This window comes from Lepisma saccharinum, chromosome 16 (assembly GCF_977018435.1).
Source record: "Lepisma saccharinum chromosome 16, izLepSacc3.1, whole genome shotgun sequence".
Taxonomy (NCBI): Eukaryota; Metazoa; Arthropoda; class Insecta; order Zygentoma; family Lepismatidae; genus Lepisma; species Lepisma saccharinum.
The window spans coordinates 14,064,239-14,352,596 of NC_139244.1; the positions used below are offsets into that span (position 1 = coordinate 14,064,239).

The 288,358-nt window shown below is 37.4% G+C and overlaps 6 protein-coding genes, 1 long non-coding RNA gene and 1 other non-coding gene across 11 annotated transcripts; 3 read left to right on the forward strand and 5 right to left on the reverse strand.

Moving 5' to 3' along the window:
• Positions 1-1,191: 1,191 nt before the first annotated feature.
• Positions 1,192-38,175, reverse strand: LOC145999924 (uncharacterized). Its single transcript, XM_083137207.1, has 6 exons — positions 38,079-38,175; positions 22,302-22,413; positions 13,392-13,528; positions 11,967-12,031; positions 5,229-5,309; positions 1,192-1,424 (listed from the first exon to the last, which is right to left on the reverse strand). The coding sequence occupies exons 1-6, from the start codon at positions 38,112-38,114 to the stop codon at positions 1,385-1,387; spliced, it is 471 nt and encodes a 156-aa protein (XP_082993333.1). The 5' UTR covers positions 38,115-38,175; the 3' UTR covers positions 1,192-1,384.
• Positions 38,176-39,231: 1,056 nt separating this feature from the next.
• Positions 39,232-91,002, forward strand: Mcm5 (Minichromosome maintenance 5). Its single transcript, XM_083137731.1, has 15 exons — positions 39,232-39,416; positions 46,779-46,905; positions 47,451-47,579; positions 53,683-53,855; positions 56,016-56,171; positions 57,486-57,570; positions 60,890-61,133; positions 71,061-71,254; positions 73,764-73,904; positions 75,946-76,122; positions 77,351-77,466; positions 79,058-79,186; positions 79,738-79,880; positions 81,439-81,566; positions 90,042-91,002. The coding sequence occupies exons 1-15, from the start codon at positions 39,262-39,264 to the stop codon at positions 90,141-90,143; spliced, it is 2,199 nt and encodes a 732-aa protein (XP_082993857.1). The 5' UTR covers positions 39,232-39,261; the 3' UTR covers positions 90,144-91,002.
• A 2,243-nt stretch (positions 91,003-93,245) lies between these two features.
• Positions 93,246-128,661, reverse strand: LOC145999925 (1,5-anhydro-D-fructose reductase-like). 3 transcript variants are annotated; one of them, XM_083137211.1, is made up of 8 exons: positions 128,614-128,661; positions 122,939-123,070; positions 113,929-114,096; positions 112,793-112,996; positions 108,209-108,459; positions 105,517-105,679; positions 103,142-103,239; positions 93,246-93,466 (listed from the first exon to the last, which is right to left on the reverse strand). In XM_083137211.1, exons 2-8 carry the CDS (start codon positions 123,050-123,052, stop codon positions 93,436-93,438), a joined length of 1,029 nt encoding a protein of 342 aa, XP_082993337.1. In that variant the 5' UTR covers positions 123,053-123,070; positions 128,614-128,661; the 3' UTR covers positions 93,246-93,435. The 3 variants fall into 3 exon arrangements, with proteins under 3 accessions (XP_082993337.1, XP_082993336.1, XP_082993335.1); XM_083137210.1 differs by lacking the exon at positions 128,614-128,661 and adding an exon at positions 127,328-127,465; XM_083137209.1 differs by lacking the exon at positions 128,614-128,661 and having other exon boundaries at positions 122,939-123,302.
• A 29,586-nt stretch (positions 128,662-158,247) lies between these two features.
• LOC145999928 (aldo-keto reductase family 1 member A1-like) lies at positions 158,248-191,584 on the forward strand. Its single transcript, XM_083137212.1, has 7 exons — positions 158,248-158,526; positions 160,831-160,998; positions 162,556-162,759; positions 163,074-163,321; positions 182,335-182,497; positions 183,902-183,993; positions 191,400-191,584. The coding sequence occupies exons 1-7, from the start codon at positions 158,461-158,463 to the stop codon at positions 191,428-191,430; spliced, it is 972 nt and encodes a 323-aa protein (XP_082993338.1). The 5' UTR covers positions 158,248-158,460; the 3' UTR covers positions 191,431-191,584.
• A 2,459-nt stretch (positions 191,585-194,043) lies between these two features.
• LOC145999929 (aldo-keto reductase family 1 member A1-like) lies at positions 194,044-208,473 on the forward strand. The gene is made up of 7 exons (XM_083137214.1): positions 194,044-194,323; positions 198,227-198,394; positions 199,936-200,139; positions 204,342-204,589; positions 205,000-205,162; positions 206,368-206,459; positions 208,289-208,473. Exons 1-7 carry the CDS (start codon positions 194,258-194,260, stop codon positions 208,317-208,319), a joined length of 972 nt encoding a protein of 323 aa, XP_082993340.1. The 5' UTR covers positions 194,044-194,257; the 3' UTR covers positions 208,320-208,473.
• A 5,138-nt stretch (positions 208,474-213,611) lies between these two features.
• On the reverse strand, positions 213,612-213,731 carry LOC146000641 (U5 spliceosomal RNA). The gene has a single exon (XR_014443515.1). It is a non-coding gene; the product is annotated as a U5 spliceosomal RNA (small nuclear RNA).
• Positions 213,732-233,177: 19,446 nt separating this feature from the next.
• Positions 233,178-250,613, reverse strand: LOC145999930 (aldo-keto reductase family 1 member A1-like). Of its 2 annotated transcripts, none has more exons than XM_083137216.1 (7): positions 250,250-250,609; positions 247,571-247,738; positions 246,953-247,156; positions 244,562-244,809; positions 242,854-243,016; positions 241,970-242,061; positions 233,178-233,436 (listed from the first exon to the last, which is right to left on the reverse strand). In XM_083137216.1, exons 1-7 carry the CDS (start codon positions 250,442-250,444, stop codon positions 233,406-233,408), a joined length of 1,101 nt encoding a protein of 366 aa, XP_082993342.1. In that variant the 5' UTR covers positions 250,445-250,609; the 3' UTR covers positions 233,178-233,405. The 2 variants fall into 2 exon arrangements, with proteins under 2 accessions (XP_082993342.1, XP_082993341.1); XM_083137215.1 differs by lacking the exon at positions 233,178-233,436 and adding an exon at positions 239,317-239,632 and having other exon boundaries at positions 250,250-250,613.
• Positions 250,614-266,947: 16,334 nt separating this feature from the next.
• LOC145999931 (uncharacterized) lies at positions 266,948-275,546 on the reverse strand. Its single transcript, XR_014443447.1, has 3 exons — positions 275,401-275,546; positions 270,688-270,780; positions 266,948-267,106 (listed from the first exon to the last, which is right to left on the reverse strand). It is a non-coding gene; the product is annotated as an uncharacterized LOC145999931 (long non-coding RNA).
• Positions 275,547-288,358: the final 12,812 nt, after the last annotated feature.

Below are 288,358 nucleotides of genomic sequence, written 5' to 3' on the forward strand. Positions count from 1 at the left end.
CTAGCTGTTCTCCCCTTTAGGTTTGGAAAACAATATTCTCTGGGCATGCATGACAAACACACTATCTTGGAAAAATGAGCGACATCAATTGGACAAATAACGTGCAGTATGTCATGTCACTCCAGTGTGAAAGATTACACTTGCAGATACTTCCAACAAAGTCTGCAAGATAGGTATTCTTTATATCTAATTTTATTTAGAAAGAAATTTCAAGTTTTATTGGCACACATGCTTTTCATATGGATTTTTGTATATGCTTTGAAGGTGGCCTACATTATTGAGGTTTGTATTATACCTCGTGTTTCAGAAATAATTGAGGGGTTACAAAAGTTTATTGCAAGTAAACTAATCAACTTTCGTTAATCAAGCCAGTACAGAACGAATGAGGAACACAAACAGTTTGTGCATGTATGTTTTGTTAAGCTGCGAGTGCACATTCTGCTGCTAGGTGACACTTGCATCACTCCTAGTGTTTTGCTGATGCGAGTGTGGCAAAGACTAGATTATAGTGTCGGTGTTTGCCACGTCACTCATGGTGAACACATTTGTAGGTGGCAAAAAAATGTTTGCCTTCTTCGTTCGTTCTGGACTGGTTTTATTCACGTAGGTTCAATGCTTTACTTGCAATAAATTTTTGTAACCCAGTATTTAAGGAAATAGTTTTGCTAAACCTGTGGAAAAAGATATAAACAAAATTTGTAATTAACTCCCTTCCTCAAAATGCCCTTTTCCAACTTTCTGCTGACGTTGTTTCGGCACTACTGTCAAATGGCTTCTACAGATCTGTGTAAGCATCCGTGTTACAGTTGATGGGTCTCTTTCATATTAAAATGTTATGACAAAATTTCACACTATAGTGACAAGTGACGCACAACCCCAAAATACACATGCACCTGAGTATCCACTCCCCCTTCCTGCCCACAAAAATGGCATAGCCTGATTGAGACACCAGCAGCATGTCAATTCTCCAGTGTCAAAGACTGCATTTATTTCTTCAAGTTCATTTACAAATGACGAGTCAATTGGAAGCCAGGTGACATGCCATGTGTTACTTTAGCATGATATCCTCCATACTCACTCACACACACATTAAGCCTGGATAAACTAAAAAGATAAAAACTTTTTTGAAAACGAATACATCCTACGCTGTTGTGGAGGAAATCGGTACAACGGGAAATAAAAAAAAAAAGGTTTATGGTTTTACTTAATTTATTATTTTTATACAAAGAACCAAAAAAAGAATGGAAATCATACTAACATATCTGCATATACCAAATCATGCACATGTTGAATGTACAATGCTCTATGGTTGTATCCAATTTACAAGGTACATTGACAATCTTGTCTCAGTAGAAAATGCTGATTTCCACACACTCGAGAGACTTCAAATAGAATTTCTTCCATTCACTGACTTTTTTCTGCCTCTGCAAATACATTAAAAGAGTAAGATACAATTTCAAAACACAGGAATACATTGTGCAGCAAGATAATGTTAAGTTTTCCATAGAATTATTGTGGAATTTTGAAGAACAAAACTTCTCATGCCACAATAAAAAGCAGAATTGCTGCATCCTGTATGAATGTAGGTAAAGGGTGTCTCAAAAACACAAGACATTTTTGAAATTATGGTATTCAGAGGAGAAAAATATAGCATGGAAATGTATAGTGCAAAGAATGCCATTTATTACATTACATGTCGCTGAAGAGATTGTAGGTTTATGACTTGAGGATGACGACCATTTCTGCGCAAACATACCTGCAGTCATTGAGGGATATCCAGCATTTCCTCACAGGTCATTTTGACTTAACCTGCTACAACTGAAGAACTGTTCAGAATGCTGAGGACGTTACATCAAGCTATGCAGGTTGTCCTTCAAATGCACAAATGTTAGCACAAAAATGGTCATCTTCAAGTCATAAAACTCCAATCTCTTCAACAGCATGTACTGTAATAAATAGCATCCTTGGCACTATTCATTTCCATGATTAAATCTCTTGCAACTATTCTTCCCTTCTCTATACCTCCGTTTCAAAATGTCCCACCTTTTTTAGACATCCTTTCTATGTGCCTGTGTGTGTGTATTTTTTTTAGGGTGGTCCACAAATCCATATGCATATTTTTATTCCTTGACATGTAACAAACACTCCAAATTTTTCTTCAAACAAACATTCAGAAGTCTCTACAATTTATACTTTTATCTAATTAAGTGGTATCTCTTATTTAAGAGCTGTACATGTACAGACATACAACATTAAATTTGCTTTCTATGGAATTGGAGACTTTTCTCTGTGATTTGCTACTATACAAAGAAGAAACTGTTTCTGTTCTTCATCTCTTATCAGATGCCTCGTTCTGCTCTGTCGTTCACTACTTTCAACTGTGATATCCTATGATGAAGTTAATTGAAAATAGGATTGTCTGTCCATTCCTTTGGGGGTTTCTACAGGAAGGTTTGAAATTTTGTTTTGCCTTCCTAAATCAGTACACCCCAATGCAAAAGAAATAATAGGTGAATTGTCCACCACCATTTTCATTCAGTTGGTTTTTGATAATGTAATGATCATGAATTGAAATAAAAAACGTCAATCAGCAGAGGACATCTGCTTTGCATCAACAGAATTCCATTCCTTAAAACAACACAGGATCCAGAATAGAAAAGAATGATGGACAGTTTGCCTTCTATTATCTTTGCCAATGACTGTACATCAAAGAATAAAGAGGCCTTTCAGTCACAAGGTTCTCTAACTTCAGACTGTCCACTTCGTCTGCAGTCGCCGAGTGGGAATGTAAGATCTTGGATGTAAATTCTGAACTATTTTCTCCTTTGTTTCTGTGGTTACTCAATCATCAAAATAGGTAAGTGCAATCAGGTGTTCTGAAACAAACCAAAGATGTCTGCAAAATGCTCTGTAAGACTTGGTAGCCACAATCCAATTTGTATATGTCTTGAGGACAGTCAGAAGTGGGATATCATTTATGAAGCTTGAATTCCAAGAGTAACTTCATTCCACTGTTTGGTGTAGACCAAGCTCACAAACAAAGCCAAGTCAGGTATCTTCCTGATTTTTCATGGAACCAACTGCAAATTGATGCCGAAACAGGAATATCTTCAGCACATACCTTTTCTCATCCACAAAGCATGGTGACTTGCACCGGAAGCTTGAAACAACTCATTCCCACGTCTTCCTTCCAAAAACAAAATATAGAAGACTAAAACCAAGAGTCTTACGAGGCTGAGATGGAGTTCTGATGCTGAGGCCGTGTGAGGCCAAGGCTAAAATGGAGTTCGGAGGCTGAAGCTGCGTGAGGCCGGAGTCAAATGGACATTCTCTGACCAGTTCCTTTATAATAATCATCCATTGGTTGCTGGACATCAAGAGCATGTAGCAAATACTATACCAGCTCTTGTTTCAATTTTCTGAACATTGGATGCATTTAGCTGGCAAGACCTCAGGGTAGACGCTGACAATCAATCCTCAAAAAATAAAGATGTGATAAAAATGCGAGCTCCAAGAATTTCTCACACAGGTAAGTTAAGAGGCGAGGGGGAAAATGTTTTGAATTACTTAGATTTTTTCCACAATAATATGGAAATCGATACCAAAAGAAAAGATAAATGTGTACAATGGGGTAACCTCCAAATGTGCTTCAATCACATTTAAATTTTCAAAAATAAGGCATGTGAGCTACTTCATTTTTGATATTATAATTTGTACCACCCTAACACACACACACACACATACATACATCAAATTCATTGAGCTCCAGATGTCATAGTGGTAACTTAGTAACTTTGTAATCAGACAGTGGTTTGACAATACTTCTACTTAGACTTTAATGGCATGCCACCATGCAAGAACTGAACGTAATGAAATCACCAATTTGTTGCTTTCCAGCCAGTATTGACAATGGAAAAATCACCACCAGAATTTTAAGGCTCGGCTGGAACTTTGGCCTATGTCAGGGCAGCTTTTTTTTTTTTTTTAGAAATTTCCATCTTAAAAAAAAATGCTATGATATTCCAAAAAAGAAAATTACATCTCTTTATAAAGATGTGATAAAAATGCAAGCTCCAAGAATTTATCAATTAAGTAAGAATTTCTCACACAGGTAAGTTAAGATGGGAGGGGGAAATTATGTGGGAAAATGTTTTGAATTACTTAGATTTTTTCCACAATAATATGGAAATCGATACTGAAAGAAAAGATAAATGTGTACAATGGGGTAACCTCCCAAATGTGCTTCAATCACATTTAAATTTTACACACAAGTCAGTCAGTACCTGAGGTCAAAAATAAGGCATGTGAGCTACTTCATTTTTGATATTATAATTTGTACCACCCTAACACACACACACACACATACATACATCAAATTCATTGAGCTCCAGATGTCATAGTGGTGGCCACGGTGGCTCAGTCGGTAACGCGTCTGACTACCATGCTCAAGGTCCCGGGTTCAATCCCCGGCCGGTTCAAATCCGGGAACTTTTCTAAGGATGGAAGCGTCCCCGGCACCCACCCAGCGTCGAATAACATGGGTACCTGGGGGAAACCCTGGGGGGTAAAGGTGGTCAGGGGCGTGAAGCTGATCACATCACCCCCACTCAAGACCGGATCAAGAAAGTGTGGGGCGTTACCCCCACACCCCCTATACACCTTCATGGCGTGGTGCTATGCACAGGGGAACACTTTACCTTTTTACATCTGTTTATAATTCCATCTAGGGCAGTCATGTGAATTTTCGTGTGGTTTGCTTTCTCTATTGTCTAGATATTATCAATAGTTTAATAGACTTATGTACTCATGAAACTATTGAGAATGTGGGCAAAAATAAAAGCAAACCACATGAAAATTCATATGAATGATCTATTAGAAATTATGAACACATGCAATTTTTCGGATTTTCGAATACCATAGTGGTTTTTAAAAAATACAGGAAATTTTTATATATAAAAAAAGCTGCCCTGTTGCAGGCCAAAGGTCCGGCAGAGCCTTAAGCTCCAATCTACAGTAAAAACATCTAGCATATTCAATGGTAAAAATTCTCATTTACATTATTCTGGACAGTTTACCCGCTCATTTAATTAAAAAACTAAAAGAATTTCATATTTGATTTTGAATATTAGCCAAGCTCATATATTTTTTTATTTTTTTTGTTATGTGACACTAATCTCAACGTTGAGAATAAATGACAATTAGGTGAAAAAACACTTGTAAAGAATTACCTTTTCAACTTAATGTTACATTTTTTTAGCCCCAAAGCAGGTTGTAATGAAATGTTGTCACACTGAACGCCAATACACATTCTGAAAATATAAAGAGAACAAAATTTGTATACTATAATAGAAAAATCTGTAACATTTATTTCCCTTCACATGTAAAACAAGATGAAATACACTATTGAAAATACGACAACTGTTCAAAAAAGTGATTACATGCTCATAACTGTCTACTTATATAATTGTGGAGGATGAGATTACTGTATTCATTTGCAATAGTCTCCGGCTGAGTATAGCACATGTTGCCACATTTCTGGCAATCTTCTCACAGCAGCAGCGGAATTGTTTTTTAGGATATCACTGACTGACTGCCCTAAGGTTTGCACTATACCATCGGTGGTTTTGAAGCAATGTCCTCCTAGAGGATCTTGTATGTAGCTTCTGAAACAAGTCATACGTCACAAGAACTCATGTCCAGACTACATGGGGGTGCTTTAGCACTCCCCACTGAATTTGCAACATGGCACCTTGAGTTGGTGCAGCACAATCGGATGTCTCACCAGAAGCATTGGTAGTTTCCAAGAGACGGCTGGATGAAGGTGATTCTCCAGAAAGTTACTGTAATACTCACTGTCCACAGTAACTCCTTTCGGTACTGTGTGACAAAGGAAAATGACTTCATAGTCATATGCAACAAGAAGCATCATTTTAATGTTGCCGGGTGCTTGTTGGAATGCTTGCGGTCTTGGCGAATTACTATGGCAAACCACTTAACCTCTGTTGGATATTAAAGTACCTCATCACCACAAGCTTGAACAAGTTCTCTGTGCATGGAACTTGAATTTTGATGAACGCAATTTGTTCTTTTCATGAGAATTTTGTTTTAGAGAGCACGACTCAATGTGGCTACAGTCAGCGCAGTGCTGCCACCACATGTCAATCTGTGGAACTACAAAATGTCACGTGTACAGACGGGAATAAAATCATTTTCTGAATCCACCAGTGACAAACAGTGAACATATTGTTGAGTAATCACTTTTTTTAAAAGTGATCCTCACATTACCAAGCTGTGTACCATATTTGTAACTAACAAACTAACTCTCTAGCCTTCTTAAACCCGAAGGTTTATGGCAGCAGCAAGACAGGCCTTCCATTTGTCCCTATCCTGCGCAAGATCAATCCAACCTTTTCCATCCCTACCGATTTCCCTTAGGCCTATCTAAACGTTATCTCTCCATCTTCGTCTTGGCCTTCCTACTGGTCACTTACCATCAGGTTTCCCAACAATTTAAAAAAAAAAAAAATCACTGATTTAAATCACTTTAAATGTAGAATTTATATAATAATGTGCATAAAGATTTTATAGATATCAGAATCACTTTTGGTGAAAGTACATAAATCTCATAATAATTCAATGGTGTTTATTAGGCTGTAAGAAAGGAAAATAAAGAAAACAAAATATATGTAGGCCTGCTGATGGTCTGAAGCTCATACGAAAGAAAATGTAAACACGCTTACATTTCTCTTGATTTAAAATTCAGTAGCCAAAAATAGCAAACACTTTGTGTAGAAACATTTACAAAATAGTTCATGTTAAGCCATAAATAGTGTCATTATCATTAAACTGTAAATAAACATGGCAGCTAATATTTATCAAACTATCATTAAAAAAATTGCCACAAATCTACCACAATGACTATAAAAATATTTAAATACGGAGAAACTAGTACTCACTTTTATCCGCGAAGCTGTTTTTTCTTCTTTTTCGATTAATTTCAGTGGCCACTGCCACCATCCTCGTTGGAACTTGCTGCGCTGTTGCTTGGTGTGCGTCTTTTGTTCGTAGTTCTCTGGCTGCCGTTAGGTGCGCTGTGCATCTTGGTGCGTCGTCTGCTATTTCCGGGCGATAACTGCTGCAGTAGTGGAATCCAAGTGTGGTGCGCTTGCCCGCTATCGATGTTTAGTTCGTGCGGGAAGTGCATTATGGCATGCGTTTCCTTCCAACAGTGAAACCAGGAAACCTAATCCAGTGCACCAAGAAATCTCTTCTGTCCTCTCCGATTTTGGCAAATGGCTGAACACCAATGATGTTTGGTGTCTAAAGTCTGACAAAACAAACCAGTTCGTAATCATGCACAAAGGTGATTACTCCACGAAAGTGATAGACAAACTAAACAGTGACTCGTACAGTGTCATCAAAAAAGACCCCACAGACAGGTACAATAGAATTGTGAAAAATGCAGTGAAATCTAGTGCCATACTTAGTGAACAAGACCACAAATTCCTCCTCAATCCCCACCCTTCACCTGCCATTGCCTATGGCATTCCTAAAACTCATAAACCCGGAATCCCCATGCGACTTATAATAGCTGGCTTCAATTACCCCACAGTTCACCTAACAAACTGGCTAAAAAACAAAATATCTCATTTCAACCACAAACTTACATACGTGTTCCGCAACAGTGCCGATGCTAAAAATCTGGTAACTTCAATAGTGCAAGCTGACAGTGAAAAATTAGCCAGCATTGATATAGTATATGTACAGTTCAATCCCCATAGACCTAGCACTGCGTTCGGTGGAAAGATGGCTGACAACTAACAGAATCCCGGCCCTAGAGGTACAAGAGATAACCAGGCTATTGGAAGTTTGTCTAAAACACAATTACTTTCAGTTTGAAGACAAATTCTACAACCAATCCGAGGGCCTTGCGATGGGCAACCCGCTATCAGCTCCTTTAGCCAACATCGTCATGCACCTGGCTGAAAAAGAGATACTCCACACTCCAGAACTACAACACATCCGATATGGAAGGTACGCGGACGACACAATAGTTGTATACAAAAAGGCAGAAGAACTCAACCTCCTAGTGAACAAACTAAATAGCATCCACCCCAGGCTCAACTTCACCGTAGAGCATGAAAAACTTGGTAAAATCAACTTCCTGGACATCACCATCAGCCGTGCACTTAACAAATTCACAACCACCGTCTACAGAAAACCGGATGCAGGCAACCAGTACATACATGCTCTCTCTAGCCATCCCCCTAAGCAAAAAGCCAATGTGTGGCTAAACTTTTATCGAAGAGCCTTCTCCTACTGTGGCAAAGAAGAGGATCTACGAGAGGAGATAGCCCTGAAACATGGCTACACTGAATCACAACTTTCCATTTGGTGCAGTAAGGCAGAAATACAGGTCAGACACCCTAACCTACCACAATCAACCCATTCACAAGCAACCCAGCCACAACCAACCCCCAGCGACCAATATAAATGGTTTGCCTTCCCCTACCATTCCACCACTTCCAACCGCATAGCCAAAGCCCTTCTCCCATTCGGCATCAAAGTAGCGCACAAACCCAACTCCAAAATAACTGATAAACTGAACAAGCACAAACGGTACTTCCTCTCCCCCCTTGACAACCCAGGTGTATATGATGCAGAGTGTGAATGCAAGGCTCATTACATCGGCAGGTCCATCAGATCTGTCAATGAAAGAATCCAACAGCACCTAGCAGATGCGAAAAAAGCCCAACCCACTACTGGTCTTGCTAGACATATCAAATACAATAGCCATAAAATTCAAAAGGTTCGAGTCAAACACACTGCCCACACGCTCATAGACACCAAAATCAAGGAAACGCACGCCATAATGCACTTCCCGCACGAACTAAACATCGATAGCGGGCAAGCGCACCACACTTGGATTCCACTACTGCAGCAGTTATCGCCCGGAAATAGCAGACGACGCACCAAGACGCACAGCGCACCTAACGGCAGCCAGAGAACTACGAACAAAAGATGCACGCCAAGCAACAGCGCAGCAAGTTCCAACGAGGATGGTGGCAGTGGCCACTGAAATTAATCGAAAAAGAAGAAAAAACAGCTTCGCGGATAAAAGTGAGTACTAGTTTCTCCATATTTATATACTACCGCGTCTCTCTTTTCCCAATCATGAAAAATATTTAAGTTAATATTTTAAGTCACAATTATAGAGTAAATCAAGAATGTTTTATTTTCACTGGAAGAAAAGTTACTGAAATTATTATAGTTTCATTAACACACTGAACAAATATTTCCGTAGTAGGTTCATCCATACAGTATCAGATAGAGGAAAATACATATGGTATATTGTTTTATTTGCTTTAATCAAACTGTTTGAATATTTTACAGGGCTGTTTACTAGAAAAGGCCTTTCTATAAAAATACATCTGTGTGTATGGTGCCAAAAACCATACAAGCAATTTTAAGGGTGTTTATTCGAAAAATAAAAAAAAATCAACTTAAATATAAGAAAATCATCAAAAATGATTTTTTAAAATAAAAATAATGTTTTTATCCACCGTGCCTGCCCACCTAAGTCTTCTTGATTTAATCATTCTAATAATATATGTATTTGTTTGTGCTTGCCACTAAACTTCAACTATTCCATCAAAAAATGTAATATTTCGCGCTCTTTTGTTTCTAGATATTTAGTGGTGTGGACCAGTTGGCAAAAGCCAATGTAGTTAAGAATATAATTAATAAGTCAATGTCAGCTTTTTAAACATTTTCACTTGGCTGTTAGTTCATCATTTCCCTCCTCGACATCGGGGATGGAAGCCTGTGAAATGTCAATGTTTTTATTACATTATTGTCTATTGAGTTTCTTTATTCCTCTCCTGGTTTTTAACAGGTAAGATCACAGACACAGTGAGATTAATTCAATCACGAATACAATGGCTGGGTAATGTACACAGAGAATGGGAAAGGATAGAATGCAAAGGAAAGTGATGCAAGAGAAAGTTTACTCAACAAGAAGAAGAGGAAGGCCAATGACGGCCAGCAACTGAAAATACATTTGTGTTTGGCGTACATAAGATTATATCTTCTTTAATATTGTCACTAATTTTATTTTAAAAGCACAGATTAAAGTGATAACAGAGGCTAGCAAGGGAATCTCAAAGTAGGGTTCACACAACATATCTTAAGTTTGGAGTAGGAAAAATAAATTTATCACAATTAATTATTTATTGCATTGCCAAACTTGAAGATGATAGTTGTGCTTTTCCATTGACCATATATTCATTTAATGATGAACTTGCTAAAAGGACCATGTCAGGAAATTTAAATCTACAAGTTATGCTAGCAAATGCATTTAAAATTCACGAAACCACAAGGATGGAGAAAAATAAGCCATAAAATTAAGTAAAATGTAAGAAAAAAGCCAAAACTACTACAAAAAATGACCTAAAAGCCAAAAGAAGGCCGATAAACGCAAAGAAATAATGTTTTCTGGTTCTAGCTGAAGGCAAATGGACTGATATTCGGTTAAGCATTGTTTTGTAGGCTCAGAAAAGAAGATGATTCTTCATCAACTTCCGAGCCATAGTCCGTACATTCCTTGTTTGACCAAATACCATCTGTTGGAATACAACAATTTAGGTATTTTTCGATCCAAATTGATGAATGTTAGTGCCAGAAAGAACAAACAAATACATTCATCAATTTCAACAGCGATTTATTTATTGCAAACATTCTGAAACAAAATTATTCAACTTAATTAAATTCCATGCTCAATGGATTTGAACCTGCGACCCTTAATGCTTAGGAAAAAATACTCGACAACATCGCACGTAGCAAATGCTTTGAAACGTGTTGCTGATAGCTCAATCTGCCACTTTTCTATGCGACATACACGTTTTCGCTGCAAATTGCGAAATTCTTTAATTTTCGCTCATTGCACAGTACTTGCAAGGTATTGTTACATTTTATTTGCATATACTACTCGTAATCATGCCCTTTTGTGTTCAAACTTGACAGCGCTTTCCTCCATGTGTACCACGAGTGAGTGCAGTGTTTCCAACCTCACAACTTTCTCGGATTCCTATTTTAACATGCCAATTGGCAAGTATTTTCTTAAATTATTCCTCATACTTGAGTTTTCTGTATTGTTTTCTATTAATATGTTGGGCAAATATAGTTTCTGACTGCATGTTATAAACAATAACTTAAATCTTACACGAGAGGGTTTTTCACCTAGTAGAAGGACCTGCAGTAAAGTTGGCTACTCTCTGCTGGTTCTCAAGAGCTATGTTGCCAAATTAATGATTTCTGGACTTAGAAAAATTTCAGGGTGGTCAAGTAACTTTTGGAGAAGTGTACATTCATGAGAAACACCATCCTTGCAGTCACCGTTAACATATGGGGCATTCCACAGAAAGTGGTTCTACTCCATGTAAATAACAAAAACCACAATTAATCACTCTGGAAATTATTATTATTCTTAATTGCATTATAATTTAATGTTTGTGAATGAATATAATTTCCATATTTCAACAACAAAAAATATTAGCATGTGAAGTCAAACTTTACTACATTTTTAAAGCGACACACACGTAACACATTTTTGTTAATGTGTGTGTTTTTTTTTTCCAGGCTATGTCATCATACTCAAGAGTTTTTAATTTGTTAGCAGACATCACAAGGTACTTCATAATTCAATGAAATCAGTTTATTATGAATATTTTAAACCAATTGCATGTCTAGAATCTTACATTTTATGTGTGAATGTCACACACTCAATTTTGGAATGCCCCGTAGTTATATTTTACATCTCCTTTCTGCCTCTTTGAGATAATCACAACAATGAGAATGAATGATGATTGCAATGAAAAGTCCACATCTACCCAGGCTTCATATCACACTATGCTAACTATTCCATTATGAGGCAAGTTATAAATAAATAAAAATGTACGTAGACTTACTCAATAAATCTCTTCAGAAGTTCCGGATTAGATCTTGGGTGGTTACACAAAGCCAAGAAACTGCTCTGAAAAATAAAATCATCAATGTGAATTTCTAGGGCTACAATAATGGGAGTGTAGCAAGGATAATTGATTGATTTGCTTTATTTTACTTCGCTTTTTGTGAGGATGACAGATGATATGATGAAATTAATGAAGGTACATTCACAAAGAACACACATACCCAGGTGGAGATTTGAACCTGGGACGCCTGGCTTTGAAGCATAATGTGATAACCACTCCGCCATGGAGGTCGGCTTTAGCAAAGGTAATGTATGTTTTAAGTTCTCTCCATGCTCAGATAGCTTAATTGGGACTGGACCTACAGTATGAAGTAGGATCTGAAGCAATGTGCTTCCACTAGAAATTGAATCCCAAGACCTCTTTACAAGTCAAGAGTGAAGGCCAGTACAAAAACTTCATTCCAGCAAATCAGTTTGGTGTTGGAAATCAGTTCCTGTTGCAACATTGAACATCCATTTTATTTAATACAATACAAAAGTTTACATTTTGTTACATTAATTCTTGCGAACAATAGATAAAGAGGAAAAGAGAAAGTTATTGTACTAAATTTGTCTTCTGCCATTGGGTGGTCCAGAAATTTAAAAAAAATAATACATTCAGTGCTATTCATTTTAGATGTAAATGAGAACCTAATTTCCTCAAGTGACAGACATCATAGATCTTGTGTTCATATATTTACTTTGTTATGTAATAATAATAATCAGCGCTTCTTTCTGGCAGTTCGCAACAGTTTGTCGTACCAGCATCTCTTTTTTAGGTGACAATACAACTAAAAACATGCTATTTCGATGAAAGAAGTGTGTGTGCGTGTCTAACAACATGCATGATCATTTGTAAACTTACCACAATAATCAGAGTACAGAAATCTTTCTTTCCAGAAACAAACTAATAACAATTAATACTGGTGTTTATTTATAATGCACTACCACCACCACCAACACCACGACGTATCTAACTAATTTTACAAATTTCTCTGACTGTTTTCCAGGTACTTATAAATAAATTTCCAGGCTACTCAATAACAATTTAACACACTAATAAATAAGTGTTAAATCTACAACTTATCAAACAAAGTATACTCAACATTGTTGCATATAAATAACAAAATGATAATGTAAAAGAAAATTCTTATAAGAAAAATTCCCCCTATAAAAGACACCAGTCGGGAGAACATGAACTGCATTTTCCAATCATGGGAAGAAAAAAATATGGACTTCTACAGGGTTTTCATGTCTGTGGGAATCTTAATTTTTTTTCAATAAATGAATGGATAAGTCCAACTGCCACTATCAAACATAAAAATATTCATACAAAATACGATTCCATAAAATTATGTAAAGGTTACGAAAATCAATGGCTCACCTGCCATTTAACATAATCAAATCTAACTGATCCTCCATATAAGAACATCAAAAACTGCGGCAAAATATCCCAATTGTGCCGTAGGATTAGCTTCCTAATTTCTTTCAATAAGCACGTATAGGAAAAATGTGAGACATCTGAAATGGAAAAGATAAAACTTAAATATTGTGCAAACAGAAAATGAAAAAAAACATTACTACTGTGAATTAGCACAAGGAATTTATAATAAGTTGAACCACGTACACTACTGCTTAACAATTTGTGAACACCCCTTTAAAGTGTTGTTTACACAACAAAATGAGGCTATATCAGGGCTTAAAGTGAGCTGGAATGCACAGGAACTCCGTTCCGGCAAATCAGTTTGTTGCTGGAGCTCAGTTCCTGCTGTGACACTGGAAAATCATTTTATTTATTAAATACACTAGGGATGGGACCGATTAATCGGTACTCTATCGGTATCGGCCGATATGGGCATATCGGTGTATCGGTATATCGGTAAAATTACCGATTATTTTACCGATCCGATATATCGATAAATATCTTATAATTTAGTGCAAAATTCTGCTATTTTGTTGTAATTTTTATGGATAATCCCGATGTCCTACTTTTTAAAAAAGTAATTGTCTAAATATTCAACTTCTTTTGTACTGCAGTCACCTCGAAACACATATTTATTAAGGAGATCAATGAGCATTTCAGGTTCTTCATGGACCATTTCTAATTTTATATCGGATCGGTAGAATATCGGTTATCGGTATCGGTGAATTTCATATCGGTACTTTATCGGTATCGGCCAAAATTTCATATCGACCCATCCCTAAAATACACTATAGAAAAGTCCATCCTTTGTTGAATTAATTCTTGCAAATAACAGATGAAGAGCAAAATATTGATTTAGTTTATTTTACTTCGCGTTTTGTGCCTCTTGGCTAATTTGCGAAGATGGGGATGAGTAATGAAATTGATGAATGGACATTAACAAACAACCAAGCCCAAGCAGGATTCGAACCCGGCGCAACATCAGCCACAGGGAAGAGGAAAAGAGAAAGTTCTTGTACTAAATTTGTCTTGTCAGGTAGCTGTTCGGAAATTTCGAAAAAATAATATATTTTGTGCTATTCACTTAAGACGTAAATGAGAACCTAATTTCCTGAAATGACATGTGTGATAGATCTTGTGTTTATATACATTTTTTCTTTGGATGCAATAACAACAACAATAAATGTCATTGTTATTTTATTCTTATTACTATTATTAGTAGCAGCAGCAGTAGTAGTAGTACGAGTTTCTATTAATTCGAGATTGGTATTGAGGCTATTGGCTGAAACCACTTTAAGCAATGGGCTATATCCCCTGCATTTGAAAGTGGTGAGGAAACTAAATCACCATTTTGAACCAAAGCAGTAATAGAAGTGTATCACTTTGAAACTTGGATGGCACACTCCAAAAGATTATGTACTTGTTTTTTTCTACAATACATGATAATTTAGGAAAAAAAAGTTGCTCACTACTTTTCGTATGCTCCTCATACACTGCCTTCCAAAAGTTAATCATCTGTACCTACTATCCATGACAAAAATATTGAGCCCTCGGTTTACGTGCTTGTAAAATTGTACTCCATGGGAGGAAAAAAGTCAAACATACCTCATTGGAAAGCTTCAAGTATCTACTATTTAATAAGCGTTATCTGAAAAATTTTCTTAACTTTGTTTTCTTGCTATAATGAAAAATTCACTGAGAAGTGTAGTTTTTCCTTCCAATTTTCATGAACGGGGAACTTAATAATCATAATCATAATCGACTGTACATATAATCTTGAGATTTTGTGTACTTGAAGTTTGATTATTTTTGCACCTATGCAGAAAAAATCAAATGCATATTTTTACTAGATACTTCAAAAATTGACATTTTAGGGAAACGTGCAAACTTGAAATACATAATTACAAATTCAATGAAATTGCAAAAAAAAAAACCTGTTGATATAACACATTTGATCAAAGTCCAGAAGTTTGGCATGTGTACATGAAATATGGTTCCAGATATTAATTATTCTTTGGCACTCCTAATATGGTAAACGGGTGCATGACATATGGCAGAGTGCGGCCAATCTCAGACTCTGCAGGCAGCTAGCGACTTCCACAGCATTGCCGCTTTGCTGCGAGAATCGCACAAGTGCATTCCGTCGAGCCGATCCAAAGTATTGTTGCAGCATAAAATAATGAATGAAATATTTCTCATATTGCAAATGGTGTACTGCTGTACTGCAGGTTGTTTTCTGTTTCATTTTTTTAAGCTTTTATCTTCATATGAACATCGTCTCCTTCAATACCCGGCGAAGGTACATAGGGGTTCGGATCCCACTTTAAACTGTAAGTCCAGTACCGATTAGCCTACCTGTGCATAAAGTGGACTTAAAGAGAACATCATTTTCCCAGTATTATTTTATGTCACACATTTAAACAGATATATTGAGCAAAACTATGTTCAATGAGGACGATTTGAATAAAGTCGATGTGAGATCCAGTCTTCTCTGTATACAATAATAACGCACCTGCTGTGTACAGCGATTTCATAAGAAAGGGAAACAGAAGGAGGTGCATACTAGCAATAGCAACGCCTAGAAATTATATTTAAAATATTGCGCATTTGAAGCCTTCATGCCAACTAACATTTTAATAAAATATATTTTGAGCAAAAATGCATGTAAATTGTGTTTATCACGCAAAATTCACTTAATCATCGTGTCAAGTAGTGGTGGTGGTTTCAGCATTTAACGCACCTGAAATATTGCTTTTACATTTTGGTTTGTTTGACAGCTGCAACTCTTGTAATAAGCAAGGAGTTGTGGGTTCATTAAGAGACAAAAGGACTAAAAACATTAATAAATTTTCAATAAATACGAGTGAAATGTAAAAGTATAAAATGCTGATCAAAATGGATTGTGTTGAACTGGATAATTAAAATAAAAGTCACGTATCTTTCTTCTCACCACACCTTGGAAAAACTCGCCCAATAGAATATTGGGTCAATGCAAATTTTTGTTGTTCCCTTTTTCTTTATATACCTTTTTCACTGTGCTGACGTAACCTCCAAACACTCCACCGTGCACTTGACACCTTTGTTTATGTCGTGAGATCCACCTATTCGTTTCCCCTGGTCGAAAAATCTCTTGGCACTGACTATAATTTCTTTTGCACCACTATGATATTACCGTCTTGCCATTTTCATGCACCAAAAAGTCACTTCACAAAACTGCCATCACTCAATACAGTGCATATGAACAAACACAAACTTGTGAGAAACCGACTGCCTGGATAGAATGCACTTAAGAATTATTATGGCTATGTGGGAGTTCCGGCAATAATTCGTGGCAGGAATGTAAACACAGATGTGACAAAATAAAATTTCGGCATCTCTACAATGCTTTCCTTTGTGTAACACATTGTTTCGGTTCATTTGCCGTGTCAAAACTGCTTGGATGTAGAGTGTAAAGGGCAACCGGCAACGTTTGGCAATGCTCTACATCAGGGTGCGAAATTTCCGGTCGCCATTGGCGACCAAAAGTTTTGGACTGGCGACTAAAATTTCGTTGTTTCAAATGTGTGTCAAACACGCCTCAAGACTTCACCTCTTGAGAGAAATGGCAGAAGTTATAGAAGAAATTCTAAAACTCAGTGATATCCACACTATTAGGTGGTTAGCCACCAAAGAAAGTGCTGTAAGAGATCTCTTGCAATCATGGAAAGCTGTTGTGACCCATCTTGAACATGTGGCCTATGTAAAATACAATGATGGCGCTAAAGCTAAGGATTTGCTGATAAGTTTGAAGCAATTTAAATTTGTTAAGCTTCTGTACTTCCTTTTGGATTTCTACGGGAAATTGAACCCTTTAAGCCTGGCACTACAAAATAAGAATCTTTTGATTTCATCTCTGAAAATAAGAATTGAACACTGTATTTCAGTTTTGGCTGACCTGGAATCTAATGTTGGACCAAGCGAACAAGATTTCTTGGACCATGTATCCATTTCAGGGAAGATCAGGATGTGTAGCTCACAAAAATTCAAAATGGAGAGCAAGAGTTTCAGACTGTTAGAGGAAACTTAATTAACAATGCGAAGGTGTACATCACAGAAAGATTGCAATCTATATCCGAGAGGAAAGCCAATGATGAGAGAGAAGGGCATTTCCAGCGCAATCGCTTTGCTGGCGGCAATGGGCTAGAAGGTAGCGCCACAGTTTCTTTGGAATACCATAGAGAGGTTCTTCTGCATGTTTTCGACACCTTGGGTTGGCCTCCCAAAGAAATTATTCTTCAGTTTGGGATAGAAGAAATAAAGAAGCTCTACATATACTTGAACCTGAGCCTTTATAATGAGAAAATGGATGTTCTGTCAACAGAGTGGACAGAATACAAACTTTTGTTCCCTTCTCCAGCTTTGAATCAGAAGCTGGAGAAGATCCACAGTGCAGAGTGTTCAGCAAGATTCCCCAATTTGCTCCAGATTTTGACATTTTGTGCTGTTCTACCTGTGAGCACAGCTTCATGTGAGAGAGGTTTCAGCTGTCACAACAGACTCAAGACTACTTACAGGAACTCTCTGAAGACTGAGACACTGGATGATTTGCTCAGAGTTTCCGTAAACGGACCCCCCCCCTTCCCTGTCAGAGATTGACCCAGCAGCTGCGATTGATAAGTGGTACTTCAGTGCAGAACGACAGCGCTACATAAACATTAATTCCTAACTTTTTAATAATTGCTCATATTTTTATTATTTATCAATATAAAATAGTGGCGACCAAAGATTTTAGTCCGGCGACTGCTTTCAAACTTGAAACTTCATGCCCTGCTCTACATGCATTCTTAGTAACGATGTAAATTGCGCGGGAACCGGTTGCCAAGAAAAACAATTCTCTCTATTGTTTTCAATTTGCACAGTGTGCAAGAATGAGATATGAAAGTTTGATTTTTATCCCACGGCCAACATTTTGATATGCATTTCATGACCATTGGGCTGACCATTACCAAGATTGCAACATTATAATTAATCATTAATTATGGTTGTTCCACAGATGATAGTACCCTTATATTTGGCTGAGATATTTCCACATAAACAAGGTTCAATCACAAAAAAATGACGGTTTTACACGAACTTACACACAATTGAATTCGACTTATATAAAAAACATCCGAAAAACTACACTTTTACGAACATTTTTGTCTGTATAGAAAACAGACACAGTTAAAATCACTTTGTCTTGCTTTTGTGTAAAAGCACACACTTGTAGCTTTCCAATGAGGTATATTTGACATTTTTCCTCCCATGGAGTTCAATCTTACTAGCACGCAAACCGAGGGCTCAATATTTTTGTCACAGAAAGTAGGTGTTTAATCTGTGCCCTTGAAATAGCATAAAAGTGAGGATTTCTTGCAAGAATCATCACACTTTCGTTGAAGACGCCAGCATTCTGAAGGGTTTGAGGTGTATTTAAAAGCCGATACGAAGTGTGTGTAAGGATTATTTTTGATAATATTAGTGTTTCTATGGCTGAAAGAAGACTAATGACAGATAGTGAGCACTGGCATGCTGTCGAACTCAATGAAGCAGGACAGTCAAAGATGTCACTATTTTCTTTGGCGTTGATCATTCGGTAATTTCTCGATTATGGAAACAATTCCAAACAAGTCAAACAGTTGTCCGGAGACCTGTGCCCGGTCGTTGGCGGAATCGACGAACGACCGCCAAAATTGTTAGATTCATTGTTGCAGCGGAACTTGGTAAGACAATATTTGCAAGTACTGTGCACCGAAGTCTCCACATGAAGGGATTGTATGCCCGAGTACCCCATGTTTGTGTTGCACTAACCGTCCAAGCCAGAGGGGCAAGATTAAAGTGGTGTCGTTAACATGTCAGTTGGACTGTCTCAGATTGGTGCAACGTTCTGTTCATGGAGGTTCTGGAGAGAACGAGGCACATGCAATCAGGCCAAGAACATCATCGAACATCACACATTCAGAGGTTGCAGCGTCATGATGTGGGCTGAAATTTCAATGGGATATCGCACCGAGCTGCACATTTTAAAGGCTGTTCTCTGACGACTGCACGGTATCGGGATGAAGTCCTAGACCCCATTGTCAGACTCTACGCTGCAGCAGTTGGTCCTGATTTCCTCCTTATGGACAATAATGCCCATCCCCATCGAGCCAACATCGTTGACAAGTACCTAGAAAGTGAGGGCATTTCTCCTATGGAGTGGCCGGCATATTCCCCCAACCTTGATCCCATTGAAAACCTTTGAGATGCCCTCGAGCACGCTGTCTCTGCACGTTTACTTCCTCCAGCCAGTCTCAGAGTGTTGGAAACTGCCCTAATGGAGGATTGGCCATTGATTGTATCTGCGATGGTTGATCACCTCATTGAAAGCATGGAAAATCGTTGTAAAGTTTGTGTGAAGGTCCAGGGTGGTTACATACCATATTAATGTAAGTTTTGTTTTGGTCATATACCATATTACTGTAACCTTTGTTTGGTTTGTTTGCCTTTAAACATCATATGTTAATGACCCAAATGTGAGATCATCATATAACTTACGAAAAGTACATTTTTTTTCATCTTTGTGCACAATTCTTGTTTTATTTAATGTATAAAAACACTTGCTATCTTCATGTGCAATTTTGTGTTAATGAAAGCTTTACTTTTCCATTTTTGTTGATTTTACCATCGCATGCTTAACTTTTGGAAGCGTGTTTATAAAAAACAGTATGAACAGAATATCTCCAATCGAGAACATGGTTAAAAATGGAATTTATTTCTAGCCCAAATCCGGTCAAATAAAAAAAACAACTTGATTTACCAGGTTTTTTGGATGTATTTTTAAAATACTCAAACCTTTGCAGGACGATTTAATTCATACACTGATTTCCCTTAGTTTTCTATGTTAACCATGTCAGTGGGAACCTTGACAAATTATCACGCACTAGTGAATGTTGAGAGGTTAGAAGTCTCATCAGACATCATAACTATTAAGGAATAAGGGTGGATCGACAAAGCTTTAGCTGACACAGATATATCAGATATAAAAATCAATATTCTGCCAACCAATGTAAAATTAAAATTACGAATACCCTGTTGTAGCATCCCATTCCACGAACTCTTCCTCACAGTGCCTAGACATAAAACACAGAGAAAGGAAACTTTCCACACTACAACTCCCGGACTCTCATACACGTTCATTATTCCATAGGCTACCAAATCAGTTCAGCATCATCTCAAACCAAGTAGTTCATATTTGTCTTTTATCACCAACTTATAAAAAAATGTACATAAGTAATGCTATTGTGAAACTGATCTGTTTACCTTTGTACCGTTTTGGCCTATTTATTTTATTTTATCTTATTTTTTGTGTCTTTTTTAACGCTATCCTACTGTTTTACTGTTGTTTCTGTCCAGTTTAAAATGGCTTCTGCTGTACTGGAAATTTCAATAAATAACTAAGTGAATGGTTCACCTTAAGTAATATATGCAAATTTTAACCCGTGGACCAAAAGCCCATGACTGCCATGCCTACCAACAGCTGGCAACACTTTCACATGTATTAGCAGAGGTGGGCAATCATCCAACCAGGCAATCATCCAACCAGTTAAGGGGTGACACGAGGTCAGCACAAAGAACCCCCAGTCGTTGTTGTAGGTTTATGCTACTCATTCCCAGCTCCCCGATTTCCGCATGATGGTGGTTAGCCACCAGTCGTATACACTGACCAAAAGCTCGGGAGAAACGTTGTTAGGCTTCCCCCAGGAGAGCCAGCATGTGTCCCGTAACCTGAACCCAAAACCTAACATCTTAAAACTGCATGGCCACGGTGCAGGACAATGTAACTACGTTTCATAAAACAAATGACACATTTAGGCACTTACTTGTTAAAAAGAACTATGTGAATATGTTACAAGTATTAAAACATTACAAAATGGTATAATTTTTTACAATACAGAACATTTATAGACATATTTTATTGATATTATCAAATGTTAATGATGTCCTCATATCAATCAATCAGGGTGGCCACTCTAGGACCATGATAAAATTTAAGTATAATTTTCGGTTTTCAAAGCAAACTTTCCAAAAATTCAAGGTTAATTTAACTTTATGTATTACCGCCTCCCACCACTCACACACAAATATATTAACAATATAAAAGGTTTCTGTGATTCCAATGTATCCAAAAATTCTAATTCAATAAAACGGTATAACATTTAATTTAAGGTGCTGAGTTTGCATTTGCTATTTCACATATTCAGACTCGAAATACATTTACAAACACATGTCACATATGTTACGGGATATACTAATGTACGAAAAGTTGTTATTTGTACAAGAATTTCAAACTCAAATTTAACTAATCAGCTTCAATATATCTTATCTTGCAATAATCTTCCATTTGTCAGACAGATTATTCTGCAAAGGACACTAACGAAGTAAATGGATTGAAGGAATTCCGTACTCTTTTCCACGCATCTTTCTTTTTCTTCCTCGATACTAATAAAATCTAAACTGTGAAAAACTTGCCTCCGGGCATTTATAAATATGTATAAATTCAACGGGATTTCGATTAATTAAAGTTACAATTTTCCACGTCTACCGAGAAAAATTCACACAGAATTCCCGGAGCCAATAATTCCCGGTGGGTAGCCACACTGATCAATACAAATGCCCCATTCCTATATTTCATTCCTATGAAGGGCACAAAACAAATTTATGTTGGACATAGTCCATCCCTTTGTATGAAAGACCGAACATGAAAAATCAGATGAATTATCAACATTAGAGAAACTACCGAAGCTGTAAAGATAAAATTTTGTGGTCTACAAGAGGCATCAAAGAGTGAGGTTAATGAACATTGGTTTTAATTACCTAATGAGTCGTAAGGTAAAAACCATGGTAGTTTGCATCTTTTCAAAGCAGCTGGGACTGGTTTCTTTGTTCCATTTCCTTTAGACTTCTGAATATCCTCCAGGAGTACTTGCTGTAGAAAGAATAAAAATATAGAGCATCAAAAATTCGTTAACTCTCAAGATTATGTTGCTCCTAACAAGTGTTACCATCCATGTTAAATCAGTGTTAACAATGAATGAGCTCGAAACGTTGGAATCTAATACTTATTTGATTTGGCTGGTAATCTGAGAACACTTGTTCACATTCACGTCACCAGGAATGTTATAATTTCAATATTATGTTGGTTTAATTGAATGATCAATTTAGTTATTTTACTTTTCTTGATTTGAAATCTTTGGTTAATTACAAAGATAAGTATGAATGGTAATGAGATGAGATGAGATGGATGGAGCAAGAATCACCAACACATAGAGATGACACAATACAAGCTCTACAGAGGATTATACTCTGTAAGCCCATGTGCCACAGCCTTGCAAGAATGCCATCCAGGACGTACTATGTGGAAGTGAAATCGATGTTTCGGTGCTTTCATCCCTTTACACCCCAAGATTATAGCCCTGTTCACAGGCGCGGTTGGCCCTATAGCGCACAGGATCAGTGAACCCCCAGTAATATACGATAATCACCTCGAGAATGAATAATAAACAATGTCTTTACATTTTCACATTATTTCGCTAAATTTTTTACACAATAAGTCATGTATTTGTGTCCGTAACATGGCAAACTCTATTGCTGAGAAGGAGAAACCGGGAGTCGGCCACCCTTATACAGACCCTCAGTTGAACCCCCACAGGACAGCTCGTGCCATTGTGAAAGCATTGTGCGGGAGCAGAAGCTCGAGGATGGGAATAGGGCAAAATACATGGAATAGGATACTGCCGAACCTATGTCTCCAACCAACGGTCATGCGCAGTTTGTTCTCTCGCAGAATCTGCGGGACAAGGCTCCGTTCTCCCTGCTTCCTCCCTTCCAGTGTTGCTCTGTGAGGTTCAAGTTTGAAGTGCACACATTACATATTCAATCTTCTCTTTGTATCATTCTTGCACTGAACTTCTTGGAATAAATACAAGATTGTGGCAGAGATGGATGAGTAGAAACAAATAAAAGCTGGAATTAGATGCAATGAATTAAAATAAAAGAGATACATTACCAAAATAGCTCGTGTATGCATTCAGAGGTTTTCCTTAAAGGTGGAAACACTTCGGGTTTGCAAAAGCGAGAGAATGGCACGAAGACGTGACTTGCTGCCACTCGGTGTCAATCTCTCAAGTTTGTTAGTTTTGAAGTGCTTGGATACTTGTTGGAAAGTATTAAATGATGCTGCGAGTGAAGCGAGGGATGGACTTTACCTAGGTTTATTTATCTGATGCAGTGTAGGTGTTGCTGTTCGCACAGGTAAGAAATGACCGCTAGAAATGCACATAATTAACGTAAATAAACTTCCTTGTCCACTGAAAGAAAGTGTGTGCTGGCCGACCAGCCCCAAATTTGAACAAAGCTGTCGCATATCAATTAAAGGGTCTAAGGTTCGATTTCTAGTATGCACATGCCATTAGTTGCCATTTTCCTTTAATACATGTAGGGCAAGTTCTGATTAGTCGGCATGGATGTCTGGAAGAGGAAAAGGGGGCCGCCCCCTGGAAATTGAATGTCACCCAAAAATTATATATTACACGCATATAATTTAATTTCAGTCACAGTAATTTATGGTAATTATTATAAAAGCGTTGCAGTAACTTCAGACTGAAGGAGTGTTTTTTATCCCTCCTGGGAAAAAATATCTTCCTTGCCCCTACCTGAGGACGTCCATGATTTTCCAACAAAACCCCACATTTTTCATAAAGGCACAATTTATTGTAGTTTCAGCACTAAATTTATTTGCACACCCCTACTATGAAACCTTATACTCTCAGATGAAAACATTCTGAAGAAATTTTTTAAGCCCACCCCCCATCCTTTTGTTAGGCGAAGGAAGTCTATTTGCAGAAACTGAGTATGTGTCACATGCCTTCAGTGAACCCCCAGGTAAATAATGCATGAGCCGTGCTTGCCTGTTCGGCAGGCCAGCCAACTTCAAGTCGGCTTGAAGATCTTGCACGTTTAGTGCCTGGTGGACGGAAGTTGACGTCACATCTTACAGAGTGAAAGCTTCCGGCAATTCAGACGGCTTACAGCCATCTTGCAGCTGGAGCAAATTAAGGAAAAGTTGACTTGTTTCATCTGCACAAGATCTTGCGTTAATGGAGATATATGCGGTTTGGGATAATGTTATTGCGGGGATGGCTGTAGTTATTCTTGGCGATGTCTGAAAACATTATTTTTACTCAAGATAAATAAATGACACTTTGAAAATGTTGAAATATTGGTTTCAAAGTGAGAGAAGTTCATTGTTTTATATGAAGACCACGTTCACTGAATACATAGTCTGCTTCAAAGAACGAAGAGCATGACTTCGACGCAAGATTTGAACAATACAATCTACTTTAATGAATGCTAAGTATATATCCAAAATGAGACCTAACGTGGTACCTAACATTTTTTTCTATTCAGAACAAATATTTTGATGGAACTTTGAATTTGAAAATGAACTCAAAATTGATTTTAATTACTTAAATACAAAAAATCGTATGACCAAAGAAATATACCATATGTACCTCCTTTCCGATAATAGTAGCTACTCTTTTTCTTTCCTAAATATATTTATTCTCCGTAATTTTGCCCTTTGCAGCTTGTATGCTTTTCTTTCTTTCTTTTTTTTAGTTGTTGCATTGACTAGTTTCCCACATGGAGTTACAGGTCTCCTAATGGGCACCTCCCCAGGTGGCAGAGAGGGGAATGCCCACTAGATATAGTGGGTACTGGGCAATCAAAATATCCAGGGAGGACCAAAACCAGAACTGCTGGCATGCAATTAGTAGAGGGATCTACAAGGCCTAGGGGAAGAAAACCCTGAAAACAAATCACCTGGTCCTCCAGTTTGGGGGTTGGGCATATGGCCAACAACCAGACCTCATAAAAGAACCTGCAGTTATGGAAACAATACGACAGCCTCGGATGCAGAATGGAAACAAGAAGAGACGACCCTGGCAAAGAAAAAAGGATAATGACATTACTATAGCAACATGGAACATAGGAACCATGAAGATAGCAGGAAGAATGCAGGAAATAGCAGACATAGTAATAAACAACAAAACAGATGTAATCGCTCTCCAGGAGATAAGGTGGCATGGAAGAGGAAGGATAGATAAACCCAAATACACTATGTTATACAGTGGAACAAGGTACAAAATAGGTTTATATGGAACTGGATTCATAATAACCAAACAAATGAGAAGAAACATCTTGCAGTTTGAACCAATAAATGAACGTATATGTAAATTGAGACTCAAGGGTATGTTCATAAACATAACCATGATAACGGTGCATGCTCCAATGAACAAGAAAGATCAATTTTATTAGAAGAAACTGTCGATAGAATACCAAAATATGATATGTTAGTAGTGATGGGACACTTTAATGCTAAAGTAGGAAAAGAAAATTTCATGAAGGGAATAGCTGGAAAGCACACTCTATATGAAGAAACGAACGAGAATTGGATGCTCCTTAGTCAGTTTGCTATAAGAAACAAAATGGTGATAAAAAGCACATTCCACCCACATAAGAACATACACTTAGGTACATGGAAGTCACCTGACAATACAATTAACCAAATTGACCATGTTTTGATAAATGCACGGCACTTCTCATCAATCCTAGATGTCAGAAGCTGTAGAGGCCCAAACTGCGACTCAGATCATTTTCTTGTAAAATGAAAAATTAGAGAGAAGTTAAATAAAATGTACAAGAGAAAAGGAGATGTAAGGAAGAAATGGAATTCAGATAAATTTAAAGATAAAGAGATTAAAGGAATGTATCAAGCAAGTATTGAGAAGAAGTTACTAGAAAGAAGAGAAACAATAAAAGAAGAAGAATCAATTGAAGATAAATGGGTATGAGTAAAAGATATATTAACCGAAACAACCTTACAAGTAATAGGAGAGCAAGAGACCAGAAGAAATGAAGAGTGGTTTGATGATGAGTGCAGAAATGCAATAAAGAAGAAAAATGCAGCAAGAGAAAAACTGCTACAAAAGAAAACTAGGAATAACTATGAGAAATACAGAGATCTGAGAAGACAAGCATATAAAATATTGCAAGAAGTAGAAGACACACAGAGTAAAATAGTAGAAATTGAACACTTCAATTGACAGACTGAAACCAGAAAACTCTATGCTGCCATGAACAAAATGACGAAAGGATACCAACCAAAAAAAATAGGATGCAGAAATAAAGAAGGCGAAATAATAACAGAAGAAAATGAAGTGATCAACAGGTGGGTAGAATACTTCAATGAGCAACTTAACATAGAAGAAGTAAAAGAGATACCAATAGACATATACAAGGAGATGAACGAAAATACAGAAATTAATATAGGACCACCTAGGAAAGATGGAATAGAGAATATGATCAAAAAAGTAAAATCCAACAAGTCCCCTGGAAGTGATGACATTGTGGCTGAAATGATAAAGAATGCTTGAGGAAGCATGATAGAAGAAATAACAGAGCTCATTAGCAGTATATGGAATGAGGAGAAAATGGCTGCAGAATGGAGAATCAGTATCATATGTCCTATACATAAAAAAGGAGACAAATTGAAATGCTCAAATTACAGAGGCATAACATTACTGAATGTGACACACAAAATACTATCAGGAATCTTAAATGAGATAATAAAGAACTACACAGAGAGGATACTAGATGAATATCATTGTGGATTTAGATCAAATAGAAGTACAATAGACCAACTATTCATAACAAGACAGATAATAGAAAAGCACTATGAACATGATGTAACCCTCTACATGCTTTTTGTAGATTTCAAACAGGCCTTCGACAATGTAAGAAGAAAATAATTACTGCAGATCATGAAACAATTAAACTACCCAGATAAAGTAGTGAGACTAATAAAAATTATCACTGAACATACAATAGCAAAAGTTAAAATTGGAAATGAGATAAGTGGTAAATTTCTCATATCGGACAAACAGATTTCTTCAAATTTACAGGAGAAATTACTTACCGCATGCAGTTTCTTTATATTTGTGGAAGTTCGGGGAAGTGTTTTCTCGCATCATTCATTGAATTTTGCAGGTAAATCATCTATTTTTCGATATAAATGTGTGACTGATGCACGAAAGCTCTTGCATCCATTTACTTCCAGGTGGATGTAGCCTGTGTGTGATGACGTAATCCCGGTCAGTGTTTCCAAACAAGTGTTTTTGTAACTGAAGAAGGTACGTTTCTGCAAATGGTTTGTGGGACTATGTGTCAATGGTTCGTGGGGCTATGCGAGAATGGTGTGTGGGGCCATGCATATTTTTTTTCGAACCAATTTTTAACTATTGTAACCTATACGTGACCCTACCTAACCAAACCTTACTGGAAATGGTTCGTGGGGCTATGTGTCAATGGTTTGTGGGGCTACGTAGGTATTTTTGGGTGCAGTGGAGTGGAAACACTGCATGCCAAGTATGGTAGTAAAACTGTGACTGCCATTTTGCGTGTTACTGAAGGTAAAGAGAAACTAAGAAAACTTACTAGATATGTCGCAAATAGAGCTTATTTCCGTGAAATAAGCGAAATGACACCTTCAGCAATGTTTCTCAATGCAGGATACGTAAGTACGAATATTCAAATTAAATTAACTAGCAAATTTCAGCCGTTTGTCCGATACGAGAAATTTACTGAGATAAGTATTCCTCTTGACATCAACAGCACAGTAAAACAGGGAGATGGGCTGTCAACTACCCTTTTCAACATTGCACTTCATAAAGCCATTAGTACAATTAACAAAAGACAGACTATATTTACCAAGACTAGTCAAGTCTGCACCTATGCAGACGATGTAACAATCATTGCAAGGACATAAAATTCAATGAAAGAAGTATTTCAAGAACTGCAAAAAGAAACAGAGAAAGTAGGAATACCGGTAAACACCAAAAAGACAAAATGTATGATTGTGTCACCTAAAAGCAGATATAGACAAATACACAGCATACATATAGAGGATATAGAAATGGAAACAGTTCAAAGCTTTAAATACCTGGGAATGGTAATAGATAACAACAATCAAATACGCAAAACAATTTTGGACAGAAGCAGGTAACAAAGCATACTACGCCAACCTAAAGTTATTCAAGAGCAAGAACTAAAATGAAAGAATATAAAACGTTAGTGAGACCAGTAATTACGTACAGCTCTGAAGTGTGGACACTCTCGAAGGAAGATGAAAACCACCTGAGAGTTCTTGAAAGAAGAATAATCAGGAAATTCTATCCCATAAGGACAAATGGTGAATGGAGAATCAGAAATAACGAAGAAATAGATGGACAAGATATAGTTAGATTCATAAAATCACAAAGAATCAGATGGATGGGACACGTCGAAAGAATTAGAGAGGAAAGAATGCCAAAGAAGATAATGAAAGAAAGAATGTACTCAAAGAGGAGAAGAGGGACACCAAAGTCAAGATGAAGGGATGAAGTCATCCAGGACCTGGAGAAGATGGAAATAAGATAATGGGGAAGAAGAATACAAAATAGAGAAGACTGGAGGCACGTCGTGGAACAGGCCAAGGCCCACCAGGAGCTGTAGAGCCGGATGGTAAGGTAAGAACATTGACTAGTTTCATTCACAGACTGCGTATGACTTTTTTTTTTGTCATCTGGTGGTTCAGCTAAGATGATCTTAAGCCGGAAGCTGGTAGTCACGTGTTTCCTCTCAGATGCATCTTGCAGTTGTGTGGCTCGTCGAACGGGACTTATATTTGCATATGCCTCATTGTACTGAAGTAACTTCTGAATGCTTTCTTCTTAACTCCTATTGATTGATTGATTTGGTTTATTTTACTTGGCTATTCTGCCACTCTTGGATAATTCCGAAGATGAGGAACAGTGATGATATGATGAAATTAATGAAGGACATTCATGCCTAGGCCGGGATTCGAACCCAAGATCGTTGGCATTGTAGCATGCTGTGCTAACCACTCTTAACTCCACTAGGTGTGCCAAATATTTTTTTAACATAAAAAAAGGTAAGAGCTCCAAGTGTGTAACGATTTTTACAAATTGCACAGAAGAAAGGTGATCAAACTAACTAAACCCATTGATGCCTGGCTGATACATATTTGTACCAAGTGTCATTGGTATATGGTATGAGACATTTGAAACTTACTGTGACTGAGAAAATGTTCGGAGATACAGGTTTCTTGCTACATAACCCTTCAATTGAACAGTAATTGGAATCTGGTTATACAGAGGTTGTTCGCTTTATATCCGACCATTTTCGATTTGGTGCTGCCACCTGGCATATCATGCTGGAACTATGGGTCTGCTGGCAGGAGCAGTGTTGTGTCTGACCTTGTAGGTGCATGAGTGTTGGTAGTGAATGTTATCAAATGGCGCCGAAAATCAACTGATATTGGGAGGGTTACGTAATGGCCCTTTTCCATGCTAAGTTTTCATACGTACGCATTGTGAAACACTCGGGGTGACTACTGCAAAAGCTATTGTGGCCCGTTACACACAACGGGCTCTCCTTGCGAAACATTCACCCACGAAAACCACCAGGAAAAGGGCTGCAAGCAAAGTGTCACATATCGTGACATTGACGGCAAGGGGCGCAGCAACTTTGTTCGTCAGTGCAGGGAAAGTTTCCCTCGTGGCTTTATGGTTGTGACGGGATTCGGATATGAGGGTAAGTTGATGATACACAAGGTAGACAAAAACGTGAAGGTGAATACCAGATACTTCCAAGACTTCATTCTGACACCTATCTATCGGAGAGACATCCCACAATTGTATGGAATGGACGCGAACCAGGTGATGATCCATATGGACAAGGCTTTGAGTCATACCGCCAGAACATCAGTCCGTTTTTATCAGGAAATGGCAGAGGAATTAGGAATTCTTGTCATTCCGTTTGAAGACATTCCTGTGAAAAGCCCAGATGTCAGTCCAATGGATTTTTGCGCATTTGGACTGTTGAAACGTCGTCTTCAACATCGGCGCCCGCGCACCCTGGATGGTCTATGCAAAGCTTGCAGGGAGAAGTGGGACAGAATTCCCATGCCTGTCCTGCACCGGAGTTTGCTGCAATGGAAACTGCGATGCCGGGCGATAGTCCACAATGCTGGGGGTCCAACAGAACATGATCGGTGGTGGTGGCGTGGTATCTCTTAAGGTGAGTACCCCTCAAAAATGGTCGGATATAAAGCGAACAACCTTCTGTACATGGGAGAATTCTAGATTAGATGCACACTTTGCTGTGTGTTGTAAATAGTTTCTCACAACGTATCTTATGTTCTTCATTTTGTATCCTAAATTTTAGTTTTACAAAGGTAATGGATTCTGTTTCGGTATGTACACTTATTAGGGAAGGGCGGTAATCGACGGTACACGCTTGAAAATTTCGACGAAAATCTAACTTGATTTAATTACAGATTTCAGTGCTAACGTAACATAATACGGCACTCTTGACACTTTGTACCTCCGAGAAAGTAGAAACTTTCGCATTGTTTATGATTTATGAACCACAGTGTGAAAAAAATGTCAGGGGTGCACACAGGAGTGCCGAGATTTTGGGGGGAATTTTAACCCTTAAAATAATATAAAATTTCACATTTATAAATCTTTCCAAAATATATGTAAAAATTTTACACCTTAAATGCACCATATTTAATCCATTAGATGAAGAAAAGAAAGTATTTAGGGGAATTATCAGAGGGGGGATATCCAACTCCTACACATTAGGTCTTAGTTCTTGAGGAGAGATTCTGAATTAAACTTTGGGGGGAGGGGACAGTATCCAACTATAGGTCTTATGATTAGGGCAGGTATTTTAGTTAGAGGGGGACTGAACATTACATAGGGGGGCAGGGGATCCAATTCTTGTGTATTACTATTGTCTTAGACTGTTGCGGAAATTATGGTGTGGAGACTGAGTATTAGCTTTTTGGAGGAGGCAATATGCACAGTAAGTCCAAATTTGCATGGAAATTTTGGTGCTAGAATTGAGTATTAAATTTAAAGGGGAAATAGGAAGCTCTTGATAAAGTGTCAAATCTTAGATGTCAAGGGATTTCTGTAGTGGAGAGCGAGTACGAGCATTAAATTTTGGAGACTGTATTTAGCAATATGATATCCACAAGTGTTCGACCCCGAACGTGCCAAAGAGAAGCTGGAAAAAGACTACATATCTCGGGATCATAAGAAAAATTTTCTTGCTCACAATAATGTGTTGCAGCAATGCACATTTGGAGCTTTACTGAGGTGAATGTGAAGTTTTATACTAAAGCTGTATTACAACACATAAGCGAGATTCTCGATATTCATTATTAATAACATCAATTATTGAAATATAATGCTTAGCGTTGGAATACTGCTTCATTTGGAAGAAAAATATATTGAATACGCATTTATAATTTCTTGTCACATAAAAATTTAACTTCAACAAGTTAAATTTGGACTGAAGATAAAACCCACACAATTATTGCTATGGGTTACTCAAATAAATATGTATATATATCCTAAAAAAATGGAAAGGGGGGGGGAGTTCTTTGAAAGAGGAACTGTATTATATTATCGCCCTGAGCTTAACAATTTCTAGCTAGGTTCTGTAATGTCTTGTGAAACAATAATGGAATTGGTCATACTGCTGGAGCATGTCATTTGGTTTGCCAATGTTGAATTTTCTACCTTTATCTTAAGTTGTGTATCAATTTGTGTTAAATACTCAAATTGTGAGTTTTATAAACTCACTCACATACACTGTTTAAATGCACATTTACATAATTTAATTTACTACATTTAACCAATCAATGTGCTAGCTTTATTTATTTATTTTTTTTCTTTTCGAAAATCGAACAATTAAAAAATATGGACAGTTTAACATGGTATTTAATTCAAATAGACATCAATTATTACATATTGATCCAAACTATTTTGGGAGAATTATGATGAAAAATTTTAGGGGCGGTCTTGAGTAATGGGCACCCCTGTTTAGGAAGGAGGGACAGATCAAGTATAGTGTTCAGTAGAGTGTTGCATCAAGGCTTTTTTGCTCGAGCGAATAAAGCTTGAATAGACAAACGATTGGTATATGGACCTTCAAATATGCTTCGTGAAGTGAAAGACGCAGTGAAATTGAAACTCAAGTGAACATAGTCATCATCTCAATGTTACATTGTAATTTAGTCTATCTGACCAATACATAGCAATAGATGAAAATGAATACATTATTATGGGCTGAAACTATCACAGGGTTCCCACGCAAACTCCAAATCCATTTTCCCTGAGATTTCCCTTAGTTTTCCAGAATCCTAAAAAATTTTCCAGAGTATTGAATGCACAGTAAATGACTACTATAATTTTACAATGGCCTCCTCCATTTCCCCTCATAGCCATACCATCTTCACCTTCTTTATTACTGTTGTTTTCTGATGCAAATAACAAAACTAATTCAATAATAAAATAAAATTACACTTCTTTGCATGTAATTAAGAACAAAGATGACCAGTTTTCTAGAACTTGAAACAACATATCTGATATAGAACATTGAAATATTTTCACTTTTCATAGATGTTTATAAATGGATACAATATCAATTAATCTGTAATGCATACAATAATAGTGAAGACAAACAAATTATTGGAATTTTTAAAACATGTAAAAATGAAGTGACAATTATTAGTACAGCTTTTAAAAAGGAATAATAAGTTACTGAGACTGAAATATAAAACAAGAAATGTACTTAATGTCCGATACAGCAAATTAAGAAACTTTACTTCTCAGAAGCTTCAAGTTTTTTTTAATTGTTCTGCAATTGCCTTTGCTTCTTCTTGCATGTTTTGTTGTTTGGCTTGTAAAGCACGGGTCTCACTTGCTTTAAGTTTCTTTCATTCCTTTTGTTTTCTATGTGATTACATTTCTTTCTCATCTTCTGCAATGCTTCTTCGTATCTAATATGTGCACCTGTAACACTCTGGATCATATATTTGCTTACTTCTACATTTAACACTCCTCCTACCACTTTCACTGCATCATAAACTTGCCAAATAGCCACAACACTCTCTTCTTTCAAATTTTCTATTAAAACCTGCTTATTTACAGAAAACCCACTTTCAACATAAGCATTGTCATGTGATAAAATCAAAACCAACTTAAAAGTGCTCCATAACTCAGAGAAGTCATCCATGCCCTTCATGACACCTGTAAAAAAGAACCTAGTGAATCAGTTTTGATTGAAAAGTTACAAAACTTCTCTTTCAATTCCTTTTCACTACTGACATTGTGCAACAATGTCTTAAACTGGCGAATTACTTTAGCACCAGTTACAGCCTTCATTCTCTTTCTCCTGAGAAGTTCCTGTATCAGGTCTTCCATGCACTGAGCACATCGCTTTGGAAAAATTCTGCAGCTCGTAAAAAACATAAGCTTCTCCTTTTCATTCACCTCTTTAGCTTCCAAAGCAGCTTTGGCACCAATTCCAATATCAATCTTTGTCAAAGGAATCAAGTTGTCAGAATTCCTGACATCAATTTGCATTAATTTAAAACTATTTTTTGCATTGTTCAAGATGTCTTTTTGTAAAAAAGAAGGAAGAAAAAACTGAAAAGTACTCCCTAATAAGGGAAATCAGATGAACACTGGTTAACTTTAACATAAAGTTATCTTTATTATGAGTTTTCCACATCTTGAAATATATTTTACGTCATGTAAAAGATCGAAATCGGTTAATTAAATTTTAAAAAGCACAAAATTTATGAGGGTATACACTTGGTCACCAGCCCTGGAATCACATTTAAAAATAAGAAACATAGAAACAAATAGATATGAGTTCCTTGCTGAAAGATAAATGCTACAACAGCCTGGATTATCCACAGACAGGAGCATATTATAATCCCTCAGTTTTGCTTCATTGGGAACCATTAATCAATTACAAGATTTTCCCTGAGATTTGTATTTTTTTCAAATTCCCCGAGATTTTCAGGTTTTCCAGGTGTGTGGGAACCCTGCTATCAGTACTAATTTTACACATATTGGTATGATTATTGTCACATTGAAAGGCCCAAGTTCCTTTTGTTTTATTGCGATTTCATCATGATACGAATGCAATTTTTACATGGTTCGATTTTGATGTATGTCTGTTAACACACACTGCGGAGTTTTAGCGATTACTTAAGATTTTGTTCAATATTTGCTTTCGTGGTTAGGTTAGGCAGGTTAGGTTTGGTTCCCTTAGCATTAACATAAAGTAACTAAATGCATTATACTAAGGTTCAGATTTACTTCTACATTCATTCCCATGCTTCTACAATATTTACTGTCGCGTGTCGACGGAGAATATCTTGTCCATGAGAAGTGCCTAAGGTAATTTTCAAGTTTATTTTTCAACATAAATAATTTTTTTTCGAGTCCAAACAGTGCTCATTAGTTTAAGGAAGGTTCAAATTTCGTGTGACAATGATTTCCAAAATTCTACAATAATTGGTCTTTGTGCTAGGAGAAATTATAAAACAATCTGAACCGTTACCCATTGAAATGATATTTGATATTCTATACATTCGAGCGTGGGTGATTCGATCGAGTTTGAGCGAGCGCAAGTGGCTTAATGTAGTACTCTAGTGTTCAGCACTGTCATAACTAAATACTTTGTGGGGATTACGATATGATTTGAGGGCGAAAATGATATGATTTGGGGGGGGGGGGGGAGGTAGCGCAACGACATTATTTTGGGGGGCACCCCTGAGAAATGTGAAATATCTTGCATGGCTTATCAAGATTTTGTTGTTTATGAACGTTTTCAGTTGATTTTAGCTCTCGGAAATTTGTTATTGTTAAGTAAAGTACGTCTGTTACCTTAGCGTGTTACTTTACTGTGTAGCAGAACAGCCAGAGAGCTTTGCGCAAATGAAAATATAACACCCAAAACGACTTTCCACAACAGCACCCATAATTTGACGTAGTTAGGTTTGGTACTGATAGTTATTTTCGACGTGTTCTTTCGCTATTTTAGTGTGCATACAAACAGTTTTCACTAACAAAAAGCAGTGAAAATAGTCTGAAATTCACGTTTCAACTTATGTGGGCCATTCTTTGGCATCAAATATCTCAGTTATTTATGCCTTCCTAAAGCTGGAACCACTTTTACATTATGTAAAACATTGAATTCTGTCGATTAAAAGAAAATTCGATGTAATTCTCGAGGGAGTACAGTGGGTAAACGGACACGACAGTCGCGCCACCTGCAGGTACATAATGGAAACTACGGCATAATGTTGTCGCTTTACAGAAAATGCAAGTTCCTTCCATAAAAAGTGATTATATTGTTCTGCAGCATTCTATGGTGAAGTTTTCAGTTTCCGCGAAAGAAAATACCTCGAAGAACTTCGACAATGCTATTGGTTGTCCAGCGAAAAGAATAGACTGTTGGGTATATGAGAACAGCGTTGCCGCTTGCCGCAGGGGCGAGTAACGGACCTGCTGGCAGTGAAAGTACAAGACCAAACAAACGTGCGTGGCGCTTGAATCGCGGGTACGTACAAATTGAAGAAATAAGTTCACGGTGAGCTATTATTAAAAACAAGAAACAAATTCACAAAATTACATAAACTGAAAGAATAATTCTTAATGAACTTACTTTTCTCTCACATGTCACTCCAGAGGGTTAATTCCTTCCATTGCAGAATAATCACCAGAATCATTTTCTTCTGTCAGATCATCACTCTCGCTGGAATCTTCACCCAAGTGGATTATTATCTGATCAACGTCATCCTGCAATTCATCTGCATTCCACATTTCCTTCTCTATGTCCATGACATGTTTTACGTAATTTTGCCAGTTTTCAACTGTTACTGTCTTAAATGATTCAGTGATTAAATTTTCAATGTCTTTAGTTTTGAATGGAGTATTGTTACACCGCACATAATGCTTAACCTGTGACCACACAAGTTCAATCGGGTTCAGTTCGCAATGATATGGGGGCAAACGAAGCACCGTATGCCCCATCTGTTTTGCCATCTCATCGATCAGATACTTATCGTGCTTAATTTTATGAATATTTGTAAGTTCCAGAAGATCTCTCCGTAACATGTCGTCATCATAACGAATGCCATGAGATTTCAACCATTCTCTTAAATAATTCTTCTTCCACGAGGTTGTCGGCATTGGCTCTTGCTTGCGGCTATGATAAGAGGCATTGTCAACAACAATAACACATCCTGGAGGGAGATTGCGGAGCAACTGTTCACGAAAATACATCTCGTACGTTTCTCCATCCATTTTATCATGGGCATCTGCTGTATTCTTTTTGCACTGAAACACAAGTTGGGAGTTTTGCAGAAAACCGTGTTCGTTACCCGCATGCACTAAAGCGTATCGCGCTCCGCGAGATGTTGGATTTTTTTAACCAGTGGAAAGACCTGCCAGAAACGCTTGTTTTGCAGTTGTAATTGTCTTGTCTTTCCATTCATAATTGACTGAGGTTCCGGTGTTCACCCAGGATTCGTCAGTGTAAACAATATTTATATTTTCACGCCTAAACTTCCTATTCTCTCTTAAATATTTATGGCGAAGAGAAATTAAATCTTCTCTTTCCATTAACATGGTCTTGTTGCCCCTTTTCTCATACGAAAAGCCAAGTTCTTTGAGAAAGACATGAAACGTTGATCTTTTAAAATTCGGTAATGTGGAGTCAGAATTAACAGCAAAAAGAACAGAATTAAGTGTTGGGGGTTTGTTTTTAAAAAAGAATTCGTGAACTTTACGTCGCACAGCACTTCTGACAAAATCATTATATTTTACATTTCTACTTGTAATTGGCGATCTTTTCCTGGGTCGTTTGTTACCTGGTGTTTCAAGAGGACCTTGAGAAACCTCGCCCAGAATTGTATACACAGTAGCCCGAGAAACTCCAGTTGCTTTCGCCGTCTCGCTGGCTAACCAACTTACACTGCGATCCGGTTTTTTCTGTTTTAAATAAACAAAAATATTCATTACTATTTGCCTTTCTTTACTTTTGAGAACCTCACCACGCCTTCTCTTCTTTACACTACTTTCGCTCATATTTCAGTATTAAAACCAACAGTTTTTTACAGCACAGCACAACCCAACGCACAGATCCGCCACAGTCATTCCTCGTCGAAACCAACGGTCAGTCACCCTCTCCTTCCGAGAAATTTTGTCTACCGCGGTACTGGCTGAGGGGGTGGGGTGGAAAGCAGTCGACAACGCTGGGCTCGCCGTTCCCCTCCGTTCACGTGCCCCTTCACAAACAAAATTAAAAGCACGCGCTGCTGGAAGGAAATTTTGCTGGTCTGAAAGCTTAACCAGTTCCAGAATAGCGTTTTACATTCGAAAGAAAAGAAAGTGTGTTCACCTTTGCGCTCAGTAGCGAAAACAATATTTAAAAAGAGGGAGGATGTAGGGAAAGTAAAAGCCCATTTGAAGCAACAGTCTATTCTTTTCGCTGGACAATCTATACAGAAACTGATTTCAGTAAGTAGTTTCTCCTGTAAATATGAAGAAATCCGTTCGGGCGAAATCGCATATTTGCCACTTTTACCGGGGATACACAGAGTTCCCGGTCCAACAAACAGAACCTATAACAACTAACAAGTGAATTTTAAAAAGAACTTACCAAATATTTCTTTTCACATTTCTTCCTCTTTCCCATATTTTATATATTTCTACGGAACAGTGTGAGTAAACATTACTTCACTTTCAGAACATACACAGTTACACACCTGATACACACACACAGAAACATGTTCATTTTTTTGAGTCTGTGAGTGTGGCCACTTTGTGGTGTTTGCCAGGTTTGCGTCTTTCTCTTTTCTGTTTCCCTCTATTTCAAATCTGTGGTTCCCTCTTCTCTTCGCCGTAGGGGTGTGTGGGATCCCGAAAAGTAGGGACCGGGAATAAATTTCCAATCCCGATCCCGACTTCCGGAAATGACTTCCCGACTTTTCGGGATCCCGAGAAGTCTGGAAATACCGAATGGTCATTATAAAAAGTCGTTAATTGTCGACGTTTTCTGCATTGTAAGTTTCTGGAACTTATCGGAAACTGTTAGTTTTTATTCCAGAAATGCAAAAACAATCACTTAAAGTGAAAATGGCGTGTAGAATTCCAGATTTCCAGAGCTTCGGGAAATTTGGAACATTTTCCGTCCCGACTTTGTCGGGAAATTGCAAATTTTCCCCGTCCCGAATGTCGGGATTTAAAAAATGTTCCGTCCCGATCCTAAAAATTCTATCCTGCACACCCCTACTTCGCCGTGATGACGTTGCGACGGTAGAAAGTGAATTTATCCATGGCACGAATACGAAATCTATGCGTTAGTGTTGCACTATTCAAATAGAAAAAATTGTCAGACAACTGAACACAAAAATATGAAATTACGAATACATATGAATATACTTAACACACAAAAGCGCGTTTTGAAATTTATTCTCTTTCTACTTGTTTATCTGAAATTATCTTGGTATTTTCCATCGAATTTCCGCGGAGTGGTTAGCGTATCTCGCTACGGAGCCAGGGGCATGCACGTTTATGAGTGTCCATTCATCAATTTCATTCTGTCATCACTCATCCCAATCTTCGCAAATTACCCAAAAGTGGCACAAGAAGCGAAGTGTAATCATAGAAAAGCTAAAATCGGTGAAATAAAACAAATCAATCAATCCATGAATTTCCCTTTTTCCCCCTCTTGGCTTAAAAGTCGACTTTTCCTGCCAAAGGGAAATTTACTATAATGTGACAACACTGCCCGTTACGCGCCTTCATTTGCCGCCAAATTTTACTCCGGAACCTTGAGCACAATGGAAGGTTTTGATGATCCTGGCGTGTTTTTCTCCGATAATTTTATACCTGATGATCAACAGAGTGATGTTTCGGTAAATCTCCATACGGTGAAGAAAAAGTTCAAGGACTTCCTACGAAAATTTCACGAAGGAAACTTCAATTACAAGTATAGGTAAGCATATTGCACTCTGGGGCTATGGCAGTGTGCGGCTATCATAATAAGGAATTAATCTCGAGTTTTGAGTTTTCGTTATAAGCCCACTTTATGCACAGATAGGCTAATTATAAATGGACCTACATGTTAAAATGAAATCCGAACAACAATGCGCCTCCACCGGCAGCAAACGCTGAGCCCAAGTAATTAATCTTATGAAAGCATGTCGAGTATCCTTGAGCTATAACTCACCACTCTCCAATTTCTATAAAATTTCGCCTACTTAGTAATTTCGGTGTCCTGATGACGTATCTGTAGTTCATATTTGGCGGTCACTTGCTAAAATTGTACATTTACGTGTAGAACTTGTAAAATAACCTTGGCATTTACCACGGTCATTGTCCATACACAGCAATTCGGAACCATCTTTCTTTCGCAAATTCGATAATGGTCTTCCTTTATGCACAACAATCTTGCTACCTTGAATATTGACGTCAGACGAGGAATGCCTACGAGGTTAGGTTAGGTTCCATTAGCATAAATACAAAGAAATTATTAAAATTTCAGGGTAAATTTCTCGTATGGGACAAACAGCTGAAATTTGCTAGTTTATTTAATTTGAATATTCGTACTTACGTATTCTGCATTGAGAAACATTGCTGAAGGTGGCATTTCGCTTATTTCACGGAAATAAGCTCTATTTGCGACATATTGAGTAAGTTTTCTTCGTTTCTTTTTGCCTTCGGTAACACGCAAAATGGCGATCACAGTTTCACTACCGTACTCAGCATGCAGTGTTTCCACCCAACTGCACCCAAAAATACCTACGTAGCCCACAAACCATTGACGCATAGCCCCACAAACCATTCATACATAGCCCCACGAACCATTTCCGGTAAGGTTAGGTTAGGTAGGGTCACTATAGGTTACAATAGTTAAAAATTGGTTTCGAAAACAATATGCGTAGCCCCACACACCATTCTCGCATAGCCCCACGAACCATTGACGCATAGCCCCACGAACCATTGACACATAGCCCCACAAACCATTTGTGGAAACGTATCTTCTTCAGTTACAAAAACACGTGTTTGGAAACACTGACCAGGATTACGTCATCACACACAGGCTACATCCACCTGGAAGTAAATGGATGCAAGAACTTCCGTGCATCGGTCACACATTTATATCGAAAAATAGATGATTTACCGTCAAAATTCAATGAACGATGCGAGAAAACACTTCCCCGAACTTCCAGAAGTATAAAGAAACTGCATTCGGTAAGTAATTTCTCCTGTAAATTTGATGAAATACGTTTGTCCCTTACGAGAAATTTACCTTTATTTTGTTTGCTTTCGCTTGCGTTACACACGATATGGCGGAGAAAACTTGACGCGTAGTCCATGATCAGTGGTTATGCAGTGTTGCAACCTTCTTCATAGAAAAATACCTACTTTCGTGTTAATGATTTTGTATTTTTTTCCAGGTTTGAAAACACCATGAACCATGCACGGCAAGGTTAGGTTAGGTTCTGTTATGTTAGGCAAACATAGTTAAATTTGTTTTTCAAAATTAGAATTTTTTTTTCGGGTTTGAAAACCCCACGAACCATTCCTAAATAGCCCCACGAACCATTCATAAATAGCCCCACGATCCATTCACGGATAGCCCCACGAACCATGCATGGCAAGGTTAGGTTAGGCAAACAGTTAAATTTGTTTTTCAAAATTAGAATTTTTTTCGGATTTCGAAAACCCCACGAACCATTCATAAATAGCCCCACAAACCATTCACGGATAGCCCCACGAACCATTCATAAATAGCCCCACGAACCATTCATAAATAGCCCCATGAACCATTCACAGATAGCCCCACAAACCATTCATAAATAGCCCCACAAACCATTTCATAAATAGCCCCACGAACCATTCATAAATAGCCTTAGAGATACTGGGCGAAAGGGGGGGGGGTTATAACCCCCATCAACCTCACATTGAGCACTCCACTGATCCTGTGCACGTCATGTTGTCGCAAGTTCGTAATCAGAAATGATGAACAGTAACTCACGTTTATTTACGTTCTAGAATTGTTACACAGTTACAAAACCTAGAACTGTTACACAGTTACAAAACCGCGCATTTGGAAACACTGACCAGTTGTTACGTCATGAAACACTCGCAAATATTTGGTTCACGTAGTAGACTGACATCAAGGGAACAGCTTTCGCGCATCGGTGTGACATTAATGTCGAAAATTACAGGATTTAACGGCAAAAAAAATTCAAGGAGGTGAAAACAAACTTCCAAGACCTTCCTAAAGTATAAATAAATTCATTTCGGTACGTACTTTCTCCTGTAAAATTGAAGAAATACGTTTTGAGGATACGAAAATTTTACCGAGAAATTAATATTTTAGCTAATACCTTGTCTTGCCTAACATGAAAAATCTCTCTCCCGTGACTTCAGAACACTATGTTGCTAAAGTGTTGTGTGATAAGTGACACCCATTCGGGGGAAATGGTGTGTTCCGTGGAGCTACTGTTTTTATGGTAGTGTTACGTTAAGAAAACATAGTTTGTTTCGTTTTTTTCCGATTTCCATACTCGACCGCCAATTATTACATGCAGATTCGTGATTAGGAGTTCACAAGTAGTGAGTAGGCGAAATTTCATAGAAATTGGAGAGTGATCCGGTATTGTAAACTTGTTCCCCACGGACCATCAAAAAATGTCAGTTTCGTAGCACTTTAGTGACAAGCATTTATTCCTCCCTTCACGTAAGACGCCATCTTCCTCACATGAACAACTCACTTGTTCATATCAGAAAACATGGCTCCCAATCGCTGTTTGTATATCAAGAATAATCGTGGTAATTGACAAGGTTATTTTACAATTTCTACACGTGAGCACCAAATCTTAACTGCAGGTGGGTGATCAGGACTCCATAATTAGTGAATATTTGAATTATGGCGTTTTCTGGTATTGTAAAATCATACCACACATTTTTGCATAGAAACAGTATTAAAAATGACTGATAAGTACTATTGGTTAGGCATAAAGATTTCTAGTCCAAAGTTTCATTTGAATATGCTTACATGATTAGGTTAAGTGGATCAAGTTTTGCTCCTTTACATTACCATTAAACTCCTGAATGCTTACATAGGCAGTATGTGTACCTCTTGAGTAGGTCATTGGTTCGGTGCATCCCAATTTTCATGATATAATTCCTTACAAATGAGTACTCACGGTACTGTGACCTTGGAAACCACAACTTACTTCCATACACATTTTTCCTTCCAAAGTATGTTTCTTGTTCTTCCGTACAACTTGTAAAAATTAATACACAATCAGAACTCACCCCTATTTTATAAACTAAAATTTGTTCAGCATCCCTGATTGTGTAGTAGCTGCCAGTAGGGAGAAACTATACAATCAATCACGTGTTCTTCCAATGCCACAAAATTTTACAAAGCGTAGAAACCCCATTTTCGATATGCATATCAGAATTAATCTTGAACTTCAGACGTCAGACTAGGATTGCCTACGTGAGAATGTCGCTTTCGTAGTTAGGTTAGACTGGTCAGATTTGGTTTCCTTGGCACCTGGAACTATGGCTCATTTATTTTTTATGTCCATGATTGGTAGGAGGATGGTTTTCTTTATCTTTGCAACAATTGTAGTTTCCTGTTACTGGATGTCCTTGACCCAGCTAGGGTGACACACAGGAAAATAAAATGGTAGAAACATACTTGAAATAAATTATTGCACTAAATTTCTTCCAATATATGCACTAACACCTCAAATATGCATTTATATGCACTATAAAACTTTACCAGATTGTTCCAAATCAAGTGAAAGGAAAAAACATGCAAATTTCCACCCCCTAGTTATCACATTCCAGTCATCTTTGAATCTCTTTTATCTTTACATTATGACAATCGCTCGCAGGTCATTCGTCACTGCTACAGAGCATGGAACAAATGGGTCTATTCTGTTTCCAGCTTTAAAACGAAGTAGGTGTGGCCAATAAGTTACCGAAATGTGTACACTTTCTATTCGCCAGCACTTGCCCCTCCCTCCCAGCGCACGTGCGAGCTTCGGTGTCAGTATTTTCCACAACGTTTCGAAACTAGAGTGACTTTTAAAAATGTGCAAATATTAGTTTTTAAAATGAACACTGTTGTAAATATGAGAGATGAAGAAAATATAATAAAATAAAGGTAAACACTTACCAACGATGTCAGTTCTCGTCAATGGTAATATGCCATGTAAGAAGAATTCACACAGCTGGCCGTTGTAGCGGAGTGGTTATCACTGTGTGCTACGACGCTAGGAGTCCCGAGTTTGAATCTTGGCCTGGGCATAGATGTTCTTTGTGAGTGTTATTTCATCAATTTCACCATATCATCACTTATCCTCATCCTCGCGATTAGCCAAGTGTGGCAGAAATGTGAAGTAAAATAAACCAAATGAATCATGCAATAATTTAACCAGCGTAGACAAACTCATATCCATGAAAAAAAAACATCCACTTTCCTGCTGACGGCAGCAAGTACAAAATCGGCTAAAATGTGCCATCCGCGTTTTTGTTCGGCTGAATTTCCTTGCGGACCGCATAAATGCTTCTTTTTAAGACACCTGTTCAGAAGTTAATGATTCAACACAATACTCTGGATTCACCGCAATTTTGGTATCGCCACTTGTTCAAGGTTTCAAATGTAGATGTTTTGTAACACTTGCTGTTGAAGCCACATCAACATTCAATGATACTTACAACCTATAAACACTACGCAAAATCTCGAGAACCACCACACGGCAACGGAGAGGAGGGCAAGTTTTGCAGGGTCGAGGGGAGGAAAGCTATAAATAGCCATGTGCTTGAGGGTTTCGGAAGATTCTTGACCATGAGACGTAGTGTCTCCAACTATGTTATTTTTTCCCTTATGAATTAGATACAAGAAATGTAAATGTCTTATTACGTACACGCGTCTTGGAACATTAATAAAACTTTGTAGTTGCAAAGTTGGCTATATAGCAATTAGATACGATAACAGCTTTGGAATATTACCAAATTGTAACGATGTTTCTATAAAGGTCGGTTAGCAACACTGAATGGCACAGTTTGCCCATCTGTAACGCCAAAAGCTTGTGTCCCCGCCCTCTACAAATTCCTTCGTGAAAGCAGTTGCCAGTGTATGCATCTGGCATTTTTCTTTGACAAGCTGGGGGAATTCAGGTTCCTGAAATCTGAGCATGTTTTATGTGGGAAGTAAAGGAAAGGAAGGGTAGGTGGATCATTTAATAAATGCTAAAGTAACATTCCGTACGATTTTAAGCATCACGGGTTGTATTTGCACCAAGCACTTTGGCTCTTCTCAAAGGTTTCCCTACAATCTTTTGCAGTGTGTTGATTTTACCATTCTAGATAAAACGCATGAAGTTGAAAGTAGTGTGTGCGTGTTTGTGGTATATACATCAACACGTGTGTAATCTAGAGATTCCCATGTCAGTCACTGTCAGTCTAAATCATGTTTTCTGATTCTGTCTAGTCCGGTGTTTCAAGATTATAGACTTAACTTAATATTGCAAATTTTCAACACTGCACAACATGGAGTGACGGACAAGTAGCGGGAATTTCGTTAATTCGAATGAGTGAATGTCACCGTAGGTGCTTTACTAAAGAATGGTTATGAATTCATAAGCAAGGATAAGGCTAGTAAATGCTTTGAACAGCATACAATGCTGTATTACTCTAGTTTCAAGACTGCATTGAATGGACTATCTATCAGGGTGCAAAAGGTCTGCGGAGGGACTACTGCCAGAATCCACCAATAGGGCTGCACTGGCTTTCTCTAGAACACGTGCTTTTGTTTACATCCACTTCGTAGTGGAAAAAAATGGACTTTAGCATATTTTTTTTATACAAATGGTCAATTCTGCAAGCAGGCTGTGTGCTACCACTATCATGAACGTAATCAGTCACTCTGTATCTCACAGATACAAACGGTTTTTCTAAGCCCAGACGCAAAGTGGCACCTGGCAGAGACCGTGGTCGTCTGTATTCAAAGAGAGAAACAGCTTGGAGCTGCATGCCTAATCTTCCAAGAAAAGAATTTTAGCCCCGTGTATCTCAGGTATGCAACATGAATGATGTAGGGTTAACTCAAACTACGTGTCTGGTTGCAAAAGACAGGAATCCTTCAATTTTCAAAGTAATTTGCCGATATGCCAAGGGTCTTTTAATGTAAGTTTAACATGACATAATTTCTGTTGTAACAAGTGAGAATAATTTCATTCTTATAGATTCATTCCACCCCTGGTACCTAGCTCTGCATGCATTTTCAAATGTGTGTGAAGTAACTCCATGGCTCATGGAGTTTGTCGATCTCTGCTTTACCCTCTTGCGCCGGACCCTGTGGCTGAGTGGTTAGCACATTTCACTGCGATGCCAAGGGTCCCGGGTTTGAATCCTGCTCGGGCTTGGTTGTTTGTGAATGTCCATTCATCATTTCATCACTCATCCCCATCTTCGCAAATTAGCCAAGAGGAACAAAACTCGAAGTAAAATAAACTAAATCAATCAATCAATTTACACTCTTGCCTTGTAATCAAGGGACTTTGGGTTCGATCCCCAGTGAATGCCCATTACCATGGTTCAGAAACCACTTTAAAAAGCAGTTCCAGTCCCAATTAGTTTGTCTGAGTATAAAGTGGATTTGAAACAGACTTGGACTAAACTTTGAATGTGATGATGATTGAGGAAGTGCTTAACAATAGAAAACTGTTCATTGGCATTAGCCTATACATAATCATTTCCCACACAAATTAATTCTCTATAAGTCTATAATCACATGTTGAATAAGGTTATGAGTTACTTATCACATATTTTGTGCTGAATGATTTTTCCATTCTACATGCTTAAATGAGCAGGTTGACTGTCAGGTTAGATGTTTTAGGACATACTACATTATGAGAAATTCTATTTATTTGCCTTGAACAGAGAATTTATAGATTCCCCTCTTAGTAGAGTGGGTATTAGAGAACGTTAAGATTTTTTTAGGTTAGACTTTCCTGCATTTGTATACAACAGCATTTATGTATGATCACAGTCATTTACACAACATAATTTTTCATGAATTAATACCTTAAATGAAGCACATACTGTCAAAATAGCATGTATTGATGCATTTTTCTGTAACCATAATTTGTTTGGCCAAAATGAGTGCAAACCCTGAAAGTGCTTGCTACCTTAGTCCTGTAAAACACTTTGAAAATGAATAATATAAATCAGTTTTGAACACACATGAAATGATAGTGCATTGTAACATTATTCATATTAATGATTTGATTAACAGTTAATGAATGGTGGTCTTATGTGCTTACAGGGATGCCCTAAAAAGACAATACAATCTGCAACAATTTTGGCTTGAAGTGAGCTTACAAGATGTGTCCAGTTTCGATGAAGAGCTAGCAGACAAGTTAGTCAAACAGCCTACGGAACATCTACCTGTGGTAATTTTTTTTATTTCATATCAATTTTTTTTAAGACTAGGAGTTTTTTTTGGAGGGGAATATATGTTAATAGAGATTAGAGTGTTCTGAAATGGTTTGTTTTTTTGTCCAGCTGGACTAGAACTTGGTGTGTGTGTGTGTGAGAGAGAGAGAGAGAGAGAGGAGAAACACCAATGTTATATTTTTTGTTAAGCTTAGAACAAAATGAACTTGCATATGAAACTTGTTTGCCAAATATCCCTCTTCTCTACAAACTAATGAGAAGAAATGTTTTTTCAGCAAACATGTCAGTGGGTTAGTATAGCATAGCTTTTTTTTTTGTAGTTACCCAGTTCACAAAATGAATGGGAAATATAGAATACATGCAATTGTTGCATGTATTTATTTTTGCAGCATATCTATTACGTTAAGATATATAAAATAGTTCGATAAATTGGCATCAATTCCAATCTTTTATCATGTGGAGAACCCATCACAGTATGCCAAAGTGCTACTTTTCTTGTATTATGCCGTTTGTAAGACACTTTAAACCTTTACTTTTCTAGTTTGAAGATGCAGCCAAGGAAGTAGCAGATGAGGTGACAGCTCCCCGGCCAGAGGGAGAAGAGGCTGTAGAAGACATCCAAATTTTGCTGCAGTCCGATGCAAATCCATCTTGCCTACGAGAAATGAAGGTATTACAAATCTTTTGCATGTAGTAAAATTAAAGATGTGGCTTTGACCTTTTTGACTTTTAGAAATGTTGTTTTTCAGCTAGTTAGTGTTCATCCCTTTGCTAGTTATCCTTAAAAGTGCTATGATTATTTTTCATTTTAATATACAGTGATGGAAGAAAATACAAATTTTGCTGATTCTGATGTACTTGCCGATAAGGTTTTGACAGATTCTGATTTAAACCATTATTTAACAGAATTACAGTGATTTCAGCATGGCAAAAGTAAATAGTCTATTGACTTGGAAATTATGGAATTGTTCATGAATTTTTGTCACCAGAAAAGATGTGTGAATTTTCTTCAGATGCGAAATATAACATCTAATTCCAAATGTGCTTTTGGACCTTTTTTCTTTCCTTCCTTTTATGAATATAAGTTTATGTTATAAGTGATAATTACATAAGTAAGGGCATCCTTTTTTCATGTATTTGGAAGTTGTGAGGTGCATTTTGCTACTATGTTTTGTCACAAGATGATGCGAAATAAACTCTTAAACATGAAATTTAAGATTTATTTACCAATGCAACGCCACCTGAGGTCTGAATTATCCTGTAAGTTATGCAAATTATGGAAAATTGATAAATTCAGGTATAGATATTTGAGATGCATAAATGGATTCCTTTACACAGGATTAAACTTAATATTCTTACAACTATATAAATGTGTTATTAGAAGTGAAATGTTAATTTTGTGTAATAAGTTTAGTTTTTAAATCAAATTTAGGCTTTTATACACCATTTCAATGACGAAATACCATTTTATACAATGCTTATTACTAGGGACAATGATTTATGGTAATTAAAATTCATGAATTTCGCATTTAAAAAGTTACAATTTCGGTATATAAAAGCGGTAAATAAAATTCAAAGTTAAGTAGTATGCACCTATTTTTATCAGTTAAAGTGTACACTTAACATAACCTCTGTGTTGCATGTTTTTAAATTGTAATTCTGGTTGGTCATTATATTACCATAAGCTGAAAAAACACGCTCACAGTCAACATTACTAACAGGAAACCACAACACTTGCACAGCTAGTGACACAAAGCTTTCGTGATCTTCTTTAACTGCTAGCAGCATGTTAATTAAATTCAAAGATACACCCGACTCCTTCACATCCCTCTTTACCATATCCTGAAAAGCTTTGTACCCTCTCAAAAAATTTAATTGTGAAAATGCTTTTAGAATAGGCACATTCTTGCAAATGTCGTACAAGTCTTCATTGACAATATTTCTTGCATACTGAATAAAACTAACATTTTTTTAAAAAAATCTTTCCTGGATCTTTGCGGAGCAAGTCATTTAATTTTGTACAAGCCTTGTTACCTCGAGCACGTTCAAATACTGAAATAACATTGGGCATTGTAATTCGCCAAAGAAACTATGAGCAAGCGCACAAGAAGCACGGACACGAAAATCCTTGAAACTCGTATTTTTGTGTGGCGCGAAATGGAGACACAGACTACACACGATCTTCTGTAGGCCTCTGATTTGAACTTTTTGGACAGCAAACTTTGGCTGAAAAAAAAATAGTCCTACTAAAACATTTGCGTTTTAGCTACAAAAACATAACATTAACAGCAGAAAACTAATTTCCGTATTTACGCATTACGTTGGAGCGAGATAGCCTGAGTTGCAGGAATGGAGAAATGAACGAACGGAGAAGAAAGAGGCTAAATACTCATCACTGACACCGGTTGCACTGTGCGGCATTGCACTTCTGATGATGTAAAACTAATTTATGCAGTCATTGTCACCTGTAATGAAATGTTGAATTTTCACGAGCAAAATAACAGTCCAATGTTATGACAGAAGGTAAATTAATGTGTTTTTTTTTGTTTTGACAACTGAATTTCGGTGTTATTTCGTGAACTTCGACACTTTTCATTTCATTTTGATTTGTATTTCGCGTAACTTCGTGAATAAATTGGAGCTGAAAATGGTCATAACTCTTATCCACTTGTCTCGAAACAAAATTATACACACTTTAAAAATTTCAGTGTCCCTACTTATTACCCCTGAAGTATGCCAAGTCTGTGTACCAAAATCTTGATGTTTTGTTTACCATAAATATGTGTTCATGATTGGGGAAAGAGAGACGCGGTAGTATATAAATACGGAGAAAACTAGTACTCACTTTTATCCGCGAAGCTGTTTTTTCTTCTTTTTCGATTAATTTCAGTGGCCACTGCCACCATCCTCGTTGGAACTTGCTGCGCTGTTGCTTGGCGTGCGTCTTTTGTTCGTAGTTCTCTGGCTGCCGTCAGGTGCGCTGTGCATCTTGGTGCGTCGTCTGCTATTTCCGGGCGATAACTGCTGCAGTAGTGGAATCCAAGTATGGTGCGCTTGCCCGCTATCGATGTTTAGCTCGTGCGGGAAGTGCATTATGGCGTGCGTTTCCTTGATTTTGGTGTCTATGAGCGTGTGGGCAGTGTGTTTGACTCGAACCTTTTGAATTTTATGGCTATTGTATTTGATATGTCTAGCAAGACCAGTAGTGGGTTGGGCTTTTTTCGCATCTGCTAGGTGCTGTTGGATTCTTTCATTGACAGATCTGATGGACCTGCCGATGTAATGAGCCTTGCATTCACACTCTGCATCATATACACCTGGGTTGTCAAGGGGGGAGAGGAAGTACCGTTTGTGCTTGTTCAGTTTGTCAGTTATTTTGGAGTTGGGTTTGTGCGCTACTTTGATACCAAATGGGAGAAGGGCTTTGGCTATGCGGTTGGAAGTGGTGGGATGGTAGGGGAAGGCAAACCATTTATATTGGTCACTGGGGGTTGGTTGTGGCTGGGTTGCTTGTGGATCCCCAACAAATTCAAAGAACTCCTTGCCTACGGCGATAAGTTTAATGTACAAAACAGTAAGCCACCCACCCTCGACCTCATATGTGCGGCAGAAAAAGCAGCTTGTTTTGCTCCCAAACCCCAAGATTCGGAAAACATCAGAACGTCAGCAGCCGGAATTTTTCAAAAAGTGATGACCAACAGTGAAACCAGGAAACCTAATCCAGTGCACCAAGAAATCTCTTCTGTCCTCTCCGATTTTGGCAAATGGCTAAACACCAATGATGTTTGGTGTCTAAAGTCCGACAAAACAAACCAGTTCGTAATCATGCACAAAGGTGATTACTCCACGAAAGTGATAGACAAACTAAACAGTGACTCGTACAGTGTCATCAAAAAAGACCCCACAGACAGGTACAATAGAATTGTGAAAAATGCAGTGAAATCTAGTGCCATACTTAGTGAACAAGACCACAAATTCCTCCTCAATCCCCACCCTTCACCTGCCATTGCCTATGGCATTCCTAAAACTCATAAACCTGGAATCCCCATGCGACTTATAATAGCTGGCTTCAATTACCCCACAGTTCACCTAACAAACTGGCTAAAAAACAAAATATCTCATTTCAACCACAAACTTACATACGTGTTCCGCAACAGTGCCGATGCTAAAAATCTGGTAACTTCAATAGTGCAAGCTGACAGTGCAAAACTAGCCAGCATTGATATAGTAGATATGTACAGTTCAATCCCCATAGACCTAGCACTACGTTCGGTGGAAAGATGGCTGACAACTAACAGAATCCCAGCCCTAGAGGTGCAGGAGATAACCAGACTATTGGAAGTTTGTCTAAAACACAATTACTTTCAGTTTGAAGATAAATTCTACAACCAATCCGAGGGCCTTGCGATGGGCAACCCACTATCAGCTCCTTTAGCCAACATCGTCATGCACCTGGCTGAAAAAGAGATACTCCACACTCCAGAACTACAACACATCCGATATGGAAGGTACGCGGACGACACAATAGTTGTATATAAAAAGGCAGAAGAACTCAACCTCCTAGTAGACAAACTAAATAGCATCCACCCCAGGCTCAACTTCACCGTAGAGCATGAAAAACTTGGTAAAATCAACTTCCTGGACATCACCATCAGCCGTGCACTTAACAAATTCACAACCACTGTCTACAGAAAACCGGATGCAGGCAACCAGTACATACATGCTCTCTCTAGCCATCCCCCTAAGCAAAAAGCCAATGTGTGGCTAAACTTTTATCGAAGAGCCTTCTCCTACTGTGGCAAAGAAGAGGATCTACGAGAGGAGATAGCCACCATCACAGAAATAGCCCTGAAACATGGCTACACTGAATCACAACTCTCCACTTGGTGCAGTAAGGCGGAAATACAGGTCAGACACCCTAACCTACCACAATCAACCCATCCACAAGCAACCCAGCCACAACCAACCCCCAGTGACCAATATAAATGGTTTGCCTTCCCCTACCATCCCACCACTTCCAACCGCATAGCCAAAGCCCTTCTCCCATTTGGTATCAAAGTAGCGCACAAACCCAACTCCAAAATAACTGACAAACTGAACAAGCACAAACGGTACTTCCTCTCCCCCCTTGACAACCCAGGTGTATATGATGCAGAGTGTGAATGCAAGGCTCATTACATCGGCAGGTCCATCAGATCTGTCAATGAAAGAATCCAACAGCACCTAGCAGATGCGAAAAAAGCCCAACCCACTACTGGTCTTGCTAGACATATCAAATACAATAGCCATAAAATTCAAAAGGTTCGAGTCAAACACACTGCCCACACGCTCATAGACACCAAAATCAAGGAAACGCACGCCATAATGCACTTCCCGCACGAGCTAAACATCGATAGCGGGCAAGCGCACCATACTTGGATTCCACTACTGCAGCAGTTATCGCCCGGAAATAGCAGACGACGCACCAAGATGCACAGCGCACCTGACGGCAGCCAGAGAACTACGAACAAAAGACGCACGCCAAGCAACAGCGCAGCAAGTTCCAACGAGGATGGTGGCAGTGGCCACTGAAATTAATCGAAAAAGAAGAAAAAACAGCTTCGCGGATAAAAGTGAGTACTAGTTTTCTCCGTATTTATAAATATGTGGTTCTACACATAAGGTAACAGGAACACCCATCCCCAGTGAAAACCCATATTTTAGTTCCTGCAGTTTATGTTTGCTGCTCAATACGTTCAGTCATCCAGACTCCAGCAAAGGACCATGCTAAATTATATACATATTACGACTCTTGTTATGTAATTAGTTACATGCCTGATACCCCTCCTGTTGAGAGAATGGCTACTCCTGATGAAGCCTTCTCAGAGGAGGGATAAAGAGAATTCAAACACCAAAGAAATCCATTTGAACAGTTTACTTTCTTAAGTATTTAGTTACACTAATGTAACTGGAGTACAAGACATGAGTAAAACAAAATAATATTTTCCATATTTTAGCCCATTGGAACGTGTCTTATTTCATACGCCTGTCATTTTATCACAATAACATCTTTCAAGGTAACATCAAGAATTATTTCAATATACAACAGACAAACATAACACAGGCAGACACTTTCTTTTCCAGAGTTCCGGTATTTGGGACATCCACAAAAATGCCATGTGATGCTTCCATAGATTGTAATTATTCTGGAAAATATTTTAAAAATTTGAAGTTTTCATTTATTTTGCACCAGTGTTGTTTGAAAAAATTGGATTTTGCAATTTGGTCTCACCTTTTTATATATAATAGGGATGGACCGATATGAAATTTTGGCCGATACCGATATAAAATTTACTGATCCGATATAAAATTAGAAATGGTCCTTGAAGAACCTGAAATGTTAATTGATCTACTTAATAAATGTTTGTTTCGAGGTGACCGCAGTGCAAAAGAAGTTGAATATTTAAACCTTTACTTTTTTAGAAAGATGGGCATGGAGATTATCCATAAAAATTACAACAAAATGGTAGAATTTTGCACTATATTATAAGATATTTATCGGTAAAATTACCGATATGCCTATATTGGCCGATACTGATAGAGTACCGATTAATCGGTCCCATCCCTAATATATAATAGAGTATTTTGAACAAACCATGATAATTTGATGCATTTAATTGCAATGTAATACTTACATGTTATAAGTTTAACAAGGTTTTCATCCTAAGATCTCAGATTTTTCGTTACTATTTATTATAATGTAATCAAGAAGTCAATCAACATTTTAATTTCAGTCTGAGCAAGTCTCCAGGCTGGTTAAAATACCGGGCATAGTTGTAACCACATCAGGAATTAAGTCAAAGGCTACAAGAATTGCTGTCCAGTGCAGGTCGTGCAGAAATGTTATTCCAAACCTTCCAATTAAGCCTGGATTGGATGGCTATGTTATGCCACGAAAATGTAACACGTGAGTATTGATATTTTTGACACTGATGTAATGGCAGTTTAATTTTGTTTAGAATGTTAGTCAGTTATTAGCAGGGAATGGATTTATATGTAAATACATATTTATATATGAAGCTGAAATCAGTTGTATTTTGTATTATCTTTGTACATCATAGCATGTAGACTCGAAAAAAAAATACTTTTTATTTTCCATATTTTTACATATTATTTCCATATTTCAGAACATTGCTCAACATATGCTCCATATTCGTGCAATTACTACATGTTCCCATGTGACCAAAAGAGTTGTCTGAATTCTTGCAAATAACTGACAAATTTGAAATACACTCCCATTATTTCTTGCAATATTGAATGCAGTTTTAGACAATATAAACCCATTTGAAGAGGCAATTAAGGAAATTCACGTTGGAACACTTACCAACGAAATTTTGTTATTAATTGTTTTGGAAACAGAAAATGAAAACACATTTTTTGTTGTACATTCAACACTTACGCCGAGGCTGATTTTCCAATTTCAGAGTGTGTTTTCAGCAAGAAATTTAAAATTCTGTATGCTTCTAAATGGAATTTTATATTTCCGAAACTAAGAATGTTAGTTACAAATGATACCTTGTTTTGTTCAGTACACTTTGGGCTATAATCCTGATGGAAGAAAATAAAATTTTTCATAATCAGTTAGTAAAAGGAGAAGAAAAACATGAAAAGGAACTATTTTTTTTTATATGAAATTTGAAGTTCATCAGATCCCCAACCATGCATTTGGCACCAGGAATGTCGGGAGGTCATACTTCTATTGCAAAAAGGGGGGTTTTAAACACCAAAATTGAGAGAGAAGCGATGTTTTCGAAACCAATGAAAATAAGAAATAAAAATATCAATTTTTTGGACATCGCCTACCCCCTCGAAATAGTAACATTGAAATTTAACTTTACTAATTATTAATTACATACCTCTAGACTCGTGCAGATCTCAAAACATGTATCTCCAATCATTATCCTAGTTACAGTATGTTAAAGAAGTAACATACGAGATATAACTCCATATTTTGGTGAAAATAACTAAATATGTATTTACATATTTAGCATATTTTACTATATATAAATTCGGTTCCCTGGTTATTAGTATATAGACTAGTTTTCCATTAAAGGATATAATGGACTCAAGAGTCTGTAATTGTTGAGTTATGCAGATCCTTTGTTATGTATTGAGAAGTATCACACCAAGCCTCCAGAGTGGTTAGTATAATGTGCTATTCAAGAAATCAGTAAGGATGATGTTAATGTAATTTTAGTCAGGATAACTGAAAGACTTGTATTAATAGTAATCAATCTTCTTTGAAGAGTTGTTTTACATTCAATTCATAGTTATTGTTGTAATTACAATGGAACATTAATTTTATGTTTTTCTGCGGACCAAGGTGTAAAAACTTAAAAGTATGGAAAAGTGTAAAATACGTGTATTTGCTTTATTGGGACAGTGAAAATTGACTGTATAATGAAGGAAAATATAAAATCAGTAGGGGCATGCATATTTCGTATTTGACAAACCTGAAATGTAAAATAGCACACTGCAATGTTCATTTTTCATGTTTTTGAAAGGTGTGGGGGGTTCATTTTTCTACCATGTTTTGTCATGAAATGATGCAAAATGGCAAATGAACTCTTAAACACAAAATATAGAGTTTATTTACAGACATGACCCTTTCTGAAATCTAAATTATCCTGTGAGTTGTGCGAATCACGGAAAATTGATTAATTCTGCTGTAGCAATTTGAGAAGCAAAAACTGTTGACTGCTACACAAATCTGCTAGTAGAATATATAATAATATTTTGTGTAATAAGTATAGATTTGAAATCAATTTTAGGAATTTATTCACCATTTTATTTACCACTTTTGATCTCTAAATGTTTCCAGTTTCCAGTTTTATTTGCCATAAATATGTGGGTCTAAAATCAGGGTTCCACTGAATATGTTTGAATTTGATTGGTGTGTCTTACTTTCAAGCATGCATTTTTCAAAGCATGTCATTTCTTTTGTTCTAAAATATAATTTTGGTAAAGTTTTTTTTAAAATTCTCAGCTCCATAATCTATTTTGTATAAGTTGTTGAATGCAAATTGTCATGTTCCAAGTTATGTTACTTTCTTTTCCATCTTTGTAGCGAACAGGCTGGAAGACCTAAGTGTCCTTTGGATCCTTATTTCATCATACCAGATAAATGCAAGTGTGTGGATTTCCAAATTCTGAAGATACAGGAGTTGTCAGATTCCATCCCTCAGGGTGAAATGCCACGACACCTGACACTGTATTGCGACAGGTACAGTTTTTACTGCAAAGTGTAAATAAATTTGAGACATGTAAGAGGGCTGGGGTAGTTCTGTAGTTGTTTTTCTCTTTACGTTCATCTTCACTTATCTCTGTTTCCAAGTTTTTTTTTTTAGTAAATCCATTTCTCTGCAAATTACAATCAAGATTACACTGAAGGCAGCTTTAGACCAAGTTAATAAGTGTCAGGCAGCATGTGGCCCTTGGAAATGAACTTTCAGAAATTAAGGCAATCTTTCATACTGACAATATAAATTGCAGGTGTGGCTTGTCGCTTTCGTCTGGAAGCTGCATGACTCTTGTGCTCTTAATAAGTCAGCATATCATCTTTTCACGTACACAGAGTTAAGCTTCGGTTCTTGAAAAATAATTACATCTACCTTCATTTACTATTGCAGGATATCAAGTGATTAGTAGACCCATGCATATTTCATTTTTGACACAAGCACTGAATGTGAAATGTTTATTTTTTATGTTTCTGTGAGGTGGGAGGTACATTTTCTACCATGTTTTGTCACAGAATGATGCAAAATGTAAAATAAGTTCTTAGAGTTTATTTACCGACTGACATGCCACTTTTTGAAGTCTGAATTATCCTGTGAGTTATGCAAATCAAGGGAAATCGATTAATTTTCCTGTAAATATTTGAGAAGCAAAAAATGGACTCACTTTTTACATGAATAAACTTAATATTCTGACAACTACAGAAGGGAAATGTTAATTTTGTATAACAAGTGTAGTTTTTAAATCAAATTTAGGTTATATCTAAAGATATCTGTTTGGCGGTTACACGGAGGTAGGTAATTAACTCGGATAAACTTGCTGTTCATTTTTCCACGTAAATTTCTTTTGCGATCTATTTCACCACCCATCTGGTGGCTTCATACATGCCTGACGAAGCCACCGAGGGGTGGCGAAATCGATCGCAAAAGAAATTTACGCGGAAAAATGAATAGTAAGTTTATCAGAGTTAATCAAATTGAGGGTTTTATTCACCATTTTTAACTCCTAAATGCCATTTTATTTACTGCTTTTGATTTGCCCAGTTTTTGTACCGAAATCATGGTACTTTATTCACCATAATTATGTGTGTCTTGCGATGAGAAATAGAATTCCAGAAATTAAGTGTGATATCTGCTTGTATTATCTTTAAAGATTGTTTTAAAATGTTGTACTAGGAAAAATCATACAAAATTACAGAAAGTGGACATTTGCAAACTTTCAGTGCAGTACCAGAACCTACTTGTTCATTTATCGTTGTTTTCTTTTAAGAAATTGTAATTTGACTGCATATCTGTCATTTTAGATACCTATGTGAGAGAGTAGTGCCTGGAAACAGAATTCTAGTACTTGGTATCTATTCTATCAAGAAAGGTGCAAAGCCAACGAAGGTGAGTGAATATTAAAGAATTGGTAAATTAGTCATGTAAGTTTTATGTATGAGGGTCGTTCAAGTCGAACCTGTACTCTCCATTTTTCAGAATATTTGAGAGCCTGTTACTTTAATTTTTTGCGTAAGTTTCTTTTTGCTAAGGTGGTGAGATTTTTAAAACAACAAAACAGAACATTTTCCTGAATGAAAAACTGGATGCCAAAATATACACATCTCACCTAACTCTGCGACCTAAAAAATTTTAGAACTGAAACAAAATGTGTTGCACAGGAATGTACCCATGTCAGGGGCTCACAATCCAGAAACTTAAATAATATCAATTTCAAACATTTTTTTAATGGAACATGTATGCGTTTCTAGCAAACTGAAAACTAGAGGTACAATTCGTGAGAACAGAATTTGTTTCACTTTCTGAAACAAAATTACGAGTGGCCTATAGCTCAAATGTACATCATGTTTGTAACGTACATCCAGCACAGAAAACACGCTCACAAATCATCAGTAACGTCTTATCTGATGAAACTGTGTCACTTCAGCAGATGTTCAAAGTGACCACTGGTTGCATCAATACACTTGTGGAGGTGGTGAACAAGCGAGCGTTGCACAGATTGCAGTGTTTCTCCTGATATTGCCACACACGATGCAGTTATACGCTGTTTCATATTCTCTAGTGTTGATGGGACTTCGTGATAGACTGTATCTTTCACTGTGCCCCAGAGAAAGTAGTCTAATAGCGTCAAGTCGGGGGACCGATCTGGAAACTTTGCATCCACAACTTCTCTGGAAACATGTGCGAAGTCTGCAGGGCACCCATCATGCTGGAACCACATTGATAGATGGGTTTCCAATGCCACATCCTCCATGAGAAGGGGTAGAGTGTCTTGAAGAAATGATGCATGTCGCTGTTTGTTTAATGTTCCCTCATAAAATAGGGACCTACAATTCGGTTGCCAATGCACCAAACATTGACACTCCGCTGTCGTTGATGAGCAACCTCGCAAAGCCAGTGGGGATTTTGCACAGACCAGTAGAGCATGTTCCTCAAATTCACATTACTGTGATTTGTAAACTAAGTTCCGTAAACAATATATTACTTAGGAATGAATTATTATCTTGCAGCTGCTGAAGTGCAAAACGACAGAATGCAATGCGGGCTTGAAAGTCATTCCCGTACAGTTCCTGGTGCAGTGACACATGATACGGATGAAATTTATGCCTTTGCAAAATTCTCCACACACTACTGTGGCTTATTCCAGAACCGCGTTCAATCTGTCGTACACTCACCTGCAGATTGTAAGCTACAGCAGCTAGAACAGTGATTTTGTTCCCGTTGTTAGTTGATGTGTTTGTACATTGACGCTTTCTGGGAGCGCAGCTTCCTGTTTCGATGAGACTTGTGCAGATGTTGGCAATGGTACGAGGTGAAGGGCACTGTTGATCTGGGTAGCGTACAATGTCACAGCTGTGGTTGCATTTTTGTGACATTCGCCGTAAATTAAAATAATGTGTAGTTTTCATTACTGAAGACCGGCATATCTACGTACTAGACGAAATAAGAGAACACAGTAGTAACAACAAAACAGGGTTCCAAATATCAATATGGCAAGTAATAGCTGAGAATAGAAACCGTCAAATGTGTCAGAGTATGTACGATTTCCCTGTTTGACACTTACAGCAGTGCAACACACCTGGTTGGGAGACACCACTAAACTGAGACGTGGCCCGTTATGTGTTTGTTTTTTTTAACCCTCGCAGAAAGTACAGTGGCGCAACAAACTGTGTCCATGCTGCCAACCTTTAAATGTTTCATTTTCTCTGCAGATATTTGCTGTGGGAAGGCGAAACCAATTCTGTTATCCATAATTTTACCTCTACTTTTCATTTCACCAGAAAAAACATGCATGTTCCATAAAAAAAAATGAACTTCATGTTGAGTACAATAATTTCTGAATTTTCTGTATTGTGCATATCCCCTCATTTTGTGAGTCCCTGACGTGGGTACATTTCCATGCAAGTAGATTTTCCATATTTTGTTTCGTGTCAAAAATATTTCAGGTGTCACCCTGTATAAACTGTTTTGTCATAAATATTTACGTTTGAAAACTAATTAAACAACTAAATACCGTGTACATAACTGTGATATGCACTGCACTACAACCAAGCAGTCCTTTAAAATTAGAAGTAATTCATTGATATTTGCCGATGAATGAATCTTCTTCAGTGCATCCTTCTCTTCAAATGACATTTTGTAAAATTTACGTGCATGTGATTAGACAAGACGTGAGTGACTTAATTTTACTATTCCATAGTTCATATTAATAGTAGAGAAGGTGCATTGTTACAGTAATTTTATATATTTTATATATTTTTATATATAAATTATATATTTTATATATTCCGATAAGTAGAGGCATACAAATTTCGTTTTTGACGAAAAAACGAAATAATGAAATAACATGCTGTAATGTTCATTTTTCATTATTCTGAAAGGTGTGAGGTGTATTTTTCTACCCTGTTTTTTCACGAAATAATGCAAAATGAGCTGCAAAATGTGAAATATACTCTTAAACACGAAATTTACCGTTTATATACCGACGCGACACTTTCTGAAGTCTGAAGTATCCTGTGAGTTATGCAATTCACGGAAAATTGATTAATTCTGCTGTAAATGTTTTACAAGCAAAAATGGACCGCTTTACAAAGGAATAAACTTAATACTCTGATAACTACATAAATGTGCTATTAGAAGGGGTAAGTTTATTTAGTGTAATAAGTGCAGTTTTTAAAGCAAATTTAGGATTCTATTCACAATTTTAAAACTAAAATGTCATTTTATATAGCACTTTTGATGTGATTATTCACCGCTATAACACCGAAATTTTATTTTAATTACAGCTTTTGAACCCGAAATTGAGTCTGTTTTTGTACCGAAATTTTGCTTTTTTATTTACCAAAAATATGTGCCTCTACCGATAAGTCATTGTCACAAAGAATGGACATTTTGTGGCAACGTGTTTTACTTTCTAAAAAAATCAGGACACTCAAAAAAAAAAAAAAGGGGGGGGGGGACTGTCCTAGCTAATTTGCAAAGTCTGGTCACCTTAAATAATGGAACATTTACCAATAAGAATATAATGGTGGAGATAAATATGTGAGTAGAGTCCTCCATTTCTTTGGGTGCCTGTCCTATTTGGAAAATGAAATGTCATATTCTCATGTTACATTTAGGAAAAATATACATGTTGTCTCTGTTCTTTTGTGAAAACTGAATATCATAACCATATCTTACAGTAAATACTGTATTGATCTCTTTGCAGAAAAGGTCACGTGAAAAGACTATTGTAGGTGTCCGTGCACCATACATGCGTGTCGTAGGCATTCAGATTGATACTCAAGGATCAGGGTTCAGCACAAGCACCCCTGTGACCTCTGAGGAGGAGGATAACTTCAGGCGCCTGGCTGCAAGTTCAAACATACACGAAAGAATTGCCCAAAGCATTGCTCCGAGCATTTATGGATCTGAGGATATCAAGAAGGCCATTGCATGCCTTTTGTTCGGAGGTATGTTATTTCAGTATATCTTGGCATTCCTCGTTGCATGGGTAACCAGCTTGTATGCGAAAGTAAAGTTTTTGTACTTCATTTTTAGAAATTTAAATGTAAAAGTCAAGTATTATAACCTTTTTGATTTTAACTTTTCATATGTTCAAATTTTATTCATCTGGATTACATTAAAATGTTTCAAATTAGGAACATAATGTTGACATACCTCAGACATATACAGCATGACAAAATTATTATTGGGGTTTCATAGTCGTTTAACAGGGTTGCTATTTGACTGGAAAAGTCAGGGAATAGTCAGGGAATTTTGCATATTTTCTGGAATTTATGCGCATTTTGGAGTTGCAGGAAAACCAGTAATTTCTTCCGGAAAAAATGTTGCTTTAGCTTTGTGTATGGTGAGGAAATTTTCTTTCTTCAAGAACACACCCGTTCGGAACCCATTCTCTTTTGATACGTGAAGCGGAGCAGGTTGGTGTTCGAACAGTTCATTGGTTTTGGATCTGCAATAAAGCTTGAAGAGCAGAATTTCACGTAACGGGCTGTGGTTGACGTCACACTGGACGGGTGCTGACTTCGAGTAAAAACAAAGGGACTCACTACTTCGTTCCCCCTGTGAACCCGTTCTGTGAATTTGAGTCCTTCTTTTGCGACCCGTTCAGAACCAACCTGATCAACTAGTTCATTTGCTCGTTCGTTGTCGTAGTTTTTACATTGCAGAGATGTGTTACAGCCGAGAAATTAGCAATTTTATGCAGTATCAGTGACGTCATTATTCGAATATGCACGTGTTTTGTGCATGTAGAACGAATTTATTTTTTTAAAACTGGTGCGAAAAAGAGGAATTAAACATACTCTGGTCACATATCGTTGTTAGGTTAGGAATGTTGGTTTCATGCCAATAGTAATTTTACGTATTGTTTACGTGTAGAATGAAATTATGCTGAAAAGTGAAGAAGCCCAAGTTCCTTTTGTTTTATTACGATTTCATCATGCTACAAATGCAACTTTTACATGGTTCGATTTCGATTTATGTCTGTTAACACATACTGCAGAGTTTTAGCGATTACTTAAGATTTTGTGAATATATGCTTTTGTGGTTAGGTTAGGAATGTCAGGTTTGGTTGTCTTAGAATTAAAATAAAGAGACTGAATGCACTCTACTAAGGTTCCGATTTATTTCCACATTCATTCCCACTAGTTTACGATACTTACTGTCGCTTGTCAACTGGAGAATACCTTGTCCGTGGAAAGCGTGTATGATTGAGTAAGGTCATATTGAAGATTTTTTTTCGAATCCAAATAGTGCTCATTATTTTAAGGAAGGTTCAAATTTCGTGTCACAATGATTGACAAAATTCTATGATAATTAGTCTTCCTGCTAGGAAAATTTGAAAAAAATCATAAAACATTCGGAACTGTTACCTTTTAAAAGACAGATTTTGATGTTTTCCGTAATATAAAATTGGTTCCAGCATGTGGAAAACTCAAATAATGGAGATATCTGATTCCAAAGTAAGGCCCACGTATATATTTTTTTTTTGGTGTATGATTGGTCACAGGCCCCATTCAAGTTCTGAATTTCCGTAATATGTACTATTTTCAATAAATTAAAAAATGTAATCATTAAACTTATTGCATATTTTCTAAAGGTACTTGACCTAATTTTCTGTTGTTTCTCATTTGTATTGATATAGGCTAATTGAGGTTGTATACAGGTTACATTGTAAAGCTTTGATATATGCCACATTTTTTTATTGATTTTTTTTACACCACCTTAATTGTAATAACTTAGTGAAAATGGGGAAGTACAATAGTTATTTATTTTTTCATTGAATAGCATTATATTAATCACTTGGTAAATTTTCAGCTAATAACTGTGTATATTCATAATAATTAACGTTCCTGCATATTTAATTGAAAAACATGAGGTTCAAAAGCAAAAATCATGAGGACAAACATGTCTGGAAAAAAAATATTTCTGGTCTGGAAAACCTGGGAAAGTCAGGGAATTTCATAATCAAAAAATCGTAGCTACCCTGTTTAAGTTCCCTTATAGACAGGGTACAAGGACAAGGCTTATATGGGAGGAAACAAATAGTTTACAAAGTGTATCTTATAAATGTTTTAAGTGAGCATCTTTCTTGGCACATCCATCTGGTAGTCCAATGCTTCTTGATGCTTTCGTTCAATACACTTGAACGTCCAGAACTATTTTCTTTGCAGACACAACCAGTTGTTTGAAACTTATTAAACCATCGATGAATGTTATTATTGGATGGAGGATCACTTCCAAATCACCATCAAAAAGCTCACTGAACTGAAACAGCAGAACCACACCTTGCAAATTCAATGACACAAAAGGACTTCTGCACTGGAGTAGCCATCTTGTAATACACCTAGGCCACTGTGACTGATGGGAAGCAAAAGAAGCGCTCAGGGTAGCAAACTTCCACAGCCATTTTTATCATTCATGTACCATGTAAACATTCACCTTTGTCTGTTGCAATATACCAACAACTTGAAGCCCCGGGACATGTTGTATAGATCACTCCTTGGGAAAGCTTGCTTCTTTCTTTACATACCAACTTTTACCAGTTTAACTTTCAACAATAGTTTTTCCGCAAATATGTTTTTACCTTCTGTCTACAAAACATTTACTTAGATTTCGCTGCATTATAAATAGGGCTGAGCCTATTTCAATGCTGATTTATTGGAATCAAAAAGTATCGGTTGGTTTTTATTTTCCTATTCTGGTCAATACATCTTCAGCATTTTGATCATAAGTGGGGTCACAGATATACAGCACAATACTTGCGTGGAGTCTAACTATCCTGAAATTTATGCAAAATTTGGAGTTTCAATTAGATTTTGCACCAATAGTATGCATGTTTTAATATTCTGATGTAATTTTTTAATGTTTTGAAGTGAAAACTAGTAAATTGATATTGATAGTTATAATTAAACTGGCATACTCGCCCACTAATATTAATCAGTATGTATTTTGAACAACTTTTAAATGTTACAATTTTGAATCATTGTTATTGGTTCAAAGTGGTATTGGCTCAGCTCTAATTATAAACTTACTCAGAAGTTGTAGAAATTGTTGGGGGGGAGGGGCAGAAGTTGGCTTAGTAGCTCTGTGGTAGAGCATTGGCAGAAAATAACAAGAGATCCAGTTTCAATTCCTGCTTGAGCGATATTTTTCACAACTCTTCAGTAGACTGAAGTACAGTGAAACATCCATTTTACGTTTTTTATGGGATCAAGCTTAAAAATCTTTAAAAATATGGGAGAATGTAAAATTGAGGAACGTGAAATCGGGGTTCCACTGTATGTAAAATATTGGCAACTAAAATTTCCTACAAAAAAAAAACCAACAGTTTCACAGAAAAAGTTAGTAATAGTTTCTCTGTATTTAAAATTTCACATCAAGATGGTATTGTTGATGTTGCACTTGTGAAGCATGATGAGATTGAAGGCCAAGGATTTGAGTCTCTGCACTCTCTGGTAACGGAGATTGTTGCTTAGAGTTAACCATGATCAGAAATTCGGAGCGATTGCAACTGATTTCACATGTGCATTTGTTATTTTAACATCAAACGATCTAACAATCAACTATCTATTAATAGTAATATAGATAAAATCCCATTTCATCCATATTTTTCTATTGGAGATATATTAGGATTTCTAATTACAATTTTAATATTAATACAAATAAAATGATTAGATCCAAATTGCTGTCTGAAAAATGCTCAAACTTTTTTTCGAATACAATGTTCCCCACCGGAGATCGAACCTACTACCTATGACATAATGGGCCTTATCTGATTTGACATTTCGCCGTGCTTGAATATGTTCGTTCTTAGCATATTTTTTTATTGTTTTTTTTTTGTGTCAGGCTACTAGTTGTCATTGATTTCAGTATTAGCTCTTTTATATTGAAAGGTATTCAAATGGAGCTGAGCCGATGTATCGGTATTGGAAAGTATATGTTGGAATTGTCTTACCGATATCAGCTGATACTTTTCTGACATTTTGATCTGCAAAATTCAAGCATTCTATTTATTTTGCACCAATTTTTGCATGAAAAACTGGATGTTGTGGGTACATAACATCTACCGTATTTACGCATGTATAATGCGCACCCTGGTTTTTGATTGGGAAAAGTGACAAACAATTATATCTCGTATATAATATGCAGTATAATCCAGTTTAAAGAAATGGCTTCCTTAGTTGTAGGACGTAAAGTTATTGTTATGCCGATCAAGAGTGAATGACATCATACCTATTCAATGAATCACCTGTTGCTATGTCGACCATTTCACTTGTGTATGCAATGAGTCACCCACCAATCCACAATACCTCCCCCTTTCCCTCCACTGTGTTTAGCATCCCAAACCTTTCACTCTTTAATCACCATATTTATTCTGTAATAATAGATAGCGAGATCAAAATTACGTTATTGATTTGCAATGCTCAGGAAGTTATTTTCTATTATTTCTTGCCCAACAAATACTGCTGTTACGCATCCCTTGTGATGGGAGCTGCATTCTTGAATTCTGCCAGACTGGCACTGCTTTTCTTGGTGTTGCAGAACATTACATTTCTTCAAAGTTACAAATCATGGGAAATGTCCTTCATACTTTTATACATGGTTTTGCTCATTCCTTCTTTACTTTTTTTTAAAAAATTTGAAAATATATACTTTTCCGTGACTAACGTAACATTTATACAAGGCACATTCAGGACCCTCAATCTAGCAGTTAGCAGTACAAGATTTCTTTCATTAAGGCATTTACACACTGAAGCTTCAACAATGTCACAGAAGTATAAATTCCATGTCGTTACAAAATAAAGGGCGAGTTTCGTATACAAAAACAATAGGCGGGCATAGCTGCAATCGGTATCAAGTTGCGAAAAAGACGAACGCCATGGTGCGACAAAGAAGGCAAAGAGAGACGGCATGAAATCAAAGGAGAACGATTTGCCACAGTTGTTCATGACACAAGATGCATTTTCTTTTGTAGGTAATTGTGATACGATACAACACAAGTAAAAAGATTCCAGTAGCTGATGCTTGCAGTGTACCATAATAAAAACACAACAGAGGTTCTTTCAGTGAAGGTTTTCGGTTGCTGTGTAGAGCAGGAAGAGAAAATGTTTCATGCTTGCCAGAAAATAAAATTCACATGGGAAGTTAACGTTAACCTACAAGAAACTACAAGAAACTTCAGATTCAAACTTCTAGATTCGTTAATTTATCACTTTACGACGGAAATACCATATATTAGCATACTGATACGTACGTGCTTAATTTCGCGTGACAAAATTCCTGAGCTTGCCAACAGCTGATTAATCTGTCCGCCTGTTTGTGCGAACGTGGCAATGCAGAAAACCCCCAACCACATGGCAGCCAACGAGGAGACAGAATTTGGTCACGTTCTGATTGCACACTGCTTCTTATCGCGGCCCGACTTTGTGTTGTTTTTGGTTAGTTTTATAGAAGTCTCCTTTCAACTCGGCAAAACCAACCGAACCATCAATAATATAGTATAAAGTAAAAGAGAAAAGAACTCATGTAAAAGGTAAAGTGCTCCCCTGTGCTTAGCACCATGCCATAAAGGTGTATAGGGGGTGTGGGGGTAATGCCCCACACTTTCTTGATCCGGTCGTGAGTGGGGGTGATGTAATCATCATCACGCCCCTGACCACCTTTACCCCCCAGGGTTTCCTCCAGGTACGGATGCAAGTGTCGCAAAATCATGAAATGACCCTCTATGGTTTCAGGTTGGCTGTCTGAATTATTCCGTGCATAAAACGCACAACAGTTTTGGGAGCAAAAATTCTGGGGAAAAAGTGCGCATTATCAGGGAGGCTACGCACCGTGAATTCTACTTGAATTTTTCTCCGTAGACATGGAAAATTACAACTTTTATTAATCCAAATCCTATTCAAATTATACATGTATTTATAAATGCCCTGAGGCACATTTTTCAAAGTTGAGCTTTCATTTTTATGTAGGAAAGCAACGAAAGCTGTATGAAAAATAAATCAATTATCTCGATCCGTTTACTTTGTTACTGTCCTTTCCAGAACAATCTGACAGATCAAAGATTGTTGCAAGATATCTTGAGGTTGATCAGGTAATTTTGAGTTTGACAATTAACAATTTTTTCTAGATAGTACATCTGTGACTTGGGTTTTGTAGATGCATTTCGAGTGATTATGTGAAATTGTAAACAGTGGTGCAACTACAGGGGGGCAGGGGCGTTGCCTCCCCAACGTTGGATGGAAATGAGTTCTAGGGGGCAAAGGAGGGGGCAAACATTGACGGCCAAGTGAACCTCCAAGGGGCAATTACCGCCCACAACTTCACATTTTATGCAAATAAAGATACTTACATAAAATTTTCTCGCTTTGCTCGCAATTCCTGCTTTTCTTAGTCTTATCAAGTTCATATCCATAGCTAGGGGTCGGCGGGAGTCTGCCCTTGGTGCCGAACGATCTAAATTTAAAAAAAATTAAAATTGATATATTTATTTGTGGTTTTAAGTCCACTTTACCACAGAACGTCTAATCGGGACTGGACCTACAGTTTAAAGTGGGATCTGAACCATTGTGCCATGTGCCTCCACAGGTATCGAACCCAGGACCCCTTGATCACAAGGTGACGATGTTACCACTACACCTTCGGGGAGGCACAAAAGTTGTAAAAGGGAGAATGCATTGGCATCCCGTGAAATTAGTTGTACCCTATTAAATCAATATTGATTTCAGCCTGAAAAATAATGGATCCAAAAATGTTGTTGGGAACAAACTTTAATGCAATAAAAATATTATAAATTACCAGACAGAGAAATAAGACTTGTCTTAATTGATTTTGTTTTAAATGCATGAACAATTAATTGTTTTGAGGAAAGGGAGCGTGCACATTTGAGAGACAATTTATGTAATTTTTGCTGTTGGTTTATTGAGAGATGGATGAATTGATTGTGTAATGTATTTAAATAATATACTATGTTGTATGTAAATATGAGTTTTTAAACTCCATAGTCAGTAGTTATAATGAGTTCCAACGAGCCTAAAGATCAATTGTATTTTAATCATTCATCATGCCTTTTTTAATGACTTATCATGTATACTTTAATGTATATATCATTAATATTTTATTGTACCTCTTATTGTATTTAGTATTTCTTTTGTACAGTCACAACTTTATCATTCAATCTTGTATTATAAATTTATGACTTTTTTGTTTTACATGTATATGTACTGCTGTACTAAGGCCAGCCAGCTGTTTTTCAGCAGGATAATACTAGCATAAATAAAATAAAATATGTACTAAGGGATGGGACGAATTAATCGGTACTCTATCGGTATCGACCGATATAGGTATATCGGTAAAATTATCGATTATTTTACCGACCCGATATATCGATAAATATCTGATAATTTAGTGCACAATTCTGCCATTTTGTTGTAATTTTTATGGATAATCTCCATACCCTACTTTCTAAGAAAGTAAATGTCTTTAAATATGCAATTTCTTTTGCACTGCAGTCACCTCGAAACACACATTTATTAAGGAGGGCAATGAACCTTTCAGGTTCTTTAAGGACATTTATAATTTTATATCGGATCGGTATCGGCGAAAATTTCATATCGGCCCATCCCTAATATGTATTAAAGAAACTTTGAATACGTACACAATTTAGTGTCCACGTCGATCCATGTTGCATATGTGAAACATATATTGATGAAAGTTATACATGTTAATGTAAAAAATAATTATTTTTGGAATTCATTTATCAAGCATTTTCTGTCTCACAAATAGTGCCTGTGCTTGTTTTCCATTATTAAGGTCAAATTGAACGTGTTGAAAAAATAATTCAATTCGTTTGTTCGAAGACAAATGCTTTAGCACCAACTTCTCCCCCTTTTTGCATAATTTACGAGGATAATAACGTCTTTGATACTACTACTACTAATAATAATAGTAACAATGTTGGTCCCAGGTTCGAATTCCGGCTTGGACATGGATGTTTGCAAGTGTCCATTTATCAATTTTGTCATATCACTCATCCCCATCTTCGCAAATTAGCCAAAAGTGACACAAGAAGCAAAATAAAATAAAGCAAATTAATAATAATAATGTTATAATAATAACATTATTATTAACACTGTTCTTATTAGTTTATTCTGGTACTTGTTAACACTGTTATTATTATTAGTTTATTCTGGTACTTGTCCCTCCCCCCTCCCTGACAAAAATTCATAGTTGGGCCTCTGATTGTAAGTAGAAACTCAGCACCTTCAATTAAATATTTTCATTATATTACGTATACCGTTTAATTGAATCAGAATTTTTGGATGTTGGAATCACATAGACCCTTTATATTATGAAGATATTTGTGTGTGGATGTTGAGAGGCTGTAATACGTAAGGTTGAAATAGAGAAAACATTTGCTTGAATTTTTAGAAAGTTCGCCTTGAAAAACAGGAATTATACAGTGTGTCCGTAAAGTCATGGTGCACTTTTGACCGGTCACAGGACAGCAACAAAACAAGATAGAAATGTGAAATCTTCACCAAATAAAATGAAAACTCTCCAAGTTTCCGTACTATGATGCGAAAGCGTGTGCGCACACAGGTGATGACGCAACACCACGAACTGCGCAGCAGCGGATATGCTTCATAAGATCGACAATGATGAACGATTTCTGCAGAAGATTGTGTTTAGCGATGAGGCGACATTCCATGTATGTGGACATGTTCATCGCCATAACGTCCGAATATGGGCTGCTGAAAATCCTCGTGCCTACGTGGAGTATGAACGTAACACCCCTAAAGTGATAGGCCCATTTTTCTTTGCGGAGCAGACTCTGACGGCAAACAACTACCTTGACATGTTGGAAATGTAGGCAGTGCCACAATTTCCAAAAGATGTCATCTTTCAACATGACTGCGTGCCTCCACACTACGCCAACATTGTTCGTGAGTTTCTAGATACAACATTCCCCCAGCTGTGGATAGGCAGGGGTTCTGTCCAGCCATGGCCACCACGATCCCCAGATCTGACACCCTTAGACTTTTACTTGTGGGGTTATGTGAAGCAACATGTGTAAGTTACAGTGAACATATCAACGACATTAATCTTTAAAACAGAGAATCACAGACGTTATTCACTCTGTTACACCAGACGTCCTTAACCGTGTGTGGGAAGAACTTGACTATCGTTTAGATGTGTGTCGGGCAAACAAATGGAGGCCACATCGAACTGCACTGAATAGGTAAGAAACTTGGAGAGTTTTCCTTTTATTTGGTGAAGATTTCACATTTCTATCTTGTTTTGTTGCTGTCCTGTGACCGGTCAAAAGTGCACCATGACTTTACGGACACACTGTACTTGAATTTTATCATGGTCCTAGAGTAGCCACCCCAATTATACATGAGTAAATACGGTATTTTAATATTCTGATGTATTTCTTGAATATTCTAAAGCAAATTTTTTGGTAAATTGATGCATATTATTGGAGAGGAATATTTACATGCTAATATTGATGAATGTTTTGAACCAATTTTAATTATTACAATTTTTAAAGTGTGTGTATCGGTGGGAATCTGTAAGACTTATCTGCATCGGTATTGATATCGGTTCAAAGATGTATCGGCTCAGCCCTAGTTTGAAGTATTCATGACATGTTAAAAAACTTTGAAAACTGAATTGAATTATGTAAGTGTTATTCAAAACATTGAGCTTAATCTTGTAGTGTTTCCAAGTTAGGTTGAAGTTTCCTCTTCAGTGTATTTTAGGAAGTTGCCATTTTCCTCTTTAAGGTACCTTTTTAAGTATCACTTCCACATGTTGCTACCTTTTTTTAGTGTTTCTCCTATTTCTAGTGAGGAATTTGCTTATTTCTTTAGGTGCTCGTAAAAGGATGCCTGATGGCCTGACAAGGCGAGGTGACATCAATGTCCTCCTGCTGGGTGATCCAGGAACAGCAAAATCCCAGTTGTTGAAGTTTGTAGAAAGTGTTGCACCCATTTCTGTCTACACTTCAGGGAAAGGATCATCGGCTGCTGGTCTTACAGCATCTGTCACTAGGGACCCACAGACGGTAATTATTTTAAAAGTTTATTTTCATTAACTATTCATAATAATATCAGGGTTTTCACTGACCTTGAAATCCTGGAATGGTCAACGAGGGCAACATATGAGTGGAAAAGTAAGTGGAACCTCGATTTTACGTTTCTCGGGGAACGAGAGAAATGCTTGAAAACATAAAATCTAGAAACTTAAAGTCAAGGTGTGAGTTGTACATCCAAAATCCTGTGTCAGTTTGGATGCGAGAATAAAAATACATTCTATTTTATTTTTTTTCCTTGAGTGAATTTCTTGGTGAGAGATATTTTATCATTAATGTGTTATATATTTGTCATTTAGATAAGGCAGAACGTAACACCACATGCCATCATTTCATTAAGTAGCAGAAGTCACGTTTATGCAGGTACTTACTTTTCAGTGACAGTAAACAAATTTGCAATAGGATGTGCTACCATCTTTACTTCCTGTCAGTCAGACAGCTATATTGAACAAGACAGCTGCCAGCTAGAGATGGAGTAGGAAGCAGTGACCGGCCACTCTGTATTTACTGTACTAGTTTCTCTGTATTTAAATTTCACATCAAGTTGGTATGGTTGATGTTGCACTTGTGAAGCATGATGAGATTGAAGGCCGAGGATTTGAGTCTCTGCACTCTCTGGTAACGGAGATTGTTGCTTGGAGTTAACCATGATCAGAAATTCGGAGCGATTGCAACTGACTTCACATGTGCCTTTACTATTTTAACATCAAACTGGATCTAACAATCCACTGTCTATTAATAGTAATATAGATAAAATCCCATTTCATCCATATTTTTCTATTAAAGATATATTAGGATTTCTAATTACAATTTTAATATTAATACAAATAAAATGATTGGATCCAAATTGCTGTCTGAAAATGCTCAAATCTCTCTTAACCCACTTACCTTCACATGTTTTAAACTTGATTATTCTTCATAAATGGGAAAAGAGACATGCGGTAGTATATAAATACGGAGAAACTAGTACTCAATTTATCAGCGAAACTGTTTTTTCTTCTTTGTTCTATTAATTTCAGTGGCCACTGCCACCATCCTCGTTGGAACTTGCTGTACTCTTGCTTGGCGTGCATCTTTTGTTTGTAGTTCTCCGGATGCCGCTAGGTGCACTGTTGTTAACTGTGCGTCTGCATCCGTGTCTGTATGAGCCTCCCCGATGACGCAGTGGTAGCGTCGTCGCCTTGTAATCAAGGGGTCCCAGGTTTGATACCCAGTGGAGGCACAAGTGGTTCGGATCCCACTTTAAACTGTAGGTCCACTCCCAATTAGCCTTACTGTGCATAAAGTGGACTTAAAACAACAAATCAACCAACCATCCGTGTCTGTCAATGAAAGAATCCAACAGCACCTAACAGATGCGAAAAAAACCCAACCCACTACTGGTCTTGCTAAACACATCAAATACAATAGCCATAAAATTCAAAAGGTACAAGTCAAACACACTGCCCAAACACCAAAATCAAGGAAACGCATGCCATAATGCACTTCCTGCACAAGCTAAATATCGATAGCGGACAGGCGCACCACACTACCACACTTGGATTCCCCTACTACAACAATTATCGCCCGGAAATAGCGGACGACACGGGACGCAGATGCACAGTTAACAACAGCGCACCTAGCTGCAGCGAGAGAACTACAAACAAAAGACGCATGCCAAGCAACAGTACAGCAAGTTCCAACGAGGATGGTGGCAGTGGCCACTGAAATTAATGGAACGAAGAAGAGAAAACAGTTTCACGGATAAAGTGAGTACTTGTTTCTCCTTATTTATTTGATTATTATTGTCTTAACTTCTGAAGAAGCCATATGATGTGGTTAAAGCTAGAGTAACTGAGTAAGTACTTGCCTAATCTGGAATTCAGCTACTTAGTAATTGTTTAGTTATTTTGAACAGTGATTAATAATAATTTATACTGTTGATAGCAAGGACAGTTAAAACTTTGTTATTAGCATGTTAAAGCACCACAGAATGACCTGGAAATTGATTTTAAATTGTCAGGGAATTTGTTGTGGCAAAATTAGTTGAAAGTGTTGTTATTTGTACTCTCAAGGCTTAGTGTTTGCACAATTTTAGTATGTAACCTCTGAAAAATGATATTTTGGGTTTAATGTTGGATTGGAAATTCACTATATTCTAATGTATTGAACTGCTAAATTGTTGAATAACAGTGTTCACCAAGCTTGTAAGTAATACTTCTAGTGTTGTCAGAAAGTATGTGGAGTCCTATTGACATTAGTGTCATCTGTCAAACTTTCTTCACTTACAATGGTGTGTACCAGAAGTTGATAATAATGAAGTTTAACTTGATAAGAGCTATGTGCACATGATGATTGGACCTTCGAAGGTCACTTTGTGAGTGGTCTTTCAGAATTTATATTGCTGATAAATGTAGGGGCCATCTGATGCTTTCTTTTTGTATATATTTGTGTGATGCATATGGGAAATGGAAAATGATTAGTGTACTGGTGCTCATTGCAGAGGAACTTTATCATGGAAGGTGGTGCTATGGTACTGGCTGATGGAGGAGTGGTCTGCATTGACGAGTTTGACAAGATGCGTGAAGATGATCGGGTAGCCATTCACGAAGCTATGGAACAGCAGACAATATCCATAGCTAAGGTTAGTGATAGTTGATACGTACATAATATATTGTACTATTTGGAATTGTGTTGTCCACATATGCTTGTGATTATCATTTCATCTTATCTTTCACCTCCATTAACGAATAGTGGCAGAAAGGTGATGTTAAGATGCAGTCAGTCATGCAGTTTTATGGACATACTTGGGAGTAAATAAGATGTTTAAGGAACCATTTTTTAGTGTGAGATGTTAATATAAATTATTTTTTGGGAGATTTGTTTTAAAAACCTGAAATTATTCTGAGCATGTCATCTTGATTATGAAGTAGCCACCCTGTTTTATTATTTTACATTTTCGTAATTCATTTGGGCTAATTGCAATGAAGAGATTATGATTTTAATCGTATAAGATCGGTGACAAGATTATGAGTTGACAACCTAGCATGCTCAGCCACCAAGGTGGCAAAATACAACATGATGGAGTCAGTTACAGTTTTATAGTGGTTAGTTCAATGTGTTACAAAGCCTGTACCTGTATCTTAGGTTTGAATCCTGGATGTTTCCTGTCATCTATTTCATCACTTCATCTTCATAACAATTAAACATAACAAGATTAGAAATTGCTGTGTACAAACATGTATATATGTAGAGAATGGCAGTTACAGGGGTATCCTGGTAAATCTGGAATTTTCTCTCTTAGAAAGTGGCCAGCCAAATTCTGCACACACCGTAATGTGCAATGCAGGCATTCAAGAAGAAACCACCAATCAATCAACATCTGAGATTTGCCTCTATGTTCTACTTTTGTACCAAGTTGCGTAAGAATATATTAATTTTTTCCCCGAATTTTACTTCTTGTACTCTAGATAGTGGTGTTTCCAGATTTACCTTGATGCCTTTGTGGAGATCATAGTAGGGTGGATATGCATGTTAAATGCTTTGCACTATCTTGATAAGGAAATGTACATTACTGAATACACAAGTGAATATGTTTTCTCCTATTAGCTGATAGATTTATTAGTCTTCTGTTGTTGAAATTACAAATTGGTGTATTGCTAACATATTTGCTGTTATCGCAACTCCTTTTAACCTTTACTCTGCCGAGGGGGTCGTCAGAAAGGAACTCCGGTTTCGCAGAGGTGTTTGGCGCAAATTTTAAATTCGTACACTTATTTGACAAAATACGTTATATCTCTTAGACTATTGGACCAATCTACTTCGGGTTACTTTCGTTATGCAGCTAAAACATCAGAGCATGCAGCCGTGCAGAAATCAAAACGCCAAAGCCAATAAGAGGGGTTGAGGGGCCACGGCCCCCAACTTTCAATGAAAAAAATCATAAAAATGGGGAGTTTGTTTCACATATTCGATAATGTGATGCACCCAGGAACTTGAAATGACTTTCATTCCGTTGAGAAAGGACCATTCTTTGAAAATAAGGCTAAAGTTTGCATCCCCTTCCCAAAATAGCAGGGGAAGAGGGGGCGAACTCCCCATTTTTATGATTTATCTATTGAAAGTTGGGGGCCGCGGCCAAGCCAACCCCTCTTATTGGCTTTGGCATTTTGATTTCTGCACGGTTGCATGCCCTGATGTTTTAGCTGCAAAACAAAAGTTACCGGAAGTAGATTGGTCAAATAGTCTGAGTTAACATTTTTTGTCAAATAAGTGTACAAATTTAAAATTCGTGCCAACTTCCATACCTAACCATACCTAACTTTGGAGTTGGGCAGGAGGGGGGAGTGCATCCACATGACGTGCCAAAGCTTCGTTTAATTCACTGTAAGTGTTTCCGACCGAACAGAAAAGTATCAAGATGAAAAAAAAAACAGGAATTTTGTAATCAGCTGCATGGTCGAAATATCGACCAAAATACGAGTCAAGGTTAAATCCCATAGTTCTTTGTTGTACAGTTCTGTTCACAAAAAGTGGCACATTTTGTAAGGTTGGACAGTTGAAGTATGTAAACTTGATCTAGGCAGGAATGTACTGTGTAAACTTGTATTATTTAAGAATTCTTACTTCGTATTACCGGTGCATCTGTTTCCTGTTAAGAATTTAAGTTAATGTATCCATTGCAGGCTGGCATCACCACAACTTTGAATTCACGTTGCTCAGTTTTTGCTGCTGCGAACTCCATTTACGGAAGATGGGACGACACGAAAGGGGAAGAAAACATTGACTTCATGCCAGCCATTTTGTCTCGTTTTGACATGATATTTATCGTAAAGGATGAACATGATGAAGAAAGGGACACAGTAAGTTCAACCTATTGTTATCTTTCTTTTCAAATATGTATTGTCATGGTGTCCACAAGATTAGTTGTCAAGCACAAGAAGTTTGAGAGAAGCATGGAGTGTAGAATCTAGGGTTGAGCTGATATTACTTCGAACTGTTTATCCATTTATAACACCATTAAGCCTTGTTTCCATTATATGAAAATCTAAATATGCTGACCAAGGCAGTAATTTATTTTATTATAAAACATAAACTAAACGTAACGTTTCAACCTTCTAGCAAGGTCTTCTTCAGACTCTTTTGTACTTGGTACAGAGTCTGAAGAAGACCTTGCTAGAAGGTTGAAACGTTATGTTTAGTTTGTTTTAATATAAAATATATTACTGCCTTGGTCAGCATATTTAGATTTTCATGTTTATCCATATCAATACTGATGCTTGAAAATTGTAATTATTAAAAGTTCAAAATACTGATTAATATTAGTGTAAGTTTTCCACTCCAATTATATGGATCAATATACCAGAGTTTTTCTTTAAAATATTCAAGAATTACATCAAAATATTAACATACATATTATGTAACCTTAAAGTTTCATGCATAAAGCATCCTGCCATGAAGGCATATTTAGGGAATGTGGGTGTAGGGTCCCACACAGTCTCGATCTCCGCCATTTTGGAGGTGATGTGATCAGCATAATGTTCTGGCTACCTTTACCCCTCAGGTACCCATTGAATTTGAGGCTGGGTGAGCCCTAGAGCCACTTTATGCAGGGACAAAATGGGAAGATTCCAACCTTAGATCACCCGGCATCTCCCATGTGGCAGTCCGACACCCTACCGACTAGACCATTGCAGCTCAAAAAATACATATGTACTCCTCAAATCCATTTTTTCACACAAAAGCAATGCAAAACAAAAATAACTGAATTTTAAATAATTCTAGAAAATTAGTCTCTGCGAAAGTGTTGCATGGCATTTTTGCAGACCCCATTAAAACCAGAAATATCGGTATTGGCTCAGCCCTGGTAGTAATATTTAATAATTATAATTTATCTCAAATCTGTTACAAATACAGTGGACTTTTGATTTTACATTAAATCCTCATGAACCCAGTAGAGAATTATCCCTGCATCTTGAGTTTTTACATCTAAGGCACCTGAAAAGCTTTAAATCAAACTTCTACTGTGTTGCAAAAACAACACTGACATGATGGATAATAATTCTTAACTAATCCTTTGTTGTTTTGCAGACTTTGGCAAGGCACATCTTAAATGTGCATATGAATGCAGGGGAAACTACTCAAAATGCCGCGGATGGAGAATTGTCTGTTGGCTTCATTAAGAAGTACATCAACTATTGTCGAAGGTAGGATCTTATGCAACATATATACTTTTACCTTAAATATGCACATTGCTGTTAAGCTGTCCTAGAGTACAGTTAGAAACAAACATTGGTGTTACATCCAAAGTGGTCCGCACGGTGCAGTCTAAATCGTCATGCTTTGGGCTCAGACTATGGGATGCATGCTGTTCAAATCTCATAGGAAAAGCAAAGTAAATTTAGTATTGTGTGCAGTTTTGATTGTAATGGACAAAATACAGAAGGTCGATCCATGTATGTGTCCAAATTTGGACTAGCACTTACCTTATGAAAATCCACAGGACCACCATTGGTTGGCCTCGGTGTGATCACCGTGTGTCTTGGCAATAGCCCTGCATCGTAACTTCCATTGTAGGAGGCTACGATGAAGTCCTGGAAATGGAATCTTCTGCCATTCCTCCTGACAGGCTTTCCACAGACCCGAAGCGTAGTGACACGATGAGAGGAAAATGCCCATTTCAGTAGACCAAACCCACAAAAATCCATGGGACTCGCATCTGGTGACTTCACCGGTATATCGTGAAATGGAATAGCACGAATGCCGGTGTCTGTTGCCATCTGTTGCAGAAAGTTCTGGGTAGAACGAGATGTATGTGATGAGGTCTTATCCATGTGCACAGAGACTTGATTACTGCATTTCCATACAAACGCAGCAGATCGTCTGTATAAATTGGTTTCAGGATATGCTGCTGAATGAACACAGTTGATTTTACAGTTTTTTTTGGGACCTGACTAATAGTTAACTTGCCTTGATAGGTGTATCCTACGACAACCAGAAATCCCTTCGAGAAAGTTGCCTTCCAATGACGGACGATATCTGGACGGCATTTTGCATCACGGGGAGTGTACATTATGGCTCGAATTTTGCCATAATCTGATAGATAAATCCATGCCTCATCTAGTGTGGCCACAAACTTCCACTTGTCCCTGGATAAATGGCGTTCGTAGAGGTGCCTGCTGTTGGTTGTTCTCTCACACCGATGGGCCTGACTGAGGTAATGTCTACAGCTTTTAAAAGACCTTCCGCTCGCTTCCTCGTCCACCTGGTGGGCGACTGAATAGCTGGAACCTCGTGGTTTTTATGCCGCTTGATTATGTTCTTGATTGTCATCGAACCCAAGGGGCATTCATGTTCTTTGCACTGTTTCTGAATTTTTGACACCAAATATTTGGCATGGAAAAGTGCAACTATGTAGCCCTCCCAAAAACGGTTCACCTTAGGAGCCATGATGCACACAACACACACTCGCGATAGTGCCACGATACTACAGGCTCTAACCATCCTCCCACGCTTTAAACCGTTGATTCTGTGCGCAGGGGTGATGGTTCAAAATCGGACACACATACGCAGATCGACCTTCTGTATCTCTTCACATGATTGAGCTTGCTTTAGGTATCTTACTGATCAGAAAAAAGTCAGGAAAATTTGTAGAGCCGATACCAATGCTGATCTATCGGTTGAATTTTATTTACTGATTCCACCTGATACGGCTAAAGGTTATAAAAATGTGCTTTCAATGTATAATGACAGTTTAGCTATAGTAGGCATGTATGCAATGTATCTTTGTTATTGCAGAAACTGCGGACCTCGCCTCTCCGAAGCTGCTGGTGAGAAATTGAAGAACCGCTATGTCCTGATGAGAAGTGGAACTCGAGAGCATGAGCTGGAGAGCGAAAAGAGACTTTCCATTCCAATAACTGTTAGGTCAGTATTGCATGAGAAAAGGAGGCATATTTCTCCATTTAGTCTGTCATATTCAAGGTAGACTGCTTAAAATTTTACGAGCACATACATTTTCATTATCTATTATGGTCAGAATTTTTGCACCGTAACTGGATAAAAACCATGAATTTAATTTTTATTTAAATCATAGTTTGAGATTTTTTTAAAAAACATGCATAAATTTCATGATGGATGCGGTAAACGCTGTTTAAAATTACTTACGTGAAATTTTGAAATTTCATATTTCCGCGTTGCACAAATTTGCTTTTTTTCCTTTTTTTTTACATAGCATGTGAAACTTTTTTTTTAGGTGAAAGGTGTTTTCTGATCAACTTTTCTTTTCTATAGTCTGCAGATAAAATGCTATGATGCAAAAGAACTTCTTGTGACAAGACTGCCTGCATGTTTTCTCGATCTAGTGCCATGCCAAAAGATTAAATTTAGATTAGAATATCAAAGAGCATAAAAATACCATTCTATGGTTACGAGATTAATGAGATAATGAATTTGATGTTGCATATCAATCCTTTCAGGCAACTCGAGGCTGTCATCCGTATAGCCGAATCGCTGGCCAAAATGCAGCTTCAACCTTTTGCCACCGAGGTCCATGTAAACGAAGCTCTTCGTTTGTTTCAAGTCTCAACCCTGGATGCAGCAATGTCTGGAAGTCTGGCAGGTAAGCAAGTTTTTTAATGTACAGTTGAACCTATATTTTATGTTTTTTCAAAGGACTAGTGTGAAATAATTTTAAATTCAGGAAACAAAATACTTCCTTAAAACCTTACAAAGAGACTGGAATGTGAAAAACCATTGTTGAGGCATGTTAAATCTTTAGAAATTGTCTATATAGTAATAATAAAAATTACTTAGAAACAGTTGGACATTACAAATGTTGGTATTAGAAATGAATGAATATACATTCTTAAAGCTAATGCTTATTAGAAATTTCCCAACTTCCATCCCACAAAAGAAATTAAATAATTTAGATGTGGTTCTAGTTTACGGTAGTGATAATTTAATGCAAGTGAATTCAGATATGACGATGTAGCAGTTTTTGAACATTACTGTTAACTAGGGGCTTATGAGAATAAACTGTTCCCGATTGTTTGTTGTAACTGGTGGAAATTTTTTTTTCCATTGATAGCTCTTGACAAAAAATGCCATTTTTTTATATGTACAATAGGCAGGAAAAAAGCACACTGAGATCTGTAAAATCCTGATTTAAACTGATCAGGTACTTTCAAAATGTTTATCACAGAAGAGATATTGACATAATTTTCACAAATTTAATATGATACAATCTTGTTTTATTCTCCTGCAAAGTTATTTTATTCCCTTCAGTTATGTTATACAGGTTTATTCCTTCTGATCAGTATGTGAAAACCTATCTGTACCTGCCTCAATAGTCTCGCCACTGAAGTTTGCAGATCTAAGTCTTGGCATGGGAATGGGTGCTCAATTTTGTGTTTCACTACATCAGTTTCACCTTTCATTAATCTGCACCATTTCATTTAGCCTTAAAAAAGCAGGAAACCAATGTAGAGGAAGAAGACAGCAAGTGATATTTCTGATACAAAACAAGATTTTTTACAGCATCTTTATTATAATTATGTTGAAAATGGCATTGTATTTCTGTTAGATAAACATGTATATCACAATCGATTTAAGAAATTGTCAGCGAGTATGTCAGAATCTGTAAATATACTGTTTTGTTACCTTGGTAATGCATCTAAAAATGTAATTAAAGTTTGTCACTAATGTTAGCCATTCTGTCTGTGTCAGCTATTTATATGAAAATACATGGTGCAGAAAGTCAGAGTAAGTCATGTAGTGCATATCAATTTTCCAACTTGTGGTGTGAACTGCCCCACTTATTTTTTAGATTGTCTAGTTATTAATTACATCATAGGAACCATTCTCATCGTGTATATTTGCATCTGCACAAACTGAAATAATTTTTTACAACATAAAGAATGATGACTTCTTTAGGTTAATTTGAGGCTCTGCACTCTCTGTGAACAAGAGATTGTTGCTTCGAGCTCCGTGATCCGATTCGCTACTGACTTGGCAAGTAAGCTATTTTGTTTTAGAATTGTACTTAAGTGACAAAATGTATAAGAAACAAACTTGACATTTGATGCCATTAAAGATCATAACATGAACATAGTCATTTGAAATTTGTTTTGTCTAAACAAAAGCATGCAATTTTTTAGAGAACATTTCTTGTTTTGCAGGAGTTGAAGGTTTTACATCACAGGAGGATCATGAGATGTTAACACGTATTGAGAAGCAGTTGAAGAAAAGATTTGCCATTGGTACACAAGTATCTGAGCACACCATTGTTCAGGATTTCCTGAGACAGGTTTGTAAATCTCATTGTACACTTTTAGAACCTACTCCTCATAGAGTATTTTAAGTACTATTGTTGTCACTCCATGCATATTTCCGTCCCATCATGTTTTCATGAAACTGTGAGAAATGAGTACTTTGAATGCAAAGTAATCAGGAAATCATAAAGGAAAGATACATCCTATGAATGTTAGTTGAATACAGAAATGATTGAATGGGAACCTGAACCTGAACATGTTTGTTCTGAAAAAAATATACTATAAATCCAAAACTATTGACTATGGTTACTGGTTATATCTCATTTTGTTCAGTAAAGACCAGACCACAAGCATGTACTACCAGAGAACAAAATTTCCTCTATCTACATATATGAAGATATTATATTTATTGTTTTTTTTTTTATATACGTGGAACATTTGAGATGTAAATGTAATAACATGTCCTCTTTCATTTTCTTAGAGCAAATGATACATTCATGTAGGACTTCTTAAAGGAGGTGCTTAAACTGTTATGTTGGTATGAAGAGTGATGATTTTGTAGAGGTTACTTTTTGAGATTCTGTGATACCACTGCTGACTGACTTCATGCATTAACAGTTAACAATACATTAGGTCTGTTGAAACTGGATGAAAATAATCTTTAACGATGTGATATTTTGTAGAGCAATTAAGTAACAAAGTATGGATTCATACTTTTCCCTTCTTCAAGAGGAGAATCCCTTATCCATGGGATGTAACAAGATCTTAACATGTAATGAGATCAAGAAAAAGAAGCTAGAATATAAAAATACATCAGTTTTAGTGCAAATTTAATTGAAATTACATAATGTTTAAGATTATATAAATGCAAAAGTGCTGTTGCCAGGCATACATCATGAGATGAAGATAATGGTGAAAGGTATTGGTGGCTAAGTATGTTTGACACTATTTCTACTTCCATGTTGTGTATACATGCTATGTATTTGTAGATACCACTCATATCTTCAGATGCATGGCACATCTGAGATGTAAATGTAATAACCTATCCTCTTTAATTTTTTTAAGTCATGTAGGACTTCTTAAAGGAGATGCTAAACTGTTGTCAGTATGAAGTGTGATGATTTTGTAGAGGTTACTTTTTGAGACTTGGCTCTCTCTGTCTACAGAGAGTGTTGCTTGGAGTTCTGTGATACCACTGCTGACTGACTTCATGCATTGAGCAGTTAACAATACGTTAGTTCTGTTGGAACAATAGATTAACATAATTTTTAAGGTGTGATATTGTATCAAGATATAACAATATCTTAAAGTGCAATAACAAGCCAAATTATACTGCTGATTCCTATTGATGCAAATTTGTCAACATTGTAGCATTTTAAATTGTTCAGTGTAATTGCAAATGTTATATTATAAATGTATATCAGTTTTAGTGCAAATCTAAGTAAAATTACATAATTGGTAAGATACCGGTATTATAAATGCAAAAGTGCTGTTGCCGCGAGTAGTAGTACATCAAGAGATGACCAAACTTACGTAAAGTGTCAGCTAATACTGAGGACTATCTGTAAACTGATACTTTTCACATCATCCTTATCTTTGCAATTAACACAAGATGTAGGAAAATTATGTAATATAAAGAAATTATGGAAGGAGAGAACTTGGTACAAAGTTCTGCATTTTGTTCTTATATAGTGTTGTAGGTACACAGTTGATTTGTAACAAGGAGACCAGCGACTGAAAATGTGGAAAAATTGTATTGGATGAAGGTGGAGAACTTCTTTAATTGCTATCAAACCAGCTTCTGTGTTTATCACAATTTATATTTCTTCCATATTCTGTATAAGTTCCTCATGTATTGATATAATATATTCACTGTTATCTTCAGATATATATGTGACATGTCTGAGAGGTAGATGTAATAAGCGTATCTTCTTTCTTTTTGTTGGAGCAATGGTACAGTCATTATATGAAGGACTCTGGTGTAATACATGGTAAGTGACATTGTGGTTATTTCTGAGTTCATTAAGAAAACGTTATTAGATGCTACACTGTAGATAAATTGTTTTTGTGTTGTGTTTACCAATTTCAGAAGGATTCACTGAGTCCAATGCAAATTGTATGACATGGCAATTTCACTCGAAAATTGAAGGATGGCACATTTTACTTTGTAACTCAAAAATGACCAAAATGTCACTTGCCATGTTTTACACTCGAGTCCTTCATATGACTTCTTAAAAAGTGATGTTAAACTGTTACGTTGATAATGAAGAGTGATGACTTGTTTAGGTTAATCTTTGAGGCTCTGCACTCTCTGTCTACAGAGATTGATGCTTGGAGCTCTGTGATAAGACTGCTGGCTGACTTCATGCATTGAACAGTTAATAGTACATGTATAGTTTAGTTTCTATGTATTTAAATAATTTGCAGTGTAATATTTCAATTGCTGTGCTCTACCTTCAGGAGAGTAACCTGCCTTGGCTCGACCTGTTACTTCCTGAGGCAACTTGCTTTCATTACACAATTAAAAAAACTAACTAAAACAGCTTGATCGAATCAAAAGAAATTGAATAACAATCATACAAGAAATTATCATACTCTTCACCATGGATATTGGGAAACTCTGTTCTCTCTCGAATGATTGCCCAGAAGTTCAGTTTTAGAATATAAAAAGAAAATATTTATTTCGTAATTTAATATATATGAAAGAAATAACCCCCACATAAAAAATGACATTTTCCTATTTATTAATTAAATCAATTAAATACTTATCTGAAATGTAGACAGAAGAAATGTTTTGTACGCTGGCCTAGACCAGCAATACTAGTTCAAACGTATTTGGATCTATTTTTTTTAAAAAAAACTAACAATTATATCTTGTATATAATGTTCAGTACAATTCAGGTTCAAGAAATGGCTTTCTTAGTTGTAGGTCTTAAAGCTGTTGCTATGTGGATCAAGAGTGAATGACACGTATTCAATGAGTCAGCAACCCCCCACCCCCACCCCCTTCCTCCACTGTGTTTAGCATCCCGAAGCTTTTACTTCTGTAACCACGTTGTTTATTCTGTAGTAGAATAAAATGAGATCAAAATTATGTTATGGACTTGCAATGCTCAGAAAGTTATTTTCCCTTATTTCTTGTTCGACGAATACCAGTGATGCACATCCATGTGACAGGAGGTGCATGCTCGAATTCTGCCAGAATGGCGCCATTTTTCTTGGTGTTGCAAAACATTCCATTACAAAGTGAAAAATTATGGGAAATGGCCATTTCACTTTCATTGATATATGCGTGTTATATGATGTGACTGAAAACATGTATGGTTTCACGTTGGCCGTCCAGATTATTCTGTGCATAATATGCACCACAGTTTTTGGGGCAAAAATTTTGGAGAAAAGTGCATTATACATGAGTAAATACGGTAACTTGGTATGAAAATTCGACAACTAATTATGCGCTCTTCTTCAAATTCTGAAAACTTCCCCACTGCCACTGTCCCTTAATCTAAGATTAAACCTGGACAGTTTTGAATCTACAACTTTAAATGATAGTTCCCTGAACAAGGTACTTGGTTCTTCAGCAACGGGTCGAGTTATATTTGAAAACTAAACACATCCTTTAATTTACTCGGTTTCCGATTAAGAAGTCACTCTCTTTCATTGACTCGAAAGATGGTGTACAAAATTAGTAATATCCCCAAGAAACTAAATGTTGGCTAGTTGCCAAACAAATTGAAAATTGTGTGGACTATCTATGCATTGCCATAGAAAAATATGTTAGCTAGCCATATGACTAGCCGCAGCCACTCCGGCATAGATAGAAACTTCAAAAACTCTCCTCTTGCCCGAGAAACGTAAGAATGCCAACCACTGTTACTCAATCAACTTCTTTTTATAGAAAATTCGAAAAAAGACCAGAAAACTGGAATTTTCCACCCCCTACAGGTTTGAAAGAACGAGATTTTAAAATTTACCCGAGCCCTGTAACACGTTATATTGGGAAGTGCATAAAAAAATATTACTATAATTAGATAAAAAATAATAAAGTATCATGTAGAGAATCTATCATTACTTATTGCATTGAGCAGTGAAGTGATACTTCTTCTATTCTCTGTATAAGTACTTTGTCTATAAAGATAATATCTTCATATATACTGTATATGCCATATCTGAGAGGTATGTGTGATAACGCATCTTTATTCTTGTTGGATCAAATGGTATGGTCATTATAGAATTTCTTAAAAGTGGTGTTAGACTGTTATGTTGATATGAAGAGTGATGACTTGTTTAGGTTAATCTTTGAGGCTCTGCACTCTCTGTCTACAGAGATTGATGCTTGGAGCTCTGTGATAAGACTGCTTGCTGACTTCATGCATTCAACAGTTAATAATACATATATTGTTTAGCTTGAACTTGGTATTTAAATAATTTGGAGTGTAATATTGCATTGAGCAATGAAGTGACAATGTATGGATTGTAGTGTAAAAATATTTTTACATTTTTCCAGAAAAAGAATCATGTATCCAGATAATACAAAATTATATTCAGTAAAAATTATGGCAAAAAGCAAAATTTTCAAGGCTGCACTAATTCTAGTTCGAACCCATATTGATTCTTATTGATATTTGTTCAGAAAATTTATTAAGTGCTAGAATATAAGTTAAAATTGCATAATTGCTGGTATATTTTGTCTGCAATACTGCCATTGCCGTGCACACACCATGAGGTGAGTAAACTTTAGAACAGTATCAGCTGATATTGATGAACTAAATTTAAACTGAAATTTTGGCATACTGGTGCATCAGTGTGTCAATATTGGCAGATATCAGTGGAATCAATATCTGAAAGTATGAGTTCATATCCAACAATTACCAATATTAAAATCGAGACCAGCACAATGCTTACCTTTGTTTTGTTGGTAGTAGTACTAATTTTTGTATTGACCTCAATCCTTCTGCATGGATGGTAGAATATTTACAACTTTTTGTAAAAAAAAAAATTAAAGTGTGGTTAAAATTTTGTATAAACCATCTTGTAATCAGAAGATCCAGGTGTGATTCACAGTGAAGGCACATAGCAGTTTGGATCCCACTTTGAATTGTAGATCCAGTCCCAATTAGCCTATATGTGCATAAACAGAGTGATTAGTACAGCATGCTACGACACCATGGGACCTGGGTTCGAACCATGGTCTGAACAAGGGTGTTCTGTGTAAGTGTCCCGTAATCAATTTCATCATATCATCACTTATCCTCATCTTCGAGATTAGCCAAAAGTGGCAGAAATGCGAAGTAAAATAAATCAGTCAAACTTATTTGTGCATAAATTTGACAGAGAACAAACATTTTAAATGGTATAAAACTTTGATCCCATGATGGCAGTGGAATGACTAGCCAGCCATTTCCTGGACATTCTACTGAAGTAATCATGTGATCAAGGTACATGTAACTTTGCCACATAATGTCAATGACATGCCAAAATAACACCCATTTTATTAATTTCTGATAATTCATCCAGTGTGTACACAGAATACAGATTCATTTTTTTTAATTTGGCACACAATTTTGTAACCATATTGGATTTTGTTACCAAATTTGAGCTGTTTTAATATTCTTTCATAAACAAACCTGTTAATGTGAGATTAATCTGTACTCTGTTTATATCATATGAAAGTCATATCAGTGTGGTAAAGTTGATATAGTTACTGTTTTTATAAATATGAAGGGCTGTAATTCGTGTACCTTGGTTTTGTAAAGTAAATTTCTAAATATTTCACTTTTTCTGAGGTAAAACTACTGTGTATAGTAAATTAACGAAGTGAATGAATCACTGAAATTCTTTGTCGAATGTTTAATATTGAATCCATAGTGTATTAGATATCAATAAATCATATATCAGTACTTTATCTGTGTGTGTATGTCTGGGTGAGTTCATTTCTAACATCTGTGAATGTTTTAAAGCAGAACTTCTGTTTTCTGTGTATTAGTTACAAATGTTCCATGAAGAACGTGAATAGTTCATTCACCTCCTTAATTAATTTAACATGGGTTTGTCTCAGAAAGAAAATAATTGATATTTATAGACTTAGTTTAAAAACATTATATTTTATATTGAATAAAAAGTAACAAAATGGAAGAGTTACAGGGAAACCTCAGTTATAGATCTGTCGAAATAAAAAAATAAAGCATACAAATTTTATAATGCACTGCCTTGTTGAGACCAGGAAAGTTGAATGTATTATATATAGGGGCATGCATATTTCGTTTTTGACGAAAAAACAAATTGTAGTGTTAATTTTTCATGTTTTTGAAAGGTGTGAGATGCATTTTGTGACCATGTTTTGTCGCGAAATGAACTGCAAAAAGCGAAATTAACTCTTAAACACGAAATTTAGGGTTTATTCACCGATGTGACACCTTCCGAGGTCTGAATTATCCTGAGAGTTATGCAATTCCCGGAAAATTGATCAATTCTGCTGTTAATATTGGAGAAACAAAAATGGACTCTTTTACACAGAAATAAACTCGATACTCTGATAACTACATAAATGTGCTATTAGAAGTGAAATGTTAATTCAGTGGAATAAGTGGTTTTTAAATCAAATTTAGGATTATATTCACAATTTTAAAACCAAAATGTCTTTTTATACGAGGTTTGGCTAGAAAAAAACCGGACTGATGCTATGAAATCTTTTATTCGGCATTTTGTACAACAGGAACTTTATCTCCTTCAAAGTACTCCCCTGCACGATCTGTACACCGCTCCATACGAATTTTCCATTGCTGGAAGCAGTGTTGCCAGTCATTTTCGGAGATCATGTTCATTACATCTATCGCTTTTCTTTGCACCGCTTCTACTGTCTCAAATCTGGTTCCTTTTAGGGTGGACTTCACTCTGGGGAATAAAAAGAAGTCACAGGGAGCAATGTCTGGCGAATACGGTGGATGTTCTAACACTGGGATGCCATATTTAGCCAAAAATGTCTTCACTGACGGCCGTATGGACAGGAGCATTGTCTTGGTGCAGAATCCATGACTTCCGTTGCCACAAATCAGGTCGTCGTCTTCTCACTCACTCACGAAGGGTTTTCAGCACATTAATGTAATGATGTTGGTTTACAGTTTGACCCTCGGGTACCCAATGAACGTACACAATGCCTCGAATGTCGAAAAAGACAATCATCATGGCTTTGAATTTGGACTTGCTCATGCGAGCTTTCTTGTGACGTGGCGAACTCGGGGTCCTCCAATGCATTGATTGGCGCTTTGTGGCAGGGTCGTACGTGAAAAACCACGATTCATCACAGGTTATCACTCTCTAAGAATGTAGGGTCTGTTTCAATGTTCTTCAAAGTGTCCGTACAAATGTTCACTCGAGCTTCCTTCTGTTCCAATGTCAGGTTCCTTGGCACGAGTTTTGAACACACTTTACTCATGTTCAAATTCTCGTGTAAAATTTGTCTAACACTTTCTTTGTCTATTCCTGTGATTTCAGCAACTGCTCTAATGGTCAATTGACGATCTTTTCGAATCACATCACTCACTTTTTGAATGTTTGTTTCCGTTTTCGACGTGCATGGTCGTCCTGAACGTGGGTTGTCTTGGATCATTTCCTGTCCTTCTTTAAACCGTTTAAACCACTCAAACACTTGTGTGCGTGATAAACACTCATCCCCATACACAGATTTTAACATGTTGTACGCTTCTGTTGCAGATTTCCCCAGTTTGTAAAGGAACTTCATATTGACACGCTGTTCCATTTTAATACTCAGCATTTTTCCGACTAAGCACAGATGCACGTTCCGCTTTGTCCAAGTGCCACAGCGAAACTGAGAGGCCTGCACCCAGGGCAATTAGTCATTCTGTAGGCAGGGTATGGTAGTATAGAATCATGCATTGCTCAACCTTCGCGCATTCGTTGTTTGCCAATAGCAACATCAATCCGGTTTTTTTCTAGCCAAACCTCGTATACCACTTTTCATCCAATTTTTCACCGCTATAACACCGATATTTTATTTTATTTACCGCTTTTGAACCTGAAATTGACTCAGTTTTTGTACCGAAATTTTGCTTTTTTATTTACCAAAAATATGTGCCTCTAATTATATATATGGGCTGCACTGTGTAGAAATATCAGATCAGCATTTTTGCAAATGCGCCATCCATTATGTATAAATTTGCCAAAACCAATAGAGTGCAGAGTAACTCAGCATCAGCATTAGTGAAAATTGTAGGATAATCAGCTTATGCTGATTTGTTAAAGCAAAGAATTTTGATTAAGTGCTAGAAACTCCTGCTTTTAAACTTGATATCAGAATTTCTTGGTTTGAATTTTTATTATCAGTGTACTAGACGATACCTGTCAGAAAGTAGATCAGATACTTTGTGTTCAAGTAGGATAAATAAGTTTTAGCGTACTGTAATAGTAAGTAAATGTAAGATTTTCACACGACTATTATTGTTCCTGATATTATGATTAGATATTTTGGAACCATTTTCTTTGCCTTACAGAAATACCCTGAACGTGCCATCTACAAGGTGATCCACACCATGATCCGCCGTGGTGAACTTCAGCATCGGATGCAACGTAAATTGTTGTATAGGTTGTCATAAGAGAATGTTCTCAGAATTTCATCAGTGAAATTAGACATCAGGTTGTTTGGTTGTATTCAACTCATCTTCCATTTATAATCCTTTACTGTGTTTGCCGAATTATTCACCATGACAGGGAGAAGTTGTGAACTGTTACTTATTTCTTGCATCCCCCCTGCTTTCTTTATTTCAATTTTTTCCCCTTAAAGCACAAGATGTATTTAGTAGCTGAACAGCACATTAACCAGTAATTATTCCCAGTACAGTATAGGATATAAACATTTTCAGAACCAATGTGACCAGAGGTTTTGAAAATGAATTTTCTGACCGTATCATGTTACAAAAACCAGGAAAGGAAAACTTTGTTCAACCCAGAAGGATTTTTATGGCTTTGTTTCTTGCTAGATCTGGTTAATTCAGATAGTGTGGAACTCTGATCTTACATTCCTAGATTCTACATTTTATGCAATAAAGCTACATTGTAACGGTCAGCTGGGGTTTGTGATCGAAATCTACATTCAGCCAAGTTCATGCAGTCTGCCGTCTTTCAGTTCCGTTCGCTAAGGGAGCATACACTTCAATCTTGTTCTTAACAACAACTTTGCATTCCTTGAACTATCACTGATCCTTTCCTGTTGCAATCTCCAAAAAGCCTCAATTTGGTCATAATAGGGTATTATTGGCTGAAGTCATCAGCATTTTGTACTCGTTGATCCCTTCTCTCCATATTACTTATCGTTTGGTATATGATGAATTTGTAAGTTGTATGCATGGTATCTGTCCCCTCCTCCCCCACATACAACCCTAAATAACCAGATAAAAATGTAATTCAAATTTGTGGATAATTTACGCCAAGAACGAATTGATCATTTATTGAAATTAACCTGAATTTTTTTTTTTTGCTTCGTTTTGCTCATATCTTTTTACATGGAGGAAGGCTACACACACAAGTGTAAAAGAGTATAATTAATTCAAACTTAGTTTAATTTTTGAATGTACAGGAGAGAGTTGAATGCAAACCAGTACAACATTTAGATGACAATAGATTTATAGGTGATCATGTACATACATTTTTTTACTCTTATATTAAATAAAATAATGTTTTGTATAACTTTCTGTGTGTTTGCTCTAAAAACAGTGCATGCATAATAATATACTGTAGTCCATGGTTAGTGTAATTTGTTGAAAGGGTACATTTGGTAGACATTGGGTTAAATTTTATATATCTATAGTTGGGGGAGGGGATTGTAATATAATATGAAGTCAAGAAGACAGAGATTATATTTTTTTTAAATATGTTTCTAATCTCCTACATATCTGTGTGAACTCTGCTTAGTTCATACTGAGTGCCTAATTCTTGCCACGTGTTTTCTAATATTTGCGGACTTGGGCTTAATGGTGGTTCTTTTTTCTTCAAATGTGTGATACCAATGTATAATGCCATCATACCTGCTGAACAGCTAAGACTTCGAATATTGTAGAATATGTTATGAATTGCTTGCCTTTTGTTGTGATAAAGATGCAGTGGGTGTCGTGCACCTTTTCTTGGCATTGTGACATAATTGAATTTAGTTCAACTAATGTGTTATATGACACAGCTTTCAAATTACATCTTCTGAGTTTCATTTCTCTGTATATTGTCTGCCACATCAAATTTAATCATTGTGTCTTAGAAATACTTCCATAACTTTTTGTAGTGATTAAAGTGGGACTGAGCCAATTCCATTGTGAACAGATACCAGTGCCAATACTCTTCCTCAATGTAATACTTGAACTAGAGTTTTTGCTTTAAAATATTCAATATTTGCAATATTTAATTGCGAAACATGTATTTCTACCCCCAATCCAGCTGCAAGAGTAATGAAAAATATGCATTTTGCCTAATTTCCAGGATAATTACGTATAAGGTGCAAAGGCATCACACAGGTGTTTTGCAGATCCTTGAAACACCTGCACTCCAGAAAAATATTGGCTTGCATCAGAATAAATTCTAACAAATGCTTTCAGATAGTGATACTACTGATACTCCGGCATTAGTATTAACTCGACCCTAGTTTAAAGATTTTATCATCATGCCACATGGGACTAGATTCCCAGGGTACTTTAAAAATTTAAAAAAACCATGGAAATGCCAAGGAAATTAAATGGTATTTGAGCTTACCAGGATTAGACTAAAAAGCACGTAACTGTTAAGCCAAGTTACATGCTGCAATTTTTTTTGGGGAGGGTGCTCTTTCCAAAGCAAACATCAGCAGTTCTTGCACAGTATCAGTCAAAACTTGCTGCAAAGTTGTGTAAACTGGGGCTCGACCAGGAATTGAACCTGGGTCTTTGGCATTCCATGCCAATGCTTTACCACAAAGTTACCAAAACAACTTATGGCCTCTCCATGATTTCACACAACTTACAACTCTGTAAGTTTACAATGTCCATCCAATTCAAAAGTTATACAGAGATGCACATTGTGGAAATTGTGGGAAGGCCAGAATTTGGTTAGGTAACTCGATGATATCCAAGGACCCAGGTTTGATCCGTGGTATTTCACATAACTTTTCAGTAAGTTACAATACAGTGCAACCCCGATTTAACGTTCCGCAATTAGTTTCCCACATTTTAAGTTTTCACCTTGTCTCCCTAAAAATGTAAATTTGAGGTTTCAGAGCTGCTGTGGTCTAGTCGGTTGGGTGTCTGACTGCCATGTGGGAGACCCACGTGCGTTTCCTAGGGTGGGTGATCTAAGGTCGGAATTTTTCTGGCCTTGTCCCTGCATAAAGTGGCTCTGGGGCTCACTCAACCTCAAATGAATGGGTACCTGAGGGATAAAGCCAGTCAGATCATGGTGCACCTCACCTCCAAAATGGCCAAGATCAAGAATGTGTAGAGTCCTACCCCCACATCCCCTAAATGTGTCTTCATGGCACAGGGAACTTTACCTTTTACTGTATTCCCTTTGTGTGCCATAACTTATTCCACCTGTAACGAATTCAATTGCTCTAGTATTAATCATTTAGAGTACTTATGCTATCCTTTAGACAGAAGGGTAAAAACAGTATTTCCTACATCATTTTCCAGGAGATAATGTGCACAATAGATTTTTGGGAAAATATCACAGAAAACTTATTTTAAGTAAACTAACTTTATTTTAGAGCAAAAAATAAAATAACAGATGTAACTGAATGGTGGATTTTTTTAAAAAGCATATTTAACTTGAGCCTGAACGTTTTTTTTTCAAAAGCTTCAACATTTTAACTGGAACAAATTTCCTGGTCCATGCACAGCCTATTTTGTTTAATTTTATTTGGTGCAGATCAATTCAAAATGGGTATTCCGGGTGGTTCTCCACACTGCAACAAAGAATACAATAATAATTATGAACAATAAGTTACAAATCATAATTTGCTGTCAGGATAAATAAGAGAAAAGTTCTTCAGAGCAAAGTTCAAATATGAGGATCATTTAAAAATAAAAATGATTACATGTTCATAACTGCCTACTTGTATAATTGTGGAGGACGTGCTCACTAAATCCCTTCGTAATAGTCTCTGGTAGAGTGTAACACATGTTGCCAAATTTCTGGTAGTTTCCTCATGCCGTCAGTAGAATCTTTTTTCCATATTTAACTGAAAGACCATCATAAGGCCTCCTGCACTATGTCAACGATGGTATTGAAAGGATGTCCTCGTAGGGGATCTAGTAGCTTGTGAAACAAGTCAGTCACAAGAACTGACGTCTAGACTATAGGGATGTGCCTTAACATCCACAAACCCACTGCTCAAGCAGTTACCCCAATGAATTTGCAAAATGGTACCAGAGGTGTTGGTGGTTTCCATTAAATAGTTGGACATTTCCAACGAATATTTGGATGAAGGTAATTATCCAGAAACTTAGTAGTGTGTGACAAAGGAAAACTGCATAGGTAACAAGAAGCACCATTTTAATGTTGCTGGGTGCTTATTGGAACTTTCGCGGTCTTGGCAAATCAATATGGCAAACCACTTAACCACTGTGAGTGCCTCATCACCCCAAGCTTGAACAAATTCTCTGAGACACTCAACAGCATTTCTTTCATGTGCAACTTTGAATTTTGATGTGTTCTTTTCATGAGAATGTATCGTAGAGCGCACTACTCAATATGGCTACAGTCAGCATAGTGCTGCCGCCACACATCAATCTGTGAAACTACAACATGTCATGTGCAGAGGTGGGAAAAAGCCATTATCTGAATCCATTATTAATTTTTGCTACCAGTGACAAACAATGGACATATCATTGAGTAATCAATTTTTTTTAAATGTTCCTTGTATAATAATGATAATGGAGTTTTTAACATACTGTTATATGCCTAAAAACATTAAATTCACTATTTAATACCAGAAAATGCATATTCTTATTTCAATTAGAATTCTTGTTGGTATCGTCACACCCAATAAAGGTTAAAGATGAGACCAGTACAGTGATTCAGTACCATTGATTCGCAATTAGGAACATGACAGATTTGTCAATACTCTGTGGTATCTTCTGATGTAGGCATATCAGTTTTTATGAATTTAAAGATATAATACATTTACCATGGTTTTGTCAAGTAAATTTATAAATAAACAGTTTTGTTTTCAAAGCAAAGCCCATCCACATTTTTCATGGAAGCAGATCAATAAAATATTGCTTATTAGTAGGGGTAAGATTTTTATGACCTAAAATTTCCACAAATATGCCCTAACAAGAAAAATGTTTCCAATTATTAAATTGCATTTTCTTCATTGGGTGTAAGATTTAAAAAGAATAGAACAGGAGAGACAAAAAGTATGTACGATTACGTATTTTTTTTTCAAATATGAGTAACAAATGCTGGGATATTTTCACATATTCCTTGCTAGTTCACTTTTTGAGCCCTGAGTTGCAATGCATATAATTCATTGCACTGGATTTTTTTTTCAATTCCACTGTTAAATTGGATGATACCAATAAGTTCGAAATGTCATTGTTTGTAATAAGAAAGAATATGTTGTTTATAATTAATATAATATATAATAACTAGAGATGGGACAGATTAATTGGTATTGGCTGATATAGGCAGTGTTTATCGGTAAAATTGTCGATCCAATATATTTATAAATATTGTATAGTTTAGTGCAAAATTCTACGATTTTGTTGTAATTTCTATTGATAATCTCCATGCCCTACTTTTTAAAAAAGTAAATATGCAACATCTTTTGCACTGCACTTGCCTCGAAACACACATTTATTAAGGAGGTCAATGGACAACTCAGGTCTTCAAGGACCATTTGGAATTTTATATCGGATCGGTATCGGTAAATTTTATTTCGGTACTTTATTGGTATCGGCCCATCTCTAATTGCCTCAGAGTTTAACCTTGTGAAACAATCTTGTAAAAAGGAAAAAAAAATCAAGAAGTGATGGTCAAACACACAATCTGTGAATGTAACAGTCATGTGTGCTCCAAGCATGAATAGTGCATGGTAACTGGTACCGACCATAATAAGACATGGAAAATTAACGGACATATTTCAACTTGTAGGTTTTGTAAAGCTGGAGTGTTACCAGTCAAAGTAGGAAAGTAAGTACTTGTTTTGTTGAATCCTGCAACTGTCCACCTCGATTAATAAGAATCTCACTTTGCAATTTCCTATCTGCCACAGTATGTTTACTGGGACTAGGAATAGCCCAGTCAATAAGGATTTCATGTCGGGAATAATTCCGTAAAAGCTGAATTTTGGTCAGTTAGAACACAACTGGTAGTGCAGAATCCCAAAAGTCCCCGCCCCTCCTCACGATGCTTCCCCCAGCACCTCCTCCCCCCCCCCCCAAACATCAGTTTCGCTGACTGTTATTGACCTATATCTCCGTAACGAATGCTCGTAGGCAGGTAACTTTTTTTAGTCTCAATCCTCATTACATGTTCTATAAAATGTATGCTGCTTAATTTTTTGATAATTGTGTTTTTGCCATAATTTAAAAAATAATCTTCAAAAAGTAAATTTTTTCTAGTACTTTCTGAAGTTTTTGCCTTGTAACTTTTGAACAAATTAAATGACAAAAAAATGTTTTGAATAAAAGTTGTAGCCTAATTTATAAGCTTTAAAACTATATCAGTTTTAATATATTTTAATGAAAGATGCACCATAAAATGTGTCTCCAAATGGAGGACAGCACCAAAAAAGTCTTTCTTTATCACAGCCCGGCAGTTAAGTCTTTTCGATAAAAGCATGAGACTTGGTAGAATCAATTGTTATACCAGTTAAGACATGTTCAGTCGAGTAGTCAATCGCCATTAGTGTGCTGATGGTCGCCATCTTGAAGAGAGTCCGCCATATTGGATATTTTTGATTTGATATATCTTGGGAACGGTGGCACCTGTCAACTTCAAGATTTTTCAGAAATACTCCAAATAGTCTAAACTTTCATAATATATCAATAAATCTATTTTAAAAAAATGAAAATAGTGGTCTTGTAGAAAAACTCACTATAATACTTTATGTGAATAACTCAGAGTTAAAAGTCTTAATAATTCTTGAACCATACAATAGTATTGTATATTTGGTAACGTTACAAAGAAGACTTTAGATGAACTGAACCCTTAAAATACTATTTTTTGTATTTATAAATTTACCTTAAATAAAATTTTTAAGAGATTCAATTTATGTACAACCCAATTTGATTTCTGGAAGTAGAAGTAATTGAAATTCCATTGTTTTATTATTTGAAAGAAAAGGCATTCATTGTAATTTGTTATACGAAAATACTGATATTTGTTTTACAAAATATTTTGTTATAAATTTCTCATGTCTGTTTTCTTTTTGATCAGGTTTTTAATTCAAATGCTTCACGGATAATATAATACAGACAAGATTTCCCATTCAACACCAAACACCTACACTCTATCCTGGGAATGTCTGGAGCAATCCCGTGCATAACATAAAAGAAGGGGAGAAAGCGAGCAAAGCAGTACACGCTGATGCAAACAGCTGGTAACTGCAGTCCTTTTTGCCCGTCCACGCAATCTCTTTTCGTGGCAAAATTTCATTGTTCGAGCCCCTCTTGGGCAGAGACTTACTTTTGTTCGCTTACTCCATAGATTCCCGGAACAGAGTATAATACTCTGTGCTTGGTTGTAATGGTCTTGAGCGGAAAAACTCACTGCAGATTGCACAAACTTTTGATGTATGAAAATAAGTTACGAAGGCTCTTTCCCAGGTGAACAATGTGAAGTTCTCTCTCAATTTAAGTTGTTACATTGAGAGTTTTGAGCTTTTTTAGTTCTTTCATGCACTAGTTTTTCATATTGAGATATCCTCAGTCAGGTTCTGTGTTACAATTGACAAGGTATACATCCTTATGCAGTTTGTAGAGTACATACGTTGTAGTCTAATGGGCACATGCTGTTTTCCTCACATGTCAAGCTTTACTAAGTGAATCCCTTGTACCAAATAAGAAGGAATTTTGATTTGCTCCAGAGTTTATATCTAGGCTCCTCCAGTAAGAACACCGCCATGCATTTTAAGGCAGTCATTTCAAGGTGGAGCCTCCCATCATGATGAGACTCTTATCGGTCTTCATATAGTTGTGGCTAACCGGGAAACAATGAACCCAGTTCGATATTTTGAATACATGTATATGTACGGTACGTATATTCAATATCAATATGCAAAGGTTTTTTAGTGCTTTCAGAAGATTTACAGTTTTTTGAGTGACCTCAAACTCATGTTACATCATTACGACTTATTTAGTCATTAAGAAACAAAAACAGCAGTGCTGTTACATCACGTGAATGGGTTGAAGTTTGGGTATCCACCCATTGCTATCAACTCATCTAGTTCATAACATGTCAGCAACAGGAGGTTTCTTTACTTGCAAGTTCTTAATTCATCAGATCTTGAAGGCTGAAAGGTACTCAGCTTAAGTAACTCGCTCACTTTCTAGCATTTCTAAACCCGAAGGTTGATGGCTGCAGCAACACAAGCCTTTCATCTGTCCATATCCTGGGCAAAATCAATCCAATCTTCTCCATCCTGACTGATTTCCTTTGGGTCGATCTCAATGTTATCCTTCCATCTTTGTCTTGGCCTTCCTACAGGTCTCTTACCATCAAGTTTCCCAACAGGAATCCTGTAAACTCTTCCTTCCTCTCCAATTTGCGCCACGTGAACTGCCCACCTAAGTCCTCTTGATTTAATTATTCTAATAATACGTATCTGGACATGAATACAAATTATACAATTCTAAATTATGTAACCATCTTCACTCACCTGTCTCCTCATCCCTTTTAGGTCCAAATATTTTTCTAAAGATTTTATGTTCAAATACTCTTCATTTATGTTCCTCTTTTAATGCAATGGACCAAGTTTCACATCCATACAATACTACGGGCAAAAATTACTGTCTTTTTTGTTGATCTTTTTTGTTAATTTTAAATTTTGTTTCATAGATGTTATGCAAGAGGATAAAAGTTCATGAAGAGAAATGTGTTTTGAGCTTAAGGCCATCTGGAAATGTGTAGTTATTGGAAAATATCCCAATCGTTTTTACTCGTTTTAACATGGTTAGAATGGGTTATTGTGATCCATTTTTGTCAACATGAGGATGTTAGAATAATAAAATGTCTGTATCATGAAAGAACCTCCAGTACTTACAGCTATAGGGTTGGTATCTTTGTAAGTGCCTTTGTTGTCAACCCAGCTCTGCTGATTTCTGATGGAGGAGTACAGAGCGACAGAGGTCCTATGATACGTCAATGGCTGACAATGTACACAGTGCGGCAATTTGAAATCGAGACTAGTGCTGTATAAAATAAACAAGTCTTCATAGAAAGTTACTTACCAGGGATCATTCAAAGTAGGACCCTCCTGCATCCACACATCGTAGAGCAATGCCTACCAGTGCATGGAAGCATTGCTTGAATTTGTTTTGTGTAACGCTGTAAAAAATCCATGTCGTAGCCTTCTTGTTTGTTGGTACATCATGAAAGTAGAAACCTTTCAGTGCAGATTTTGGTTAAGGAAATAAAAAATAATCACACGAGGCCATATCTGGTGAGTAGGCAGGTTGTGACAACACACAGAGTCGATTTAGGGCCAAAAAGTTATTCGCAATCACAGTCTTGTGACTTAGGGCACTGTCATGAAGCAGATGCCAGCTGCCATCATCCTGATACTCGGGCCTCACACGTGTTATTCCTTGCATGAAACGATACAGTACCTCAAGATAAAATGCAGCAGTAACAGTCTGTCTGAAATTTCAGTCTTCAGTAATAATTGTCCTCACTCTCTCAACCAATTTTGGTGTCCTCACCAGCCCTGCTACACCTGGATCCTCGTCGTGTTCAATTGGCTCCAGTCCTTGACTGAAATGCCTGAGAGATTCAAATACATGCGTACAGGGTAAACAATTGTCCCTATAGACTTGCTACAACATGTGAAACGTTTCCGCAGCAGTTTTACCCAAGAGCACACAAAACTTTGTTTGCTCTTTGTTCCATGTTGAAATCACGATGCACTTTCACGACACGTGCCCACATTCAACAACGCCACAAGCGGCAATGTCGCTCAAGGTCAACGAGCTCTGCGTGGATTGTTCATGAGTTACCCGTTACTTGTTCGCACCACAGAATGCTTGCACAGTGGCGCCACCTACAGAGCAAAAAAAAAAAAAGTCCCTATTTCAAATTGCCGCACTGTGTATGTAAGTATTTGCTGCTGATAACTAGAGATAAATCATAAAATACGCACCAAGTGAACTGGGCTTTCTCGGCCTTTTTGGGTAGTGTCTGCTGCCACGTTCTTTTTCTGCTAACCTCAAAAGAGACATGTGCGTGGCAACAGATTCGATCTTTGTTTATGTGTTGAATGGAAAATCTTGCCTCCACTACATTATGTGAATGTGAAGGTTACGATTTTGAGATCTGATCAAAGATGGGAAACGAACTTATGAAAAATTCATAGCAAAATATTTTCTAATTTTCACTATTTTCGTATTAAAATGTCTTTTTCTTTCATTCATATTTTGAGAAATCAAATTGGGTTATATATATATCTTGTATTTCTCTTAAAAATTTTATTTGAGGTAAATTTATAAATACAAAAAAAAATAGTATTTTAAGTGTTTAGTTCGTCTAAAGTCTTCTAACAAACATTTCGTAACGTTACCAAATATACAATACTATTGTATGGTTCGAGAATGATTAAGACTTTTAACTCTGAGTTATTCACATAAAGTATTATAGTGAGTTTTTCTACAAGACCGCTATTGTCATTTTTCAAAAATAGATTTATTGATATATTATGAAAGTTTACACTATTTGGAGCATTTCTGAAAAATCTTGAAGTTGACAGGTGCTACCATTCCAGAGATATATCAAATCAAAAATATCCAAAATAGCGGACTCTCTTCAAGATGGTGGCCATCAGCATGCAGATGGCGATTGGATAATCGACTGAATATGTCTTAACTGGTATAACAATTGATTCTACAAAGTTTCCTGCTTAAATAAAAAAGTCATTGATTCCGGACTGTGATAAAGAGAGACTTTTTTGGTGCTGTCCTCCATTGGGAGACATTTTATGGCCGATCTTTCATTAAAAGATATTAAAACTGATATCATTTTAAAGCTTATACATTAGGCTACAACTTTTATTCGAAACATTTTTTTGTCATTTAATTTGTTCAAAAGTTACAAGGTAAAAACTTCAAAAAGTACTAGAAAAAAATCACTTTTTGAAGATTATTTTTTAAATTATGCAAAAGCACCAAGATTATCGAAAAATTAAACAGAATATGTTTTGTAGACCAACTAATGAAGATTAAGACTAAAAAAAAGATTACTTGCCTACGACCATTGGTTACGGAGATATAGGTTAATAGCTGAATGTCTGCGAAATTGATATTTGGGGGGGGGGCTTGGACTTTTGGGATTTTGTACTATTAGTAGTGTTCTAATAACGGACCAAAATTCAGCTTTTACGGAATTATTCCCTACATTGGCCTTTTTGTGTCCTTCATTGACTGGACTAGAAAGGAGGTGGAAAGATGGAGTGGAGCATTCTGAAAAGTTTGTATTATTTATCATATATTAATTAGTTAGAAATAAAACACCAATACAGGCATGTAAGTAAAACAAAAACAGATGTTGGACGACACACACACACACACACACTCTCTCTCTCTCTCTCTCTCTCTCTCTCTCTCTCTCTCTCTCTCTCTCTCTCTCTCTCTCTCTCTCTCCCCCCCCTCCCTCTCTGTGTGTGTGTCTCACCCACTCTTGTTCGTTACAACAAAGTCGTACATACGTAATGTAAGTGTTTGTGTGTGAAATTCTTGATCTCATGTTGACAAAGTCACATAAGGGCCTAGTGGCTGATTGAAAAGTCCCTTAACACCCCCTATAAAAAGTAAAGGAGTTAGGCTGGGTTCAATATCAACAGGTTAAGCTTTGAGGAAACCACATTGGTCATATTGAATTCAACTCAAAAATTGTAAATGGGAAGAAGGTGATGGGATGTGTATATATATGACACTGTTTTCTCACACCTGGAAAATGATACATTTGTTAAAATCATGCAGTGATATCTTTTTCCTGATTAAGATAGATTGAAGAAACCTTCACCTCTGCATTTCTCGTGAAATTCTAGCCTGACTGCAACGAGACTCAGGGTGGATGATCTATGGTCGAAAGTTTTCCGGCATTGTCCCCGCATCAAGCCGCTCTAGGGTCCACCAGCCTCAAACAAACTGCTACCCAGTGGTGGAGGGTAAAGGTGGTTGCAGCATGGTGCTGGTCACATCACCTCCAAAGTGGTAGACATTGAAAATATGTGGGGCCCACATACCCTAAATGTGCCTTCATGGTGGTGCTTTATGCACAGGGAACTTTAACTTTACCTGAACTGTATATATTATAATCCATTCTGTACCCCCGAGTAACTATGTTTATTTTTTACATACACATATACAAAACCTCTACTATGCCCGCCATGGCTGAGGGCCCATAAAGGCTGACTTGTCTCCCCCCCCCCCCCTGGGTTTTGCTTCTTGTAGTTCCGGCACTGAGTCCAGACAAAGAATTATATCCATTCGAGCAACCACCAACAGTTTTACACCAATAGCAACATACCGTGTGGTCCAAAAGTTCCGGAACGGTCACATATCATGAGAAATACACATCGTGGGAGTGGGCAGGGGGCAACTGTGAAATTTTAAATGGAAACCCCCATTTTGTATTGTAGAATCGGAAGGAGGACTTCATTCCGAGTCCAACGAGCTATCGACCATCCTAGCTCAATTAGGAACGGAGATATGGCAATTTTAAATTTTTGAAAAAAGAAAAAAAAAATCAAAGGGATGTATTTCTGCCCCTAATTGAGCTAGAGTGAAAGCGATTGCAGATTTGGAATCTGCATGTGATCGTAGACACCCCCTCCCCCTTCCATATACTCTATTGAAAGGTCTTGACGTGCATATTTGGAATCTGCAATCGCTTTCACTCTAGCTCAATTAGGGGCAGAAATACGTCCTTTGGGGGGGGGGGGTCGAAAATTTAAAATCTCCATATATCCGTTCCCAATTGAGCTAGGAGGATGGTTGATAACTCGTTGGACACGGAATGAAGTCCTCTTTCCGATTCGACAATACAAAATGGAGGTTTCCATTTAAAATTTCATCACAGTTGCCCCCTACCCTACACGGGACCCCTGGCGTCATAGCACGATGTGCTTACTACCACTGTGCCATTGGGGCCGGCCAGTTAGTCAATCCATTTTATGCACAGAAAGGTTAATCAGGACTGGACCTACAGTTAAAAGTGGAGCCCGAAGCACTATGAGCCTCCACTGGGTATCGGACTCTGAACCCCTTGATTACAAGGCCACGACATTGCCACTATGCTGTCGGTGAGGTTCGCCAGACGGGCGCACACACACACATACATACATATAATATTAAAAAAGAAAAAAGTTGGTTAACTGGTGGTAAACCAGATAACATCACTGGAAAGATGAAAAATCACTTACCCTTTCCAGAATTTGAAGTCGAATATTCTTACTTTACCTCCTTGGTCCAAAGCATTCAGCTGGTCCATCTGTTCCTGAGTCAGTTCAAAGTCAAATATCTATAATGCAAGAAGAAATACAAACTCATTTATGTATATCGTGGGGAGCATTAATACATTGAATCCCAGGGTATTTAAATTGGCAATAACTCAGAAACCAGGGCATTTTATGTGATTTTCAACAATCTGAATTAATTTATATTTTGGTCTTACTATACATGTGTTATATATCAAAATAAAGGCAATTTATTTGCCTACACGATATAAAAGAAACAATTAGAATCTGTGTGTTCTTGCGTGTGCTAGAGTTGTTCAACATAGTCCTTGTTTTTCATATAATGAAAAAGTCACATATTTCTAATACTAAACATATCTACCCTTAGTATTAAACACAGGCGGTGTGCAAGTAAACAAATAAGTTTTCCATTTCTTTCGATATTTCAAGTAAACACATTGGTCAAGTGCATGGGTGCCCATAGGAGTTTTCTCGGGAGCAGGGGGCTCTTCAAGATTCCATATGTAGGGTGTACTGAAATGGATCCTGTCATCAACATAAAAAGTAATGTTAGCATACTATATTCCATTAGCCAGGAAGGAGAGCTTGAGCCTTCCCTGCCCCCATATGATGATAAAGTGTGTGATGATAAAGCACTAAAAATATAGGCGTAGTACTGCAATCAATGAAATGGATGTGCTTTCCATTTAATGAGAAGACTGTTCAAAATTTCACCACCAGGGTACAGTACAATGCAGAGGCATACCAAAAGAACTCCCAGGAACATTCTGCACGTGCATGGCCCAGCATCGTAACTCCGAACATTCAAGTGATATTGCCCGTACCATGCACGTGCATGGGACACTCGTGATATTCAGGATGCTTGCGCATAGCACGAACAAGGGATTCAATGTGTTAACTGCTAAACATGGTGAAAATGTTCTTGGTTCCAATAAAATAGTACAAGCCATTGCCTTATATCAAAGGGTTCCTGGTTTAATTCACAGCAGAAGTATGTTTCAGTGGTGGTTCCGATTGCATTTAAACTGTACATGCAGTCCAGATTGCCTACCATACATAAAACTGGTAATGAAGCAATATATTAAAATTCTTTCTTTATTGTGGCACTACAGGGCACTAGAGGAAAGTGGCTGGGGCTGGTGGAAGGGAGGTGAGAAAATTTTGAGGGCGGCATAAGTTTCATTATGCCATGTGCCAGTATTTTCTTTTTTAATACTCTGAATATTAGTGACTGGTTCTTGTGACGGTCCCATGGATCTGCACAATATGAATATATGTTTATTAAAATTATTAATTTCATATTAGACAAGTCACTTTCTAACTTTTACTTTGTCCAACGTTAGTTATGTTTTAAGTTATTCATTTGCGCAAAATGCTGTATAATTGATGTAATATTTGGAATTCTGATGTTGCTATAGCAACGAAAATCAGTAGATATATATATAGCAGTTGTAGAAGGCACACACAGATGATGTACTACGTAGAAATTTTCAGCGAAAAATGCAGGACTCAATCCCGGGTCTCTGGCATGCCTTGACATTGCTCTAACCACTTAGCTACCGAGCCGGCCTGGCCTCTCCTGATTTTTTGCTATCGCTGTTTTACCTGCGTGGAATCACCTTTGCCAGTGCTACTGCAACGGGATCTGTTGCCTTTGAAACACCATCGACTTTGACGTTGCCTGGTTCCTTCCAACTTTAGTTTCCATTTCACTGTGTCTATCACTTCACGATTCATATTTGAAGGCCCACTGCTACTACATACATTTTATGGTATGTATTTGGTTTTGAGCGAATACCGATCTCTTGCCTGTTCAAGCATTATACGCTCGACTGGAAGAAACTCAATTCCGTAAGCCATCTAGCTGCATGCTTTCGAACTATGAGACGATCGAGCAAGAAGGTTGCGATGTAGCACTCTAGTACTTATAGTTATTCCAGCAACATCTTTCAGGTGAGTGCCTCTTCTCTCATGTGCAGGCATGCCTCCCGAATGGCGCAGTGGTAGCGTCGACGCCTTGCAATCAAGGGTTCCTGGGTTCGATACCCGGTGGAGGCACATAGTGGTTCGGATCCCACTTTAAACTATAGGTCCAGTCCCGATAAGTGTACTTAAAACACCAAATCCTTCAATCTCATGTGCAGGCGAACAAATTTATTTTTTCCAGCAGTGTGGATTGAATCCATGCCAGACCTACGATTTTACTGCAAATCAGATGCAGACTCGAAATTTTGGGTGCTGGATTTGCCTTTTCATTAAGGTGTGTGTAAGAGGAGGAGGGATTTTCCTAAAATGAGGAGTACCAAATTTTAAGTAATTACCTCAAAGTTAACAATTATCCTGGATGGAGTAACACTTTTAGGAATAACAATTATGTTGTTTTGAACATGGTGTCTCAGAAGAATCTGGGCTGGAGATTTCCCATGATCCTTTGCTATTTCCATCACAGCGGGATGATTCAGCAGATCTACACATTGTTCCGATCTGGAAGTGAAACATAAATATTGAGTTACATAATACTTATTCAATAGTGTGCATGCAAGATAATGTGTTCCCATCATAATATGACATCAACCAAGAATACATAATTATGTTTTACACATCTTCCTTGAGAATAATATAAAAGCATTTTTAAAAGTGAACTGTACAACTATTTACATCTCTCATCTGGTCAAGACATACACAGAACTAGATAGAATCGCAGCCTGCTTTTGCTGTGTGTATATTTTGTATATATAATACTAGGTGATTACCTGGCATTGCCCGGGTGTTTGTTTATCCCAATATTCTATTAGACAGGAAAATAATGAATTCTAACTATTGTGTAAAATGTAACTAATTTTATTTACATGTATTTAAAAGTGTAAATACAGTGTACAAATTATAAAGTAAAATCTTCTACAAATTCACTATAATATTAATTTAACTCAAAATTTGCTTATAAACGACATTTTTCGTTTCACCTTCAGGAGCAAGTATAAATAAATTGAACGGCATTGGGAGTGTCACTATTCATCTTAGCGACCCCGAAAGCTATGGATTCCACACTAATATTGGTAGTTTTCGATTATTTTTACATGTCACCCCCTTCCCACCCCCAACCTTAGGGGTGCCAGAGGTCTCTTACCCCCACAGTATTTCTTTCCAGATTGTAAGTCATACGTGTACCAACTTTCGTTGAAATTGCCCCAGACGTTCGAGAGTTATGCCAGAACAAACATACATACATACATTTTTATATACACAGAGTCGTTCTAGTTCTTTGATTTGGAGTCAAGTAGTGTATTTGGTGTCTGCACCATTTGCACTACCTTCCGGACCAGTGTATGTGTGGTGTATGATCACGTGGTGAGTATTAACTAATCAAATTACCGTTTAAAGCAGCAGACAGGCATTTGTTGAATCTTCTGAACTTGAACACCAGTTTCCATCTAGTTGGTTGAATGTCATTTCCTTGCACCACCCTGACACTGGATACAACTGCACTGCACAGTGTGTCAAAAAGTGCAGCGAACAAGACTGGGCTAATGTGTTTAAACACTTCAATCCTTTTTTGTAATTTATGTGAGGAGTAATATATGCAATTATTAATTGATGAAATATTTTCACTTAAAAAAAATATGACTACATGCAACCTGCTGTAAATGAATTACTGCAATACTACTATGGTTTGATAGGTAAATGACCCTACCCAATAAATAACTTTAGCCACTGCTGGTTTCGAGAAATTATCATTAATGGTTGTTTGCTTAGTTCTAGAATTCTTCTGCCCTATAAGTGTTGAAAATAAATTTTCATTCCATAAATTGTAATCTCAATCTTCAGTGTGTGAAATCCTGAATGTTTCCTGTTTCAAAAGTTAGGATTTTTTTTTTAATTTCCCATCTCTCTGCTAACTTTTTTACATTACTACTATGAACACTACAGTTGCACTGATATGAAATCTTCACTAATACTCATAGTATTTACCGGGGTGTAAGGGGGCGACCTTCCACGTAGGCGCCCAAAAGTCAACCTCACTTCCACGTAGTGCACCCTGGACTAAAGACTAACGAGGCTCTGGCGACTGGCACTATGGCCAGTATAATTTTGTGTGTGTTGTCCTGTTTGTTGTCCTTGTGTGTGCTGAGTGCCCGTTTTACGGCCTCAGCTTTTAACAGAAGTCAGAACATTTTAACATTTTTAGTAATGCAACGCTAGAGTTGTTATTTGTAATGATAAGGGGCTGGCCCCCGTATAATGTGACGGGAGCAAAATAGCCTAAGTGCTGACGCTCCCAAAATTTTAAATTCAAAATTCAAATTCATAGTATTTACCAATTTGATATAAAAATGACAAATATTTAGTGCTGGAACTGCATGCCACTTTAAACATTGTATGTTAGCATTTGACTACATGACTTGATGAACTTTTCCTTTTGTCTTTATCCGCACAAAAAAAGTTGCCCAATATTTGAAGGGTCAGGGAAAAAGCAGGTAAGTCAATCTCATTCAAACTCCAGAAAAATGACACCACTTCTTTGCTGACGACAGAAAATTAACTTGCTGTTTTTTACCTATGACCCTTAATTTATAGAAACATAACAATAACCCGTGGCGCAACAGCCAATTGAGGGCTCGGACCTATCTACGGACTGGTGGCCTCACTCCCACCTGATTCTACTCTGACTCACTCACTCCAGGTGTGAGATCATCCAACCAGACTTGTGGTCAGCACAACGAACCCCCAGTCGTCATTGTAGGATTTCGTTACTGAGTTACGCTACTCATTCCTAGCTTCCCAATTTTCTCACAATGGTGGGTGCTCACTGGCCGAAATCTCAGGAGAAAAGTTACACTTACCCCAGGAAACTCGATCCTGCATGTGTCCCGTAGCTGGAGCCCAAAGCATGATGCTTTAGATGGCACGGTCACAGGTGCGCGGACTTACAGAAACATACTTGAGAAAATTTTATCCATACACCCTTATGCCATTAATGACCAATCAATATATTCGCAATTGGATGTTACTCACTTGTAGCCATACTTCTTTTCAAAGTGAGGTAGAGAATTTGGTGATCCCAAAGGTGAGTATGCGCAGATCGGAATTCCCAAGCGTTTGCATACATTTTGAAGATCCTTCTGTTGGTGAAAAGCATGGAGCTCGATCTGGAGATTTGAAACCGGTAGTTCTGCATCTTTTGTTACTCGTTCTATTTGGGAGCTGTTGAAATTTGAGAGCCCAATCGATTTGGTACGGCCTGCCTTTACTTGTTCTTCCATTGCCTAGAGAGAAAAAAGAATATTTTTCTTGTTAAAGTTTGAATCACAAATGACAACTACAGTAGAGCGTCGATTATCCGAAGTAATTGGGGGACATGGGTGTTCGGATAATCGAACTGTACATGTTTATTTGCCAAAAAGAAGTACTGTACAGTAAATTTATTCATAAAAACAGGCATCTCTTTAAGTATGTATTACAAAGTAACGTACAAAGGCAACTTTAGTAGGAATATATAGTATGTGGTACAGTTTATTAAACAAAAATATGTACATATTACATACGCATTTTGCATGAACAATACACACAGTACACAAAATTAACGTTTAAAAAAATCCTTTATTTTGGTCTGTCTAAGCAAGCCTACACGCTTACGAGCAGCTAAGTCACGTACTTTTTTCATTACAGATATCTGAAAGTGAGCGAGTACACAGTTCGGTTAAGCGGTCGTTCGGTTGACCGACGTTCGGATAATCGACGCTCTACTGTATATACATTTCCAAATGACAGTAATGGAGGGATGTAACAGATTCATTGGTTTCCATTATTGACAGGGGTGCTCACAGGGGGAATTCATGATGCACCTGCGTCATGGGAATTTTTGGAGGGGACAAAATTTTATAGTTTAGCTGCCACTTCTACATATTTTCACACAAAAATGGGGAGATTGATTGATTTGCTATTGATTTTTAGTTATGGTTATTATGTACAGTTTCTCCACCTACCTGTGGCTAATCGCGGCGATGGGGTTGAAATGAAGCATCACCGCTTATGCCTTTAGAATCAGTTTGAAATAAGGGGGACAGGGTGCGAAATCCTTTGGATGGGTGATTTCCCCCCACCAACAATCTTGGCCTCAAAAATCGCCAAAAAATTTTTTAGGGGGGGAGAGTTTTTGTTAAAACAAGCAAAAGATAAGCAATTACTTTTAATTTCAAATATACTGTACTAAGAATAATATGGAATACGTACACAATTAGTGTAGTTGTGAGTGTTCAATGCTTCTCAAGAGATCATTAACACAACAACATCAATACGCACAATAAAAGTAAAACAAGAATGCAAAACAATAATAACTATGAAATCTAATTGATTTATATTAACATAAAGCAAACACTTAATAAAAAATTACACATAATAAAACCACTTCAACTATTTCATAATTTATTAACATTTTTAACCAGTAAGTAAAGGACATAGTTTGCTACTTTATAATAATTGATTTTTGGGTAATTAATAATAATAATATATTTTTAATTTAGAATTTTATTTTTACTTTTAGTAACATTATAAATATGTATATCGTATAATTTATATGTATGTTTGTGGGGAGGGAGTTTGTATATTAAGATCTTTCTCCCCCCACCAGTCTTAAATCATTTCGCACCGTGGGGTGGGGTGGGGGTCAGATGTGCTGCTCCCATATTCTAGCAGACAAAATGTTAAAAATAAGGTTCAGCACATTAACAATGGCAGTGAGCCGAGGTAGTTTTGTATGTTTATGTTAGGAGACATGAATGAACTGTTCTTCTTGCAATGAAAGGTTTCAAATGTTATGCACCTTTCGACTGTTGGCATCTCGACCAGTAGTAAACAATGTTTGGTGTTTTTCGGACACTGCAGACTTCAGTCTTAGTGTTGGATGATTTCAGGCACGATTTGTTTCGCTTGCAGTGGCGGAGATTGGGGGGGAGAGGGCATGTGTGAATTGCCACCCCTTTTTTTGCCCCTGCACTATGCTAAATCTAATGTACTAAGGAAAAGTAAACTGTCCCCCCCCCCAGTTTGGGCACTTTGCTCCACTAGTTTTGGAACCCAGTCGCAGCAAGGAAAATACTGTGCGCTTGTTGTGTTCCTGTGCTACGACTGACTGGATAATTGTATAATACTGTCAGGTTTTTTTTGTCTAAAGCTTACTTTTATTGACTATGTAAATTGAAAGGGAAACATTCATTCCAAAGAGTCTTACAAGACCGTTCAAATACATGTGTGTGGAGTACACATGTAATACCATTCATCGCCAGGATAAGTGGAAAAAACACTGTGAACTTAAACATGTATATAAAACTAAAAATAATCTTCCCATAAAGTACAAAACTGTGGAAGTTAAATTTGGAAGTGGGTCTTGGAAAAATTACACCAATGATGAGCAGGTTCAGGTTCGGGACCAGGTTAACAAAATCAACCTAATGAGATGAGCCACGAGAAACATGACAGGTAATTATTTTAGAAGTTTTTTTATGCTACCCTTCCTGTTCACATGGTTTGATTGTAAAGTGTTTCTGAAGCCTTGCAATGGAAAACATCATTAATATTGAGTTATTTAATGTCGCTTTTCTACCTTGTGGTTAATAGCGATGGGGAAGATCGGATTGAGAAAGTTAGAAAGTTCAGGTACACATGACATGATGGGTTCTGAATAAGTTATGGATCTACAGAAATGGGTTAAGAATGGATTTCTTAAACCATACCATGTTATTGTCCAGTTTTCGACCTTTTCAAATTTGAAGGTATTATATAAAATAAGTTGACAAATTGCTCTGCAGAGTGCACAATGAGTGTAATTAGAGCCATTAAAAACCGACTACGTTCATGTATGGCGGATGAGTGGTTAATGTCTACCTTAATTCCATCCTACGAGTCCGATATTTTTAAAGTGGAGCCAATTGAGGAAATTATCAATAAGCTTGCTGCAACAACGTCATGTGTAAAATTTTATTTCAATCGATGTCAAAGTAATATACAATATACATGTAGGCTAATTATCTACATTGTAAACAATACCTAAAGTAAACACAAATATATTAAATATAAATGCTTAAATATATCTGTGTTACACTGTTCCAGAAATTTTGTCTGAAGAAAATAATTTGAGCAAATGATTCAGCATAAAGGGGGGGAATTGTTCTACCCATTTTGGGGGGAGTGCATCATAGGCCTTGGGGGGATGGGCACCCCTGATTATAGGCATATTGGTTTATCAATAATTTTACCAGTCCAATATGAATCTATGAATAGCATGTCATCTAGGGTAGACTTCTGTCACTGTTATTTTTATGAATATATATTTTACATGTCCGTGTTGGAAAGTAAAAACTTAAATATGCAATTTTCATTGGTAAAACCCATTGAAGCCACCTGGTAATATACATTAATTTAGGAGGTTAATGAACAATTCACGTTCTTCAAGGAACATTTCAATTTTATATGGGATTGGTAAAATATCAGTACATATTATCAATTTTGGAAAAATATCATATCGGTCCATCCTTACAATATAGAGTGAATTTATTCCAGTATTACTAGAATGGAGCTTCTGATTAATGTAAAATATGAGGCAAGATGACATACGAAGTTAATTCACATGTGCAAACTACAGCAGTCCTTATTGCAAACCACTTTGACCCTACACATTTGTGGACTGACGCGTAAGGAAAATTTTTGATGTACATCAAATTAGGTTTGTCTAGAATGAATGTGTGTGTTACTAATTGATATATAGAATTGTTATGAACAGGTTAGCAGTATTTGGAAATTAGTGAAATATGAAGTTTTAAAATTAGTACTTATTATTATTTCAAACTCGATTACTCCAGAAGTCACTAAGTTACTTTTTGCATTTTCTTGTAACATGTAGCCAGTTTTGTGGCAGAGCATGTTGCCTAAATGTCCTGGGTTCAAGCCCTTCAATGACCATGTGCAGTGGTGACGATTAGGGGGTGTGTGTGGGGAAGGGCAGTTGCCCTCCCCATTTTTTGCCACTTTTGCCCCTGCACTATGCTATCTACCAATGGAAAGTTAACTGTCTTCGCCCCCTTTCAGTTTTGGAACCCTATCGCCGCAACTGACCATGTGTGTTCCTTTGTAAGTATCCAGTAATCATCCTTCATCCTCAGGATTGCTTAGAGGCAGAAAAGCAGCATAAAATAGAAATACAAATACCTTGTAGCATGATTCATAAGTACATGAACTACATAAATTTTATGATATATCCATCAATACCCTATTCCTCACACAGAGATGGAGATTGCAGAGGGTTCCTTTCCTACCTTCCTTGAGAAGTTGCACCTTTTATTTTTATAGAACCTATTTCTTGATGGGTGATAATCTACATAAATATAAGTTTACAGTTCATTTTTGTTGCTTTTTAGTTTCAACAGTGTTGAATAAAATGTATTGAATATCAAGTGCAGTTTAAAACTTCCTTATTAGCATGGTCTGGAATTTATTTAAAGATCACCTGCAAATATGAGGTAATTTGTAGGGACCCAGTTAGTATTATTTTATTTAGCTTGCATTAGCGTAAATTAAATATGCAAAAAAATTGAATTATATTACCTTCCATATGGCTACATGATCAGTTGTCTTGTCCAGGACTATTTTACCATCTTCATCTGTTTCTGGTGCTTCCCCATCACTGTTAGGCTGGAAGCTGAAGGGCAGGTGGATGAGGTACAAGTCCACGTAGCTCAGCTGCAGCCTCTTAAGGGATTTGCTCAAGTAGGTTTCTACATCACTGGGACGATTACCAATGTGAGGAAGCTGTAAAACAAAGGGGATTTACAGGCTATTTTGACAGGACACCTAAATGGGGTAGTTACATCAAACCATCAATCATGAGCCATTGGTAGCTCACTGAGATATTTGCAGTTGCTTGTGCTTCAGCAATCTTGAGGGAAACTTTTGCATCCCCCCATTTCCTGTACATGTGGACAGTCTGGTCAATATTTGGAGAAGCAGTAACAATAGTCATGAAATACATTGGAATCATTCTGCCTCTCATGTAACTAATGCTTGACATTAAGGGCAGGAGGAACAGTTTGTGTCCAGTCAGATGCGAGAACCCTAAACTGTGCCTCCCACAGCGAGCTGGCAAAAGAGAGGTCTGTACACTGTGTTGTAGGAGGATGAGAAAACTTATCATTAGCTTACGGGCGTATTATTTTACTTCTCTTGGGAATATCAATGGCACAGAAAAACACACGAATGGAAAGAGGACAGGTTGAAGATTTGCTTGCCAGGCGGAAAAGTTGATACTTCCATTTGATCAGCTGTAAGTTTAAGTTGTTGAATTTTTTTCTTCTGTAAAGAATACATTTAATTCTAAATATTTTTCAAACATTGTATCTAACTTAATAATAAACTTTAAAAAATACTTCCACTTGCAACATGGGGAGAAATTCCTACCCTCTTGTTAACCAGGGTTTTTTTTTAGTAGCAGTGTCAATTCTGACGATAGTGAAGTAAATGCACACCTGGTGCAAAACTTTCACTCTTCACTTTTAGGGAGCTTTCAGACTGAAGTTACAAGCGAATCCTCAGTAATAAATGCAAGCCAAGGAATACTCCTCTAATTTAGAGGAGCAAAAAGACCGTGACAAAACAAGAAATATATGAATAAATGTGTTTATAACATTTGCCAAAGCTGCCATTATGATTTTACATTTCAGAATGCACCACACACATCTACTTACCTTGGTGACAATGAAGAGATCTTCTCTTTTGATCTTTCCTGAATTCAACCAGCTACTTAATACTTTTCCAATTGCTTCTTCGTTATTGTAATTATAGGCAGTGTCAATCAGGCGATATCCACTCTCCAGAGCTGTGTTTACTGCTAGTTCAACTTCCTCAGGTTTCGACTGAAATTAAAGAAAAGCAGAACAGTGTGTGTACCACAAATTAATTTCACAATGAAATTATCCATACCCCCCTTCCCCCCTGCACTGATAGTTTTGTCTGTTGCAATATTATCTTTATGACATTTCATAAAGATGCCCAGCTGGAAATTGCTTGTGAAAAATTCTTATCTATACAACTGTAAATGCAATGAAGAAATCTTATATCATATAAAACAACTAAAATAAATTTCGTGTAAAGCATGTGAAATTTGTAACTTGGAAAAACTTTCACATACAAAAATTTTTGAAATATATGAACACTTTTTTTTAACTCTGTAGCTTCATTGTGTTTTTACACACTTACAGAAAATCAAAAAACATGCTGCTTCAGTCATAAATTGACATGTTGTTCTTCCTTTATACGTACTTGTGAAAACAGCAGCAAATTAGGTTAAACAAAGAACCTGTCCCACAACACTTGAGAAAGTGATAAACAAACAAAACACCATGGAGATCGACTTAGTTGATCAAAAGAGTGCTCATTTTTCCAATTGCATTACATACACACAAGAATAAGCATGGAAATTCCATATTGCAAAAAAAAACAAAAACTATTATGAACATTTATTCCAACTACTAGCTCTTTAAGGTTGAGTTGGTTCTTAAGAAAGAGTTCTTAGGTATTTATTAAGATAAATCTGACTTCAGTAGTATGCATTAGAATTCAGAAGAAATTTAGTAGAAGTGTGCTGTTTTTTCCAATGAACTTCGAAATCACAGAAAATGTGGTGTCAAAAATTAAACTACCTATGCTTTGAGTCTGATTCTCCAATATATACAAATTTACAATTGGATACAATTCACCAATTGGAAATTATCTTGATTTTCCAATTGGTTTCAGTTTAGATTCGGATTGAAACCAATACATTCCAATAGCTATATTAGGCATCCAATACATTCCAATTGAAATTTCAATTAGAACCAATAGAAAATTCCAGCTGGGTAAAGAAAGTATTAAACAAAGCAAAGAATAAATTGCATGTTTCACCCAAGAGTTTTCCTCGAGCAATAGAAAATTCCAGCTGGGTGAAGAAAGTATTAAAGCAAAGGATAAATTGCATGTTTCACCCAAGAGTTTTCTATGGAGTACCTCCTCGAGCATACTGCCTCAACCAGATAGGCCTACACATCTGATATATGGAATCCAAATCAAGCATGTCATTATACAGGGTCTGGCAGAGGAGTTAGATGGTTTTGAAATGTGAATAACACACTTAATTTTCAAAGGTACAAAAATCTATTACTATAGAAATACAGGTTATAATAATAATCATATATCTTTATTGAGCGGGTGAGGTTCAGCGTACGCTGTTCTCCCACCTAACCCTTGTCAGAATACAGTCTACAGTTACAAAAGGTATATATATCCAATAAGAAAAAAAGAAACAAAACCAAAAATAATAATAATAATAGTAAATAAGTAAGAAAGATAAAAGAAAAACGTATGGACAATTTGAAATCAAATAAGAACTGTAAAGATACAATTAATGAGTATATGTATACACATAAAACTAAATTCCTAAATACAATTTTAAGTGTGTGTATATATATATATGCAGGCACACACACACGTGTACACGTAAATGCATATTTGTTAATCTTTGATAGTGCAAAAATAGAAATATTTGACATGAAGTAATATCAAATTCTTACATTGACATTAATACATTGTGGGATGAATTTTTATTCGTGTGTGCTTCTAGATTCTAACTGTTTACATAGTAGATAGTCCTTTGCTGTGGATTTAAGAGCATGCAGTGTTGATTGGTTAGTTATTGTTATGGGTAATTTATTCCAGGTTGAAACTGCATTTACCGAGAATGATGATTTGAAGGAGGCGGTACTGTAATGACATGTAAAAAGTTTGTTATGCCCTCGCGTGAAGTGTGAGTGTATTTGAGTGCCTATTTTAAGTTTTCTAAATAGATAATCTGGTTTACTTACTTTCAAAATTTTGTTTATGAAGGTGATATAGTGCAGATGCCTTCTTCTGTCCATTGTTAATATTTTCTTTGTGTTCAAATGAGGCAGGATATGTTCATATTTTCTTATGTTCAATGCAAATCGTATGCAAGAATTTTGCATCACCTGAATTTTCCTTTTATCTCTGACTGAGACCCCAGGACCATAAACTACATCACAGTAATCAAAGAGTGACCACAATAAGAGCTCAACGAGCTTCAGTTTAACTTTTTCTGTTAGATAATTTTGAGACCTATATAAATTTCTGAGAATGTAGAATGATTTTCTACACAGTCCATTGATGTGTTCTGTCCAAGTGAGAGAACTATCAATCACCAAACCCAGGTTTTTAGATGTTGTTTTATGCAGTTTGCACGTCCCACGTACTCTATGTGATCAAAAGTATCCGGACACACCGCGAAATGTGTATTTATCATAGAGGGTGACACAGTACTGCCATCTACCGCGTGGAACACATAATCAGCAAACTCAGTAGTTTGCAGACAGTGTGAGACAGCAGTATGGGATGGTTTGAGGAACTCACAGACTTTCAACGTGGTCAGTTGGTTGGGTGCCACTTGTGTAGGAAGTCTGTGTGTGAGATTTCCACCCTCCTAAACATCCCTCTGTCCACTGTTTCCGATGTTATAGTGAAGGGATGTGTACAACCCAAAAGCGTGCAGGCCAACCTCCCATGTTGACCTCCAGAGACCATCGAGTGTTGAAGAGGGTCGTACAGCATTATCGTCAATCATCCATCGCCACCATCACAGAGGAATTCCGAACTGCATCAGGATCTACTCCAAGCACCATTACTGTTGGGCGCAAGGTGTGGCAACTTGGTTTCCATGGCCGAGCAGCTGCCCATAAGTCAAACATCATACAGACAAATGCCAAATGCCGCCTCGTGTGGTGCAAGGAGCATCGAAACTGGGCCATAGAACAGTGGAAAACCGTTGTGTGGAGTGAGGAATCACAGTACACAATGTGGCGATCCGATGGTAGGGTGTGGGTGTGGTGAATGCCTGGTGAACAACATCTACCAGCCTGTATAGTGCCGACAGTGAAATTCGGAGTTGGCGGAGTTACAGTGTGGTCATATTTCTCCTGGAGGGGGCTTGGCTCCTTGTTGCTTTACATGCCAATGTCACGGCACAAGCTTATGTTGACATTTTAACAGTTTTCATGCTGCCTACCGTCAAAGACCAGTTCGTGGATGACCATTGTGTCTTTCAACACGACCGAGCACTCATCCATACTGCAGGGCTTGTGGGGGAGTGGTTTGACGACAACAACGTCCCACTAATGGACTGGCCTGCGCAGAGTCCTGATTTGAACATCTCTGGGATGTTTCGGAATGCCGACTTCGTGCTAGACCACACCGATCAACATCAATACCTCTTCTCATTTTGGCGCTCTGCAAGGAATGGGCTGCCATTCCTCAGAAAACCTTCCAGAACCTGATTGAAAGTATGCCTGTGAGAATGAATGCTGTCATCAAGGCTGAGGGTGGACCAACACTGTATTGACTGCCAGTGTTCCCGATGGAGGGTTGCCCAAACTTTAACTTTATTTTCAGGTGGGTGTCCGGATACTTCTGATCACATAGAGTATCTTCAAGACTATGTCGTTATACTTGTTGTTCGTAATTGTTTGTCTGTTCCCCAGTAACATGTATGTGGATTTTTTGGGATTTAAAATCAGTGCATTGGAATCACACCAGGTGGAAATTCTTTTTAATTCATCGTTGAGTACCATAACATCACGCCTAACTGTAATTGGCATGGTAGGTAGGTATATCTGTGTGTCATCAGCATAGAAATGATATGTACATGTTTGTATTGCTCTCAATAAGTCTGCTGTGTATAAAGTAAACAATAGTGGCCCCAATATTGATCCCTGAGGCACCCCAGTTTTTATTGGCACAGATTTTGAAAATGATAGTGGAGTGCCAGGCATTTGTACCTTCTGGTGTCTGTCTGTAAGATACGAGTTGAACCACTTGATTGCTAATGGGCTGAAGTTATAATATCTGAGTTTAGCTAAAAGTAGATCATGCCGTACACTATCGAAGGCTTTGCTGAGGTCTAAGAGGGCTAGTATGACTGCACTCCATTCATCCATGAAATGAAGGAAGTCATCTACTACTTTTGTGGCAGTACTATGTTTACTGCGAAAACCTGACTGTAATTCTGGTAATATATTGTTCGCATCAACAAATTTGGTGAAATGCTGACACACTACTTTTTCAAGAATTTTGGAGACAACAGGCAGCAAGCTTATTGGTTTAAGGTCATCAAGACTTTGAATATTCTTCTTCTTTGCTAGTGGGATTACGTGAGCTTCCTTCCATATGGAGGGAAATTCTCCAGTGCAGATAGAGAAATTGATGATTTGTGTTAGTGCAGGCAGTACAAAGGGAAGCGATAACTTTAACATTTTAACTGTGATTTTATCAGCTCCAGCTGCATTCGAGTGTATACTATGTATTGCCTTATATATGTCAAGTTCTGTTATTGTTTTAATTGTGAAACATAAATCTGTGGTATTCTCATTCTTGTTTGTCATGAAGTAATTGTACTGTTTTTGGATAAGTGTTTCAGAAAAATTGAAGTTCTGTGTTACGCTAACAAAATGGTTGTTCATAACATCTGCATCCCTAAGATTAGATGGAAGGGCATCAATATTATTTGTAGTTTTATGAACAATGCCTAAATCTTTTAATTTTTGCCAGGTACCACGTGTGTTCATATTTCTGCTGTTTATATGGGATGTGAAATATGCTTTCTTTTCCTGCCTTGTAATTGACGTTGTGAAGTTACGCAGATCCTTGTATTGTAGCCAGTTGTGTGGGTTATTTGTTCTTTTAAATTTACGTAAGGCGTTATCCCTGAGTTTCATTACTAGTTTTACATTATCTGTGATCCATGGAGTATATTTTTTACCTACCCTTGCCATTTTAGTAGGTGCATGAATTTCACAGACGCTGATGATTTTTGAATTAAAATAGTTTATTTTGTCTTCAATATCATGGATAGGTTTCAGCAATTCCCAATCTACGGCTTTCATATCATTTTCAAATTTATCACTATCAAAATTAGAAAAGTCAAGATATGTAACGTATTTCATCTGCTTTATGGGCTTCTCACAAACCAACGATACATATGTGAGACAGTGATCAGAGGTACCTATAGGGTTTTCAACATTCGACCTGTGAACAAGTTCAGTATTATCTATTGCTATGAAGTCTAAGAGTGTCCTACTATTTGCTGTGATTCGAGTGGGTTTGTCGATTATTTGAATCAGGCCAAATGTGTTAAAAATTGCCATTTTTATTTACCACGACAGTTCGTGTAAAAAAAAATGATGCCTTCAATTTACTTCTATACACATTCGAAGGCCTTTTTCCTTTCCTTTTAAATGACCTATGTAAGGTCTTGAGTCAACACTTTGTCCGTTTGAACAATTGAAATAAATTCAAATCAACAATCGGCGATCCGGTGAGTAGTTAGTGGCCTGCTTAACGGTTGTCAGCCCAGTAAGCATGGAGCCCTGGAATGTGCAACATCGAGTGTTTGGTGTCATCGGCCCGTATTTCTTCGAAGATGAGGATGGGGATTGTGTGACAGTGAACTCCGAACGCTATATCGCATTGATGAATACTCTTGTTTTACCAGAACTTTGTCGGCTTCGGCGTAGGATAAATCAGCAAGACATATGGTTCCAACAAGATGGAGCAACGGCTCACACATCTAGATTCTCTATGCTTGTTGTTCGTCAACTTTTCCAGGACATGTCATTTCCCGGTTTGGTGACATACCCTGGCCTCCTCGGTCACCAGACCTTACAATCTGTGATTTTTCTGTGGGGATTCCTCAAATCCAAAGTGTATGTGAATAAACATCGCATATTAGATGACCCAAAGCTTGCAATTAGAGATGAAATTGCAAACATTGATGGTGAAATATTGCAACGTGCCGTCCACAACTTTTGGGAGAGGCTTCGAATGTGTGTACACATAAATGGAAGTCACTTGGACATCATTTTTAAGTCATAAAGAATTGCCATGGCAATTGGTATACAACAACTTAAAATGGCATACCATAATCTGTATTTCTGTAGTAATAATTTGTACCTTTGAAAATTAGTTGTGTTATTCACATTTCAAAACCGTCTAACTCCTCTGCCGGACCCTGTATATGGAGGTAAGTATTAAACCTTTAGAAGTTCCAGATCTTAATGTTATATACTTTGATTTTTTATTTTTGTAAGTAAGTTGTTATTCCATAATATTTTTGAAAAGTCATTTTTTGTAAACAATGTGAAAGGCGAAGGGATTCAATCATTTTCTAGCAAGAGCTCACAATTGTTATACATGCAAGTAAAGCAATTTCTTTTCTTTTGGCAAAGTTCAAAGGAGGCCTAGAAGTTGAGGGCTGGTGGAGACCTTGCATTGCCTGATATGTGACAAGCAGCAAATTGGAGTGAGAAACATGTGATACACTCCTTTGAGAAGCATCCAAGATAGCAACGTTTCTTTACTGCTCCAGTTCGAGCCTGCATTCAATTTGTTCTGCTACAAGTGACATGCAACATGAATCACTTGGTTCTTTGGAGTGAAATCTCCCATGCAGTGTTACACTTAAACTTGCATATACATGGTGTGTATGCTTTTCAAATTTATCACCATATGCTGATAAATTGAAGAAATAACACATATCTATGCAAATGCGAATCAAAGCCAAGGTATTTTCCTTCAAAATACAAGCAACATGGTTAAGCCTGGTGGATTTGAGGGGAGGGGAGTCACTCTTTCATGTAGTACATGAAAGTTGCATTCTTGCATTTTAACAAGGCTCTGGTGCCTGGAATCGTATCCAGTATAATTCTCTGGAGTTTGTCCATGGGTGTTTGCCATTGTCCCTCCTCCATCTCATCACGCCGCAATTAGCCAAAGGTGGTGAAAGAGCAAAGGAAAATAATAAAATGAATGGCTTGAATTGTTACACTCTATCCTGGGAATGTCTGGAGCAAGGCTGTCCATAACAAATGGGCGGAGCGAAGCTTAAAAGGCTGGTATCTGCAGTCGATTTTTTCTCTCCGAGCAATCCTGTTCCCTTGCATGTGTTCATGGGTAGAGCCCTCTCGAACCACTACTTCCACCGAGACTTACTTTTATTCGCTCACTCCAGAGATTCCTGGGACAGAGTATAGTATGGGTATTTGTTATTCTGAATATATATGTTAAGAAAACAATTCTTCAAATCACAAGGAAAAAATAATACCTTTACTGTTCATAAAAATGAAATGTAGTAGTCAGAAGTACAAATCAAATGTCTCATTTTATAACTTCAAAAAAATGTGTTAAAAATTTAATATTTTTGTAAATTTAACGGTATTATGAAGTATTACAATTTAAAATGCAAATTAAATAATTATGTACCTGCTTTCCGTAATTGCTTGCACATATCCTTTCATTTCATATTTCATTATTAAAAAGAAATTATCAGATTACACTGTCGATTCTCGTTTGCTTGATTGATCGAGATTAAAATTGTGGATGCGTCAGTGCTTAGGCTATTCCCAGCTGTCACATTATATGGGGTCCAGCTCCTTAACGTAGCTAAAATCAGTACCTGTATCTGTGAACTAAAATCTCCTTAAGTAGTTAAAAGCTGAGGCTATAAAGATACACCCAGCACATACAGGGTGCGAAATCCTGGGGGGATTCCCCCACCAACAAACTTGACCTCAAAATTTCCCCGGGGGAGAGTTTTTCTTGTAACAACAAAATACAAGCAATTAGTATTTACTTCTTATGAACTTTACTAATGATAATATCGAAAAAAAAAAAACAGTGAGTGCAGAATGCTTTCTCTCTTTTTCAAGAGATTATTACTCTGTCTACAACAATAACAATATGCGTGCAATAAAAGAAGAATTATAATAGTTTTGTATTAATACAAAAACTAAACAAAAGCATGTACATAACACTATTTCGTAATTTATTGACATCTTTAACCAGTTAGTAAAGGAATTAATTTGCTACTTTACACATATCCGATATATAGGTCTATAAAAGTAACGAATTAATTACTTTCTGTGTATTTAATAATAATGTTTTTTAAAAAATATTTAGTAATTAATTGACTTTTATATTTAATAACATTATACATATCCATATAATAATAATTTATTTATGTATGTGTGTATGGGGTGTAGATTAAGATCTTCCCCTCACCAGTCTTCAATGATTTCGCACCCTGACAACACACAGTTCTACACATGATATACTGGCCGTAGGTCCAGGCGCCAGAGCCTCGTTGGCCTGCAAGGGTGCACTACGTGAGGTTGACATTTGGGTGCCTTCTCAAAAGGTTACCCCTTACGCCACTGGTATACGCAGGATTTTTTTTGGAAAGGTGGATATTACAAAGGTTCTGTCTAGGAGGGGGGCGGGGGAGAGAATACACAATAAAATATTTTGTAAGTATCATTTTAAATGAGAGTTTGCAATTTTAATTTCCCCGAGTATTTTACTGCTTTAATTTGAAAATTTTGATTTTCTCAATATTCCGGGAGGGCTGTAGTGCTGTAGCCCCATCAGTCTCCCCCTCTGCATTACATCCCTTTCCTCGTTTGCGTCCATACTCTACGTGCAAGTTTCAGGGCAATGAATTAGAAAGCACCCCTCCCCCCCTTTTCCCCAGAAAGAAACTCAACTGCAACATTATCTCTTGTGTGGAAAACGAAATTCCAAGTATCTTTCAGCCTGCCACATATAAACACGGAGGGGGGGGGGGTGTAATACCTAACTGAATCGACGAATTTCAACACTTACCTGCCAAGTTCCAAGTCCAACAATGGGCATATCGTACCCTGAAGGCAGCCGAACAGTTGGACAAGATTCGGTCGTTGTTTCGGGTTCCGTCTGAATTTCTTCAATAACAGGCATCCTTGTTCTCTGGAATTACTTACAAAACAATCACTTTCAGCATGAGGTTACAAGTAAAGTTAATATTTCAATGAAATGCAGAATCACCCGCGTAGAGAAGAAGGTAACATTGAAACCGCTTCGCGAATTCACGTAGTATTATTTTAGGCCTAAAGAAAAAACTCGAACTTGAAAAGAGTCCAAGTGGTGCGTTCCATTTTTAGAACCACAACATCGGAAGTGCCCATCTGACAGCTTTCCTGCTGTTTACATATTGGCCAGACGCTAGCACCGTACTGCCAAGTCAGCCATGTGTTCTGTTAGGTCCTGTGATCCTGTTCGTTTTGGCGGTATCCTATACTCTAAGGCGGTATCGCTTTTGACAGCGCTGTGCGGCCAAATCTGAATTGCAGTGCACGTTCGAGCTCTACTTGCGGCACCCGACGAGTAATGTTAACCGATCAAAAAATAGTCTTTCGGAGTAAAAAGTTGCTTGTAACGCATTTACAATTAGTAACCATGGTGGATGAATCCCAATCCCCTTCCCCATCAAGGTGTCCCGGGTTCGATACCCGGTAGAGACACATAGTTGTTCGGATCTCACATTAAACTGATTGGCCTTTCTGTGCATAAATTCGACTTAAAACGAACCCAAATCAATAACCCCTTCTCTCTCCCTCCCTCTGGTTGTTAATTTTTGCCCCTTCGGGGAGAGGGAGTAGGTGTGACTATGTATCGATATAAATTATACACTATCTGGCCATTCGTCACCGGACACCTGGAACGAGTACTTTAATCCGGTTTCAGGCGTCCGTCAGTATCGTGTGGGGCCAGCTTTCGCAGCAAGTACAGCCGCAACCCTCTGAGGAAGACTGCCCACCAAATTGCGATAGGTTTCGACGGGAATCCTGCTCCATTCCTCTTGCAAAGCGGCGAACAACTCTTTAGTGTTTTTTGGGCGGTGTGGCCTGGCTCTCAACCGGCGCTCCAACTCGTCCCAAAAATGCTCAATCGGGTTGAGATCAGGACTTTGGGCGGGCCAATCAAGTTTTTGCACACCCATGTCCTCGAACCACGTGTTGATCACACCTGCCGTATGACATGGGGCATTGTCGTGCTGAGACAGATAAGGACCACTACCGAATTGTGCCCACAATGTCGGTAGCGCAGAATTGTCCAGGATCATTTGGTATGCATCTGCATTCATGTTTCCACGCACTAACACAAGAGGACCAAGAACATACCAGGAGAAACACGACCACACTATGATGCCACCTGATGGGGTGTCCGGTGACGAATGGCCAGATAGTGTATGTCTCAATGCGTCAAGAATAGTCACTGAAATTTCTCTCCACTGGAAACTTTCAATTATTTTTACAATTACATTTATTTACGTTTTCGCACGACAGGAAGCATCGGCGTGGCGGAGAGGTTAGCACAGCACGCTACGACGATTCCGAGTTCGAATCCCGGTCTGTGCATGTTTTTTTTTGTGAGTACCCATTCATTAATTTCATCACTCATCCTCATCGTCGCGATTAACCTAAAGTAACAAATCCATATCAAATCGAAAGAAAGTATCATCTCGCAGTTTGATCCTCATTTAGAAGATCAATAAAAGAAGAAAGTAACTCTAAATGTTACTTCATTGATTGATTGATTTGCTTATTGTGCCACTTTTGGCTAATTTGCGAAGATTGGGATGAGTGATGATATGATGAAATTGATAAATGGACCATGCCCAGTCCAGGAATCTAACCAAGGACCCTTGGCGTCGTAGAGCGATCTGCTAAAATGTTACTTACATTTAGTTTTTAAAGTAACAGTAACTAAATGTGCGAAACACCTGTAACTCGGTTACTTTTTTATATAACTTTTCAGATTCAAAAATCTGTTTCGAAAGAATAAAGACGGCATATTTAGACGCTCCATACATTCCATTAATACGTATCAGTGATAAGAGGTTTGTTATGTGAGAGATATCGCTTTTTGACACTGCAGCTGTTGCAGTTCCCCTGAAACATCGGATCGGAAAGTCACGTGATATTGCTTGGTGTGTGGCACGGGCAGAACGATAAACTTAAAGAGGCGATTAATATTTCTCTAAGTTAATCAGGGGCGTACGCAAGGGGGGGTTACGGGGTTTAACCCCCCCCCCTTTGAGCTTGTGGAATATTATGAATAATGCTGTGGGAAAAAATAAATGGCCAATTTTTCACAGTCAAAGATCTGGGACAATAATATTACTATTACTACTTCTACTACTACTACTACTAATAATAATAATAATAATTTGAATTATTATTTCCATGCAGCATGGAGAAAAGCACAGCATTCCAAACACACGCGTCTTTCATAGTGATGCCTTGAAAATAACCACGAGTTTATGAGGTTAGGTTAGGGTAACTATGATTTAAAGAGAAAAAGTTGATTTGTATCTCAGGTGCAACAATGTTCAACACACTGGCGTACGTAGGATTTTTTTTTGGGGGGGAGGGTCTGGAATAGTAAATGTGGATAGCAAATGGCTTCGATTTGGAGGGCAGGATGCATAATAAAATATTTCGTATTTTTGGAGCGTTTCAGTCTATTAAAATTGTATTCGAAGACAAAAATGGTAATCGGGATTCACTTTAAAAGAGGTTTCGCATTTACACATTTTGATTTTTTAAAGTTCTTAACGGATTTTTATTTGAAAATTCTGATTTTATCAAAATTTCGGTAGGGGCTGGAACACCATCGGCCATCCCTCTACGTACGCCAGTGTTCAACGAACATGTATTTTTTTTGTGTGTGTGAACAATGAGAATTAACTAAATAAAGTTATTGGTACGTTGTAAGAGGCTACTGTATAGACAAAGGCTAGGCGGACAAGAATACAGTCACCAATTCGTCTTCCCATTATATTGTTTACCACAGCTCGTTTGAATGTCTCTCTTTAAAATGTCTCACCTTGTTGACTAGACAATTATTAAAACGACAATAAGCTTAACTATTGTAAAATGTTTTGTTGGTAAGAACAGCGAGATAATCCAGAAGTGAATTATCGGGGACATTTATGCGGGGAAAAAGCCGGAAAAATTCCAACCAATTTCGTGAATCGAATCCGGATCTCCTGCGTGATTGTCAGACGCTCTACCGACCAGATCACCGCAGCTCCTTGGGTGAGTTCCATACTTTGATTATTTCAATTTATTTTAATGTATTTTCTTGTATTTATGGATCTTCTTCAACCTTGAAATGTCTCACCTCGTTGACCAGACAATTATTTCGTAACAAAGAAACAAAACAATGCTCCCAGGATTTGATAAAAATCGAATGAGTAGAAAGTAATTTCGTTCTATTGTTTTCATAAATACTATATTTCTGTATATCTCTACTACTCATTAGTAGTAGTAGTGGTATTAGTAGTATTATTAGTATTAATTTAGCTAATTAATTAATTATAAGTATTATTAATTAATCGTGATTATTATTATTTAATTAAAGTATAATAAAACAATGGTAATGTGAATTTGGAAAAAAGTTTTAGAAATAACACCCCCCTTGATGAAATCCTGCGTACACTACTGAAGTTAATGTTTAAGTTTTTCCGTCTGCCACATTTCATCTTTCTATAACTACTTATTCTTGAGATATCGAGCATTTCTTCAGTCATCTTCAAGTACCAGCACACATGTCCACATGCGGTTCCTGATAGCCTAGTGGTCGTTTATGTCACTGTACTCTCCAAGTTCAGTTCCAGGTGAAAACTGTGTGTTTCTTCTCGATTTGCTTCCGTAGAAAAAGTGGATAAACAAACTTATGTTTTAGGAGTTTTCATATCACTGTTGTTATTAGAACATGTAACGATTTGATTTCCTGCGTATGTATCTGCATCGATACCTAAAACTACCCTACGAAATTAATTTTGAACCACAGCTAAGGCATTAAAATGAACCTATCCCGCATCATTTTAGGAAAGTTGTACCAAATTCCTAGGAGGAAAAAGATCACCGAAGAAATATTGAAAGCTCATACAATAGCAATAAACGTGTAGTGACAATGAGTAAACATTTTAATTGCAACATTTACTTAAGTTATTGAATCATGTTTCTATAATTTGTATAATATAATTTCCTTGTTATGACTCAACAAAAATATTGCCTGCCATGTTTAAGTTTGTAATTCTAGACGCGTTCCATATTTCAGCATGAGTTATGCTAAATTTTGCTAGCTGAATCAAAGTAATTCTATTATTTTATTCTATTCTACTTTTTAAAATAATACGCTCATGCAGTAATTTTATTTACTTACCTCTTATTGAACATCCCGTTTTTTATTAATTCGTTACCCCTAGCAACGGGCCTACCTTTTCTTCTTCTCAGAGACTTAGACAAAATCAACTGTAATCGTAGGGTTGGATCTACTTCCTGTACTAAGACGACTTATCTGCCGCAGACGTGTCTTCAGGGCAAGACAGCCAGGGAAAAATCGATTGCCAAAATCAGACTATTTATTGATTATAGGCTACTTCGCAAAAATGTCAAGGTCACAGGTTACGTTGCCCGTAGTAGAAAGGACACAGTTACCTTCTTAAGTTATTTGCAAAAATATACCAGCACAATAAATAGGATGATTCTTTCCTTGTCAAGTATTTGGTTAAATCAAATTTCATGTCAATACTAATTATAATTATATGTCTCAACATATAAAAAGAAGATTTTAATAAAAGCCTTCCACTGTAATATCATCCTTACACCATTATTAGATTGTTTAGTTCAAATCAACAAATATTCTGTAAATTTTTTATATTACGAGCACATCAGCACAAGCTATTTTTATTCGTTACGCAGTACTTATCTAGAACAAAACTAAGGATAGGGCCTTAAGAAGAAAATAAAATGTCTATTAAAAACTTGCTAAATCAATTCCTAGAACTAATACTGCCATAGACCACTATAACAACAACTAGATTATATTGTTAGATTATAAATAGTAATATGCATTTATTTGTCTTTAAAAGGAGAGTAATTTTCCCTAAAATTCTGTAGATGTTTTTTTTTCCTACGTCAGGGGGTCCCTTTTCGAAGAAACCTCACTTCGACGTAGTGCACCCTGCACTGAATTTTGCAGACTAACGAGGCTCTGGTGTCTGAATCCATGGGCAGTATAATCCTCTATGGGACCTGTGTTGTGTTTGTGAATGTCCTTTCATACATTTAATCTTATCCAAAAGTGGCAGAAGAGCGAAGTAAAAAGTAAATCAAATCAATCACTACATCAATTTTCTATTTACCTACGCCTTAATCCAGCAAAGGACTCATCTCCTCCCCCACTCCCTCAAAAATTTAATTCGGACACTACTTGAAGATACAGCTGATCAACGAAATACACCATAATCGCAGGCTGTGATTGAGTGATTGGGTTCATTGCCACTGTTGGTTAATCGCAAAGATGATGACGATTGACCAATTGATAAAGTTGATGACGGGATACTCACAAAGAATACCCATGCCAAAGCCGGAATTCGAACCCGGGACCCTTGTCTCAGGCTGTAACTATACATGTAAATAAGCAAGTTTTTCCTTTAGCCTACTTACTGCACTTCGGAGTTTACAAATCACGCAGAGCTTCAAGCGCTGAGACAACAAACAAACAAGAGTATGCTTTCTATTCTTCGTGTTTAGCTTTGGCCATTCTGTGCTAATTGGTCACGTTGTACACGTTGGATCATTATGTAATACTTCCGTAGCATTTAGTTTAGCACAATGCACGACGATAACTATTCGAACGATGCATTAAGAATGCTTATTTGGCCTTCATATTAAGAAATCCATTATTTCCTGAAATTAGCATTACACCCATTTTTGCAGGATTTTTTCGAGGGGAGGGGGCAAACGAGGAATATTTTCCGCCATAACAAGGTTGCCCCTCAGTTTGAAGTTATCATGTTCCTGCAACGCCCTTATAATAATGAACATGAATTACTGTGAATGAAATTAAATTGTATGGGTAAAATATATAATTTTAAGGTTGACATTCATTTCCTAGACAGGACAATGGCCCACATTGCCCCTTTCGGGACACCACACCTTACACCACAGATTTTTTAAAAAATACATTTTTTTCCTTTATACGTAGACAAGCACAAGTGACAAATATCGGAGAATTACAATGAAAGTTTGCATGGAATGTTTGGTTTTACAAAATAAAATACTGAGCCATCCGCGCAGCAGCACTCTTCCCCTTGGTGCTAGCGGTCTCTGTTCGATCCCTGGTGAGAGCTCCAAAATGTTGGTGAGGTATTGTGGAGATAATCTATCTTTATGCCCCTGTCATAAAGTGGAGCAGAAATTTTTGTTCTGATTTGTCTATCCAACTAGAACTGATAGAATACAATAGGAGAAGAAAAACTTTGGTTGACATTACCTTTGGCTGGACGAAATTAGAGAGATGTTTTCTTTTGAAAATGGCTCCTGTCGTATTCTATGTAAGACTTTTTAGGCCTCCTACAAATTTATGAAATTCTACAAACTGTGAAACTGTCCCAAGTTGTAATAAGTGGAAAGTTACTTTTCAACATGTAGATATTCATCAAAGGTTCTATGTCTGCTTCTATCAGATATGATGGACTCAAAATGGCGGCCAGCAAATTACACCAACCGTCTTGTACAGTATTGTGATATATCATAGGCGTAACTTTGTGGGGGCAAGGGGCACTTGCCCTCCCCAATTTTTTGGATTTATTAAAATTTACTAGTTAAGTGTATATTTGTTAACTTACTGCGACCTGAGGCGCAAAGTAATAAAGAGTAATATTTGTGATGTAACAGTTATTTATCAAATAATCCTGGGTGCAATTTTATGGAATGGAAAACTTTTTCGATTCTGCCTCCCCCTCCCCCTTTCTAAAGTTAATTCCCAAGTTTGATTTTGCCCGCCCAAGTTAGGCTCGAAGTTACGCCCATGTGTGACATCATTACAAACTAAACCTAGAGACTTGGAACCAACTGCGATTGTCACAGAAAATTACGTGGTAACAAGCACATATCCTTACGAATATTTAAATAAATTATTATCTTTAATAGCAAGGACGTTATAGAAGTAGATATGTTATCTCGTAAAGGATATATATATATATATATATATATATATATATATATATATATATATTTAACATCACGGCTACATTTTAAATCCGATCAAGTTCAGGCTACATCTACCCTTACACTTTACATAACATGACAAAGATAAATCTTAATGTACGTTAGTGAAAGAAAACAAAATGCAAAGTTGTAAGATCACACAGCTTATGCATGGAACTACTTCAGAAAATCATAATGATGTACTCTGGATAAGAAAGTGACGTGATAAAAAAAGCTAACTTTCAAGGTGACTCAGTTATGATAATGCAAGTTTTCAAATGGTTACTAATTTCCATCATTCAAACTCGGTGCGATAATACTAACGGTCTGATTTCAACGTAACAAATCGGTTACAGGAAGGGTCTACAAAAGCAGTGTAATATCTAGAGCCCTGTTAAACTAGAAAACTACCAATCACTATGATAAGATCTAAGAAAATATACTGTATGTGGGGGAGGGACATTTAAGCTGAAGCCCAGTAACCCCACCAGCGGAGTGGCTAGTACAGTACTACGACACCAGGGGTCTCGGGTTGGAATTCCAGCCTGGGCATGGGTTTTCGTTGTGAGTGTCCCTTCATCAATGTTATCGTATCATCACTCATATCCATCTTCGCGATTAACCAAAAGTGGCAGAGAGACGAAGTAAAATAAACCAAATCAATCAATCAACCCATTAGTGCCGGCCCCGGGCCTAAGGGCCTGTGAAATTAGGACAGAAAATTGCCTTGTAAAATGTAAACCGGACGCTTCATCTCTCATACTTTATATTCGCAGTTCAATTTATTGTTATTGTTACTATATTCACCTACCAGCGATTTGAAGTAAGCGACAAACCTCCATGTACTTTCAAACGAAAAATAACTATTCTAAATTTTGGAGAATTATCAATAATTAATAATAATAATAAATTTCATGCTGTTTATTACTCAATACTCAATGCTGTTACCGGTGTGAGAATTTTAGAAAGCGCTCAATATTTTGACGACACGGAAATAGAGAAATATGCTTTCGACAAAGGAAGAAATTGTTTTAGTTTATTAATAACAGAAGATAAATGGTTATGAAAAACTAAATATGCTGACCAAGGCAGTAATTTATTTTATTAAAAACATAAACTAACGTAACGTTTCAACCTTCTAGCAAGGTCTTCTTCAGACTCTGTATCAAGTACAAAAGTAACCAGATACAACAAAAGGGCAATATATATACACAAACATTACTCCCTCCAGACTATTTAGAAAGTTGTTTGGAACTTTCTAGCAGATGACTTTCACTTCCCAACTTTACTTTCACCTAAAAGGCTAAACACAATTACTTCCATAGAATGTGGTTGGACTTTTTAATCTCACGCTCTTTTCCCTACATTTTTCTTCCTTCTCCTCTCCTCTTTTTCTCTTGTCCTTTCCACTCTTTCCAACATCTTCTTCCATTCTTTGTTTAACTTCAGTCCCCCATTCCAGTTCATTGTGTCTTCTTCACCTTTCTTCTCTATTTCCTTGGCTTCCTTCCATTTTCTAACTAGCATTCTCTTCTCCCTTCCTATCTGCTTAGCCTCATCCCACTCTATGTCATGTCCTGTTTCTCTCGTGTGTTTAAATATTGCATTTCTCTCTCTCTTAAGTCGTACATCATCCCTATGTTGTTTCAACCTGTCTTTCAGCCTTTTTTTCGTTTCTCCTATGTACACACTCTGACATTCTTTACATTTTACTTCGTAGATAATCCCTTCCTCTTCTTCTTCTCTGTTTTCCTTTTTCTTGTTAGCATTCCTCGCTATTCCTAAGATTCTTCTCCCTCCGTTCCTGTAAGTTTTAATTCCCGCTTTCCTAAGCTCTTTGCATATCTTTTCTGTGGTCTTCCCCATACTCCTTATTCCAAACCTTCTCTCCTCTTTTTCTTTCTCTTCCAATTCTCCCCTGCCCGTTTTCTTACTTCTTCTGTTTATGTCCAGTCTATCCTGCTTCTCATAGCCATTCTTTTCCATCTGTTTCCATAGGCTATTTATTTTGCCTTCTTTTTCACATTCTTTCATGCATATTTTCTTGATTCTGTCCTCCATATTCTTTATAAAATTTATTTTTGTCACCTCACTTACATCACTTCTTTTGTGGCAGAATACTCCTGCTGCACACTTCTTCTGATGCCAAGCGGTTTCAATTTCTTGTCCTCTTTTCCTTTTCATCAATATATCTAGATAGCTTAACTTGTCTTCTTCTTCTATTTCAAGTTCCAATAATATCCCTTTTTCTTCATCTTGAATTTCTTTGGCAAAAATGTCAAGCTGCCTCTTCGTTCCCTTCCATATGCCAAAACAGTCGTCCACATATCTGCAAAACAGAATCATTTTGTCACCTCCCTTTTCTATCTAAGCTAAACATTGTCGTCTTCATCTCATTTAACTTAAGTCCTTTTATGAGGTCTACTACTTGTTCACTGTTCTTAACTGCTCTGCTTTCTTGCTGTGTTACTAACACGTCAATAACTTTCTTTAATTTCTTTTCTAAGGGAGTGAAGGACTAAATATAGGTTCCAGTCTATATTATGAATGAATGGGAAAAGAATGTGATAGAAAAGGGAGGTGACAAAATGATTCTGTTTTGCAGATATGTGGACGACTGTTTTGGCATATGGAAGGGAACGAAGAGGCAGCTTGACATTTTTGCCAAAGAAATTCAAGATGAAGAAAGAGGGATATTATTGGAACTTGAAATAGAAGAAGAAGACAAGTTAAGCTATCTAGATATATTGATGAAAAGGAAAAGAGGACAAGAAATTGAAACCGCTTGGCATCAGAAGAAGTGTGCAGCAGGAGTATTCTGCCACAAAAGAAGTGATGTAAGTGAGGTGACAAAAATAAATTTTATAAAGAATATGGAGGACAGAATCAAGAAAATATGCATGAAAGAATGTGAAAAAGAAGGCAAAATAAATAGCCTATGGAAACAGATGGAAAAGAATGGCTATGAGAAGCAGGATAGACTGGACATAAACAGAAGAAGTAAGAAAACGGGCAGGGGAGAATTGGAAGAGAAAGAAAAAGAGGAGAGAAGGTTTGGAATAAGGAGTATGGGGAAGACCACAGAAAAGATATGCAAAGAGCTTAGGAAAGCGGGAATTAAAACTTACAGGAACGGAGGGAGAAGAATCTTAGGAATAGCGAGGAATGCTAACAAGAAAAAGGAAAACAGAGAAGAAGAAGAGGAAGGGATTATCTACGAAGTAAAATGTAAAGAATGTCAGAGTGTGTACATAGGAGAAACGAAAAAAAGGCTGAAAGACAGGTTGAAACAACATAGGGATGATGTACGACTTAAGAGAGAGAGAAATGCAATATTTAAACACACGAGAGAAACAGGACATGACATAGAGTGGGATGAGGCTAAGCAGATAGGAAGGGAGAAGAGAATGCTAGTTAGAAAATGGAAGGAAGCCAAGGAAATAGAGAAGAAAGGTGAAGAAGACACAATGAACTGGAATGGGGGACTGAAGTTAAACAAAGAATGGAAGAAGATGTTGGAAAGAGTGGAAAGGACAAGAGAAAAAGAGGAGAGGAGAAGGAAGAAAAATGTAGGGAAAAGAGCGTGAGATTAAAAAGTCCAACCACATTCTATGGAAGTAATTGTGTTTAGCCTTTTAGGTGAAAGTAAAGTTGGGAAGTGAAAGTCATCTGCTAGAAAGTTCCAAACAACTTTCTAAATAGTCTGGAGGGAGTAATGTTTGTGTATATATATTGCCCTTTTGTTGTATCTGGTTACTTTTGTACTTGATACAGAGTCTGAAGAAGACCTTGCTAGAAGGTTGAAACGTTACGTTAGTTTATGTTTTTAATAAAATAAATTACTGCCTTGGTCAGCATATTTAGTTTTTCATAATCATGGAAACAAGGCTTAATGGTGTTATAAATGGTTAGTATTTTCCTCGCTATGCAGATCGAGCTCCATCAAGTGAGTCAGAGTATAAATAATAATCGAAAAGCAGATAGGAAATGCGGTAATTAGAAGAGTGATGCAATTTTATTTAAATATTTATTTACTGTATTTTAACTGCATCTCTAACTAATCATGTGGCACATACCTCCACACAATCAACACTTCCTTCGGAGAAATGAAATGTGGGAGGGGTGGCACCATGGTCGTATATATGTGAAGGGTTTAACGAGTACAAACTCGTTTACTAACTATTTTGCACGAACGAAAAAAGCGGAGCTGGGAGAACCCTTAGTGTTAGTGCCTCACTCTGGTTTCATGTAAGGTTTTGAATGGCTCGCGAAATTCTTGATTTCATGTTCAAGAGCGAAGGCCATGTCCACTGCCCCTCTCTATCTTTCTCCCTCTCCCAGGTGTGTATGTAGAATTTGCCTAGCACCGTGTCGGAGTCAGTGGCAGAGTGGTTAGCGCAGAGCTCTACGACGCCGTTCTTTGTGTGTCCCTTCATCAATTTCATCATATCATCACTCATCTTCATCTTCGAGATTAGCCAAAAGTGACAGAAACACGAAATAAAATAAACCAAATCAATCAATCAGTTTCACAGTTCACGGTTATTTTGACAAAACCATGTTTCCCTGCTGGCTGCTTCTGGGAGTCACTTCTTACCCGAGCAATAGGCCTAATTGGTCGTTTGAACGCGAGTTCCTTCGTAGGTAAACGCTGCCATAAAGGCGGTCTCCGCGCTGGATCCTGGGCAGTCTTAGCTTATAATACCTTTTTCGAGCAGGCCTCATCTCCAGGAAGCTCGAGGCAAGCCCCGGCACCTAACGACCTATTGGTTGAGATGAGTCAAGGCAAGAGCTTATAAAAACTTTTCCTGCTCCCCAAAAATAGGCAATAGTTGGATCCTAAGCCATCCCGGCTATAAATCTCTGTCTCTGGTCATATGTAAGAAGTAGAGTACTGCATTGGACTACTTTCGCTCGCTCAAACTCGATCGAATCTCCTACGCTCGAGCGTCATTCGCTCGAATATATAGAATATCAAATATAATTTCAATGTGACAATATATGCAAAATTCGTGCTGGTAGTTTCAGTCCATAATCATCTATTCATTTTTCTATTTTGTTATCAGTGGCGGCGATTGGGTTCCAAAACAGGGGATGCAAGGTGTCAAATCTGAGGGGCGCAAAGATTTAGCGTAAGGTTTAGCGTAGTGCGGGGCCGCAGGGGCGGCGCCAGAAATTTTCGACCGGGTGGGCAGAAGCTCCTTATTGATAGATTAGGGTGGACAGTATAAATGTAAGACCATATATAGTTTATATGGTGTATGTAAGACGTATGTATCCCCTCTCTCTTACACTCCCGATTTTCTTCTTACTTCTTTTCCCTTCCCTTTTCTTGTTTTCTTTTTATTCTTTTCTAATCTATTCTCGCATCTTGTTCCATTTCCTTTCGCTTTGTCTCTGATGGACACAATTATTTCAAGGAAGTGTTTACCCATGCGCAGCCATACATTCTAATCACATTCTTTCATGCATGTTAATACAGTGAAATAAATGTGAATTAGGTTTAAGCTTGTGTTGCAAATACAAGGGACATACTTGACAATGATAGAAAGTGCGACGGTAGATAATCGTGAAGTTTCTCGTAATTTAAATGCATGTTCCTGAGCATAGTATTTTCATCGTATGAGTTTTTAACTGAAAGAGTTTTTTTACTCCTTAGGGGTCACTTTTCTTAGCTTACAAGGTTTGTACAACTGGTAAATATATCTCAATGTTTGTAGTAGCGGCGATTGGGTGCCAACATTTGAGGGGCAAAGACAATATACTTTTTCTTGGTAGAAAAGGCTTAACATAAAGAGGCCATAGTGCGGGGGCAAAAAGTGGCAAAATTTGGCGATGGAACTGCATCCCCCACTTCCCGGTCCTCCTAATCGCCGCCACTGAATGTTTGGATTAAAATAAACGTCTTATTAGGAATGATTTAAAACACACACGGAAATCAAATTCTTTGTTCATTGTCCATGAAGTATTCCTAGGCTAACGAAAGGCTAACCCCGTTTTTCTCACTTTGGCTTTCTGATTTGTACACAGTCGCGTGCTCCGATGTTTTTGCTTTCAAACAAAAGTTATCCGAAGTAGATTGCTCAAATAGTCTCAGAGATATACTAATTTATTCTCTAATATGACATATTGCGTCATATTTCAGCCTGTATGAGGACTAGAGACTTGAAAGAAGTTAAGTTCCCTTTGTTGCAAAAAATCTATTCTTTGAAAACAATGCAAAAGTTTGTGCCCTTTTCCAAAATAACGGAAGAAGAGGGGGCGAACGTCAGATTTTTTCATTGAAATTTGGGGACTTGGCCCCTCCCAACCCCGTTTTTCTCACTTGGGCTTTCTGAATTGTACACGGTCGCGTGCTCCGATGTTTTTGTTTTCAAACAATAGTTATCCGAAGTAGATTGCTCAAATAGTCTGAGATATAACGTTTTTCTGAAATAAGTGTAAAAATTTAAAAATCGCGCGCAAAGGCCGCGGCGAGAGAGGGGTTACTTTCGAAAGGTTTAAAGGTTAAATATAACAAATCAACCACAACTTACTCTTCCAAAAATGGAGTTGCATTAGTTCATACCTCTTAAAAAGTTGAGATGGTAGTTTCAATTGCACAGCGTTTCATTAGTAGATCAAGGCAGCTAATTTCGTGAACAATGATGTTGTTTTCCGAAAGTCACAAATATTTGTCTCAGGCAATTGCCCTCCTAAAATGGATGCATCTTCTGTAGTGATAAAATGCCACGTTTGGTGCGAGTTCTTTCTGTATATTTTTCCACAAAGGCATAACGCTGTCGCATTATAATAAAGAGGTCCGGTGTTCGACTCCCTCCTCTGGTGGAAGCACAATGCACACTGGTTCCACGTTAAACTGTAGGTTTAGTTCCGATTAGCCTATCTGAGTATAAAAGTGGATTTAAAAACAAACTAATAAAATCGTCTTCTGGATACTTCGTGACATAACTGAATGGCTTATTGCAGAAAGGGACCTGAGTCACTTTTGCACAATTCTGAGAAAAACAAGAAAAATCGTATAATATTGAGAGTGTAAGAAAGAAATGTGCTGTTGTTGGCTCAAATTTTTAGCATAGTGAATAGTTAATTTTGCAACCCTCAATGCGCCCTCCTGCAGTATGCTGCTAGAGACAGAGGAGATGAAAAAGTTGTGACTCCGATACCTCAAAAATGTGACTCAGGTCCCTTTCTGCAATAAGCCATTCAACTTTTTTTCTCTACTTCAGCTACATCTACAGATTCTGTTGACATTTTCGGCTGATTCATGTGGCAAAATTTATGTGTGGAAAGAGGATTTCTAAATAGGATAAGCCACTCATTAGCAATTGAGTAATTATGTAGCTTTTTCCATACATAACTGGTTTATTAAAATTTCTTCACTTCGGTATTGTAGTGATTATTGTGATTCCTTCTTATTAGTAGAATGAATATAAAGTTGATATTTCGCATACCATATTGATATTTGAAGATAACAAGTATATAAAAATTGTAATGAAATAAAAAAGGGACACTTCAGGAATTTTAATGCCGAACTAAATACAAACCATATTATACTCTCTAGCATACTTAAACCCGAAGGTTTATGGCTTCAGCAACAGAAGCCTTCCATCTGTCCCTATTCGGGACAAGATCAATCCAATCTTTTCGATCCTTGCCGATTTCTTTTAGGTCCATCTCAACGTTACCTCTCCATCCTCGTCTTGGCCTTCCTACTGGTCTCTTACCATCAGGTTTCCCAACAAGAATCCTATAAACTATTTTTTTCCTCTGCCATTTGTGTCACATGCCCTGCCCATCTAAGTCTTCTTGATTAAATTATTCTAATATTAATAATTAAAAAGTCAAAATAATGTATTGTGTTGCCGGAGGAAGTAACGCTAAGATGATGATTTTATTTGTTTATTTGGAGATTATTTTAACCATACCCAGGGCGGGATTTATATACGTATGTGGAGGCTCGAAGCTACAGTCCTCAAGTTCACCCTAAATTCTGATCTAATCTTGATCATACCCTGCATAATTTTGAGCCTCCTAAGCCTACTAGCTGCTTTTAATCATGGAAGTATTCATTTTATCACAATTTTTGTTTCAATAGCTCTAGTATTTACTTTCACTTTCTAATGACAACATTGGCTTTTTATGGGTTGATAATATGTGAATATTTCTAGCATAGATAATATTCACAAGTAAAATATACATGTTATGAACACCAGAATACACTTATTTATCGAATTATTCATATATCTCCAAGTATATGTACTTATTGAATTTGATTGGGTGGGCAATCGGGTGGGCACAGGAATTTTTGGGTGGGCGCTTGCCCACCCGTGCCCACCCCTGGCGCCGTCCCTGTGCGGGGGCAAAAGTGGCGAAAAGTGGGGGCAAATGCTCCCTCAACCCCCATAATAGCCGCCACTGATTGCTATGGTTTGGTAAGATAGACTAAATTACATTTTAAGATGATGACTATTTTGACTTTAGTTTCAATTTCACAGCGTCTTTCACTTCACGAAGCATATTTGTAGGCCCACTACCACACACACACACACACACACACACACACACACACACACACACACACACATACATATACATATATATATACACACACACAGAAGGGCCTCCCCGATAGCGTAGTGGTAGCGTCTTCGCCTTGTAATCAAGTGGTCCCGGGTTCGATACCCGGTGGAGGCACATAATGGTTCGGACTCCACTTTAAACTGTAGGTCCAGTCCCGATTAGCCTTTCTGTGCATAAAATGGACTTAAAACAACAATTCAAAAATATTTATACAGACAAATTAGAAATTACGTTTATACGTGAACTACTGGGTTTTGCCTGTTCGAGCGTTATGGGGCTATTCACTGCCAAACTTTTCCGCTAGAGGCGCCACCCCTGTTGTGTTCCTAAAGAATTTCGTTCGTCATCTGGTTGCCCTAAGCTTTACATTGGAGTGCGATAGGATGGCTATTCAAACGTTATTTTCAACGAAGGTAAGAATTCCTCGTGTAAATAGATAACAAAAATGTGTTTAGCAAACCTTTAGGATTATGTAGCAAGGCATAAGTTTCCGAAAATTTCATTTTCCTGAACCTATGAATTAATATATTAAAGCGCAACGACAGGGTAGCTCAGACGGGCTAAATATAGTATATTTATGCACAAAGAGAATTAAGCTTGATGTAATTTTGGTTATCCCTAGCTGCCATGAGTCTATAATTATTATTTTTTTTTTAAAAAAATAGATTTTTATACTACGTTCTTATGTTTCCTCTTGTTGCGACTTGCGAGTATGTGCAATTTAATGGCAGGAGTGCGAATCGGAGAAACTACCAAAATTACAAAGTAAAAATATATTAAGTGAGTGAGTAAGCGCATTATATTTATTATTATATACTATGCCCTATCCGATAACTTAATATATTAACATATGTTTTATTTGTATTAAGCAGACATTTTTCCCTCGTATTTTCGTCCATTTTGTTTATCGTTACAACAATTTTAAAATTATAATTCCTGTAAATAAGAAAGCCCTAGAGGTTGCGAGATATGATACAGAATATAAAATATTTCTTGTAATAGCTATTATTCTATAACGGATAGTTTATTTGCCGTACACCGAATACCAGCGGATTATGTCAGAGTAGGAGGGTAAAAAATGACAGTAAAATTAGAAAGTAAATTACACACATGATTATTCACTTATGAAAAAGATGATTACTTCCATCCATTCATAATTTTGTGTAGTAGTAGTAGTTGTGTGTTTGTTCTTTTCTTGTGTAGTGGTTGTTATGTGTTTGTGTGTCTTGTGCAGTAGTTGTGCTGTGTAGTGTTTGTGTTTGTCTTGTGTAGTAGTTGTGGTGTGCTTGTATGTGGGTTTGTCTTGTGTAGTAGTTGTGCTGTCTAGTGTGTTTGTGTTTATCTTATGTAGTAGTTATGCTGTCTAATGTATTTCTGTTTGTCTTGTCGGTGATATATATGTATGTGTCTTGTGTTGTAGTTGTGCTGTCTAGTATGTTTGTGTAGTAGTTGTGCTGTCTAGTATGTTTGTTTTGTCTTGCGCAGTAGTTGTGCTGTCTAATTTGTTTGTGTTTGTCTTGTGTAGTAGTTGTGGTGTGTAGTTTGTTTATGTTTATATTGTGTAGTAGTTGTGGTGTGTTTGTGTTTATATTGTGTTATAGTTGTGATGTGTTTGTGTGTGTCTTGTGTAGTAGTTGTGCTGTCAAATGTGTTTGTGTTCGTCTTGTGTAGTAATTGTGCTGTCTAATGTGTTTGTGTTTGTCTTGTGTAGTAGTTCCTCCATTCATATTGGGGGTTAGGCGTAGAGCTGACAACTCTGCACTGTAAAAAAAAAATGTCAAGAAACAGCAATATAAGGCCATGGATGTTCCCAAGGTAAAATATTCCGGAGGTAAAATAGTCCCCCGTTCGGATCTCCGGGTGGGGACTACTTTGGGAGGTCCCTGGACTAAGGATAAGATCTACGTTAGGAATAAGGATATTAAATTAGGCACCTGGAATGTTCTGAGCCTTTACCGGCCTGGGGCATTTCAGTGTACAGTTAATGAGATAGTTAGGTATAAATTAGATGTAGTAGCTGTCCAGGAAGTTAGGTGGCCAGGAGAAGGGAATTGTAAAACTAAAAATTATACTTTTTTCTATGGTGGTACTGAAAATCATAATTTTGGAACAGGCTTTTTCATAAATAATAGAATTATCTCGGCTCTTAAAACAGTAGAATTTATTAATGATAGGATATCATATGCAGTTTTACAGGGTAGGTGGTGTAAAATTATTTTAATAAACATACATGCACCAACGGAAGATAAAGATGATAATACTAAAGATGATTTTTATACAGAGTTAGAACAGGTCTTTGATAAATTTTCTCAGTATGATATGAAAATTCTGTTAGGTGACTGTAATGCACAGATTGGCAAAGAAGAGACATTTAAGCCCACGATTGGTAAAGAAAGTCTTCATGAATTAAGTAATGATAATGGTATAAGATTGATTACTTTTGCAACCTCAAAGAATTTAATTGTGAAAAGTACCACTTTTAAACATAAAGATATCCATAAATATACCTGGTCTTCTCCAGATGGTAAAACTCATAATCAGATAGATCATATTCTCATTGATAAGAGAAGGCATACTAGTATAATTGACGTTCGTACACATAGAGGTGCTGACTGTGCCAGTGACCATTATTTAGTAATTTCTAAATTAAGAGAAAGACTCTCAGTGATAAATCATAAGCAACAAAATCTAAAAGTTCTAAAATTTGATACAGGAAAGTTTACTGATGAAAGAATTAAGAAAGATTACCAAATTAAACTGTCAAATAGATTTGATGTTTTGCTGGATTTAAATGATGATGAAAATATAAATGAAACAGACGTAAATAAGAATTGGGAGCATATACGTAATGCAATAGAATCAGCAGCTAAAGAAAGTATAGGATACCATAAACCAAGAAAAAGTAAGCCATGGTTTGATAATGAATGTCATAATCTAATAGAAATAAGAAATCAGGCTAGACTTAGGTGGTTAAATAACTCTGATGATACAAATCTAAACAATTATAATATAATAAAGCGAGAAGTTAACCGCACGTTTAGAAGTAAAAAAAGAGATTACTTGAAAAGCAAAATTAACGAAATTGAAACAAACAGCAAAAATAAAAATATCAGAGATCTATATAAAGGTGTAAATGAGTTTAGAAAGGGGTGGCAACCTAAAGTAAACTTGATAAAAGATAAAGACGGTGATTTTCTAGCTGACCCCAGCGATATTCTAAATAGATGGAAGAACTACTTTAATGACCTTTTAAATGTCCATGTAGGAGATAAATCAGAAGTAAAGGAAGTCCACGCAGCAGAACCTTTAGTTCCAGAACCTAACTTGACTGAAGTTAAAGATGCTATTAAAAGGCTAAAGAATAACAAAGCACCTGGCATTGATTTAATACCAGCTGAGTTAATTAAATATGGTGGAAATTCATTAATATGTCAAATTCATAAATTAATTTGTTTAATATGGAATAAAGAAGAAATCCCTCAACAGTGGAAAGAATCCATAATTGTTCCTGTGTTTAAAAAAGGTGATAAAATGAACTGCAATAATTACCGTGGAATTTCTCTACTCTCAACAACATACAAAATATTGTCTAACATTCTTTTAACAAGACCAACACCATATGCTAATGAAATTATAGGTGATTATCAATGTGGATTTAAACGTAACAGATCAACTACAGATCAAATTTTTCACATCAGACAGACACTTGAAAAAAGTGGGAATATAATCAAAATGTCCATCAGCTATTCATTGATTTCAAAAAAGCATATGATTCGGTCAAAAGAGATACATTATATAATATATTAGTAGAGTTTGGAATACCTAAGAAGCTTGTTAGTATGATAAAAATATGCAACAGTGAAACAGAAAGTAAAATTCGTGTGGGTATTAATATGTCTGACAAATTTACAATTCATGATGGGTTAAAACAAGGAGATGCATTATCTCCATTGCTCTTTAATTTTGCCTTAGAATATGCTGTAAGGAAGGTAAAATAAACTAAAGAAGGACTAAAATTAAATGGTGTGACTCAGTTGTTAACATATGCAGATGATGTAGACTTACTAGGGGATGATGTGATTACAATTAAGAATAATGCTAAAATATTTTTCAAAACTGCTAAAGAGATAGGTTTGGAAGTTAACAAAGAGAAAACTAAATATATGCTTACAGGTCGAAACCAAGTGTTAGGTAATAATCAAAATCTAATTATTGATAACAACTCGTTTGAACCAGTTTCCAAATTCAAATACTTAGGAGTAATAGTAACAAATGAAAATTATATTAAAGAGAAAATAAAAAGTAGGCTTAATTCAGGAAATGCATGTTACTTCTCTCTTCATAAACTTTTGTCTTCTCGTTTAATATCTAAGAAACTAAAAGTTAAAATATACAAAACAGTAATTTTGCCTGTAGTATTATATGGATGTGAAATTTGGTCCCTTACATTGAAAGAGGAACATAAATTAAGAGTATTTGAAAATAAGATCCTTAGGAAAATCTTTGGACCTAAAAGGGATGAGAAAACAGGTGAGTGGAGAAGGTTACATAATTTAGAACTACATAATTTGTATTCATGTCCAGATATTATAAGAATAATTAAATCAAGAAGACTTAGGTGGGCAGGCCATGTGGCACGAATGGGAGAGGAAAGAGGAGTTTACAGGATTCTTGTTCGGAAACCTGATGGTAAGAGACCTGTAGGAACGCCAAGACGAAGATGGAGGGACAACGTTGAGATGGACCTAAGGGAAATCGGTAGAGATGGAAAAGAGTATATAGAATTTGCTCAAGATAGGGAAAGATGGAAGGCCTGTGTTGCTGCAGCCATGAACCTTCGGGTTTAAGAAGGCTAGGGAGTTAGTTAGTTAGTTTAGTTAGCTATTCTTCTCGATAAATGTGTATGTATAAAATAGAGAGCCATATTTACTAGCCATGAGGAAAAGTATGATATGACGTAAAAAAATGAATCAGGTATTATTAATAACAACTATAAAAATAAAAGCAGAGTCGCGTGGAATTATTATGTATTATTATTTACCAGATTCACATGAATGAAACACTTAAATTGTGAAAATTGCAAGTGACGTAAACTAGTGCTGTACAAGTTTTAAGTCTTTTTTTAGTTCCCATATTTTTTCTGTTTTGACGATCGTCTTATTAAAATTCTTAGTTTTACAGCACTGATTATTTATCTATCATGTTCCGACATAATTTCTGAGGTTAAGATGAAGTGAAACTTGAAACTTTCAAATTAATGCAATAGCATCACGTTCAGCATCAAATTCCCCACGTATTTAAATGAAAGAACAATTACCCATCAAAAGCGTGGGGACACAACAGGGGTGCTGCAACCTACAATACTTTGCTTTGACGCCCATTCGCTCGAGAATAGGAGCACATAAAGCAGTACCGATAGGCGGTGTGAGCCAATATGAAGCAACAATAACGACCCATTCGCTCGAGCATTGAGCCGAAGAAACTGTCGATTCCGTAAAGCCATCTAAGAAAACGTCGTCCGTGCGAACTATTAGCTATTAGACGATGGAGAAAAAAAAAAGGCCGAGTCTGCTGCCACGCACGCGTCAAATTTGCTCCTGCCACGTAATACGTCTGTTAAAAAGATGTTACAAATCTTAAGAACAGATGAAGACGAGAAAAAAATGCAAGTTTATGATTAGTGGGAATGAATGTACAGGTAATTTAGAACCTATTGCTTTAGAAAGCATTTAGCGATATTATTTTAATGCTAACGGAACCTAACCTAACTACGAGAGCATTTAGGTTTATTATTAGAAGAATGCTAAGGGGCCTAATCTTAAAACATTTATGTGAAAGTAATCGCTACAACTTCACAGTATGTGTTACAGACGTAATTCCATACATAGCATGATGAAATCACGATAAAACAAAGACCGAGTTTGCTGCCACGCGCATCTCTTTTGAGGTTCCAGCAGAAAAAGAACGTGGCAGCAGACACCGATGTAGCAGTGCTACAGTAGCACTCTTTTGAGTTGGGTGCGATAAGTAAGACTCATTGTGTGGTGATATCGGCATTATGGCGGTGGAGGAAACGTGAATTTGTTTGGCAACAGTGCATGTCCTTGTTTTGGAGCAGAATACAAGTCATGGGGTGGGCAGTCTTACGCATCCACTTTGACGCATCTTTGAGCGCCGGGGTCATGTCCACGTAGTTCAGTTGGTACAACCAGGGGGCCAAAATAGTTAGAATATCACCGATAGATGGCACGGCAGTCTGCAAAAGCGAGCGTTGCAAATCCTGATTCAAAATTTGGTACTCAACCCGTCAACCGATCTGCAGCCATATTGTAAACCAGCAAGTGGTTTATTGTAGAAGTTTTGTGGCTTTTGGATTTTTTTTTTCTACACGGGATGAGTCTGACTTACCTGCAAAGTAGGAAGTGTGCCGTCACTGGATGTGGAAACACATATCCAACGGTGAAACTTTTCCGCTTCCCTCGGAGTTTGAAACGGTAAGTAGACAAATTGCAATTATTTTGTAATTTAAAATGTCAAGTTACAATGTTACAATAGAGTTCGAGTTATTTTAGTGTTATTTCAGTACTGCCCCAGACAAGGGGACTAAATTATTTTCACATATCAATATATAGTTGACGTCAGATACGTATAAATATAAATAAGCTAAGCTGTAGTGAAAGATGTTAGAGTACAAATACAATCAACATATTCTAGTTCTTTTTTACCCCTAGAATTCCAAGAAATTATTGTTCTAGTAACGTTTTCACTTTGAAAAAGTTATTTGCTCATTCGAGAAGAGACACTATCATCTATAAGAAATTTAACATTTGAAAAAATATACTTAGGTTCTAGGGCTTTTCAGTATTATACGTATATAGCCCAAATTAAAAAAAAAAAAAGTAACAATAAGGAAAATATACTGAAACTAGTATTCTCACTTAATTTTGGTGGTAGTGCTTTCCACCTGTTCACTGAACACTGAATTTTTGTATTGAAAAATGTCGAAGAGTCAGCGAAATGTACTTTCAGGGTGTGTAATTGATTTGGTAAAAATCTGATATTCCCCGAACACCTATAACTTCTTCGTTTTGTCAATTTTGGACATTTGTACTTACCTATCTGCTTCGCGGAACATTCTTTAATGTGTGTTCACGTTTTATTGATCAAAGTAATTGCAATTTTTTTTTTAAAAAAAGTGTTTTTGTAACTGAAGAACGTACGTTTCCGCAAATGGTTTGTGGGGCTATGTGTCAATGATTCGTGGGGCTATGTGAGAATGGTGTGTGGCGCTACGCATATTTTTTTCGAAACCAATTTTTAACTATTGTAACCTATACGTGACCCTACCTAACCTAACCTTACCGGAAATGGTTCGTGGGACTATACGTCAGTGGTTGAATTTCCGCTATGAAACATTCCCACATCACACAAAACACCTTCCAGATGTTAGACAATGCTACAGGAACTTATTATCGTAAGTAGTTTCTTCTGTAAAAATGAATAAATCTGTCCGGGGAATATCAGATTAGTACCATTGATTTAAAGCCATGTTTCATGGTTCCCTACATGTCTATATCTAAAGATCAGCTAATTCTCTTGATATGTGCAGAAGTATTAAAAATGCACAGGAATTATAGTTCTATTTTTTCTCCGATTTTTACAGGTATGAAGCATGGATGGAGTTCGCGAAAGGTCCTCAATTTAAAAAGGACCTAACCCATTTATACATGTGCTCTGTGCATTTTTCAAGTAGAATGTTTTGCAACGAAAAACGGGAGAAGCTCACCCCACTTGCTGTGCCATCTATCATGTCACCATCTGAGGCGAACCTAAGTTTTAATTCTAGTGAGGCATTGACTTCTCCTTCACCATGGCTAGAAGTAGATGAGCAAGAGGTTGTTACAGAAAATGTTACTCTTGATGTTTCCCATATTCCTTCCCATGTTCACGACCATAATTACTCTTCACCATTCCTATCTCCACCTCCAAGCGACCCCACACAACCTCAGAGTACCTCTACACCAGAGCTAAAACTTTTGTCTTCCATTGACCTATTTTCCTCACCACAGCCAGGCACATCACAACCCCAACCTAGCATTATCCAGTCCCCAATTCCTCATGCCAACTGTTCCATAAAACCAAAATGTTCCGTTGAACTGTTCACCTCTCCACAGGCAAATATTTCAACATCAAGTGTCAGCTTTGAGTCTTTGGCTGAAACTTCCAGAGACACCGTATGCACTTCTGATGAAGCATCTTGGCTCAGTCCTAATGCTTCCCAGAAGCCTGCAAGAAAAAGGAAATCACTTTTGGGTTTAATTAATTCTACCAGGTATTGTCAATTGACACCAAAAAAAAAGATTTTGTTGAAATTTCTTTCAAAGAAAGAGAGAACTATATCTCGATTGAAAAAGCAAAACAAGGCAACATCATTGACTTTGGAAGAGTTGTGTGATAACCACACAGAGTCGGTGAAGTTGGTGGAAACTTTTTCAAAATCAATGTCATTGTCTTCTGCCATATTTCTTGCAGGACACATGCGTTGTTCCAAGTTGAAACCAAAGAGTAGAAGATGGACACTTGATGAGAAATTATTAGCTCTTTCCCTTTATAAGCGTTCTCCCAAGTGTTACTCCATCCTTAGTACCATGTTTGCCCTACCCAACAGGCGTACTCTGGTTAACCTGCTGAATGCCTTCCCTTTTCACACTGGAATCAATGAGCGGATTTTCAGAATAATTTCTCATTCCCTCAAGTCCAAGAATGAATTAGATCGCACATGTGTTCTCATGTTTGATGAAATGTCAATCCGGGAGCATGTGCAATATGATTCATCCTTGGACCGAATCATTGGATATGAGGACCTGGGTTCTGGTCGCACAGATCGTGTGGCAAACCATGCCCTTGTATTCATGGTTAAGGGTTTGAAAAGTAAGTGGAAACAACCTCTTGCTTTCTATTTCAGCCATGGTAGCGTGGAATCGGGTACCCTAGCCGATCTCCTGAAGGAAGTTTTGTCTACCTGCCAGAATATAGGCCTTCACGTTGTAGCAACAGTATGTGATATGGGTGCTAACAATGTGAAAGCCCTAAAAGATTTAGGTTCCACTTGGAATGATCCCTATTTTCATTTCAACGGGCATAAAATAGTCACAATGTATGACCCTCCGCATTTATTGAAATGCACGAGGAACATGCTCTACAGGCATGATGTAAGAGTTGAGGTGAAAGTAGGTGATCATTTAATGGTGAAAAGAGCTAGCTGGGATCACATTCGGCAGCTCCGTGATAGAGATTTGAAGGTGGCAACAAGTGGTTACCAGCGGCTACATAAATTAACATCTTCACACTTGGACCCCACCTTTCAGAAGGCTATGAAAGTCAACCTTGCGGCACAAGTTATGAGCCATACAGTGGCTGCAAACCTAAACGCTGATGTTTCCACAGGTGAGTTTGAAAAGTTTGATTTTTTAATAGTAGGTAATGCTGCCATTTGGCGTGATAGCAGTGTGGTACAGTTATGGACCGGGTTGTGAGATTCCTATTGTAGGATCGATCGCTACAACCCAGAAGTGTTCGTGACTACAAAATTACTTGTTTGCAAACTGTAAATAGTAATATTAAGCTGCACTTCATGGTCTCTTGACCTTCCTAGGAGCTGCTTCTGTTTTCCAGACCTCTTAAAACTACATTGTTATGTATCATATTTTTAACTGGCAATATCACATGTTTGTAATATGTATGGATTTTAAAAAAACAAGGTAAAGGTACCCCTGTGTACACATGCCACGAATTCATATGAGGTGATCTGTAGTTAGTGCTCCACATATTCCTGATCTCAGTCATAATTAGGATGATGTGATCAGCATCATGCCTGGCTGCCTTTACTCCCAAGTGTTGCCCCTGGGTAACCATTGATTAGAGGCTGGGTGAGCCCCAGAGCTGCCTTATGCAGGGACGAGGCAGGTAAATTTCAAACCTTATATCACCCACCCACAAACCACTATGTGCCTCCCACAGGGTACCTAATCTGGACACCCTTGATTACAAAGCGACGAAACTACTACTGTGCCATCGGGGAGGAGGCCCCCAAGTACTCTGTAGTCTGCTGAGTACATGAAAAATAATTTGACAATGCAAGCAATGCATACAAAAGAAAATAATAATAATAATAAAAACTTGAGCTACCATGGCTCATGGATTTACTGATTTGTTATTTGTTAGCTCTCGGAAGCATGTCTGAAATTGACGTAACTGATATCTAGATATCATTATTATTCACTGCCAAGAAGGCTTCCAGATTTTATAATTGTTTCGAATAAAAATCAGAAGAATGGCATATAATAGTTATGCCTGTACGTTAAGTACTATGCTCAGTTTGCATTTCTCTAACATGTATACCATTAATAATAACTTTTACCAAAAAAATTAAGCACAGAAACAGCTAAACAAATTTATTTTGCTGGCTATTTTTAACTTATTCTCATGTTCTATTTATCTTGAAGAGAACCTCCTGAGAATGAAAGGTTAAATGTTGTTAAGTATTTTATTGTTCATAAAAAAAAGGAATTTGTATAAATCTAAATATATTTAATTTTTACGCTAATGAAACTAATTCATTTGAAGAACACATTAGCTGTGTGTACATAAATATTAGGCACACATGTAGCATGTAACTATTTAGAGACATTGTTAAAACTGCTTGCTTAAATTATTTATTTATTGTGCTTTGATATACATATATTTTAACATGTTGCATCCAAAATCTGATGTGTAGCAAATTACACATTTGAATATTTCTTTGTTGCAGGCTTCCTCCCAGTTGATGCCCTAGCAACTGCAGAGGTAGTCGGGGTGACAAACCAGCTGTTTGACAGCTTTAATGGTGTGTCAGCCAAGCCTTCTGGAAGTGGGGGCTTAAGGTGTCAGGTGAGGAAAGAGAGAGAGGCACTACACATGAACTTCTGGGCAGATGCACGCAGCAAGGTCAATAGCTGGAAGTTTTTGAAAAAGCAAAGCCAGCCTCGCCCAGTTATTGCCCCTGGTGCAGTGCGGAAGGATGTGTTCCGGCCCCCCTCGCAGGATGGATGGACTGCAACTATCCGAGGGGCCACACTTTTGTGGAATACTTTGAAAAGGAAAGGTTTTTTGCATGTGGAGACTAGATGTTTTAACCAAGACCCCCTTGAGCATTTGTTTGGTGCCATTCGTTCCTACTGTGGAGCGAATAACAACCCAACAGTGCAACAATTCGTAGCAGCTCTTAAGACTGCTATTGTAAATAGGTTAGCTGCAATAGATGTGAAGGGGGCAAATTGTGAGGAAGAAGTTAATCCTGGTCCACTTCTGAACAATTTGAAACAGTTTGTTCAGAACAACCAGGATTTGCAAAGCAAAGACTCAGGTAATGATGGTAATGTTATTGACAATTCATATGAAACCCTTGAGGTCAACTCTGATGCTGGAGACAAATTCTCAGTTGCCTATGTTTCTGGCTTTATTGCTAGAAGGCTTCTGGAAAATAATGCATGCAACGGCTGCAGAGCTAGTCTCACAACACCTGATGGAGGGGAGTATGTCAATGTAGGCATAGCCTTCAGGGAGTACTCTGACAAAGCATCTGGTCTTACTTATCCCTCACGGGAATTGGTTAAGACCGTTTGTGATGGAGCAACTATCCTGGAAGATGTGCTTCCAAAGATTGCTCACCTAGATGGTGTGAAGCGGCAAGTTGCATGTGCTATTCACCAGAACATTAGTTTTGACTGGCTTGAACAAGGATGTTCAGAACATCTTGCGTTCGTGTCAAAGGGTATAGTAGATGGCATTTGTAAAATCTCCATACCTTGGTGGTGTAGGAGAAGAAACAGGATGCTGACAGACAAAAGCAGACAGAAGTGTGCATCGCGCAAGCTTAAGATATTACATCATAAATAGTGTGCTTTGTGTGTGTGTTTGTGTAAATAATGTAATTGTGTGCATTGTGTTTGTGTAAATAGTGTAATTGTGTGCATTGTGTTTGTGTAAATAGTGTAATTGTGTGCTTTGTGTGTGTTTGTTTGTGTAAATAGTGTAGTTGTGTGTTTGTGTAAATAGTGTAATTCTGTGCTTTGTGGGTGTGTGTGTGTTTGTGTAGATATTTTTATATTAAGGTGTGTGTGAAATGTTTCATCAGTATGTGTTGTAAATGGTATTCCAAAGTATTTTGTGTGATTTACTCATTGTATTCCATGGTTATTTAGTGTGTATTAATGAATATAAGGTTTTTTTTTGCCGGGAAATTGTTCTTAATATTGATTGATTGAATTTGAAATTTTTGGTGCATCAGTACTTAGGCTCTTTTGTACCTGTCACATTATACGGGACCTGCCCTTTACCTTAACTAAAATAAAAGTAATATATCATCATTGTAATGTTGGAGTACTAACATATTCTTACTTTTGGTAAAAGCTGTAAGGGGGCACTGAGCACACATAAGGACAACACACACAGCCACACCAGGGTCGTACTGGCTGAAGGTTTAGATATCATAGCCTCGTTAGTCTGCAAAATGCAGTAAAAGATTTACTATGTGGAAGAGAGGTTGTCAGTTGAGTGTATCTTGCTCATATGAAGCATTTTCTAATATCAAAGTATAGTTTCTTATTGTTGCCCCATCTTTGTACATACAGTAGGTCTGCTTGCGAATTGAGTGCATCATTTGGATACTTTTTCCATATACAATTTTCAAACACCAGCAAACTTTCTTTGTGTACTTACAGAATGTTCGTAGTTTATTTGTAAAAGGAAGATTAACGATTTTTTATTTGAACCCTGTGATCTTGATGATAAACATTGTTTATTTTTTTTTTTTTTTGAACTCTCCATCATAAACACCTAAATTAGCTGTTTCTGTCAGTGTTATGTCTTCATAGTTTGCGAAGTATAAACCAGAGAACAGTTTATGTATCTTATTTTATCTAACATTGTGAGACTGAAAAGATGGTTCAGATGGTACTGTACATTACATCAAACTTGATTAGGTTTTTAGGTTTTTTCTCTAAGTTATTGTTACCTAAATAATCTATCCATGATTGGGCATAATTTTTTGGCATATTTAATTTTCGAAATGTAGATAAGGAAACACATCTGCATGAAGTTAGATTACTTGTTCTTTTCTGTATTTCATCTGCCACTTTTGGCTAATCACAATGAGAGTGTGTGATGGTTAGAAGAAATTGATGAATGAAAATGCACCACACACCTATTCCCAAGCAGGTACTTGAAGGAGGGAATCTTTGGTGGCAAGATCAAGAGTGTTTGTTTTTTACATATATCTTTCTGGTTTTTAACTGTGGCTTTGGTATATGGCAATGAGAATGAATCATTGCTATTCCTGTGTGTTGTGTCATTAGTATGGTATGTGTGTGTATAATTTGTAATTCATGATCATAGTGTAGCTGTTTGATCTACATATTCCTCTGTTCCAGGTTGTTCATGTATTTTCTCAAAGTTATTGTGGTTATATTTTTATATACGTCGTGGACTGTTTGCCTTATCTGTTCAAGTGTGTTATCCTTTACTTGCAGTGAGTTGATATATTCACAGTAATGTTCACGAAATGGGATGATCACCATTTTTGAATCTGTTAATTGAATTGTATCATTTTATGTTGCTTTTCTACCATTTTTCGGCTATCACAAACCTATAATAAACATGGAAATTCGTGAAAGAACACTCACAATCAAAAGTCTTACAGAGGATTATCCTGGCTGCAAGTCCAGATGCCAGAGCCTCTTTAGTCTGCAAAATGCAGTTCAGGGTGTAATATGTGGAAGAGACAGATTTCTATATTTTGCTTATTTTGCTTTGCTTTATTGCCACTTTTTGCTAATCACAAAGTTGAGGATGAATGATGGAATTGATGAAGGGACACTTGCAAGGAACACTCATGCCGAAGCTGGGATTCGAACATAGGATCCCTTTCATTTTAGTGCCCTGTGCTAACCAGTCTGCTACAGAGGTCAGCACATGGATGAGAGGTTGGCATTTTCCTGCTTACAGGGAAGTGCACGTTACAACTAAAACAGGGATCTATGTATGTCCATATGATAATTTCATGGAAGTTTTAAAATAATTAGTTAGCAATTATATCCCATGTTGTTGCATTCAACCTCATGAAAATTTTACATGTTACTAGAAGGTGGATTTATGCATACTAAAGAAAGAAAAGAAAAGAAGTTTAAAATATATCCTCAAAATTATGTTTTGATGTACATAATGCTTTGCTCTCGCCTACACTTTGCACATAATTCCAAGAGCTCATGAATTTCTCATTCTGAACCCACATATCTTGCATGGTTGCATTATACAATTTCTCAACATTCCTTGTATTTTAAGAATAAGGACCATCTACAGACATAAGTTGGCAACCAGTTGCTTCGGCACATTTGATGTTTTTGCCTCAAAAAATTGAACCACCACTGCTAAGATGGTAATCCAAATCAAATGCCCCCCCCCCCCCCCCAAAGTTTCGTCACCATTTCTATAAAAAAAATGTCTCTGGATTGTTGTTGCCCATATGCATGGTAGTTCAAAATAGGCAACATTATTTTATATTTTTTGACTTTGTGTAAAAGAGGTTGCCATTTTTGTTTCTTGCCATCTGACATTTTTGGCCTTTGCAGACAGTTCTGGTAACTTAGACAAATGATCCAGGGTAGAAAACTAAAGGGCGTATTAAGTCATTAATTCTTGCACACTGCCTATTTTGCATTTCTTAAATACAATTCAAACTGTTATATTTGAAGGTATTACACCCACATGAGTTTAGTGGAAACTTTATGCACTACCAAACTAGATTTGTACCGTGAGTAAAGTTGGGCCAATAGATAATAACCAAAACTAAAGATGAATAACAAGACAATCAAACTATATGATCCCCCCCATTTTTGTGTGAAGATATATATAGAATTGGTATAAAATTTTGTCCCCCCCAGAAATTCCCATGCCACAGGTGCATCATGAAACCCCCTGTGGGCACCCCTGTCCCCATCTTCACAAATTAGACAAGAGGCACAAAACGCGAAGTAAAATAAATCAATCAATCAACTTCAGAGTCCTAATCATAAATAACTGTGCAACTCATTCTAATACATTGGCTAGCAACCATGCAAAATAAAATATAATGTTATAATGGCATGTTTATTATTCTGATACACACATGATACAGAAAAAACGCAAACATTTCAAAACATGTATTGTACTTTGTTATTTAAAGAAATAAGTAAATGTTAAAAGTTCCGTAAATTAACTTGAGTTATTATTATTTTAGACTTGGAACTTTTAATGAGTGCATTGAAAATACTTCCAGGATTTGCAATTGTAAGCAAATTAAGTTCATTTATGCATTTATATGCACGACAAAAACTTCACCAGAATATCCAAAAGGTTTAAAACACATGAATATTCCTGGTGTGTTAAAATATGCAATAATCCGCCCCCCCTAGTATTACAATTAAATTCAGTCAAGAATAAGAGTAAATGGTTGCTTCACTTTTCATGTTATCTTTGTTTGTGTCCTGGTCAAAATAGGCACCTTTCTACAAATATTTTGTGTTTATTAGTGAATGTGACATATTTGTTTCACCTTGTATTTTTGTCTTTATAAAGAAATGTAGAAATTCAACTATATCAGGTGATGTTAGTTGTACAAATCTTGGGTCAAAATATTGTTTACAAGGTACAGGCTTCAATTTTAATACTACGTAACTATTGTGACTTTTATTAGTCATACTGTAATTTCAATACAAAAATTGTGGATATTCCTTTTTCAGGAAGGGCACTTAAGACCACATTCCCATTGAAATGACAAGTGGCATACACACAATTTAACCTGTATGGATGCATATATGGGTAAAAATTACCAACTGATTTTTAAATATTTGTTTATAATATCTAATTAGTGTCTGAGGTCACCCTCCTCAGTACCGGTGAACCCTTTTGAATGTAGTGACCTTGATTCGACTGTTGTTAGTTCATTAGTTCCACTTTCAGTGCCGTGGTAAATTTCACCCAACTTGTGCTCACGTGTTTCACTTTGCTATTTCAACATATATTTTTCCTGGTTTTTATAAATTGTCTAATTCAATGCAGACATTCAAAACAGGCCCGTAGCCAGGCAGGGGTCAGCCACCTTAACATTAGACAAAACCTTTTGTGTAATTTGTTTGCAGTGAAGAGTGAAAATGTAGACAGCAGATATTATTTTGCTCACAACTTTGATGAAGAAAATTCACAGAACATGAACAAGAGCTAATACATTTGTTCATCTTATATATAAGAAGATGTCTTAAGTAGTGGCAAGTACAGCGTTTCTATAAATTAGTTATACAAAAGTAACCGTTAATTGTGAAGAAAGTGTATTTGTAATGGAAATGGTTGATACATCAATGAATACAGCATATCTTCCAAGTTTTCTCTACTCGTGTTCAATATGTCATCCTTTCATCTCACAGCAAATGTCCCAGCGGTATTCGATTTCATGCACCTGTTCATGAGAAGAGAAACAAATGCCTCGAATGGCAGCACCTGAAACTAACAACTGGAAACAAATGACGTGCGACAATAAAATTGAAGACATGCTGTATTCATAGCTGTATAAACACTTTTTCACAATTAATGCTTACTTTTGTATAACTAATTTATAGAAACCCTGTATTTAGAAGATTCTGTTCTCTAGACTCTAGAAAGTTCTTTCACAGGGGAGCTTCTTTATCTGTACCTTTGTTGCCCCTGTTGCAACCTCCTGTTTATACAGAAATCCATGACTTCGATGCCATCATGCATATTCCATCTGCATCAAAGGTCAACAGCTCCCAAGTCTTTGGTACGATGTTTCATTGCTTGCGCAAATGGAATGTACTGTAGACACTATGATTGAATATTGTGCATTTGTACTTGTGTGATATAAATATCTGTATCATCAAAAGTAGCATGGAGTGTGCAGTAAGGGATGATTTCATTAGCAGTGAAGACTTAAAAAATCGATGTTTTAAGAGAGATAGAAAAATTTAATATATATTTCAAAATTTTATATAACTTAATAACCCCCTCCTGCCAACACACTGTAATTTACCTTCATTTAATACGGTTAAACTTTGGAAAATTGGACTTGGTTTACAAAGTCCCCGCTGGATATGAATTCTAGCTATGGACCTGATTCAATATTATTAAAATTAGATTAATCGATAAAGGTTTTGCTATTTACATGCTTTAAAACAATTAAAATTTTGACTTAAGTAATTTTTCTTCAGAGTATTTTTTTCATAGCATATATCCTTGTGTCCTATCGGATTGTGCACATCCTGCCGGGTAAAGGAAAGTTAACTGTTGAATTCAGCCATATTCAACATGTTATCCCACTAAGGTAATAGAGCTTGTTAGTTTATTAGTTCATCACGAAGCAATGTGCTTGTCAGTTCCATAGGAAAGTGGCCTTATCCTCTCTTGAATCGGTTAATTAGTAACAAGTTCTTAATTCTTGTTCATGGAAAATGTAAAATAGTGTGTTCAAACTGCAATATATATATATATTCTTGAAGTCAACACAAACATAAGATGTGATTAATTCCTCATTATGTATTGTACGTTGCAAATACTTTAATAAACTGTATCAAAATGATATTTAGCCGTTTATATTATTACTATATAACTTTCACCCATTTTATTTACGTACTGTTTATCCTTTCTAATTTTTCCATTTTGTGTGTGCGCGCGTGCAAGCATGCATGTGCGCACATGTATTGACAGATTTTATTCATGACGACTGTCAACCAAACAGCAGTTTTGCTCATAATAGAACTTCATATGGTATTTCAGTTTCATAAAGGTAACATGATTAAGCTTTGTTTCCATGTTAGAAAAATACTGAAGCTTTAGAGCTTGGGATTTGCTGGGGAAAACACTTTAACACCATTAAATCTAACCTGCCTAACCTATCTACATGTTTATTTCTGCTATTAGATGCATACACAAGTTAGCTAGGCATGTCAGGTTTAGTGCTGTTAGCATGTATCTTCAAGTTGCTATAGTTGTCGCTAGCTGCTTGTATCTTAAGTAAAGAATGCTTTACATGAAACGTTTCAATCTTTATAAAGGTTTTCTTCAGACCAAGAATCTCACAAAAAAAAGTATTTAGGGTTCAACGTTGTGTGTGAAGTATTTTTTTATGGAAATAGTTTCATAAAGGCATTTAAAGTGTCAGTTTATAATTACACTGCAGGTTATAAAGGTGATATAGTGTGCAAGTACAAAACAAAACGGTATCAGTTCGTTACGTCGGAGACACTTTAAAATCTGATATTTTGTGTTTCGTATGGTTCGTACTTACCAATTGTGTATTGCGGGACATATTTGAAGGTGCCATTAAGGTTTTCACATGATTAGAAAAAAAAATTACACTAAAATATGCCATTTCTCTAAGTGTTACGGAACGCATGTCATGGTGCGAACCCCAAAAACCATTTGAGATCGTATAACCATCCTCGAATAGCCCCACGGACTATTCACAGAAGGTTAGGTTAGGCAAACAGTTAAACTGCGTGGTTATTTTTTCGCTGAAATTCAAGCAACTGGAATTGATTTCAGTCTGAAATAGATTGAAAGATGAAAGAAAATACCTCGAAGAACTTCGACAATGCTACAGAAACAGATTTCAGTAAGTAGTTTCTCCTGTAAATTTGAAGAAAAGTGTCTCCGACATAATGAACTGTTACCAACAAAACTAAAGACCTAAATTAAACAATTCCTTTAAAAATGAGAAAGTTTTAATAAAATTTATAAAAGTGTGCCTGGTATTATGTATATACTCTATATTGTATTATCTTTGCAGCCAACTATACAATTACTGTGAATGTATTTTTGTTTGCATGGAGAAATTGCATTGTGCGTGAAAATTGCTATCTTTCTCCAATTAAGAGAAACTCTAGAACCAATATATACGAGAATAGCAGAATTATTAGTTGCAAATAGGAAACAACTATGTTTCAAAATTATTGCATTATAAAGTACAGGTTTTCTTAAAAAAATTTTGAATCCATATTATTTTTATAAAATTGTTTTGTCGCTTACTCTATTAAGGAGGTGCAAGGAGAAAAACAGAATATTCTATGTATTGGTTGTGAAGTTTTTTCTAATTGAAAATGTTCGAATTTCTTGCAAGGGGTAATTTCTCCATACTATAACAAAAATACGTCATTTACAGTAATGCTACAATCTACTGTAAGGATAATACAAAGTTAGCAACACTAGCGATCTACCTAAATCGAAAATTTACAAAGTTGGCAACACTAGCGAGCTACCTAAATCTAGAGAATTTGTAAACTGGATGGCTACACTGCCAGCAGCAACTGCAAGTAGTTCCGTTGGTACAACCAGTTGGCGCCACTTGCAGACAAGATTTAGTTCAACTGTTTAACACGGCTCTTTCCAATCTTTCCCTTAGGGGATATATGATCTGTGATACAAGTAGGCGATTTGCTCAAGGTTAACCACTCGACAAAACAAATATGTATATTTTTTATCAGAGAAGATAACAGCTTATTACATGAAATTGTGTAATTTCACCCCACTCTGATTTAAGCACCGGACAAGGAAGGTACAACGACATATTCACGCGAGGTTTTTCATCTAATCACACGGTTTTTTTTTCTTGACATTTCCGTGTCAACTTTTATCAACATGAAGCCTTATGTCGAATTTAAAAATGGAATACAAATGCCAATTATTGGGCTTGGAACATTTCTGGTATGTACTGCTTAAGTATATGCAGTTGATTTAGCAATCAGGGTAAGACTCTAGTTTACGTCCTTTTCCTAAGGAATACGTGTCATATATCGTTGGAAAGGTTATTTTATAAGGAATTCAACAAAGTAAATCCCGAGGCGAGGAAAAATTTCCTGGAGGAGAAAATCGAGAAAAACCGATGTTGTCCGGATATGCGTAATTGAACGTACTGAGGACATTTTTCGATGATGAAGCACATATTTAGGGATGAAATGAGTGCTGATGGAACTTAACCTAACATGTCTAACCTAACCTCGTAGGCATACCTCGTTCCCGTGATTGGTTAGTGACAGAAATTGTAAAAAGAAAAACTTACTTACCCTACGGATGCCGGAGCGCCGGCTGTCTGCACGGTTTTGTAAACGGGCAAGAAGGAGTGCGCAAGAAAAACGTAAAAAGGCAAGAAGGACGTAAACTAGAGTCTAGCCGCAATCATTAAAACGATGGAGACATCATGCAGTGCTTATGCTAGTATCGGGGATTTGCTACAATTTATAGTCATCCATATAGTACACCCTGTTCCGCGAATCTATGGAGCAATCTCGATTTTTTTTTTTACATGTTCTTCTCAGAGTCCACTTTACGCTGCAAATATAATTTTTATTTAGTTCCTCCATCAGATATAGTATTGGGGCTGAAATTAAAACAAAAAAGTGAAAATCTAGCATTTTCAAAGAGCTTTAACTAGAAGAAGAAACCAGTAGCAGTGCTCAAATATTTTCTGCCAAAAATTTGGATGCATATGTTTTATATAAAAAAATATAGCTCTTATATTACATTTCTTCCTTACTAAAAAAAATTCTAAACTTTGACTTTTGTTCAAAATTGAATATCAATTTTGGCCTTAAATTTCAGTCATTTTCATTAGAGATAGTGCAAAAACACACTGAACATAAAATAATGCTTGAAATATACTGAAAACAATTTTGTTTACCACAGCTTTCTATTATTTTTCTTAGCTGACCTATCATAATTATTGCAACTGTCTGCAAAGTAGCCAAAGTCATGAAACAAAAAATGGCCATTTTTAAACACAGCCAAGCCTTAGAAAAATAACGCTTGCTTTAACCCTGACTTACAGGGCATATATGATGGAACGATTTTACACGGGTGGTGCATTGAGTGCGCCACCTCGTTTTTTAACAATCAACGTTAAATAAAATTATAGTTCTCAAACTTTATGGTAGGGATTCAGGAATAAATAAAAAAACATGCATTCTTAAAACGTTATTACAAAACCAAATAAACTGACTCGTTCGTATTGATCAGGAGGCACTATATCATGGCGGCGTGACATAATTGCACGGGTGGCCAAATTTTAACTGTAGATTCGTGATTACGAGGCCAAAATGAGTGAGCATGCCGAATTTGAAAGCAATCGGAGATACTTCAGGTATTGTAAATTCATACCAGTCATTTTCTGTTAGGACTGTTCTCCTCTCCAACAATACCTAAATCTTCAAAATACTCCACATAGTTTCAGAGATGTGACATGTTTTGTGTCACGCGGTGCGTTCGTTCATATACCCAATTTTTGAAAATCTTCAAATTTTCAAAAATTCGTAACTTTCAAAATTTTTGCTGAGCAAGTCTAATATTACATATTTGTCATATTGGACCAAGTATCTATCAGTATATAAAATTGGAAACAAATCCATGACTATGAAGCAACCTGCTCTGGGTGATTTTGCATGGAATGACCCTTATGTGAGTAAGTTCAGTTTGGCTGCATTTATATTTCTGACCTTAATTTTTTGTATTTATGTATGTGTAATATTTTTTAACCTGAAAAGACACAATTCCAGCACGAAAAAATTATAAGAATGGATACTTCTGCAACGTGCTTTTTACAGCTTCCACCGACTTCACATCAGCTTATGGATGCTCAACAATCTTCATATATTAATTCATATCCACTTGTTTCAAAATTTGGAAACACACTTGTTTTCTTATAAACTTGGCAGGAATCATCCAGTGTACAAAGTTTGCACATGCAAGTGATATGCATTTGATTTATCCAGCCTAACCATTAATAGCATTAATGCTTTTCTTGTTTTGGTAAGACCTTTGTAGGAGTTTTAGTGAATAATACAGTTCCAATAAACACCCACATTTCCCAATTAATGTAGTAATGCATATTATGATTATTCACATAATTATACCTAAAGGAATAACTCTCCCAAAATAACATGGCAATGTTACTTTCCATATCCTGTATGCTTTATTGCATCAGTTTTATCATAATTTTTTGAAAAAAATTGACAGGCTGAAGCAGAGGTGACTGAAGCTGCCGTGACACGTGCACTGGAAGTTGGATATCGCCATATTGACACAGCTTACATGTACCAGAATGAGCAGCAAGTTGGGAATGCAATAAAAAAGTGGATTGACTCTGGCAATGGGAAACGGGAAGACCTTTTCATTGTTACTAAGGTAAATTTTATGTTACTTTTGGTAACTGTTCTGAATGTTTAATGGTTTATGCAAGTTTTGTAGGAGTAATACGAAATGCTATGACAGAAGTTGGTGTTAGAAGTTATAAAACTATCACTGGATGCTTTTTGCTGCCATCATAACATATTCTTTTCCACCTGTAGGTCACGTAGTGTTTGCTTTTTAAACTTTGTATCTGTGCAGTTCTGTTAAAGATTTTTTTTTTTTTTTAGATATTATATGTTCTTATGTACAACACTGTGTTTACAAAATACTGTTACATAAATGTAACACAAACCTTAAAAAGTAACTACTCAAAATTCATGACAATGTGCTAAAAGACCGTGGAAAAATTTGATGATATTGTTTTTTCTTTCATTTTTTTCTGGTATTATGTAGACACTGGGGTACCACAGAGCCTGTGGGGCCATTAGTTATGCAACTGCTCTGGAGAGTTCGTTTTATTGTTATTTGACATTTTTTTCTGTTTCAAACCAGGAAGACTTCATCCAATAATCCACAAGAAAAAAGTAAACTCATATAGCTAATTAAAAACCAGCACCATATGTTTTCTTACATCTTGACCTCTTCTCAAATTACTAATGAAAAGAGCAAGAACACTACAGGTACAGAACTTGAGAAATGTTATCTCACAGTCCATGTCATTGCAATTGACTATGTGATGACTTATAAATGTGACATTTATTGAATATTGTATATAATTACATGTCCTGCACCGTGACCCTTGCTTTGGGCTGCAACTACGGTGCATGTGCACGTCCGAGTCTCCTGGGGGAAAGTGTAACAACTTTTCTCCTGAGATTTTGGCCTGTGTATGGGACCGGTGGCCACCCACCATCGTGAGGAAATTGGGGAGCTACAAATGAGTAGCGTAACCCCGTCATGTTAACCTACAACAAAGACTGGGGGTTTGTCTTGCTGACTACACCTAATCCCGTAACTGCTCGGATGAGCACTCATCTCGGCAGATGGGAGTGAGGCCAGGAATCGTTAGGTAGGTCCTGGCCCTTACAGCCTATTGCACCACTGCTTATATAATTAATTAAGAAACACTGTAATTAAATCCAAAATAATATGTTGGGATTTTGCAATTTACCGAACATTCAATTCCTGAATGAGTAGAGGAATCCTTATTTCAGCACATTCAAATTCATGTATGGACTTGTTGAGATTGGTTCTCCTTCAAATAAAATTTGAACAATAGAAGTGTGTTCTGTCCATGAATCAAACCTTTGGACCCCTAATTTCAAGGATATGCATATATTTGCACTGTATTTTATTCACTGAAGTCTTGGTTTTGAAAATGCAGCCATATGGATATTATGGAAGCTGAAGACAAGTATTGACATAGTATGAATTCTATTGAAAAGGTAAGAAATTTATAAATAAAAGAACATTGAGTCATGATAGTTTCATTCCATTGTATTTATTCATGCATCTAATTTTGTCATGCCACTGAATTTGGGTATCAAAATAATTCCTTGCATGTTATACATAATCTGTGTACAGAATACTGATTTTTAATTTATTTTTCAGTTGCCGTTGATGGCTATCCGTGCTGACCTTGTAGAGAAGTTTATAAAATTGTCTCTACAGAAGTTACAAATGGATTACGTGGACTTGTATTTGGTACACTCACCTGTTGGTTTCGAGTATCAAGGAGATGACGTGCTGTTTCCCAAAAATGCAGATGGTTCTATGGCTTTGGATATGAGCACAGATCACGTAGCTGTATGGAAGGTAATAATTTGTTGTTTTCATAATGGCACACACCAGTGGTGAAATAATGACATTTTGTTTTGAGAGAAGGCGGATTTTAAACTGTGACCACTATATACCTTTGTATATTGAAGTTAGTGCTTGTGTTAGATGTGTCTAAGAGAGCTGTGATTGTGTTCTGGAGAATAGGAGCATGAGCAGAGGGTGAGACTCATTATTCCAGGTTGCTCATGTACAATTACTCTGTCCCATCCGTATAAAAATATTCAATTTCTAGCACCTGTCGCATTGAGAAAGTTGAGTGATGGCTACTTCCTTGCACTATTTACTTAAAGGCAATGGAAGCCCAAGTGGATGCAGGGAGAGCCAAGGCCATCGGAATATCCAATTTCGACATTCGGCAGGTTGAGCGCATAGTGAAGAATGCACGAATCCCTCCAGCTAATATCCAGGTGGAACTCCAGCTTTACTACCAGCAGAAGCCTTTGAGGGAAGTGTGTGAGAAGCATGGAATCACTGTCTGTGCATATGGACCTTTTGGATCTCCAGGAAGAAAGGAGTTCTACACTAAACTTGGACGCCCGTGAGTTTTTTCTTTCTCAAGAAATCCAGTAGCATTCTTTTCAAGTCCATTCCATTCAACCATGGCACCCTGTATTTACAAAATTCTATTATTCACTATGAACTCCAGTTTCTTTATGGTACTACTGGTGTATTTGTTATTTTTATTTTTTATTTACATTTCAGTGCTACAGAAAGGTCACTGATATTTACCTAAATACTAATAGTGACTACTATATTCAAGCAAACTCACAATTTCATTACTGTGGGTTGAACTGAACCTTGATATATCACAAGGTCATTTGGAAACTACTGGAAAGTAACATGGTAGTAATGGGGCTAGGTTCGTTGATGAAATGACACTCAATTAAAAGTCAATTGCAAGGACTTGGCCCTTGACAGTGTTGCTACACAAATGCAGAGTTTAGTTTGATGTTAGTGGTCCTTGATACATTATTAATAATAGGGCTCAGCCGATACCGATACCCTGGCTGATTCCTACTGATACTTGTATAATTCCAGCATAAAATAACGAGTTACTGAGTCTAACTCGTCACATCACCAGGCATGTATCTAGAAATATAATTTGTGGGGTGGTCTGAACCAAGTGTGTCAGAAATAATAACAATAGTAATAATAATATAGTTGTTTAGAATTAATATGTTAATATAATATACGAGGGTGGTTTGAAAAGTTCTCGGAATGGAATAGAAAGAAACTACTTACAACAATGATTTTTTTTTATTTTTCAATGTAGTCTCCCTGTACACTAATGCACTTGGTCCAGCGATGTTCCAATGCCTTGATCCCATCTCGAAAATTAGATTCCTCCAGGCCTGTGAAATACGTGTCAACTTCGGCTATTAGTTCTTCCTTTGAAGAGAATCTCCGTCCACCGAGGAAACTTTTGAGTTTGGGGAAAAGATGGAAGTCTGAGGGAGCCAAATCAGGCGAATAAGGTAGATGTGGCAACAATTCGTAACCAAGTTCATGAATTTTTGCCATAGCAACGACACTTGTGTGAGGGCGCGCATTGTCCTGATGCAAGATGATTTTCTTTCTTGCCAAACCTGGCCTCTTTTTCCGTATCTTATGCTTTAGTTGGTCGAGGAGATTAGCGTAGTATTGTCCCGTAATTGTTTGACCAGTGGGAAGATAATCGATCAACAGAATCCCTTTCGCATCCCAAAACACTGACGCCATTACCTTTCAGGCCGACCGTATTGCCTTTGCTTTCTTTGGTGGTGGTGAATCAACATGTTTCCACTGCTTTGACTGTTGTTTTGTCTCTGGGGTATAGTAGTGGACCCACGTTTCATCTGTCGTCACAAACCGGCGCAAAAAATCTGTTTGGTTTCTCTTAAAACGAGTCAAACATTGTTCGGAAATGTCCACTCTGATGCGTTTATGGTCCTGTGTTAAAAGTCGCGGCACCCATCTTGCATATAATTTTCTCATATCCAATTCAACTGTTAAAATGTGATACGCCTGTTCGGATGACATTCCTATAGCTTCAGCAATTTCACGCACTTTCAGTCGGCGATCCTCCATGACCAATTTATGCACTTTTTCAATAATTTCTGGGGTAGTAGCACATTTTGGGCGACCACTACATGGATCATCTTCTAAGCTGTCCCGACCAAATTTAAACTCGTTTGTCCACTTTGCAACAGTTGAATATGAAGGAGCAGAGTCCCCCAGTGTGTTCAGAAAATCGGCATGAATTTCCTTTGCTTTCATACCTTTCTTTACGAAGTACTTAATCACCACTCGAATCTCGATTTTTTCCATCTTCTCAAAGCACTGCACGGGAACAACTACAAAGTGACGTCCGCACCACAGATCTCTACCCAGAACACTGACACGCCACTTGTTTATTAATAAAGGATGGCCTATTACTATGCGGGAACCTCGTTGTCCTAGCACTGACATCTGGTGGTGATTCCGAGAAGTTTTCAAACCACCCTCGTATATATGTCTATTCATCGTAATATGTACAGTAGAACCTCGATTTTATGTTTTTCAGGGGACCAAGCTGGAAAAACTTACAATGCGGAAAAATGTAAAATCGAGGAAAATTTTGTAGCATTTTGTTATGTTGGGACCATCAAGATTGAATGTACAATGTGGGAAAATGTAAAATCGGGGTTCCACTGTACATTAATTAATAAATATTGTTATTGTTTTTATTACATGAATACTAAAAAGATGCTATAAAATTAGAGATACAACAGTAAATATTCATCATCTAACTTACGTGTAATTAAGGCTGCTAAAATTTGTATAAAAACAACCATCCTAGCAAAGGAAATTTTGTAAAGAAATTAAAAATTGAATATTTTTTTAATTTCAAGAAATGTTAGGTACAGTTGATGAAAAGTAAAGTTCCCGATTAATATTTTATGCACTTTATTATAAGTAGCAGTGTTCATAATTCTTCTTTAGTACTGTCATTCAAAGCCATATGATCCCAATCTAATCTCTGCGGAAATAAATAACCCTGGATTGGTCGATATCAGCAATAACACAAAAGACTTACATAGAAGGGAAGTATACAGGAAACTGCTGAATTCACTTCTTGCTTGAACCAGGGAGTCGTAACGTAACGAAATGGAACGGTATTTTCAATTACGGTTTCCGTTACGTTACAACCAGAAACAGAATAACTTTTTTCGTGAACAGAAACGTTACCTCAGGTATATGAACATTACGTTACAGGTGTGCATAACGGTACCGAACCATAACTGATCTCTAAAGGAGTAGGTCTTCACGTGACACTTTAACGTTACATCCATTGCCGGCACCCAGTAACGTTACAGGGTAAGAAAGAGGTTCGTCACGTATTGACTAGTAACTTTAGTGTGTGTGGAAAGTGATAGTAACGTTACAATTAACCAGTAACTTAATTGAGGTCACGGTTGTAAAAACGTTACACTCCTTTTCTCAAAGCAACAACGTTATTTATAGCTGGTATGATACAGACGTTCCGATGTGCAATACCGTGTCCGATGCCGTGTTCCGGAGAGAATAACATAGGTCTCTCGTATAATTGTGCTCGTTACTTTTGTAACGTTACAGTTCTTTTCCTCCACAAAAGTCTGTTTCGAAAAAGTGATACACATATCCGTTACGAATAGCAAATACCGTTATCGAAGGCGTTTTCGAAGAAGCCTCATAATTATGATCGGCAGCATACTAACATTACAGTACTTTGACCCCTTGAAAGTCACTAAGTTATAATACGTATTTTCGTTTTGGATGTCAGTGAAAAAATTAAATTGTAAAACAAAACGTTTGAAAACATCCGTAAACAAGATTCGGCGTGACAAAAGTTCTGGTTATTGGAATTTACTTATTAACTATGTATTTATCACAAATATATTTCTTTTCTGCATACTTAATCGCTTTATGTGAATTTGTTCTAATTTGATTAGTTATGCAAGATGAATTTTAACATGTACGTTCACTTTATACGATAGCAAAGCAAACGTTTGTTGAGGGAAAACGTTTATATCTCTCTCTCTCTCTCTCTCTCTCTCTGTTTACATGTGTTACATCATTTTTTTTTAAAAAAAATACAGTTGTTTGGCGATGAGAATGATTCGTGCTTAGATTAAGTTGCTGAAGGACGAAACATAAAGGACCAACCATGGTCGAGCCAAAAAATCATCCGTGCCAATTGTTCGTCCACCTAAGCGAGAGGCAAGCTTTCTCCTATCGGAAGACCAAAAATAATTGCTTGTTGCGCGACCTTGAGAAGGCGAACCGAACTGATAGCAGCAGCACCACGCAAAATCGGAAAATCTGAATCCTGAAACTTTGTACACGTGACTTTCGATCACGAAGCATCCGAGTAGACAACGCCTTGGGGCGATATGAAAGGCACTTTTGGCAAGTAGAAAATGCGTAGAAACGAAATGTTAGATGGAATTGTTGTACGAAACAAACGAAACCGCGTTTGTGCAACTGGTCTGTAGCTAGACAGGGCCATTGGACTCTCAAGAAGGCAAGAATTGTATGGAAAGTGATTCTTAAAACTAAGCGAATAAAATGACAGTATATTTTATCATTTACAAGGGCCCTCATCCGCTTACAATTTTGAAAATTACTTTCAGTAATTCTTGTCTTCTTGGACAGGAGGTGCATTAAACTTTTTGGTGTAGAAACAGACAGAATGCCCGCCTACCTACCACGTTTGAAAGAAGGTCATAGACAGACAAGAAAGTAATTTTCAAGAACGCAAGAACGGCAGTCGACATGGATATTGAGCAACGTGTGACTGAGAAATACAATCGGAACAAAGGACAAGATTATTCAAGAAACAGTAATTTTATAAAACTTCCTATAATTAACTCAAACTCAGTTCATCCTTTTATCCTCTTTTGTTTGTTATACTTTTGTATTATTCATGTTTTATATCGCTTTTCTGCCACTTGTAGATAATCGCGACTATGAAGATGAATGATGATCATATTAAATCTATGAAGGGATGTTATAAAAAAAAACAGCCATGCCCAGATGTCTACTCGAACTTGAAATGTTTGGTACGTACCGAGTGTATGAATGGATTACTAAACGACTTCGGCCTTCGAGGCTACGGTTTCAGTTGCAACATGCAGTATAATTACGTTTCTACTACTCTGAATTGACCAAAGCATGTGGTATGTATCCTTCATTTTACTTAAAAAGCCCCCTTTATACATGAGATACTACAAATAGTTTCAGGCATACCCTTGAATTCTGATTGCCTGGCACTTTTTTTTTTAACTAAGTAATGAAGTGACGTTTATATTCATATTAGGCCTACGACTAGCTCGAACTAAAAACTCTTGTGAAATACTGTGTATATGTTATCCTTGTGAAGTGAGGAACTTCATATTTTGCTAAGAAAATATGTATGAAAAATTATATTTGTAGCTACTACTTGAAGAATTCAAATTATTATTATGATGGAATTTCAACTTACGTACAATCTGCATATAATGTGTTATCGGAGAGGAGTTTTTGTCTCGCAGTCAATTTATTTTTAGTTGAGGAACTCGAGAGTAAGCTGGAAATATATAATGACCCACGTTGTGGTGTGCTGTTCGATTAATCAGAATTGGAGTGAGAGAAATCTGTAGTTAAGTTCATTCAACACGTCAATTTGTAACTGTGAATGCAAGTTTTCTTTGATTTAGCAGGAAATCAGTCTGCTATTGTTGTAAGTAATAAATGGAAATATATATATTTTCTGCTCGAGTAGGAATCCGCAGCCTTTATCCAATCAATCAGTTTCTCTGTGTGAAACTTCTGTCTAGGAAAGCTACATACAATTTGCTTTTAATAACAGCAGCTTCAAAATAACCTATCCATTCTTGTCATGCCAAGTAATGTTTGATTTTGATTTGTTATATTTAAATTTGGTTTTATGCCAGTTTTGGCTAATCGCGAAGACGAGGATGGGTGATGAAATGGCAAAATTGATGAAAGGACATCACAAAGAAAATAATGCACAGGCTGTGATCCGAACTCGGAACCTGTGGCGTCGTATTGCACTGTGCTAACCACTCCGCCACGGAGCTCTGCAAAATAATGTTTGACCATACATTGTTCATGAAATAAAAACATAACATATACAGTGGCTCACATTAGTAATCAAATACGTAGCATCTTGCTGCATTCCTTCACAATATTTGAAAATTAACAACATGTACATAAATATAAACGATGGTGAAATATTTATACGCATTTCTTAAAGTTATATGTAACTTTTTTTAAAAAAATTTGGGTGCGTCAGCACTTAGGCTATTTTGCACCCGCCACGTTATACGGGGTGCAGCCCCTTACCATAACAAATAACATAACTGTAATGTCGCATAACTGAAATATTAAAATATTCTGACTTAGGTTAAAAGCTGAGGCTGTAAAGAGGCACTCAGCGCATATGACAGAAAGCAGGAGAACACACAGAATTATACTGGCCATAGGGCCAGTCGCCAGAGTCTCGTTAGTCTGGAAAGAGCAGTCCAGGGCGTACTACGTGGAATGAAGTTGAGGATTGGATGTAATACGTGGAAGGTCACCCCTTACACCCCTGTTACGTTTAAATATTTGAAAATAGTTATTTATGTTTGGGTGTGAAAAAGAGATCACTTTAATATTCAGACAAATCGTGAAAGCCTTCTGTTTCTGTTAAGCTACGTTTCCATTCTGACAAGTTCCAGACCCATGACGCGCAACATGTGCAGGCGCATGTTGCGCGTCATTCAGTGCACTGTTTCCAATTCAAAACTACTTCTGCAAAATACGCCTACAACAGCACCGGAGTGCAGGACTTGAGTGTAGCGTTGTTCCATTGTGCTTTAGAGTAGTCAGTGTTTCTTCTCTTGTATTGTAATAATTTGGTAGTGATTTAACTTGTGTAAAGATGAACAATACAACTATGGCGGGTTTTGTGGTTATGGCAGGCGCGTACCATGAACTTGTAAAAATAAGAGGCGAAAACGACCTAGATGGTGGATTAGAAGTTTTCTAGCGAAAAGAAATTCGGAAGGAGCATATAACTCGTTGATGAGAGACTTACGTCTTCAAAGTGGATACGAAAACTTTGTAAGAATGACTGTAAGTGATTTTGCATTGTTATTAAATCTTGTTGGACCACAGATTGTAGTCGCGTCGTCTGTTTCTACTCTAGTGCGCATGCCCCAGGAACTTGCTGCAGGCTGTTTCCATTGTCCGCGGCGCATGTTGTGCGTCTTAATTGTTGGGGCAATTTTGTCCCCGGCACTTGCGCCGCGGCATGTTGCAGACAATTTCCATTTCAACAAATGCTTGGCACATGCAGCGTCGCATGCCGCGCGTCATGTTGCGCGGCAAATTTGTGGTAATAGAAACGAGGCTTTACATCGTTTTTTTTTACTGGTCAACTACAGTGCGGGGAAGGAACAATTGATGCTACTTCCTGACTACATTTGTTACCAGTAGCTGCATTGCTCCCTGACTGAAGTACGAGAAAAATGGGTAACAAAAACAAAAATACAACATTTGACGAATGGCAGCTATTTATTTTTACCGTACCTAACCAAAGGGTACAGGGAAATTGAAAATGTTAAGTAGTATATGTAAGCGTACCGTGGGTGATGCAATAAAACGTAATGACAAGCAAAATGAGGTAGATTCCGTATCTCAGAAAATTCAACCAAGAGAAATAGGAGAATGAAATGAAGGAGCTTCAGTATAAAAAATCAAGACCCTTTCCTCATCCCGACCCCCTTTCCAAACCAAGAGCTCCGAAAGCAGCTGTGCAACTTGGAGTAGGCATTGGGACTGCTGTACGGTTCAGTAGCGTTTCGTCCGAAAGCGAAATTTCTAGAAAAATGCTACAGTTCGTCTGCGACGGTTTAATGAGTTGCGTTTTGTTCGATCCTGGCTGATGATGAGTCACACCTTGACTAACCACTGGCAGCGATGGAATTGGTGACTAGTATACCTCGGTTTACAACTTTTAAAACTACATTGCATAGACAGCGGAGTGCAGACTCAAGACAAATTGTCGAGAGAGAGGTCCCGGGTTCGATACCCGGTGGACGCACAAGTGGTTCGGATCCCACTTTAAACTGTAGGTCCAATCCCTATTAGCCTTAATGTGCATAAAGTGGACTTAAAACAACAAATCAAATCAAAACAAATCGTCGAGAGGAAGTGAACTTGGATCTAGAAATTTTAGTCATGGCTGATGGCAACACTTTCTTACTATCTGTCAACTACGAAGGTGAGATTTGCAATTTCCAGAGGGAAAGAAATATTAAAACAAAAAAATATATATTTTCTTCGATGGAGCATTTAAGAGTGTTAGCAAGAGTTTGCTTCATTAAACACTATTAGGATGGTAGCCCTCGGACGAAACGCTACTTGGTCAGGTAACCGTAAGTTGCCTGTTCCTGGAATTCGGACGCGAAACGCTACACCACGTGCTGTACACCTGGCGGTTCAGAAAGCGAAGATGAGCATGAGCGACGAATGCTGAAACTGACGAAGGGACACTCACAGAGAACACTCATGTGCAGATCGGGATTCGAAACCGGGACCCCTGGCGTCGTAGTGCGCTGTGCTAACCACTCTGCCACGTAATATTTTTTATTTACTCATTTATAGCTACTTCCTTTTAAACTAACTAACTAACTCTCTAGCTTTCTTAAACCCGAAGGTTCATGGCTGCAGCAACACAGGCCTTCCATCTGTCCCTATATTGAGCAAGATCTATATACTCTTTTCCATCCCTACCGATTTCCTTTAGGTCCATGTCAACGTTGTCCCTCCATCTTCGTCTTGGCCTTCCTACAGGTCTCCTACCATCAGGTTTCCCAACAAGAATCCTGTAAACTCCTCTTTCCTCTCCCATTCGTGCCACATGGCCTGCCCACCTAAGTCTTCTTGATTTAATTATTCTAATAACATCTGGACATGAATACAAATTATGTAGTTCTAAATTATGTAACCTTCTCCACTCACCTGTCTCCTCATCCCTTTTAGGTCCAAATATTTTCCTAAGAACCTTATTTTCAAATACTCTCAATTTATGTTCCTCTTTCAATGTAAGGGACCAAGTTTCACACCCATTTAATACGAGCACTACATACAAAATTACTGTTTTGTATATTTTAACTTTTAGTTTCTTAGTTATTAAACTAGAAGACAAAAGTTTATGAAGAGAGAAGTAACTTGCATTTCCTGAATTAAGCCTACTCTTTATTTCCTCTTTAATATAATTTTCATTGGTTAATATTACTCCTAAGTATTTGAATTTGGAAACTGGTTCAAACGAGTTGTTATCAATAATTATATTTTGATTATTACCTAACACTTGGTTTCGGCCTGTAAGCATATATTTAGTTTTCTCTTTGTTAACTTCCAAACCTATGTCTTTAGCAGTTTTGAAAAGTATTTTAGCATTATTCTTAATTGTATTTATATCATCCCCTAATAAGTCTACATCATCTGCATATGCTAACAACTGAGTCACACCATTTAATTTTAGTCCTTCGTTAGTTTCTGTTACCTTCCTGACAGCATATTCTAAGGCAAAATTAAAGAGCAATGGATATAATGCATCTCCTTGTTTTAACCCATCATGAATTGTAAATTTGTCAGACACATAAATACCCACACGAATTTTACTTTCTGTTTCACTGGTGCATACTTGTATCATATTAACAAGCTTCTTAGGTATTCCAAATTCGACTAATATATTATATAATTTATCTCTTTTGACCGAATCATATGCTTTTTTGAAATCAATGAATACCTGATGGACATTTTGATTATATTCCCACTTTATTCAAGTGACTTCCTTTTACCTACGCTAAAAAAAGAAATTTTAAAAAATGAATATTAGTCTTTTTTTCAACATGTCCATTGAGAATGTAAATGATCTGTCCCTTTTTTATTTTGTCAGGAAACCTTTAAAGTTTGACATTATAGTTCTTGGACTTTTGTCGCCATTGCACTGAAAGTTTACATCATTGCAAAGGTTGATATATCTATCTACCAGATAGAACACTGGAATTGAATGAGATTAGGTAGTTGTTCTGTAATGGAGATAACACAATTCCATTATAACTTTGTCATTCGGTAAAATAATCGATTACTTTGATTTCACTATTATTCAAAATGTATCTATCTGTTAAAAGCAAAAGTAAGAACCGAAGTCCACCATACCAGCAACACTACTACTTCTAAGCAGCTCCCACAATTGACTGAGGTTAGAATGAAAGTTTGTCTTGTTTTAACCTTTTGACGCCCAAGACCTTTTTCACAAGTAAGCCTCTGGGTACCGAGCCGATTTTGAGCAAAATGCAGAGTTTCAATTAAATAAGTGTAGATCGGAAGCTAATTGTCCTAGAGAGATGAGTGATATACCGTTGTACGCGGAATGAACCAGAGATTCAGACTATATGAAATTTTTGCAAATATGTGGCGAGGGGGAGGGGGCTAACTCTCAAAATTCCAAAATTTCGGGATAAAAATTGTGTTCCCCCACCCTCCCCTCAAGCATGTTCATGCAATAATTAACATATATTATTATAGCTAAAATGCAATTGCGCGATATATATAATTTTTGGTTGACTTTCCTTTTCCAGGTGGTTCGTGCCCTTGCCTTTTTTTCGGACATTCATGCAAAGGTTCTATTTTTATTTCGCGTCTACCACTTTCGGTTAATCGCGATGATAAAGGATGTGATAGGTGATGGAAGTGGTATAAAGACAAATGACCCATCCATATTTTCTAATCCGACATTAGACTTCGCAGTGTATTACGCTAACTAATTTGCCACGGGATCGGCTTCTTCGTGTTTGTCTACTCATCAAATGATTGATTAGTTATTCAAACTATATAGGTAGGAAAGCTATATAACATAACGAAACAGAAAAAAAATCCACTTGACGTCTTCTAGTACTATCATCAGCCTACAATTTCATGCTCTCAAATCCACACAGAAAACTTCTTGTGGCATTAGTTTTACGGAATGGCCTTGGGGAATAAAGATCGCCCATTTCCTGGTTCAGCTCGAAACAATCAGGTGCCTTATCGAAGCTGCTGTTGAGCACGCAGGGTTTCTAACCTACTTCGCCGTAATTCAGTTGTTGTATGTATTGTAGAGCCAACCGCAGATTAAATAGGAGGAAAAATACTTTTTCCGACGGAAAATAAGTTGGCAATGCTACGAACACTGAGGCATTCTTGATAAGACGCCTGAGGAGGGTCGAGAAAACTTTCCTGAAAAAGCGCAACCCCAGTATCGAAGGTCATGCTACACGTGGATTGGCAACTTTCGGGAGCATGCTGTCTGTCTACACAATTCTACCCAAATACCTGTTTGAAAATGAATCTTCTGCTCGCATTTTATTTTTCAAATGTAGTTCTGACATTGTAGTCATTTTGCAATTATTTTTATTTGTTCTTATTTTGCTTTGCTTTTGTCACTTTTATAATTAATCGAAACTATGAAGATGGATGATAAATAGATGAAATTGATGAAGAGACACCTAAAAAAGATATTTACAGACCAGGACTCGAACCCGGGACCTAAAGTGGATAGGTTGGGGGGGGGGGAGACCGTCAATAACTCCCGGTCACGAACTGGCTTATAATGTTTGTAATTTCTCAGGAGTATTTTTTGTTCTGTTCATGCATAATGCCTGCTTTCGGAAACTTAATTTATAAGTGACACACTTCGTTCGGTGGGGACAAGCCACGAATTGTTTGAGAGGAGGGACAAATCTCATTCATATACTAGATACAATCATGGACTATACTTGAAATGGCCTCCCCGATGGCGCAGTGGTTGCGTCGTCGCCTAGTAATCAAGGGGTCCCGGGTTCGATACCCGGTGGAGGCACAAGTGGTTCGGATTCCACTTCAAACTGAAGGTTCAGTCCCGATTGGCCTTACTGTGCATAAAGTGGACTCAAAACACCAAATCAATCAATCATATACTTGAAAAATGACGTGCTAAACACTACTTTCGGAGATCAGATGGACATGGCAATTTTGATATACAAGATGCACTTTTTCTACTTAGATTGTTTATGTCCAAATTGTATCCTAATAGATAATCTCGCAACAACGCAAAATGTTTAAATTGACTCGAATTCACAATGACTCATATACAGTGTGTTTATAAATGAACGGTGCGGCTTCAAAAATTAATAATAAATCTATTTATTACCTTACACGGACAAAACTTACACCGTAATCAGCAGCAACTGTCCAAGTTTATATAACTTTTTTTAAAATTGGTATAAAGATAGAAATCGAGAGGGGGCAATTGCCCCTCTGTGCCCCCTTGCAGGTGCTCTTGCCGTCTGGAAGAAATAGTGCACGAAAGACGTGAAAACTAAATCCATCTTGAGTATCCTTTTGTCTTGCTACTCTTAGATTCTGCAACCTTTCTTTCTATAGTCCAATGTTTGCCTTCCTTACCTCCTAGAATTGATTTCTGTACAAGTTTGAGGGCTAATCTACCCTGCCCCCTGTGGTTGTGCCACAACACCTTCTTCCGCCGTTGTTCCTTTGTGAACTTTCATCGGCTTCAAAATACTTCATTTTCTTCAAGAGCATAATATCGTTTAATAACCGGCGATATGATTCCTCTACCCTAAATTTCTGGAATAAAGTATAATAATATAAGGGCATGGAAATCTGGAAGGGGGGCGAGGATGGCCACCTCTCCCCTTTAGAAAACGAATGTCAGCTAAAAGTATATATTTCACACGTATAATTTGATTTGTCATACTAATTTACATTAATTATTATAATGGGGATGCAGGAATGCGATAATTTCGAATTCAAGTGGTGTTTCTTGAGGGGGCAACACTATTATCGGGTTAATATGCAATTGCATATGGCATATTTCTCTGATGTCCATGACGAGGGGGGCATTTTACCCCTCCCCTTGCACCCCGTGCGCACGCCTATTGCTACTCCTTTCTACACTAGTTGGAAGCTTTATTCAGTTTCGAGCCAAAAATGTAATTTAATATCAAATCAGGGTTGTTAAACGTCCACGAACCCATAAATTCTAATGGGTTCTATTGGGTTCCGCAACAAGACTGGAAACTTTTTTATCGCACAGTTTAAATTCGGTCCAAGTTGCGTATTCTTTCATTTCAATATGGAACTTAGACCGTCTTTTAATTGATCCGGAAAGAAGGTCCCTTTGCCGTATTTCAATTGATCAGGAGAAAAGGTCCCTGGAACGATCTGAAATACATAAAAAGGCTCTTTACGGTCCAGATCCATTTATGCTTGCTAATATTCCCTGCTGAACCGGAATTGAATTGATTTAAAATTCCTGACCCTTTAACAACCCTGGTTGAAATTCATTTTTTTACAAACAACCATATTTTTCACGGCTATTTCACATTAATCCCATACGATATACTGAGTTATTTTTCGCAATGTTCCAATGAAAGGTAAGAGATTTTGGCTATTCCTTTTTCTTCCGTGATGTTAAATAGATTATATTCGTCACGCGCCTATAACGATACTAGCTAACATTTGTGAATTGTTCTTTCCTTGTAACGTTAACATCTACCATACTGAATTTATTTACGTTCCTTATGTAGATGGTATGTACCCAACTGCATTTTGTTCCGTTCCGCTACAGTGGTTTACATTTTGTTACATTCCTATGTAACGTTAATTAACCATATTGCCTTTCACTTCATTCCGTTACGGAGGATTGCATTCATTACGTTCCTATGTATACCGTTATTTACTACCATGTTGCATTTCGTTACGTTTTTTTGTAACGCTAGTATATACCATATTGCATTTCGTTACTACGTTCCTTGTAACTTGTAACGGTAGTATATACCATATTGCATATTACGTTATGTTCCAATGTGCTCATTTCGTTCCGTTCCTTTATAACGTTAATATCTACCACAATACATTTTGTTACGTTCCTTGTAACGTCAGTCTATAACATATTGCATTTCGTTACGTTACATGGGTACCAGCAGTGGAACCATACTTTTCCTCCTACAAAATGGAACGTACCGTGTAACGCAAATTGGGTACGTTACGACTCCCTGGCTTGAACGTAGATAAAACAAAGCTCATTTCACAGTGAACTTCTCCCTCTTTTCCAAGAACTCTGCAACCGCCTGACCCCACATTAGCACAGTGAGTTGTTAGAAAACGTCCACCTTTCTTACCCGCAGGAGCTTTCAAGCAAGAATTGGCAATGAATGGTTCATTTATTTCCACAGCGTTAACTAAGCAGTTACATGCTTTCTTGGCCATGTTTTGGTTCAGCTTTCACTTACCCATGCCTTTGATCTTGTCATCTGCTTCACAGGAGGGTGGGGGTGTATGATCCACTTTTTCTAGGAAAATCTATGGAATTTCTTGTGCTGGTTTCCCAGTCTGCCACAAGGAAGAGTGAACGAACTTTTAAAAAGGACAAATGTTGAGACGAGCTAGTGCTTTTGCCCGCTCTTCTAGGCACTGAAAATCTATGGTATCTGTAGAAAAAATTCAATCGATACTTACCGATGCCAATGCCCCCAGTATCGGCTGATACCAATATATCGCTATCAACTCAGCCCTAATTAATAATTATAATTTTGGCGATTCCATTTCTTATGAACCCGAACATGTAAAGTATTTCCCGGCATATAAGAAGGTAATCAAAAACTGAGTATCGGCTTATAAGACGTACCATATTTTTGAGACCTATTTTTATAGGAAAAAAGTGCATGTTAGATTTTTCATGAAACAAGACTTCCCTTTTAAATAGATAATAATAAAGAAAAAACACTGAAAAAAAAGAACCAGTTCGACAGCAAGGTACACAATACTTAAATATGGAAGAAAAATAAACTTCTCAAAATCCATCCAAAACAATGGTTGCATTTAATTCCAATAGAGGGATGTACGTACGTATGTGGAACGCACAACTTATTATTAAGTCCTTATGGCCTTGGGTCCACCTCCTTCTGAGTTTTGGACCCCTTTGAAGTGTTTTATGAGTTAACAGCAAAATCAACTACCTTTTCACTGTACAGCTGAAAATTGAGAATAATGTGTGCCACATAAAAAGGTGTGGACAATGTGGGAAGTTTACCTTGGCTGTTATGTGAACATTGAAAATGCTTGAGGACTCTTTGAAAATAGTTGCTGGGAAGTTACATTTTTAATTACTGCACGAGAAATGAGTTTTCGTTGTAAATCATCATGAATTACCAAGTTTGATTGTTTATTGTTTATTGTGCGCTAATAAGAGAGAGACTGCCTGAGCAACTGAATCTTCCTACTGGATTGATAACTAGATAATTTACACTCAATAAGTTTTATGACAAGTGGTGTATAATGAAAGGAGATGAGGGTTTCTTCCTCTTGATGGCCATTTGCAAGCAAGTTTGTTACTGTATTTATTAGGGCTGAGCCGATACCGATACCGATGTATCTGTATTGGCCGATACCAGGAGTATCGGTATCAGAAAGTATCGGTCCAATTTTTTTTTGCCGATACCAAAGGTTGATTGATTTATTTGCATTTATTTTACTTCGCTTTTGTGCCACGTTTGGCTAATTTGCGAAGATGGGAATGAGTGATGATATAATGAAATTGATGAATGTACACTCACAATCATCTATGCCCTGGCCAGGATTCAAAGCCTGGACCCCTGGTGTCTTAGCGTGATATATACTAACCACTCTGCCATGGGTGCCAGCGATGATACCAAAGATTTTGAGTAGCTGGAGCGGCCAAGAGAAACAACTCATTTGTCAAGATTTGTCCTTTTCAAAAGTTCGTTCACCCTTCCTTGTGACAGGTTGGGGTCCCTCACAAGAATTCGATGAACATTTCCGAAAATGATGCACCCTCCTGGGAAGCAGATGACAAGATCAAAGGCAGGTCTAAAGTGAAAGCGCTGCACCCAAAAGTGCCTGGTGGTCAACGCTATGCGGAAATGAAAGAACCATTCATTGCCAATTGTTGCTCGCAAAGTCATTGGTTAAGAACGTGACGTTTTCAAAAGCAGCATTATTATAAATCTAGGCTCATTTCTGAGTTCCTGGGAAAGGGATGACTGCCGCTGTGGGAGAAAGGGTTGTGGATTTTCTTCTTGTGCTCTACCCTTCTGTGTAACTGCTGGCCGATACCGACACTGAAGTGAGTTGTTTTCACTGCAAATGATAGAGAATAATGGACAGCAGGACATATACAGAGCTGCTAAATGAATATTAAATATATATCTGTATTTGTAAATTTTTACGTCGTTTCCTCCCTCCCCAGGTTAATCCAAACGATAAGAATGTTGTTTACATTCGTATTTATTTTACATTCCTTGTGCAATCTGTACTCTACGCACTACATACATTTTATTTTACACACTAGGGCAGGGACACTTATAATAATACACCGTTGTTTTCGATGTGTCTGCAACACTTTAACAATGCTTGCAAGATTTCAAAAACGTATTTTTCTTTTTTTTGCATCCTTTGGGGGTAGAAAGAAGTTCTAATGTCCTGTGACATTTTATGTGATATAATGTTATATGAGAATAATTTAGGAGTATTTGATATCATTAATACTAATGTCATGTGATGAGTATTGTGAGTCAGTAACTAGCCTTTGTTATTTTACTGGAATTATACAAGTATCGGTATTGGCATTGGTATCGGTTGGAATCTGTATCGGCAAATGGTGGTATCGGCTCAGCCCTAGTATTTATGCATGTATAATGCACACCCTGTTTTTTAATGAGAAAAGCGACAAAGAATTATATCTCGTATGTAATGTGCAGTACAATTCAGGTTCAAGAAATGGCTTCCTTAGTTGTAGGTCCTAAAGCTAAAGCTATTGCTATGCTGATCAAGAGCGAATGACATCATACCTATTCAATCAGTCACCTGTTGCAATGTGGACCAAGGAGGAGAATATTGTCTTGTGTATATAATGTGTCACCAACCCATGCCACATCCCCCTTCCCCTCTCCCTCGACTGTGTTTAGCATCCCAATGTTTTCACTTCTGTAACCACCTTGTTTATTCTGTAGCAGAAGAAAGCTAGATCAAAATTACATATGTGGCAGGAGGTCCATGCTCGAATTCTGCAAGAGTGGTGCTGCTTTTCTCCAAGTTTCGAAATGCTCCGATACAAAGTGAAAAATCATAGGAAATGGCCATTTCACTTTAATAGTATTAATTTTCATTATTATTATTGGACCTAATTAAATCTAGCCTGGTAATCTGTATTTGCACCTGTTGATATGTACATGCTATGTAGTGACATAGTAAAATCGTGCATTGTTTCATGTTGGCTGTCTGAATTATTCCATGCATAACATGCACCACAGCTTTTGGAAGCAAAATTTTTGAAAAAAAAGTGAGCATTATACATAATTGAATATGGTAATTAGGTATTTTGGATAATTAACACTTGTCAGGTTGGCTGGGCCTCTCTGGCTCAGTCAGCGTGCCCCTGCTTAATATCACAGACATCATCTGATGATATGTTACTGGAAATCCATTCGATCAGCTGCCCCCACATTTAATATGTATATATATATGTATATAAGAATGTACACCGAACCATGAAGTTGTTTGTTGTGTGCCCGTTGACTCCTATAATATACTTAACCTTTTGAGACCCAAGCATCTCGATCGAGATACCCAAATGTAACCCTCACGGTACCAAGCATCTCGACCGAGACGCTGTGTCAAGGTCGTAGTTTTTACGTTATAACTTTTCTATTTTTGGCTAGAATTTCGATTTTTTTTTTATATTGTTCCTAACACATGTATTTAACAGAAATGTTTCTTGCACCTTTTTTTTTTCTTCATGAAAATGGAGGTGAAAAGGCAGGAAAAGGGACTTCTCTTTTGCGTCTCTTTTCAAGGTCAAATTTTTGCCGACAAAGGAAGATGGGCTTTGTTGTTCTAAAGCAATGCTTTTCACTCCCGTCTGTTAACTGCATTCGAAGGAAACTTGTTTATCAGTATTCAATGTCAAAATGAAAGTTTTCCGTGAGGGTGCAAGCAGGGGGTGGGGGAGGGGGAAGACTGGTTGTTGAATCTGCGTTGTGAGAATGGAATTTCGAAGCGCACTGAAGGTAACCTTTGTTTTTTTAGCACAAGTGTCCACAAGTTGCAACAGGGGTTACCCTGCATTGTCTAAAACTAGAATTTCAAGCAGCTGCAAGAATCTGCGCTCATTTTTCACTGCGTTCTAGCTTTTCTTCCGTGAATGTTGTGTGTAGGTGTCGTTTTGTGCCTAAGTGCGAGGACATTTTTTTGGTGGTGACAATTTTTTAAAATAATTTTTGGAGGTTTTCTCCCTTCCCCCCATATATACGCCAAATTTGCATAAATTTTGCATTTTGTGCATTTTTACTTTTTTGGGGGGGGGGGCAGGGGGGAACACCATTTTTTTAAGAGAAGTATTTTTTAGGGGATTTCCCCCTTTCCCCTCCATATATACGCCGAATGTGCATAAATTATATATCGTCTGAATCTGTGATTCATTCTGCGTACAACTGTATATCGTTCATATCTCCAGGGCAAATAGTCTCTGAGCTAAAGTCATTTCAAGGTACCGCTGCATTTTGAAGCTTGAATCAGTGGCGTTCCGACGATTCCTTTTGGGGGTACAACTCAAGTTAAATTGGTCATATGATAATAATGCAAATATTTTTGTGTTTCTTACATGTCAGCGATCATTTCCATGTGCATGTCGACACTGTCATGTACTTTTTTCTTGCAGGGGAGGGTGGGGGAACCAAATTTTTTTTTCCGAAATTTTGGAATTTTGAGAGTTAGCCCCTCCCCCCACCACATATACGCCGAATTTGCATAAATTGCATATAATCTGAATCTCTGGTTCATTCCGCGTACAACAGTATATCCCTCATCTCTCTAGGGCAATTAGTCTCCGATCTACACTCATTTAATTGAAACTCTGCATTTTGCTCAAAATCGGCTCTGTACCGAGAGGCTTACATGTGAAAATGGCCTTGGGAGCCAAAAGGTTAAATCTCTTGATACATCAAGTACGGAAAGTCAACAAGAAGAGTAGCTCTCTCTATCAAGAGCTCACCTCAAAGAATTTCCAGTTTCAATAGTGACATTGACTCAAAACATCTGTTTCATAAATTGACTTTTTTTTATGCTTTTATCTTGCAGTAACTTCTGAGGTATGAATATACCACATGTTGACTCCTACGTTTGGGATGATTTTGTTCATTTTCTTTCATGTTTTATGTAAACCAATTTCTCTAAAAATGACTTTGCATGCCATACCTTTCTGTTATGCAAAATGTTATTAGCAGCTGTGGACTTCACTTTGGATAAAAGTCCCCAAATATGTTTATTTGGTAGGTCTCAGCCAAGTTTTATTTTTGGAGCTCTGGTGGTTTCTAAGAATGTAATGGCTGACAACTAACAAACAGACAGAAATCTAAATCACAGCTTAGTACTTTTTTCCAGCTTGTTGATTAACATTCTACGTGCATTCTAATGAAATCATATTGGTTTTTCCAGTGCACCTAAAGTGCCACCTGTTCTGACTGACCCGACAGTTCTTTCACTCGCTAAGAAGTATGGGAAGACTCCAGCACAAATCCTGCTGCGTCATCTCGCTCAGAACGGGATAGTTGCCATTCCGAAGAGCACCAACTCTGAACGCATCAAAGAAAACTTCCAGGTGAATATTGTGTTTACAAATAGCGAAGTGTTTGATTTACAAGTTGCTTTTTTTCTACTTATGGGGACAAGTTGAATATATTACAGTCACCATTTATTGATTAGGTAAATTAACTATTAATGATCTTACGGAACATTTGCAGCTCTTTATTAAATTGGGAATATTGATTATCTGTATGTGCACTTTAGTGGTATTGTCAAGATTTCGTATTGGGCCATGCCAAATATTGTATTCGGTGAATTACATGGACTAGCAAGTCTATCACAGAAAGTTTGTAAGGATTAAAAGTAAGTATGTATGTTTGTGCTTCTGTATGTTTTGTTATTATGAAGGTTTTGTTGTCACCCACTTAACCCTCCGTAACCCACGTGGTGGCACTGAATGCTGCCTTTTTTAAAATTTTGATTTTTTTTCTTTGCCAATGCAATAATGGTTGGGAAAGCACTAAGTAACCTATCTACAATATTCCCACGAAAACATTGAGGCATTCAAGCCATTTTCCTGGCGTTCTTTCAGTTGCTTACACACCTCTGAAGTGACCGGTCCACCTTTTGTGGCACTCTAGAACCGTGCACGGGAACGTTTCCTACCTTAAATCATAGCACGCCAGCCATGAATTTGGCATAATTAAGAAGAATGAAATTACAGTAGGTTGTTCGGAATGCAAATTATTTGTATGCAGAAACCATTGCAGTACCCATACAAAATATCAGAGTTGTCAAAATAAGGATATTGATAGGTGACAACATTCAGCTCCTTTTATTTGAGTCAGTATGGCCTTTTTTTATGTATATCTCATAAAGGTAGGAGAAACATATTAAGATTTGAACATTTTAAAAATATTTTATAAGTTTCTTCGAGTTGTGTTTTACACATTTGATTGATTTTTCTACAAGTCAGCAAGATCGAGATAGAAATATGGAACAAATAGCTCTTTCTAAGCCCACATAAGTTGTACGGTTTCAATTCATTTTGAAAAATACATTGAACATTTTTGAAAAATATGTTGAAAATTTTTGGTAAATACGTTAAAAATTTTGTGAAAGGTGAGTTCATTTTTTAGTTACTTCATTATATGGCAAAGTTCTATTTTTTAATTATTTTTTTAGAATAATATTTTGGTGCATTTGCATCAAGAGTATAGCTTGTAATTCTATGAGACACTCTCATTTTTTAATGTATTTCCTTTAATACCTATTAAAAATGTCAAAAATTGAAGTGTTCGCATTCATATATATTTTGCCTGATTTCCAGTAAGTGCTAGTGTAATTGAACATCGATTTGCATTAATAATTCATGTAAATAACGTTGGTTTTGATAGGGCGGTACTGAGTGCTGCACGCAGGACATTTGTGCTACTATGAGGACGCGGATGACGGTTAATCAAAATGCTCTCTATTGCAGATTTTTGATTTTGAACTCGCTGGGGATGAAGTGAAACAACTCAATAGCCTTGACAAAGGGGTGGAAGGAAGAGGCTTTGATTTTATTCAAATGTGAGTATCTTGAGTTATTGTGATAAGATTTTTACCCCTCAGTGTATGCGAATATTTCACAATCTCATGATGTTGCTTTTGAGGTTAAATTTTCTGGGTATGTATGTTTTTCAATGCACCAATTTGAGACATTTCATCCTCCTTTAACCATTTCCAATCCAACTTTTCTGCCACATGCATACTCCCCAGCTCTTATTTATATTAGGTGGAAAAGAGGTTGGTGGATTGCTTGTAATTAACCTACAGATTTGAGAGAGAAACCTAAATATGAACTCATCTGATGATTTTATTACCTATTTTAGACTACGTAAGATAATTAGTGTTTTTGTTTATTTTTGTTTGTGTGGTATTTCTTGAAGCAACCTCCAGGATAAAGTCCAGTTTCGTGTTTCATGTCTTACAGTACAAAATGGTTTCTCTCATTTCTTCCGCTGCAAGTCATGGAGCCTTTGTTGACTTTTTTCATTTTGCATTATAAAATGCATCTCTCTATTTAGCCTTTCCTCTGTGTCCTCAAAAATCTTTGTCACTTAAGAAAACAGTTTCCAAGAAACAGAAAGAATACAGCCTGCAGCCTGCGCTAACTGTTGGCTAGAGTCCGTACTACATGAGGAAGCATGTCGGACAGGATCTTGACAGTGGAGCAGGCAAACAAATGCATAAAAAATAAAAAATAAAATAGAAATGTTGAATGTCTTCGAACATTGGAGCAGAACAGGAAAAGCATGGTGTCGGAGGAAGTCCAGCATAGGATCAGAAAGGGTTAAGTCCCCTTATTTAATAACATACCTGAGCCAACATTTGACTAATAAAATTTACATAGTTCCTCCATTGGCCTAGTCAGTTTTATAAAGAAAGTAGTACTGGATTTGTCAAAAGTGTTGTAAGAAAATACAGCGGAAGCTTAATTTTATGTTTTTAGGGGACGAAGCTGAAAGATCTTAAAATGAAAGAAAATTTTATAGCATTTTGCTCAGTTGGGACCATGAAGAAAGCATATATGAAGGGCTCGGGTGTAAGACATGGTAAGTGACATTTTGGTAATTTTTGAGTTGCAAAATAAAATGTGGCATCCTTCAATTTTCATACAATTTGCATTTGACTCAGTGAAGCCTTCTGAAATTGGTAAACACAACACGAAAAAATTATCTACAGTATAGCTTCAAATAACCTTTTTTCTTAATGAACTCAGAAATAACCAAAATTTGACTTACCATGTTTTACACCCGAACCCTTCATATAATGTGGGAAAATGTACAACTGGGAACGTGTGAACTTGAAACGATAAAGCAAACAAAGAAATGTTAATAACTTTATCATGGTTGGTGCTAGAGCGACAGTAAGCATAACATTGAACTCTTGAGAAAATTTCGTATTCAATTTAGGTGTCACAAACTATGGTTTCCATTTAAAATTTTCAAGTTAAATTCAGGGCCTTCATTGTCATATGCCCTATAACATTTCCCCTCACTCCTGTTACAAACCTACAGTGTTAGTTTTGTGGAACAGTGTGCCATTCAACTTTTATTCGGCTGTCTCCATACTTTTGGACCACCCTTTATATTGGCCATCTTTCCTTCCAAAATTTCCAATAACCTTATTCATAGGGAAGGGTGGGGCAAGTGAGACCCCTTAAGAAAAGAAAGGTCATAGTTATTTGAGAAGAAACAAAGTTTTACCAGGCTACACATAGAACAGTTAACTCTGTTAAAAAAATTCAAGAAATCAAGTCTGCATGTCCACACATGTGGACCCCACCAGGTGGAGCAAATAAGACCAACCAGATATGGAAATTGAATACTGAAACTTAACAAATAACTTTCACCAGACAAACGTTCTAAATTACTTAAATTGTGTGTCCAGATTAATGGAAATATAACTGTCGGCTAACCCTTATAGGAAGCTGATTTTATCGGCAACTATCACACACAAAATTCTTTAGTCCAGTTTTCCAACCACAGCAAGTGGTCACTTAATCCCTTTTCCATTTCAGCTGTGAATGTCTGTTTAAACCTTCCCGTATTTTGTACTCTTCCAACAGTGCCTCGATTTATACTTGAGATGAGGGTTGTCCAGGGTATACTGTACCTCACTGCTGCTTTTTCCAATGACAGACTACCATCCCTCATACTCTGCAATGCCTGATATCATATTCGTCCACCCCCTTCCTCTCTCTGTCATTTGGATAGACTCAAACCCTATCTGAATGAAGGCACAGGGATATAAGTTTTTAACATCACTAGAACTGTGAATACTGTGATATTGGATTTTCATTACAAGATATGAAACCCTAAATCAGAATGTGAATTAAACAGGGGGTGGGGGTGCTGGAGAGTCCTTCCCACAACAAAATTAACTCTGGCAAAAGAAACGATTTGGCATCTCCCAGAATAAAAAGTTTAACATGCATACTGCTCAATACACATGGAGGATTGTCATCGAGATTAACCAGACGGTAGTAAAGCAACGTAAAATAACCTACTAGTGAATTAGTTAACCTGGGGAAGATTCTAGGTGGACACTTGCCCCACCCCACATGTTTTATTATCTCGACCTTAATAATGCTAGATTCACCATATGTCAGCATGAGGTTCGTGAAGAGATATATTATGCACTTACTAGAACTGAGCCTATACTGATACTTGTATAATTCCAGTACAAAATAACAAGGGCTTGTTACCGAGTCATACTAACTCATCGCATCACTAGACACGTATTTAGAAATATATAATTTGGGGAGCCAGTCCGAGCTAAGTGTTTCTATTTAATACATTAATATAATTATTTGTAATAACATGAAAATTAATTAATTAGTACTTAATTTCTCAGATGTGTATGGAGTATTGTTGTATGTAACCACAGACTAAGAAACTGAGGAAAGACAAGATTAATACTTATTTTGTTCTTTCTATCTTGACTAAAAAAAATTATGTTATTACATAAATAGTAAAAAGACGCTATAAAATCAGAAATAAAACAGCAAATATTCATCATCTGGCTTACGTGTAGCTAAGACTGCTAAAATTTGTGGCAAGGAAAATGTATGTCAAAAAAGTAAAAAAAAAAAATGTATTTATTGAATAACAAGAAGAATGATGGTACGTCAATTTGATGAAAAGTAAAGTTCCTGATAAATATTTTATGTACATTTGTGACAGTCAGAGTTACCGACGTCATTATTATTATTATTATTATTATTATTGTCCATAGCGGTAAAAAATGTGTTGATTCAAAGCGTTGAGAGTTTTAATTTGTAAGAATACATATTTGATTTTTGCCAAGCCGACGGGAGGAACGAGACGTTCGCGTGTCTTAAGGGTGAGCACCTGAAGGGTCACGTTATGCGTCTAAAGCTTAGGAAATTCGACCGTAGTGACAAACATTTAAATATCTCGGTTTCCAGCGGTCAGATTCATGTGAAACTTATACCAGCGCAGCAGCATGTATGCAAGGACAGATGTGTGGAGTTTCGTCGCGATCAAGCAACAATTACGGACGCCAGATCAAATCGGTTGTAATTGATCAGTTTGTGGACACCGGTTGCAATTGAGCTATGGGCGACAGCGAGGCTGAGGCTTAATCCGCAGAAACTCAACTTCGAGCACGGCTCGTCCCAGTTGGGAGACAATAGAGCAAAGTGGAATGACCTCTTCGGAAGCGTCACTTCAACGAACGCCTAGCGTCGTTTTTCAAAATCTAAATAAAACGAAGGACATGGTTTTTCGATACACAGTCTTACCGCGATCCTTGTAGCGAGAGCAGCTCCGTGCTACCTCTCCGTGTACAGTTTTGCCGCGATTCTTGTAACGAGAGCACCTTCGTGCTACCTCTCCGTGTACAGTGGACTTTGTTGTGTTTTGCGAACACCAGTGTGTGTGATAGACAGTAAGTCTACACGAGTGCGCCTACCTCAACCGCTGGGAGAAGTTGAAGCGAGACCGTGTTTCCGTGATTACCTTACGCCGTTTATAATTTTTGAGAAACGAGGAACACCGGAAACTATGGCAGGCTAGAGGAAGAAGAGAGATGAGGGCGTTACCCTCGATTCGCCCGATGTCAGAAGAGACTACGCCGATGATGCCTATCCGCCGCCACGGAGAGAGAGAGAGAGACGTCGAGCGCCGCCCTGTCGACACTCCGATGATGCCTACCAGCCGCCACGTTGACGTCCCGACGCCCAGACCACGGAAATGTTCACCGATCCCGAGGGGAAGAGAAACCGAGAAACCGGACGTATGAACACTTTTCGCATCTTCATCGTCGCGACCAAGGAAACCTTTCGTGTGAACACTATGTTTTCAATCACCCATAAAGATGCCAGGATGCACCTCGGAAGCTGAGAGATGGTAATGTATTCATCTGTGTGATTGTCAGCACGTGATGGCCCGATTGATTTAGAGAACGCCCTTGAAATTCGTCAACATTTTTGAAAACGCCCACTCAACTCGAAACTTCATATCAAACTCCCGTCGTGCTTGTCACTTGTAATCTATTCGTCTCAGGTCAATTTTTCTTATTCCTTGTGATATTTTTTTAATGATCTTAAATTCATTGTTGTTTGTGCTCCTTTGTATTTGTTTAAAGTGCGTACCATTAGAGTAAAGTGCCGCCCACTTAATTGTTTAATCTACTTGAGGTTTGTTAATTTTTATGTGTCAGTGCTGTGTCGCTGCTAGCTATGTCAGGTCGCATACGTGATTATTTGTTAAAAGTATTTGCCTGGTAATATGAATTGCTCATCGCGGCGAAGTGTTTAAGTCCCGCCTGCTAGAGAGTATATGCTTGCGTCACTCAACGGAGGTTATTTGTTATGTTTGAACCACGTGAGGTCTTGTAAAAGGAAAACGTCCGCCCACGTGAATGTAATTGCCGTTGAGACGCCTTTGTTTATGCTGATCAAATAATGTATTGTCACCGCGCCGACTAGTTTCTTTTTAAAAAAAAGGTGAACTTAAGTAAGGGCTGGCTAGGATTTGAGTAGCACTGGAGCAAAATCACAAATGACCTGATTAGACAAAAAGTAAGGTAAAATTAATTGAGAATGCAATAATTAGGGCTTATCGTCATAACACCTGTACATGTCATGTATCATTCTTTGTGTCGATGACCCCGTAAGGATTGATTCTGTGAGTGAAAGTGAGAGTGAAAGAGGGGGAGATGTAGTAAATTGATCTTTGTTGATTATGAATAGAATATACTTTTTATTTTCATGTTAATTTTGGGCTATATCATTTCGTACGCATGTCGCTACCCGTGATTTTCAGGTATGCAGCTAGCCGCTTCCTGGCTACAGGTAAAGAGGTGGTTATTTGAAAGTACATATGTCTTTGTTTTTATTCGATATGGCTTATCACTATGCACTGTCGGTCACCGGTTCCTACACACGAACTTAACCTGGACCGTAACGCTATTTCGCTTGTCCGAGGGATATTTTGCCGCCTCTATCTAGGTAGTGGTAGCATTTGTTTTCCCGGGCAAGGGAGGGCGTTTCACACATTATTGTAAGTAGTGGTGTACATAAATCTTTAGAGGGGCCCCTCCGATGGTGTTGCCGTTTAGATCGCATGTTCGATACTCAGTGAGGGCACATAGTGGTACTAGTCCCACTTTAAAATGTAGGTCCAGTCCCGATTAGCTTACCTTTTTTAGTAATGTCATTCAAAGTTGTACGTTCTCAATCTAATCTCCGTGGAAATTATTGATTGATTTGCTTTATTTTACTTTGCTTTTGTGCCACTTTTTGTTATTTGCGAAGATGGGGATGAGCGATGATGTGATGAAATTGATGAATGAACACTCCCAAGCATCCATGCCCAGGCTGGGATTCAAACCCTGGCATCGTAGCGCGATGAGCTAACCACTTTGCCATGGGGGCCGGCTTTTGGCGGAAATAAATAGCCATCATTGGCCAATACCGACAGTCACACAAAAGACAGAAGTGAAGAGTATAAGTATAAATTGCTGATTCCCCTTCGCACTTGAACGTAGATAATACTAAGTTAATTTCGCAGTAACCTTCATCCCTCTTTTCCAAAAACGCTGCAACTATCTGACCCGGCATTAGTGCGGCGGGGGTTTAAAAACATCCACCTATATTACCACCACGAACTTCAAACAATTGGCAATGAATGTTTTATTTCCCACAGCATTAACCAAGCAGTTCCATGTCCTCACGGTCACGTTTAGGTTCAGCATTCACTTACCCATGCCTTTGATCTTGCCATCTGCTTTCTGGGAGGGTGTGGGTTTATCCAGTGTTTCTAGGAAACACTATGGAACTTCCTATGCTGGTCTCCCAATCTGTCACAACGATGGATGAACAAACTTTTAAAAAGGACAAATGTTGAGATGAGCTGTTGCCTTTGTTCGCTCTTCTAGTCACTGAAAATCTTTGGTATCAGCAAAAGAAAATCAACCGATACTCACCGATGTATCGGTATCGGCTCAGCCCTAGCAATTACATATCGCGAATATATTATGCAATAATATATATTACAAATGTTAAAATGTATTGGCGATATGTAATGCAGGCATGTATATACCATAATCTTTATAAGGATAGCACCGAAAACAAATATATACCTACAAAATTCGCAATTTTCAAGCGAGTGTACAACTGCTACACACACAGCCTATCCAGATGTTATGACACCAACTAGCTTCTCACAGGGTATTTTCCTATCGTTGTCTACAATTTAGCTAGGGTGGACACACTGTCTCACTTGCCCCACCCTCCCCTATAGAATAATACACTTCATATAACATGCAAAGTCTATATACACTGAATACAACTAAAATAGAAAATGGAATTTCCCATTTTTTGACTATCCTGCTTTATTCATTCTTTTTCAATAAGGACCAACGTGACCTAACAGATGTAGGTACGAAACATTGGGACTTATTTTTTTATTTTATACACATATTGGTAGTTGTCAACACTGGTGATATAATTTTGAGCTGGATCCAGTTGGATGCAAAGTGCCCACATTTCACTACCTGGAAACACCCAATGCTTGCCCACACCATCTCTCCTCCAACTCTTAAAAGTAATTTTAAATTCTAAATTACCTGTATTGAATTTAGAACAGTTTTTGAAAGCTTTCGATTATATTAATATGATTAATAATAATGTATTATCCGTCCTTGCTATCTTCTTTGTACGTTCATGAAAACCCATATTGGTTGTATTTATCATCATCACTGATATGAATGTTTTGACGTAGAGCTACAAGACAACAATGTTATTAGAAAGCAGAGAAATATGTCTTACACAAATAAAATTGTAAATAAGCAACTGGGAGAGCATGTAAATAAATGAGCGAAAATTATGCTGCATAAATTATACAATACAGTAAATCTGTTGGCTCTGAGTTAACAATAATTTTCATTATTCCTTTGTTTTCCAGGTGCTCCAAGCATCCTGAATGCCCAGCTTGAAACTTCCCATAGCAGTAATGAGACGAAGTTCCTTGAGAATGAAATGAAGTGAAATGTATTTTTAAACTACAAAAGGCTCTGAGAAGATACGTGTGTTAGTTTGTTCAGTACCTGTATGCTTGTTGAATTTTTCTTGTTGACAATAAATTTACAGCAGTTATGTCACTTCTTTTATTCTTAAGTATACCGAGGAGCAGTGGCAGCGATTGGGTTCTAAAACTGGGGGCGCAAGGTGCCAAAATTGGAGGGACAACGACAGTTTACTTTCCTTTGGAAGATAAGTTTTAGCGTAGTGCGGTGCCAAAAGTGGCAAGAAGTGGGGAGCACCGGCTCCCCTCGCCCCCCTAATCGCTGCCACTGCTGAGGAGTTTCTGAATGTATAACATACAAAATGATTCTTATTAATAGTGTGTATTTGTAATTGCACTTCAATACATACTCCAAACCAGTAAAATTGCATATATTACGTAAATAACTACTATATTTTCTTAAATTGGTAGTTTTTTTTCTTGCCAATATATGATTGATGTGTTAATTGATTTGGTTTATCTTATTTCGCTTTTCAACCAATTGTTGACTAATTGCGAAGGTATGGATGTGTGATGATATGATGAAATTGTTGAAGGGACACTCGCAAAGAACACCCATGCAAGGGCTGGGATTTGATCCTAGGACCCCTGACATTGTAGCATGACCAGTCTGCCACGAAAGTTGGGGCCAATGTAAGAAACATAGTGTTTGTTTGTTTAATATATGCAGGTTTTGAAGAATATAAAAGTAATTTGAGTTTCAGATGTGTTTTAAGTCCACTTTTATGCACGCGTAGGCTAATTGGGTCTTCAGTTTAAAGTGGGATCCAAACCACTATATGCCTCAACTGGTATTGAACCTGGGAGTCATTAATTAGAAGTAGATATAAAAACGAATTAGACTATATAAATGTTACATGTTCGTTTTCTACAACTTGATCAAGTGAGGTTAAATGGTAATGATTCACAATTACCAGAGTACTCAATGGAATTTGAGGTGGCCCGGCTGTATTGTGTAAAGAAAAGAAAGGTAATTTGTATTTGTATTATTTCAATCTACTGATAATGGTTGCAAGAATAAACAAAAGCCAGTGAACAATTGAGGGAAAGCACTCTAGTGTAAGGTCATCTCTTGATAGGTGTGGTAAAACTGGCTGCCTCAGGTGCACAAATTCTGTGCTCAGGGAATTTTTCATAGCAGAGATGTCCTTTCTGCTCCTCATCTGCAGAGCACTCCCTTCGTCACAGGCCAGTGGCACATTCAGGATAGCTACTCACCAAGAATTTCTTGAATTCCGGGAATTCTGCATTAATTTTGCTCCGTTGAGGTGAAAAATTGCAACTTTCTTTAATCCAAATCCATTGAATTTATACGTATTTATAAATGCCCTGAGGTAAGTTTTTCACAGTTTAGATTTTATTTTTATCAAAGAAGGAAAAGAAAGCTGTGTGGAAAATAAAACAGAATTCTCTCAACCTGTTTACTTAGAGTGTTCTGCAAAGGACACTAACAATCTGACAGACAGAAGATTATTGCAAGGCAAGATATATTGAAGTTAATTAGGTAAATTTAAGTTTGAAATTCTTATACAATTAAATATTTTTTTGTAAATTATAGGGATGTGACGAAGCTGAAAATTTACTGATGTCGATGTACTCACCGATAATTTTTGGAACCGGTGCCGATATTTAACCAATTCCGATACATAACATTATTAAACAGAAATGGGATGTTATTTTCTGCATGACAAAAATAAATTTGCTATGTTCATTTCTATGGCATATCATATGTATATACATATATATTCTCAAGAGATGCGAATGTACATTTGCATTTATAAAAGGTTATGTGAACCTAGAGATTTAACATTAGTACACAAGCAGTTTTTTGAAACACTGAACACTTAATCACTGAATACTGATGCAGCAGGTATGCCCAAGTATTTTCTCAGCACTTGCTTCACGTTTGAATACTCATTTTTGAATTTCCAATGCAACAGCAGATCCTGGTTCAGCAATGTACTGTTTTATTTCCAATTTATAGTTAGGTTGATCCTCTGAATGAGAGTTTGCAATAATTTTATTACAAAAACTTTACAATAATGACGAATCATAACCAAATTTTCAATAAATCTTATAAAACTAGGATATAAAACTTGTTAGAAGGTAAAACTCTAGTATAATCTGTACCGGTTTAAATATCGGATTTTTACCGATTCCGATACCAATATGTCAATTTCTGCCGATTTTCATACATATGTAATCGGCTTCGGCACATCCCTAGTAAATTAGTATATCTCATAACATTTGTGAGTTTTGTTTTTAAATGTATTTTGGGTCTGAGTATGTGAAATGGCAAATACAGTTGAACCTGAGTTATACGTATGTCAAGGCGAAGAGAGAATACTATGTATAATGGAGAATGACGTGCAAATCATTTTTAGATAACATGTCATATCATTTTGGCTGTGGAGGAAACATGATCGTTTGACAACAGTGCATGTCCTTGTGTAGGAGCAAAATACAAGTAGGTGATATGGGTGATATGCACAAGGTTAGCCACTCAATAAGAACAAATATTTCTTATCAGAGAAGATAACAGCTTATTACATGAAATGGTGTAATTTCATCCACACGCTGATATATTTAAGCACCAGACAAGGAAGGTACAACTGCAAATTCGTGCTAGGTTCTTCATTGATCAAGGCTTTCTTTTTCTTGAGACACTTCCCAGCATATAAAATAAAACTGAAACTTACTTCCATTTATTGTAGAGTGGAACTGTCAACTTTATCACTATGAAGCCTTACGTCGAATTTAAAAATGGAATGCAAATGCCAATTATTGGACTTGGAACATATCTGGTATGTACATTTCATGTATATTTAATTAGGCTGTGACTATTTACAATTCATGATGGGTTAAAACAAGGAGATGCATTATCTCCATTGCACTTTAATTTTGCCTTAGAATATGCTGTAAGGAAGGTAAAAGAAACTAAAGAAGGACTAAAATTAAATGGTGTGACTCAGTTGTTAGCATATGCAGATGATGTAGACTTGCTGGGGGATGATGTGAATACAATTAAGAATAATGCTAAAATATTTTTCAAAACTGCTAAAGAGATAGGTTTGGAAGTTAACAAAGAGAAAACTAAATATATGCTTACAGGTCGAAACCAAGTGTTAGGTAATAATCAAAATCTAATTATTGATAACAACTCGTTTGAACCAGTTTCCAAATTCAAATACTTAGGAGTAATATTAACAAATGAAAATTATATTAAAGAGGAAATAAAAAGTAGGCTTAATTCAGGAAATGCATGTTACTTCTCTCTTCATAAACTTTTGTCTTCTCGTTTAATATCTAAGAAACTAAAAGTTAAAATATACAAAACAGTAATTTTGCCTGTAGTATTATATGGATGTGAAACTTGGTCCCTTACATTGAAAGAAGAACATAAATTGAGAGTATTTGAAAATAGGATCCTTAGGAAAATCTTGGACCTAAAAGGGATGAGGAGACAGGTGAGTGGAGAAGGTTACATAATTTAGAACTACATAATTTGTATTCATGTCCAGATATTATTAGAATAATTAAATCAAGAAGACTTAGGTGGGCAGGCCATGTGGCACGAATGGGAGAAAAAAGAGGAGTTTACAGGATTCTTGTTGGAAAACCTGATGGTAAGAGACCTGTAGGAAGGCCAAGACGAAGAAGGAGGGACAATGTTGAGATGGGCCTAAGGGAAATCGGTAGGAATGGAAAAGAGTATATAGAACTTGCTCAAGATAGGGAAAGATGGAAGGCCTGTGTTGCTGCAGCCATGAACCTTCGGGTTTAAGAAGGCTAGGGAGTTAGTTAGTTAGTGACTATTTTCACCAGGTGGTGAGAATAGCAAGTAGGGCAATTTTCACCAGGTTCTGAGGGCCTCTCCGATGGTGCAGTGGTAGCATCGTCGCCTTGTAATCAACGGGTCCCGGGTTCGATTCCCGGTGGAGGCACATAGTGGTTCGGATCCCACTTTAAACTGTAGGTCCAGTCCCTATTAGCCTTACTGTGCATAAAGTGGACTTAAAACACCAAATCAATGCAATCTAATCACCAGGTTCTGAGAACAGTATGTGTGGCTATTTTCACCAACAAAAGTAATTGCTGGAATCATACCATAACATTGTATTTTATCTTATTACATTTATTGGCAGTTGCTGAACTTGCAGGTAAGAAGTTATTTAAAATGGGTTCGTCTCCTATTGTCAACATATAGTGAGAACAGCAGAAAGTACTGAAGACCAGAAATTACATGATCAGGTGTTGGGAAGTATTTACAGCTAACTAACTAACTCTCTAGCCTTCTTAAACTCGAAGGTTCATGGCTGCAGCAACACAGGCCTTCCATCTGTCCCTATCCTGAGCAAGATCTATATACTCTTTTTTCATCCCTACCGATTTCCTTTAGGTCCATCTCAACGTTATCCCTCCATCTTCGTCTTGGTCTTCCTGCCGGTCTCTTACCATCAGGTTTCCCAACAAGAATCCTGTAAAGTCTTCTTTCCTCTCTCATTCGTGCCACATGGCCTGCCCACCTAAGTTTTCTTGATTTAATGATTCTAATAATATCTGGACAAGAATACAAATTATGTATTTACAGAGGTAATTTTAATGCAAATAGCCCTAAACCTGACCTGCCTAGCCTAACAATAAAAGCATTTAGAAATGTAATTTCCCTTCATACTTAGTTCATGTGACATATTAGCAGCAACGGTCTTTATCAGAACACCTTGCAGTATTTTTACAACTCCATAACATGCAGAAAGAAAGTCCTGCACGAAAGTAAATGCTCACAGACGTAAATTTCATACACATACAACTAGAGAACTACTACACACATCTGTGTAGTAGGACAGAGCAGGTTGTAGATCATGCTCATGTGCAGCTTCAAATATGGTGAAAATAGCTGAAAGGCTAGCTTCTCCTGGTGAAGATAGTCACTTCCATTTAATTTACACTATGTTAGGTCAAGCAAACAAAGTAACTCCCTCCTCCTTCATTATCAATTTATCTCTGGACAGGGTAAAGGCAACATCTCTTAATTAATCAAACGTTAAGAATAAATGTGTCGTCTCTGATATTGTTATGTCAAAAATTGTGTTTTTGTGCTTGTAAGAAACGTAAACTATGAGGGTGAATCAAATATGAACGAGCCTTGATTGGCTAAGCGTCGGAATGGGTAGCAGGGTGTGATTGGGCATGTGCGGCCAGTAGGTGGGGCTGTTGTGAGTCAGGAACAAGAACAGCCGGCGTGTCGCATGCTTCGTTTAGTAGCTCTCACGATGAGTGAGCAGAGTGTGCCAGTGTCTGTTGCGCAACGCATAATCATCAAGTTCCTCACCCAGGAAAACGTCAAACCGGCCGAAATTTACCGGAGACTGCAGGCCCAGTTTGGGAATGGTACCCTCTCATGGGCAAGAGTGAAGGTGTGGTGTAAGGAATTCCAGCAAGGCTGTGAACATGTTGCAAATGAAGTGCACCCCCTTTGTCCTCGCACCAGTGTGACGAATAACAACATGGCTCGTGTTCGTGAGCTTGTTGAACAGGATCGCCGGGTCACTGTGAAGCAAATTGCAGCAGAACTTGGTGTGAGCTATGGAAGTGTCCAATCAATCATCACAAAGCACTTGGGCTTCCGCGAAATCACAGCTCGGTGGTACCCAACCTGCTGAATGTTGCTCAAGAAGATGACCAAGTTCGCATTGCTCGCCAGCTTCACACTCATTTTGACGTGGAAGGGGAAGCGTTTCTGCATTGCATCATTACCTGTGACGAGACATGGGTGCATCATTACACCCCAGCATCCAAGCGTGCCAGCATGGAGTGGAGGAGGAAAGGCGAAGGAAACCCCGTGAAGGCCAAAGTTCGGTTGTCTGCGGGGAAGGTGTTGGCCACGGTGTTTTGGGACTGGAGGGGGATCCTACTGGTGGATTTCTTACACGAACATCGGACCATCAACGCCCCCTACTACTGCGGCCTCCTGGATTAAGTTAAGGTGCAGTATCAATGCAAACGACGAGGCTGTCCCATCCTCCAGGTCTTGTTCCTCCACGACAACGCCAGACCCCATAGAGCAGGTGTTACGCGGCATAAACTGGTGGAAATGCACTGGGAACCGCTTCCGCATCCACCGTACAGCCCAGACCTTTCACCATGTGATTTTCGCCTGTTCGGACCCCTCAAAGAAGCACTTGGGGGCGAGCGATTTGCGACCAACGATCAGGTGGAAACCTTTGTGCGCAACTGGTTGGCTACCCGCCCAGCTTCATTCTACGAGAACGGCATCAAGAACCTACCACAACGTTGGTAATGTATCACTAAGGGCAGAGACTATGTAGAAAAATAGGATGTGGCAATGTCTCTGTTTCCTTCAATAAATTTTGTTTTTCCGCACAAGGCTCGTTCATATTTGATTCACCCTCGTACAACAAAAATAATAATAATTACACGAGGATATTAGGCAGGTTGAGTTGCTTCATATTTCCCACTGAACTGTATATAGTTTAATGACATTTCCCCAGTTTCTTTTGGAGGAATCATACAGTTCAATAATTGCAGACATTTCCCAATGAATGGAGCACCTCAGGTTAATATTAATAACATACCGATATGTAAAGGAGTTACTACCACAAAATGAAGTGCCAATGTTACCTTCCATGTCCTGTGTGATTCATTGTGTCAGTCTTTTCATGATTTTTTAAAAATTAATTTAACAGGCTGAAGTAGAGGTTACTGAAGATGCCGTGACACGTGCACTGGAAGTTGGATATCGCCATATTGACACAGCTTACATGTACGAGAATGAGCAGCAAGTTGGGAATGCAATAAGAAAGTGGATCGAGTCTGGCAAAGGGAAACGGGAAGACCTTTTCATTGTTACTAAGGTAAATTTTGTTAACTTTGGTACTTGTGGTAAGAGTTCTGAATGTTTAATGATTTATGCAAGTCTTATAGGAGTAATAGTAAATGCTTTAGAGCTTTTTGACTTGTGGAGCCCTTCTTAGAATCTATTTCTAGTCATGAAGACATTAAGGGGCATGGGTGTGCCCCAGAGCTGCTTTTGCATTCACACTGACAGGAGGGTTTCTACATGAAACCATGATTTTCACTACCATACCCTACCAACACCTCAGCTGTAAGTAAAGCTGTAAGTAAACTCCTTGTCTCGAGGTTTGAGTACTCTCCCCAGATGCTGAAATTCCATATCTTACATAACATAATTTTTATGATTTATTGTTTACTGTAATCAGTAAACACACATTTTTTGTGAACTGAAAGCTAAAGTTAATAAAAATATCACTGGATATTTTTCCGTGCCGTTAGCACAAGTCATATTCTTTTCCACCTCTAGGTCATTGGAAGCAGTGTTTGGTCTGTTGCAGGTACTTCCTAGCTGAGCAATTCTGTTAAATACTTTTTTATAGATAATTTTATGTTCTTATCTACAACACTGTATTTTCAGAATACTGTAGGTAAGAAAAACACAAGCAATAAAAAGCATCCCTTATATTGGGCAGGACCCCTTGAGACACTGGTGCACCATAGAGCTTGTGGGGTCATTAGTTATGCTATTGACCTGGAATTTTATTGTTGTTTGACATTGTTTCTGTTTAAGAACAGCAAGACTTTATCGAATAATCCACAAGAAAGAAGAAAACTCATTTAATTATAAGCCTGCACCATATGTTTTCGTACACCTTTACCTCTTCACAAATTATTAATGAAAAGAGCAAGAACACTACAGGTACAGAACTTGAGAAATGTTGTCTCACAGTGCATGTTGTTGCAATTGTCTCTTTGAAGCCTTATAAGTTATAAAAGTGACATTTATCGAATAACGTATATAATTACATAAGAAACTCTGTAATTGAATCTGAAATAGTATGTTGCAATTTTGCAGTACCGAACATTCAATTCCTGAAGGAGTAGAGGAATGGTTTTTGTTTTCCCATTGTTACAGTTTCACTATGAAATGGTTCCTCAGTGCTGTATTTGAAACTTGAAGTAAATTAAATAAATAAATTCTCAATCCATGTCTATAATAGGGGATACCCTTGCTTGCATCCGCCCATGCCTGCAAATTACAATGTGTTCAAAGGAAAAATTGTACTGATGTAGGTTGAAATTCATATGTTATTAAAATTTGGCAGCAATCTAACATTCATGAAATTGCAGTTCTTTTTCTTTTTTCAATTGAGTATATTAAACTTTCAATGTGGAAGCTGAAGACAAGTATTGACATGGTATGAGTTGTATTTAAAAGGTAAGAAATTTATAAATATAAGAATATGAGCCATGAGAGTTTCATTCCATTGTATTTATTGCATCTAATTTTGTCGTGCGATTGAATTTGGACACTAAAATATTTCCTTGCATGTTATACATGATCTGTGTACAGAATACTGATTTTTAATTTTTTTTTCAGTTGCCGTTGTCCGCTATCCGTGCTGACCTTGTAGAGAAGTTTATACAATTGTCCCTGCAGAAGTTACAAATGGATTACGTGGACTTGTATTTGATACACACACCTATTGGTTTTAAGTATCAAGGAGATGACGTGCTGTTTCCCATGAATGCAGATGGTTCTTTTGCATTGGATATGAACACAGATCACGTAGCTGTATGGAAGGTAATAATTTGTCATTTTCATCATGGCACGTGCCAGCGGTGAAATAATGACGTTCTGTTTTGAGAGAAGGGTCGATTTTTACCTGTCACTGCTGTATTCCTTTATATATTGATGTTAATGCTTTCGTTACTTGTCTCCAAGAGAGTTGCGACTGTATTCTGGACAATGGGGCAGGGGCACATGGCGAGACCCCGGAATAGGCAACCTGGTGACAATACAGTAGTCTGAAAGACAGTGCCTTGAAGAGTGAATAATGATGTGGGAGGCCGGTAGAAGTCAGGAGTAGTGTGACTAGTGTGCCATTTTGCGGGCAACCTGTGTGGCATCACTGACATATCATGGAGTGTGATTACCACAGGCAGAGGTGGACTGTGTGGTTCCTGTGGAAAGAAGGGAACAGGCCAGCAACCATTCACAGCAGATTGCGTGCAGTGTGTGTTGACAATGACCCGTCACGTGCGACAGTGTTTAACTGGGTGAGTGGATTTGCAAGTGGAAAGAAAAGTGTTGAGAAGAGGAAGAGCAGTGGTCGGCCGTCAACCACCCGGAATGACACGACCATTGCACGTGTTTCTGAGCTTATTGCCGAAAACAAGCACATCACGTTCGATGAGTTGGAACTTGAAGCCGGGCTCAATCGCCGCATGTTGCATCAAATTATCCATGGCAACCTGAAATTGTCAAAAATTTGTGCACATAGGATTCCACGATGTTTAACACTGGTACAGAAACGAACCAGAGTGGATAGATGAGCTGCTGTCACTCCACAATGCTGATCAGGATGGGTTCTTTGCACGGTTGGTGACTGGTGATGAATCTTGGTTTCATCATTACGTGCTGGAAATGAAGCAGCAGTTCATGCAATGGAAGCACAAGGGCAGTCCTGTACCCAAGAAATTCCGGTCCACTCGATCCTGTGGAAAGCAAATGGCAATGGTCTTCTGGGACGAACATGGCATCCTCATGGTGAATTTGCTCCCGTCGAACGTGACCATCAACAGCGATGTGTATTGTGCTTCTCTACAGAAGTTGTGTTGCTGGATACAGCAGTATCGCAAGGGAAAGTGGGCCAAGAACGTCCTGTTGCTTCATGTCAATGCTCGTCCGCATACCAGCCACCGCACTGAGGATAAGCTGAGATCACTGGGGTTCACTGTGTTGGCTCATCCTCCTTACTCACCAGACCTTGCACCAAGTGACTACGCCCTCTTCAATGAAATGAAGATGCCCCTACGTGGTGTCAGATTTCCGGACAATGATGCCCTCCAAGCAGATGTCAGAGACTGGGTATGTGACATCCCAAGATATTGGTACTGTGCGGCCATACAAAAGCTACCAGAGAGGTGGCAACATTGCATCGCTCTTCAGGGAGAATACGTGGAAAGGGCTGAAACCTAACCTTGGAGCCTGGACCATCCACGACATGGTACATGTCATTAGTCTAAATCATTTGTAAATGCCCCTCGTACGTATAGAACCCTACCTGCCTATAACACCTTGAGGTGATATCTCCTGACCTGCTTTGGCAAGTCAATATACAATTGAGGAACAGTGTAGCACAAACACACACACTAGGACAGTGGCCTTCAACGTTTTTTCCTATAAGGTGCAGACAGACTGCATGTTCATAAATGAGCTTTACAAATAACTGGTTTCTGTTGTTCAATATGCATTCACTTACTGTACTCTCATGAAAGAAGGGGATGAATTGCAAAGAACTCTGACACATTCTGAATTGAGGTTAGTCACTGCAACGCAACAAATTAACATAATGAAACAAGGTTGTGTGATATTTGTTTAAAAATTACACACATATTAACCATTCATACATGATTGTTTTTCCTTCAGTAGCATGTGAATATTTGCCTTGAAGTTTGATGAGGCTAATAGACAGTTTTCAATGTGTGTGTCGGTCAACTTTGATTCCACATACTTCATTTTGGAAAAGAGCTATTCACATCCAAAGAGCTGGTAAATAGAGAACAATAAACAGGGCATGATTGTACAGAACAGGAAATTCCCTGACTCTTGAGTTCACTGCTTCCCATTATTTACTTAATCTTTGATTTTATTACGGGCTTTAGCAGTTCCATTAATCACAGCCAGAGGGTGCCATGCACCCTGCGGGTTGAAAACCTCTGAATTAGGTAAACCGTACCCTCCCAATTATTCAGAGCCCGACAATTGCACCTAAGTGGAATGCAGTACAAGAGGAGCTTGCACAAATATTTACAACTGTAAGTGTGATCTTGGCTGGTTAGGGGCCTCCCCGATTGTGTCGTTGCCTTGTAATCAAGGGGTCCCAGGTTTGATTCCCGAGGGACGCACATTGCACAGTGGTTCGGATCTTTCTTTAAACTGTAGGTCCAGTCCCGATTAGCCTTTCTGTGCATAAAGTGGACTTAAAACAAGAAATCAATCAATTGGCTAGTTATGACATGCTGAAGCCATGGCTACTGCTAAATATTCTTCCCAGGCATTCTTCTACACCAATTTAATTTCATTAGAGTGATGCGTGATCCGTGCCATCAATGCAGGTCTACGTGCCCAGGCTACTTAACGTGGTGAAACTGATGTCACTACTGAACAATCCTTTCGAACTTTACTGCTTACATTGTGTTCGGGGAGTACCTACATATGACTGGTTCTGAGTCAGAGTGATGAAAGGTGATGGACATGAGTGAAAAGTGCTCCTTCTGTACGGCATCTTCAGAAACATGACATCCTGACAACCTTGAATATTCAATTACTGCAAATCCGACGTGACCTGGCAGGCGTGAAATTTTTCTACAAAATCATCAATGGAAAATTTAGATCAGAATTTCTAATCACAGAATTCAACTTCAGAGTGCCCTCTCGATCAACCCAAAACACTCAATTGTTCCACAACCCTACCACTAGGCTTTCTCTTATACAGCGTTCTCTGTTCCACAGGCTGCCCCAGTTCTATAATAAACTGCCCACAAATATTGACATTTTCTCTCCGGAAACCATCTTGACTTATTTTTGTGTATCTAATACAGTTTCAGTGTAAAATGGCTATTATAAATGCTACATCTGAAACTTTTAATAAGTAAATAAATAAAATATCCCTCAAAGGGTATTAAAAGGGCATAATTACTGTGAACCAGTGGCTAATGTGGATGTAAGAAGTGAATTAATAACTTAATCAAAGTTTCTGAAGTTCCACAGGGTTACTGTCGTGAAGATTTCCAGGAACAAATCAACAATAACCATTTACTATTTACTGATGATCATTTCCAGTTAATAGAAATCCAGCTCAGTAGGCAAGCACATTTTAGTGGTCAACCAAAGTTCCTGGGTTCGAGTCCTGGCATAGGTGATCTTTGCTAGTGTACATTTGTAAATTCCATCTAATCATCACTCATCCTTATTGTTGAGTTTAGCCAAAAGTGACTGAAATGCAACATAACATAACAAAAATTCAAACACAAAATACTAGGGCTGGTATAAAATTTACTGATACCAATAACTGATATTTCACTTATCCGATACAAAATTCCAAATGGTTCTTTAGAACCTGAATTGTTTACTGACCACCTTAATGTACCTAGTATGTTAGTATTGCAAAAGAAGATGCATATTTAGCAGAGTGGCTACTCACTGGGAATTCCTTGAATTTTGGGAATTATGCTTGAATTATTGAACCCAGAAATTCTGCATGAATTTTTCTCCATACATGTGAAAAATTGCAAATTTTATTAATCCAAATCCCATTTAATTTATACATATTTATTAATGCCCTGAGACAAGTTTATCACAATTTAACTTTCTTTTTTATCGAGAAATTCTTGTACAATTAACATTTTTTCATAGATTAGTACATCCCACAATGGTTGTGACTTGTGTTTGTAGATGTATTTCGAGTCTGAGTATGTGAAATGTCAAATGTGACCTCAAATTTAGACATTTCCTTTAAAAAGTACAGAATTGAGATTACTTGTTTATATCCATAATAATTGTAACAAAAAAAGCTGAATATTGGACTAACTTAAAATATATATTGATAACTATGTATATCGGATTGGTAAAATTATCTGTAATTTAATGCGTACACTTATATCGGCCAATACCAATAAAATACCAGTTAATTTAATCTGCCCCATCTATAAAAGATTTCTAGCACTTGTCCCATTGATAAAGTTGAGTGACGACTACTTTCTTGCACTATTTACTTAAAGGCAATGGAAGCCCAAGTGGATGCAGGGAGAGCCAAGGCCATCGGAATATCCAATTTCGACATCCGGCAGGTTGAGCGCATAGTGAAGAATGCACGAATCCCTCCAGCTAATATTCAGGTGGAACTCCAGCTTTACTACCAGCAGAAGCCTTTGAGGGAGGTGTGTGAGAAGCATGGAATCACTGTCTGTGCATATGGACCTTTTGGATCTCCAGGAAGAAAGGAGTTCTACACTAAACTTGGACGCCCGTGAGTTTTTTCTTTCTCAGGAAATATCTCTCTCTCTTCCCCCCTCTCTCTGTGAACAGCAAGGTCACTCATTTACCTATTAATACTAATAGTGACTACTATATTCAAACAAACTCTCAATTTCATTGCTGTGGGTTGAACTGGACCTTGACACACAGCATCAAGAGGTTAATTGAAGGGCTCGGGAGTAAAACGTGACATTTTGGTCATTATTCAGTTATAAAGTAAAAAGCCTATAAAGTCTCAGCCAAGTTTAAATCTCTGGTAGTTTCTAGGAATGTGATGGCTGACAACTAACAGGCATTCATGGAAATCACAGCTTTGTACTCTTTTTCCCCAGCTTGTGTATTGATATTTCAAAATTCATTCCTTTCATGTGCATTATAATGAAATCGTATTGCTTTTTCCAGTGCACCTACAGTGCCACCTGTTCTGACTGACCCAACAGTTCTTTCACTCGCTAAGAAGTATGGGAAGACTCCAGCACAAATCCTGCTGCGTCATCTCACTCAGAATGGAATTGTTACCATTCCCAAGAGCACCAACTTTGAACGCATCAAAGAAAACTTCCAGGTGAATATTGTGTTTAGGGAAGCGTTCGAATTGCAAGTTGGTTCTTTTTTTTATTATTATTTTTAGGGATAACTTGCATGCATTTAGTTGCATGCATTTATTGATTAGGTGAATGAATTATTCAGGATCTTACAGAACATTTGCATCTTTATATTAAATCTGTGAAATATTGATTATCTGTATGTTTACTTTAGTGGTATTGTCAAGAATTTCATATTGACTCATGCAAAATTTTGGGTTCTCTGAATTACATCGAGTATGAAGTTCATTACAGAAAGTTTCGAAGGAGAAAAAGTAAAAAAGACACTATACATGACTGATGGAATTTTGAACCAATTCTGTTGATGTGAAACACAACTTATTTTTTAAAACATAAGCCTCCTACAAAGAATACATAAAAGTATTGTATGGTGTATCATTTCTTTCCATGTTCAATTTCAAGAGAATTATGCAGGCTCATCTATAACTCGAATCTGGGCCAGATATCAAGATTTGAGTCCTGGTTGAGTGTGCATTTTAAATTATGTAATGTTTGGTTGACATTCATATTGTATCTTTTTCATTGAAACCTTAATATTTTATGAAGAGGTTTTCTCTGGATATCAACCAGTACACTTCTGGAAATCGTCTGTTTAATATCCTTCTTCATTTGTTGCTAGGAAAGGATCAAGAATTTTAGTCTTACACATGAAGAACATCTTCAGATGGCAGAAATGCTTGTCCATTTCCTTCTTCTCATGCCTGAAGAGATACTGGTAGTCTAAAACATTGGAATGTAAATGTTTATGCACATTCCTTCCTTGTAATGTTGTTACACTCTTTCTAACAGGGAGTGGAAGTAAAATGTTTTTTATTTATTTTTTAATTTTTTTTTGAGGATATGTCTTTTAGGCATATTTCACATGGAAGTGATAAGTGACATGTTACTTGAGAAGAAACCACACTGTAGTGATGTGACACATGTCACTCCTGTGTGAATTCTCGCTTAGAATATTTTTTTTCTTTCTGAAAAATCAATAAAGAGGATTACAGCACTCTTTCTTGAAAGTTATTCATAAGAGTCATGGAAAGATACTCTAGCATAAGTATGTTTGTGCTTATGTATCTCGTGTTATGAAGGATTTGTTGTCACCTGCAGGCCAACACAGCAGTAAAAAGCATTCGTTATACATTATACACATTAATCAAAATGCTTTCTATTGCAGATTTTTGATTTTGAACTCACTGGGGATGAACTGAAGCAGCTCAATAGCCTTGACAAAGGGGCAGAAGGAAGGGGCTTTGATTTTAGTAAAATGTGAGTATCTTGAGTTATTGTGATGATAACTATGTTTGTTTTTACCCCTCAGGTTACTACACAGTGTATATGAATACTTCACAATCTCATGATGTTAGTTTTGCAGTTTCTGGTTGTGGAAAGAATATATATATATATTTTTTTCAATGCACCAATTTGAGACATTTTTTCATCAACTCCTTTAAACCTTTCCAATCAAATTTTTCCGCCACCTTCATACTCTCCAGCTCTTATTTATATAGGCGGAAAAAAGGTTGGTGGATTACTTGTAACCAACCACAGATTTAAAAGAGAAAAACTTAAATATGAACTCACCTGATGATTTTAATGCCTATTTTAGGTTACATAAAAATAATTAGTGTTTTTTGTTTCTAATTATTTTGAGTGTGATTCTTCTTGAAGCAACCTCCAGGATGGAGTCCAGGTTTCCTGTTGCATATCTCACAGTAGAAAATGGTTTCTCTTCCTCCTTTCTCATTTCTTCTGCTGCAACCATTCAGTCCTCTGTTGATTTTTTTCATTTTGCACTAGAAAAATCCATATTTCCATTTAGTCTTTCCTCACTGACCTCAAAAATCTTCATCAGTTACATGTTTTATCTCTCCCGTTTTCCTACTAGCACTGTGCAAATACAACGCACGATCATGTGTTCACATCAAAGCACATGGCCAGCCAAGAAACACAAAGTGTACAGCCTAAAGCCTGTTCCATCTGTTGGCTAAAGTTCGCACTACATGAAGAAATGTGTTGGACAGGCTCCGACAGTGGAGCAGACAAAAAAATGCAGAAAAATAAGATAGATATGTGTCTGATGCGGAACAGAAAATAATGATGTTGGACAAGGCTGACGTTGGATCAAAAGATTTGTTCCCTTATTGAATAACATCCCTGAGCCAACAATCAGTTGATGAGAGTTATATAGTTCCATTGGCGCAGTCAGTTTTATAAAAGAAAATACTGGATTTGTCAAAATTGTTGTAAGTAAATACAGTGGAGTCTCGATTTTATGTTTTTCAGGGGACCAATGTGAAAGAACTTAAAATGCAGGACCAAGGGTCACAGGTTCAAATTCCACTCGGGCTTGGTTGTTTGTGAATGCCCATTCATCAATTTCATCATCTCATCTCTCATCCCCATCTTCGCAAATTAGCCAAGAGGCACAAAACGCAAAATAAAATAAACTAAATCGAATTAAAATGCTGGATAATGTAAAATGAAGGAAAATTTTATAGCATTTTGCTCAACTGGGACCATGAAGATACCATGTACAATGTGGGAAAATGTACAACTGGGAATGCAAAATCAGGTTCCCACTGTAACAGTACTCAAGGAAAGCTATGTTCTCTATAATTAACATCTTTCCTTTCAAGATTGAGCTGGATCCAATTGTATGCAGAGTGCCAACATTCTGCTTCCTGGAAACACCCAATGCTTGCCCACCATCTTTGCGTCAACTATATAATTTTTTTATGCATTTTATGAAATTTAAAGTAATTTAAAATTTAAATGATATGTTTTGAATTTAGAACAGTTTTTGAGAGCTTTCGATTATATTAATATGAATAATAATAATAAATTATTCATCTTTGTTATCTTGTTTGTATGTTCATGTATTTATCATCACCACTGATGTGAATGTTTTGACGTACAGCTACAAGACAACAATGGTATTAGAAAGCAGAGAAATATGTCTGACACATGAAATTGTAAATAAGCAACTAGGAGAGCATGTAAATAAATGAGTGAATGTTATGCTGCATAAATTACACAATACAGTAAATCTGTTGGCTCTGAGTTATGATAATTTGCACTATTCCTTTGTTTTCCAGGTTCTCCATGCATCCTGAATGCCCAGCTTGACATTTCCCGTGGTAATAATGAACCAAAGTTCTTTGAAAATCAACAGAACTGAAATTTATTTTTAAACTACAAAAGGCTTTGATAAGATATGTATGTTAGTTTGTTCAGTACCTGCATGTTTGTTGAATTTTTCTTGTTGATAATAAATTTACAGCAGTTATGTCACTTCTTTTATTCTCAAGTATAATGAGGAGTTGATTGTAGAATATATAAAATGAATCTTTAGTATGCACTGCTTGTTGCACTTCAAAACAATATAATTTCATATATTACATAAACAGTGGACCTCGGTTTTATGTTTTTCAGGGAACCAAGCTGAAAAAACTTAAAATACAGGAAAATGTAAAATTGGGTAAAATTTTATAGCAATTTGCCATGTTGGGAGCATGAAAATTGAATGTACGAGGGAAAGTCAATATATAAGTCGCAAAACGAAATATATTCGAATTGCTGCAACGTTAAATTATTTTATGAATATCAGTCGTTGCACTGATCCTTTGCGCAAGTGTCGGTGTAGGTGGCAGCACCACCCTGTATCGTATACGTTGCTAGTAGTCACGTTCTCGTGCGGCGGTGAGTCATTCGAGTGCCAAGTGGGTAAGATGGCAGGTGTGTTAGCCGAGTGTACGCGTGGTGAGTAACGGGCCGGAAGGTGATGGTCACCATGTTGTGGGACAGTAAAGGCATCCTACTCGTGGAATTTCTGCCCCAGGGTCACACTGTCACTGCAGCCACATATTGCAGAACCCTGATAAAGTTACGGTCAGCCATTCGCAGGAAACATCCAGGTGCTTTGGGAGATGGAGTTCTTCTGTTTGATGACAACGCTCGTCCACACAGTGGTTCGCATACGGTCCCTAGGTTGGGAACCACTGTAACATCCTGCCTACAGTCTGGATTTGGCACCATCCGACTTTCTTCTCTTCGGTCCACTGAAGAATCACCTGGGTGGTCACCGGTTCCAGGATATGGTGGAGGTCCATCGGAAGGTTACCAGCTGACTACGACACCAACCACAAACCTTCGCTGCTGGTTGTGACATCCCCATGTATTTTGCCTCTATATAGGAAGCAAATTACGTGCGAACATCATACCACGCAGTGGATAGTTAGACTGGGCCCCTATTTTCCTAGAGCCATACAACTACGTACCTAGTAGTGAGAGCAATAGACCATATCAAGTAATTGTAAATTACAAGCAAAGGTATCTTTTCAATTTCATGTTTATTACAACCAAAGCATTAACAAGTAAATAGTAATAACTAATAACAAGAATTCTAACATCATTAACGTTTCTATAAATAGCCAGTAAATAATCTTTACTTCTTGGCACCTAGATTGTGTGTTCACCCCCTGTATATGTTGAAATAGGACAATATTAATTCTTTATATTAAGACACGTACTATTATTGGCCATAAAAAAAACTATGGAAGTTTAATTTTAAGAAAAAAAAAGTTTAATAGGTTAATTTTAGCCCTAATGGCCGATAACTAGACTAACACGGATTATGTTATTGATTAATTCATAGTTTAATTGAAATACTTTACTGTAGTAGAAATTTCCCAAATGTGTGTGTAGCTTCGCTACCTGAGACCAAGTGGTCGAGCAATTCTCCTGGCTCGGACACGAGGCCTCGATATTACATAGCGTGACGTCATAGCATGTGATGTAGCGTTGCCAAGTTTATCATACAGCTATGAAGTGGGGTGGTGATATGGCTTTGAGGGACTCGTGAAATGCTGCGACAAGTGCCTAAATGTTCATGGAGATTACATTGAAAAATTAACGACATTTCATCAGGTAACTATTTCAACTTTTCTTTCTATTCCATTTTGCAACTTAATAATGACTTACCCTCGTATAATGCGAGAAAGTGTTAAATCCGGGAACGTAAAATCCATGTTCCACTGTGTATGGAATCAATTTAGATCTTGCCAATGTTAGAAAAATGGTGTTCGTTTACTTCATCTATGGGATTTTATTGTTTTGAAGAATATAAGAATCATGTAGACTAAACAGTGTGTGTTCGTTTTCCATAACGTGATCAAGTGAGGTTAAACGGTAATGATTCCAATTGGTATTCTTTAGTAATTGTGAAGAACAAATATTATATACATACTTGTACTGTGTTTACAGCTGATTTTATTTTGGATGTACAGTGGTCTTGTCAGTAGGGTGTCTTACTGCCACTCGGGTTCGATTCCTGGGATAGGTGATCTAAGGTCGGAATTTTTCCGGACTTGTCCCTGCAGAAATCAGTTCTGGGGCTCACCAAACCTCTAATCAATGGGTACCTGGGGGCAATCCGGGGGTAAAGGCAGCCAGAGCATGGTGCTGATCACATCACCTCCAATGATCGAGAATGTGTGGAGCCCTACAACCACATTCCCTAAAATGTGCATTTGTGGGTAACTTTACCTTACGTAATCAGAGTTGGCCCAACTGTATTGTATAAAAAAAAAGTAATTTGTATTTGTTTCTAGTGAACAATTGAGGGGATACTCTCCAGGATGAGCAAATCCGGTAGCTTCCTTCAATATAGCCCTAAGTTTCACTGCAGTAGGAAATTCACCATTTGCTTACATATCAAATATAATATTATGCAATACCCCTTTATCAAAATCATCCAAGTGCATAACATTCTTTCGCCGGTTACAATGTTTGCCAGGCGGGCGAAAAGAAACTGACCCTGTATCACCGATCGACGACCTGGCTTCCTTCACAATAGTCTGAACTGTACGCAGACCTATCCCACATGCAGCCACTGTACGCTCCTGACATTTGGCAACACTGCTCTCTGACTAACACGAGGCACTGTTTGCACTGCGAGATTCACTTTGGAAGAACTGATACACTTTGTACACCATATCTCGTGCTTGTTTGTGTAGAACACGACACTTAGGTGTTTCTGTAGCCATCTTGCACACGTATATTGACAAATTTTTGTGAACTCACTGAAGAAACACGAACAGTCACAACGAAAAACAAACCGATTCTTACCGCTCGAAAAACAAAAGAACGACATCGCACGTTTTCCACGGCAGTCTGTACTTCCTCCTTTTGCTACTGCGCATCGAGGCTTGTTCAAGGTCAGCTGCTTTCATATAGCTCTTCGACTCTAGTATATATAATCATTTTCATATGTACCTGGAAATTAATGTTAATGAAGGTTTCACCAACAAATGTCGATAAAAATATATGTTCAAAGTGTATAAACAGAGCATATAATTTGTGTGAAAAGAGAAAAACATGCTGTTTCATGCAACATTGTTATTCGTACAGGCAAGAGTTTCAATCTTCCTCGCACACAGCGCCACCGCTATTCTGGCGATTTTGTGCAGTTTGCAACTTCATAACAAGTTTGAACATGCAGGCATGCTCCCCGTCAAGCGGAATGCTGGCGTAGGTATTGTCGTAGGCCTATCGTCTATCTATCAGCGTGTTCGAAATGGGCAAGGTGAAGGAACTTAGTTCCGATCTGAAGGATGTTGTTATAAATTTGGCCCTTAGAGGTTATTCGTTAAGAAAAATTGGACAAACAGTCAATAAATCACACTCCACAGTTCCGTCATTGCCTTGTAATCAAGGGGTCCTGGGTTCGATACCCGGTGGAGGCACAAGTGGTTCGGATCCCACTTTAAACCGTAGGTCCAGTCCCGATTAGCCTTATTGTGCATAAAGTGGACTTAAAACACCAACTCAAACTCAAACCAACTCAAACACTCCACAGTTCAATACATAATAAACAAATTTAGAGAGGAAGGTTCAACACAAAATGTGCCGAGAAAACCAAAAGAGAGACTGTTGAATAAACATGATGAACGCTTTATTTTAAAAAGAGTGCGAGAAAACCCCCGACTAAGTGTTCCTCAGTTACGACCGTTACTAGAAAATGTTGCTGGCAAGATGATGTCCGATCAAACTGTCTGACGTGCCTTGTGGAAGCATGCATATCATGGCAGAATACCACGAAAAAGGCCATATGTAAGTAAGGTGAATCTAAGGAATATACTTTCAATCGCGAAAGAGCACATCCATGGGATGTGGGATAGTGCCATATGTCAGACGAGTCCAAGATTAATATATACAGGTCAGATGGGATAAATAGGGTCTGGAGAAAATCAAATAAAGACAATGATCACATTAACACAGTTCCAACAGTTAAACAGGGTGGTAGGTCATTAATGATTTGGGGCTGTATGTCGTCCAAAGGTATTGGTATCATCCAGTTTATTGATGGTATCATGGATGCATATGTCTATTTGGACATATTGAAGAACAATGTAAAGAAGAGTGCACAAAAAATGGACATGCTGCCTATCTAAAGATTCCAACAAGACCCCTGGGGGGGTAAAGGCGGTCAGGGGCGTGATGCTGATCACATCACCCCCACTCACGACCTAATCAAGAAAGTGTGGGGCGTTACCTCCACACCCCCTATATGCCTTCATGGCGTGGTGCTATGCACAGGGGAGCACTTGACCTTTTTTACCTTTTTTCAATGACAGTAAGCATAAGGTGCGAATTAACATGAACTGGCTAATATGGAATGTGCCCAAACTAGTACAAATACCAGCTCAATGTCCAGAATTAAATCCCATTGAGCATTTATGGGCAATTTTGAAGAGGCGAGTCCATAAAGGAGGCGTAAAGTCCAAACAAGAGTTGAAAACTCTTGTGCAAGCCGAGTGAAATAAAATAAGCTCAGAAACATGTCGGAAACTGGTTAATTCTATGAAGAACAGGTGTCAAGCTGTAATTAAAGGCAAAGGATACACATCAAAGTATTAGAACTGTTAGTCAATTTGCTCTGAATATACTTTTTCTTTTATATTATTAAGTTATTAAGTGTATGAATAGAAAAGTTGTACAAAAAATGGCATGTTTCTCTTTGAGTTTCATTTAATTTATTATTGTCATTGGTTATACAGAATTTGGGTAAGATCTTATGTTCCTAATGATATTAGTTATTGAATTGTAAAGAAACAATTTCAAAAGAGTGTATTTCCTTTCAGATTTTAAAGCATTTTCTTTGAAAATCCATGTGTACGAATAAGAATGTTACATACTGTATTTGCTTGCCAATAAAGTCACTACAATAGAGCGACCGCAAACAATCGGTGAATAGGCTCCGTGCACCTCCCCCTTCTACAGTTCAACTCTGACCATAAGGTAGCATGCTCCACTCTGCCCCTCCCCTCTTCGGGGGTCTGTGATTCTACTAGAATCAAACATCTACACGACCGTCACAAGAGTAAGGCAATGTAATATTTTATTTTTAATTCAATTATGTGGCCCAGTGTTAACTAGGCCAAACGAAAAATTAGTTATAAACTCATCTTTTGCTCCCCTCCACGGAAATCTTTAGTAAAAGGCGAAAGATTTATACGTATTGAAGGGAAGCCAGAGTTAAATAAAAACATTTTTTTTTTTTTTTTTTTTTTTTTTTTTTTTTTTTTTTTTTTTTTTTTTTTTTTTTTTTGTCCTCGTTTTCCATTTAGAAGGGTACACCTTCTCTTTGGTAAGTGAATTGTTTCCATAAATGTTTTCCCCTTGCAAGGTGATGGTCTAAGTGTTTTCAGTAATGAAGTGGTACATATTTACTTATTCTGAGGGTAGTTCACTTAGATCTTATTTATGCAGTAGTGGGAAAATTACTTCTGTTAGGAAAGTAATAATTTGCTATGGTGCGGCATGTGTTGGATATATCACGTGCCGTAGTTCCGGAGGATGATGGATATTATACAGCTGGTAGTCAGGATGCTGTGGATCTATCAGGAAGGTGTACATGGTTAAGAGATGCTGTAATGGTGTGCAGTGGTATGTGGGAAGGCAGTCGTGTAGAGCATCTTCGTACATTGTGCTAAGAAGTTGTGGATGGTGCGAGTTCATTCGACCAGTTATATATTTGTGACGGATGGCTTCGATGTGGGTTGTGATTTCGGGAAAGGTTATTCGCTCGTACAGTAGTCGTGTAGGACTTGGTAGGACTACTCTGAAGGCCAAACGAAGAGCATGTCTTTCCAGAACTTGTAGTTTGTGATAGAATGAGTCTGGGGCTGATATCCATGCAGTGTGGCCGTAAGTAATTGCTGGTCGAAGGAAAGCCTTGTAGGTATGTAGGACAACCTGGGAGTTGAGTCCCCAGGATGTTCCAATTAGCCGTTTGAGCAAGCTCAAACGATTTGTAGCTTTTTGGACGATGTTGAGCAATTGAGGTTTCCAGGTTAGCTTGGAGTCAAATATGACTCCCAGGTATTTTGCAGTGGTGGCAGGCAGAATTGGAGTTCCCCGTATTTTGATGTTTAATAATGTTGGGTTCCTTTGGATCTTCGAGCGACAGCCTGTCTGCAGAAACACCAATGCTTGTGTTTTGAGAGCATTAATTGTGAGACGCCATGTGTCACACCATCTTTGGAAGGAGTTTATAGCTGGTTGGAGAGTTTTGTTTATAGCTTGGATGGTTGAACAACAGGCGAGAAATGCGGTGTCGTCAGCGAATTGGTAGATAGAAACTTGTGGGGGTTTTGGCATATCGGCAACGTATAGTATGTAGAGTAATGGTGATAAAGCAGCACCCTGTGGAACGCCAGAGTAAGGGAAAATGGGGTATGACATCGCTCCATTTACAGTGACATAAGCGACCCTATTTGTTAGAAAGCTGTGTACTAATCTGACATAGCAAAGCGGTAGTTGGAATTTATGGAGCTTGTAAATGAGTCCAGTATGCCATACTTTGTCAAATGCTTTCTCCAGGTCGAATAGTACTAGGCAGGATGGTTTGGATGTGTTGAAATGATTTGTGATGCGAGTCGTTAGTTTTAATAAATTATCAAGGACACTGTGTTGAGGTCTAAAGCCTGCTTGGTGCGACGGAAGTAAACTGTGTGCTTGTAAGTGCATGTGTATGCGTCGAACAATGATGCGTTCGAATATTTTGCTAAAGGTTGATGTGAGCTGAATAGGTCGATAGTTTGTTGGGTTGGTACTATCTTTGTTTGGTTTTGGGAACATTAGAACCTTTGAAATCTTCCAGTCTGTCGGGTAGTGTCCTGTGCGGAGGATAAAATTGTAGATAATGGCCAGAAAGGACAGCAATGCAAGCGGGGCTTGTTTAATCAATACGTATGTGATATTGTCCAATCCGGGAGCAGTGTTTCTCTTCCTACGCACAGTATTGATAATATCGTCTGTTGTGATAGGAACAGTTAGAGCATTTGTAGGATCAATAGTGTGCGTATTACTGGGTTGCAGTTGCCTGTTATTGGGGTTTGTGACTCTGTCAATTTTGGTCTGGAGGCGGAGATTTGGAGCTAGTTGCGGTGTCGGAGTGAAAGTGTCTTGCAAGGCATTTGCGAAGGCATAAGCTTTTTCAGTGTCTGTGTTTAGAGCTGCGTCCTTGATTGTTATCGGATAAGGAGTACTACTGGATTGTCCAGTGAGCACCTTGAAACGTTTCCAGTATTTTGTGGGATGGCTTTCGTCACTCAATTGGTTGCACGTTTCAATCCATCGACGTTGTTTATAAGCTTTTATATAGTTATGAACTGTACGCAGCCATTGACGGTGTAAGTTAAGGGATTCAGGATTTCTGGTCTGGAGATAGTCCCTGTATGCTCGTCGTGATGCTGTGATTAGGTGAAGATATTGCGGAGGTAGCTTTGGTTTGTAACTATTGAGAGTGGTCGTAGGTATGTTAGTGGTTGCCGCACTGGTAATCTGAGCAGTAAGATGTTCCACCGCCGTATCGAGTTCCTCTGAATTGTTTGGTTCTGGATGCGGGTGAGAAAAAGCATTCTGTAGCTTTTCACTATATGCCTCCCAGTTCGCTTTGTTGTAACACCAGATTTTTCGAGGTTGTATTGTACTGCTCGTATTGCGGTTACCAAGATTTAAGGTAATTTTCACTGGGTCATGGTCACTGCCGATGGAATCCAGCACAGATATGTTCAAGCAGGCACTTAGAGATGTTGATGTTATAACAACGTCAGGGGTAGTGTTACTTATGGGACGTGTGGCTCTGGGCAGTACATGGAATTCTGCTGTAGTGTTTTGGTCCAGAAATTGTAAAAAGTTTGTTTTGTCTTGCATGGTTCGGCTATGATAATTGATGTCCGCTGCTATGATATAATGTTTGCTAAGGGTTTGGATATGTTGAAAGAATTGGTATGGAATAGTCTCCCCTGGTCTTACATAGATGGTAGCAAATGTAACGACCCGGGATGGAAAGTAGATTGTACTAGCAGTATGTTCTGGCAAGTGGAAGTGTGGAGGGAAGGTAACTGTTCGATATGGTAATTTTCTATCTACTCCAATTGCTGTGCCGCCGTTTACTCTTAAGCCCGGCGGGCCATCGTGGCGTAAGATGTTGTATGGTGGAATATGACAGATCATTTTTGGAGCAAGATAGGTTTCATTTAGCGCAAAGCAGTGAACAGATTCTTCCAAGAGCAGGTGTTGCAATAAAGCTTTTCGTTTAGAAACGGATCGGATATTTAAAAATAGAAAATTATACATATTCCGTACTGCCATATTCAAAACCTTAAACCGCAGTTTCCAAGTGGGATATGTGGAAATGCACGTGAGGACCAGAGTATGTTGCATGGAGTTGCAAGTTGAAAATGGTTTTTGCCGATGCCGTTACTTGGGTTAATATGTGCGTTCTTAAAAATGGGTGCACATTTTGGAGAGTCAGTGTGAAGAAACGTATTAGATCTTCCACTGTTACAGGATGTCGTAGTGAGTTGTCAGGTTCCGTAGCAGTGTCATTGGTGCGCAGGGGGACTGTTAGGTCGGGGTGTTCAGGTATTGCTTCTGGCTTGGCTTTGCATTTGTAGCTGTATGTAGGATGGTTTTCCGTACATGTGACACATTTTGGTGGAGCAGTTTGGTTTTGACATTCTTTGGTTGAATGGGGTCCTGAACAGTATCCGCATTTATCTCGGTTTGGACATGCAGCGGTAGTGTGCTTGTTATATTGTTGGCATTTTTCGCACCGCAATGGAAGAGGTTGTTGAGAACGGGATGGTTCAACTTTGTACCTGCGTCTGTATATGTATGCTCCACTGTGTAGTAGTGTGTCTACAGCATTTTGTGAGTCTGTTAGGACCCGCACCATGTATGTGGGTCCGTTGTTATTGCGAATACGGATACATTTGCGGATTTGTACACCTTCGCATTCCAGTTCCTCAAAGATCTCCTCGTCTGTTAAGACAGGTTCTACACCCCTGATGACTACTGATAGTAGTGGGGATTTATGTGGTGGTGGTGGTTGTTTTTGAGTGGAAGCATTCAGTGTTTGGATGTTTGCTTTGGCTCCATAAATTTCAAAAGAAGCTTTGTTTCTAATTAGTTTTGCAAAGTCTGGATCTGGTGATTTCAATATGATGCCATTACGGGTGAACAGTATTTGTGCAATTTGTGCCCTTGGTACATACTTAGATGTTTGTTGGAACACATGTTTTGCTGTGTTGAATTTGGTGTCGTAATTGGTGAGCAGGAAGTTGTATAAGCTATTATCCTGTTGTTTGGATTTTAGTTGGGTTGCATGAGCTGTATTTCCTGTATCTCGTTTAATTGGTGATCTAGATCGTTGACGTTGAGGTAGAGGTAATCCTTCATAGGAATTGCGACGTCGGTGTTTTGTGGAATAGCTGGATGTTTGCATTGGATCATTGGTACTTCGTGAATCGAGCATCGTCTCGGAGTTTGGACCGTCAGTCCGTTTAGTAAAATAAAAACAGCAGGTCTCGTTTATTTATCAAACAATCCATGCCTTTCGCCTGCGAGATTCTACAAGTATGTTCTGTTGTATTACTTGCAGTATACATTTGGGTTAATATTTTAATTGAATATAAAGAATAGTAAATAAATACGTTTTCTGAAAATATTTCTACCTTACTATTTACATATTAGATATTTTTAGACCCATTTAATATTTCCTCCATGTGTGCTGCCATCTAGTGTCAATATTTTCAATGCAATGCAATATTACTTTTGTTGCGAAGAAAACGTCAGTGTTACCAGTCGATGCACTTTTACCACAGAAACTGCATTCATGTCCCCCCCGCAAGAATCTAGAAAATGAGTTGTGTAGAGTGGGATGCATAGATATTACCAAGCTATTTTTTTCTCTGTTTTACGCAATGAAAACTTCAAGAATTGAAACAAAACATCAAACAAGCTGTTAACAACCTCTGCACAATTCAATTAATTGATCTTTGGCACGGGCGTCGCTAATGAGTGGACAGGGTGGGACGACCCGTTTAAGAAGTATGTAGTGTGTGCATAGAACCACAGAGAATAAAATAAAAGTGAACGATGGTGACCATTTTAATTATATTTATTTTCTTACATCCTACGTGTTTTTACGGAAGGAATTTTTACGTGTGCTGGTGCAGAGGTTGTCAGAGACTTGTATATTGCTTTGCTTCATTTCTTGAAACACTCATTACGTAAAACAAAGATCATAAACATATGTTGATAGTCCTGATGGACAATTTGCTTGAAGCGTTGTTGTTGCGTGTGGCGCGCTTCACGAGTTGCAGCGACACGGAAATAATCTTCAAGGGTATTTTAATCTACATTACTATTTGTGTTGTTGGTTTCGCCGATACAAGAAGAGAATGAGAAGGGGTAAGGTGCATCTATGACTTTCGTTTAAAGTACCATCCCAACTTTCTGGATGATGTAGAGGAAGGAGGCTATGCGAAACCTATCAGGATGATCGGTAGTAGCTGAGAGGTAAGTATGACATGCAGTGTTGCCAATCTCCGAATGCATGATTTCCCTTTTATCAGTGTAAAATTTCCCTTTTTCGACCTAAATTTCCCTCGATTTTCAAAACACATCTGAAGCTGTATCTTTGTATTACTATAACTGTTAATCTGAGCCGTATATAAGGGGGTTTAGTGGGTTCAAACCCCCCATTGAATAAAATACTAGAAACTGATCAAAGTTTCATAATATAATTATCCTAAAATAAACATTTGAATTTTAAAATAAAACACTAATGTATTGAAAAAATCATTGAAAAAATCCCCAAACCAAGAAAAATTTCGTCTGCGGCGCAATGATTGTCGGACTTTGAAACCCACCCATTGTCAAAGCTTAGCTAGGGGCCTGCTGTTAATATTTTTCTTTTAACGTCTGTTTTGCCTGAGGAACACAGTTTATTATTATTATTAAATATTTATGAAAATCATAAATGTGTGAAGTAATGGGTAGATATTCTCGAACAAGAGAAGATAACAGGGACGCACCGAAGTGAGGTCGGGTAATCTACGTTTTTCAAATTTTCTTGGGGAAAAAGAAAGAGAAAATTTCCCACTCGCCTCACTTGGGATACAAACATTTCTATGATATTCAAGGATTTAGGAAACAATTATTATTACCCAATATGTTGCTAGTTTTCAAAGGAAAAAAATGTACTCGCTTCGCTCACAGTGCAAATATTTCTGAGACAATCAATCACAAGTTCGGGAAACCATGTTAGCTTTTCTCATGTTTCCCAGATATCTTTTCATCCGCAGATAAATCCCCACGACGTTTTCTAACCTTCCTGGGAGTTGCGGGTAGCTCTATCAGTCACCTCTTCCATTCTCCTTGCAACGACACAGCCACTAAGACACGTTCTGAAATGATGGATGGAACAAAGAAAGAAGTTGAAAATCGCGTCCCAAATTCTTTCCAGGTGCAGAGCAGCTCGTGCCTTAAGGTCTTTCTAGGAAACGCGACAAATATAAGACTGGCAGGTCAAGGTCATCTATAACAGGGAGAAAGAAAGCTTACTGAAAAGTGCCACTGTTGCTAACTATTCATTTGGAAAAAGTACACGCTGAAAGAAAATATTTTCGAACTTTTTAAAAGAATGGAACGAAAATATGAGTTTAAATTTCCCTGTTTCTTAGCTATTTTTCATTAAATTTCCCTTTTCCCTTTTCACCCTCAAATTTCCCTGTGCCGAGGGAAATTTCCCTGCTTTTGGCATCACTGATGACATGATGTCAGTATTTTCTACACTTTTTAAAGTTGTATTTGTCAGTGGCGTCTCGTCCCGGGGCTTAGCCCCTAAAGAAAAACGGACGTATTCACGTAATTATCAATCACCATAACGCATAACTATCGCACAGTCTTTTAAAAGGCGATTTTTACCCACGTAAATTCATCGTCTGTTGCAATGGATACGACAGCGCTCCTAGCGGCATTGATGTCAATTATCGTTTTCCGGGGCACGTCGCAAATGAAGGCTTGGCCTACACCCACCTAAGCTACAGTGAAGGTCGCATGCTAGCAGAGAGAGGAGGGGAGAGTGCAATGGATTTGAGTGCTGATTCGGGGCTAGTTCCGTTGCATCGCGTTCGATCTCGCGTGTTGTTCTGTGTTTTGGTGGCTTTCATTCGCTATGTTTGAGTGAGTTTGGCAGGGTTGATGTTCGAACACAAATTGATGAAGGACATAGGCTGTTAATTACAAGACACAATGAATTTGTCCGGAAAAATAGGCACATATTAAATAGAATTATTACGAAAAAGTAATAACAAAATTTGCTGAGCAGAAGAACAGGAGTCAACGTTCGTAGAAAGGTATGTTTCACAACAATACCTGTTTCTTTTGTAATCATGTGAATTGTCATTATATTTTAAATTCTTTAAAAAAATAAGTCCAGTTTTGTAGTTTAGAAGAAGATAAATACCCGTTTTTTGTAATTCATGTAATTTGTCATTACATTTTAAATTCTTTCAAAAAAGTAAGTCCAGTTTTGTAGTCTATAAGAAAAGAATACCTGTTTTTGTAATTCATGTGAATTGTCATTATATTTTACATTCTTTAAAAATAAGCCCCGGCCAAATTTGAGGCCACGAGACGCCACTGGTATTTGTCACCGCGTTTAACATTAAGAGCCCGTATCAGCGTCACTCGAAAAAAGCACCGGACAGATGTCAAATTTTCTTCCTAGTCTTACCAATATTGATTCCATTTCCCCCTTCGAACGCAAATCCATTGCATGGGAGACCTATTGAGACTTTACTGGTGGGAGGGTTGCTCTGTCGAAAGAAACAGAAGACAAGGTTCCCTGTCCGCTACTCAGCCCCCACCCCCACCCCGCCTGGAAGGTCAGACTCTGACCATAACAGACCTTTCTTTTGAGCCCGCATGTTTATAACTCCGAGAGGGTTTCTGTGACAAGACAACACTTTTTCCGAGTGTCTGAAAGAAGGAAAACACACATTGACGAACATCGCAATACAACTTACATGTAATAGAGCCAAGGACTATTTAGGGGAGGCGCAGGCCCGTAGCTAGAGGGGGGGCAGGGGGGGCAACTGCCCCCCCTGAGAGCCTGCTTTGCCCCCCCTGTGAAAAATACAGAACACATTCCTACCTGGAATTCTCACAAATCTTTACAATTATATCATGTGTTACTCTAACAACATAACAAAGACACTTATTGATTTTGTGATTTATTAGGGTGTATGGGATTCCGTATAATGTCGTATCAGAATTGGGGGAAAAAATTCCCTTCCAAATTCAGACTTCGGGTAATGATTTCGCAATTTTCAGTATCTAGAACAGTTGTGACATTTTGAGTAGTCTTATATTAAAGGTAACCTAATGTGTTCGGATGTTTTTCTTGAATGTGTTGCCCTGAACTTGGAACTGCTTACATTTTTATTTCCAAAGTCTACCTTTTGGTAATAGTGATTCATGTGGTAGAGAGAGGGAGTGGATATTTGATTTTTGTTACTTAGCGTTGCTTTTCTGCCTCATCTAGCTTATCGCAACAATGAGTGATGACGTGAAATTGATGAAGAGACACTCATATACAGTGCCGCAACTACAGGGGGCAGGGGGCATTGTCCCCTCCCCCCGACATTGGACGGAAGTCCATTCAAGGGGAAGCAAACATTGAAGTAAAAAAACAAGACTAGGAGAATCTAAGAATAGCAGGACAATTGGATACTCATGATGGAATTAGTTTTTACGTGTTCCTTGCATTTTTCTTTCAAATTTTATACAAATAAAAATACATTTCGTAAAATTTTCTTGCTCGCTTCGCTCGCAATGTCTGCTTTTCTTATAGAACAAGTTAAGAGCCATAAATAGCTATGGGGCGACGGGAGTCGGCCCTGGCAGCCAAACGATACATATGAAAAAAAAGAAATCTTAAAGAGAATACCATGGCGCCCCGCCCTATTAAAACAATTTCTTTCTATGAAACTTAATATGAAATATTAATGATGACACTGTAATCCAAGATCAATCGCGGGATTCCTATTTCTTTGTCAGGTGTCAAAACGTGTATTTCAAATAGCAATATAATACTGAACAATTCACACAATATTTTGCAAAATGGTTAACGTAACCAGTAGGCAAACATTGTCTGTAGTGATGCAAGAGTCTCCCCTTTGAAGGAAATAGAGTCCGTGGTGAACTAAGGGACCCATGTTTTAATGTTTTAGCAAGTACAAAAATGTATTACAAATTTTTACAGAATTCATCAAAGTGTAGATAATATGTAACAATTATTATTTAATTAATTCGATTCTTCTTGCATAACACAACACAATGGTGTTGTTGGATTCTCGTTAGTTTCCTTTGTGCGTAAAGATCTTGCATACTGGAAACTAGAGGAAATCATTATGAAGCATGATTTATAAAGGGCTCCCTTAATCAGTTCTGCAGAGAGGCCCAAAGCTGTTGGTACATATTAATCATCTATTAACATTATCGACCTGTAAATATCAAGTAGATACAGTCCTTATTAGCCTACTTATGTTAAACTTTATATTCGTTGGCAATCTGGAAAAGTCATTATCGTAATATTGCTATTTGATGTTGCTCGAAGTTTTTTTTTGTTCGTTGCAGTTTCAAGATATCATCCCTTTTCTGTTACTATCTCTTTTGGGGGAGGGGGCAAGTGCTTCTATGTACCCTGCCAATGCGACACAATATATTAAAAATTTGCCCCCCCTAGGATTGACTTCGCCCCCCATACAAAGAATTCCTGGCTACGGGCCTGGGGAGGCGGGGTGTCCAGGGAGTCCGACTCTTCCAGGAGACTTACAAAGTACTAAAATTAAATAATGTAAATATGCTTGTTTTGTTTAGCATCTGTCGTATAATCGAGAGAGGTGTATTTCCGTCAAACTTATTGTGAGGGAAGGATTACATTGGGGTCATACAACTTTGGATGACTGTATCAAAGAAGATTTATGCACACCACTACCTAAGTAATATGCTTAAATATTAAATTAAGAGCTTTACTTTTCGTCAAATGGATCTAACATCCTTTTTCGTTATTCAATAAATATTCAATTCCTTATCTGTTTCACAATCACCTGCCAGGTCAATTCTTTTTATACAAATTGAAGCGATCTTAACTATTCATGAGCTAGATAATGAATACGTGCTGTTATATTCCTATTCTTATGCCATCTTTTCCCATTCATGTGATAACAATATTAATTAATATTTTAATATTATTAATTTAATATTACTGTTATTTTAACTTGTTTTTATTATTAGAAGAAGGTACCAACATCATGGGCGTGCGCAGACCCACTGATAAAGGGGGGGGGGGCAAAAACCTTGAATATTAAGTCAGATCGGGAAAGACTGTTTTAGTGTTTTTTGCATTGATGTGATGTGATGTGTGTGTGTGTGTGTGTGTGTGTGTGTGTGTGTGTGTGTGTGTGTGTGTGTGTGTGTGTGTATTATATATACAGTATATATATATATATATATATATATATATATATATATATATATATATATATATATATATCTAGGTATTAACATATTATTTAAATACATTACGTAATCTATTCATCCGCCCCTTAACAAACCAACAGCAAAAATTATATAAATTGTCTCTGAAATGTTTTCCTCCAAACCAAACTGTTATAGCAGCAACTGGCAAACTGCAAGCGAAGCGAGCAAGAAAACTTTTCGTAATATAATTAAGCCTTGTTTCCATATTAAAAACAATAAGATGCTGACCAAGGCAGTTTATTAAGATAAAAACACTTAACACGTAACATTTCGACCCTGTATCAGGGTCTTCCTCAGATGAAGAACTAAACTGAAATGATGAAATATACTACACACAGAAAGATTACATACACATAGCAGGGTCACTAGCCATACAACAACAAATCAAGTTGACAGTCCTTATCTAGGAAGATTTCTCCAAAGGAATTAAACATATCACCTCCTGACAGTTGTTGACTAATGGGTCTACTACACTGACAGGTGATTGACAGGTCAAGATTAGCAAGAGTCTAGAACCACCTGCTTACCACTCCCCCACCCCTCCTGCCTTTTTGGTTATGAATGAATACCTCCTCCTCTGGTCTTCTTCTTTTCTCTTCTTTCTTCCTTGTTCATACTTCTTTTTTCTTCAGTCCTTTTCTTCATCCTTTCAACTTTCTCTAACACACTCTTCCATTCCTTGTTTATCTTGAGTCCTCCATTCCAATTCATGATGTTTCTCCTTTCTTTTCTATTTCTTTGGCCTCCTTCCATTTTCTCACTAGTTCTCTCTTCTCTTTTCCTATTTGCCTAGCCGAATCCCATTCAACTTCATGTCCTGTTTCTCTAGTGTGTTTGAATATGGCAATCCTGTCTCTCTTCAATCTCACATCATCCATGTGTTGCTTTAAGGGAGGGTATGAAAAGAATCAAGACAAGGAACGATGTGGTGGTGGAACAGGCAGATAAGGGAGGGGCCACAGTCGTGATGGAAAAAGAATGGTACGAGAAGAAGTTTGAAGACCTGAAAGGGGACACGTATGAGGAGATTTGTGGAATGGAAGAGGAACGCAATATTAGAGAAAAGATCATAAAAGATTGTGGAAGGAGGGGGTTTAAAAAGCTCACGAAGGAGGCAGGAAGACTGCCCTGTTTAAAAGGCTTTCCCAAAATACATAAAGAAGAGATAAAGTTGAGACCAGTGATGAATTGCAGGGACAATATTTTGGAACCATTGGAAAAGAAGTTAAAAGAGGTAATTGAAGTGTTAGTGAGAGAACAAGAAAGCAGAGCCGTGAAAAACAGTGAGCAGGTGGTGGACCTTATAAAAGGTCTGAAGGAGTCTGGGGATAAAATCACAATGTTTAGCCTAGACGTGAGAAGCATGTTCCCGAGCATAAGGGGACACGTAGTGGATATAGTGAGGAAGAAAGTGGGGAAAAGCATTATAGGAGAATGGGATAGTGAGAGAGTGGTACAAGCGCTGGAAACCATTTGGGACAATGGCTACAGCAGAGTGGGGAGTAAAATCATCAAGATTAGTGAAGGTCTGAATATAGGCTCTTGCTTGAGCCCTGTGCTGGCAGAATTAGTTATGAATGAATGGGAGAAGGAAGTGATAGTGAAAGGAGGAGATAAGTTAAGTCTGTTTTGTAGATATGTGGATGATTGTTTTGGGATATGGAAGGGAACAAAAAGGCAGCTGAGTAAGCTTGTTAAAGATGTAGAAGATGAGAAAACAGGGATATTCCTTGAGCTCGAAACGGAACAGGAAGGAACATTAAATTTCTTGGATATTGAGATGAAAAAGAAGAGAGGAATGGGGATTGTGGCTACATGGTATCAAAAGAAGTGTTCGGCAGGAGTGTTCTGCCACAAAAGAAGTGATGTGGGTGATGGAACTAAACGTAATTTTATAAGGAACATGGAAGACCGAATAAAGAAGATATGCACAGAGAAAGGGGAAGAAGAAACCAAGATTAATAGCCTGTGGGAACAACTAGAAGAGAATGGCTATGACAAGAAAGACAGACACAACATCAACAGAAGAAGGAAAGAGATAAAAGAGAGAGGACTGGAAGAGAAGGAAGAAAAAGAGAAAGAGAGATGGTTTGGTATAAGAAGTATGGGCGATGCCACAGAGAAGATATGCAAAGTGCTGAGGAAAGTGGGTATAAGAACTTACAGGAAGGGAGGATGCACTATTTTAAGTATAGCCAGCAAGAAGAAGGAAGAAAAGAGAGGAAGAAGAGGAAGGGGTTATCTACGAGGTGAAGTGCAGAGGATGTGAAAGTGTATATATAGGGGAAACGAAGAAGAGACTTAAAGACAGGTTAAAGCAACACATGGATGATGTGAGATTGAAGAGAGACAGGAATGCCATACTCAAACACACTAGAGAAACAGGACATGAAGTTGAATGGGATTCGGCTAGGCGAATAGGAAAAGAGAAGAGAGAACTAGTGAGAAAATGGAAGGAGGCCAAAGAAATAGAAAAGAAAGGAGAAGACATCATGAATTGGAATGGAGGACTCAAGATAAACAAGGAATGGAAGAGTGTGTTAGAGAAAGTTGAAAGGATGAAGAAAAGGACTGAAGAAAAAAGAAGTATGAACAAGGAAGAAAGAAGAGAAAAGAAGAAGACCAGAGGAGGAGGTATTCATCCATAACCAAAAAGGCAGGAGGGGTGGGGGAGTGGTAAGCAGGTGGTTCTAGACTCTTGCTAATCTTGACCTGTCAATCACCTGTCAGTGTAGTAGACCCATTAGTCAACAACTGTCAGGAGGTGATATGTTTAATTCCTTTGGAGAAATCTTCCTAGATAAGGACTGTCAACTTGATTTGTTGTTGTATGGCTAGTGACCCTGCTATGTGTATGTAATCTTTCTGTGTGTAGTATATTTCATCATTTCAGTTTAGTTCTTTACATCACCATACATTAAGGCTGCCAAGACTGAATCCCTGCAGGCTTCCAGAATTTGCACGGGAGAGTTTCTGTTCGGTCGATAATACAAGCCAATTAAAATTTTCCTACCTTTTTCCATGTTAAGTTCAACCCACACGATTTCACAATCACGGTTCAGATCATTTCGAATTTTGCTTTTCCACTTCAGATTTATGCACACCATGACACCCCCTCCCCTTCCAACAGACCGATCCTTTCGGAAAATATTGAGTGATTCGCAAAAGGCAGTTCATTGTCTGGAACAGTATCGTTCAGCCAGGTCTCTGTAAAAACCAAGCAATCATAGATCAACCTCCGTCAGATGAGTAGTGCAGTCTGTGAGTTTATTTTTTTATGCTTTGAGCATTTTGGTAGTAAACTGAGAGGGAGGTAGCATTCCGTTGGATGGGCCCCGGGATTCAGATGGACGTCACCACACAGGAGAACGAGGCACAGGAAGTGACGGTAGCTGGCGAGGGTTGTTGACTTACCTCGAGGGTGCAGGTACCGTTGTATCGGCGGCCGAGACATGGCTGCAGAGAGCTCGGGAAAGATTTGAATGGCTGGAACAAAGTAACTTCTGTAACCAAGTATCCAGTTGGTGATTACAGGATCCCAAGCCCACAATGACGAGACAGGGTGTAACTTCACAGTCTCATGACGTTGAAATACAACAATTGGCACAAAACACTACAAGAACACAGGCTAAACTTGAGGAGCGAAGAAACGTACTCCTTCTACCATCCGCCATCTTGACTACGACTGGAGGGTAAACTCCTCAAGGCTTGCCAGGAAAAATGTTTCTGGTGTCGCGATCAATGTGGATGATGGAATGTAGAGTATGTCTGATTTTGTTGAGGTGGGGGTGATATAGGGTGATAAGTACAGGGGGCAATTTTCTTGGTGGGGGTGTATGAGGTAGCTCGGGATATTTGTTTGGTGACCAGGGTGGAAGGATGACTTCAGTTCAGCAAGGCTTGGTGTTCTCCACAATGTGATGAATATGATTTGAAATAAAAACAAAAAATAGAGAATAAAATCTTCGCATCAACAGAATTCCATTCCTTAAAACAATACCAGGATGTAGAAGCAAAAAGAATGAAATATCTTTGCCATTAACTGTATCATGTGTAAAACTGGAAGTCAATTAGGTCTGTGGCAACTGCCAATTTGTTTGTTTATTCAGTAATAACAACTACATATGAATAGGGTTTAGGAGACGTGGCCTGGTAGTCCCGTCCATATTTTAACAATCCTAATTATGTCCCATTTTATAAAAATCTAGTAGTTAGCTCAAAAATTAGATGTAAATTTGAGACATTTCATGCTAAAAATCAATGAACTTTTAAAACTAGTGCCGTGGAAATACTGTTTCAAGTTATTCATAGTAATTTGTTATTTTTTACATTTCGCATCGCTTTTCTGCCAGCGCATAACAATCCAATTGCTACAATTTTGTCCAGAAGATTCAAACAGGCAGCAGTTTACTCTTTAAGTTAGCTCCCATTGCAGAATTTTTGTTTTACGTGTGCTCCGTTATTTCTAGAGCAGTGAATAAGTATGACCAAGAAGTGTGCATGTAGTTTCAATGTGAGGCTGCACGAAGAATTTAAATTCCTGAATCTCAACACAAACTCAAAAGACATTCCTAATTAATTTGTAAATGTTAATATATTTTCTAGTTTAGAAGACGAACAAAACCTTTCGATCAGTGGCATTTGCTAGAGGAATCTTAACACAACTTCATAAAGACTGGAAAGAAAATAAAAATAAGGTTTGTTTGTCCAATAAATGGGTACAAATTTTTTGGTAAGTTGGAAGTGGACCACATAAAGTATGACGTCCTTCTGAAAGCGGTGGATATTGTGTTACACTTGAGAGTACATCCACACCCGTTGAGCATGTTTGCTCAATCCTGAACAATATGTGGACAGATGAAAATTCTAGCTTGCATGTCTCAACAAAGAAGTCCATCTTGTTGGTAGGAGCTGAGTTGGGGGTGGGGAGAATTATGAACAGTTGTGGCATTCTTCAACTTTTGCTGGTCAGGAGAGAGGAGAAGCACCATTTAAGTCATACTGAGCTCACAATTATGTTTTTAATGGGAGGTCATATTTTATTTGCTGTTTATAAAGTATCGTTTATGTAATCCATACTTCAACTAATAATAATAATATAGTAGTTTTATGATTGCCAATTTGTAGGAGAGGGTGAACTGATTTTCGTGAGACATCCTGTTTTGGGGCCAAAGTATTATGCTTGCCCTACATAAAGAAACAACCCCCAAGCACCAAAACATTGCAAGCAGATGGGGAATGCAGTATCCTGAGGCTGAATTCTTCTTCACCCTTTCCCCCTTACACATAAATAAATTATAGTCTTATAAACATTGCTACACACGTAACATACATGGCAATTTTGTCACTAGTGCTGCAATTGAAGGAAGGGAAGTCAGAGAATTCCCCCAGTACAATTTATTTCCCAGCCAATTTTTCTCGTAATAATTGTCTTTTAATTTCAAGTTTATTTTGCAGAAGTAAATCCGTTGGGTTTTATAGCAAATATTTACACTTTGTTGATAGTTTGCAAAAAAAAATGAATAAAATGTATTGGTTATTTGCTTTCGTTAAGTCTCTTTAAAGTATTGATGCCTTACGACTAAAGCCCGGATTTTTATGTAATATCAACCCCTAAAATATGTACATAAATATGTAATAAAAATGTCTGAAATATGTAAAAAATATGTAAATTCATAATGAAATATGTACTATAAATATTTATTCCAAACCTTACTTCCTATTTTTGTTACATTTTTTCCTCACAAAGGGATATGTTTATTTCAAAAAGACTTACAAAAATTGAAGTTACAATATTACAATGCTTACATTAAGTATTTTTTATGTTCTTATAGAGCAAAAATATTAACCACAATTTGAATATATTCAATATTTAATATACAATGTCACCAGGTACCATTCAAAATGTTCAGTAGTAAATTTTCGTTGCCCAAATTTTTCACTCAAAAAGCACTTACAAATATTCAGGTTACCTTTGATCTTGGGGCAGGCACTGTATTTAATTATTTAACTTACAATATGTTACCAGGTACATTTCCAAATGTTCAGAAGTAAATGTTTGTCACCGTTCAGATAATATGTTCTTGTACGCAGAGAAACTTCTCTCCACGTCACAAGAAGTAACCGTAGCGTACTTCAGGAGGTGAATGTGGTCGGGAGAAATATCATTGGGAGGGTTAACTGTTTCACCATTGAGAATGCGGCTCACTGTAAATAAGCTGACGTAACCTGGGTTTCTTTCAGTCACTTCATCAAATTTTCTTCGAGCTTTCTCTCCCACATCTCCTCCAACAGCAGACAGTTTCTTTCTTGCATCCTCATATATATCCATGGCTTCCGGGAGAGGAAGCCCAACAGTTTCAAGTTTTTTTATGCTTGTATCAATCCAACCAAAATTGCTGTTTATGTATGCCATATCGCAAGCAAGTTTGGTGTCCTTGAAGAGATTTTGAGCAGTGCGTACCGATACAGCTGAGTCCGCCGAAAATGAGTCAAGCACAGATTTCACTTCTTCAAAATGTTCGTTGTAAAACTTACTTGCCCGGATCCAAGTGCCCCATCTAGTAAGAATAGGTTCCGGAGGAAGTGGTACCTGGCAATTGTTCCTTGTAAACTTGCACACGTTGTGGTGCCTTCAGAAACACCTTTTTCGTGGAAGAAATAAGTTGGTTGACTTCCTGGAAATTGCCTCTCACCTCCTCAGCAATGCATTGGAGAGCATGTGCCAAGCAAGTAAAGTGGATCAAGTTAGGATAAAACACTTTAAGTGCCGTAGCAGCTTTTAACATGTATGACGCACTCTCTGTGAACATGAGAAGAACTCTCTCTTCTTGTACGCCATCCGGATACAACAATTTAAGACTGTCATTCACAAATCGTGCTATGGTGGAATGATTAGTACGCTCTAGGACTTTGCATGCAATGAGATGTGGTGCAGATGGAGAATCAGCAATTAGCGTTCCAACAATGAAATTACTTACATACCGTCCCAAAGCATCAGTTGTTTCGTCGATGGAAATCCACACATAGGAACTGCCTACTTCTGCCCTAATTGATTCTAAAGTTTCTTTGTAGGAATGTGGAAGATATCGCTTTCGAAGGGTTGACTCGTCAGGAAGTTTACGGCCACAATATTTTTCCAGAAAATCCCGGAACTTCGGTACTTGAATTTTATACCAAGGGATGTTTGCTGCAATCATTGCTTCACACATTTCCTTGTAAAACACACTGAATGAAGAATCCTCTTGCATCTGGGTTAGTAAAACTTGCTTCTTTTCACTCCGTAGTTGTTTGTTTTTCACATGAAGTGAAGTGCGAACATGTTGATCTAATTGAGACTTCATAGTGCACCCAACTTTTTTATCGCACACTCGACAAAAAATAACTTTACCATCCGTAGTAAATGCATCATCGACTGCTATCCAAGATCGCAACTTTTGAGATAACGAGGAGGTAGGCGGAGCCATTCCAGCTTTCTACAGCTAAAACACTGTTTAAATACTGAGGCAAGCTCTTCTTAAAACTCCAATGGTTAAAATGAAAAGGCGACGAAATATATATACGAAATTCTAGGGTTGAGTTAACAATACTTCATTCAAGATTTGTCGCCACCGGCTGCAAAAATCAAAACGATCACAACAATGTACGGATGAAAGGTAAGTGCCTCTCAGCATTGTACTTGCCGCCTTCCATTGTTGGTTCTCATCGTTCGCTGTGTGTTGCTTGCCGCTCCATGTTACAAACTGGAAACTGAAACACTGTCGAATCTTGATGTAATTGTTACGATGCGGCGAATCAACGAACTGCTATGTACGTACAACGAAGGCAAATCGCACTTTTAAGTTACTATGTATATTTTTTTAGACCTGGAAATGGGGAGGGGAAGTGAGAAGATACTTTTTTAACTAGTAAGCCAAAAGTTCATTGGATTTTCCTCTTAAGGACTGTTTTATGTAAAAAATATTTCATATCTTAGGAATATGTAACATTTAGTAAAATATGTAAAAATATGTAATATAAAACTTCACTGTGACATCTCTACTGACGTAATTCGTCAATATATTTTAATTCCACGCTTGTACATATAAAGGAAAAAATATGTAATTACATAGAAATCCGGGCTTTACTTATGACATTAATATTGCTGGAAGTTTGCATTGCATATAATTGCGAGGGCTGGAAACAAAGTAATGGCAGTATTGTCACCATGTTGTGTGTAAACAAATAGGGCACTGCTGTTTCTAGCATGTGGAAAGGAAAGTAATAACTGTTCAATGCATGCAGTGTCGTTAAATGCAAACAAACATGGATTAAAATGGAGGTGACATGTGGAAAGAATGAAAGTTCAACATTTTCAATTTCTTCTTTCCCCGTTCTCATGGTGACAAGGCCTTCAGGTATGCCACTGGCCATCTGTATAAGCTACAAAGTTATGTCACTTTGCACTTGTTGGCCTATTGAATGTTTCATATGCAAAACTATGTTGCACTTAAAAACTAATGTTTGCTTGCTTATTTTGCTCTTATGACCTGAGAAATATTACAAAAAAATCTTAGTTAATTCAAATAAGATTGTTTTCTATTATCCTGCAATCTTTCTTCTCTCCCCGGTGGTGTATTTGTTATGCTGTTGCCTTGTAATCAAAGGATCCCAGGTTTGATAGCTTCTGGAGGCACGTAGCGGTTCTGATTTCACTTTAAACTGCAGGGCCATCCCCGATTAGCTTATCTGTACATAAAGTGGACTTAAAAACAATCTCAAACACAAATTCTGTGTGTGTAAAGTTTACATATTATTTTACATGTATCATTTCTGACCTTCACATCAATTTGTTGTCAATCTAAGATGTGGGCGCATTATTGGCTTCTGTGAGACAGCATGGTGTCCTACAAAGTCAAAAGTTTGATATTTGAGCAAGGCATGGTTATTTATGCTCATTCCTTCAATTCATCGGTAATCATCATTATCAAAACTAACCCAAAAAGATAGAGAGGTAACATAAAATAACCAAAATACGAACTATAGTTCTAAACTGCCCCTCAGCAGAACGTAAATGATTCATTGTTACAGAAGAAATAACAAGAATTGAATATTTGCTGCCCCAGTCCTTTATTTACATATTCTTAGGCAATATATAACAAACAACCACCCAGCTGAGTCATTTGTCTAATGACTGTAAATGTCAAGTTCCATTTGTTACAAAGTTAAGAAAATATATTTACAAACAAATACAATTATTGTTTACATGCTGTGTAGTATGAAAACATAGTCAGCATCACTGGTTCGTCATAAGATGTATTTCCATAAACAGCTTCAAATTGGGCATTCAGGATGCTTCGATACCCTGTGAACCAAATATATCATATAAGTAGTAAAATTGTATAGAAGACATTGGAAAAGCCCACACCTTTTTTAGCCCTCAACATACATTTCAACTGATTAATTCAAAGTGCTGTGATCAATCACATAATCACTGTAATAAAAAGAAATGAATTGTAAATGTGTCAATTTTGCATTTTCCTAGTAACATTAAATATCATGACTGTATCCTACATTTTGATTTTGAGTTCTTCAAATTATAAATCCAGAACAGAATGACAAATATAGGGTTAAAAATGAGATTTAAATTATACATATTCAGATTTGATCACCCATTCGTACTTGAGTACATGAAAACCTTCCTCTGGATGCTCAAGAAGGTGCATTGTACGTTGATAGATTTATTATTAGTGTACAGTCCATGCAATGAACGAATGGGATATAGACATTTCAGCCCTAAGTGAGGGCATGATGTGAATGCCCATGGTATGTCTTCAATGCAGGATCTGTTTGCCTGAAATATCGTAGTGGAGCGTAATTTTGCACAATGAATTGCGGGGAAAGTAGTTTGTGGAATATCATCCATAGGTGTGGGAAACAGGCAGCCTGAATTTTCCCTTACTTTATGTTTACTAAATTTTTATAAATAATTTTTATTTACTCTAAACGTTGATCTTTTTCCTTTCTAGTCAGAAACATGGATTTTCATTTCAACATAGAAAGTTTCAATGTCATTTAGTAATTTTATGCAGCAACATCTGCAGTGTTTGAGAAAGCAAGAATGGTGCAGGAGCATCATCCCTTTGTTAGGGATGAGGCCAACTTATTGGCTTATATTTATCATTTGCTTATTGTACTATACATTTGCAGAAATGTTTGTTACAAATTTATTTACAATAGCTATAAAAAGAGTAGTGTGTGTGCATATATATAAAGGACATTATTCCATTTTGCACTTGTTCCATTTTGCATTTAAACCCTTTATGCTTGTTCCTTTGCATTTATTCCATTTGTGCTTGTTCTGTTTCCCATTTAATCCTGCGTTATGCTTTGCGGTTATTCCACCACCCTGTATCCCATGGTGGCTATGCTGTTTTCTAAAACATTGCACTTTATTGTAAATACAATAAAATACATTGACATTACCAGGTTAGATCTCCAAAACTACTAAGAGATATAAACATTTGAAAGCCAAATACATATTTTTGCATTTTAAAGCACAGAGCGATCCATTTAAGTGTAGACTGCAACATCAGTGTTTGCGCTATCGGCAAGTGAGGCACTCACGTCCATATGTCAGAACTGTAGACTGACTGTGAATGAAGCGTGCAAGTTTCCGTAACTAGTTTAAAGAGTGATTTATTTATTTATTTACCACATGGAACTTTTACACTTGGGAATCTTGTTTCAAATCGTCTTTGACCTTCACGTGGCGATTGAGTTAACACATATGAATCATAAATAAATACATGCTGTGCAGTAGAAAACATTTGCTGAGCCATAACACACTTTGCAGTTTAATACACTAGGAAAAAACAATACGTATCACTTTAAAGTCTCATGTCTACTTTCAGGACCTCCATAAAAAACTGTTTCTAGCCCCCTTGTCAGCTTACGTTAATAAAGATGTATAGAAAATGTCTGCATCGAAGGAGACTAATTTGAACACCTCCTTTTATAAATCTGGTAAGTAAATCGTGTTTTAAAATAATTATGGAAACTGTTGCATGCTTACTTCATTGACACTTGACACTCTACGATGTCGACAAACGGCAGTGAGTGACTCGCTTACCTGACACTGACATGATGGTCTACACTTCAATGGATCGCTCTGTATTATAGATGCCTATCAATGCAACTACTCAGTACATCACAGCAGGAGACATTAGCTCTATACTTTCAATGTGTTGAGTGGTACACTCATGAACTTGCCACTAAATGTTCCAGGTTTGAGTTTTGGCCTAGGTATGGTTACTCCTTTGTCAATTTCATCATCAACATTTCATTCTAGTTCCCAAGTGGCAGAAAAGTGACTCAAACATAAAATATCAAATCTCAGATTATATAGGTTTATAGTTAACTTTATAATAACATTTTTAGAGTGCTCATGCAATAATTTATTGCACAATTCAATTTTTTTTAAAGATACAAGCATTACAAACAAAATATAAAAACGTACCCTGTTATTTGATCAACATAGAAAAATACATGATATTTTCAACTGTATAAAAATAAATCTCTATTATAAAATATAAAAAGCAAAAAAACAGGCATTGTTCAAATGCATTAATATCACTGGTGCCTCTGCAAAATATACATTTTCTCTCTGTATGTATTTATAAATGCACTAGTGTCAGAAAGTTTAAACTTACTTATATGAGAATATCTAAATCATTGAAATTAATGATCTCTGTATGACAACAGGTGGTAGTTTTGTGCAGTTTTTGAAACTGATGCTTTTAACATTATGGATTATAAAGCTGTGTTGATGTCTATTGAACATTGTCCCATTATTTGAAACAAATTTGTGTACTGACAGTGTACAGCCATGCTACATGAGCTCCTCTCCGTGAAATCAACACACCCTTCATACGTGCTCGCTGACTCGCAGGGTATTCTTGGTATGTTCAATGTAAACTGTTCAATGACAGAAGTGATCCTGAGTTCCTGTAGGTCAGCCTGCGTACCAGTTATTGTCATGTTGGTGTCCAAAATGTTAATTGGACATAACATTGTTAAAAAATATGCATCTATCAATCAATTATAAGGCTAACACAGTGGAACCGTGATTTTACATTTTCCTGAATTTTATGATTTTCTAACTTGCTCTAACGTAAAACTGAATTCCACCAAGATTTAGGGGCAAGGCATGTGTTTATGAAGGAATTGGATGGTCAAATCGAGAAATAGCAAAACAATTGAAAATTTCAGAATGCGTTGTTCACAGAGTAGGACATGGTGAAAGAAAATTGGCAGTCATGAGGATCAAGAACACAGTGGACATACAAGAAAGACGTCAAATGTCGAGGTCAACCATATTGGCAATGTTATCCTCAGTAAGCAAGACAGAAGGTGCTTGGGAGTAAGCATAAATAAAACAAGATAGAAATCTATCTGTTACTACAGTGAACAATTGTCTACTTGAGGTAGTGGCGTGCCCAGGATTTTTGAAAGGGAAGGGTTACATATACTTTTTTTTTCGTAGTTAGCAATCTTTTGGCATCTTCTCCTGCCTTTGGCATTTTTTTATACTGGGCCAAAGGGGGTTATGACCCCCACCAACTCCCCCTTGGACATGCCACTGACTTGAGGCTGGATAGTTTGGTCGCAGATCATTCCAACTGGACCACTGACTAATGAAAATGGGCACTTTTAAAGACTGAAAATATGATTTGTTACAATTGCTGCTAACATGTCTGTTGTTGCCCTGGAGAAAGCTTGCATTATTCCATCACTGAAACATGGAGGAGGAAGTGTAATGGCATTGGGATGTTTTAGTAACAACCAGGTTATCATTTAGTCAGAGTAGAAGCAATATTGGAGAATAAACGGTATCACTGTTTTCTGTTGTAATGTAGCATATCAGATAAAATTAACTGGTTGGGGATTTGTTCTACAACAGGGAAATGTTCCCAAACATACATTTCTCACATGTGTAGCATGTCACAGGAAAGGAAGCTGCAGAAGCATTGCAATCTATGATCTGGCCTCCTCAATCTCCTGACTTGTCTATCACTGAACTCTTGTGGGAGGAACATGACAGGAAGAAAAAAGCAAAGAACCTAAGATTGGGAACGAGCTGCGTCAGTGCCAAATGGAAGCCTGGTGTACCTTTTTTGTGACAATTTCATGTGATCAATAAAGTGTAAAAGGTTAGTCCAGTGTAAAATACCCAGTGTTGAAATATATGTATTTTGATGGGTTTAAACTCATGGCTTTCCATTTTCATGTACAGGTGAGTCTAAACTTTCTGATGCTAGCGTATTTTTTTTTTTGTGTTCTACTTTGCAAGAACAAGAAAAAATCAGTTGCACTTGCTTGATTTTAGAAACCACTTATTCACATAATTAATTTAATCAAAAGAAAATTTGTATTCTACATACATCAAAGCAACTGTTAAGTGAAACAAAAATAATTAAAAGCATTTTAACAAAAAATTGTGGACATTGCATCAAATTAATAATTGTTACAGTTATTGTTATTCAATAATAAAAAAAGAAAAGCAATTAACAATTTAAAGTGAAGAAACATGCATTTGCTACAATATAAGCAGAGAAATGAAGTTTAAAGCATAGCAGATAACTATCAGTGATTGATAAAAGAAAAGGTAGTTTTTTAAAAGACAATACTCATTCTTTCCAAGCAATTTGTCCCTGTGTATTGGCAAAAGTATGTAGTGTAACGTTAGAAAGAATTGGAAGATGAACTGTCTCACGTTGTCATTTTTCTTAAATATATATTTTTAGTGCTGGATGCTGAGTCATTTATGTATTTTCACAATAAATAACCTCGCCATGATGTTAATATTTGCATCATTCAAAGCACTGAAAAATATATAGAGTCAATTCTTATAATATGGAGATCCCAAAGTGGGCTATTGCCAATGGTCAAATATTTCATATTTTTCCCTGAAACCAAAAAAGTGTCTGCACCAAGTGAAGCAACAGGGACTGTTTTTATTTATTTATTTATTTATTTATTGGTTTTAACATAGGGTATTGTTGTCATAATCATCACCTGAGAACTGTATTATGTGAATACCAGTCAGAGGAACTTTGAGAAAGAAACGTGAGGAATTTTGAAATGTTGGTGACAATACACTCAGTAGTTCCATGTTCTAAGCACTATATTTTTTAATATTTCAGCACTACTTGCATACATATTATAAAATGTTTCCTAATGCAACTTTCAAAACAACTTTTTTTTAAAACTTTAGAAACAATATTATATATACCTTTTGTAATGTTTAGGTACGTAATGCCAAATGCTTCATTACTCTAAACATATAAGTTGTGAAAAGATTTGTTCAGTGGATTGTAATTATATTTGTTATTATACAGTATTGGCCATAACTCTGTGGTCTTCCTGCCACTTAGTGCTAAGTTGCATTCAGGCAACTGTCTGTTTCACCAAAGAAACAAACAAAGAAGCTTTAGTGTGCCACCAGGGAAGAAGTTAGGCCTGGGCAGATATTAATGTTGATGTGTCAGTATTACATTTGTTGGAATTTAGCAAAACTGATGATACTTTTCTGGCATTTTAAAAGTAATCAACACTGGTATGGAAGTGGTATCTACAGGCCATTCCTACCAACAAGGTTATGGTATGTTCTGCCAATTGCGGTTCTCCATACTGTTGTCTGCCACTGAAGCGGGAAGGCAATGAAGTTAAGCCCCTTACCCTATACCTATATCCATGTGTAGAAAGGATGCCCAGTCACCATGACACATGAAAATTTCCATCTGGCACCTGAATTTTCAAGTCCAGTTAAAAAAAAAAAATATTTTTAATATCTAGAGTTCGCTTATGGAAACTTCCATTACCTTTTTTTAAAATAACTAGTACAGTATGCATTTTTTAATGTGTGTGTCTTTTCTGTATCACGTGTATCATTAAGTCAGAATAACAAACATGCCAATATAAATTTTTTCACTGTTGCTAGCTGAATTTTAAAATCTGCTGCGTTATTGTAGAGTCAGCCATATATTAGTATGTCTTGCTGTTACTAGTCGAGCCTTCTTTAGGAATGTCACTGCGGTTCCAGAATTAATTACTTTTAATCCAATCTTGTATTAATACATGAATTAATTGTTTTAAGATCAAATTTCAAAATAGCTTTATCTTCGTTGGATTCCTGACTCTCTTATTTCCTATTTGAGAGAAGGCTTCCGAGAAAAAAAGGGACTGGTGCCTGAAGTAGTTTGTTTTTTCTACCCCTGCCTATATCCATGTATTGTACCACAACTCGAACACAAATTGCTTGGAAAACTTATACTGTCCCTTAAATATAAGATATTCTACACCAGGAATGTACAAAAGGGGTAGAAAGTGCAAATGCCCACTGCCTTTGACCAAAAAACAGTAACAGAAGTGGATTGATAGAAAAAGAGGTGGACGCTGCAAGCACCATTCACATATAATCATCTACATAATCAAGAGAGACTCTGTTTTCTTCCCAGAAGCAATACATCAGAAACAGTTCTTTGTTCCTCCCGGAAGAACTGAAAATAAAATAGACATTCACTTCAAGCTGCACAAATGACCACATATATCCTTCCACACACACAGTGTATAAATTAATAAGAGTGCATATAATTACGATGCCATCACCGCTAGCCAAGTAGAAACCAAACTACAAACAGCTCTTTTTTTTAATCCAGTTAGGCAAACATCAGGTTTGTAGCAAAGTACCATGTCCATCACCTAAACCTGTTAAAAACCCATTACCACTTAATATACAGCAATGTTTAGGATAGCTGGTTAGCTTGAATTTGCAATTCATAAATGTGTATCCATCAGATACACTTGTTTTCAAAATGGATACAAAGTTCAAAAAAGGGTTGCCCATATTCGCTAGCTATATTGGACCTGATTGTTCTTTCAAAAGAGGTTTTTTTCACAACAGCCAGTTTCTACAAATACATGCAAAAATTATAAATTAGGCATATATTTCTTAGGAAATAATTTCAAAATGAATTGTTTTCATTCCAAAGTTGCCAAACGTTTTTATTTTCTTTCTTTGCAAGCACAATGCAAATTTGTGATACACAAACTCAGAATATATGTCCCAGAAATTAAAAATGTGTTAACGCAACCTTAAAGTGTCCATCAGCTATTCATTGATTTTGAAAAGCATATGATTCAGTCAAAAGAGATAAATTATATAATATATTAGTCGAGTTTGGAATACCTAAGAAGCTTGTTAATATGATAAAAGCACGCACCAGTGAAACAGAAAGTAAAATTCGTGTGGGTATTAATGTGTCTGACAAATTTACAATTCATGATGGGTTATAACAAGGAGATGCATCATCTCCATTGCTCTTTAATTTTACCTTAGAATATGCTGTTAGGAAGGTAAAAGAAACTAACGAAGGACTAAAATTAAATGGTATGACTCAGTTGTTAGCATATGCAGATGATGTAGACTTATTAGGGGATGATATAAATACAATTAAGAATAATGCTAAAATATTTTTCAAAGAGATAGGTTTGGAAGTTAGCAAAGAGAAACCTAAATATATGCTTACAGGCTGAAACCAAGTGTTAGGTAATAATCAAAATCTAATTATTGATAACAACTCATTTGAACCAGTCTCCAAATTCAAGTACTTAGGAGTAATACTAACAAATGAAAAATATATTAAAGAGGAAATAAAAAGTAGGCTTAATTCAGGAAAGGCAGGTTACTTTTCTCTTCATAAACTTTTGTCTTCTCGTTTAATATCTAAGAAACTAAAAGTTAAAATATACAAAACAGTAACTTTGCCTGTAGTATTATATGGATGCGAAACTTGGTCCCTTACATTGAAAGAGGAACATAAATTGTAAATAAAATCCTTAGGAAAATATTTGTACCTAAAAGGGATGAGGAGACACGTGAGTGGAGAAGGTTACATAATTTAGAACTACATAATTTGTATTCATGTCCAGATATTATTAGAATAACTAAATCAAGAAGACTTAGGTGGGCAGGCCATGTGGCATGAATGGGAGAGGAAAGAGGAGTTTACAGGATTCTTGTTGGGAAACCTGATGGTAAAAGACCTGTAGGAAGGCCAAGACGAAGATGGAGGGACAACGTTGAGATAGATCTAAAGGAAATCGGTAATGATGGAAAAGAGTATATAGATCTTGCTCAGGATAGGGACAGATGGAAGGCCTGTGTTGCTGCAGCCATGAACCTTCGGGTTTAAGAAGGCTAGAGAGTCAGTCAGTTAGTTAGTTAACGTAACCTTGACCACACCAGTCAGTTTTTTGCACCAAAATATTCCTATTACATATTTTTTAAAAAGGTAAAAAAGGAAAGCTCTTTCTGTGGATTGCACTGTGCTGTGAAGATGCATAAAAAGTGCAGAGGTAAGGAGTCACATATGTTTGATCTCAGATATGTAATCAACACCATGCTCCTTTGGAGGGTGCGTGATCCCACAGAGCCTCTTGTGTAGAGACATCAGAATAATTCCCCCTCCAGATCACCCATCCTGAGAATTGAACTTGAATCTCTCGTGCAACAGTTGGACAAACTACTGACAGGACCACTGTGGCTAGATTTGATATAACCACAAAAATATTGAATGTTAAGTTTAAAGTCTGTTTGCTGTTATAGGGTTTTCATATGAATGCTTATCTCACTGGGGATCCAAATTGGCTGTCAATTTTGAACTAATACTTCTATGATGGCAATGTCACTAACCAATCATTTACAAGGGGTGTAATAAAAAGAGCATGTTCCACACTTCCACTTGTCTTAATTTCCTTCCTTTCATTACTATCCTTGACCAATGTATAAAAATTAATACTTTAAAATTCATTTTTTTTTAAAAAAAAATACTCACATTTTAAGGAAGTCAAATGCCCTTCCTTCTTCTCCTTTGTCAAGGCTATTTAGTTGCTGCATTTCTTCAGCATTAAGTTCAAAATTAAAAATCTGCAAAGAGAATAAAAAAAGATGTAAATAAATAAAAAGAAGGGAAATCAGTGTAAACAATGATACAGGAAAAATGATTAATTTAGGTAACGTTAACATGGTGCATCCATATTATACAAGGTGAGTCATAAGTCTCCATACAAATGGTGAAAACGGTGACTAATGTTTATTTTTCCTTTTCAGGCAGGGGAACCAATGAAAAAGAGATGCCACTAATGAAGGAAGAACGGATTGACATCATTCTGTTGGCTGGGAACACCGTGGCCAAATTCATCAAGAAATTCAGAAGGACAGGTTCCGTCGCCGACGAAAGCAGGCCTGGAAGACCAAAGACAGCAACAGATGAAAGGAGGGTAACGCAGGTGCCACGGTGTAATGGGTTATCTGCGTTCTGTGGGTTGCATTGAATATACGTGCTACATGACGGATGGTACCACTCCCAGCCAACAGAATGATGTCAATTCGTTCTTCCTTCGTCAGTGGCATCTCTTTTTCATTGGTTCACCTGCCTGAAAAGGAAAAATAAACATTAGTCACCGTTTTCACCATTTGTATGGAGTCTTATGACTCACCCTGTATTTTTCACATTAATGCACACATTACATGTGAGTAGGGGCACGGGACTTCTCGGACATACTGTATAAGCAAGATATAGACAATTTCAAAAGACCATGCACAACCAGGAAAATAAGAATAATACATGACATTTTCTAACTGCTTTATGCAGACATAAAAGGGAAAGAAAAAAAATATTTTGTCTGCTTTGGAATATTCTGCTGAGTTAATATTCACCTGAAAATTTTCCTTGATACGTTCGGAGTTGGTGCTCTTTGGAATGGCAACAATTCCATTCTGAGTGATATGGCGCAGCAGGATTTGAGCTGGAGTCTTCCCATACTTCTTTGCAAGCGACACAACTGTTGGGTCAGTTAGAACAGCAGGTACTTTAGGCTCTCTGAAAAGCAATTTCATTCCGTTAGAGATGTTCAGAAAGGACTGGATATAAAGTTACATAGACACAAGGGCACATTCTGAAACTCTTGTGCATTTAACAAGTAAAACTGGCAATAATTTGCAGGAAAAAAAGAGAATATTGTGTATTTTGTTAGTTCTAAAAGAGAAACCCATTCTTGCAAATCGGCCAGCAGTTTCATTCTGTAAAAAGGGAACGCTGTGTCTGGTGCCATGGAAATTCACTGGAATTTTTCCAGGGGAGAGGAAAAAGGAGCCATTACCCCCCCCCCCCCCCCAAACATGGCTTCAGTTTAAAGTTCTTGTGTTCCTGCAATGATATATTCTTGTCTTACTTGTAATTATCAGTCTATTATAATAATGCAAATTACTGTGAAATATGTATTTTTAGGCTGACATCTCCCCTCTGAATGCCCATCTCTAGTGCTTTCACCTGGAGCATTCAAGAGTAACAAAACAAACTGTTCACAATCACAAGGTCAGTTTTCATTTTGAAAAGCATACAGTTCATTATAAGGGTAAATTTCTTATATCTGGAAAATGGCTGAAATTTGCTAGTTCATTTAATTTGAATATTCGTACTTACGTATTCTGCATTGAGAAACATTGTTGAAGGTGGCATTTCGCTTATTTTATGGAAACAAGCTCTATTTGCTACATATCGAGTAAGTTTTCTTCGTTTCTTTTTGCCTTGGTAACATGCAAAATGGCGGTCACAGTTTCACTACCGTACTCGGCATGCAGTGTTTGCACCCCACTCCACCCAAAAATAGCTACATAGCCCCATGAACCAATTTCCGGCAAGGTTAGGTTAGGTTGGGTCACGTTTAGGTTAGAATAGTTAAAAATTGGTTTATAAAAAAAAAAAGTGTAGCCCCACACACCATCCTTGTATAGCCCCATGAACCATTGACACATAGCCCCACGAACCATTGACATATAGCCTCACAAACCGTTTGCGGAAACATACCTTCTTCAGTTACAAAAACATGTGTTTGGAAACACTGACCGGCATTGACCGTGATTACATCATCACACACAGGCAACATCCAGCTGGAAGGAAATGGATGCAACAGCTTTTGTGCATTGGTCACACATTTATATCGAAAAAACACTTCCCCGAACTTCCACAACTATAAAGAAACTGCATTCGGTAAGTTATTTCTCCTATAAATTTGAAGAAATCTGTTTTCCGGTTATAAGAAATTTAACATTAAAAGTTTCAAAAAGCACCAAAAGTTTACATATATATAAATTTGTGGACAACTGTTTAAAGCACCCATGTGCAGTGTAGTTCACAGTGTTGCAATCTCGCAATGAATCGATGGTGGACACTGGTACCCTACATGCCTAACGGAGGGTTAATTTAATTTATGCTCCATTATACTGGACCCATTTGTCCAACCAAAATGCCAAGTTACTGATATGGTTTTACTGTCTAGTACCTCCACCAAAAGTAATTCTTGTGTGATATTTGTATAGAAGTAAAGACGTGTACAAACTCTGGGTGGGAATGATACAAACTTACGGTCGCCCAACTTTCTTGTAAAACTCTTTTCTTCCTCCAGATCCTAAGGGTCCGTATGCACAGACAGTGATTCCGTGCTTCTCACACGTCTCCCTCAAAGGCTTCTGCTGGAAATAGAGCTGGAGCTCCACCTGGAGATTGGCTGGAGGGATGCGAGCGATCTTCATGATGCGCTCGATCTGGTTGCTGCTGAAATTGGATATGCCGATGGCCTTGGCTCTTCCTGAATCCACTTGGGCTTCCATTGCCTTTAAGTAAATATTACAATTGGTATAGGGAGAGTAGATGTTGCGGTTGCGGTCACACAAATCCTTGCTAACAGATGAACCACCTCAGTGGCTGAGAATGTTGGACTCGCACTCCAAGGTTGAGTCTCACGTTATTTTTGTTTACTGATACATCTATTCAACTGATCATTAATTAACCCTACCATTGTAATTAATGTACAGAGTTAAACAACATCATTAAACAATCAAATACAAATAAACAAAACACAGTGGAACCTTAATTTTATATTTGTCAGAGGACCAAGCTGAAAAATTTAAATGGGGGAAAAGGAAACTTTTAAAACATTTTGCTATGTTGGGGTCATCAAAATTAAATGTATATTGCGGGAAAATGTAATATCAGGTATCCACTATACATGCTAAACAAGCAAAAGTGTACACCTGACCTCCAATGTTCAAAAGAATTTTAAACTTTACAAATACAAGGCATGTCCAGAAAGTAAGTTCCGTTTGGTAATAAAATTAAATTGTGTACAGATACAGAAAAATTATTTATTGCACAAAATTCTACAACTCTTAAACTACTTTTCCACATAACTGCCGAAATTTTGCAGGCATTTGTCATAGCGTGGCACAAGTTTTTGTATACCTTCTTCATAGAAATTTGCCGCCTGTGTCTTCAACCAGTTGGAAACAGTTTCTTTCAGCTCGTCGTCATTGTTGAAGTGTTTGGGACGTGTTTGACCATCCTCCGTACAGCCCTGACCTCGCTCCTAGCGACTTTCATCTATTCTTACATCTCAAGTCTTTCCTTGGTGGTCAACACTTCAACAATGACGACGAGCTGAAAGAAACTGTTTCCAACTGGTTGAAGACACAGGCGGCAAATTTCTATGAAGAAGGTATACAAAAACTTGTGCCACGCTATGACAAATGCCTGCAAAATTTCGGCAGTTATGTGGAAAAGTAGTTTAAGAGTTGTAGAATTCTGTGCAATAAATAACTTTTCTGTATCTGTACACAATTTAATTTTATTACCAAACGGAACTTACTTTCTGGACGTGCCTTGTATGTTATTGTCCTATGTTAATGACATATTGAATCATGTTACATGTCTTGTAAATAGTTGTAGTAATATACCACCACATTGGTTTATAGATTCATGAACCAAATTTGTAACTTGACAGTGGATGCAATGAAAATCATATTTCTTTTTAGATATACCCCATCTTCATATAATATTTGTAATGATATACTGTAGAATGTAAGTCTGCATCCACACGTTATTTGTTTAAAGGTAATGTTTACATGTCGCCTGCTGAATACTGTCACATGTCCATATCACACTGACTTTGCAGGAGAGCTGATTAAAGTGTATGTGGATTTTGAATACACTACAAGATTTGCTCAAACATTTTATTAATGTTGATAATTCACGTCGCTTGACATCTAGATATGTTGCTTTGGAAGGTGATGCATTAACCTGTAAGAAACATGATAACGTCATCAACTCATCTCGGACAAAAAGTGGAAATATGACGAAACAGCATTCAGCTAGCGATGTGCATACAGAAAACAATGCAGAAATCAATGTAATTTATGGTCATAGATTCATTACGAATTGGAATAACTGTTGATGAACCCAGCTGTCGGATCCCAATTGGCCAAAGCTAATTTTTTACCATCTTCTATGCAAAAAGTTGAGGTTCAACAGCATTATTTGGTGGCGTTCTCATCCACACAGTACGCCCTGTTAAATGCATTCTTGCAGGCCAAATAAGGTCTGGCATATGGACCTCCAGGCAGTATAATCCTCTGCGGGGTTGTGTATTGTCCTGTTTTATATCTAACGTGTGCAGAGTGACTTTTACAGCCTAAGCTTTCAGTATGGGTATGGTGATTTTAGGCAGATAACAGTGTCATTTTAGCTTGCATAGAGATTTGATCTCTGTATTAGATTGTGAAACAACCAGTGGTAAGGTCCTGTCCTCATCTTAATTCCAATTAAAGGATGGTGTAAATAGCCAATGTGTTGATCTTTCTATAACTTTAACAAATTAACATTATTAATGACCTGAACCACAACACCAACACAATCATACATAAAACAAAACATTTATTGTTAATTTAATTATTAATAGTTACGCCAAATACTTGCAATTACCTTCCACAAGGATATAAGGTCGGTGCTCATATCTAGAGCAATAGAACCATCATCATTACGAGGGAATAACACATCATCTCCCTTGTACAGTAACCCAACGGGCGAATGGATTAGGTAAAGGTCTACGTAATCTAGTTGCAATTTCTGCAGAGACAATTTCATAAACTTTTCCACATGTTCGGCACGATTTCCCATGGATGGCAACTATAAAGAAAGAAAAAATAAAACAAGTCAATATTAAATAAACTGGTACATGCTGTTAAATAATATATGTACTTTTTATTCTGCAGCACTTTTCTGATGCTTTTGGCTAGTTGTGAAATGATGAATGATGGGGCTGAATAAATTTGTGTCACCTTATGCATATATAAATATCTTAGTGATCAATGAATAACACAAATAGAGTTGATTAGTTTTGTCTTTGGAAAAAAACCTAAAAATGTACCTACAATAACAACGACCGTGAAATTTGTAACCAACAAATTAATAGTCTATTTACATTCTCAAATTAACTACTAACCTTCTAAGATATAATTATTAACAACATTGTCTAATGACATTTTTGACTTTTAATACAGACACCAAACTTATCAAAAGCATTAAGATTTATGAGGCTACCTTAGTAACAATGAAAAGATCTTCTCGCTTGCCCTTGCCGGAATCTATCCATTTCTTTACAGCATTTCCAACCTGTTGTTCATTCTGATATAAATAAGCTGTGTCAATGTGACGATATCCAACTTCTAGTGCACATGTCACTGCATCCTCAGTTACCTCTGGTTCAGACTGAAAATAAAAGAGAAATTTAAATGAACATAGTATGAATAAAAATGAACATATTACACACACAGAATAGTTCAATTTAATTATTATAGATATTAATGGAAAGTATGTTAACTCTAGAAAGCTAGCATGGAAAATCAAGAACGCTAAAGCTAAGGCATAGTTATTTTGACGACCTTACTCATTTACTTTCTAGGAAGAGTTTCATTGGCAATTAAAATTGACTAATAACATAATTTGTTTCTGATAGTATTAGTAACAAACAAAAAAGTTTTGACATGATTTAACATTCATAGTTACATTTAAAACAGCAATTTGTTTGGTATTCTCCACATATTGCTTTGGAACAATGGCTGAAAAACATTTTTGTCACCCTCCTTTCCTTTCCTTTCTTGGTTATCACAGATTATTCAGAAGTTTGATAGATGGATGCTGTGCCATGAGGATGTCGAAAGCAGCAAAACCACATTTTGTAGTTTTGTTTTGCATAATACAGTTGTTTTTTCCTTGTCGAAACAAAAATGAGATGTGGCAAATTTTATTACTTTAAAGCTAATGCTTTTTTCAGAATGACTATGCAGATAAAATAATGTCAAATAATTTGTCAACCCGACAGCAATTCAACCCAGACATAACCCTCCACAGTTCAAGGCCAATTGAAGATACTGAGGGTGCCAAGTGCATCATGTGATAAGAAAGGGTGGGGATACCTTTTTGTATTTACGCATTGTCAATTTGACAAATCCTTAGCTTTCTAGGATTGACATAGTGACAGCAAGTGCAGTGGTACAGGGGAAATAAATAATTCCAAAGAGCATATTAAGTGAACATTGTTTTCAAAATAATTCACCATTTTCATATCATCCCAAGTGTGTAGCAATATAAAAAAATATATTAAAAGATGAGAGATTCAATATAGCCTATAGAGTTAAACACAGGGGCAGCACGAGGGGGTGCTTGCGCACCCCTTAATTTTCTTCAGCACCCCTTACATTCAACTGAAAACACTAATCCTTAGAGAGTCATATTGTCATGTCGTCGTCATATTGAGCGCTGAATGTTAGGTACTGAAGTAAGACCGTTATTATTGTATGCAACAGCCTACAGCTTAATGTTAGTTTTTTTCCTTTTTCTTTTTTGCATTGTTGATAAACTGTTTATTTTCCGCCTACTTGTTCTTCCTCACACTGGAGGACAAATTTTAGCTGCTTTCAAGGTATCACCAAGTCGTGCTCGGGATTTATTTTTTTTTAGTTGTAACATGAAGGGTAGTTTTCTTGTTAATACATTCTGTGTATTGGTTCCAAGTAACATGTGTAGTAAAGGTACCATTTCAGGTTTTTTCAAAACCCGTTAGGAAGAGGCCCAGTGCTCACGAAGAAATTTTACAGTTCGTTGTTGGGTATAGTGCGGCAGAAGGGATATTAACGAAGATGAAGTTGCTGTGCACTTTGCGTTTTGTCCTGAAGTGTCTATATATTTTGTACCTCCATGGGTTACATTCAAAAGGTTCAATAATTGTGTTTTTAAAGACAAGGATAATTTCATTTTGTATTTCACTACATAGTTCAATAAGACTGCAACGTGTATCTGAATGTTTACACTGTATGGCCACTTTCTTGGAGTATAAGACTTGATACATATTATCATGGACATCCAGGGGGAGGTCAAGGGGGGCACAGCCTCCCTGGAAAATGAATGTCAATCTAAAGTTATTATATTTCACACACATAATTTCATTTCAGTCAGTAATTTATGTTACTCAGTGGTGGCGATTAGGGTGCAGTTGACCCCCGCTTTTTGTTAGTTTTGTCCCCACACTATGCTAAACCTTAACTACCAAGGGAAAGTAAACTGTGCTTGCCCCACCCCCATCATCTTGGCACCTTGATCCCCCAGTTTTGAAAGGTTGCATGCAGTGGCATGCCCAGGATTTTCGAAAGGGAGAGATTATTTCTACATTTTTAAGTAGTCAGTCCTCATTTTGCCATATTTTCCTGCCTTTGACTTTTTTTAAAATACTGGACCAAAAGGGGGGTATAACCCCCACCAATCCCCCTTGGGTACGCCACTGGTTGCATGCATGTTTCATATTTTCCTTATTTTCAGCATCGCACTCCCTAAATTTCTTTCCGCACCCCCTCAGCACCCCTAGATGATTAATCCTGGCGCCACCACTGGTTATACAGCATGGATCCAAGGGAAAAAAAAACAAACCTGTAAACCAAGTACTTTTAATTGCTTCTCAACTGCAATCCCTATTATTAAAATTTATTTACATAAGTACTTTCCCCGCCAAGCAATTTTTCACATAGATAATAACTCTTGTACATTAGATTGTACACTGACAACAAAATAATTGCAGTGCGAGTGAAGAGATGCAATGACATTAAAGTACAAGGGCAATACACCAGGCTTGTTCATAATAGTACAATAAAATTACATGCATTTCTTATGTTTAAAACAAACCAATATTTTCATAGGCGCTACTTTATAACTAAAAACAGTATTTACCAGAAATGTTCCAAGTCCCATAATAGGCATTTTCATCCCGTTTTTAAATTCGACGAACGACTTCATGGTACCGGTACTAAAATGAGCAATTCTGTAACTAAAACTTTCAATTTTCGAAATTCTGTGTTGTGAGGTTAATATATTCTGTTGTACAAATCGTAACTTCCTGCAAATTGAAACCGAAAATTTTGGCATCAATATCGGCCAGTACACTTTTCTAGTCTAATGCGAAGTGCGAACATGAACTTATGCAACAACTGAATCACGATAAATAAGAGAAATAAACAGTTATCTTCGTTGATAACAATGTAACCTTTTCTTTCTGCTCCTGACGTCAGACAAAAAAGATTGGACCGCCAGCGATAAACAGCTGGACCATGGACGCGTTACGTCAGAAGACGAAAGGCGGGGTTTGACGCAAAACAGTGTTTGAGAATTGTGCGATAAATGAGAACGATTAGAGGAAGCTTTTCCCAAGGTCCAAGCTCAGTTATTCAAGGCGCTGTACTACTCAAAGCAAGGAATATAGAGGCTCAAAGGATGTAGGGAACGATACGTCAAGTCTTCTGAGTTCTGACCGAAGGTTATTTCGTTTGTGGTCGCTCTATCATTACGATATATTTTAGTGTATTCCGTTCCTGCCTAGAACGTAGCTATGTGATATCCGCTGTTATTATTCCATCCTCATCCCAAAAAATCCTGCGTACGCTGTCGCTAGTGTGTATATCGACGTAGGAGGGAAATGAGTGGAGGAGGTAAATTTCTGATAAAAGGGAAGGGAGTGATATAGTAGATGGAATTTTCAGCCGAAGCAATCCTTTATAACACTGTTTCCACTGGTGTACGCAGAGTGGGGGCTGATGGGGCTACAGCCAACTCCGGAATTTTGAGAAAATCAATATTTTCAAATAAAAGCAGTGAAGAACTCGGGAGAAAACAGTGCTAATGCAAAATCCGCTTAAAATGCCCCCTAGTTTGCCATTTTTGGGAGAGGAAAGATATAAATGTTATTGTGTATGCCACCCTCGTAGAAAGTAGCTATGTACTACTCTCTACCTCTACAATTCCAGTCCTTCTTCCCCCTCCAAAAAAAATCCTGCGTACTCCAGTGACTGTTTCCAAAGAGTTTTTAAGATATCAACAGTCGACACTGGCACAAAGACAAATGGACGAAGGGGTACGAGCAGTCTTGTTGATTTGCACCCTATTTTGACAACCACGGATACAGATGTCTGCATTTTTTTTTCAGGGAGTTGCAAACTAAGTATTTTTATCAGGGAGGTCGGGACAAGAAAAGTTCCTTTCTTCAAAACAATGGTGTTCCTAAAAATAATAAATAAATAAAATTCTGACATTGCTGCGATGTCCCTGTACCAATCTTACTGTAATTATCACTTCATCTTTTATTATTCTACTTTTGGCTAATCGCGAAGATGAGGATGATTGGCGATATGATGAAATTATTGAAAGTACAATCACAAACACATATGGACAGGACACAAGCCCCACAGAGTATTATCACAGACAAATATATATTTGTCTGTGGTATTATACTGGTTCTGGGTCCAGGCGCCAGAGCCTCGTTAGTCGGCAAGAATGCAATTTCCGTGGAAGAGAGGGCATTTGAGTGCCTTTAAAAACGTCACCTTTTCACCCCTACACGTATAAAATTTATAATTTTAGGATTGTTATTTTCCTGGGGGCGTTCCCCCTTGCTCCCATTTCCGGACAACCACGGTCACGTAATGTGCTTGTGCAAATTAATTGAAACAAACCATGAATTTAGTAGTTTATTGTACAACACTCACATATGGGTCAATCCATATGAAGTCATACAACATGGTTGCTTGACCATTTTTAAAAAAGTTTATTTTTTGTATGATGTGAGCCTTATATGTTGACAGTTCAGAACCACTGTTATTTTATTTTTACTATCACCGATTTTCTCCATTCGTAAGCATCAGCGGCAACTTTTTTTGTCTCAGCTCTGGTAAGTCCTACGACAATGAGACAAAATCTGTGATGTTAAGCACATTATAGACTACAATTATATTTCTATGTAATTTTCTAAATATTATTCCTTCCTAATAAATTTTAAGTCAAAATTGTGTATTTTAATCGCTCAAAATAACATTTTCGGACTTTTTTTGGGGGGGGGGGGAACGCAGTTTGGCACTTGAATTTTTTTGTGCAAGTACCTGTGTACCAATAGAGTATGTCGAAATTATTTGAAGCTTGAGACTTTAATATTTTTTATCTACAGGGTGTAAACATGTACTTTTTGTTAAAAAAAAATCCAAGTTCAGGGTTAAATATCTCTGGTGGGCAGTTGTTTAAAAATCTGAAATTTGTACACAATACTGTACTCCATGATAAGTAACTTCAGTAAAAATTTTGAGTTTGAGATTCAATTAATTTAAAAGATACAAAACTCGTGAAAAATTCAATATTTTGCATTCATTAAATATGGCATGCCTAATTAATTTTGTTATTAACATTTTGTGCCAAAATTCTGCAAACTTTAATTTGAAATGTTAATCAACAACATTACAATCCTAAAATGGATCTACAATAAAGTATATATACGAGGGAGTGCTGAAAAGTAAAGCTTCCTACGTTTTTATTTTCTTTGTTACCTTGTAAACGAATTTTGGATTTTGAGCAACCATACGTTACACTTATAAGACTTTCCCGTTTCTCCATTGAAGGTTTCAAACTTCTATCGCCAGGGGGTACTGATCTATTGCGAGGAATATAGCATGTAACCATGCAATTTTGGTGAAGCGCCTGAAGTAGCGTGCAGTGATCGAGTTTCTAACCGCAGAAAATGTGCTACAAATTGACATTCATCTGAGACTGAAGGCATTTTATGTGGATGAATGTGTAGACATCAGGACTGTGCGTTCTTGAGTTTATCATGCTCTTAAAGAAACCCCCAGCTGAAAGAATCTCAGCTATGTGAGAGAATGGAGCGAAAGGCCACGAACTGCAACTGATGTAGGTCATCGGAATCGTATTCAGCTTGGGTTTTGTTTACGAGCATGAACAGACCAAGATCGCTGTGCCGGCTCCTATTTTCGCTTTCGCAAATTACCAATGGGCTGGACTTGGAGCCCCTTTCATATGCAAAGGATTGCTAGTGCTTTCTTTCGCCGATGGGAATCGGCCACTGTGCACATATGGGTTTACTATGATGACATTCTGATCGCCGGGTCCCCCGATGAACTGGAGTGAATAGTGCAGGAAGTTTGTGCCTCGACAGTGCGTGTGAATGTGAAGAAAAGTGTCCTTTCCCCAGTGCGCGCGCTTACATACTTGGGCCTCGAGGTGGATCTTGATGCGAACCGCATCACGGCGCCACACAAATACCTTCACATAGTGCAGTCGGTACCCAGCGCAATCTTGCATCTCCGGCGTGTGCGACAGGCTCTCGCAGGCTATATCGCTTGGGTAGGCCCAATCTTGAATCTTTCCTTGTGTTTGTGGCTTACGCCCTTGTCCAAATGGACCCGGATCTATGGAACTGGGCTCTTACTAGACTGCGATCAGCAAGACACACCCCGCGCCCTGTGTTTAAAAAAGAAGTGACCTACCGGTGTTTATACTCAGATGCAACACCTACGTCCATCGCCGCGGTGTGGGACAATCAAGAGGTTTTATTTCAGATGCTGCATTTACCCGAAGACTTAGTGTTTTATTATGAGTTTCTTGCAGCGTTGGGGGCATTACTGTACTCTTCCCCCCAACCTGCCTTGATACATGTGGATAACATTGCTGTGTACTACTCCTTGTTGCGTAGAATTTGTCATGTACCTCAATTGCTGCCTCTGGCAGACTATGTATTCAGACATTGTACTTTTTCATGTGTTTTTGTATATTCCGAATTTAATAAAGCAGATGGCCCATCGCGTGGCTCATCTGATCCCAGAACCGGCGCCAATGGCGAGGAGCCATTTGTGGCGTCCTTGTGACGTCACGGTGGCTTCCAAGCCAGTTGAGCTTGAGGTTCTGGAGGAATCAGATGGGTGCGCGATGCGCTTGATTGATCTTCAAATCGGTGATAGTAAAAATAAAATAACAGTGGTTCTGAACTGTCAACATATCAGGCTCACATCACACAAAAAATAAACTTTTTTTAAAAATGGTCAAGCAACCATGCTGTATGACTTCATATGATTGACCCATATACATGTACAAAACTCACCTACACGTACATTAGTAACGGATATGACCTTCTCTTTTTTTAAGCAGCATTTGGCATGGAGTCGACTAGTTTCGAACAGTCACTGTTGATTTTCGGATCCCTGTACCACACTTGAATGAGAGCCTGAATGAGCTTCTCCATAGTCATACAGTCCACAGCACGGAGGCGACTTTTGCATATAGCCCACAAATTCTCAATGGGATTTACGTCCGGAGAATTCCCTGGCCAATCAAGCACCTGTATTTGCTGCTCTGTCATGAATTTCTTCACCACTTTCGATGTGTGACAGGGGGCTAGGTCCTGCTGCAATATCCCAGTACCGTCAGGATACCTCGTTTTCAGCTCTGGAATGGCACACTTTCGTATAGGCCTAACCTCAATATATTGTTGTGAGCGCATCGTTCCTTCTATTGGATGCAGGCTTCCGACACCATAATAATTGAAACATCCCCAAAACATCTTCTTTTGTGGGTGCTTGACAGACTGATCGATGTGACAATCACGAAGCTTCTCTCCCTGCGACCTTCGAACATGCTGGCTTCGCTGACCCTGTACAAAGAAATGTCTTTCGTCGTTGAATAGGACTTTTTGCCACTGGTCTCTCGTCCATTCCTTATACTTTTTTGCCCATTTATACCGATTTCGTTTCATTGTTGTCGTTAAAAGCTGTTTCTTGACAGGTCTTCTGGCTTTTCGTCCGACCGCAATAAGGCGCCTGCGAACTGTAGAGGAACTAATTTTGATTCCTTTCTCCTGCAAATCCGTTTTCAGTGCGTCACTCGTTTTGCGGAGATCCTTTTTGCTTTGTCGAAGCAAGAAAGCATCATCTAGGGGTTTTCTTCTTCTTACGCCCACACTTTCCTTTACGTTTAGGAGAAACCGATCAGGTTTCCTCCTGCAACTTCATGACACGACTGACAGTTGTCAAACTCACACCAACCACTGACGCAATATCTCTATACGTTTTAGCTGCATGTTCGTGCAAAGTTACGATCTTCGTGCGTTTCCTAGGTGTCACATACGTCTCGACCTGCTGTCGAATCACATCTGGTGAGGTTTCTAAAAAATCTGCAATACTCCAGCTGCTTACGTCATGATTGCATCAGTCAATGAACACTACGGCGATCGGACAGGATTCTCAAATCTGATGCAATACAGTAACCTGACGTAATGATTGCATCAGCCAACAAAACAAATGATCTAACTGCCTTTCGTGTTTGTATCAAGAATTATTCAGTGTTCATTGCATGCCTATGTGAATTGTGATTGTGTTTTCTTTACAGGAGGGGAAATTTTGGATGTACTGGTCGTGAAGCGCTGTAATTGATGTAGGGGTTTAAATTAACCTGATAGATAGGAAAGCTAAGAAAGTGAAGTGTCTCTTGCCTATTTTGCATCCGAATCATGTCTGCATTTAAAAGTAGCACTGGTTTATCTTCTGTATGATGAACATGATCACACCATTTTATTAAAGTACATTCCAAAGGGGAAAATCTAACACAATGTTCTAAGAGCAGACTGGGTATTCGCGATTAAAATTACCACCTGAGCGCTAGTGTCGCTTCCAATATGGCCGCTCTATGTAGGATAGATCCAGTGATGCCAAAAGTAGGGAAATTTGAGGGTGAAGAGGGAAATTTAATGAGAAATAGCTCGTAACCGGATGTTCGAGGGGGACCAGACGAGTGCGCATGCTCCGCAGTAGCTCCGCCTTTAACACCGTCTATAAGACTGACCGGTCAAGGTCATCTATAACAGGGAGAAAGAAAGCTTACTGAAAAGTGTCACTGTTGCTAACTATTCATTTGAAAAAAGTACACACTGAAAAAAAATATTTTCGAACTTTTTAAAAGAATTAAACGAAAATGTGAGTTTAAATTTCCCTGTTTTTTTTGGTTGGAATTACTACCACAACACTTTTTCCTTGTCTTCTTCTAATACGTAGCGTAAAAGGTAGGCATGCGCATGTGCCAGTGCAACGTCATAACAATGACGTCAGACTTGAACTTAAATGTGGATCTTGAATCTTAAGGGCCAAACAACACGATTCAGGAGCTCGTGTTTTAAATGGCGGCGTAGCAACATCATTACTTAAAAACTTGAACGAAGAAAGAAGTAATTTATTGCGAAAGACTGCCCTCCAAAAATAGGCACAATAAAATTGGAAATAATTAATTTAAAACTAAAGATTGCCTCACATTCGGTACATTTTAAAATTGTATCAGAATTCTTAGGTGACAGATTAATCAACACACTTGAGCAACAAACTGTTTTGCAGCAATACATTCAAACCTCTCCTGCAACAAAGTGTTGTGGCAGCAATACATTCAAACCTCTCCTGCAACGAAGTGTTGTGGCAGCAATACATACCCGTTTCGTATCATTCCCACTAAATGCTTGCCACATGTGGAGAAATATTTCATTTTAAACTTTATTTCTACATATTTTCAAGGAGTTCTGCCACTATTTTGTGAAATAATGGTTAAATTTTAAAGAGCGTCTCCCATCAACCCAGAGTGTTGTGGCAGCAATGCATACTCGTTTCTTATCTTTTCCACAACATACATGCCATATGTTTTGAAATATCAGGTTTAAATTTCATATCTACACTCTTCAATGATTTCCGTCATTTCTTTTATTTTTCTATGTCGGATAAAATTTAATTTTAAAAACGTCTTCCTTCAATCCGCTCCTACAATGAAGTGTTGTGGCAGCAATACCCTATCCGTTTCGTATCTTTCAAAACTAAATGCATGCCACATGAAGAAAATATTTTATTTAAACATAATTTCTGCTTTTAAATGGATTTTCTCAAGGAATTATGCCATCAATTTGTGGAATAACAAATATTTACAAAGAGCGCCTTCCTTCAGACCACTTCAGCAACAAACTGTTGTGGCAGCAATACATTCAAACCTCTCCTGCAACAAAGTGTTGTGGCAGCAGTACATTCAAACCTCTCCTGCAACGAAGTGTTGTGGCAGCAATACATACCCGTTTCGTATCATTCCCACTAAATGCTTGCCACATGTGGAGAAATATTTCATTTTAAACTTTATTTCTACATATTTTCAAGGAGTTCTGCCACTATTTTGTGAAATAATGGTTAAATTTTAAAGAGCGTCTCCCATCAACCCAGAGTGTTGTGGCAGCAATGAATACTCGTTTCTTATCTTTTCCACAACATACATGCCATATGTTTTGAAATATCAGGTTTAAATTTCATATCTACACTCTTCAATGATTTCCGTCATTTCTTTTATTTTTCTATGTCGGATAAAATTTAATTTTAAAAACGTCTTCCTTCAAACCGCTCCTACAATGAAGTGTTGTGGCAGCAATACCCTATCCGTTTCGTATCTTTCAAAACTAAATGCATGCCACATGAAGAAAATATTTTATTTAAACAAAATTTCTGCTCTTAAATGGATTTTCTCAAGGAATTATGCCATCAATTTGTGGAATAACGAATATTTACAAAGAGCGGCTTCCTTCAGACCACTTCAGCAACAAACTGTTGTGGCAGCAATACATTCAAACATCTCCTGCAACAAACTGTTGTGGCAGCAATACATTCAAACCTCTCCTGCAACAAAGTGTTGTGGCAGCAATACATTCAAACCTCTCCTGCAACGAAGTGTTGTAGCAGCAATACATATCCGTTTCGTATCATTCCCACTAAATGCTTGCCACATGTGGAGAAATATTTAATTTTAAACTTTATTTCTACATATTTTCAAGGAGTTCTGCCACTATTTTGTGAAATAATGGTTAAATTTTAAAGAGCGTCTCCCATCAACCCAGAGTGTTGTGGCAGCAATGCATACTCGTTTCTTATCTTTTCCACAACATACATGCCATATGTTTTGAAATATCAGGTTTAAATTTCATATCTACACTCTTCAATGATTTCCGTCATTTCTTTTATTTTTCTATGTCGGATAAAATTTAATTTTAAAAACGTCTTCCTTCAATCCGCTCCTACAATGAAGTGTTGTGGCAGCAATACCCTATCCGTTTCGTATCTTTCAAAACTAAATGCATGCCACATGAAGAAAATATTTTATTTAAACATAATTTCTGCTTTTAAATGGATTTTCTCAAGGAATTATGCCATCAATTTGTGGAATAACAAATATTTACAAAGAGCGCCTTCCTTCAGACCACTTCAGCAACAAACTGTTGTGGCAGCAATACATTCAAACCTCTCCTGCAACAAAGTGTTGTGGCAGCAGTACATTCAAACCTCTCCTGCAACGAAGTGTTGTGGCAGCAATACATACCCGTTTCGTATCATTCCCACTAAATGCTTGCCACATGTGGAGAAATATTTCATTTTAAACTTTATTTCTACATATTTTCAAGGAGTTCTGCCACTATTTTGTGAAATAATGGTTAAACTTTAAAGAGCGTCTCCCATCAACCCAGAGTGTTGTGGCAGCAATGCATACTCGTTTCTTATCTTTTCCACAACATACATGCCATATGTTTTGAAATATCAGGTTTAAATTTCATATCTACACTCTTCAATGATTTCCGTCATTTCTTTTATTTTTCTATGTCGGATAAAATTTAATTTTAAAAACGTCTTCCTTCAAACCGCTCCTACAATGAAGTGTTGTGGCAGCAATACCCTATCCGTTTCGTATATTTCAAAACTAAATGCATGCCACATGAAGAAAATATTTTATTTAAACATAATTTCTGCTTTTAAATGGATTTTCTCAAGGAATTATGCCATCAATTTGTGGAATAACGAATATTTACAAAGAGCGGCTTCCTTCAGACCACTTCAGCAAAAAACTGTTGTGGCAGCAATACATTCAAACCTCTCCTGCAACAAACTGTTGTGGCAGCAATACATTCAAACCTCTCCTGCAACAAAGTGTTGTGGCAGCAATACATTCAAACCTCTCCTGCAACGAAGTGTTGTGGCAGCAATACATACCCGTTTCGTATCATTCCCACTAAATGCTTGCCACATGTGGAGAAATATTTCATTTTAAACTTTATTTCTACATATTTTCAAGGAGTTCTGCCACTATTTTGTGAAATAATGGTTAAATTTTAAAGAGCGTCTCCCATCAACCCAGAGTGTTGTGGCAGCAATGCATACTCGTTTCTTATCTTTTCCACAACATACATGCCATATGTTTTGAAATATCAGGTTTAAATTTCATATCTACACTCTTCAATGATTTCCGTCATTTCTTTTATTTTTCTATGTCGGATAAAATTTAATTTTAAAAACGTCTTCCTTCAAACCGCTCCTACAATGAAGTGTTGTGGCAGCAATACCCTATCCGTTTCGTATCTTTCAAAACTAAATGCATGCCACATGAAGAAAATATTTTATTTAAACATAATTTCTGCTTTTAAATGGATTTTCTCAAGGAATTATGCCATCAATTTGTGGAATAACGAATATTTACAAAGAGCGGCTTTCTTCATACCACTTCAGCAACAAACTGTTGTGGCAGCAATACATTCAAACCTCTCCTGCAACGAAGTGCTGTGGCAGCAATACATATCCGTTTCATATCTTTCCCACTAAATGTATGCCATGTGTGGACAAATAATTTATTTAAACTTTATTTCTACATTTTTTAAGGAATTCTGATATTATTTTGTGAAAGAATCGTATAAATTCTTATAAAGCATCTGCTTTCAACCGGAGTGTTGTGGCAGCAATATATAATTGTTTCTTGTCTTTCCCACAACATATGCCATATGGTCTGAAATATCTTGTCTAAACATAATTTCTATTCCTCTTAAGCATTTTCTCAAGTAATTAATCCATCTTGTTGTGGAAAATTACAGTGACGTCTGTCTCGTGGCCTCAAATTTGGCCAGGACATATTTTTTCAAAAGAATTTAAAATATAATGACAATTCACATGAATTACAAAAAAAAGGTATTTTTTTCTTCTAGACTAGAAAACTGGACTTACTCGTTTGAAAGAATGTAAAATGTAATGACAAATTACATGAATTACAAGAAAAACGGGTATTTATCTTCTTCTAAACTACAAACTGGACTTATTTTTTTGAAGAATTTAAAATATAATGACAATTCACATGATTACAAAATAAACAGGGGTATTGTTGTGAAACATACCTTTCTATGAACGTTGACTTCTGTTCTTCTGCTCAGCAAATTTTGTTATTACTTTTTCGTTGAAGCCTTCTTTGTTTGAAATGTATTCTATCTCTATTGTAAGCAAGTGCCAAAGCATTTGGTCTGTCTTGTCCCATTGCATTTCTTAAGCAGGTTTTAATATGCTTCAATGTGCTGAAACATCGTTCAGATTCAGCTGTTGCCACTGGAGTTATTAAAACTATGTTTGTAATTTTTACTGTTTCTGAAAAGGTACCCTCTAAATAATTTTAAATAAAAAAGGAATGCAATCTACTGATAAGAGTTTATGTTTTTCAACTCTTCACTACAATAAAGAACACGAAGTTCCCTCTTTAGTTTTCCCTCTTCTATGAAGGGATAATAAATCTGGGAAGATGCCTCTGTTTAAAGATTGTTCTCTTTCATTATGTCCTCGTAGAGCAAGTTCATGTCGACCACAGAATTTTAAGCAATCCATAATTCTATTTAATATATGCCTATTTTTCCGGACAAATTCATTGTGTCTTGTAATTGACAGCCTATGTCCTTCATCAATTTGTGTTCGAACATCAACCCTGCCAAACTCACTCAAACATAGCGAATGAAAGCCACCAAAACACTACAGAACAACACGCAAGATCGAACGCGACGCAACAGAGCTAGCCCTGAATCAGCACTCAAATCCATTGCACTCTTCCCTCCTCTCTGCTAGCATGTGACCTTCACTGTAGCATAGGTGGGTGTAGGCCACACCTTCCTTTGCGACGTGCCACGGAAAACGATAATTGACATCAATGCCGCTAGGAGCGCTGTCGTATCCATTGCAACAGACGATGACTTTTTTGGGGTAAAAATCACCTTTTAAAAGACTGTGTGATAGTTATGCGTTATGGTGATTGATAATTATGTGAATACGTCCGTTTTTCTTTAGGGGCCAAGCCCCGGAAAATTAGATAATTTTTAAAGAGCATATTTTTTCAAACCACTCCAGCAACAAACTGTTGTGGCAGCAATACATATCCGTTTCTTAACTTTTCTACTAAATGCATGTCACATGGGCAGAAATATTTTATTTAAACTTCATTTCTACATCTCCTAAGGGATTCCTCAAGGAATTCCATAACTATTTTGTGTCATAATGGTAAATTTTATAAAGCTCCTTCCTTCAACCCGAAGTGTTGTGGCAGCAGGTGCATATATCTAGCATATTTTGTATTGCTTCTCGACACTGTTAGCTAGTCGTGAAACTAAAGTCTATACTCAGGGCAAGATTTGAAGCAAAAAACTGTAACAACCGCCATATTAGCCAATTTCATTCATGAAGTTAATGTAGTGCGCATATTCAGTCATGAAATATTTTACTTATCACTGTCAATTCTTAATCCGTGTGAACAGGTACTAAAATTTTGGACATGTTAATTTAATTTGGACTGATGTGTGCAAGTACTGTCGGATTAAAAATTATAGATACTCAAGTTTCGACTCCAATTAAAAATTATCCAGTAGACCTACATAAAAATGAGTTACATCAAAATTTAGCTTATTCAATTCTGTTAATATATGGTAACCACATTTTTTTTTCAAGTATGCCTTACATTCTTAATCGTCGTGAGAACAAATAAAGTGCATTTTTTTGTTTTGCAAACCATTCATTCAATCGTGATGAAATTTTAGTACGGTGTAGGCAGAAAGGTTTTAAACAAAATTCTTAATTATCAGATTTCCAAAGTTTGTAAAAATAATGTTCTTATCAATTTTGCGAAACAACTTTTTCTTAGTATTGGGTGGTTGTACAAATACAATATTGATCTTGTTTGAAGTTGTTAACACCTGTTTTTAAAATCCATTATCATTGTCAATTGACACTGCGAAACTGATTTTATACAGTTTTTATTCATTAAATTAGGCACACACAGGAGATGTACTACATAGATTTTTGAGCGAAAGATGCATGCTTGACCAGGACTCAAACCTGGGTCTCTGGCATACTGTGCCATTGCTCTACAAATCAGACCTAATATTTATCAGTATACAATGAACAACCGTGCATTACAAAGAGTAAATCAGATAAATGACTTAGGAGTTACATTAAATAATAAATTATCTTTTGGAACACACATTGATCAGATTTGTAATGATGCTTACAGAACGTTAGGGTTTCTAATTAGAAGTTCACAAGACATGCATAATGAAAGAGCTCTGACAAGCCTTTTTAATTGCCTTGTTCGAACCAAATTAGAATACGCAAGTGTAGTCTGGTCACCCCACACTCAATGTAATAGCAAAAAAATAGAAATAATTCAGAAGAAATTTGTGCGTTACTTATATTACAAAAAACACAAAAGATCATCTTTTCAGGATCAGGTATCATATAAACAATTACTCAGAGAATTCAATGTTACACCTCTGTACGAAAGGAGAGTAGTATCTCATCAATTATTTTTATATAAGTTAGTCAACGGGCTGGTTGACAGTCCAAGTCTCCTCCAAACATTAAAATTTAATGCTAAGAAGGACATGTTGCGGTTCAGGCAGCCTTTTTATTACAGTAAATCCAACTCAACAGAACACCAGAATTCCCCCATTCTAAGACTATGTATTAAACATAATGAAATAGTCAGAAACGGTGGAGACTTGGATTTTGCTATGCCATTCATGCAATTCCTGTCTGTCCTTCGAAGAAAATCATGAATCATGAATAAATAATAAATAATTATAGATGTTTTCTGTGTATATGGGTATGTTTATAAATACAATTTGCTTGTATGTGTGTATATTTGTTTATATATGAGTATTTGCATGTGCATAGTTATAAATGCCTCAGTCTGTATATAGATATGTACCTTGTTCTACCTCAGTGAATACCACTTTTGGATTTATGTTCTCTAGAATACCTATGCTGGTGTCTTTTTTATGAAACCATTATTGTAGTTTTGCTCTCCTTTTTCTTCTATTGTTATTGTATTGTATTGTATTGTTGGAATTATAATTTTTTAATTGTTTAAAATATGTATATATGTAAGCCTATTGTAATTGGAGCGAAAGCTCTGTTATAGGTGTAATAAATAATAATAATAATAATAATAATAAACAACTGAGCTACCAAGCCAGCCTGGCATCGCCTGAGTTATCGCTGTTGCTGTTTTGCCTGTGTACAGTGTTTCAAAGGCAACAGATCCCATTGCAGTAGCTCTTGCAAAGACGAATACACACAGGTAAAACAGCAAAAAATCAGGTGATGCCAGGCCGGTAGAGCAATTGCATGGTATGCTGGAGACAGGGTTCTTTGAGTCCTGCCTTTTTTACTGAAAAATCTACGTAATTTTTATTCAAGATGTAGTCACGGACACTGCCGGCTTGTAACGATTCCATTGAAAGTCTATGTATTCATTACAAGCCAGCAGTATCCGTGACTGTACATGTAACATTGTAATACCGCTCACAGTGACCCCCGCAGTTTTAACAACTCAATCTATAATGGCACCAAGGCAGCCAAACACAAACATAGAACTTCTTGTGGACATACCTAGGTAGCACATGAAATGTAAACTCCGTTAAATTATCCAGTTACACCCCCTCTCACTTAATCTTGATGAATGTACAGAACCACTAAGGTTTCTTGGCAATTATATTCTTATATGACAGAAAATTTAATGATGTTTATAATTGAACTTTTGTAAGAGGTGCGCATCATTCTTTTCCCTTTAACATAAATTATAATCTACTGTGCTGTCATTCATTGTTAATAATGTGCAGTAAACTTGTGCATGAAACAGTATGTAATTGAGATATTTGTTGAAAATATGTGCATTTGTCACTATTTAAAAAAATATTAATTAAGTACTTACATACATGACTGAAGTGTGCCACTTGTCAAGTTACACAAACAAGCTCCTGTGACCAAGTATTTCCCTGCAGAGACCTTCACAAAGATTAGCCTTTGTCAGAAAAGTAACAGGAGTGATTTTTTTTTCAAACTATGATACTGAAAGGTGCACAATGGATGTTATTTAGTCACCTTATAGGTGTTGTGAATATAAATGAGCTTGGAAGTGGCTCTGCATTTACAATGCCTTTGATGAGTTTGGCTTTAATGACTTCAAATTCCATATTTGTATATAAGAATTGGTGTTGCTTGTATAAAAATATCAACACAATGTCTCTGTAAAATTCATGATATTACATTTTGATTTGATCAAGTTAAGAGAGTTTCTCTGCTAAGTATAACTTTTTAAAAATTGATTGATATGTTGTTTTAAGTCCACTTTATGCACAGTAAGGCTAATCGGGACTGGACCTACAGTTTAAAGTGGAATCCGAACCACTTGTGCCTCCACCGGGTATCGACCCGGGACCCCTAACTTTTTAAAAATAAAAGCTGATTAGTATTCATCAAGATATTCCATCAATCCAAAAGATGGCTGTGTCATCATACATGCTGAGAAGCACGTATTGCTTCTGAAACCTCCAGAAATGCTCGTAGTTGAGTATAGATATCAGAAGGGATTACTTTGACAGGACCAAAGGATCATTAGTTGGAGAGTTCATTATATGTATAATTACTTTATAAAATCAGTCCTGGAACTTTTATGGAAAAGGGTATATGTTCCATAAGAAATCACTGCTTGTCAAATGAATGGAATTATTGCACACCTTACTGAGCAGCTTTATTTTAACATACATTTTAGAAATGGTGACAAAAAATTACTATTATCCCATCATATAGTATATCAAGGATAAATTGTGATAGTGTGTGAATTAATGTGAACAATTTGCAAAACAAGCATTGCAATTGTAGCTCAATTTTAATTATATCATAATCAGTTTCAGCTGGTACATATGCAGCATACAAACTCCATAACAACCATGCTTTCATGTGACACTTGTTGCACACTTTCGCCGCTCAGTCACTAATATTCAATCAAGTTACTGCACAAATATAACAATAAGCAGAGTTACCCTTGCACCTTGTGTGTCATGAACACACATAGTTGGATGCAGAAGAGTTATATGCTGGTCACATTTAGACCCCAAAATACACATTTATTTGAATTTGGATGAACCACAGAGCTACTTCATGCAGCAACAAGGCTGGAAAAATACAGACTTTAGACCACTGTTCCTTGGACTCCTGTTTGGCAGCCAGACACCCTAACTGGACCACTATGGCTCGATTTGAGAATAAATGCATGGAAAATACTGAGGCAACACATTTGTTGCAGAATACACACTTGATAAAGATTTTCATAGCATCTTACTATGTCCTGCACTTTTTGAATTTCATTTGTGAAAAAAAATTGTGGAATTTCAATTTTACATTTTTCCACATTTTGTCTCCTTTCACTTTTGTCCCCTGAAAAATGTAAAATCTAGATTCCACCGAACATACAAAATGTTTGAAGAGCCACAGTGATGAATAACTTAAGAAGAAACATTTGAATGATAAGAAATCCAATGTTCATTACCAAAATTCAAAGTCGTGTATTACAATGACAGCATTGAAAATGCTAAAAATTCTAGTTGTGTAAAAATGAAGTAGTTTTCAAATTCATAAAAGGTATTAGAGAAGTTCTGAGGTATCTCCAAAGAACAGTCTTTCCAAGCAATACATCTAACATTTTTCTATTTCTAATAAGAGAAATTCATAATTTATGGGCATTGCAACCATATTTTGGACTATTGGTAATACCAATGCCCTACAATTTGTTTCACATTGAATGAGAAAGAATTGATGATGTCAGTCTTTCTCGCGCGTTCCTCACCCTGGCATCAATTACAAAGGGATCTAAGTGGTTCATTAGATCCAGTAGTTGACAACTAATTTAAAATTCCATGTCATTCACATGAAAAATCAGCTTCAATTCTTTGCCCAATACACAGCCCTTGTATTCAGAAATCTGATTAGTCCAGAAACATGTATATTGCAACACACTGTAGATTACAACACCACTTATATCTTAACCACAAAATGATTCCCCGAGCTCTGATAACCACTTTTACATTAAATATTTATTTACTCATTCATTTGTGAGAAACTGTAATGGCAAGCAAATGAGACGATACAATATTGAATGGAATTATTTCAACAACTTACTTTCATGCTGTATGACAGTATTTTCTTCTTAAAAACAAGTTTGTTTCAAACATACAGTAGGTGCTATAGGTTTCATCTCTCAAAGTATGTGAATATGAATATCAATTAAATAAGGTTTATAAATAAACAATATTAATAAGATTAACACTACCACCAAGTTTGTGGAACACAAAGGTGTCTCTTAGGAGAAGATACCTGAGTACCTCATGTGTACATTTCCTTAGGGATTCCAGGTCTGCACTTATACATGTCATTCTGCTCTTAAGAACAATCAAATAAATCCTTCAAATCAAGAAATATTAACATTTATTACATTTTTTAAAAAAAATACTACAAGCAATTTTAAAACATGATAAAAATGTATTCCTCTTCCAAAGATATCTTTGTCGAGTTGTACCAGGAGTATGGTTTGGTGTGAGTGCAATTCTTCATGAATCCAATACTGAAATAAAAAGTTAAAAAACTTTAAAATCCAAACCACATAAATACATTACATGTAATTTTTCTTAGAACACGTCACCTTATGGCATGTACAGTCACTGACACTTCTGGGTTATAACAATTCCATTAACTTTCAATGGAATCGTTACAACCCAGAAGTGTCCATGACTGTACAAACACTTGAAGGTTCTATACAGTCTATTATCTATTCAATGAATCAGTATGTACAAATAATTTTGTTGACCTTAGATTCAGAGCTTGAGTTACTTGTCTTTAGAGTGAAATATACAGCAGAGGGAAAGAAACAATACAGGAGGTATGGTGAAATCAAGAACAGCATATGTTTGCGATTGCCGTAACTGCTTCATCATACTGATACTGTACGAATTTCTTGTGAATCCTTATATTTGACGAATACACATGATTGTATACACACAATAACAAATACAACTAAATTGTGTTCGCGCAACACACATGCACGTCTTAGTTGAATGTTTGACTGCAGCCGAATGAGTGTCTTGAGGCAGTGTTGCCAATTGTACATGCTGCTTCACTGGCATGCTGCAAGTCCCACTAAAACCTGAACATAAAAACGCAATATCATCATCATGGCAAGAAATACACTAAAATGAAAGTAATACTTTTGGTTGATTGATTGATTTAGTTTATTTTACTTCGTGTTTTGTGCCTCTTGGCTAATTTGCGAAGAGGTGGATGAGTGATGAAATGGATATTCACAAACAACCAAGCCCGAGCGGGATTTGAACCCGGGACCCTTGGCATCGCAGCTAACCACTCGGCCACAGGGTCCAGCAGTAATACTTTTGGTAATACTTATGCACAATAATAAAAACATATCTAGTAGAGCAGGCATGTTTCCTTGTCTGGGTGATTATTACAATGCAAAAATGTAATATAACAATATACATTGATTAAATGTAAGCTTAATGGATATGGATTGAATATAAAAATATAAATTCCATTTAAATCTTTGTCTACAACAACAGAAAGGGATTAGCTTCTACAAATGTTGAGAAAGCCCTCTTCAACACAAACTGAGTCTCATTTAATTTTATACAAAAAAAGAATCTAAATGGCCTGCCATTACTTTGCCCATCCTCACATAAAACTGCATATTACTTGATAAGTGCCATCAACAAATGAAATATCAGAGCACTTTTGACATATTTTTCACACATCAAAGGTGGATGACATTGGTTGGAAATTGCCATCACACCATGCTTTGAGATCTTTTACAAATTCTTCAAAAGACCCAAATTCGGCTTGTAGATCTTTACTTTAAACTGCCTGCTACAAAGAATCATGTCAGAGAGTTCTTTCATTATTTTTAATATCCTTGCAGGTAGCTTTAACAGAGAATTTAGAGCCATGTAGAAATACAGCTTGCAGCAAATATGGAAGGAAGACATCAATTTCATTAAACATAAAGACTTCCAGAAATAACAGAAGGAAGCAAGAAATGTTACACAGAAAAGGAAGACAGGCTAAAGAAACACAAGAAAAACCAAATGCTGCATATAGCCACAGGAATAATTGACCAAACAACACTGCTAATAACAGATCTTCACCTTTGTTAATCCTATATATGGGATACATATATGAAGAGATGAAATCCAATTCTTGAGATATGCGGAGGCAGCTAAGGCTTTGAAACACTAACTTAGTCATAAAATTTATTGTGTGAGGGTTAACTGGGGAGTAATAGAATTCAGTATCATTTGTGTCGAATGAATCATTGGAATAGTTCAAACAGGTAATGAGGGCACCTAGGGAAGCTATATTCATCTGCTTTGCACTAGAAAATATGAGAACAAATTAGGTACATCATTTTATCTCAGGGCTCAAGGATTTCAATGAACAGCAAATTATTTACAATGAAAATGATGAATTTTTAGGTTTTGTTTAATTGATCTCCTCTGAAAAGATCTATTTGGAGTGAGATCAACACCTCCATCTCTTCCACTTATCAGTAGTCATGTATCTACAATTTACTAATTTGACATTGAATACCAATGCGACACAAACTTCTCACGTCTCATGATTGCTATGTAATCTATGGAATGTATGCATACTACACAATCTGTCAAAAGCTATCTTAAGTAATTTTTCACATGAGTATGACTAATAGAGCTGAGCCAATACCACTTTGAACAGATATCCGCATCCAAACAAAAGTTCTTGGGTTACCAGCTAGGTTAAGCTGATGTTGGCTTCCAACGTTTCAAGCGTATACATTGCTCTCATCATTAGGGAATATAGAAATGGAGGCCAGTGTAGGGTAATCCAAGAACACTTGTTTGAATCACGTCACCAGGAAAGCTACAATTCCTAGATATCCACATCGATGCCAAAGCTCTTACTGATTCCCAAGATACCAATGCTTTAAAATTGTAGCAATTAAAGGCTGTTCAAAATGTTGATCAATATTAGTGGGTTAGTTCTCCACTCCAATTACAAGCACCAGTTTATCAGAGTTTTGTCTAAAATTATTGAAGAATTACATCAGGCTTTCAAGTAATCACAGTTTTCACACAGATTATTGGTGAAGTATAAAGTTCATAATTTAAATAATTTTCAAGATAATTAGATAATGCCATAAGTGTTACATGGCATTCTTGCAGAAAACCATGCAAGACCAAATGTTGGAAAAGTATCGGCCAGTATTAGTGAATAAAATACTTTATGATACCGATACATTAGCATTGGGATTGGCTCAGCCCTACTTATTACTTAGCTATAGTTGTTTAGATTGGTGACACTGGTAAAAAGGTAGGCTCCATCCGGAAATCCTCCACCCTCGAATTCTACCACATTTCAAATCTTTTTGTCCAAAATGTAGTTTCTTAAGAAAGGGTGTTTTTAACTAGCGCGGAAGGAAATTTTTCGAGATCTACGTGCTACGAAACTTGCATTTTTTTAATATTAAAATTCCTTACATACATAACGTCATTATGGTTTTTCAGGGCTTCCATCATGGATTCAGTCACATTTATTTTTCTTCCTATGACTGACTTGTGGAATGGTATAATTTGCGATATTTAATTTTTTGGTACCTTGAGTGAATTGTCGAAAAATAGTGTTGGGCAGGTTCTATAGAAAAAGGTGGGGCTGCGGAAGTAGTAGGGGGTGGTAGGTTGATTAGCCCAGGGTCGGAGCCTGGAATCTGTGGCCAATTTTTATGGTTTAGGCCTGAAAAAGCGACTGTTATATATCTATCAGTACGGGTGCGGGTGGCTGCTACGAAACTGACATGGCCGCAAGTAGACTTCCAGCTTGCAACTTTAAACGGCTTTATACTCGTAAATATTTGTTTCCACGCTACAGAATTTTCTTTTCAACAATATGCAACACACAATCTTGCTAAAAATATTTCACTACTGAAATCGAGGGTGCAGGATTTCCGGATGGACCCAAAAGGTATATATGGAGTAAAATATGGAATACTGTTGACTTTTGGTCACACATGCAACTAGTATGGAAGTTGTGCAAAGTGATCTGAATACGAAGAGCAGAAAATTCAATAAAATATATAAAATTCAAACTATGAATGTTGAGACTTACCATATGAGTTTATTCTTGACACACGGTAATGTTCTGTGAAGATGGAAATACCATATTCCAACTTAAAGTTGTCTACTGCATGTGGGAGAACACCTGTAAATTATGAAATTTGCATAAGCATTGTTGACATAGATTTATTTGAGTGGTAAGACAAACAGATTTGTATGACAATTTTCATCCATCTTGGCAAGCTTTGTGTGTAATAAATGAAAGATGAAAATTTAACAATCATGGCAAAAATTATTCCTACATACAAATTATATGCTGGATTACACACTAACAGCATTTTATGAAGAAAAACTCATAATGCAGAAAATTGTAAAATTCTGGAAAATATTAAGTAATTTATTGTTTTATTGGGATTTAGAAAAATTTCTTCACATGACATAATTTGCAATAGCAACTACATACATCTCATTGCACAATAAAAAAAAAATCCTCATTTCTATAAAGTAGAACCTTGTACTTACAGCCATTGTATATTCACAAACTGACAATGGTTCATACAGTGTCTAGAAGAATAAATACTCAAAGCAAATTCTACATAATTGAAAAAGATAAGTACATTAGTTTATACAAAATTTATTTTCCGAACTGCATGGCACAGTGGTAGCATCGTCGCTTTGTAATCAAAGGGAGGCACATAGTGGTTCGGATCCCACTTTAAACTGTAGGTCAAGTCCCGATTAGCCTTACTGTACTTAAAGTGGACTTAAAACACCAAATCAATCAATCAAACTGTCATATAAGGCAACAGATCACTATTTCAAAGCATTTACCTGAATCGGTTAATTGTTATACCATTGCTTCTTACAAGTAGACTAGATATGGGACAAAATAAAATTTGAAGGAACATAGAAACAAGCAATCAAAGCTTTAACTAATTTTTCTCTCAACAATAACAACCAAGACAAACTCCCCTTCAGTGAGACTGACAAATCCTCCATGAGACAGTTTTGAATTATATTAATGAATAATTAAAAGTTTAGTAGAAATTATTGAAGTTGCACACACAATTCACAGAAAATAATGCTGAACATTTCTATATTGAGCACCCAGCTGTGTTTAAATTCACTTATTTCCTCCTCCCAGAAATTTTACTCATGGGCGAGTCGAGGCCTACACTTTCTGTATAGCTAGTTTAGTCTTGCAGTTGTTATCATAGCTACAGAATTGAGCGAAGCAAATTGTCTGTTAGGCAGATAAAAACTCAAGTGTACAATACTGTACAGAAAAAAAAACTTTCATTATGAAGCTGTGGGAAAACTGTGCTAACGGAAAATTAAAAATAAAACCTAAGAAAAAAAGACAAACATAATGAAATAGTGTGAGAGTGGTTTGTCTCTGCCAGAGGAAAAAAAAATCACCACATACTGGGTCCCATGTTACAGTAATATGCTAAAAATGCCACTCAAAAAATGGGTAAGACTGAATTCAAAGCATGTAATGGATGGTTGGACATGTTTTGCAAAAATAGACCATTATTGAACAGCATTAATTTGCCTTACAGCAGAATGATTTGGATATGCTTAGTGTGGTTTCTCAGGCTAAAAGCATTTGCGGAAAGTCAAGCAGCCAAGAATCTAAAATGTGTGCAGAAAATCCTGTTTCGCTACTGGTAAAAAAAATTGTTGTGTGCTATTCAGTGCAATGTTAGCATTTGCGAATAAATACTGTATGGGAATATAGCACTTATTTAAGGTAAGACTGCAGAATATGGGCTGCTTAGGAGGAACACGGTTCATAATTTTTTGGTAACGTTTTGTAGTTAGTAATTGGGAAAAGGAAGTTTTAAGGTGCGGAAATTTTTTTTTTTAAAAAAAAAAAACAACAGAAAAACGTGTCCAGGTTGGGTGGTATTGAAATCGTAGCAACGAAGGAAAAGGCATATTCCTGCACAAATCTAGTGAAAGCAAAAAATGCCTATGTTGTTAGGTAGCTAGGTTTAGTTCTCTTAGCCTAAATAATAATTAGTCATTGTATTTATGCTAATGAAACCTAACCTACCAGGCCTAACCTAACCTTGTATGCATTCCTCGAAGAAATAATGAAAGAAACTGTGCGTAAGCAATATGGACACGAACGAATGGAGATATGCATTGCTTTTAGTAGCAGGAAAAACATTTTTCATTGTATTTATGCTATTGGAACCCAACCTAACAGGCCTAACCTAACCTTGTAAGCATTCCTCGTCTGAAATAATGAAAGAAACTGCGTCTGTGGGTGGAATCCGGAGCGACAAATCAACTCGAATGCCGTGAAACGAAAGGTCTCACTTATCGCACAACACTTGAGCGTGTAAACAATATAGACGTGAACAAATGGAGAAATGCATTGATTTCAGTAGCAGGAAAAACATTTTTTATGTGCAATAATATAATATAATAGTAATCGTAAAAGGAACACCGGAAAATGGAAGTAGAAGGTACGTACTTTCAGGGGATATAAATGTTGTTCGTCTATTTAGAGGAAAAAAGCAGCCCATGTTCTGCAGTGAGACCCTTATTTAATGTAATCTCAGTTTTTATATATAAGTATACTGGTCCCTTCTGATTCAATTTAAGGTGTGTCCCACTGTATTTTCAATAAGTAAGGCTTAAGGTAGGCAAACACAAAGAATAGTTTCACCACTATATTTTCATGAAACATCAACACATACGAAGTCCAAATATGCATGGAATTGTAACTGTCATCAAGCTGAACCCACAATATGAAATAAACAAGTTAAAAATTACAAACCCCATGAAATCAAATTAATTTGCTAACATAAAATATCTAATAACATAAAACTATTATATCTCATGGTAAAAATCATGCCTAAAAATAAAATCTGATAGTGTTTCAGGGTCTTGAGAGGTTTATTAGGTCCAGTTGATTTGCTATATTTTACTTCACTTCTTGTGTCACTTGTGAAGATGGGGATGACTGATGATTTGATGAATGGACACTGATAAACATTCATGCCCAGGCCAGGATTCGAACCCCGGACCCCTGGCATCGTAGTGTGATGTGCTAATCACTCAGCCATGGGAGCCGGCCCTTTAGATCCAGTGGTTGACAACTAGTTTAAATTGTTCTATTTGTCAACAATCCTAGACATAATCGAACTATTACCACAGAGAAATTAAATTTATAAATTTAATTTCTCTGTGCCATTACTCTTCATTATTATACCAAGATTTGAAAGGTGCATATCAATTACAGCAAAATAAAGATATTTTTCAGGTGTTTTTGGTATTTTCACCAGGTGGTAAAAGCTAGCTTTTGACCTATTTTCACCAGACTTTAAGCTGCATGTGTATGATCTGCAACCTGGCCTAGCCTAATGCACATATGTGTGTATTCTTTAGTTGTTGATGTGTGTGAAGTTTACGGCAGTGTGTATTTACTTTTCGTGCAGGAGACAAGTACTTTTTTCTGCATGCCATGAAGTTGGAAAAATACCGCAAGGTGTTCGCATGTGGACTGGTGCTGCTACTATGTCACATGACATAAGTATGAAAGGGTATGATGTTCTTAATGCTTTCATTGCTAGGTTAGGCAGGTTAGGTTTATGGCTATTAGCATTAAAATTATTTCGGTAAATACTTCTGGTAACACTTTACTATACCGGAGACGGATTTCTTCAAATTTACAGGAGAAAGTACTTACGCAAATCATTTTCTGTAGTGTTGTTGATGTTCGGGAATGTAGTTTTGATCCATTTTAATGCGAATGCATGTGGTTTTCTACGAAAATCTATTTCCGATGCGCTATTGCTGCTGCCGCCATGATGTTGCTAACGTACTATTCTGCATTCCGGAACACTTATTTAGGTGAAATAATGTAATTTGTAACGAAAATAATGTATATTTCTTACATTTATGAGTACTTACTGTTCTTGTTTATTTCCACACACAACATGGCGATAGCTTACCCTTGATTGTTCGTTGTGCCAGTGTTTTGTCGATTTGGAGTGTGCATGCAGTGTTGCAAGCTCCTTTACCGAAAAATACCTACTTTCGGGCCGGATTTCAAAGTATGCTCAAATAAAAAAAAAATTACAAAATTATTTTAAAAAAACCTCAGGAACAAACCATTGACGTTATGTTAGGTTAGGTAAGGCAAGCATAGTTTAATTTTTTATAAAAAAATTGAAAGCACTTTAGGAATTTTAAATTAACTTTTTTACTTACTTACGGGGACGAGGTATGCCTACTAGGTTAGGTTAGGCCTGTTAGGTTAGGTTCCATTAGCACTCCTTTCGTTCAATTTAGCATATACGGAAAACATCGGCTTGTAGCAGCAGCAATATCGCGTATTGTGCTCTCGTGCAGAAAGCAAATGACGGCAGCAGCAACAGCGCGTCGGAAATAGATTTTCGTAGAAAACCACATGCATTCGCATTAAAATGGATCAAAACTACATTCCCGAACATCAACAACGCTACAGAAAATGAATTCCGTAAGTACTTTCTCCTGTAAATTTGAAGGAATCCGTCTCAGGTATAGTAAAGTGTTACCAAAATATAATTAGCCTTCGAAAACGCGTGAGTGAATAAGTCAAACAGATTAGGATAGATGGAATAGTAGGCTATATCCGCACTGCAATGTACACTAGAAAATAAAACGTTGATATTATACAAAAATAATAATAGTATTACTCACTTATATTCGAGGACCTGCAAAGTAAATAAAACTTTGATATAATGCAAAAAAGAATAGTAGTACTCACTTATATTTTAGGTCCAGCAAGTATTTTATGTTATTTTTTCCTGAACGATCGTTGATTCTTCGTGTAAATTCCTCTTCTCTAATCAACGTGGAGCTCCAATTCCGAAAAAAAGACTTCTTTCTTGTTGTTTATTACCGGCTTTTACCTCAAACAAAACACATGTGAAGTTCAAAGATTCATTTACAGCAAGGCAGTACGTCATTAATGCAAACCAGTACGTCATTAATGTGTCCACCAATGAACAACGAGTTCGCGTCAACCAATCGGATAGCTTAAAACTGGTGTGGCAGCAATCACTACCTACGCTTACGATGCTATGGACGTTAATATGAAAAGGGAAAAGTGGAGATTATTTTACAAGGAAATAGGGTGTCAGCTGCGTAGCATATGGTTGCACAGTTCGATCGGGAACAAATTTATTGAGTCAAGTATCACTTCGTAGGTTTCCGAAGAACGTAGAGAGAGGAAACCTGTTAATACTTTACAAGCAGAACGAGAAAGGATTGGTACCCGGAAAGGGTTTTTACGACTTTCATTTTGTTACAATGATGTTGATCGCTTATCTGCGTATTGTGTTGTGGTGAAAAGCATGCATATTAGTGAGGTTTCAAACCGAAGCGACACGCGACAGCAGTGGTTCATATCGTAGTGACAAGCGACACAGGCCCATTTTATAAATAAGCATTTACGCTCATGGGAAATCAAGCCTCAGGCGGCACAAAACACACCATTGGGAATCTGAGCGACACGTGCAGCTTGTCGTGTCGCTTCCGTTCGAAAAATGTCATTGATCACTGAGGATTCACTTTTAAGTGGCACAGAGATTACACACCGAAGCGACAAGCAACGGCCATGAACGTCCGCAGGATTTTTTCCAGGGAGGGGCAACGAAGTTATTTTTCCAGGGGGACAAACAAGGCGCATTTTCTCCAAAAATAGTGTTGTTCCTAAAAAAAAATCATTGCTTAAATTTGAATTTATGATGTTCATGCAATAATTAACACATATTATTGTAGCTAAAAAAATTATATATGTGAAATACATAATTTTTGGTTGACTTTCATTTTTCTGGGGGGGGCACGGACCCCCTTGCATCCCCTTCCGGACGCCAATTGCAACGGCCCCTTTACTCTAAAGGAAACAATTCACCTCGCATACGAGTACAACAGACCAAGGCGACACGATGCATGGTACTGAGAAAACAGTTTAGTCCAAGCGACACGTGCATTTTCGAATTGGTTCGAAAGGGAGCTTTCAGAGTGCAGCGATACGTGTCTCTTGGAAACCAACATTCAAAAATAAACAACACCTTCCGAATTAAACCGACACGACAAATTGCAGGTGTCGCTTGTCGCTTTCATGTCGCTCGGACTGGGCTGTTTTATCAATACCGTGCATTGTGTTGCCAAGGCCTGTTATTTGCTCAAGCGTGACTGGTAAATGGTTTGCTTTAGATCGAATGCTTCTGTACGAAATCCCGATATCGCTTGTCGCTTCAGTCTGAAAACTCTCTTGTTGCTTGAAGTAAATTCGTGCAAGTGAAGTGCCATATCATAGGTTTTCCCTAAATCGCACAGGCGGAAAGGCGACGTTGAAAGCACATATATTTACTAGCATTTGTTATGTGTCATTTCATTACTTCTGCAGATTTGTTGGCAAAGATTCACTTAAGCATACTTTCTAATATAATAATATCACTAGTTTTATAGAATTATCTTTCCCTCACTTTTCCATTTACAAAATAATTGAATACCTAAACGTTCGTCGTGCGTGTACATGAGATACTTGTATGTACGTAGTGTGCTATACAACTGGCGGCCACAAAGACACGTCATATTTTAATAATCTGCTCTGCAGTTGATCATCAGACGGATTCTAGACGTCCACTCCTTCATAGTAGAACTGTAACAAATACCTTTCTTGACTATCGTCGCACAATTGATGAAAGCAATCGCTCATTTCTTACTTCGTATACCGGTGAATCTGCACTGGCAACAACGGGGACTGGCCTAAACCGGAAGTTCCGGGGGGACCGGGCAAGACCTCACCAATGTTTATGTTTACATTTTTAAGAGGGAGGTGGAGTTTGGCGAAGGTCGCCGTGGAAAGTGCTTAAATTTAACATGGGCTTTTTTGCATTTTGTTGAATATAACGTTTTAGGACAAAAATTTGCCGGAAAACACGCAGTAGATGTGAACTTACTTTATGAAACTTTGAGTACATGACACATTTATGCAATTTCAGTCCGATAAATGTGCACAAATTCCATTATTTTTTTTCAATTTCCCATAAGGAAATACGTAAATAAGCACAGAATGGTTATAGGATTTGTGGGTAGCACCAACGAAAATGGCCATTATGATGCATACTAACGTAATGCTCAATCCTTTTATGACTAAGCTAGGGAGGGCTTTTCTTTTAAAAATCACTTGCACAGCCCAAAATGATTGTTTAAAAATGTCATATATTATCGACGGCGAAAGATACGGCCGCTTCAGCCGAATTTCATTCATCATAGTTCGACACTTGGCCACTAGATGCCTCTGTTGCAAAATTGCCCCAGGCTGACGGTGAGGGCTAGTACGCGCGGGTGTTTGAATCCTCTGCACAGCTGGGTTCCGTCCCCTCGTCAGAAGGTCCCGTAGCTGTCACAGCTTGATTTATTGCCTCTTCCCAGGCAAGAAACCAAGAAAGCAGGAAGGCCATGAGTTTGTGTATGTTTGATTGTAGAGAAGCAGAGCATATTTACCATGAATTGGAACCAGTGACACAGTAACTTTATCTCGATCTTACCGCGAAGGACGTATTTAGGGGGGTCCAGGTGTCCCAACGTCCCCCGAAAGATTTACCAAGTACAAAAAAATTAAATAATGAGATCATAAAACTTCAATTAAGTAATGAAAATAAGGTGGTTGTTTAATCGCAAATTGTTTATTTCCGCAAAAATATTGGAAGCAATACGACTTTGAATGACAGTACCAAAGAAGATTTATGCAAGAATTATTACTACTTATAATAACATGCAAAATATTACCAGGAATTTTACTTTCGTCAACTGTATCTAACATCATTTTGTCATACTCAATAAATATTATATTCTTTATCTATTTGACATTAATTTCCTTGCCAGGGCAGTTTCTATTTTTTTAAAATTTTGCCGACCTTAACTACACGTAAGCTAGATAATGAATACGTGATGTTATACTGTATCACTGTTGTTATACCGCCTTCTTACCTATTCATCTTATAGAAATATATTAATTAATTTAATATAATTATACTTATTTTAATTTAACATTATTAATATTATTATTTTGAGACATTACATTAGGACGCCGCTCGGAAATATATATCTAGATACGTGCCTCGTGTTCGATTTGAATAAAATGTAGAAAAGGCGGGGAGGGTGGTGACGCTTCTTCTTTTTACATTTCGATAGTTTTACCTCACATGTAGTACTTTGTGAGTCAACGGTGGGACGCGCGCAGGTTCGAGTCTCGTGGATGAGCGTGACAACTTTTCTCCTGATACTTCGGCCAGTCAAACTCGCGGGCCGCATGTGAGCCCCAGCATTCGTTAATGCGGCCCGCCTTGGCCCCACTTAACACTTCATGCTTGAAATTATCTATACATTTGTAGTTATCCCGTTTTCTCTTTTCTCGTGATACAAGACCAGACTCATCCAAACTTCAACACATTGACCAATTTTCCCTACACAGGTATACATTCCCTTATAGAGTAGGTGTTGTGTCAACTAAGCAAGCTGATTGACAGGTTACTTCTGAAGTACGAAAATATCTTGCCAGGTGGGGGAGGGCAGCGTGCATACTTTCTGTCGCCTATGAGTCTGTTTCTTGATTTTTAAGGATTTACCTGGAAGAAAAGCCAGTTTCTGTAAAAGTTTCAGAGAACCATATCGCTGCCCAAACTTCGTGGGAGTAAGAAAAGGACTATAGAAGAGGAATGCAGATTTTTCAAGTGAAATGCTTACTTTTGTTGTGAAGTGAATACTGAAAAGCGTAGAAATTTTGTACCCTGATAAAGTAAATTCATTCAGAAATATTTCTTTATCACGAAATAAATTTGCCATAATCTGTGGCGGAGTGGTTAGCACAACCCGTCGGGACACCAGAGGTTGCGGGTTCGAATCCTGGCCTGAGCATGGGTTTTCTTTGTATGTGTCCCTTCATCAATTTCATCATATCATTACTCATCCTCATCGTCGCCATTAGCCAAACGTTGCAGAAAAGCAACGCTAATAAAAAAATCAGAGGAGAGGATTTATTACTTAGTCAACGAACAATTGAAAGCGAAAATTGTTCGTGTTGTTGCCTTTTCGCTCACAATATGCGAAATTACGGACGTCTGTGAGCTAGCTCGGTTTGCTCCCTTCACTCGTGGATGCGATTCTTATCTCGATATGACAGTAAAACTACTTGAATGATTCCTCCCCGTGACACAAGAGCTGATATTTTGAAGGAAGTGGAGGCCATTTTGCAAAGTTATAGTCTTCCGTTATATTAAAACTTTTTAATAAAGTTATAATTTGTCCAAAGTAAAAATATTACGTGATGAAGTTGGAAACAGGTTTCAAGTCTTCAGAGGGTGCGAAGGGCAATAATCTTGTTCTGCTCTGCTCCCTTTTCTTTAAGATGGTGCGTGTGAAAGTCCTGACTTCGAATGGAACTTATTTAATTGCAGTGCAACTCGTATTGAAAAATAAATATCGCGAGGTGGGCTATCCTTGATTTTTCTTATATCTCCAATAGCAGTACCCTCGAATAAGCTATTTTGCTGTAGAAATTTTATTAATTTTGGTTGTACTTGCCTTGGTGAAAAGTTGTTTTCCATAATGAAGATTAATGAAACAGCCGAATGATCAAGAATGACTGACAAAACATTTGTTGTCTGCATTAAGAGTTTCATGCTAACAAAAAACTTACTGCAGACTTATGAGAAGCTTGTTAAAAAAAACAACAGTGAAATCTGTGCGAAACGAAACTATAATTTCACAAAAACAGTTACAATTGTAACCAATTTATACTCGAAACTACCATGTAAAATACTATAACCATGAAAAAATATGGGTGGAGGTCTATATAATTTACATATCGATGCTGCAATAATAATCACTGGAATCCCCCCCTCCCCGACCCCATTGGGTCGAACCACTTAGTTCTGGATTTTAAGGTGTTGGGGTTCTAGATATGTGGCCCGGATAGTTTTGACATTATCGTTATGCGGCCCTACTCACGAATTGAGTTTGACATTGCTGGTCTATAGGACCTGTTGAGGAGATATATATGCGTGCGTGTGTGTGTGTCATAGAACATCACTACTTCCAAACAAACTTGATGTGGCTCTTACAGAAACATCTGTTTTGGAGTGGAACGATGACGAAAAGTTTACACTGGCCTCCCCGATGGTGCAGTGGTAGCGTCGTAGCCTTGTTATCAAGGGGTTCCAGGTTCGATACCCGGTGGAGTCACATAGTGGTTCGGATTCAACTTTAAACTGTAGGCCCAGTCCCGCTTAGCCTTACTGTGCATAAAGTGGGCTTAAAACACTAAATCAATCAACCAACAAAACGGTTTACCGTTTCTTTGCAAATCTTCAATTAATGTAAAATTTAGTATAAAAACATAATTTTTGCTGACTTTCTAACTTGAGATTTAAAGACAAATTATTACTTCGAATTCTTCATTAAAAATAACAAAAGTGATATAAAATATTGGATAAAATTCTTGCCTTCGCTGAGAATCAAATTAGAGATGTACAGGTTAGGAAAGTGGAGGGAGGATTTCCTGGCGTCTTCCCCTTCAATGTGAACGGTGCCTCCTTCGTTCTACATTGCATTCAAAATTTCTTCTTAGTTTCAGATATATTTTGCATCCCCTATAGCATAATGGTAAAGGTGACCCTTGTAATTTAAAATATCCTGAGTTTGGTATCCGGTGGACGCCTAATAGTTAGTTCAATCCCACTATAAATATAGATCCAGTCCCGATTAGTCTATCTGTATATAAAGTAGACTTAAAACAGAAACTCAAGATACTCAAACGATTATCATAGGGTTGGCGGCGATTGGTGCAGTTAGAGAGCCCCCTCTGCTCAATCAAAATTATGAAACATAAACTTTTCAGTCAGTAAAACCATCGGTAGGGATGGAAAAGAGTATATAGATCTTGCTCAAGATAGGGACAGATGGAAGGCCTGTGTTGCTGCAGCCATGAACCTTCGGGTTTAAGAAGGCTAGAGAGTTAGTTAGTTAGTTGGTACGAACATTAAAATTTTTGTTTCAATTACATATTCGACGTTAATCTTGTCCAGCAGATTACCAATTGTGATAACTTTTCTCTTCTTTAAAAACTACACAAGGAAACAAGTTGAAAACGTAAATTGGACAAGGTTTCTTCTCTAGAACTGATTTTTAAAAGACCATGTCTTAGAGAAGCTCTGAAGGATATTCTATTCTTAAAACGCCAATCAGAATAAGGGATCAGCACTTATGTATATTTTCTCCCGCAGGCACGTGACCGGGGGGGTGGGGGAGGGTGAGGCTGAAGACCGTTTCGAAATCCTACAAATATGTAATTAAAATAGGGTATAGCGGTGATTAATTTTACTTACATTAAACATCCTGTACAATAACTTGTAATATACTGAGAAATTCATTTTCAGGGGTTCTATTCCCCACTTTTTCGCCCTTAGATGGCAGCTGCTGATAAGGGATGAACCTTCCCCCCGAAATAAAATTCTGGCTACGGCCCTGCTGTTCTGCATCGTGACTGTATGGTCCGATGCATCATGGTTTGAGCTCCGTCTACGGGACGCGCGCAGGTTCGAGTCTCTTAGGGGAAACGTATCAACTTTTCTCCTGAGATTTCGGCCTGTGTATAGGGCCGGTTGCCACCCACCATCGTGAGGAGATTGGGAAGCTATGAATGAGTCACGGAAACCTACAACAAAGATTAGGGGTTCGTCGTGCTGACCGCACATAACTGGTTGGACTGGAAGTGAGGCCTACAGTCGGTAGGTGGGCTCTGGCCCTCAGGGGCTGTAGCACCACGGGTTTACTTACGTATATTGGCGTAACCAAGTGTGGGTCCACAGAGGCTCGGCCTCTCCTCGAAATTCTGTCACTTTATTTTGACCAATTCACTGGGATTTTTTTAAGAGTACTTTGTAACACGTATAGTGCTGATCTTGAAGATCATACTATAATTAGTTGGACTAAAATTTCACTTGGCAAGCAATCAATTAACATTGGGAAAAATCACAATAGGAGAGAGCAACTAATGTGATGCAGGAACTGGTCATATGTTTCCACAGGGGATTCCCATCATCACTGAGAGTTTGTCCCCACCCTTGGCCGATTAGCCGGCCCCGTGGCGGAGTATTTATCTCATTTCGCTACGACGCCAGTGGTCCCGGGTTCGAATCCGGTCTGGGCATACGTGTCCTTCGTGAGCGTCTCTTCATCGATTACATCATATCGTCATTAGCCAAGAGTGGCAGAAAGGCGAAGTAAAATAAACAAAATCAATCAATCTTGGCCGATTAAAGCTGCTGTGAACTCCAACGATGAGAACTGTGCAAAGGGACTTAATTCAGATCATAACAAAGAAAACTACTTCATCAAAGTGTATGTTCAATATTATACTATTGTTTCCTGACATCTTTGTTACTACTGTACATTTTGTTACATTGTTTTGTCCGTCTTTCTCCTTTTCAGTTTTTCCATATGTTATTACGCATGTCCACGTTTCCCCTTTTTAAATTCCAGGTAGTTTCGCTCCTGCCCATCTCTAATAGGGACTCGATTCGTTAATAGTTGAAATAATAATTGTTACTAATTCTTGCCTTATTATTATTATTATATTGATTTTGTATAAAAAAACACCCCCTTCAAAGAAAAATACTTTCTTTCAACTGATATTCTCTACCGCCTTCTTTACTCTCAATTGATAAAATTCCAACCTCAACAAGAAAATTCAACATAATTATAGTAGCCACTGTAATCAACCAAATTTATTCAATCAAAACTTTAGTCATGAATGTTCTGTCTCTGGAGCCTGCCACTCGTCTCGCTCCATGCAAGAGTCAGCCAGCAAGCAGAGAAATGCGAATTGCTTTGCCAGTGGAGAAATTTTAGCCTCCGAAACCAGAATTAAAAGAAACAGGTGGGTGTCCTTTTCCTGGAAACCTCACTGCGGGAGTCACGCGGAGGGGAGGGGGTGGTGAAGGAAGGAAGGTTCTCTGGCCTCAGGCTTAGGACAGCCGAAAAGAATTCCTAGTCCTCTGATATGTCGCTAGGTGTCTCTGTATCGCATCGGGCCAGGAAACTACTTTCATGCCAACCTCCAGCCCACTCTTAACACTGTCTATATGTCACGGTATCTTGTGACATGTGAAACGCAGTTCGATATAAATTATTTTTTGTTTATTGATTCATTTTATGCATAAACATGAAAGTGTGAGGTTTGATTTTATTTTGTGAATAAACTTGTATCCGAGCCAGACGTCGGGATTTGGGAGATGGGGTTTTTCTTGAGTGACAGCCGCCGCTTAGAACATGACATATTTGCACCAACACGGAGATAAGGAAAGATTATTTTCGCCGCTACCGGGCTCGAGTCGCAGCAGGCGTTCGAACCCATGTTCACGGATGACCAGGAAAACCAGCTGGAGCCCAAGCTTGCAAGGATCGACGACGCGCACTTGACCGCGTTTCAAGACAATGGAGAGAGGTCATTTCCATCCCTCTGAAACAGAAGCCAAGCCACTAGAGCGTCCTTTTCAACGGAAGAATTCGAATCTCTTATATATAGGCAGTACTATGATTCCAGACACAGTTTTTACCCGGATTTCACCGAGAGAGCATCTCCGCGCTACACTCTCGCGTGATTATTGTTTTGTGTCCGTGAACTTTGTTTCCTTACGTACCGTGAGCGAATTGCGGATAGAGAGTTACCAGTGTGCGCCTTATTTTGGTGAAGATTACGCGGTGATTTGTTTTTGCCAAGCGTGGACTACATAATGATGGAGGGCTAAAGAAGATAGAGAAGGGAGTCCGTCGACTCCCCTGACGCCTGCAACGACGCCGAAGCCAGTCAGACGACGCCAAAACCAAACACTGCCCAAAGCCCGAAGGACGCTTTCAGATCGACGTCCCAACCAAAGCCCGAAGGACGTTTCCAGGTCGACGTTCCAACCGAAGCTCGTTACCAGAGAGAGAGAGGGAAGGATGATTCCAGAACGACGCCCGTCACCAGAGAGAGATGATTGCTGATCGACGTCCAATTGATGCCCGACACTGGAGAGATTCCTGACCGGCGCGTGACCACGTACATCCGACGCTAGTGGCAAGAGGAACGCCCGAAGTACTAAGGAGGTGCAAGTTCACCAGATCGTCGCAATTATTCTTCGTCGCGATCGACCTCGGAGGACAATTTCGCCACAAAGGAACCGTGTGCAAGTCCCGCGTCCAGGAGAGATGAAGGACCACGCCATGTAGCAGAGTCTGGTACAGTATACTTCAGAGGGTCTCATGTCCATGTAAACGTGCGTCGTTAGTATCAACACCGTACAGTTAACGCCGAAGTCTAACTTATTCGCAAAGTTACTCAGGAAACCCCGAACCTAGCCCCCGCGTCTGATAATTTTTGGTATTGTTATAAAAAAGGGTAATTTCATGTTCAGATGTTCTAATTTAATTGTCTGCATTCAGGGTTAGAAGCTCCATTTCATTTCTTTAATATTTAGTATAAATTGTCAAAGCGTGCTCCATTTCTTGTGTAACCGACCGCCCCGTCGCGCCATTTAATTTGTCAATAGTTGACTGATGAGTCCTTTCAATTGTGGAAAGCGTAGTTGTTTTTATTGCAAGGTCGTGTGCGTGAAATAGTATTATTTGGTGCATAGTGGTTTTTAAGGTAATTTTTGCTCGCGCCGACGATTGATTAGTGTATTCCGGCAGCTGGAGTCAATTAAGTTTTTGCATCACTATGTAATTGAGTAGTTGTTCTCATTGGACGAGAGAGGCTTGTGTGTAATACCCCCGTCCGAGAAACTTGTATAATGTCGTGCTTACGACTCGATGCATACGTTCGTTCGAACGAAAGATTTAACCACGCCGACCCAATTGTCTTAGTTAACCGCTTTCCGAGGGCTGGCACTTAAGTTAATTTAAAAGAGCACAGGAGCTGGCAGACAAATGCCCTAAATTCACATAAAGGTTTAAAAATTAAAAGGAATGATATGTTAATGAGATCCATGATTTGTATCCATACTTCACATGTAAAAATACCTCATGTGTGTGAAAGAGAGATAGAGTGAATGTTGTGAGAGTGAGGAGGCTTTGTAAACAGTTGTTGATTGCAATATTTTTTGTTGTTACAATATATATTCACTTTTTACCGTTCGTCAGTGTTGTTATTTGACGTTTTTCAGGTACCAGATATTATGCTATTAGTGTTTTATGATTGTTCGAATCTACATATCAAAGGTAAACAAAACAGTGTAACTTTTCAAGGTATTAATCTCCGCCTCGCAATAGTATGACAATAAACGACCGTCTCAGTACCGAACTTGAAAACCTGGACCGAGAGTCACGACCGGTCTTCCGTACACATAACGACGTTTGGCCCCGTGCCGGGGTATGATTGACACGTCATTTCGGGGACCGTGAGTGCACTCGTTACATATATTTGTCGCGTTTCCTAGAAAGGCCTCAAGGCACGAGTCGCGCTGCACCTGGAAAGAATTTGGGACGCGATTTTGAACTTCTTTCCTTGTTCCCCATCCATCATTTCAGAACGTGTCTTAGTGGCTGTGTGTGTGACTTTGTGAGTCACTCTACTGTGTCGTTGCAAGGAGAATGGAAGAGGTGACTGCAGTAGCGGCTCGTGCCTAAAATAACAGGTGAAGAAGTTTGTTTTAGAGTCACCACTGAACGCGTTTTTTTATTTTCTTGTAATGGTTCTCTATTTCTAACGAACTTTTCGATATTAATAATGCAACAAGTTCCTTGAAATTCCCACGATTAAGCGAAGACACGCTTTCGTCGTGACCCCTGAACGCAAGTTCTTGTTTACATAAATACAGCGTTGCGTCAACTATTAATTGTAGGAAAAGCCTATTTAATCTTACATTTTCATTGAACCGTACATTTAAAAGCCTACTATTTTCTTGAAGGGCATCTGCTATGGTATTCCTGTTTTTTTCAAAAACTTTGAATTGTAATTTACACTTTAAATGTTCCACCGAATCATTGTGCTTATGCAGAGAACGCGTTATATTGACAAAATCGTTATACCCTTCTTTATTCCACACATTGTATTTGTTGCTAAACAGTAAACAAAGCCAGCAGAACAACGATTGCAAATATCGACTACTACACAACCAAGGAAAGTCGACAAACCAGGAACTTTTAAATTTAATGTTGTATGATTTCCCTGCCTTTTTGTTCTCTCGCTTAACTGATATTTGAAGAATGTCAGTTGGCCGCCCACAATTTAAAACGTCTTTTTTGTCTTGATCCGTCCATCTGGAAAATGGTGTCTGCAACAAATTACACACTAAGTCATTTACTGGGTTCATTGTACAAACCACAGCTCAACACATGAACACAACACACGATTAGGAAACGCGAAACACACACGCGGAACAAGATCTCGCGAGAACGCAAAGATTTTGTCACAACCACTGGATGCAATGTTTTCTCCGACGAGAGAACTGATTCACGTAGAGGGCGACACCATGTTCAAGGCCAACGCTAGGTGACGTCACCGTTGCCATGACAACCGGCTAAGTCTTCCGCACCCTGGCGGGGTTTGCTCTTCGACGAACTCACGTGCGTAGCGCCGAGCGGCGTAATTTGAGTATTATCGCGTACGTTCTGCTGAGAAATAGTTTAATTTAACAAGCAAATGAAAAATGTCAATATTAATTTGAAAATTAGGTGAAAACATCTGCACTTGTTGCACTTGGCCAGCCGCCACTGGGTGACTGATAGGAAGCTACCTGCAACTCCCAAAAAGGTTAGAAAACGTCGTGGGGATTTATCTGCGGATGAAAAGATATCTGGGAAACATGTGAAAAAATTTCGTATTGACTGGCTGCCCATTACTTCACACTTTTATGATTTTCATAAATATTTAATAATAATAATAAAGTTTGTTCCTCAGGCAAAACAGGCATCAAAAGAAAAAATTTAACAGCAGGTCCCTAGCTAAGCATTGACAATGGGTGGGTTTCAAAGTCCGACAATCATTGCGCCGCAGACGATTTTTTTTTGTTTGGGGATTTTTTCAATACATTAGTGTTTTATGTTAAAATTCAAATGTTTATTTTAGGATAATTACAATATGAAACTATGATCAGTTTCTAGTATTTTATTCAATGGTGGGTTTGAACCCACTAAACCCCCTTATATACGATCCTGATTAACAGTTATAGTAATACAAAGATACAGCTTCAGATGTGTTTTGAAAATCGAGGGAAATTTAGGTCAAAAAGGGAAAATTTACACTGGTAAAAGGGAAATTCTGCAATCGGAGATTGGCAACACTGGATAGATCTTTGTTTACATTCAGTAGTAGTAAGTAATAGCAGCGTGTTGTCATTGCGGGTATGGAAGAAACAAGAAAAGTTTAAATTACGCGTTAAATTTAAATATTGCGAATGCGATGTGAATTCCAGGAATTATAACGAAGGTTAAGCTGTGCTGAGAGCGAAGCATTTAATTATGATAATAAAAATAACACGGAAAACGCAGACGAAACTGAGGCTGTGTCCGAAAGCTGCAAGACCATACTTGAAGCGAGCATACTTCGAGAGCATACTCGCAGTGCGGTCTTGAAGCCTGGAAGCGGAAAGCTTTCGAACTGCACTTCGACTGCAGCGCCAACACAAGTGAGGAATGCAACAAAAGTTGCTTCGAAACTAAAATTATCA

Coding starts and splice junctions, on each gene's coding strand:
- LOC145999924 (XM_083137207.1), bottom strand. CDS start 38,114: ATGGGAAAGAGGAAGAAATGTGAAAAGAAATATTTG. Junction 22,414..38,078: donor AATGTGAAAAGAAATATTTG/GTAAGTTCTTTT, acceptor TTCTTTCTACAG/CAAGTACTCCTGGAGGATAT. Junction 1,425..5,228: donor TGTAACATTAAGTTGAAAAG/GTAATTCTTTAC, acceptor ATGTATTTGCAG/AGGCAGAAAAAAGTCAGTGA.
- Mcm5 (XM_083137731.1), top strand. CDS start 39,262: ATGGAAGGTTTTGATGATCCTGGCGTGTTTTTCTCCGATAATTTTATA. Junction 53,856..56,015: donor ATGCCACGAAAATGTAACAC/GTGAGTATTGAT, acceptor CCATCTTTGTAG/CGAACAGGCTGGAAGACCTA. Junction 73,905..75,945: donor AGACAATATCCATAGCTAAG/GTTAGTGATAGT, acceptor TATCCATTGCAG/GCTGGCATCACCACAACTTT.
- LOC145999925 (XM_083137211.1), bottom strand. CDS start 123,052: ATGCCTGTTATTGAAGAAATTCAGACGGAACCCGAAACAACGACCGAA. Junction 108,460..112,792: donor ATCATGTAGCCATATGGAAG/GTAATATAATTC, acceptor TTTTCTCTCTAG/GCAATGGAAGAACAAGTAAA. Junction 105,680..108,208: donor GAAAAGAAGTATGGCTACAA/GTGAGTAACATC, acceptor TTTCACTTCCAG/ATCGGAACAATGTGTAGATC.
- LOC145999928 (XM_083137212.1), top strand. CDS start 158,461: ATGAAGCCTTATGTCGAATTTAAAAATGGAATACAAATGCCAATTATT. Junction 160,999..162,555: donor ACCTTTTCATTGTTACTAAG/GTAAATTTTATG, acceptor TTTATTTTTCAG/TTGCCGTTGATGGCTATCCG. Junction 162,760..163,073: donor ATCACGTAGCTGTATGGAAG/GTAATAATTTGT, acceptor ATTTACTTAAAG/GCAATGGAAGCCCAAGTGGA.
- LOC145999929 (XM_083137214.1), top strand. CDS start 194,258: ATGAAGCCTTACGTCGAATTTAAAAATGGAATGCAAATGCCAATTATT. Junction 194,324..198,226: donor TTGGACTTGGAACATATCTG/GTATGTACATTT, acceptor TTAATTTAACAG/GCTGAAGTAGAGGTTACTGA. Junction 198,395..199,935: donor ACCTTTTCATTGTTACTAAG/GTAAATTTTGTT, acceptor TTTTTTTTTCAG/TTGCCGTTGTCCGCTATCCG.
- LOC145999930 (XM_083137215.1), bottom strand. CDS start 250,444: ATGCCAAAATTTTCGGTTTCAATTTGCAGGAAGTTACGATTTGTACAA. Junction 247,739..250,249: donor TGGGACTTGGAACATTTCTG/GTAAATACTGTT, acceptor TTTTATTTTCAG/TCTGAACCAGAGGTAACTGA. Junction 247,157..247,570: donor ATCTTTTCATTGTTACTAAG/GTAGCCTCATAA, acceptor CTTTCTTTATAG/TTGCCATCCATGGGAAATCG.